General features: G+C 42.0%; 4 protein-coding genes and 1 long non-coding RNA gene across 8 annotated transcripts in view; 4 read left to right on the forward strand and 1 right to left on the reverse strand.

The window, feature by feature from the left end:
• Positions 1 to 2,779: 2,779 nt before the first annotated feature.
• On the forward strand, positions 2,780 to 134,796 carry slc1a6 (solute carrier family 1 member 6). The gene is made up of 11 exons (XM_063032558.1): positions 2,780 to 2,929; positions 3,036 to 3,148; positions 42,874 to 43,134; positions 48,299 to 48,436; positions 85,362 to 85,566; positions 88,118 to 88,160; positions 104,191 to 104,501; positions 110,946 to 111,179; positions 111,368 to 111,562; positions 122,475 to 122,609; positions 125,554 to 134,796. The coding sequence occupies exons 3-11, from the start codon at positions 42,918 to 42,920 to the stop codon at positions 125,750 to 125,752; spliced, it is 1,677 nt and encodes a 558-aa protein (XP_062888628.1). The 5' UTR covers positions 2,780 to 2,929; positions 3,036 to 3,148; positions 42,874 to 42,917; the 3' UTR covers positions 125,753 to 134,796.
• LOC134337494 (uncharacterized) lies at positions 126,765 to 142,445 on the reverse strand. Its single transcript, XR_010016010.1, has 2 exons — positions 142,199 to 142,445; positions 126,765 to 136,788 (listed from the first exon to the last, which is right to left on the reverse strand). It is a non-coding gene; the product is annotated as an uncharacterized LOC134337494 (long non-coding RNA).
• A 261-nt stretch (positions 142,446 to 142,706) lies between these two features.
• LOC134337244 (acidic leucine-rich nuclear phosphoprotein 32 family member A-like) lies at positions 142,707 to 165,210 on the forward strand. Of its 2 annotated transcripts, none has more exons than XM_063032093.1 (7): positions 142,707 to 142,879; positions 146,976 to 147,125; positions 155,491 to 155,613; positions 158,767 to 158,986; positions 160,235 to 160,350; positions 160,621 to 160,663; positions 163,661 to 165,210. In XM_063032093.1, exons 1-7 carry the CDS (start codon positions 142,826 to 142,828, stop codon positions 163,732 to 163,734), a joined length of 780 nt encoding a protein of 259 aa, XP_062888163.1. In that variant the 5' UTR covers positions 142,707 to 142,825; the 3' UTR covers positions 163,735 to 165,210. The 2 variants fall into 2 exon arrangements, with proteins under 2 accessions (XP_062888163.1, XP_062888164.1); XM_063032094.1 differs by lacking the exon at positions 142,707 to 142,879 and adding an exon at positions 143,398 to 143,537.
• Positions 165,211 to 176,151: 10,941 nt separating this feature from the next.
• On the forward strand, positions 176,152 to 207,671 carry acer1 (alkaline ceramidase 1). Its single transcript, XM_063032039.1, has 7 exons — positions 176,152 to 176,249; positions 176,378 to 176,483; positions 180,760 to 180,874; positions 183,677 to 183,812; positions 193,646 to 193,783; positions 197,404 to 197,541; positions 203,676 to 207,671. The coding sequence occupies exons 2-7, from the start codon at positions 176,391 to 176,393 to the stop codon at positions 203,851 to 203,853; spliced, it is 798 nt and encodes a 265-aa protein (XP_062888109.1). The 5' UTR covers positions 176,152 to 176,249; positions 176,378 to 176,390; the 3' UTR covers positions 203,854 to 207,671.
• An 8,907-nt stretch (positions 207,672 to 216,578) lies between these two features.
• Positions 216,579 to 288,358, forward strand: part of LOC134337179 (protein ENL-like) — a 134,999-nt gene continuing 63,219 nt past the window's right edge. For 2 of the 3 annotated variants that reach the window (XM_063032008.1, XM_063032009.1), the window contains exons 1-2: positions 216,579 to 216,702; positions 275,929 to 276,109. In XM_063032008.1, coding sequence (XP_062888078.1) covers positions 275,990 to 276,109 — 120 coding nt within the window. In that variant the 5' untranslated portion in view covers positions 216,579 to 216,702; positions 275,929 to 275,989. Of the gene's footprint in view, positions 216,703 to 243,504; positions 243,561 to 275,928; positions 276,110 to 288,358 lie in introns of those variants that run through there. The other variant, XM_063032010.1, reaches the window with a different exon arrangement.

Below are 288,358 nucleotides of genomic sequence, written 5' to 3' on the forward strand. Positions count from 1 at the left end.
GTTAGACTTTGTGGAGGAGATTGTCCATTTCAGGGAATTTGTAAGTGGCAAAGACATTTCATCTGCAACAGAGGTTTTATGCTTCCAAAATGTAAGAATTGTTTTGAGGCTTTACCTGACTCTCCCTGTTACAAATGCAAGTGGTGAGCGATCTTTCTCCAAGCCCAAGCTGGTGAAGAATAGGCTCAGATCCACAATGGGACAAGACAGGCTGGATCATCTTACTCTGATATCACTTGAATGTGATCTTGTTCGGAAACTGGATTTTCGTGATCTGATCAAGGACTTTGCTGCGAAGAAATCCAGACGCACTAGGCTTTAATTTTGAAAAACAAGCTTCTGACTTTGTAAATATCTAGGCTTGTGTGACAGTGCTGTTCCTGTTTTTGTGGCAATAGGCTAATAATTGACTGTTTACAAACCTAGTAAGTGATAAGTGGTTTTTACTCTGCAAGCCTACACAGCACAGTAATAGGTTAACATGTGCTAGATCTCATTTTTCAAAAAGATTGTTGGAGTATTGTCAGGTTTCCTAGTTTGCCATAGTGCCATCTCTCTTGGCCTTTTTGTCTCTCGTTTCCATTTTACTTTCTCAGAACACACGGTTGAGAAAAACACCGAGATGAAAATGCTTTGGCACTGTTTGAGAAATAAGGCCTATGGTATGTGCAGCAATAGCTAAATAAAGATTTAAGATTGGATACATCATACTTCGTCTCCCTCATAACTTTACTAAGCCAGCTAAGCCTAGGTCAATTTTTGAGTGCTTTAGATGCTGTCCTTCAAACTAAGAATCTGTATTACTTTCTGTCCTCCCTCTTAAGGCCTGTAAGTTTACAGCCTACGTATTATACTACACCAGTGTCTTGGTCCACAGCTTTGATAGTTAGACCAGTACGACCTTTGCTCTTGTTCTTGTCTTTTTTTGCTTGGTACAGCAGCATTTTACGGTATCGGCAGGGGCCCATCAGGGCCTCCAGCCCAGGGGCCCTGGCCCCACTAAATCCGGCCCTGTTTACCCTACATTTCCACCTTCTCTTGTTATAGAGTCGTACAGCAGAGAAAAATGCCTTTTGATCCAGGAAACACATATTCAGCATCAAGCACCCATAACATTAATCATAGAACATAGGACAGCACAGGAACAGGCCCCACAACCCACAATGTTGTGCCGAGCCAATTAAATTTGTAATCAAATGGCCATCTAAACTAATCCATATTATTCCTTTTTCCTCACATTCAAGTGCCTATCTAAACATCTCTTAAAAGTCCCTAATGTCCCTCTGCTGCCGCCCCAAGCAGCATATTTCACTCAGGCACTCACCACTCTGTGTAAAAAACCTGCCCCTTACATCTCTTATAAACTTACTCTCTCTCACCTTAAATGCATACCCTCTGGTATTAGACATTTCAACTCTGGGAATTCCCATTTCATTTGCTCATTAACTATCCCCAAGTTTATTCCCCGTTAACTAACCCCAGATTCAACAATCGCCTAAGTACCATGGGCAATCGAGAGCAGCCAGTTAACCTGCCAACCTGCATATCTCCATCGCAATCAAAGCACCCAGAGAAGACTATGTGAACTCCACACAGATGGCATTGGAAATCAGGTCTGAACTCAGGAAACACACACACACAATGCTGGAGGGACTCAGTAGGCCAGGTAGCACCCATGGAAAAGAGTAAACAGTCAACGTTTTGGGCCGAGACCCTTCATCGGCACTGGAAAGGACCCCTTCCTTTCCAGACCTGATGAAGGGTCTCTGCGTAAAACATCAACAGTTTACTCTTTTCCACAGATGTTGCCTGGCCTGCTGAGTTCCTCCAGCATTTTGTGTGTGTGTGTTGCTTTGGATTTCCAGCATCTGCAGATTTTTTTGTGGCTTCTGAACTCGGGTTGCTGGGACTGTGAGACAGCAGCTCTACTTGTGCACATTGATCATAGCTGGAGGCAGCTGAAGTTTTAGAAATCAGGACGATATGGGGTCTTGTGTGGAATAAATTAATAAACCAAAGATATCATTGGAGATGCAGGTCAACAAGTGTAAAAACTGAGATCATCGTACCTATTGAATTCATAATGACACAGTTTATAAAATCTAACAAGACTAAGAGGAGCAAGACACAAATAACTGCCACTTTTGTATCTCCTGGCCAGGATATATCCATTTCTCATTGCCACTTTTTCCTAAAACTGTCCCAAATACATCCCTGAAAGCTGAAGCCAGGTCTCTGAGCACTTGGAAGTGACCTCCTCCTGCTCAACATTTTGCCTCCTCCTAACCATGAACAAAATGCTTTTTCTTTCCATTCTATGAATCTGAATGAAATCTTGGGAATTACTAATTTCTTGTTCCTGGTGCTACTAAGGTGGAGATGATGAAATACCTGTTTTGAGCCTTTCCCAGAATAACTACAGCCTTGTTAAAATTACGGTTTTTATATCTATATATTGCTTCTAAATAGCAGTATTGTTCAAATGTCCATTTTACGTTTGAATCTTGAATGTTCCCATGTTTTTTACTTCAGTGTTAAAATTTATTTAAATAGAGATTTAGTATCAAAGCTTTGAATGGAGGGAAGTATACACTTGTTTCATAAATAGAAGCTCACAGTAACATTTTGTTTGCTTTACACTGGCATTCTGTCTTCATTATCACCAGCTCTTTGAGGTAGCTCCAGTACTGAGAGCGAGAGAGGGGAATAATGAGCACTGTAGCAGTTGTTAATTCCAGTACTTGCTGATTGGCTGTTGATAAGCATCAACTGCTAATGGCCGTCCGACTTCACAGAAAGGCTTGGCTGTTTTCTCGGAACTTATCATGCATATTGAATGTCATCAGTGGAACCATTCTGAGATAGAGAGAGTGAGAGCAAAAGAGAGACTCTGCATTCCTGTACTTTTTTCCCCTGCTGTTGCAAGACTGTAAGAGTGGTTTCCTAACGTAATTAACAGGCAGCAGATGACAGAACAGTTTGAAGCCAGTCTGAAAAGATTCCCAAACTAGCTTAATTTCTCTTTGTGTTGTTAGCACCCAAGCTGAAAACCTCAACATCAAAGATCAACCAGTGCACGCTCAGCTAATGCAACAGTTGTGTACGGTTCATTAACAGAAAAAGAGCCAATATCAAAGTGACTGCTCATGTAAGTAAGACTAAAATTCACTGAAATTTTTGCAACTTAAATTTCTCTTGTTCTGAATAGCAATAATTTAACTAATTATATGTTGGACAAGAACTTAGTGATTCCATATGATGTAATGTTCATGCAATCATAGGAATATTACACATTATGGTGTTCATTTCATGGTTCTTTAAACATTATTACCTCTGTGTTAAGTGTATGATTTTCAGTGTAGTATTGATTGTTATGTTTGGCGAAGAGGCTGATGTACAACATTATCTTGATTACGACTGTGTCTAGGAGGGATAGATAATGCATTTTGGAGAGTCCAAGATACTTTGGAACTTCAGAAACCAAATCAAAGTGTAATGTGGACATTGAAATCTAAGAGCAAATACCTACAGCTCATGAAGTTTCAGAGGCACAGAATTATACAGGTCATCAAATATAACAAAAGGCTAAGACGAGCACTTTAACAAATCAGGTACAGTCTGAGCCACTTGACCCCAAAGCCAAAGGTCATGAAATCACAGCAGTAGTCATAAAAACTCAGAGAGCTACAAAGTGTGGATCATCATATCAACCATCTGTTCCATAATTTAAACTGTAACCTGACAACTGTACACTATCGGTCAAGTTAACTGAGAAATATAATACAAGAATATGTAAGAGGACCGAGATATAACTTAATGAGTCTAACATTGATTAAAGGCACAGTTACCCAGGTCTGAGAAAGACAGAGACGTACTCTGATATCCTCTGAGGTCTAAGTCCTAGCTCAAATTTTGAGCAATGAAGCTCAGAAAATAATCTCCGAGGCTATAGGAACATTTCATGAAATCTAAGCAACTGGGTGTCATAAATGTAAGAGAAGCAAACCACGTTTCTAACATCAAATCTATGTCAAATATCACAAAACACATGTCAAATGAAAGAGACTTTTATACTGTGAAAAGAAATCTAATGTGGATTTAGCAGTATAGGTTACCAAATCAAAGAGGGACTAAGACTTGCACGTTATAAGATCTGAGGCACCGTAGGATTGAGGAACAGAAATATAAAACTTCAGAGGTAAATCTAAGATAGACAAAGTATAAAAGGTTGATCTTTTAACACAAATGAATGGCAACGGCCGCCAAGTCTCAGAAAAGGTGGAAAGCCTCAGTTAGCTAATCTAGAGGAGACAGAAAGTAACACTTGTTAAGCCTATGATACTCTGAAAGATGTAGATTTGCAGTTGTGATACAGACTGTTTATTTGGGTTGTTCCACTGAAAATTGAACAAGTCGAATAAGTTATTGATTAATGTGCAATTAGAAGACTGAACATATTTTTGGCACCCTAGTTTAGGAGAATTATCAAGGCCACGAAGTAATTTTAGTATTTTATTCATGAGAAGAGACTAACGAAAGTGGAATGTTTGACACAAAAATAGAAATCCTATGACTGAAACGATTAAATTGAGATTATACTCACAGACAGCTCATATTGCAAGTTGGAAGTTTTAAGGTAATTTAATCAAATGGTTTCAAATGGTAACAGATTCAATGGGGAAAATGCAGTAAAACTATTTCTTCCAGTAAGCAATACTGAAGAAGAAGTCAGAATATTTGTAAGAATAATCCCAGAGAAGGTTTTCATGCTAAGAATTGGGGTCATTTGTAATTTATTCAGGCAAAGTGCTTTAAATGGGTGGTCAATTGAACGATCTATTTGTACTCAAGTTGTGAGTGTGGCAGGACTATTGGGTTCTGTCGATTGATCGGACCAACTGTGTATCTCAATGAAAATAAAGGACGGAGAAAGAAATGAGGAATGATGGAGAAAGAAATAATGGTCATATTAGAGAAAGAAATATTAAAAAGTAGCAAAAAAAAACTAGATTATTCGATGGAAAAAGGAGAAAGAAGGGAAAATTAAGAAAACCAGATCAAATTTTTTACAATGTATTGATCTTTAGGAACAATTTAGGACCATCAATTGTAAGACTAGAATTATAATCTTTTACTTTCTTAACCACCCCATCCCACAAAGAGGGTGGCATTTCTTGAACATACTGTAAATCTGGTCATTGAAGGAGTTCTTACCACCATTAATCATTAGTGCTAACTTTCTGTGGAGAGTTGAGTCTACTTTAACAGTGCAAGTGCAACAACCTCTTGAAAAATATCAGGAGTTGAGAGCAAACTCTGGTTTTATAGAGCTGTTGGTGGAGTGATGCGTATTAACTCGCAAGTTGTCCAAAGTTGCAACTTGTAGTGTACCTTTTCCTTTCACATTTTGGTTTGGACAATAAAGTGCGTACTTTTAAATCACTGCTACTTCAGTAATGAATTCTGGGTCATTGTTTAGGTTTTAATTGGACAGGACAGGAAAACATACATCAGAATTTCCTTTATATGATCAGTGGAAAAAGTAACGGAGAACTAATTGATAAATTTCTAATCCATACTGGTAGAATTGTAGCATTACAGTAACAAATAAAAAATTCCATTAAATGTTTTAGACAATCCGAGACAGTTTTACTGGAAAGTAACCATAACTTAATTTAAATCATGATAGGATTCATTTACCTGTGCTCTTCACCTAATTTGATCAAATAGATAGATACAAACCAATATAAATGCCTTAGCAAAATGGAGCTGTATGTAGAGTTGCCATTTGGTTTGAGGTAAACACAGTATGATTTGTTTGGATGTGGCTAATTATAGAATCATCTTCAAAAGGCAGAAAGAGGACTTGCGGTTAATGTGAATTATGAATGTAACATACCGCGTACTTGCATACTGTAGTGAGAGCCTAGGAAATGCAAAGGGAGCATTGAAAAGTCTATGCTTTACGAAAACTAGATATGCCTATTTTTGCATAATTGTTCAAAACTAGCTTCCAAACTCTCAGCTTCATTTGCAAATAAAAGGAATCTTTTTTTTAATGGCAATCTTGCTCATGGTGAAAGTAGCTGATAGATTTGGCTTCAAGAAGTCACTTCTCTTATATTTTAATCATCGTTTTGACCTTTGTCACTTGTTCTTTGTATTAATACTACTCTATAGAATGCTTTTATATTTGTCACATTTGTGCTCATGTGAGCTTCTTTTGTGTTACCTTCTAACTGATTTATTAAGATTTTTACTGATAAGTCGGATTATTAATTTGAAAACAAGAATAGTATTATTACATTTATAATTGATAATTCAAAGGTAAAGACATCAGAATATAATGACAATTTTACCAGCATTTATTGTCTGGCCATGTACTTGGCTTTAGTAAAATTATCTAGCAAGCCCTAATCATTAAAGAAGATGATTTTAAGGGACTGCTGAATGAAGAGAGCCCTGGAAAAACTATTATTCACTATTATTAGACAGGTGACAGTTAACATTGTCCAAAGAGTTGACGCTAAATGAGAACGAAGTTGCGGAGGAAAGGTTGCCCGTTTTTCCTACAATAATTAACTTCTTCAGTCATGCATAAGCCACGTTGTTTCAATGATCCTATTAATTTTTCACCACTATTCTACCAAAACCCTCGGACAACTTTGAAACTGTTTAATACATAAAATACACACGCTTACTTTACAAGATGCAAACTTAGTCTGCTCTTTACAACTGAAACAGTTGTTACAAGAAGATATTTAAAGGAGATTTCAAAGAAAATCATCCTAATGCAACTCAGCTGCATGCTATATTTTCAAGTAGTCACACATGGAATGAGCAGTAAAATGTCACTTCTTACACTCTTTAAACTTGCAATATCCAAGGACAAAAATAATTAGCTTGGTAAATTAAAACAGAAATACTAGGACTGCTCCGAAGCCCATGCAATCTCATTGAGACAGAAAATGGATCAACGTAACACACAAAATGCTGGAGGAACTCAGCAGGTCAGGCAGCATCTATGGAAAAGAATGGAGCTGATATTTCGGGCCGTGACCCTTCATCAGGACACTAACCAGATGAAGTCCTGATGGAGGGTCTCAGTCTGAAATGTCAACTGTTCACTCTTTTCCATAGATGCTGCCAGACCTGCTGAGTACCTCCGGCATTTTGTGTTTGTTACTCTGGACTTCCAGCACCTGCAGAATCTTCTTGTGAAGATGGATCAATGCCGTTCTGTCAGGAAAGTTAGAAATAAAACAGATTTCAGTTTGCAGAGAAAGTGGGATGGATGGAGAATAGATGGGAAAGTCTGTGATTATAGCTGGGGAATGTGAGAGACTGAATGACACGGCTGGCCACGATGTCATCCGAAAGGTTGCGGCAGATGAACTTCTGCAGCTGATGAATGAAATAAGGAATAGCAGAAGAGAAGAAGGGAAGATGCTGAATGTTATGAATGTGATATACGTGACTGGGATGGCCGCTTATCGGAAACTGTACAATTCAATGTTGACTCTGAGATCCTAAATCAGATGCACATTTGGAAAACACACCAGGTTTACAATGAACTCACATCTATTTGAACTAACGCAGGTTGTACACAAAATGTATGCTTCCATCTCATTGCTGTAGTATGAACAGTGTTATTACTGCCAGGAGGGATGTCCACTGATCCACTAGCTGCTGTTAAATCTACCTGACTGATTGAAACTATGCCTAGACTATTAAAGAAAGAGGTACACTGGATCATCAAATGAGATAAGACCCCTTCCACGTGTTTCGTACATTTCATGCACAAGTAAGGTGAGCAGAGGTGAGAGCAAACACCTTGTTAGTCAGTCAAATCTCTGGACACTTTGAAATGGGGATCTGAGGAGGGAGATCCATTATTACAGAGACCCAGAAATTCTGATAGTCAAATGGTATGTCTACGGTCACTGTCAGAAGCAAGGTGCCAAAAACATACAAGCAGTGAAATGATACGTTCAATAACCTTGTGTATATGGCCCAGGTTAGTGATGATGATGTTGTTAAACTATTACTATTAAAGCTTGGTTTCTAAGAGCTGGTTAATGGGATTGGTATAGATAGATATATGGTAGTCACCATGGACAAATGGATTCAAGGGCCAGTTTCTGTTCAGTATGACTCTACGATTGTTTCTGCGTCATGGTAACGGGCAGTATCTTGAAGTGGAATTTAGTGACAGTAATTCCAATTGATGCCATAGGGAGGTGTTTGGATTCTCCTTTAGTGCTACGTAATTGCTTAGGATTATCAACACAAGGCAATCTGCAGATGCTGGAAATCCAGAGCAACACACGCAAAATGCTGGAGGAACTCAGCAGCTCAAACAGCATCTATGGAAAAGAGTAAAGAGTCAAACACGAGGAATCCTGCAGATGCTGGAAATTCAAGCAACACACATCAAAGTTGCTGGTGAACGCAGCAGGCCAGGCAGCATCTTTAGGAAGAGACACAGTCAACGTTTCGGGTGGAGACCCTTCGTCAGGACTAACTGAAGGGTCCTGACGAAGGGTCTCGGCCCGAAACATCGACTGTATCTCTTCCTAAAGATGCTGCCTGGCCTGCTGCGTTCACCAGCAACTTTGATGTGCGTTGCAAGAGTAAAGAGTCAATGTTTTGGGCTGAGACCCTTCTTCAGGGCTGAGAAGAGAGGAGATGCCTGATTAAAAAGGTGGGGGAAGGGAAGAGGCTAGCTGTAAGGTGATAGGTGAAGACAGGTGGGTGGGAAAGGTCAAGGGCTGGAGAAGAAAGGATCTGATAGGAGAGGAGAGTGGACAATAGGAGAAAGGGAAGGAGGAGGGGACACGGGACGTAATAGGCTGGTGAGAAGAAGTGAAAGGTCAGAGTGGGGAATAAATGGGATTAATGTTACTCATCACTTATCAGTTTAAACCTAAGTGTGGTTTTTAATGATACCAAAGAGGCTTGAGAAAGGAGAAGTAATAATTCTATCGTTATGGGTACCCTTCAAATCTAGCTTTCAGCAAATATAGTACAAAATAGAGGCTTAATCTACATTGCGCTGAATTAGAAATCAGATGAAAAGGCCTGTAGCTACCTACCATGAGCTGGGGGTTGACTTACCGTTCCACATGATATGCACCTCATAATGTCATGTAGTTATTAACCCACTATTCGTTCCTTCTCTTCCCAACCTTCCTCCTGAAAGATTTCAGTGGAGTCACAATAAAATACGGGGGCCCTCTGGGTGCCGACTCCTGAGAGACATCAATCCCATTCGGTATTACATGCTGATTTTCACATCCCACTTTGATTGCCCAAAAGCATTTCATTGCCAATGGAACGGACAGTAATTCGGGCTGTGTCTTTGAGAAGAAAAGCAAATACTCCTGCTCAAACATACTGTATTTACTTTGTTTCCTTTTTCACAGATGCTGCTTGACCTGCTGAGTATTCCCAGCACATTCTGTTTCGTTTCATTTTTAATATATACGTGCCTTATTTTACATTTGGACTGCCGTGCAAGTTTTGTTCCAGGTAACATGGAGTGAATCATTGCCCAAGGAAGAGTGAATTGCCTTGTCCTTCTGCTCATTAAACTTATAAAGCAATGAGCTTTTATCTGATAACATGGCTATAAAGAGCCTTCTGTCAGGCCCTCCTCTCTTACAGAGGAAATCCAGAGCTGATCTTCAGTCTTCACTGCTGATGTCGGGGTTAATGCCATTTCCCTTTTAAAGAAGGGTACTTCCTACACCTTGGCATTGGTGCAGATGGACAGAAAACAGTTCATGATGCGATTGAAGAGTAAAGTATCATAAAATATAATTAACAATTTATCTTATCACTGCTGTTCACGAGACCTTACCAGTTGCAAATTGGCTGCAGGCCTCAGACAATCAGGATGCATAACTGCTCCTCCCTCACCATCATTGTCAACACGGATGCTCTCTAGAGCTGTGTGCTGAGCCCACCGTTGTATACTCCACTCACACATGACTGCACAGCCAAACACCCGCCTAATGACATGACAGTGGTGAGGTTCATCACCAACAACAATGAGATAGCCTACAGAGAGGAGGCGGAAGAGCTCAAGGCCTGTGCCAGGCAAATAACCTCTTCCTCAAAGTCAGCCTGACAAAGGAGATAATTATCAACTTCAGGAGAACTCTCACCACTCACACCCTTCTTTACACCAGCAGCACAGTAGTAGAAACTTTGAGCCAATCAGCCCAAGGCAGTTCAACACCTCCAACCCCTCCACATTTCCAACCACCACTATTTTATCATTTCTTGTCAGTCACCTTATTTACATCCTAGCATCATTTATGGACGTACAATCAATCTAAGTACTGTTACGTACCCCGTAACTGGGTTGCCAAACCAGCAGAAATGGATCACTCAGTTGGAGTCTGGAGTACTAGGACTAAGAAAGTTTTATTAAAGAAACAAGCAACACATTAATCGAAAGGATAATAAATGCAACAGTTCAGCGATGATAAACGCACATGTGCACAGAATTAAGATAACCGCATCAATCAAGCTCTATCGTTGTCTAGGGGTAAAGGACCAATTTCAAAATGACTCAAAGTTCAGTCCAGTTTGTAGTTCAGTTCGCAGTAATCGTTGTCATGGCGATGGACAAGGTGGGGAAGAGAGACATAGAATAGGAACAACTCATCATTCAGCACAGCTTCACTCACAGACCAGCGAGATGGCTCACAGACCAGCGAGATGGCTCACAAACAGCTTTTGGGCGGGTCCTTGGTGATGTCACCTGAGGTCACCGACTGTGACCCCTCCTCCAGATGCGGTCGATCCTCTGCAGTGAACCCGGCACCCAGGCAAGGGCGGACACACACCGGGTTCCCGCTGATCGTACCTTTCCGCCCTGGTCGTTGTCTGGCACTTCTCACCCACTCGTGAGAAGCGTACCGCTTCCAGGGTCTCGTTACCTCGGGTGGCGTGTGTGTCTGTCTTAGCGAACCTGTCCCTTTTTATCCCCCTGCTGGGGTATCGCCTGTCCATCACTTCAAACAGTTCAGGGTTCAAAGGGGGGAGCCGCTCCAGACAGCTCTTCCTCCCACATCCCTTCATTACACATCTCCAGACGCTGCTCCATTGTTCCTTATCTCTCCTTCCCCTGAGGGCAGGTGGCAGACCAACTGCTGATGCCACTGATGCTAGCCCAGGCCAGCAAACATCTTAATTTTATGTGTATTCTCGTAACAGTACATAAGTCAGCTTGTGTATTTATATTTATTGTGTTTTATTGGCGCTGCATTGGATCCAGAGTAACAATTATTTCATTCTCCCTTGCCTTGTGTTCTGGAAATGACATTAAATTATCTTGAATCTTGAATTAGTGACAGCATTTAATGGCCATGAAATGCTTGGGAGATTCATGGGACATGTGAGGTACAGTGTACATTCAAGCTCTTGCTTTCAAATGGTGATTACAAAGAGCATGCACAAGGATTAGAACAGCCACGCCTGTTGTATTTGAATCAGATATGACCGTAAGAGTAAGGATTTGCGTACATCACAAGCCAGCAGAAATGTGACCATATCAGTGGGGGAGGGGGGTGGTGAGGCGGATGGGTGATGCAGTGAGCAGGGGACAGAGATCCGCAACAATGGTACAGATTGGTGTATTTTCTTATTCACTCACTATGTGTGTGCACGTATCTTTCCATAATAAGAGAATCAACATCACGGTACAGTTTACTGATGGGGAAATATTGATGCAGGTATCCCTGCGGTTAGACCTGGTTACGGAATAGTGACCAATTCATCCAAATAGAAAAGAGAAATTCTAAAGGAGAAAGGTAGATTTGGTTAATCCACACTTTTTACAGAGTTGCTATTATTTAAATGTCAATAAATGATTCCACTTTTTTAAATTGTAAAAATTTTATTTTAAGTTTAAGTAATCTATTTTGTAATAGCTTTTGTAAATTTCTACATGTCACTGAAAATCACAACCACACAAAACTTTTTTTGGCAATTCTGATGACTGGCTCAGACAGGGGTGGGTGAGTGAATGGGGCTTATTACAACCTCACCATGGGAGTTCAGAATCAGCATAGCTTCCCTAGGGAAGAACTTCTCTCTGCGGCATCCAGACAAAGTAAGTTCTAATGCAGGGTCTTGGACCTGAAGCATTAACTGTTTCTCTTTCCACAGATGCTACCTGACCTTTCCAGAATCTACATTATTTCACATTTCAGCACCTCCAGTTTTTTTCTATTTCCAAGGTAGGTTCGGGATTAGCAAGTAGGGAAGTGGCAAATTCTGGTAGCTGATTGCTTCCAGGGAATTCTGGACCATCATTTGAAATAGTTATGGAAATAAATACATTGAACCTTAATTATATCATAAAGACCTCCACGAGTTCGAGAATCAGGGAACTATATTTAAAAGGAGGAAAATGCACTGGAAGTTACTGGATACACTGAACAAATTACATGATAAATGATTGTGGAGTGTATAGTGAAAGCAGGACAAATCTAATCTACTCTCAATCATCAACAAACTGATGGAGGCTATAATTAACAGTGCCATCAAGTGACGCCTAATCACCGAAAATCTACTCGATACTCTGTTTGAGTCTCAACATGATCACTCAGACGACAGAGTGCGGTATCAAAAATTACTTCAAAAACTGAAAGCAATGGGCATTAAGAAGACACTGCAATGGCAAGAATTCTGTCACTTACTAAGGAAGATAATCGTCATTGTTGAAGGTCGATCACCCTAATCCCAAAATACCACTGCAGGAGTTCAACAGAACAGAATTCTAACACTTGCTAAGGAAGATGATCATGATTGTTGGAGGTTGATCACCCTAATCGAAGAATATCACTGCAGGAATTTAATAGAACAGTCTCCAACTTCCAACCATCATCACTGCTTCATCAATTCTTTGCACCATAAACTCAAGGCATGATTCTACAATGTTCATTTCACACGCACCTCTTCGGAAATGGATGCAGAAAGGTTTAGGCAGTACTCAGGCCTGAACTGGCAAGTAGCTTGTCCAAAAAGAAAGATGATCTCCAACCAGAAAAATAAAACACTTACAGTGGCATGCAAAGGGTTTGGGGACCCCTGGACAAAATTTCTGTTACTTTGAATAGTTAAGTGAGTAGAAGATGAACTGATCTCCAAAAGTCATGAAGTTAAGGATGAAACATTCTTTTTGACATTTCAAGCAAGATTCGTGTATTATTTTTGTTTTGTACATTTTTAGAGTGAAAAAAAGGAAAGGAGTACCATGTAAAAGTTTGGGCACCCCATGAGATTTGAGCTCTCAGATGACTTTTACCAAGGTCTCAGACCTTAATTAGCTTGTTAGGGCTATGGCTTGTTCACAATCATCATTAGGAAAGGCCAGGTCATGCAAATTTCAAAGCTTTATAAATACCCTGGCTCCTCAAACCTTGTCCCAACAATCAGCAGCCATGGACTCCTCTAAGCAGCTGCCTAGCACTCTGAATATTAAAATAACTGATGCCCACAAAGCAGGAGAAGGGTATAAGAAGATAGCGAAGCATTTTCAGGCAGCCGTTTCCTCAGTTCGTAATGTAATTAAGGAATGGCAGTTAACAGGAATGGTGGAGGTCAAGTTGAGGTCTGGAAGACTAAGAAAACTTTCCGAGAGAACTGCCTGTAGGATTGCTAGAAAGGCAAATCAAAAGCCCCGTTTGACTGTAAAAGACCTTCAGAAAAATTCAGCAGACTCTGGAGTGGTGGTGCACTGTTCTGCTGTGCAGTGACACCTGCACAAATATGACCTTCATGGAAGAATCATCAGAAGAAAACCTTTCCTGTGTCCTCACCACAAAATTCAGTGTCAGAAGTTTGCAAAGGAACATCTAAACAAGCCTGATGCATTTTGGAAACAAGTCCTGTGGACTGATGAAGTTAAAATAGAACTTTTTGGCCGCAATGAGTAAAGGTATGTTTGAAGAAAAAAGGGTGCAGAATTTCATGAAAAGAACACCTCTCCAACTGTTAAGCACAGGGATGGATCGATCATGCTTTGGGCTTGTGTTGCAGCCAGTGGCACAGGGAACATTTCACTCGTAGAGGGAAGAATGAATTCAATTAAATACCAGCAAATTCTGGAAGCAAACATCACACTATCTGTATAAAAGCTGAAGATGAAAAGAGGATGGCTTCTACAACAGGAAAATGATCCTAAACACACCTCAAAATCCACAATGGACTACCTCAAGAGGCGCAAGCTGAAGGTTTTGCCATGGCCCTCACAGTCCCCCGACCTAAACATCATCGAAAATCTGTGGATAGACCTCAAAAGAGCAGTGCATGCAAGACGGCCCAAGAATCTCACAGAACTAGAAGCCTTTTGCAAGGAAGAATGGGCGAAAATCCCCCAAACAGGAATTGAAAGACTCTTAGCTGGCTACAGAAAGTGTTTACAAGCTGTGATATTTGCCAAAGGGGGTGTTACTAAGTACTGACCATGCAGGGTATCCAAACTTTTGCTTCGGGCCCTTTTCCTTTTTCGTTATTTTGAAACTGTAAAAGATGGAAATAAAAAAGTAATCTTGCTTAAAATATTAAAGATATGTGTCATCTTTAACTTTATGCCTTTTGGAAATCAGGTCATCTTTTACTCGCTTAGCTATTCAGAGTAACAGAAATTTTGACCAGGGGTGCCCAAACTTTTGCATGCCACTGTATCCCTGACATTCACTGGCACTACTATCACTGGACAGACCACCACCATCAAGATTCTGGGAGTCTCCATGAACAGAACCTCCACTGGATCAGCCAATTAAATATCTTGCCCATAACAACAGATTAGAGGGTGGGGATTCTGCAGTAACTAATTCAGCTGCCGTCCCAAAGCCGTTGCACCATCTACAGTATGTAAGTCAGAGTTACTCCCTGATGAAATACTCTCTACATGCCTGGATGAGTACTGTTCAAGTAATTCTCAAGAAGCTAAATACTGTCCAAAGCAAAGAATCTGCTTTGTTGGCACACTATGCATCACCCTTTTCATTAATTCTCACATCACTAATGCAGAGTAGCTGTCGTGCGTAACATCTTCAAAATGCAGAACAATTATTTGCCTAGGCTATTTCAACAGAGTATCCCAAATGTGTAATCTCTCCTTCCAAAAACGACAAGGGAAGCATCACTTCTTGCTGGTTCACTTCTCTGTTGTGCAGTATCTTGACTTGGAAATATGTCACCATCACTCTATTATCACTTGGTCTAACTCTTTGAACTACATCCCCAAGAGCTCTATGGAAGCACCTTCACCACTGCGGGCTCACCACCATTTTCCCAAGGGCAACTTGGGGTGGGACAATGCCTTGCCATTAATACTCAGATCCTAATAAATAAATTAGTTAAATAATGTTCCTAAAATTAGTTAAGAGTATGTATCAGATGTGATTTTGTTGCCTCCAATCTATGCACAATTACACTGAAGTTGATTATGATCTACCTGATACACTTAAGGAAATCAAATAGAATGAGTAAGATCAAAAATATTTTCATGGTCCAGCATTTGTTGCTTCTCTCTACCACCTCCTTTTTATTTCAGAGGGATTCCTGTAACTGCTCCACTGTTGAAATACCACATAAACACACTGACAATTTCTAGAGATTTTGACACCCATGAATTGACTTTCCTTTTGAAGATAAGATGAAAGCAGATTAAAGGCATTTTCCTCGTGTTTGAGGATAATTTGTTATGATCTTCTTGCCTTCTTGGCATTCATGCAAGTTCACTGGGCAGTACAGGAGAAAGGTTTCTTAGCCAGAAGGTTAACTTTCCATTCCTGTTACATGGATGGATTTTGGTGTATGGCAAGCGGATCCTGGCATTACAAAGTACCAAGTACTATGTCCACAACACTGCAGCTTCAAATGTTTTTTCAAGTAAAGGAACTTCAAAGGTATCTGATATTTTTAATATAGTTGAGTGTATTTCTGAGCTGAACTGTTGACTGCAAACAATGAGCAAAGGGATGGAAACTTCTATGGAAGAAAGGGGCAGCAAGGTAGTGCAGTGGTTAGTGTAACACTATTACAAAGCCAGCAACCCGGATTCAATTCCGCTGCTATTTGTAAGTTCTCTCTATGACTGTGTGGTTTTCCCCTGGGGGCTCTGCTTTCCTCCCACATTCCAAAGAGGTTAATTGGTCACATGGATGTAATTGGTCCCGGCAGACTCGTTGGGCCAGAAGGGCCGGATATTGAGCTGTATTTCTAAATAAATAAAAGGTACAAGGCTTTGAAAAGTAACTTTCTCAAAAAGAGTTTGTTAGGAGTGATATCACATGCAAACATAAAAGGAGTGCATGAATTGTGCAAAATTTAGCACAATCTGCACACAACTTTAAAATGCCTATCGCCTGTCTATATCACAAATGTATATGAAAATGAAAAGACATTAATTATATATAATGACATTATGTCAATTATATGCTGTGGATAAGGTTTATTTTGCTGGTGTTATTTAAATTGTGGTGGGATAAGCCATCTATTTGCCAGTTATATGTCTTGCTAAGTTTCTCATTTTCTAATGTCATTAATATGATCCTTTTCCTGAGCTCCAAATTTTTATAAGTAAAGGGATGCAAATTGTTTTTGCATAAGGAACCCAAGCCCTACTGCAACTTTGAGTTGCTATTATATTTTCTCTGATCCTGTACCGTTAATTCACAGACAGTGAAATCACATCCATTCCATAAATTCTGGTTCTCTTTTAATAATCTTCTCAAACTTTTTCCAAGACAAAACTGTTGAATAAGTTGAAGCTCTGGAAGCCCCTATGCTGTTTAAAAAAAGATCTGGTTATCTGCTTATGCATCAACAATATGCAGATAAATACTATTGTCCTGATGCTCTTAGTGGACCTCTGGGTGTACATTAGAGCAGTTCTGGTTATGATACTATGGAGGCTTTAGAGAGGGTGCAGAAGAGGTTTTCCAGAATATTGCCTGGACTTTATTGGCTATAAGGAGAGTTCAGACAAATTTGGATTGCTTTCCCTAGAAAATCAGAGCTTCAGGGGTCAATTGACAGAAGTACTACATAAAATCACGTGAGATAGAGATAGATATTCAGATTCCACCCCCCCCCCCCCCAACCCCAGTGGAAATGTAGAATACTCAAGGTCCTAGGTTTAAGGTGGAAGATAGAAAGATTAAAGGAGAGATGCAAAGCAAGTTTTTTTTACATTGAGAGCAATAGGTGCCTGGAATGCATTAACAGAGGAGGTGGTAGAAGCAGATATAATGTCACTGTTTAAGAGACGTTTGGATAAACACATAACAGGCAGCAGACAGAGGGATAGAAACCATGTGCAGGCAACTGGGATTAGCATCGTTGCTGGCACAGTCTTTGTAGGCCAAAGGGTTTATTCCTGTGCTGTAGCATTTCATCGTGCTAATGCTGAAGTCAGTGACTTATTGGTTATAAGTATCCAAGATTATATTTTTCACAAATGTTAATAGCAATAAAAAGTTTGAATCTTTGCAATTATGGAAAAGCTAATCAATATATGATGTGGATGTTTTACTACAAAAAATGAAGAGTTGCCTCTATTATTTTCCTGCATATCAGAATAATTAACAGTGATTATGCTGCAATCGTATCTATTTCCTTAATAAAAAAACAATTAATTTCAGTGTTATGGTTGGCATTGTTCAGAAAATTTTCAACTGTATATATGTCCTGCTAGTACAGTACATGTATTATTGGCTTTCATTATCAATTTTAATAATAAAATTCCTAGCATTCTTTATTGCTCAGTTTGTGCATTTAAACTGTGTAAGATTTCACATTCATTGTGAGATGAAATAGTTATAAAAGGGATGCATTTTCATTATGTTTGTTGAAATCATGACATCACTGAATTTTCTTTCTCTATAAATAATTGCAAAGAAACCATTTCCTTTTATTTGTTTCGAGAAGGATGCAGGAGTCCACAATTTACAGGTATGAAGTATTTTTGAAGAAATATACTTGAATAATGTCAGTACTATGGTGAAATAAGTGAAATGTATGGAGTTGCATACATTTTTAAAGATTCTTTTAAAGATTAGCTTTATTTGTCATGTGTACATCAAAACATTGAAACCCACAGTGAAATGTGTCATTTGTGTCAAATCTAGTCAGCGTGGACTATGCTGGGGGCAGCCTGTAAGTGTCACCACGTTACCAGCGCCAACATAGCACGCGCCCAACTTACTCATGCTAACCCTGACCGAGCGTCTCTGGAATGTGGGAGGAAATCAGAGGAACTGCACATGATCATGGGGAGAACATACAAGCTCCTTATAGATAACCACAGGAATTGAACCCCAATTGATGATCACTGGCACTGTAATGCAGTTGCACTTCAATGGCAGGAGAAGCTGTTTGTACCATACAGAAAATGCTGGAGAAACTCAGCAAACCAAGCAGCATCTGTGGAGGGGAACAAGCAGTCAACATTTCAGGCCAAAATCCTTCATCAGAATGCAAACTATCAATGATTGGGCCTAGACCCTTCATCAAAATGTTAGCGTGCTAAACATCCCAAAACAGGCATTCTATTACAAGAAGAGATTATAAAGGACAAAGGAAAACTTCAAAAGCTTCTTGAAAAAGTGAAAAACCCTCAGCAATTCATGAGGATACCTAGCCGATGACTGTTGAAAATGGAGGTGGTACATTTGAGATGATACCAATAACCTCAGGTCTCTTCATTGGGAGGACACAGCAGTTCTGCATAAACAGTGGAACAAACTGCCCACATAGTTAAACATTTCCTGTCTCATATATGGCAGAAACTTGGTCTCATCATTCACCCCAAAACCGTCAGAACTGGAAGTCATCCTCAATCCCAAGGAAAAAGATATCCATGAGCAAGATGAATAACAAATATTCCAGAATTATCATTCAGTTATTCAGTTTACACTAGACTGATAAACTTAAGAATAACTCAATAGTCAGTAAGTTGGGTAGGCTCTAAAAATTTGGTTGGTAATCACTTTTGGTTCTGTGGATTCTGAGGTGAGTGATGAAACCAATGGAGGCCCTACAGTCTCTGACACTATAGACAATAGACGATAGACAATAGGTGCAGGAGTAGGCCATTCAGCCCTTTGAGCTAGCACCACTATTCACTGTGATCATGGCTGATCATCCACAATCAGTACCCTTTTCCTGCCTTCTCCCCATATCCCTTCACTCCACTATCTTTAAGAGCTCTAGCTAACTCTTTTTTGGAAGAATCCAGAGAACTAGGGGGACAGGGCATGATTAATGAGGGGACAGGGAGCTAATATTGAAGATGGTGTGCTCTTTCTGTAGTTTTTAATAAATTTTAAATGATCCTGAAGAAAGAAGCAACACTGGCAGTGCTTTCCCAATTATTTCTTCTCAACTTTGAGCTGTCATGGGCCAGGGATTCACAAAAGTCAGCAGAGTTCTTCTGAAGAACATCTGTAAATTGTTAACATAATTTTGTCAGTAATCCTTTGCAGTAGTAGAACTCAGAGTAGATGGCCTGTTTTGACAATTTAGTGTCAGACTGCAAGTGATATGACGTGTATGTTGGACTGAGTTGTTCAATTAAAGCCTCAGTGTTGGGGATGTTGGCATGGGAGAAGACACTACTCATTTTTAAAAGTGTTAAGTTAAATACGTGGAATTGGACTTTTAGTCCTTCATTTAACAGCTGAAAGTAGAAACATTCTCAAAGAAGTGACAGTAGAGCTCAGCTCAAACAAAACAGACAAGTGAAACAAAGAGCAGGTAAGAGCAGATTTACTGGAATGTTACCTGGGTTTCAGCACCTGAGTTACAGAGAAAGGTTGAACAAGTTAGGTCTTTATTCTTTGGCGCGTAGAAGGTTGCGGGGGGGGGGGACTTGATAGAAGTATTTAAAATTATGAGGAGGATAGATAGAGTTGACGTGGATAGGCTTTTTTCCATTGAGAATAGGAGAGATTGAAACACGAGAGGGAACTTCTGTACTAAGAGAGTGGTGGCTGTGTGGAATGAGCTTCCAGTAGAAGTGGTAGAGGCAGGTTCAATATTGTCATTTAAAGAAAAATTGGATAAGTATATGGACAGGAAGGGAATGGAGGGTTATAGACTGAGTGCAGGTCGGTAGGACTAGGTGAGAGTAAGCATTCGGCACAGACTAGAAAGGCCAAGATGGCCTGTTTCCATGCTGTAATAGTTATATGGTTATGGTTATATGGTTATACTCTTGGTTCACTCATCCTACCTTTTGATTCTGGAGGATTTTATGGACACAGCATTGACAGTACCTGTACAGTGTTTTGAGGTACCAATTATAGGTGGGTATCGATAACTGTTGGACAGTGGATCATAAACTTCATGCAGATTTGAGATATTTTCCTCAGCAGATTAAAGACTGCGTGACCTGGCACAATGGAGATAATGGTGACTTTCTCTATTCATGTCTGCATTTCCCTTTGAGTTATTTCCTGAATTATGGAAAGATGTTATGATTTTCCAGAATTTTATTGTGGATCTTTATTGTTGGGTCTGGGGAGAGCACAGTGATATACAACAGGGAGAGGTTTAAATGGACCTTTGATGTGCAGATGTTAAGTGTAAGGCCTTTTCTCTAATGCGCTGCAATGAACACAGATGATGAATTAAAGTTTAACGTCCCATGGTTCAAAGTTTAAAGTTAATTTATTATCAATGTATACTATATACAACTCAGAGATTTGTCTCCTTACAGACAGCCATGAAACAAAGAAACCTAATAGAGTCCATTAAAAAAAAGACCATCAAACACTCAATGTGTAGAGAAAAAACAAATTGTGCAAACAATAAAAGCAAGCAAATAACATTCAGAAATGAAATTCACAAAAGTGAGTCCACAGCCACGAAGCCAGTCCCAGCCAATCCAGGATCTCGTAAGTTGCAGTCTGCAGATTCAGTTCAGTGCAGAGACGAGTCAACTTAGGAAGCAACAAGCTGAACCTATCCCTTGCCTCCGGCCCCGGCACCCTGACCTTTTCAAACCGGTCCGGTGCTTAAATCGGTCAAACCTCAGGTTGTTCCCAGCTCTCGAACCCAGGCCCTACCGCTTCAATACACTTCTGGGCCTGGGCCTAGGCCTCGATGGCTTGAATCGGCCTTTACCTGACCTTTCCAATCTGGTCCGGCATTTAAATCGGCCAAACAGAGGGTCGTTCCTCGCTCTCAGGCCCTACCGCCTCAACTCTGCAAAAGGGAAGTTACAGGCTATTGATGCCAGTGATCATTTTTGGGGAAAAGTGCACGTAATAAAGTAGTTAATAGTTGTGTTTGCTGCTGACAAGTCACTGCTGTGCTTCACCAGTGCTATCTTAAACCAGTCCACACACACAGATGTTTTCTGTGCACTGCAACTTAATACAGAGGTTGAAATGATTTTAGTTTGAGAGTGAGGGTGATGTAGTTTGCACAGTTTTATATTCATCCCACAAGTTAACTTCACACCAATAGGAAACTAGTTGGAGGTGAAGAGCAATAAATCTGAGAGGAAGATTGAGGAAATTGGAGTGATGACATAGTATGCATGTGTACACACCACGTTGCAACTGTCAACCTATCTCAGCCTTCAGTTGACCTGGGCTCCCATTCCACGGGTCCAGGACTTTGATTCTTTGATTTCATGTTGTAAATGGTGTGCAATGGCCATTCATCTACTTTCCATTCCTAATGTGATATCCAACATCAAGAGTATTGTGACACTCATGGACAACCCAGACAGTGATGGACCTGAACTTTGCCGCACTGCCATATCTCAGGAAGTTAAATGCTCTGAGATTGCCTCCCTGTGGGCAACATAAGAACATAAAAAATAAGTGCAGGAGTAGCTCATTTGGTCCTTCAAGCCTGACCTGCTCTTCAGTATGATCATGGCTGATCTGCCCCAGGCCTCATCGCCTCTTCTGCCCTCAGTTCTGACTTCTCAAAACTTTCTTTACTCTTTTTAATATTTGCCTGATTTGTCTGTCCTCTTTTGTCCATTCAGTGTTTGTCAGCCCTTGTGTTTTCATGGAATCTATTGTATTTCTTTGTTTTCCTGTGAGTGCCTGCAAAAAAACATATCTCAAGGTTGTATACGGTATTTCTACTTTGATAATAAATTCACTTTGAACTTTGAGATGCATTTTCATTTTGTTATTTGAAATCATGACACCATTAATTATTTTTTTGTATCAATAACTAAAAGGAAAATATTTCTGACCCTGCTTACTTTTTTGAATCGCTGGCCCATGACTGTTCAGAGTGGAGAAGAAATATTTGGAAAAGCAGAGAAAATTGGTTATTTTCTTCAGTTTCTCCAAAAATCTTGCCAATGATCTAGAAAATTCCAGAGGTTCACCAACCTACGCGTAAAAAAATTTCTGCATACCTTATTTATAAATGACTGCCCTTTTCTTGTAAATTATTTATTTATGTATTTCGAGATACAATACGGAACAGACCCTTCCTGTCTAACGGGCTGCACTGCCCAGCAAACTGCCTATTTAATCCTAGCCAAATCACAAGGCAATTTGCAATGACTGATTAACCTACTAACCGGTCTGTCTTTGGACTGTGGGAGGAAACCGGAGTAACTGGAGGAAACCCACGCTGTCACGGGGTGAACGTACCAACTCCTTACAGACACCACCAGAATTGAACTCTGAACTCTGGTGCCTAGAGCTGTAACAGCATTGTACGATCTGTTACACCACTGCTGTCACCTCAATAGATCACCTCATTTGAGATTTTCCTACCAGTGAAAACATCTCAACTTAAATCCTGTCATGCCTCTTTAAGATATTTTACGTTTCAATAATCTCATCTCTCATTCTTCCAAATGTTGAATATTGCAACACACATAAAATGATGGAGGCCAGGCAGCATCTATGGAAATGAATAGAAAATCAACGTTTCGGGCCGGACCCTTCTTCAGGACTGAGAAGGAAGGCAGAAGATGTCAGAATAAAAAGGTGGGGGGAAGTGAAAGAGGCTGGCTGGAAGGTGATAGGTGAAACCAGGTGGGTGGGAAAGGTCAAGGGCTGGAGAAGAAGGAATCTGATAGGATAGGAGAATGGACCTTCGGGGAAGGGAAATGAGGAGGGGGGCCCAGGGGGAAGTAATAGGCAAATGAGAAGAGGTAAAAGATCAGAGTGGGGAATAGAGGAAGGGAGGGGATTTGTTTACCAGAAGGAGAAATCGATATTCATCCCATCATGCTGGAGGCTTCCCAGACTGAATACAAGGTGTTGCTTCTCCATCCTGTGGGTGGCCTCTTCGTGGTATAAGAGGTGGCTGTGGACCAACACATCGGAATGGGAATGGGATTCAGAATTAAAATGTTTTGCCACTGTTAAGTCCTGCTTATGGGCAGATGGTGTGGAAGCAGTCGTCCACTTCACAACAGGTCTCACCAATGTAGAGGAGTCTGCATTGGGAGCACCAGATACAACAGACAACACCAGCAGGTTTGCAGGTGAAGTGTTGCCTCACCTGGAAGGACTGCCTGGGGCCCTGAATAGAGGTGAGGGAGGAGGTGTAAGGGCAGGTGCGACATTTAGGCCCTTTGCAGGGATAAAGGCACGGACGGAGATTAGTGGGGAGGGATGAATGGACAAGGGAATCACAGAGGAAGCAATCTCCACGGAAAGTGGAGGGGGAAGAGGTAAAGATATCTTTTAGTGGTAAGATCTCTTTGGAGATTGTAGAAGTTGTGGAGGATATTGTGTTGACTGTGGAGGCTGATGACAAGAGGAACTTTAAAACTATTAAGGCAGTGGGAAGATGGGGTGAGCGTGGCTGTACATGAAATGGAGGAGGTGTGGGTGAGGGCAGCATCAGCGGTGGAGGGAGTGAAATCCCCTTCTTTAAAGGAAGAGGACACCTCTGATGTTCTGGAACAGATGCGGAGGAATTGAAGAATCTGAGAAAAGTGTACGTGGTTTCTTCAATCACTGGTGATAGGACAAACCTCTCAGCCCAGTAAGAAACAAAGTGCTGGAGACAGCTGATTTAAAGACAAGGCATATCTACACCTATGATCTTGCCAAGGTTCATTCCACACTGCATTCTTTGCGTACTGCTCGCAATTCAATCACGATCAACTAATAATACAAACTCATTCATCAACACAATTTGTTTCTCCTGGCAGTGCAAAGTGGCATAAAACAGTAGGCCCTAAAGCTAATCAACCAGATATAGTCACAACCACTACAACTTTACACATTAAAGAAAAATTGCTCAACACTTTTGGAGCAACTATTACATGTCTAGCTAGACTTTCTCATGTTCCATAACCTCTTCTCATACACCATTCTCAGAGGGCATCAGGATCCACCTTTTATCCCTTCTCCTTTCTACCAGTCACCACCTTCTCCTCATCAGAAAGCCAAAAGCCACAGCTTTGCCACGGGAATGATAGAAGAACAACAGATGGCTGAAGACAGAGACACTTGAGTCAATACTTGGAACCATTATCTCATATCATTTAAAAACGCAAACACCGGGAAATCTGCAGATGCTGGAAATTCAAGCAACACACACAAAAAATGCTGGTGAATGCAGCAGGCCAGGCAGCATCTATAGGAAGAGGTACAGTTGACGTTTCGGGCCAAGACCCTTCGTCAGGACTAACTGAAAGAAGAGATAGTAAGAGATTTGAAAGTGGGAGGGGGAGGGGGAGATCCAAAATGATAGGAGAAGACAGGAGGGGGAGGGATGGAGCCAAGAGCTGGAAAGTTGATTGGCAAAAGGGATACGAGGCTGGAGAAGGGAGAGGATCATAGGACGGGAGACCTAGGGAGAAAGAAAGGGGGAGGGGAGCCCAGAGGATGGGCAAGGAGTTATAGTGAGAGGGACAGAGGGAGAAAAGAGAGAGAGGGAAAAAAGGGGGGGGAGATAAATAAATAAGGGGTGGGGTACGAAGGGGAGGTGGGGCATTAGTGGAAGTTAGAGAAGTCAATGTTCATGCCATCAGGTTGGAGGCCACCCAGACAGAATATAAGGTGTTGTTCCTCCAACCTGAGTGTGGCTTCATCTTTACAGTAGAGGAGGCCGTGGATAAGCATATCAGAATGGGAATGGGATGTACAGTGGACACATATTTTAAATCCACATCCCATTCCCATTCTGATATGTCTATCCACGGCCTCCTCTACTGTCGAGATGAAGCCACACTCAGGTTGAACACCACCTTGTATTCTGTCTGGGTAGCCTCCAACCTGATGGCATGAACATTGACTTCTCAAACGTCCATTAATGCCCCACCTCCCCCTCGTACCCCATCAGTTATTTATTTATTTATCTATCTGTCTGCTTGTTTGTTTATTTATTTATTTATTATCTTCTCGCTCTCGCCCCCTTTTTTCCCTCTCTCTTTTTTCTCCCTCTGTCCCTCTCACTATAACTCCTTGCCCATCCTCTGGGCTCCCCTCCCCCTTTCTTTCTCCCTAGGCCTCCCATCCTATGATCCTCTCCCTTCTCCAGCCTCGTATCCCCTTTGCCAATCAACTTTCCAGCTCTTAGCTTCATCCCTCCCCCTCCTGTCTTCTCCTGTCATTTTGGATCTCCCCCTCCCCCTCCCACTTTCAAATCTCTTATTATCTCTTCTTTCAGTTAGTCCTGATGAAGGGTCTTGGCCCAAAACGTCAACTGTACCTCTTCCTGTAGATGCTGCCTGGCCTGCTGCGTTCACCAGCACTTTTTGTGTGTGTTGCTCTCAGATTATTTTATGTATTTCAGGGGTTAGATTGTAGGCACTGCGCTCAGCATAGTGCAAGAACCTATCGGTTCTACAAGTGATGCCTCAAATGAGCACTGGAAAGAGACTTTGCATAAAAGACTGATGCACACAGAACTAATGGCATATATATCACCTTGCAGGAAGTCTGCATACAGTGTAATGCCCTGTGAAAGGTTTCACAGCTAACATAATGGTCTTTCTGTAGAAGCAGTGTTTGGGTTCTGGCTAGAGATAATGGGTGCTTCGGAATGTGAGCTGGGTCCTTTGTTCAGCAGGAGATGAAGAGGGAAGATGCTGAAAAGAACCGGTTGTAGGATTTGACTGTGATTTGATAGAGCAAGGTGCCGCATTTGACTGAGGATCGGTGAATATGGATGACTTTTGGAAGAGTTGAGCTTCAACTTGTGCACATTGGACTGTTTAATTATAATGGGCCCTTTTTGTTTTTTTTTTCTTTCTGTTCTTTATTAATCCTTTAGTTAAGATTTATAAATATAATTCCTTTAATCATATGCAGTGTGCTGTCTGTTGTTTCTTGGCACTGATTTGTGACAGAGTAGCAAATTACACGGCACCCGCACAAACCACAGTTTGGGGTGGGAGAGCCATCTCAATCTCATGAGTTTGGCGTGACTGGAGTGTATCTTCCCTAGATTTATTCAGCCAAGGAAACCAGGCGGGGTTTCACTGTGTTAAGGAATATGTAAAAGCCCAATACCAACCCTACAGAGCTTTCCATGGACTTCGAAACTTAACTCTATTAGTAAATACATCTGTGGAACCAACTGTCAAGCGGTGACTGATACCAGATGTCTCAGCTTCCATTGTGGGTTGAGCAGAGGCATTAGCATCACAGCTGCAGGCTGCTATCAAGCAATTTCAGACTATTAGAGAGATACCAGAATTAAAAGAATTTGCAGCATGTTGCAAAGAAAGTAAATTATACCCCGCTTGGAATTTATTGAATTATTAGCAAACAACTGAATATTCAATCATAGAATGATACTATCAAACAGGTTGAGAAGCATGAATCAGAGTGACTTGTGATCAATTTTAAATGGCAGTTCATTCCTGTTTAAACTTATTTAATTAAATAAATAACACAGCAGATGAATAAAAGGAAGTATGGTTGATCTGTTTAACGTAGATTTTCAAGAAAAAATGACAAAGCAACATGTTGGGGAACAGTAGCACACGAAGCTAATGGTATCCAATTATATGTATCTTCTTCTTACACACTCCTTTGGGATCAAAACTGACTCACTTCCACTCCAGGTTTCTGATTCTGGGTTAGCGTGTGGGAACTTCCACAGATAGGACAGACATGAGGTGCTTTCCCCCCTCTGCAAGGCCTTTGCGTTCTCTTAAAGCGTAGCTTTGAGATCCTCAATGTCATTCTAAATGCTTTTTCTCCTACACCTTGAGTGGCCATGGGCCGAGGGTACACAGGTGTCAGTGGAAATACCTGTAACTTTGTGCACATGCCAGAATCCTTTTCTCTGTCTAGTTAGTAATTCCTTCCTATGACAGAGCACAAAATGGGATGTTTCTAATGTGGGCATGTCAGTGAGTTGAAGTACCCAATGTACTTTAGTGTAACTAGAGCCTCAGCACTGAGAATAATTTATAAGGGTCACTTTGCCAATTTCGGAAAATTCTGTAAATCATGACAAGAATTATTGTTTGCCTTATAATTAAATAGATTACCAGGATTGGCAAATGAAGATCTAGGTATAAAATATGATCTAATGCATTTTGAATGAAAATGGAAATCAATAACTATGGCAACAAAGAATGCCATTTAACCTTTCAAACATTTGCTAGCCCTTTGTAAATCAGTCATGTCAGTCCCGTTGTCTTGTGTAGCACTGGAAACCATTTTCCAAGTGCAAATCCGTTTCCCTTTAAAGAAAAACTAGGATCATTTCACTACCCTCAGAGACAATGAGTCCCAAGCCATAATGATGCATCTGTTGAAAAATACTTTCTTCACATTCCCTCTTGAATCTTTGCTCATTGCTTTAATTCTGTTTAGCTAATCCTTGAACCATTCACCAAAGTAAGCCACCTCCCTCTATTTTCCCTACCTAAACACTCTATGACAGTGCAGAAGTATTTTCACAAACACCAGGAACGAGGTCAGCAATACACTCAGTGGCCAGTTCATTAGGTACCTCCTAATTAGGTAACTGCCGCTCACTGGGTGTTTTTTGTTTCTCACACCTGTTATGCTTTGTAAGTCCAGAAACTAATCGAAAGAAAACCACGGGAGCCAAGAATACTTGGGTGCCTAGTTTTTCTTTAGAGAGGTGCTCACATATGATGTGCTGGCATAATGACATTTGCCATTCACATACTTCTTAGATATAGTGTAACCCATAATAAATTATACAAACAACAAAGAACACTTATTCAAACAATATATTTACAATATTACTCAAATATTACTGAAATATTAAATACACTACAGCACTATCCTCTGTAAACTCTAGAGACTGCAATGAGTGAAAATCCCAGGAGAGTAACAGTTTCTGAGATACTCAAACGATCCTGTCTTTCACCAACAATCATTCAAAGTCACTTAGATCACATTTCTTCCCCATTCTGATGTTCGGTCTGAACAATAACTGAACCTCTTGATCATGTCTGCATGCTTTTATGCATTGTGTTGCTGCCACATGATTGGCTGATTAGATATTTGTATTAACGAGCAGGTGTACGGGTGTACCTAATAAAGTGGCCACTGACTGTAGTTCAGAAGAATTGCGAACAGATTCAGTGAGTTAACATGGGATTTGAATTTAGCCTGCTATTAGAAATACTGCACGGTGTTTTGGGCACACACAAAATGCCGGAGGAACTCAGCGGGTCAGGTAGCACCTTTGGAGAGGATATTCCTCTCCGTTGACATTGCCTGATGCTGGGTTTCTCCCCCAATTTGTGCATATTACTCTGGATTTCCAGCATCAGCAGAATCTCTAGTGTTTAGAGTTTTAGGCATCTTCTTGGACAAGAATATAGCAGCATATAAATTTATCACTGATTAAAATGAGGGGCTTCAGGTACGAAGCAAGATTTGAGATACAAGGTATTTACTTATTGGGGCTGATACTGTTAAGGGCAATCTAATACAATCACCAGCCTTTGAGGGATGAGTTCCATTAAAACCAAGCACTGAAAGGCCATTCCAATCTCTGAGCAGAAAGAATTGAGGCAGCACACACTTAAGTGATCAGAGAATCGATTGAAGGAGTGATTTTTGTAAATAGCTTTTCACAAAAAGTGCTCAATATTTGTAACTCTCTAAATTCAACTATGTTGAAATGGGCACCATCAATTTGTTTAAAACAAAATTAAATGGCTGCTTGAAGAATACCGAATATTATCGGACTGCCAGGGCATAACAAAACACAAGCAGGAGCAGATCTGTCCTGCAATTTGAAGTGATTGTGGATGATCTGCTGTAGGCCACAATTCCCCTTCCGTGCCACTGTCTACAAAATCCAAATTCTTCGAGGCAACAGAGTGGGAGGACAAAAGCTGATATATACTAAACAGGAATAATCCATTCCAGACTATAAATTTCAGAAAATCACTTGGTGGGACATTAAAATGCTTAAAAGCCATGTTAAATCTAAATACGGTATCCCAGCAGAAGGCACACCACACAGTCTAGTACGTAAATCTCCCAGTTAGTTTGAATTCCCAATCCAGTGCAGTAAAATCATATTCAAGTAATTAGCCGGAATAGCAAAGGTGTCATCACAAAAACTGAAATAAATGTTACTTTACTTGTTAATTAGAGTGAAGCACTACGCAGCGTATGATAAGGAGGTGTATGTCACAGTCGCTTGTTGTTCAAGTGCCAAAAGGATAGGAAAAAAATATCCACAAGGAGCCTATAGCATCCTTACAGCAAAAACAGATTTTGTTACTTTCTGAGGCAAGTGTTGAGAAACTGAACATTTATGAACTGGAACTGTACATAGATTGCTCAATAACTTATGGAATGTAATTATTCAAGAAATTACTTTCAGCTTGAATAGTCACTGACCATTCTTTATACTTGACAATGTATTGGAACAAACGGAATTAATTTACTCAGAAAACAACTTTTTAAAGCAATGGAGAAAGTTGTAACTACATCAGCTTTAACCAAGAAAAGTAGGATTACTTCTGCACAAATTGTGAGTGGAGGCCTGTTACATATTATTTGTATAAATAAAATAGACCTCAGTCACTTATAACAGTAGTCACCAATTTTGATTGATCGGTGAATTACTAAATGCTAAAACCTGTTTGCCTCCTTTTACCATTCTCACTCAATACAAAATCATTGCCAGGAGGACTGCCAGGAGTAGAAAAGCTCAACAGGTCAGGCAAGGTCTGTGGAAGAAACGGAATTAACACTTCATGCCAATGAACTTTCATGGAAACTGGTAAAAGTCAGACATAAAATAAGTTTTAAGTTGCAACGGAACACTGGTAAGAAGTTGTAAAGATACAAAGGGGAATGTCTGTGACTGGGTGATACAACTCATACAAGTTCAATGTAACATCCCAACTCCTATACTCAGTATTTTGATTTATGAGGGCCAATGTGCCCAAAGCCCTCTTTACAACCCAATCTACCCGCAATGCCACTTTCAAGGAATTATGGATCTGTATTCCCAGATCCCTCTGTTCTACCACACTCTTCAGTGCCCTACCACTCACTGTGTAAGTCCTACCCTAGTTTGCCCTCCAAAAGAGTAACACTTCACACTTGTATGCAGTAAATTCCATCTACCATTTTTCAGTCCATTTTTCTAGCTGGTCCAGATCGCGCTCAAAGCTTTGGTACTCCTCCTTTGCTGTCCTCTACTCTGCCAATCTTGGTATCAGTCAAGATTGATCTGTCTTACTTTACTGTGCTCTCAACAGCACAAGGCAAAAGAAAGTTTTAAATTGGATGTTTTGTTGAAAAAGAATTAACAATTTCTATGAACACAGAATCGAATATAATGATTAACAATCTGAAGTAAATATTACTAGGATAAAGATCTGCATATCGGTACCAACCATAACTCATAGCCATTGTAAAACTCTTACTCATTTCCGACCTGAGATTAAATCAAGTGTCATGTTAACACCCTTAGATTGGAATGTCGTTTGTGGTGAATGAATTTCTGGAACTGTCAAAGGCATTGTTCTATTGCAGTGGAATATCCGAGAATTTCCTTGCTGAGTTGAGGTTGACAGTGTAGATCGCTAGAGATGTGTTCATCCATCAACTGGCTAGCTGCGCCTGTTTCCACAAATACACTGGTTTGCAAGTTGCAAATCTTCACTTTCATATATGGTTGGGTTTCCTGAAAGCTGTTTTGTGCAACTAATGTGTATTCAGGATCATCAGGATTGCTGTTATTTATTGATTTCAACATTCAGTGCATGGTCTGATGAATTCTGGCACATTTAGTTGTTGGATGACAAACTCTTGTGAAATAGGAGAGTTTTTATACATCTGCATTCTTTCTCCTTGCCAAGGCATACTTGTTTGAAGAGGATAGTTGCCCCCACCATAAAAGCACTATTTTGATATCAGGGGATATTGACTATGTTGGCAATTGTTTTTTTTTCTTTAACACTTCTGAGCCAAATGTTCTATTTGTTGTTTGCCTTCTTTCCTGACTGCATTCACAAAAGTGCCCCATGGGTTTTCTCTACTTTTTACTTGCTCAGAAAGTCTAACATGCTTCTCAAGGGCTTTCCTTTGAATCAGAATCAGAATCAGGTTTACTATCTCCAGCATGTGTCATGAAATTTGTTAACTTAGCAGCAGCAGTTCAATGCAATACATAATTCAGAAGAAGAAAAAAAGAAAAATAAATAAACAAACAAATCAACTACAGTATACCTATATTGAATAGATTAAAAATCGTGCAAAAACAGAAATAATATATATTATAAATGTGAGGTACTGTTCACAGGTTCAATGTCCATTCAGAAATCGGATGGCAGAGGGGAAGAAGCTGTTCCTGAATCACTGAGAGTGTGCCTTCAGGTTTCTGTACCTCCTACCTGATGGTAACAGTGAGAAAAGGGCATGTCCTGGGTGCTGAAGGTCCTTAATAATGGATGCTGTCTTTCTGAGACTCCGCTCCTTGAAACTGTCCTGGGTACCTTGTAGGCTCATACCCAAGATGGAGCCAACTAAATTCATGACCCGCTGCAGCTTCTTTCGGTCCTGTGCAGTAGCCCCCCACCCATACCAGACAGTGATGCAGCCTGTCAAAATGCTCTTCATAGTACATCTTTAGAAGTTTTTGAGTGTTTCTGTTGACATACCAAATCTCTTCAAACTAATGAAGTTTAGTCCCTGCCTTCTTTATAGCTGCATCGATATGTTGGGACCAGGTTAGGTCCTCAGAGATCCTGACACCCAAGAACTTAAAACTGCTCACTCTCTCAACTTCTGATCCCTCTGAGGATTGGTATGTGTTCCTTCGTCGTACTCTCCCTGAAGTTCATAATCAGCTCTTTGTCTTACTGACGTTGAGTGCCAGGTTGTTGCTGCGACACCACTCCACTAGTTGACATATCTCACTCCTGTACACCCTCTTGTCTCCATCTGAGATTCTACCAACAATGGTTTTGTATCATCAGCAAATTTGTAGATGGTATTTGAGCTATGCCTAGCCACATGGTCATGGGTATAAAGAGAGTAGAGCAGTGGGCTAAGCACACACCCCAGAGGTGCACCAGTGTTGATCATCAGGGAGGAGGAGATATTTTCACCAATCCGCACAGACTGTGGTCTTCCAGTTAGGAAGTCGAGGATCCAATTGCAGAGGGAGGTACAGAGTCCCCGGTTCTGTAACTTCTCAATCAGGATTGTGGGAATGATGGTGTTAAACGCTGAGCTGAACAGCATTCTGACATAAGTGTTTGTATTGTCCAGGTGGTCTAAAGCCACATGAAGAGCCATTGAGATTGTGTCTGCCATTGACCTATTGTGGCGATAGGCAAATTGCAGTGGGTCCAGATATCAAAGAAATTTGATGCTCTGTGCTTTCAGCTCTTGCTGAAGATCAGAAAATTCATATTTTGTAGAAAGTTGGCACAGACACATGCAATACTGACAATTGCTCACTTGCTTTTTGCTTGTGTGATTGAATACAGTAGTCTCATATACAATATTCGGACCCTCACACATAGTCTGTAGAGCGTAATGTTCATTGAATTATTATCTCTGAAGCTTCGGAGGCTAAGGGGGCAACCCGATAGAAGTGTATAAATTTGTGAGAGGTGTAGAAAGCATAGATAGTTTATCTTTTTCCAAGAGACGAAATCAAAGCATAATGATGACAAGAGTGAAGTAGGACCGATTAGAGATAAAGGTGGGAAGATGTGCCTGGAGGCTGTGGAAGTGAGCGAAGTCCTCAATGAATACTTCTCTTCGGTATTTACCAATGATGATGGTGAGGACAATATGAGTGAGGTTGATGTTCTGGAGCATGCTGATATTAAGGGAGAGGAGGTGTTGGAGTTGTTAAAATACATTAGGACAGATAAGTCCCCGGGGCCTGACGGAATATTCCCCAGGCTGCTCCACGAGGCAAGAGAAGAGATTGCTGAGCCTCTGGCTAGGATCTTTATGTCCTCGTTGTCCACAGGAAGGGTACCGGAGGATTGGAGGGAGGCAAATGTTGTTCCTTTGTTCAAAAAAAGGTAGTAGGGATAGTCCGGGTAATTATAGACCAGTGAGCCTTACGCCTGTGGTGGGAAAGCTGTTGGAAAAGATTCTTAGAGATAGGATCTATAGGCATTTAGAGAATCATGGTCTGATCAGGGACAGTCAGCATGGCTTTGTGAAGGGCAGATCATGTCTAACAAGCCTGATAGAGTTCTTTGAGAAGGTGACCAGGCATATAGATGAGGGTAGTGCAGTGGATGTGATCTACATGGATTTTAGTAAGGCATTTGACAAGGTTCCACATGGTAGGCTTATTCAGAAAGTTAGAAGGCATGGGATCCAGGGAAGTTTGGCCAGATGGATTCAGAATTGGCTTGCCTGCAGAGGGCAGAGGGTGGTGGTGGAGGGAGTACATTCAGATGGGAGGATTGTGACTAGTGGTGTCCCACAAGGATCTGTTCTGGGACCTCTACTTTTTGTGATTTTTATTAACGACCTGGATGTGGGGGTAGAAGGGTGGGTTGGCAAGTTTGCAGACGACACAAAGGTTGGTGGTGTTGTAGATAGTGTAGAGGATTGTCAAAGATTGCAGAGAGACATTGATAGGATGCAGAAGTGGGCTGAGAAGTGGCAGATGGAGTTCAACCCAGAGAAGTGTGAGGTGGTACACTTTGGAAGGACAAACTCCAAGGCAGAGTACAAAGTAAATGGCAGGATACTTGGCAGTGTGGAGGAGCAGAGGGATCTCGGGGTACATGTTCACAGATCCCTGAAAGTTGCCTCACAGGTGGATAGGGTAGTTAAGAAAGCTTATGGGGTGTTAGCTTTCATAAGTCGAGGGATAGAGTTTAAGAGTCGCGATGTAATGATGCAGCTCTATAAAACTCTGGTTAGGCCACACTTGGAGTACTGTGTCCAGTTCTGGTCACCTCACTATAGGAAGGATGTGGAAGCATTGGAAAGGGTACAGAGGAGATTTACCAGGATGCTGCCTGGTTTAGAAAGTATGCATTATGATCAGAGATTAAGGGAGCTAGGGCTTTACTCTTTGGAGAGAAGGAGGATGAGAGGAGACATGATAGAGGTGTACAAGATAATAAGAGGAATAGATAGAGTGGATAGCCAGCGCCTCTTCCCCAGGGCACCACTGCTCAATACAAGAGGACATGGCTTTAAGGTAAGGGGTGGGAAGTTCAAGGGGGATATTAGAGGAAGGTTTTTTACTCAGAGAGTGGATGGTGCGTGGAATGCACTGCCTGAGTCAGTGGTGGAGGCAGATACACTAGTGAAGTTTAAGAGACTACTAGACAGGTATATGGAGGAATCTAAGGTGGGGCCTTATATAGGAGGCAGGGTTTGAGGGTCGGCACAACATTGTGGGCTGAAGGGCCTGTACTGTGCTGTACTATTCTATGTTCTATGTTCTATGTTCAAATTAAATTATTATCAAAGCACATATAGGTCACCATATACATCCCTGAGATTCATTTTCTTGCAGACATTCACAGTAAATTCAAGAAACACTGCCCCCAACAGGATGGACAAACAATCAATGTGCAAAAGACAACAAACTTTGCAAATACAAAAAGAAAAAAAAGGAAATAATTGTAATTAACAATTATTAAGAAATAAATATTGAGAACATGAGATGAAGAATCCCTGAAAGTGAGACCATAGGCTGTGAGAGCAGTTCGGTGATGGGCATGTGAAGTTGAATAAAGTGACCCCCTCTGGTTGAAGAGCCTGGTGGTTGAGGGGTAACAACTGTTCCTGAACCTGGTGGTGTGGGTCCTGAGACTCTTATACCTTCTTCCTGATGGAAGCAGTGAGAAGAGAACATGAACTGAATAGTGGGGGTCCTTAATGATCAATGTTTCTTTCCTGCATCAGCGCTCCATGTAGGAGTACTCAACGGTGGGAAGGACTTTACCCATGATGGACTGCCTCCCCACCATCCACTACTTTTTGTAGGCTTTTCCATTCTAGGGCATTGGTATTTCCATACCAGGTCGTGGTGGAACCGATCAATATACTCTCCACCAAACATCTATGGAAGTTTGTCAAAGTTTGAGATAACAAGCCTAATCTTCACTAACTTCTAAGAAGGTAGAGGCACTGCTGAGCTTTTTTCATAATGACACTTACAGTGGCGTGCAAAAGTTTGGGCACCCCTGTTCAAAATTTCTTTTACTCTGAATAGCTAAGCGAGTAAAAGATGAACTGATTTCCAAAAGGCATAAAGTTAAAGGTGACACATTTCTTTAATACTTTCATCAAGAAAACTTTTTTTATTTCCATCTTTTACAGTTTCAAGATAACAAAAAAGGAAAAGAGCCCGAAGCAAAAGTTTGGGCACCCGCATGGCATTTCTTAGTAACACCCCCTTTGGCAAATATCACAGCTTGTAAACACTTTTTGTAGCCAGCTAAGAGTCTTTCAATTCTTATTTGGGGGACTTTCGCCCATTCTTCCTTGCAAAACGCTACTAGTTCTGTGAGATTCTTGGGCTGTCTTGCACGCACTGCTCTTTTGAGGTCTATCCACAGATTGTCGACGATGTTTAGGTCAGGGAACTGTGAGGGCCATGGCAAAACCTTCAGCTTGCGCCTCATGAGGTACTCCATTGAGGTATGTTTAAGGTTCATTATCCCAGACATCCCACCCTGCAAAAACTCATTTCAGGGAAGTCTCAACTGGGAGTCTCAACCTCATAGTAGTCTGTGTCAATGAATTTGTTAATTTTGCAAGACATCAGATTCACAAGTGTTTTGTGAGACAGCTGACTTCTGAGTTCTGTCTTAATGTGCCATGTTCACGATAGCTGCTGTCTCGGTTGATGAGCAGGCATAGTTTTTTACTATTTCTGAATCAGGAAACATTTTCCTGAATAGCTTGCCTGTGTGCTTACACACCTGGAATGGCAGGTTATGCTCAACGATGAAAGATGTAAAGTACACCTCAGCTCTAGTGACCTTCTCTGTCAGACTTCGGTTTTCTGCTGAAAAGAACTGTGAAATACTTGAGCAGCCTTCCCTGCGCTTAGCCTCCCTCATATGCTGTGGCCCCTAAAAGAAATAAAAGCATAAGGTGTATCTTTATTACAGGTGTGCACCGCTTAACGTCCGATCGCATATACGTCCGTAGTCTCACACACACACATTGCCTGCAATAGTCGGGATCAGAACTTACTTTTTTACATCGAAATGGGGGATTTTAAATGAGTGATTTAGAAGTTCTGTATCTTCAAGTTCAAGTTTATTGTCATCTGGCTGATTGTCCACAAACAAAACAACCTCTGTCCGGACCACAGTGTAGCCACAATACATATATCACACACACCACATAAAACAATATATTACCATATTATTTAATAAAGTGTAACTCAAAATGCATATAAAGTGCACAGCACAGGTAAACAGTTCACTGTCCTAATGACGAGACCTCGGTGGGGGCCAGGTATTATTAAGATCGTTTTTTCTTCTGAAAACGGCTGCGCTTAAACCTAGCCCATTGCGGGCTTCGATGTACCTGTAAGTGGAAGTGTTTCAGGAAAAAAAAACCCAAAGAATTTGCTTGCTGAGAGAGCGTTTTTAAAGATGTCTTAGTGGACGATTTTGGAATTTTGCTCCAATTTAAACCCCGCTCTAATCCCCTTTAAGACGCCAAGGTGCCTCGCGAAGTCAGGTTGTCACCGCCAGCCTTGGGAATTTCTTCGCCAGGCTTTTGTACTTCATCACCGACAGTCAGCGTCATTACAGACGGCAGTAACTGAACTGATGGACTATGGAAGAGAGAGAGAGGTCGACTGTAAAGTCTGCCTACAGAGTAAACTGATAGGTCTACTTAGCACAAAGAGAGATCAAGCAGGACTCATTCATTTTCTTTCTTTCTTTTTTTTCCCTCTCCCTCTCTAAAAAACCGATTTCCGGGATATTGTATATAATTTGCAGGCATCAGGGAGCCACTATCGATATGCGGGAGACTCCCAGAACTCCCGGGAGAGGTGGGATGTCTGTTATCCTGTTGTAGAAGCCATCCTCTTTTCATCTTCGGCTTTTTTACAGACGGTGTGATGTTTGCTTCCAGAATTTGCTGGTATTTAATTGAATTCATTCTTCCCTCTACCAGTGAAATGTTCCCCATGCCACTGGCTGCAACACAAGCCCAAAGCATGATCGATCCACCCCTGTGCTTAACAGTTGCAGAGGTGTTCTTTTCATGAAATTCTGCACCCTTTTTATTCCAAACATACCTTTGCTCATTGCGGCCAAAAAGTTCTATTTTAACTTCATCAGTCCACAGGACTTGTTTCCAAAATGCATCAGGCTTGTTTAGATGTTCCTTTGAACCTTTTGAATACAACTTTTTGGCCACAATGAGCAAAGGTAAGTTTGGAGAAAAAAGGGTGCAGAATTTCATGAAAAGAACCCCTCTCCAACTGTTAAGCACGGGGGTGGATCAATCATGCTTTAGGCTTGTGTTGCAGCCAGTGGCGCGGGGAACATTTACTGGTAGAGGGAAGAATGAATTCAATTAAATACCAGCAAATTCTGGAAGCAAACATCACACCGTCTGTAAAAAAGCCGAAGATGAAAAGAGGATGGCTTCTACAACAGGATAATGACACTTCAGAATCCACAATGGACTACCTCAAGAGGCGCAAGCTGAAGGTTTTGCCATGGCCCTCACAGTCCCCCGACCTAAACATCATCGAGAATCTGTGGATAGACCTCAAAAGAGCAGCGCATGCAAGACGGCCCAAGAATCTCACAGAACTAGAAGCCCTTTGCAAAGAAGAATGGGCAGAAATCCCCCAAACAAGAATTGAAAAACTCTTAGCTGGCTACAAAAAGCGTTTACAAGCTGTGATACTTGCCAAAGGGGATGTTACTAAATACTGCTATGCACGATGCCCAAACTTTTGCTTCGGGCCCTTTTCCTTTTTTGTTATTTTGTAACTGTAAAAGATGGAAATAAAAAAAGTTTTCTTTATTAAAAATCAAAGAAATGTGTCATCTTTAACTTTATGCCTTTTGGAAATCAGTTCATCTTTTACTCACTTAGCTATTCACAGTAACAGAAATTTTGACCGGGGTGCCCAAACTTTTGCATGCCACTGTACATGCTGGACTCAGGGCAGATCACACCAAGGAATTTAAAGTTGCTGACCCTCTCCACCTCTGATCCCCCAATGAGGACTTGCTCATGGACCTCTGGTTTCCTCCTCTTGAAGTCAATAATCAGCTCCTTGGTCTTGCTGACGTTGAGAGAGAGGTTCTTGTTGAGGCACCTCTCAGCCAGACTTTCAGTCTCCCTCCTATAAGCTGATTCATCACCATCTGTGATTTGGCCAATGACAGTGGCGTTGTCAGTAAATTTAAATATGGCATTAGAGATGTGCTCAGCCTCAAGTATAAAGAGTATAGTATAATGTCAAATACTAGAGAGTTGGAAAGTTTGAAACTTTTTACTTTCACAAAGAGTCATTGGTGCCTGGAAATCGCTGTCAGTGGAAATGATGGAAACATATTCATTAGCAGTGTTTAAGAGGTCCTTAGACAGATACAAAAACAGGCAGGAATGGGAAGACACAGTTCGTGTGCAGGCAAATAGGACTAGTTTACATTAGCATCACAGTCAGCATAGATACGATGGGCAGAAGGTCATGCTCCTGTTCTACCCCATTTCACGTAAACTCTGCTCTCAAACACATCTCCCCCATTTCACATACATCTGCTCTCACTCCATCCTCCCGCCACCCCACTAGGAATAGGGTTCCCCTGGTCCTCACCTATCACCCCACCAGCCTCCGGGTCCAACATATTATTCCCCGTAACTTCCACCACCCCCAACGGGATCCCACCACTAGGCACATCTTTCCCTCCCCACCTCTCTCTGCTTTCCACAGGGATCGCTCCCTATGCGACTCCCTTGTCCATTCGTCCCCCCCATCCCTCCCCACTGCTCTCCCTCCTGGCACTTATCCTTGTAAGTGGAACAAGTGCTACACATGCCCTTACACTTCCTCCCTTACCACCATTCAGGGCCCCAGACAGTCCTTCCAGGTGAGGCGACACTTCACCTGTGAGTCGGCTGGGGTGATATACTGCGTCCGGTGCTCCCGATGTGGCCTTCTATATATATTGGCGAGACCCGACGCAGACTGGGAGACCGCTTTGCTGAACACCTACGCTCTGTCTGCCAGAGAAAGCAGGATTTCCCAGTGGCCACACATTTTAATTCCACATCCCATTCCCATTCTGACATGTCTTTCCATGGCCTCCTCTACTGTAAAGATGAAGCCACACTCAGGTTGGAGGAACAACGCCTTATATTCCGTCTGGGTAGCCTCCAACCTGATGGCATGAACATCGACTTCTCTAACTTCCGCTAAGGCCCCACCTCCCCCTCGTACCCCATCCATTATTTATTTTTATACACACATTCTTTCTCTCACTCTCCTTTTTCTCCTTCTGTCCCTCTGACTATACCCCTTGTCCATCCTCTGGGTCCCCCACCCCCACTTTGTCTTTCTCCCTGGGCCTCCTGTCCCATGATCCTCTCATATCCCCTTTGCCAATCACCTGTCCAGCTCTTGGCTCCATCCCTCCCCCTCCTGTCTTCTCCTATCATTTTGGATCTCCCCCTCCCCCTCCCACTTTCAAATCTCTTACTAGCTCTTCTTTCAGTTAGTCCTGATGAAGGGTCCTGGCCTGAAACGTCGACTGTACCTCTTCCTAGAGATGCTGCCTGGCCTGCTGAGTTCACCAGCAACTTTGATGTGTGATGCTCCTGTTCTATATTATTCTGTGTTCTATGTACAGTAATATCCTATAATTCAGGGTGCATACAAATGCTTCTATTCTTACATCTTTTTTAACATCATCTGTGAGTCGTGCCAATGCCTCTTCGAATGTGCAACACCTTCACTTTCATGGGAATGGCTGGGACAGCACATCAAATGATATGACATTAGGCACCGATGTTGCTACATTAACACTAAGCAAATGTAGTGATGGTGCACTGACTATTGTAAGTAGTGTTTATTCAACACATTTTGCGTACTGGGCTTGTACAGACTCTGATTAAGTATCAGAATTTACAGTCTCTTCTGCTGCTGTAGAGTAACTGCTAGACAGACTTCATTGTAGATGCAAAGTGCAAGAAATCCCACCCAGTGGTAAAATACATTAAAGATGGTACTCAACTCTACTGAATAAATAGGCATCCGTTAGTCTCGTGAGACCATGGATTTGCATCTTGGAAGGTTTTCCAGGGCACAGGCCTGGGAAAGGTTGTAGGGAAGACTGGCAGTTGCCCATGCAGCAAGTCTCCCCTCTCCACACCACCAATGCTATCCAAGGGAAGGGCAATAGGGCCGATACAGCTTGGCACCGGTGTCATCACAGAGCAATGTGTGGTTAAGTGCCTTGCTCAAGGACACAACACACTGCCTCAGCTGAGGCGGGAACTAGCGACCTTCAGATCACTAGACCGACGCCTTAACCACTTGGCCACGCGCCAACACGTGGTGCCTGTATTCAAAAGGGTATCAACTGCACTTACTGTTTGTTCATTCTGCTTGTTATTGTAAACTTTGACCAGTGTGACTTTGATGTGTGTGATCAATTAGACAAAATTGCTGCAATATGGAAAACAATAGCTGCTTTGTTTATGATCATATTCACATACTGGGCATGTTCAGATCTGACACTATTAAAGAGGAAAAGTATTCGGAAAACGTACCAATACATCACAGCAACATAAGTGTTAAATATTCCAGTTTAGTTTCCTCTTATCTTTCCTCATCTATACCTGTAAGAATGCCCGCTGTTGCCTTCTCCCCGTGTGCTTGTCCATCCTCCTCTTAAACCTGTCTGTACTTGCACTACAACCACTCACTAATCTGCTGACTTCAACGTACTCTCCACTCTTTGGGTTAAAGAAATTTCATCTGAATTCCCTGTTGGATTTCTGGGTCACCATCTTCAACCAAATTCAATAGTGGATTTAATTTTTCCCCCACAAAATAAACCATTCCAGTTTTGCATCTGACGTCTTTAGTACTTTTCTCTCTGCTGGTAAATTCAGATTTCCTTCATCCTCTCCTGCTTACACCTCCCCCAGAGATAGTTTTGATATTGTGCAACATTCACCGCCCATTTTCAACGACATCGGGACATTCCTTATCTTCTCGTCTCTATCCTGTCGTACGTTCTCAGTCCATACACTCTGCAAAATTACACTTGTTTCATTTTTAAACTTTCCTTAGCTTTGATGGAAGGTCTTCGATCTGAAATGTTAAATTTGCTCCTCTCTCCATAGGTGCTGTCTAACCTGCAAAACAATTCCATCATTTTTGTTTTAAATTCCGAACATCCCCAGTATTTTGCTTTAGGACATGAAAACTAAGAGTATACAATTGGGGGGAGTTGAACAGGATAACGAAAGCTGCAAAAACAGTCTTGAAGTACACAACTCTGAGCTCTCATTTTGGTCCACGTATGAAAGTTTTTAATATTTCACATGGGTTTAACTCCTTTGTCAAAATGATGAGTATTAACTTGGTCAGCATTGATTCGCTGTTACAACCAACAGTAATTTGTAGTTTTATTTTATACATACACTATATATGACGAATCTGTACTAGTGACACTTATATTTAAGCGTTATGTCCAAAATTTATTTTCACAACAATAGGTTTAAAAGATTCAAACATTATTGCCAACACTGCTCTTTTAAAAAATTGACGCCTGTTCGTGTGCTGGAAGTGCGAAGTTTCACTTTCCACAATCTGCCGGATTTGGTTTAATTTGCTTGGCTCGGGTAGGACGGCGGATTTTATTCCGTGTGTTATTTTTTTAAATTATCGATGGTCACTCTTTAACAGCTTACAATAACTCCAGTGATTAGGTATGAACTATAAATAAAAACTTGCGCCCATTTTGACTCTGTCGTTTTGCGAGTACTTTAAACTCGATCCAGCCTTTGCCCCTACTCGGTGTAATTCGCGATTCATTTGACAAACTGTTGAAATCTAACCCCCCTTGATTGCACTTCTAAACTGCAATGCATTAAACGTGTTTAGCAAAGGATTGAAAGCAAATCAGTAGGTTAATTCTGGGCAATAAGAAAAACCTTGTAAAACATTAGAGATTAGTTTATTCGCGGAATGAAGGGTTTTAAGTTGTGCTAGTGCCAAGGAACTTTAATGTTTCGCTTCCTACTGTAACGCCCCACCATATGTAATTTTTACGGGGAACAGGAAGGTCAAAAATTTCATCGCAGCTGGTTACAACTTGCTCTGAAAGACCCTTCTGATCATTCTGTAATGGCGGTGTGTTGAAACCCACCTCTCCCCGTCCAGACTAAATTACACTTTTACTTTCGGCAGACTTGATTTCACCCTCGTTTCCCTCTGTTCTCTCCAAAGTTTCCCACGACTCGTACTGGTTGGACCAGGCGCGGAGTTTGAGAATGAGCGAACGGCAGACGAACGTCAACAGTCTTTTTCTGAATGAAGACTCGGCCAAGCGGAGCACCGCCGACAGCCGGGTGGTGCAGTTCCAAAAAGCGCTGCGGAAGCGAGCCGGTCGAGCTAAGAAAAGCCTAAGCAACATCAGCCGGCAAAACGTCCAGAGCTTTCTTAAGAGAAACGCATTTGTCGTTTTAACTATCTTTGCGGTCATACTGGGTAAGAAAATCAGATACACAGGAACGGGGTACGTAAATATTACGGAACAAAGGCCTTCGGATACAAGTTGCTTAAACAATAGATGAAAAAGAAGTGAGTGTCCTTGGGTGGTAAACAATTTTGACCAGTGTTTATTAAGAGCAATTTAAAATAACATTAGTATTAAATACAGCCAACAGTCCATGTGATACATAACAGCATGTTTCTACAACTTCAATGGCCAATAGATTGGTTCCATGTTTCTCAGCACCAGTTGTAATCCACTAACACACCATCCCAGCTCAAAGGAATTTTGAGCCATTGCGTGTCGATGCCCCTTTAACATTAAGTACAACTACAAAGCATGTTTGTATTACCAAGATGAAGATCCAAAGATTACAAATTGTGATTCCAAACTGAGCTTTGTAATTGAAATTTCTGATATTTGGCATGTTTTGTTCAGATCTGTGGCCTCCAAAGGCATCTAATTTTCTTGCACAAAGCTGTGCATTGTACTCCATCTTTCTGTTAATGCAAACCATTGTTTTACCACGGATAATATTCCACAGATATTTCCTTGACTTGCCCTTAAAATGGCCAAACTTACCATTAATAGACCACCTTTCCAGATTTTTTTTGTTTGATTTTCCCATATTAAATATTTTAGACTTTAAACTACAACTAATGCACGCAGTATAGATCAAGTAACCTAAAATATCTTGGAATTAGAATCATTGAATCCCAGTGTGAGCTTCCAGAATACTAGCTGCAATCCCCACCCTTCCTCCATAGGCTTTTGAATGATTTTTCCCTCATATCCATCCGTTTCCTCTTGGAGGCACTTGCTGATTATGTTTCCGCCATTCCTTCAGCGAGGAACTTCCAGAGCAAAACTACTCTCTGAGAAAGAATTCCCTGATGTCATCTTTTGTTTCTTTCACCCAGAATTTTAAACCTGTATCTCCAGCCCTTGATGATTCTCTTCATGGAAACAACTTCTCTCTGTTTAACCTATCATAATCGAACACATTTCTACAGAATATCCACTCTTCCTTTGCTCCACAAATCATAATCCCAAATTCTCCAATTAAACAATGTAGCTGAAATTCCTCATCCCTTAAAGTTCTAGTTAATCTTTCTTTTCCAAGGACCTTCACACTCTTCTTAAGGTTAAATGATCAGAGTTAAATGCAATATTTGGACTTTAGATCAGCATGACTTCCTAGTTCTTGAACAGCATACATCTACTTCTGAATGCTAAATTTACATATGATTTCCTATTGCCATATCCTGCCACTTTGATGGACTTCTGTTCATGTATATCCATTACCCTCTATGCCTACGCACCCTTTAAAACTGTAAATTGCAAGCTGCAACTATGGACTTGGAATACACAACCTTGCGTTTCATTTTGGTCCATGTATGAAGAGATTCCACGGCAATCCTCCTGCCAAAGGTTTGGTTGGAAAATTCCCAAAGAATCTGCATGACAATTGAGATTTAGCACTTTGGTCATATCTACTGATCTCCTTCTGAGTCTATAATGGGAGATTGGTATACTAATGTAGAACATTCTTTAATTCCCATTCAAAGATTGACCAGATGAGACTTTGTGAATAACCTTAATCGGTATTTGTGCCATTTGAAACCTGACACCTTGTCATTTGAGAGATGAGGGAGCAGTGCTGTTTATCTGACAGTGTATGACGTAGGATTAAAAAGGGAACTTTACATTTTATTCTCATTGAGTCTTACTTGATCTGTGAGGCATGGATTGACCAGGTTTGGCCAGATCAGAAAGTTTTCAGTGAAAAGTATAAAGGGAGGTTTATCGTGCTTTTCAATATATAAAAGCTGTCCTTGATCTAGTAAATTGGCTTTTGCCTGCATTGCCATCCTTCATGTTCATGGGTAGATGTATGTAACCATATCCAACAACATATTATTTACAAAAGATACCTTGCAAATCACTCAGTAAATAATTCCAACGGAAATTCAGGAGCTGTCATGTAACTTTGACCTATCTATATAATCTTTGCTCATTTTCAGTGTTAATCTATTCAGCATTTTATCTGATACCACCACATTAACCTTCTACCCACAAACCATCCTATATAGAAACATAGAAAATAGGTGCAGGAGTAGGCCATTCGGCCCTTCGAGCCTGCACCGCCATTTATTATGATCATGGCTGATCATTCAACTCAGAACCCCGCCCCAGCCTTCCCTCCATACCCCCTGACCCCCGTAGCCACAAGGGCCATATCTAACTCCCTCTTAAATATAGCCAATGAACTGGCCTCAACTGTTTCCTGTGGCAGAGAATTCCACAGATTCACCACTCTCTGTGTGAAGAAGTTTTTCCTAATCTTGGTCCTAAAAGGCTTCCCCTCTATCCTCAAACTGTGGCCCCTCGTGCTGGACTTCCCCAACATCGGGAACAATCTTCCTGCATCTAGCCTGTCCAATCCCTTTAGGATCTTATACGTTTCAATCAGATCCCCCCTCAATCTTCTAAATTCCAACGAGTACAAGCCCAGTTCATCCAGTCTTTCTTCATATGAAAGTCCTGCCATCCCAGGAATCAATCTGGTGAACCTTCTTTGTACTCCCTCTATGGCAAAGATGTCTTTCCTCAGATTAGGGGACCAAAACTGCACACAATACTCCAGGTGTGGTCTCACCAAGGCCTTGTACAACTGCAGTAGTACCTCCCTGCTCCTGTACTCGAATCCTCTCGCTATAAATGCCAGCATACCATTCGCCTTTTCCACCGCCTGCTGTACCTGCATGCCCACTTTCAATGACTGGTGTATAATGACACCCAGGTCTCGTTGCACCTCCCCTTTTCCTAATCGGCCACCATTCAGATAATAATCTGTTTTCCTATTTTTGCCACCAAAGTGGATAACTTCACATTTATCCACATTAAATTGCATCTGCCATGAATTTGCCCACTCACCCAACCTATCCAAGTCACCCTGCATCCTCTTAGCATCCTCCTCACTGCTAACACTGCCACCCAGCTTCGTGTCATCCGCAAACTTGGAGATGCTGCATTTAATTCCCTCATCCAAGTCATTAATATATATTGTAAACAATATGCTTCGTCACAAGAAGTTCAGCTGCTTTTCTTTTCTCAGTAACCAGGGCTGTGCACAACAGGGTGCCAGCAGGGCACGGGCTTTCCCCACCAACAGTGACTTTTTGTATCTGTGTTCTTACTTACAAAAGCCTTGCTCATTGACTGAGAGAAGTTAAAGTGTCTTCCATTTTATGGCAGCATGGTAATGCTTCTAACCTGGCAAAGTAATGAGCTGTCCATTTTCCCGAGGAAAATCAACTCCTTACTAAGCATTTTTAAGAGCCATGATATACTATTGCTTTTAAAATTCAAATGAATAAATATAACTTACCTTTCAAAAATCATTTGACATCAAGATGCTTGGGGAGAGAAACTGGTACACGCTGATTTACAAGCTTTGGATGTGGCGGAGGTTGGGACAGGTAGCACTGATTCAAGAATTGAGTCTAGGGATCTTAGTCAAAAGGATGGAGACGCCACAGAAGATCAAAGGTCAGGAGTAAAGGCAAGAGGAGAGATTAGAGGTCAGAGGGGAAACCTGGGGTTAGTAGTATGAGAGAGCATTAGGAGTGGGAGAGGATGGTGGAAGTCTAGTCAGGAGTCTAGTTGCAAGGACTGGAGATCAGGAATGAGGATCATGCAATGGTTACAGCACAGAATGAAGCTATTTAGTCCATCACATCTATTAGAGCAACTGTAGTTCCCTCTACTAGCCCTTTTTCCATAGTCTTACAAATTTTCCCCGATACATACATATCCCATTCCTTCTTGAAAGCTACAGTGGAACTTCTGCCTTCACATCAGCAGGCATTTCAGATTCCAACCGCATGCTACGTTAAAAAAAATCCTCATGTCACTTGTTTCCTTTCCCTTTAACCTCAACCTTACACCAAAAGGAAGTAACTCCATCCAATTTAGATGGCACAATAGGAGTCAGAGAAAAGGATGAAAAGCTTTCTTTGAAAATCATATTACATGAAGCTATCCCAACTTCGCAAACTAGCATGCAATGAATTAAAATGCTTGAATTAGGAGTGGATTACAGAAAATGGATCAGGGTCAAGGAAAAAGGGCTGAAGTTGGGGATGGAGATTACAGAGGATCAAAGCTCTATAGTGGAGGCAAGAGGAAGATTAGGACTGGAGGATGGCTGAGAACTAGCAATCTGCAGATGGCTGCAGTAAAAATGGAGGATAGGAGTACAATAATCAGGAGTCTTAAGAGGCAAGAGGCCAGGGAGAATATCAAGAGCCAGGAGAGGGAACTTCAAAGTAAGAAGTGGATTATGGGAAGGAAAGATCAAGAGATTAGTCATGGGAACAGATTTCAGAAGCAAATTAAAACACACAAACAATGCTTATTGTATGCTTAGCAGTATGCCTAGGGCAAGCTACCAAAGGCAGTTTCTATCCTGGTCTTTCGTTCTTCAAATACCTGTACAGCAACTTAATTTGTTTTCTAAAGTTTAAGGGATGCAGTTAAAACATTTCAGCAGATTTATTGCCAGATATATTTTGAAAATTTTTTGGCAGATTGCTTTGAATAATGTAAACTCTGCTTCATTAAAGGTTTTGAAAAATACAGTAGCATTTTTGAAAAAAAATGAAAAGCAATTATTGAGCAGAAATTACTGGAAATTAAAGAAAGTTATTCTATTAATCCAACCATTAATACCTACTGGGAAAGAGTTGGTGAAATAGGACACACTCTGACATTTCAAACCACAATCCAGATTCAGCTCATGGAGTTACAGCTCTGGACAACCACCATAATCTGTTTCGGAAACTTTTGCGGCTTTCAAGAACCACACTTACGAATGGTAACAAACGATAATCAGCTGAAGTTTCCCACAGTGATCTTTTAATTTTCTTACCCCCTAAGCTCTCTTTTCCTTTCTGTTCCTATTTATGCCTTTGGTTTTGTTCCAATACTGGAGTAAAAGGTAACTTGCAGATTGTTATGCTTCTTACCTTACCTGTATTTGTTGAAGATAAATTTTCAATCATTGGGGCAGAGAGTGACCCAGTAAAATGCATTTGAAATATTCTAATGAAGTGTTAATGTATTGGATTGAAACAGATTACCATTGCTTTTTGACAGGTATAATTCTGGGTTTTACCCTCCGCCCCTACAAGTTGTCCTATCGTGAGATTAAATATTTCTCTTTCCCTGGGGAGCTGCTGATGAGGATGCTGCAGATGCTGGTATTGCCACTCATCGTTTCCAGCCTAGTTTCAGGTAAGGGGATAAAAGTTGTCATTGGCTTCCATGATAAAGCACGTTCAGACCATTTTGTTCCTTTACAGTCCAATTTCAACTGTAAATCCAAACCAAGACTTCACTGAGATGGTGGATACAATAATGTTATGGCAGGAAAGAAGATATAAAGGGTGATGATTTATTGTTGTCAATGAAAAGGAAAAGAGAGAAGGCAGTGAGAATAATGTCAACATGAGCAGCAACACTGTAGTATGACATAGCAAGAAGTGTGCTCATGAGGAATCATCACACCTGGGAAGGAGATTTCAGAAGCAGAATGATTAAAGCACCTTTACCACAAATTGGGTCCAAAAGAGAATATTGATTTCAAGTTGCAACATAATGAACCAAGTGTATAAATTTCTGGAGAGGAATAAAGTAATTATTAAGAGAAGAATAAAGAAATCATAAAATTAAGAAAAATAAGTCTCAGTAGCAATAAAGCTACCAGATTGTCACTGAAGTTCAACTGGTTCGCTTCCATCCTTCAGAGAAAGATGTGACTCCACACCACTAGCATGTTTGACTCTAAACTACCTTCCTAGTTAAGCGACAATCAGGAATTGATCATAAATGCCAGCACTGCCAGCAGCATCCACATCTCAGAAATGAATAAAGAAAAAAAACATTAAAAATTATTCTTCAAATAGCCTGGTAATTATTTAAAAGTTCATCTTCACTGATACTAATTTCTTTGTAAAACTTTGTGTTACACAAAGTGAAAGGTGAAACAGGTAAGTTTGCTTGGAGACATTTTTGTTGTTCCCTTCTTGGGGCAGTCTGTGGATATGGGATTGATTGTAAAATGTACCATGGAACAAATAGGTATAGTACAGCTGTATTTTTATTCTCTTTGCTGAGAAGATTAGTGTATGTCAGCTCAGGTCAAATGTTTCTTCTTCTCATTATCAGTGACAATTGCATATTTACCTGAGAACTCACTGTCCACGGCCTACTGGGCTCGGGCCTGTAATTCTTGAGAACTGAGAGTTCCATCTTGTGTCTGTAGGCTGGAGAGCTGCAACTGGAATGGATTAACGGGGGTGGACAACCAAAGTGTGTAACAGGTTATGATTATTTTGGTTCATTTCCACCAATATTCATTCCTATGCATTATAGTTAGTTCACTTCTCTGCCGGTGATGGTAGTAGGGATGTGTTGTTTGTTCTTCTGGGCGACATCCCTCATTTCAAATCAGACATTCTGTATTTCTTGAACCACACACAAACATAGAGCAAATGAAAATGTGTTGAGGAGACTGTAGAGTTTGTGGTAGATGGAGTGAGGAGGTAGAAATGATGGCAGTCAGCCTGCTTATTAACTTGCAGTGTAGGGTTATGTTAAAATAGGAGAAATTTATTCTATTGGAAGTGGGGGATTCTTTTCTCATAAATTCAGCATCTTCTTGCTTAGTTCAATTGGCAGACTGCAGTGAGGTCTCTTACAATTTTCAGACGAAGACTCGTTATTTTTTTATAGGTTCCTGTGTTACAACAATCAGCACTGCGTGTAAGCATCATTATTTCAGAACTGATGTCTGATTGTGTATACTAAGTGATGATACGTGAATTCAGAGTTGGCAGACTGAGCTGAGGCTATACCACAAAGCACCAAAGTTCAGTTCTGCTCCAAAGAACTACAAGAGTCCATGGTCTGCAAATTTGCAGGGACAGATTTATCAAGCATTGTTGCAAGGAGATCTGAAGGAATTTGACACATAGACCATTTCTGTTTCTCTTCTCTACAGCAGCAATTCAATTATGGGAGTGAAAATTGTTCACGGTTTTCTTTCTTCATCTCTTGCCTGTATCAGAGTAAATGCACGGATGCCACCTGTTAGTGTAATGTGAAGGTAGAACAATGACACTGTACTCGTGTATCACCCGAACACTGTAAAACATGCACAATTGTGTTATTGATTGACTAAAACTGAATGTATATTAGAACTGATGATAAAAAGGACATGTTACAGAGTGTTTTACAGATGGAAGGAGGTGAGGAGGGGCAGTAATATTTAATAGGGAGGTAACATTTAATGGGACAAGTTTAGAACGTAAGATGTTGGCAGGTGAGTCACAGCCTTTGATGGTGGAACAACTGAAGTGGGACGTGTGCAAGTGTGCAAATGGAAATATTTCAAAGGAGTATAGGAAAGGATAAGTTTACAGAGTAAGGTAAAAGGGAGACTATGCAGAGTTTGAAACTAAGGATGAGAATTTTTAAATCCAGATGTAATTTAATGGCTTAATACACATGGCAAATTCTTTAAGCTATTAAAATGACGGTGAGGAATCTACAAGAAACATATGCAACCTAAAGTAAACAAATTAGGATAAAAGACCATATGAAAAAAAAAGCACAAGAGGACATTGATGGTAAGGCAGCTAATAGTTTTAAAACAAGAGAAGATCATCAGATACTGGAAATTGAAGCCATATGCGCAAAATGCTGGAGGAACTCAGCAGGTCAGGCAGCATCCATAGAAATGAATAAACAGTTGACGTTTCAGGACTGCAAAGGAACAAGGAAGACACCAGAATAAAAAGCTGGGGGGAGGGGAAGGAGGATAGCCCGAAGGTGGTAAGCGGAGCCAGATGGGTAAGAAAGGTAAAGGGCTCGAGAGTGGTCCTGGGGGAGGTAAGAGGCCAGAGTGGCAAAAAGGGGGAGGGGGAGGAATTTTTTTTACCGGAATGAAAGATCGATATTCATGCTGTCAGGTTGGAGGCTACCCAGATGGAATGTAAAGTGTTGCTGCTGCACCCCGAGGGTGGCCTGATCGTGGCCATGGACTGACTTGTCAGAACAGGAATGGGAATTAAAATGTTTGGCTACCAGGAAACCATTAATTTGGTTAACCATAAAGTGAAGTGAAATCTCACGAAAAAAAGGAGTTAAACTCTCTGTACAGCAAACACACACACTGTCTAAAATTAAACAGAGACCCTGAAGATAACCTAAAGCTGCAGATGGTGGACATATGAAATATAAACAGAAAATACTGGTGATACTCAGCAGGTCGGGCAGCATCAGTGGAGAAAAGAAAGGCTGAACATATCAGATCAGTCAGTTTGAATTATAATCAAATAAGATGTGAGGAAAGGAAGCATATTTTAAGTTAAGTTCAAGTGGAAAGGATGAAGAAAAGAAAGGGAGACATAAGAGACCTCATCTGCTGGAATCTAGATTGAAAACCAAACTACTGGAGGAACTCAATGATGCAATCAAGCAGCATCTGTAGGGAGAAGGAATTGTTGACGTTTTGGGTTGAGACCCTACATCAGAACTGGGAGAGGGGAGGGAAGAGAAGAAAGGTCATATAAAGGCAGGTGTAGCGGGGGCTGCTCGGTGATGGGTGGATCAAGGTAGGTTGAAGAAGCAAAGGCTAGAACCATTGGAATCTGATAAATAAGGAAGACGGAAATAGGAACCACTGAGGGAGAAGTGAAGAGCAGGGTGAAGCTGGAGGAAAAGGCAAGGGATGTAGAGGCTAGTAGGGTGAAAGGTCAGGACTAGGTGAACTCTTATCTCTGTTCTGCTTCAGGAGAGCAAAGGTAGGAGCAGAAGTCCAGATAACAGAGGAAATACAAGAGAGGGCTACGTCTCCACTGTGGAATGGAAGCCACATTTACTGAAAGAAGAGGTCATATCAAGTGTCCTGGAATGGAAAGCAGATGCTATGGTGATGGAGAAACTGGGAGAAAGAGGTAGAATTCTTACAGGGCATGAAGAGGTATAGAGTAAGCTGTGTGGATTTATACGTAGTGCATATCAATATGGATTGGTCACAAACATGAGAACGTCGGCAGATACTGGAAATCCAAAGCAACACACACAGAACACTGAGGAACTTAGCAGGTCAGGCAATGTCTATGGAAATCAATAATCAGTCAATATTTCAGGCTGAGACCCTTCTTCTGGAGTAAGAAGGAATGGGAAGATGCCAGAATAAAAAGTTTGTTTCCTGAGACTTGGATAGAGAGAACGAAAGTGGTCCAAGTAATTTTGAGAGCTGGGTGGAAGCTGGCAGCAAAGGTGACAAAATTGATGAGTTCTGCACAGGTTCAGAGAATAAGGACTGTTCCAGGAATCCAACAAAATCACTGGCATTGGTGGGGCCTATGTGAGTGCCCATGGCTACATCTTGGAGAGGAAGTGAAAGGGAAATTGTTCAGATTATGAATAACTTCTGTCATAGAATCATAGAACACTACAGCACAAAAACAGGCCTTTTGGCCCATTTAGTTTGTGCTGAACTAATCTGCCTAGTCCCATCATCTTGGACCATAGCACTCCACAACCCTCCCATCCATGTACGTATCTAAATTTCTCTTAAATGTTGAAATTGAGTTTGCACGCACCACTTACACTGGCAGCACATTCCACACTCTCACCACCTTCTGAGAGAAGAAGATTCCCCACACATTCCCCTCAAACTTTTCACTTTTCACCTTTCACCCATGACCCAACCTCAGTGGAAGAAGCCTGCCCATATTATCCTATCTATATCCCTCAGAATTTTGTATACCACTGTCAAATGGTCATAGTCATACTTTATTGATCCCGAGGAAAATTGATTTTCAATACAGTTGCCCCAACCAAGAGTAGAGTATAAATATAGCAATATAAAACCATAAATAATTAAATAGTAATATTTAAATTATGCCAGGAAATAAGTCCAGGACCAGCCTATTGGCTCGGGGTGTCTGACCCTCCAATGGAGGAGTTGTAAAGTTTGATGGCCACAGGCAGGAATGACTTCCTATGACGCTCAGTGTTGCATCTCGGTGGAATGAGTCTCTGGTTGAATATACTCCTGTGCCCACCCAGTACATTATGTAGTGGATGGCAGACATTGTCCAAGATGGCATGCAACTTGGACAGCATCCTCCCCTCATTCTCCTTTGCTCTAGGGAATAAAGTCCTAATCTATTTCAACATTTCCCTATAACTCAGGTCCTGGCAACATCTTTGTAATTCTTCTGCACTCTTTCAACCTTATTGATATCTTTCCTTTAGGTAGGTGACCAGAACTGCGTACACGACTCCAAATCAGGCCTCACCAACATCTTATATGACTTCAATATGACATTCCAACTCCTGTACTCAATACTTTGACTTATGAAGGACCAATGTGCCAAAGGTTCTCTTTACAATTCCATCTAGCCGTGAAGCCACTTTGAAGGGTTTAATCTGTATTCACAGATCCTTCTGTTCTACTGCATTCCTCAGAGCCTGAATGTTCACTATGTAAGTTCTACCCTGCTTGGTCCTCCCACAGTGCAACACTTCACATTTGTCCACAGTAAATTCTATCTGCCATTTTTCAGCCCATCTTTCCAGCTGGTCCAAACTTTGATAGTCTTCCTTGCTGTCTACTACACCCCCAATTTGTCAAGTGGACAAGAGTGCTGGTGAAGGGGTACTGGTTGGATCTTTGTGGCAGAAAGACACAGAGGGCACTAAGATCTTCCTTATGGGGGATGGAGGTGTATAAAGACGGAAGATCTATGGTGAGGAAGAGTAGGTGGGGGGCCAGGAAAATGGAAGTTGTCAAAATGGTACGGGGCATACAAGGCGGTCTTGGATATAGGTGGGAAGAAACTGGAAAATGGATAGGATAGAGTCAACATATGAGGAGGTAAGTTGGCAGTACAGCAAGAGCAGGCTAGATCAATGGACCTACCAGGACATCAGGTTTGTGGTCTTGGGTATCAGATAGAAGTAGGAAGTGAAGAGTGAAGGCACTATAAGGTTGGAGGCAAAAGGGGAGATCAACTGATCTGTGACAGTGTGGGAGACAGGTGTGCATTTGTAGGATTCTAGTCCAGGGGTAGGTACAAGCAGGTGTTCGAGAGCTGTCGACTGGTGTCTGCAAGGCAGAATTCAGACGTCCAGACTACAACAGCACCACCCTTACCTGAGGGTTTGATGACGAGGTTGGGGTTGGTGTGAGGTGAATGGAATGCTGTGTGTTCATACAGGGTGAGGGATGTGAGGACATTGAGGCAGTTGGCATTGTGTGGCAATTGGAAATGAAAAAGAGTGGGCAACAGGCCAAAAAAGGCTGTCCCAGAGCACTGTTGGAAATGTAAGAAGGGGTCTTCATGGGATGGGAGGAGGGGGAGGTTTCCTTGCCAAAGAAATAGGTGATGGAAGACAAGACATCATGTCAGAAACCATAGAAACTACAGCACAGAAACAGGCCTTTTGGCCCTTCTTGACTGTGCCAAACCATTTTCTGCCTAGTCCCACTGACCTGCACATGGACTATATCCCTCCATACACCTCCCATCCACGTATCTGTCCAATTTATTCTTAAATGTTAAAAAAGTACCCGCATTTACCACCTTGTCTGGCAGCTCATTCCATACTCCCACCACTCTCTGTGTGAAGAAGCTCCCCCTAATGTTCCCTTTAAACTTTTCCCCCCTCACCCTTAACCCATGTCCTCTGGTTTTTTTTCTCCCCTTGCCTCAGTGGAAAAAGCCTGCTTGCATTCACTCTATCTATACCCATCATAATTTTATATACCTCTATCAAATCTCCCCTCATTCTTCTACGCTCCAGGGAATAAAGTCCTAACCTATTCAACCTTTCTCTGTAACTGAGTTTCTCAAGTCCCAGCAACATCCTTGTAAACCTTCTCTGCACTCTTTCAACCTTATTTATATCCTTCCTGTAATTTGGTGACCAAAACTGAACACAATACCCCAGATTCGGCCTTACCAATGCCTTATACAACCTCATCATAATATTCCAGCTCTTATACTCAATACTTTGACTAATAAAGGCCAATGTACCAAAAGCTCTCTTTACGACCCTATCTACCTGTGACGCCACTTTTAGGGAATTTTGCATCTGTATTCCCAGATCCCTCTGTTCCACTGCACTCCTCAATGCCTTACCATTAACCCTGTATGTTCTACCTTGGTTTGTCCTTCCAATGTGCAATACCTCACACTTGTCTGTATTAAACTCCATCTGCCATTTTTCAGCCCATTTTTCCAGCTGATCCAAGTCCCTCTGCAGGCTCTGAAAACCTTCCTCACTGTCCACTACACCTCCAATCTTTGTATCATCCGCAAATTTGCTGATCCAATTGACCACATTATCATCCAGATCATTGATATAGATGACAAATAACAATGGACCCAGCACTGATCCCTGTGGCACACCACTAGTCACAGGCCTCCACTCGGAGAAGCAATTCTCTACTACCACTCTTTGGCTTCTTCCATTGAGCCAATGTCTAATCCAATTTACCACCTCTCCATGTGTACCTAGCGACTGAATTTTCCTAACTAACCTCCCATGCGGGACCTTGTCAAAGGCCTTAATGAAGTCCATGTAGACAATATCCACTGCCTTCCCTTCATCCACTTTCCTGGTAACCTCCTCGAAAAACTCCAATAGATTGGTCAAACATGACCTACCACACACAAAGCCATGTTGACTCTCCCTAATAAGTCCCTGTCTATTCAAATGCTTGTAGATTCTGTGTCTTAGTACTCCCTCCAATAACTTACCTACTACCGACGTTAAACTTACTGGCCTATAATTTCCCGGATTACTTTTCAATCCTTTTTTAAACAACAGAACAACATGAGCCACTCTCCAATCCTCCGGCACCTCACCTGTAGACAGCGACATTTTAAATATTTCTGCCAGGGCCCCCGCAATTTCAAAACTAGTCTCCTTCAAGGTCCGAGGGAACACCCTGTCAGGTCCCGGGGATTTATCCACTTTAATTTTCCTCAAGACAGCAAGGACCTCCTCCTTTTCGATCTGTACAGTTTCCATGATCTCACTACTTGATTCCCTTAATTCCATAGACTTCATGCAGTTTCCTTAGTAAATACAGACGCAAAAAACCTATTTAAGATCTCCCCCATTTCCTTTGGTTCCGCACATAGCCGACCACTCTGATCTTCAAGAGGACCAATTTTATCCCTTACAATCCTTTTGCTCTTAATATACCTGTAAAAGTTCTTTGGATTATCCTTCACTTTGACTGCCAAGGCAACCTCACGTCTTCTTTTAGCCCTCCTGATTTCTTTCTTAAGTATTTTCTTGCACTTCTTAAACTCCTCAAGCACCTTATTTACTCCCTGCTTCCTATACATGTCATACATGTATAAGCTTCATGTATACATACATGAAGATGAGCTGCTGTCCTTGACTTCACCTTAAGCCAAAGTAAGGTTTGTTGAAACAGTGTAGCAGTCCAAAGCGAGGTCAGAGTGGGAATGGGTTGGAGGATTAAAGTGGCAGGCAGCTGGAAGTTCACAGTTACACTTGCAAACTGAACAAAGGTGTTCTGCAAATCCTGAAGGTATACTTGCACTGTGAGGAGGAACTACAGAGGCATGACTGTAGAAAGAGTCTGTACTGAGAATTACACATGGCAGGGAGAAAAGAATGAGAGGGAAGAAGCAACTAATGGTACTTACATACTGTTAATATAAAAGAACAAATCTATAAAGGACACATTAAGTATAATCTACGGATAGTGATCAAAGATCAATCACTCTGATGGCCATGGTCGTATGGTTTTAGGAACCATGGCATCAAACTGCTAATGGTTGAAGAGAGGTGAAGGAAGTGAAAGAGAAGATTGGTAGGTTGGCTGCTTGTTTGCAGGGCTGTTCACCAAGCCTGGAGATTAGATCGCAGACGAGGTGACATCATCAGTGAGTAATTGAGTGTTGTTTCTGCCGAGCGCTCACACTTATATTGGTCCGACTCGTTCTGATCGGTTGGTTGTCACAGATAAATAAGGGACATTGATTTTAAAAAATAGATTGGGAAATTTCAGCTACCCTGAGACATAACAGATAAGTGAACAGAGTTTCTGTGTTAATAATGGTCTGCTTGCTAACCTAAAAAGCTCAACAAGGAAGGACTTTCTGTTAAATCTATTAATGGAGAATACACTGAAGTACATAGAGGTAAAAGTAGAGGAAGATCTAATAACGTACCGTCTGTCAACTTAAAAGTTTTTATTATATGGTTGCTATTGTAGGTAATAGCAATATGATAAAAGGCTGCAAAATGATAAAAGATGGTAGTAATATGATTAAAACCAAATTAATAAATGGGTCTTTTTGAGGGACTGAGAATATAATTTAAAATAGAATGGGCCTTTAGAGTAAACAGCATTGTAGAAACCATGTTGGGAAGCTTTTAAGATAGTGATTATTAGGCTGCAAGATAAATATCCTGGTAAAAAAGGAAGAATAAATTAAATACCCACTGGAATCCACGCATGTTTAAAGACATCAGAGGGCCAACTGAGATAAAGGATAGAGGCAAAGATAGATCACATGGTCAGAGAGAATATGAAAGGACTAAGAAATAAAAGGCACTTGCAAAGGCAAAAATGAACTAAGAAATTAGAGAATTGTTCGCACTGAATTTAATGAAAAGGACTGGTTGTGATTAGAAGGGCCGTGAAGAGCTAGAGAGGATAATACAAAGGATAACAAAGGGGCGAAGGTGCATGATAGACAACTGAATAATATCCAAGAATGCCAGTCACTGAATGTATTGCTGGTTGTCTTGATAGACACCAGAACATGGGAGAAAGGGTTAACTGCACAAAAGAGGAAAAAGATAGCTCATGACATTCAACATACTGTTCACATTTTACAATAATCGTTTAAACTCCAGAATCAAAAACAGTCTGTAAGTTTGCGTTTGGCACTAAACTGCAGGATTGTCAAGAATGAGGAAGACTGAAAAAAAATGAGAGGAAGAAATTATTAAACATGCAGAAATTGAAAATACTTTGCAAATGAAGTCAACAAAGATAATGGCAAGGTAGCAGATTTTGTCAGGAGAACCAGGAAGTTACTTATTATATAGTAAGTGGAAGTCCAGATGGGGTAGAAGACCAAATAGATCTTGGAGTACAAACAAGACCATAAGACATAGGAACAGAGTTAGGCCATTCAGCCTATTGAGTCTGCTCTGCAATTCCATCATTGCTGATCCCAGATCCCACTCAACCCCATACAACTGCCTTCTCACCATTCCCTTAGATGCTCTGACCAATCAAGAAACGATCAATTTCCATCTTAAATATACCCACGGACTTGGCCTCCACCGCAGTCTGTGGCAGAGCATTCCACCGATTCACTACTCTCTGGCTAAAAAATTCCTCCTTACCTCTGTTCTAAAAGGTCGCCCCTCAGTTTTGAGGCAGCGCCCTTTAGTTCTGGATACCCCCACCATAGGAAGCATCCTCTCCACATCCACCCTATATAATCGTTTCAACATTCAGTAGTTTTCAATGAGATCCCCATGCATTCTTCTAAATTCCAGTGAGTACAGGCCCAAAGCTGACAAACACACCTCATATGTTAACCCCTTCATTCCCGGAATCATCCAAAAAATGTAACAGCTGCAGAAAGTTACATAACAGATTAACAAGGCAGTGCAGAAGGAAATCCACAGGAGTCGGTATTGGGACCACTTCTTCTTATGGTGTATATCAATGATTTAGATGATCAAATAGATGGCTTTGTTCCCAAGTTTGCAGATGATATGAAGGTTGGTGAAGGGGCAGTAGTGTTGAAGAAACAAGTAAGCTGCAGAAGGACTTAGATTAGGAGAATGGGCAAGAAAGCGGCAAATGAAATACAATGTTGGAAAATGCATAGTGATGCACTTTGGTAGAAGAAATAACTGTGCAGACTATTTTCTAAATGGGGAGAAAATCCGAAACTCTGAGATGCAAAGGGACTTGGGAGTTCTTGTGCAGAACACCCTAAAGGTTAACTTGCAGGTAGAGACGGTGGTGAGGAAGACAAATGCAATGTTAGGATTTATTTCAAGAGGTTTAGAATACAAGAGCAGGGATATGATGCTGAGGCTTTATAGGGCACTGGTGGGGCCTCATCTTGAGTATTGTGAACAGTTCTGGACTCCTCATCTAAGAAAAGATGTGTTGACATTGGAGAGGGTTCAGAGGAGGTTCACTAGGATGATTCCAGGAATGAAAGGGTTATTATACGAGGAATGTTGGAATGTTTGATGGCTCTGGGTCTGTATTCACTGGAACTTAGAAGGATGGGTGGGGGGAGGGGAATCCCACTGAAACCTTTCGAATGTTGAAAGGCCTAGACAGAGTAGATGTGGAAAGGATGTTTCCCATGGTGGGGGAATCTAGGACAAGAAGGCACAGCCTCAGGATATAGGGGCAGTCCATTTAAAACAGAGATGCAGAGACATTTCTTTAGCCAGAGGGTGGTGAATTTATAGAATTTGTTGCCACGTGTAGCTGTGGAGGCCAGGTCGTTGGGCGTATATAAGGCAGAGTTTGATAGGTTCTTGATTGGACATGGCATCAAAGGGTACGGGAAGAGGCTGGAGAGGTGGGGCTGAGGGGGGGAAAATGGATCAGCCATGATTGAATGGCAGAGCAGACTCGATGGGCCAAATGGCCTAATTCTGCTCCTATGTCTTATGGTCTAAATAAGATACCCTGGTTTATTTCTAGGTGGAGAAAATTAAAAAATATTAAAGCTATGCTAAATCTCCATTGAAACCTAGTTAGTCCAGATTTAGAGTAACTTCAACTGCTTTGTTCACCATATTATGAATTTTTTAAAAACTGGAATGGATGCAAAAAAGATTCATAAGGATGATAGTAAAAGTGCACATCTCTACATATCTAGAAACAGTGAACAACCTGAGAAAACAAGAGGAGCAAGGACCTAATGCATGTATTTAAAATTATAAAGAATTTCAGAAAAGTGATTTTAGAGAGAATGTTTGCACGAGGACAAAAGTATAATAGGAATATAATAATGATTCGGATTGTGAGCTAGAGTTGGTATCAGGTAGATGCCAAGAAATCTGAAGTGGAGTTCAGAGGAAACTAAATATACGTAAAGATTCAAGATTGTTTCATGTCATTTCCTGTACACAAGTGTCGGGGAACAAAATAATTGTTTGGATCTGATGCAGGAGAAAAAAAACTCACAAAAGTTAACAAACACAGTAGTAGTAGTAGTAGTAATAATAATAATAATAAGAAGAAGACAAAATAAATATAAAATAGCTTGTATCCATAGACTGATGATAGGTCCATAAAGTGACACTGGGCTGTACATAAGGTGCCTGACAGGAATAATAAAGTAGTGGGTGAAGGTGATGAGTGGCCTTAATGCTTGGGGAAGAGTCTGCTGGTTCTGATGTGGATGCTACATAGCCTCTTCCTCAATGGGAGAGGGACAAAATAGTCCATGAGGAGGGTGTGTGGGATCCTTCATGGTTCCTTTCTGGTACCTTTCTGTATACGTATTTGTTCTTGATGGTGGGTAGGCTGGTGCTGGTGATGCGTTGGGCAGTTTTGACTACCTGCCGTAGAGACTTCCTGTCTGCTGCAGTGCGGTTTCCGTATCAGGCACTGATGCAGCTTGTCAAGATGCTCTCTCTTGCACATCTATAGAATGATGTGAGTACGGATGTGCAATCTCCAGCCCTCTTCAGCCTCCTCAAAAAGTAGAGGTGTTGATGAGCTTTCTTGACTGTGTAGGATGTGTTCTGGGACAATTAGAAGTTGTGTGAGATATGCACTCCCAGGAGTTTGAAACTGCTTACCGTTTCCACTGCTGTAAAGCGGGGTGTGGGTGATGCAAGCCTCCTGAAGTCGATAACCCTTTCCTTTGTCTTATTGACATTAAGAAAGAGGCTATTTGCCTGGCACTAGGCCTTGAGCTCTTCCACCTCCTCTTTGCAGGTCATCTCATTGTTGTTGGTGATGAGTCATCGGCGAACTTTACAATGTAATTGCTCGGGTGTTTGGCTCTGCAGTCATGTGTGAGCAGAGTGTAAAGTAGTGGGCTCAGCACACAGCCCGGGTGGGGGGGGGGCAGCATCCATGTTGAGAATGATGGGGAAGGAGGAGCTGTTGTGCATCCTGGCAATCTCAGGAAGTCCAGCACCCAGGTGCACAGTGGTGTCGTTAGACCAAGGAGTGGGAGTTTGTTCACCAGTGCCTGTTAGACAAGAGCATTAAATGTCAAACTGAAATCTAGAAGCAGCATACTGACGTGTCCTTGTTACCTAGAACGGGAGAATGTTGGTGATATCAGTACCACAGGGAGCGATGGAGATGAATAATACAGGGCGGGCTGGAGAAGCACGAGGAAAAATGAATTAGTGGGGTTACACATGCACTTAGATGAAGAAAGACAGGAGGAGGCTTGAGTGAAGCAAAAATGCACAATGGACTGCTCGAGTATGTGTTGAATTCCTTTACTGTATATCCTATTGGATTTGTTTGCAGATGACATTACCAAAACGTAAAGTGCAGATCAGTGAAAGAAGGGAAAACAGAATAGATTATGAAGGTATACCAGAGTCCCCATTACGGCTAGCAGCAGCTACCCAGCATTGAATTCAATAAGCTACCCAATATAGCTTTCTTTTTATTAACATTGTCTAACATGTATATTGACTCAGCAGTGGCATTCTCACATCTGAATTGATATCACTGTTGACAGATTGGTTGCAAATAGTAGCTATGCACAGAAGAGCCGATCATGACACAAGGTACTTTGCCTCCCCTATGAGATATAGAGGAATGCTCGCATTACTATATCTTTTATCTTATTTTACAGCTTATTTTACATCAAAGTAGGTCATTTACGTAGAAGATGTTTCTGGCTGTTACTCAAGAGATCTTTCTGTTTTCTGGGAAGCCCACAAATCTGTGTTGTCCAGATTTCCATCATTGTCAACACAATCTTTAAATTATTATCAGAAGAAAAGATTGTCCTTTTCCAAGCCCATTGCACCTGCCTTCCAAACAGTTCACCACAATCTACAGATTTCCTTGAGTCGCTACCATTTTTAGTGCTCCAGCCATGATATCTCATGAAGCAACTTCATTCACAGTGATTCACTCAACTTTCACACGATTCATTCCAAATTTTCAAAAATAAATGACATTCTAGGCCTATCAGGATTTGACCTGGTAACGTAGACTAATTTTGTGTTGGATTAGGACAACTAGCTGTGTGAGATTGGTCAGGTTTGTCCAAATCTACCAAGATCCATCCCAGGATAGCATTTGTCTTGGAGTCCCTTTCGGCCCCAAAATACACGATCAGTCGCAATATTTAATGTCTGCTGGTGACCACCCAGGAAAGTCTATATTTAGTTTATGCGGTTCCTCCACCTAGGATACGTATTCCAGAGCCTGCTCCATGCTCATTGGCATAACCTCTGCAAAGTGATCCCACTACCTGGCACCAGATAAAGCCAGTGCCACAAGTGCTGGAAAAAACCTGGCGAGAGGTCATTCACCTGAAATATTAACTCTGTTTCTCTTTCCACAGATGCTGTCTGGCCTGCTGTGTGTCTCCAGCATTTTCTGTTGTTGTTATTTCAGACTTTGGGCATATTATTTCAGTTGGTTTTCATTTAGCAGAAGTTTTGACCAAGTCACCTTCACGAGGCCTAGCCAGAACTTTCAAACCTGCCTATACATTCCTAAAAATTATTTTAAAATACACTTAAAATTATTTAAAAACACAGACTTTTTTTTTGAAAACACTAAATTAACCAGTCATTGCCTTAGCCCCCTTGCAGTTGCTACCAAGGTACTGGTATATATGGATTCTGCATCCTAACTGATATGGAATGACTATAGCTTCAATGACACACACAAACTGCTGGAGGAATTCAGCAAAGTCAGGCAGCATCAATGGAAATGAATAAAAAGTTGAGTCAACATTTTGGGCCAAGGCCCTTCGTCAGGACTGTGAAAAAGCTAGGATAAAAAAAGTGGGGAGGAGAAGGAGTACAAGCTAGAAGATGATAGATGAAGCCAGGTGAGGGGGAAGGTAAATGTGTACGGGAGGAGGGATGAAGTGAGAAACTGGAAGGTGATGGGTGGAAAAGGTAAAGGGCTGAAGAAGGAATCTGATGGGAGGGGGAGGTGGACCATGGGAGAAATGAAAGGGGGAGTAGTGCCAGAGGAAGGTGATAGGCAGATGAGGAGAAGAGAGGGGTAAGAGGGGATTCAGACTGAGGAATTGGAAAAGACAGAAGGGGGAAGGGGGAGAAATTACTGGAAGTTAATGAACTCAATGTTCATGTCAGGTTGGAGGCTACCCGGATGGAATATGAGGTGTTGCTCCTCCATCCTGAGACTGGCCTCATCTTGGCATCTTTAGCTTTCATAACTACGTGGAATTCAGCACTGGAAGGCCATCAGGAAAACTGTGACAACTAGCCAACAGCAACTTAAAATGCACAGAAATATAGAGTAATGTTTTAGATAGAGTAATACCAGTTAACACCAGCAGTTTTGCTCATACTTCTCCAGAAAGGAAGAGGCTTTTGTAACCACATCACAGCTTACTCAGATCCAGGTCAGTGGCTAAGGGTAGTGGACCCTTTCATCTGACATTGACTCTGTTGTGGTATCAGAGGTTTGAACCAAAATCACAGAAGTAGGAAGACAGAGGGTGAAGAAAACCCCCTGGACCCACTGATACAGCATGAGTGCCAACACCTGCCTTTCAGCGGAAAATCTTACAAAAGGTCGTAGATTCAGCCTGGTAAATCCTCCCAACCATTGAGCACGTCTACGTGAAATTCTGCCGTAGAAAAGCGGCATCCATCATCAAGTATCCTCACCACCCAGGCCATGCTCTTTTCTCACTGCTGCCATCAGGAAGAAGGTACAAGAGCCTTGGGACGTGTACCACCAGGTTCAAGAACAGTTACGACCCCTCAACCATCAGACTCTTGAACAAAAGGGAATAGCTACACTCATTCTATTTCTGATTTTCCCACAACTGACGGTCTCACTTTAAGGACTTTTTATCATGTTATTTCATGCTCTCCTTATTTATTGCTATTTAATTACATTTGCATTTGCATAGTTTGTTGTTCATTGATCCTGTTTACAGTTACTGTTCTGTAGCTTTCTGAGGAGTGGGGTACCCCACTAACTGACTGAAAGGAACCATTAGCATCCTATAGGATGGATAGCTAAAAGAAGATAGATTTGTTAAGTATGCCCACAGAAAAAGATTCTCAGGGTTGTATGTAGTGACATGTATGTACTCTGAGAATAAATTTTACTTTGAATTTTGAACATGTCACATGCAGCATTTACCTATAATCAGCACAAACCAATTAGTTGGTTATTTATTTCAGAGGCCTTGCTGTGCAGAGGTTTGCTGTTACATTTTCTTACACAACAGAAAAATAATTAATTGGCCATTCATTGCACTGGGATGCCTTGAGGACATGAAAGGGAGTTGCTAAATGCAAGTTCTTTCTTTGCTTACCAGTGCAAACCCTCAGATAAGAAAGGAGTCCTTACACCTCACCGTTTTTTCTTTTCTCTTTCTAAGTAGTCATCTTGTAGAAAAGAATGAAAAACTTTACAGCTTTTCTGTCCTTTCTACAATAGCATCATGGCATGGAGAGAGGAACTATCACCGTGGTTAGCTCAACCAATTGGAATAATTTTTGCAGGCTCACAAAAGAAAGCAAATTAAACAAAGAGCTGGCAGATCCATCTGGGCATCTTATGATAGATCAAGCACTATCCCAAGAGCTGTACAAAATCCTAGATGCATTGCATCTGATAAACTGAGCCCAAGTTTCGAAACTTTGGTAGAAAATAAGACAATTGTCGCGGTTTGCACTGAATGTGATAGATGTGTTAATTTTTCTTCCTTGTTAAGAACATTTTATCTGCATTGTATTGACAATATTTTATTCCAAAAGGTAGTGGGCAGTCAGCAATTTCAGCTGGGACAGCATCTCTTTAGGAAGTGTCGGTGTTTCAAAGCAATTTTATTATATAATTTAAGCACTCTGCTCACAATCAAATATGACACAGCAACAGTCTTAGTAGCTGTTTTGAGACAGTTTGTTACAACCAGCAGATCACAGGGCGAGTTTTATTACTAAAAGTTTCTAAATGTAGTTGATAAAATTCTGGCTTTTTCCCAACTCAAATGAAAACTATTTGCATAACCGCATCTATTTCTTCTTTAAATCAAAACTTGGCAAAGGTACTGAGATGTCACTGGATTATCAGGTAGTCTTTAACCACTATTCTTTATGTCAGGAACTACATAGGCTGTCCTGATTGCTTTCAAGCATAGTAAATTACCATATTGCTCAGACTAAAATTAATAGGCATACCTACAAATCAAATAATTGCACAGAACAAAAGGCACACAGTAAACAACTAGTTGTGAAAGGCTTTCAAAGTATCTGAACACCCCAAATTTTTATTCAAGATTCATTTGAATTTATTTTAATGACATTCCAAAGGAAAATGTCTGTAACCTCTGTAATGCTGCCAAAGGCTGCTTACACTGGAATGAGTAAAAAGAACAAGACGTTCAGCTGGAATATGTAAATTAATGTTAGGATGCACTCATAAACAACCTTGTGCACTTTGATGTGAGCTCCCTGGCTACTTTAAAAATCCAAATAACAGTTTTGTTTCTATTTTCAAAATTTACTTGAGTGTGAAAGAAACAACGTGTTTCAGTTAAACAGTGCAATGGAATCTATAAAGTGCCACAAGGTGTACCAGAATTGGCCCTTGGTTCAGGGGTGATCCAATTTTTCATCATCTTTAACTTCCCAGCTCCAATCTCTGACCCATTTCTTTCTATCATTATCTTTGATGATGATAATACAGTAACTTCGATGAGTGTGCTTCTAATATCAACTATTCCCAAGTTACCTAACGTTGATTTTAAAAAGTCTGTCCTTCATGATAACTCAGCAATGAGTTGCTCTGATTTGTAGCCTTGACTGTTGTAAGAATACCCCCACCAGTTCTCGAACAACATTGGAAAAATGTGGCCGTGTGTTCAGCATTACTGGAACTCCTTAATAACAACTCTACATCAGAAGGATTGCAGCAGTTCAAGAAAGTGGCACTCTGCCACCTCCTCAAGGGCAATTAGGAACTAATGTGAAATACTTTGTCAATAACACCAATATCCCATAAAATTAATGTAAAGAATTATTTCACCTCTAGTTTTCTGCATTTTCCTTTCATGTTTCAGTTTATAATGACTCTCCACTGATCGATTTCCCTATCCATAGGAACACTTGTACCAATTCAAGTCAACTCTCGCAGTTTAAAACACTTCCTGTTGCCCCTGGCATTTGTATTATAAGAATCCATAACATTCCCCTCTAGTAAATTGTGGATGAGATATATTCATGCAAATGAACTCTCTTTTACTCACTAGCTCACAAAGCACTTGTAGTTAGGTGGGTAGTGAGATCCTGCCACAGAATGTTTATGTTTGTAGCAGCTAATAAATGCTGCTGTATTCGGGAGTTATTTAAACTTATAACCAATGTAGTTATCATTCATTGGTCTATAATAGGTAAACTTTCAAACAATTTGGCATAGAAACAACATGGAAATTTTAATTGCTTCTCTATCTCAGCAACAAATTATCTCCACTACTCGTCAGAGATCAGCAGAGACACAAAGGATGTAGATGCTGTTAATCTGGAACTTAAAAAAATGAGATCCACAAACTACTTCTTAGGTAACTTGGTTTTTCATTTCTGAGTACAGGATTTTGAAGTTGGGATACAAATCTTGTTCTTTCACTCTTTCTACCTCTAACACACGCACACTTTCATCTCTTTCTCTGTTTCCCCCTTTTTCCTGAAGAATGCTAATAAATTACTCTGTTGTTTTTGCTTTAGCAATAGAAAGTTGTCATCGTGCCTGGGGGCGAATGCCAATTCTCTTCTTACCATCCCCTGGGAATGTTTACTGAAGAACCTAGTAGTGTGGAAATGTTTTCCTGGCAGGAACCCAGAACCTCACAAAACAATTAGACTTTTGTGGAAGAGCTTTTCGCAGCCTAAAACCTTGCCTGTCCTCAATCAGATGTACAGAATTCTTTGTTCAAAGGGATAATTAACGTTCAGAGAGTCAGCAGCAATTACACTAATCTGGGTTGGACTGATAGATATTTCATTCATAAGAATCAAGTTTAATTTGAATCATATATGGCGGTGATATGCCAAGTGCTTGTTGCTTTGGTGGCTATTCTGACTTAATGTTGTGAAGTAATCTTTTAACTCATTAACAGAAGAGAAAAACACCAATTTATTTTGCCAAATTAATCTAAATATTTATAATTATCACTTGTTACATATTGTTTATGAGAGAGACTTGTTATATCTACAGCCAGTGCTTATGAATTCTAGCTTCCATTTGTCAGCAGGTTTATCAGCAGAGGTGCAGTGCACTAACTTACGTTATGTCACCAAGCTGAACCAGCTTATTGTCATCACTGCTTAACTGGACTCTGAAAATTCACCCTCATTCCTCAATCACAATTTATTTACTTCTGTACATGGAGAACAGCATTGCCCCCAATGTTCCCTTGAATATATTTACAGCTGTGCAGACCAACCACTGCTCTAAGCCTGAAATTTTTACATGGCCTGAAAACTGTGCAGCACTTTAAATGTTTTGTTTTTGTAATATGCACATCAAACAAACCAACCATAACTCACAACACAAGTAAATGATGGCAGGAAGTAATAACATCTTACAGGCACAATGGGAAAAATAAAATGATTTGACTAGATTGTGTTGTCATTCAACAGGCCAGCAATTTATTACAAATGACTTACCAACTTCCATTCTGTGTTTACTGTTACCGTTTGTAACAGTGATGCAACTTGAAATACAATGTAAATACAGTACATTGAAGCTCCAAAATGTTTCATAGTAAAGGTATGGTATGTATATTATTTAGAAAATTTGTGGATCACATTCATTTACATATATTTAATTACAAGATATCTCACAATAGATTTCAAAATTATATTAGCATCATTTCAAAATTGTTTTAACATTATATAAAAGAAAATTCCAGCTGTGTGGCAACAAAGGCTGTGTGTTGGGGAACATTTCAGTTACTGTGCAGCTTAAGAACACTGATTGCCCCATAACCACACTGTTCTGGTTTGATCAAACAAATGTCATTTTTGTCCAGAAATTGTCTAGTTCGATAAAAACACTGACAAATTGGTAACCTTGTGTATGTTCAAATTTCTTATTTACATGATCAATCACCAGTCACACTATGGTAATACAAGTATTAATAGCCAATAGAATCTACACGTTAATAGCCAATAATACTTTAAAATCGGTAAAGTAACTGACCAAGAGTAACATCACCCTAGAATCCTTTGTTTACATCATTATCTTGTCTCTGTATGCTGATTGGCTCCAGCCCCTGCTGTGCAAAGGGAAGCTATGCTCTTCAAAGGCCTTTCTTGCCTGGACTGACTGTGCATGATTTGTAAACTGTCCTTAGCCAGACATTACCTCAACCCTTGCGTTGCTGCAACTTCCACATTACCATGAGTAGAACCATCTACGAGGCTCAGATTTTGTTGGATTGTCCGAAGACCAGGTTAACAGCAGTTTGGTTATACTAGCAGGTAATCCTTCCTTTATAAGTTAGGTGGATCTCCAGCTGCTTTCTGGTGCTGAGATGGGTAGAAATGAGATTTCAATAGATGAAGAACTGAAAAAATAAGATTTGGAGAAAACAGTAGGGAAAGAGTAAGATTTGAACATTAAATGACTTCAGTTCTAAATGGAAGTGAAGAGGTTGGGTTGGTGGGAAAGCAGCTGTTCTCAGACTTTCTAACAGATCCATTGATAATTTATTGGCAAATTTAAGAACAAGGAGGCCAGGACTTGCTTTAACCACCAAACAATATTAAGATATTTAGATCTATTAGTCAAAAATTCAGCAAAATGAGATCCCCCATCATTCTTCTGAACTCCAGCAAGTAATGGCTCTGGGTCTAACCTGCCTTGAATTTAGAAGAATGAGGGGAAATCTCATTGAAGCTGATAAAATATTGACAGGCCGAGATAGAGTGGACATGGAGAGGATGTTTTCAATGGGGGGCACAGCCTCGGAATAGAAGGATACCCCTTTAGCTCAGAGATGGGGTGGAATTTCTTTCGCCAGAAGGTGGTGAGTCTGTGGAATTCATTGCCACAGATGGCTAGAGGCCAAGTCATTGGGTGCATTTAAAGTGGAGGTCGATAGGTTCTTGATTAGTAAGGGTCTCAAAGGTTATGGGACAAAAGGCAAGAAAATGGGGTTGAGAGGGATAATAAATCAGTCATGATGTAATGGCGGAGCAGACTCGATGGGCCAAATTCTGCTCCTGCATATGTCTTGTGGTCTAAAAAGAATTTAGTGTTTCTCTCTTCTATAATTGTTCTATATACTGTCTAAATAGTTAATAGTTGATTACTTCACAACGTTAGCACAGCAGACATCCAGCCATTGGCATTTATTGAAAGCCCCATGAGTGATTTCAACAGAATACATAGGGAGGTGATGCAGTCAAAACAACAACATACCACTAGGAATGTTTCAAAATCCCCTTTTGACTGGCCAAAGTATTTGATGTTTGAATGTGTAGGCATGAACTAAAATTACACTAAATATGATACATCTCTCAGCTCCCATGGTTTCACAATCTAATAACAGATGGATGAATAATCAGAAGGTTCCTTACAACCCACACTCAATGTCCTTCCTACCACTTTCGTATGCCTTATTCTGTGACTTACGATACCAGCTAGTATTGTTAAAGAGAAAAAGTTAAAAGTTAAAGAGACTGCATTATGTTGCATACACCTGGTTGACAATAACTTGCATCAACTTTTTGAAGACATTTTGTTTGTATTTATTTTGCTGTGCATACCATTGGACATCCAAAGTAAATTTTATTATCAAAGTGCATATATAGCCCTGAGATTAATTTTCCTGTGGGCACACTCAGCAAATCTGTAAGAATAGTAACTGTAACAGGATCAGTGAAGGATTATTTATGTGCATATTAGAATGTAATGGACTTTTGGAGAAGTAGTTTTCTTCATGGGTGGGTGGTTTCACTGGCAATCCCACTCTGGCAAGAAGAGGATAGACACAGCTGCAGGAGGAAGGAACAAACAAAATTGTTGCAGACTAAAACCTTGTTGCTGCCAACTACTTTGGCCTTTCTGACCACAGCAGGGGATACCAATAACCTCAGGCAGTCTGTAGTTCTTGTTTACATTAAACAAGTGACAAATACTGCCAAATGGATAAAATATTTTATATACTACATATTTTTCCAATATCCTTTTGACCTGCAAGAAATCTATTTTACTTAGTATATCTATGACAGCTCTCAGTGGAATCCTTTTGATCTCATTCCCTCCCACATAATTCTCTGGAACTACCCTGATTTTTTGCTCCTGACCCACATGTCATTGTGATGCAGAAAGAATGCAGAGCATCTTATAGAAAGCCATGCAGTCACAAGGAAAGGATCCAAACTGCATACAGATAGCTCCAGAGGTCAGGATCAAACCTGGGTCTCTGGAAGCTGTGAAGCAGAAGTTCTAATTGGTGCTCTACAGTGTCTCACTTAAAAATATTGCAGTCATGTGCTACCAAGAGGGTGTGCGTTCCGTGGAGCGTAGAAGAAAGAGGGGCGACTTATTCAAACACTTAAGATTGTAAGGGTGCTTGGCAGGGTAGATATTTACCAATGGAAGAGTCACTAATAAGGGACATAGTGACACAATAGGGGTCTGATCATTTAAAACTGGGGTGTGCAGTAATTTCTGCTCTCAGAGGGCAATGCATCTCTGAAACTCTCTGCCTCTGAGGGCAATGGAGGCCAGATTGCTAGAAGTATTTAGTGTGGAGAAAGATAAATATTTGAATGACTGGGGAATTGAAGGCAATTGGCAAACTGACACAGAAGAGGAATTGAGACCAGCATATTGAATGGTGGGGCAGGCATGAGGGATCTGGTGGTCTTTGCTTGCATCAATATTTTTTGAGTTCTTGTGAGAAAGGGGAAGAAGGATGAGGGGTGTGGTGCCTATAGACAAAGTATTTTGGCAGAAGATGATGAATGAAAAATCAATGCATTGAGGAACAATTCTGCCTTGCTCTGGTACTCCCTTCTGTTCTATGCCAATAGAAAGGATGGATTGACTGGAATGTGCCATGCTGAAGGCTTTTAAAGATACCTGAGTTTATTTTATTGAGCTGCCCAGGATAAACGAGGAAGAATCCCGAGGACAGTAGTAGATGTTCTAAATGCAAATGGAAAGACATCATGAAACTCTGTCAGTGTGATTGGAAGAGAAGCATGGGTAAATCAGAGAAGGAATTGACTGACTGATTCTGGAAGGCAAGTGTCGGAGAGAGTAATAGTGTGTAGAAATTCCCAAGATTTGACTGCGTGGCTGCAGCACTGGAATTCAAACTTCTGTGGTCTGGATTAATTGGCCTCTGGATCTGGTAGCTAAACCACAGTACTACTGTACTAATAAATAATGCCACCAACTATACCAAGGCTAACAGCTCATATTTTGGTAATATAATTTTATAATAACTTGAATCTACAAATTTTCGGGTCATCAGGTGTTATAGGTGTCTGATGTTGAAAGACCTGAAACACCTGATGACCCTAGGTTACATCACTGATGATGTGTCCTTGCACATCCTAGGGTGCACCTACAAATTTTCCTCCTCATTGACAAATCTGACTCCTTGATTTGTTGAAAAACTTTGTGAGTTGCATTGGTCTAAACTTTAGAGATGATTTTTAGCACATTACAGGCTAGCTGTGGGATTGTTTTGCTTTGTCAACTGGATGTTGTTTCTTGAAGTTTACTCTGTATTTAAACCTGCAGTGTAACTTTACAAGACTGATATTTCATTCAGTAGGTACTCTGGGCTCCTCAGTGAATTAGAGTTGAACCTCTGACCTGGCTGTAATGGTAGGGAGGGAGGGAACGTCGACACAGACCATGAGAGGCCTGCGTCGTGCATTTTTATGCCTTACAAGGCACAGATTGGAAGTCTGTGTGGGGCGCCACGCCTCGCACAGACTAGAGAAATGTGTGATTAAGTGCCTTGCTCAAGGGCACAAACACGCTGCCACAGCTGAGGCTCGAACTAACGACCTTGAGGTAACTAGACAAACGCCTTAACCACTTGGCCATGTAATGGTAGAGTGAGGGATATATCAGAGTATGAGATTACAACCTGGTATAGACAACAACTTGGCTGCTGCTGAGGCCCAATAGTACCTCATGAAATATTGCATGGAATGTATAAAATTACATTGCTTACCTTTATTGAGGAAGTTCATTGTGAGTGCTTTCTAGATATCTAGGGTACATTGGTTACACAGTGAGGACAAAGTAGATGGGAATGGAAAATGTTTTTTAGACAGCTTTGAATCTCCTAAAAGAAAAGTAGAAAATACTGGAGATACTCAGCAGTTCAGGCAGCATCTATCGAAAGAGAAACAGAGTTAATGATGATGAGCCTTCATTAAAACTGTTTTAAATTCAGATTTCCAACATCTGCAATTTTTAAATTTTCATTAACATAAGATGTAGTTACTGCCTTGTACCTTTCCTGCATTGGTGAGGTCATTACAATGTTAGGAATGGAATTGCCATGGGATGGCCCTCATTCTATTTCATTCTTCCTGATTACCACTCCCTCAGACAAAATAATCCACTCCCTCAGACAAAATAATTCCCCGCCCCTTTTCTTTATTTGGTAATTGATCCATAGAATTTGGAGCTTTGTGTTCTGCTCCAGGGTATGGTGTTCTTTGCCTTGCTGTTCACAGTCTACACTTCTGATGTTAAATAAACTATTTGCCCATGTAAGTACTTCAAAGCACCAGATATTCTATGTCTCCTTTCAGTTAGTAGTGCTTAAAAAAGTTGGTGTTTTGTGCTTATTAGTATAATGACTCTGTCCCCCAAAGGTTTAGCAGAATCAGAATGGAATCTCTTGAGCCCTGCTGGAGCACAGCATCCAGACCCTAAAGTTTGGCCTTATTATAATTGTAAATGTGAGCTTGACTCTCCAGAAAGCTTTCACTATTACAGATTATTGTAGAACTTCAAGTTCACAAAATGTTCATGTTCCAAAACAAAAGATAGGAGAAATAAAATATGAGTTAGTGATTTGCCAGCATAGATAGAGTGGGAGGGATTGGAATTGCTGGCAGCATTGTGGTTAAATTACTGGACTAATAATCCAAGCCTGCACGAACTATCTGGCAAAAAATTCAAATCCCGTTCTGGTTTCTGGGAAATTTTAATATAATAAATAGATCTGGAGTAGGTAATCGGTACTAGTAACAATAATAATCATATATGAATTGTTTCAAAAATAATTCTAAACCAAAAATACTGCAGATGTTGGAAATCTAACAATAAAACAGGGAATTCTGGAAATATTCAGCGTCTATAGAGAGGAAAACAGAGTTAATGTTTCAGATGGATCTCCAAGGCTCCATATCTCACAGGAGGCATGCGAAGGCTTATCATCCGACTTCAGAAGGAGTCTCACTTTTATCTTAATCTTAGATGAACAACAGCCAAGCAGGTCAAACTTCGCCAGGTTAGCTTTCACATGCATACATGATGTTAGAAAGCCTCGATTACTAGTTGACACACATGCCTGGACTACTCTCATAATGTGAGTCTTGGTCCCTTCACTCACTTGTTCCTAGTCTCTCAGAACAATTCCCAGCCTGCTATATGCTGCACTCACAATTTCTCTCTCTCTCTCCGTCTTGTTTTACGGCAGTTGGCACCCAGCTTAGTGGTGCATTACTGCCACCTTCTGGTCTGGAGTGTGTAATAGACACATTCTAAATCCCTTCACCCAATCACACACCCAAACATACCCAAACCTACACTTTATCCTCCCATCTTTGGCCATCCTAGTACCCTATTCCTGTTTATCCATCATATCCTATTAAAAAAAAAACCCTGTACCCCTTAAGAAAGCTAAAAATACCCTAACCTGTGCTCTCTCACCCATGCCCAGCAATGCTTTTAATGTGAATTCCTGCACCCCCAATTCCCTTAGATTAATTCTCATCATCTCTCTCTGTATCCCATACTTCCTGCAACTCAGAACTACATGTTCTACTGACTCCTCTTCCTGACATTCCTCACACAATCCTGTCTGGTGTTTCCCTATCATTTTCAATGTTTTGTTTAATGCACAGTGCCCCAGCCTTAACCTCGTCCACACAGTTTCCTCTCTTCTGTATCCACTACCTACCCTAGTACCTGCAACACTCTTCTGTATTTGATATAAATGCCTCCCTTTCCCCTCCCTGTCCCATCTTTCTTGCTACCTTTGGTTGATTTTTTTCCCAGATTACACACTTAACCTCTGCTTTACTGATACTAATGTGCATTTCTATATTTTCTTTCTTTAACACCCTCTTTGTCAACTCATTCCCCTTCACCCCTACATGTGCTGGAACCCATAGAAATTTTTCCTGACCTCCCTGATTTGCAATTCTTGTGACTAACTGAAGAACTTCATAAAGTACATCTTGCCGCCTGTTTGAGTGAAAAGACCTTAAGCTTGCTAGAACTGAGGATGAATCTGAGCATATCAACGCTTTGACTTGCCTAGCTTTCTCCACCCATTGCAACACAACCAACATTGCCAGCATCTCCACTGTATACACCCCTAACTTATTAGATGTTCTTCTGCTGATTCCAATTTCTTTTGCTGGTATAGCCACCCCAAACCCTGTCACTCCTGTTTCAGGTTCCTTAGCACCATCCGTATAAATCTGAGTATAATCACTATACCTTTCCATCACATGACAGTTAAATGCATTTACCAAATCAGTTTTATATTTTCCAATCTATGTCAGGCCATACAAGCTTCCATGGAGCTACAACCAGATAAACTACTGAAGGACTTATCCTTAGATCAAACACTCCACGTTCTTCAGCAATATCATTCCCTACCTGACTAAAGTTATCCCTCTGAAACCTCCCATTTTCCCAGCACTCCTGCAACACTCCTTTAGCAGGGTGAGAATCATTGTGCCCTGAAAATTAGCCCAGTAGTTTGCCATCAGTTGCATCCTTCTTAGTTCCAAAGGCATTACTCCCATTTCTACCTGTAGGGCTGACACTGGTGATGTTTTAAAAGCCCCACTGCACATTCTCAAAGCCTGAGCCTGAATCACATCCAGTTTCCTTATAAGAGACCTAGCTGCTGATCCATATTGTATATTTCCATAGTCCAACACAGATCTTACTAAGCCACATACATTCTCTTCAAAGCTGAACAACTTGCTCCCCATTCCCTACCAGTCAAACATCTCATCACATTTATTACTTTTTTACATTTCTGCTCAACTTTCCTGATATGGTCTGCCCATGTTAATCATGAATCAAATATAACTCCCAGAAATTTAAATGATCCAACCCTTTCTAATTCAATCCCATACATCCTTAACTTCTTCCCTACCTCAATTCTTTTCCTGGTGAAAAATACAGTTTGAGTTTTTTCTACTGAAAATCTACATCCCCAATCATAACCCCACTCCACCACTTCATCAATTGCTCCTTGTAGTTTCCTGATTATAGAAACATAGAAACATAGAAAATTATATGCTCCATGTTCTTGCCTCTTTTCCACAAGGCCCCATCATCCACAAACAGTGACCTACCCGTATCCACTGGTACCTTTGTGAAGATATCATTGATCATAATGTTGAAAAGTAATGGGCTAATCACACTACCTTGAGGAGTGCCATTTCCCACTATGTACTGTTTTGATCATTCTGATCCAATCCGAACTTGAATTTTTCTACCAAACAAAAAATCTTTAATCCAATTCAAAACTCTCCCACCAACTCCCATCTTGTGCAGTTTAATTAATAATCCTTCCTTCCACATCATATCATAGGCTTTTTCTATGTCAAAAAGCACTGCAACTACTGATTCTTTATTTGCCTGGGCCTTCCCTATTTCAGTCTCTAACCTTATCACTGAGTCCATGGAATTCCTTCCCTTCCTAAAACCACTCTGAAAACTTGCCAGTGTTCCCCTCTTCTCAAGCTCATACGATAACCTTTCTGTTATCATTCTTTTCATTATCTTACATATATATGATGTTAATTCAATTGCTCTGTAGCTAGTGGGTTTTGACGGATCCTTGCTAGGTTTATTTATTGGAATTACTACTGCTTCTTTCCATGCACTTGGTAATCTTCCCTCCTCCCACACTCTGTTATAAAAATGTAGCAACTTCGAGAGCGCTCCTTCTCCTAGATTTTTTAGCATCACAGAGCATATCAGATCTTTCCCTGGGGAGGTTGGTCTCGATCTCTTTATTGCTCTCACCATTTCTGCCAACGTAAATGGATCATCAATTATATCATCTGTTTCTCCCCTCCCGTTTAACACACCTGGGTGTTGACTCATTGTTCTTTCCCTTCTCCTTCTCCAGGCAAATTTTCTGAACCGTGTATCTGTACAAACGACTTGGTCATGATCTCAGCCTTATCCCTACTGGAGACTGCAGTTTCCTCCTCAGATATCATTACTGGATATTTCCATTCCCTTCTATCTCCCCCCATCCTCTTAATCATTCCCCATATCTCTCCCACAGGTGTTTTTCTTCCTATTTTGTTGCAAAAACTCCTCCAACTTGCCCTTTTAGCTTGACATATAGTTCGTCTCACCACTGCCTGTGCCTTCTTATATTGAATCAAATGCTGCATATTATGGGTTCTTTTAACGAGCCTGAATGCTCTGTTTGTTTTTTTACAGCCTGACAACATTCCTCTGTCCACCATGGTACCAGTTTTCTATTCATCCTAGTTTTACTCCTGCGTATAGATCCTTCTGCTGCCATAATAATTGCTGACGTCACCTGACTGTTTAATTCATCTATATTTCCAGAAATATCAATCTTTGTCAATACTTCTTCACTCAACTTCTGGAACTTACCCCAGTCTGCTTTTCCAAACACCCACTTTGGGATTCCACCACCTGGTCTTACTTCAACTCTTTCACCCACTGAAAATAAAACTGGGTAGTGATCACTGCCTACTGTTGAAGCAGTCCAGTCTCCCCAGTTATTAACGCCAGCCAAGGTATTAGACACTAAAGTAATATCTAACACTAACTCAGTTCCTGTTGTTATGTCTGTCCTTGTTCCTCGACCATCATTCATACACACCAAATCCCTTTCTTCCATCAAATCTTCAATTACCTTTCCATTTGAATCTGTAATTGGATCCCTCATATTGTGCCGTGAGCATTGAAATCTGCACACCACACTACTTTATGTCTGTTTTGTCCTTGTATCCTTAATAGGCTGTCCAAATCCAACCTTTTACATGGATTGTAGTAGTTAATTATAACCACTCCCTCCCCTCTCTCCCACACTTCCACCACGATGTATTCCTGATCATCTCCTTTTTCCAGTACCCTATATGGTATACCCTGCTTGATTAACATAGCACAACCCCCTCCTCCCACTAGATTTCTATCTTTCCTTATCATTGTATACCCATGTACCATGTACCACAAAGTCTAAAGTTGGTTTCAACCAATTTTCCTGAATACACGTTACATCCGGTTTTACAACCATTTCTTTAATAAAATGCTTGAATTCCTGGCTATCGGCCAGTAAGCTCCTTGCATTCCATTGCAAAAGAATTACCATAATTAGTATTAACCAACCCATGACACTTCCTGGCTTGACTGATTAGTGAGGTTCTCCCTCACTTCTTCCCATGTCAGTCCTACTAACCCTAAATGGTTTACTGCTGCTTTGACCGCCAGCTGAATTTTGTCCCTTTTTGACTTTACCTCAGCAGTACTATTAATCACTCCTGCAATGAATGTTACGAGAGCCTTTTTGTCTACATAAATCCTGTCATTTGTTCTTTGTTGCATCTCTCGTATCCCTATTGCTCCCTGTTCATTAGGAGCATTATTCTGTTCTCTTGACATTCTTACAGCTTCTGCATAAGTGATCTTTCTTTTCACTCTTATTTCTTGAATTTTATTCTCCCGTCTCATAACCTCACACCCACTATATGCAACATTATGAGCTCCTCCACAATTGCAGCATTTTGGTTGAATTCTTGTTCCGCACTTTCCATATTCATGATCACCCCCACATCTAGCACATCTCCTCTGCCTTTTACAGTTTTTAGCTATGTGCCCAAACCTTTGACAATTATAGCACCTCAGTGGCTTTGGCACATACACCCTTACTGGGTAACTCATGATACCCAGGAACACCTTCCCTGGCACTCTTCCTTCTTCAAATTCAGTCAATACAGATTCACTTTCCTTTTTCACTCCCTCCTTTGTTGTTTTCAGTCTTTGAGTTCATTACTTTTCCTCCTTTGATATTCCTCTTTAGCTCCTCCATATTTATACTCATTGGTATCCCCGTGATCACTCCTTTACAACCACCATTTCGTGCTCCCACCCTCCCAGTGTATTCCACCTTGCATTTTCCTATCTCTTTTAGCTCGAGTGCTTTCTCAAGTTGTTCCTCATTCGCACATCTTACCAATAGGTTGCCATCATTAAGGACTTTTGCAAATACTATTTCCCCTATCTTATTTGCCAGAGTTGTTGTTAGCACAAACGGGTTAATTTTCTTCATGTGTCCCTGAGCCTTCTCATTAAATCTAATTATGACAACACCTTCTCTCTGAACTTGTTCATCTTCTTCACTTTCAGAGCTCTCTCCACTGTCATTTCTTATTCTTTTATTCCCTTTGTCTCAGTTTTCATTCAACCATCCCCTTACTACCTCCTCATTCCCTTTATTTCTCCCTTCACAATAATCCGTTTCTCCCCAGCTGCCTACCTCTGATCCCAAATCCCTATCCCGCTCCTTCTCCACTCTCTTTCCCTTAACCACCCCCCTCACCTTGTCCACCATTACCGGACCCACACAACCCCCTCCTAGCAATTCCGGCTCCTTCCCCACTTTCTTTCCCTCAACATGTTCCAAACCACATTCACGCATGCGCCCCCTCGTCAGCAGTTCAGCCAGCAACCGAAGCTCGCTGGCTCACTCTCTGCTAGCAACTCCCAGCCCATCTCACCGTTTATTGATCACGACTGTATTTAAGTCATTGACTGTCAGGCCTACACAGGCTGGCATCTCCTAATATCTACCCAGCTAACAGGAATCACCTGCCACTTGTTTCCGATTCATCACCTGCAGCCTATTTAAACCCAGTTCTTAGCAACAGTCCCTGTTCACTCATTGAACCAGCCAACCTCAACCAATTGCTCCGAGCCTTCAGTTATCTTGTTGCCTTGTCGTGTTAAGAATCTGTTCACTTTTGTTTTGTGGCCCTCCATTGCTTATTATTTTGCAATTTATTATTAAAGTTATCGCTCACTGCTAAATTGTTTCTACTGCTGTGCATTTGGGTTAGGCCTCTTCTACATTTTCTGACACTGACAGTCTCTGCTTTACAAACCAGACCATTTATTTCTACAGGAGCAGACAGAATGGGCACGGTCATCTGCATTACCACAGGCCTCTCTAAAGTGAAGGCATTCAGTGAGAGTACTTGTGTCCTCACAGGGAGAACTTCGGTAACATCCTGACAGATGCTGTAGCATTCGAGAGTTTTGTCATGTAACCAGCAATTCCATATTAGAAAGATATCCTCTTTCATTAGGAAATATCCAGGGTCTCTATAGTATTTGGTGCCTTATTTTGAAAATATGAATTTGGCCTCCATAGATTCAATTCCTCCCTTACAAAGAGAGCTTCCTTTCTGTTGGTGATGTTTAGGGTCAATAAATCTGGAAAAACACCCCCTTAACCCAGGAGTCATTAGGACTGTCATGATGAAGTAAACAGCACTCTCTAGAGCGCTGTGTTGCTGTGTGTTTTGTCAGATGTATAACTAACAATGCAACAACACTTGTTCCTGAACCAACGTCGCATAGGGCAAGGAATCTCAATGAGTTTTGCAATATCCTTTGATTTTCTTAGGCAGAATTTTATAGAATAAAACATGTTAGGAAACTATCTAAATAGTACTTAAACAGCCAAAAAAAAATGCATGTGAAATTTTAGGCCAATAAGTATAAAACTACACTGTTCAGTCACTATCCAAATATTCCAGACTAGCTAGTTGAACTTGGCAATAAGTGCTGGGCCTACCAGTAGCAGTGATATTCCAAGAAGAAAATATTAAAATGTACCAATGTTATCCAACTGGCTATCATTGTAGAGGGGAACAGTATTTTGTTGATAATAATTAGTAGCTTGGCTTATGGATAAAATAAGATTGCTGGGGCCTTGACCAATATCTTCACAGGCAAGGTCCTGGAGAACTGGTGAGTAGCTAATGTTCCATTACTCAAGAAGGGAATCAGGGATAATTCTGGAAACTATTGACTGGTGAGTCTCATGTCAGTGGTAGGGAAGATACTGGAGAGATTTCTTAGGGATAGGGTTCATGAGCATTTGGAAAATCATGGCCTACTTAGGGAGAGTCAGCATGGCTTTCTCTGGGGCAAGTCGTGCCTAACTAACTTGATGGAGTTTGTGAGGAGGTGATGAGGGTGATTGATGAAGGTAGAGCTATGGATGTTGTCTACATGGATTTTAGTGACGCATTTGAGAAGGTCCCTCATGGGAGGCTCATCCAGACGATTAAGATGCATGGGATCTATGGTGAATTGGCCACTTGGATTCAAAATTGAGTTGCCCATAGAAGACAGAGGGTAGTAATTGAAAGAACTTATTCTAACAGGAGGTCTGCGATTAGTGGTGTTCAGCTGTGGGACCTCAGCTGTCCGTGATATACAGTATATAAATAACCTGGATGAAAATGAAAGATGAGTGGGTTGGTCAGTTTGCAGATGATACAAAGATCGGTGGTGTTGTAGGTAACGTAGAAGACTTGCAAAGAGTACAGTTGCAGATATGGGTGGAATTAAATTGACTTTATTATGTACATCGTTCATATACATGAGTAAAAATCTTTATGTTATGTCTCTGTCTAAATGTGCAATGTGCAATTTATAGTAACTTATAATAAACAGTATGTACAAAAAAAACAGTACAGTCAATATAACACAGAAATACAATTGGGTCAGCGTGAATTAATCGGTCTGATGGCCTGATGGAAGAAGCTATCCCAGAGCTCGTTGGTCCTGGCTTTTATGCTGCGGTACCGTTTCCCAGATGGCAGCGGCGGGAACAGTTTGTGTCCTTCAGGCCCTTTTTACACACCTGTCATTGTAAATGTCCTGAATAGTGGGAAGTTCACATCTACAGGTGTGCTGGGCTGCCCGCACCACTCTCTGCAGAGTCCTGCGATTGACAGAAGTTGAATTCCCATACCAGGCAGTGGTGCAGCCAGTCAGAACGCTCTCAATTGTGCCCCTGTAGGAAGTTCTTATGAAGTTGCCTTTTTCACCACACAGCTGGTGTGTACAGACCACATGTGATCCTCGATGATGTGTATGCCAAGGAACTTAAAGTAGTTCACCCTCTCAACCCCAGATCCATTCCTTCTGTAGTCCACAAACAACTCCTTTGTTTTTTGCGACATTGAGGGAGAGGTTGTTTTCTTGACACCACTGTGTCAGATTGATGACTTCTTCTCTGTAGGCTGCTTCATTTTTATTTGAGATTAGGCCAATCAGTATAGTATTGTCAGCAAATTTAATTAGCAGATTGGAGCTGTGGGTGGTGACACAATCACAGATATACAGAGAGTAGAGGAGGGGGCTTAGGACACAGCTTTGAGGGGCACCTTTGTTGAGGGGCAGAGGTGAGTGAGCCCACTCTTAGGACACAGCTCTGAGGGGCACCTGTGTTGAGGGGCAGAGGGGCAGAGGTGAGGGAGCCCACTCTTACCACCTGCCGGCGATCTGACAGGAGGTCCAGGATCCAGCTACACGAGGCAGGGTGAAGGCCGAGGTCTCTGAGCTTCTTGTCGAGCCTGGAGGGAATTACAGTGTTGAATGCTGAACTGTAGTCCAAGAACAGCATTCTCACATAAGCATCCTTCTTCTCCAGATGGAGAAATGGCAGATGGAGTTTAAATATGAAGTGTTGCATCTTGGCAGTTCAAATGTAAAGAGACAGTACTCTGTTAAGGACAAAACCCTTGACAAGCAGAGGGATATTTGGGTCCAAGTTCATAGCTTGCTGAAAGTGGCTACACAGGTTGATAAGGTGGTTAATAAAGCATAGCATGTGTGCCTTTAATAGTCAGCAGTTCAAAGGTCAGGAAGTTATGTTGCAGCTTTATAAAGCTCTAGTTAGACCACATGTGAAGTATTGCATACAGTTCTGGTCACCCCATTGTAGGAAGAATGTTGAGGCGTTGGCGAGGGTGCAGTAGAGGCTGCCTGGATTAGAGGGCATGTGCTATAATGAGAGATTGGACAAACCTGGGTTGTTTTCTCAGGAGCAGGAGTGACTGAGGAAAGATCTGATAGAGGGATATAAGATTATGAGAGGCATTCATAGAAGACAGACAGTATCTTTTCCCCAGGGTTGAAATGTCTAATACTAGAGGGCATACATTTAAGGTGAAGAGGTAACTTCAAAGGAGATGTAAGGGGCAAGTTTTTTACACAAAGAGTAGTGGGTGCCTGGAATGTCCTGCCTGGGGTGGTGATAGAGGCAGATACGTTAGGGACTTTCAAAAGACATTTGTATCGGCACATGAATGTGAGGAAAGTAGAAGGATATGGACATGCTGTAGAAGGAAGAGATTAGTTAACTTGGCCATTTGATTATTGATTTAATTGGTTTGGCAAACATTGTGGTCCAAAGGGCCTGTTCCTGTGCTGTGCTATGCTCTTCTCTGCTCACTGTAAGTGTAATATCAAGGTGAAGACGTATACAGTGGATACCTCGAGCTCATTGACGAGTGTACCCACTTCCACTGTACCATACATCACGTTCATTCAGAAACTCAAGACAACTTAACCACATTTTTGGATGACACCTAACTGAGAGAGTCAATGGAATTAGAAGAAATTCAGAAATTATATAATGTGTGGGACAGAATATCTACACTGCAGAATAATGACAGATTAAAATATTTATGAATAATGATCAGTAATTATATAAACGGTTATATAATATATAAAATAAGTGGCAGATATACTGCATGATTGTTGTTAGAATTGCTAAGAAGAAAGCTGAAAGATATCTTGGTGGATAATTTTCACCTTTTAAAGTGAACAGAGTTTAAAATTACGCCATAAATAGTTCACCGCTCCTATTCCTCTCCATAGATGCTGCCTGACCTGCTGAGTTCCTCCAGCATTTCGTGTTTGCTGCTACTGCTTGTTTTTCATGTGGCAGTAAAAGTGAAAGTTCACCCTTGGGCATTTTTGTGACTTCAGTGTTCAACAGAGCAGAGATTCAAGAAACCACTTTCTATTGTTGCAATGCTGAAAACCATAACTTCAATTTCACGATTTATCTTTCCTTGATTCCATTCTAATCCTATGGTTGGTGATTTAATTACCTGGGGCAGATATCCTGGCATGTCTAGAATTTCAGCAGGCAGCTTATGAATCCTTCTGCTGAAAGGAGGCTTTTCCAGCTTAAATGTTTCAACTCAAAAATACCGACCAGTTTTGATATAGCACTGTCTTTCTGCTCTTCGACAATTAATCAGGTCCAAAAATGAGGACGACTGAAATATACTTTCAAGGCTTTCCCAATTCCATTACTAACTTTCGAAAACAATAGGTACAATGACACTATTTAAAATTAGACAACTCACATTCTTTGTTTTGTAGATTTCATGAACTGTGACAACTGTATGTATAGTTGTCCATACTTAGGGACTCCAGCTCTGGATTTTTCCCTCGGGGTTTACTCCCAAAGCCTTCCCCATGAGTGTGAAGCTCAGAGTTTTCCTTCTCCTAGGTGAGCTGATGAGCCCCATCGGCCCAAAACGAATGGTTTCAAAGCGCTAGTAACCCGCCTTTGCCCCTTCAGTAGAACTGGTTTGGTTAGGCTTAGTAGCTAAGTCATATGCAAAGGCCAAGAGCCAGACTTGGTTGTCAGATACTACTTGAGATGCACACCATTGGGAGCATTTAATAAGCAGAGGGAGCTTATCCCCACTATCTCCCCTGCCTATGGCAACTTTACGGAGCCAACTTTAGAGCTGTGTCAAGCACTACCAATAATCTCTGAGTGGTGGTGCTGAGGGAGAAAGCTGACTTTGGAGATATTGAAAAGCAGAAAAAAATCTAAATAAAGCCCTTGAAACTTACTGTGTCCACATTATATGCCATGATTTTGACCTTGACTTTGATATTGTCTGCTACACTTCTCCCACCTATCCGTCCTTTCCATTAAACAGGAGGTGGGTGTTGTCTGTTTGAAAATCATTTGACAATATGAAATATAATAAGCTATATGAGACAATTAAATAAAAACTATTATGTTTCATAAAACTTCAGAGATAGAAGCTACATAAAAGGCTTTAATGGAAAAACTCGGGAAAATTACAAATTTCCATCCCTTAGGCTACAGCATTAACCTTTGGAAGTGCAGGACGATTAAAATATACCTATAGTTTGCAGGTTTGTGCCATTCCTCAAATCAGTTTATGTTAGTACACATTAAACAGTGATTAGTGAGAACCAAATCACATTAAAGGGGGTGTTATTGTAAACAGGGAAATATGATTCTAATCCATATTTATTGGAATGTTACAGATAGAATGTATGAGAGCAGTATGACAGTATTCAAAATATGTTACAATACAGCTTTAATTCTAAAGGGCCACATTACAAAATAATTCAGATGTTAAGCAGGGTGTTTTGGCTGTAAGAGATTTGTTAAATATTACATCTTCGTTGACGAGCAAGATGTAAAATATTGCGGTGGAAGTAATGATGTAGTGTCATTATTGATGTACTGCACTTGCTCTGTAACATGTTCTGTCACATTCCTTGGCAGAACAGTCTGCAAATGATTATTCTTTACTTTTTCTTGGTTAGGAATGGCAGCTCTGGACAGCAAGGCATCTGGCAAAATGGGAGTTCGGGCTGTGGTTTTCTACATGACCACTACTATCATAGCTGTGTTCATTGGAATTGTCATGGTAATGATCATCCACCCTGGGAAAGGATCAAAAGTTGACCTACATCGGGAGGGAAAGATCGAACAGGTGCAGGCAGCTGACGCTTTCATGGATCTAATCAGGTCAGTGAAGCTCAAATTAAAAAGTGAATTGTTGTGCAATAATCACATTAACTATCAAAGTAGTGGATTAGGTGACCTTTTGTCACAAGGAGGTGGCTTTGAATTACTGAGTGTTTGAATGACTTACTCCTGTTTCTAGGGTTCTGTGAAAGGACTCGGAGATGGTATCTGTTCTGTCCTGTGGGTGCCAATTTGAGAAATTCAGCAGTAGAGGAGCCAAGTATTTGAAGTAGTAAACTCCTTTCCATTGTCATGTCTTAGGAGTCTAGAACAGCAGAATTTTGAATTCCTGGAAATCCCACTGCTTTATATATCTATATATATATTTTTTCTTAATAGTCTTTTTTCTACTTCTGCATAAAACAGGTTTAAATGCACCTTAGCAGTGTTTTCATCACAAGGACTGCAGCAGTTGTTCAAGAAGGCCATCATCATCTTCTGAAGAGTAATTCAGGCAAAAAAAAATTATGGCCTTACCAGTGTTGTCCACTTTGTTCACATTGCCACAATACACATAAATTCAACAAAGAATAGCTGTTCAGTGTAACAAAAATACAAAGCACTTGATCCAACAGGACCAATTTGCTGTTGGAAATTAATACTGTAAAAGAACATAGCATGTTAACTTTGTCTCATGAGAAACTTTGGCTGGATAAATCCATGCTCAACCTGCAAGAACAAGGATGTAGTGTTGCAAGAAGCTTAATGTCAAGTTTAATATCAAATTCAGTGAATGCATCATTAAATCTCAAATCCCACCTATCCCCAAATCCAATCTTTGCCACTGACTCATCAGCAATCTCCACAAAATAGGGCTGAGACCCAACGTTCATGTGCCCCATCACTTCCTCACACTCTTTCTAGTTGACCATCCCACATCCTCACCACACAGCCAATTATTAACTTGTGACACACACACTGCCCAGAATTCTCCAATATACTTTCTCTTATGAATAGATGCAGTAGCATTAAGGAGGAAGTATGATCATGACTCCTTTCAGTAAGAGATAGTTGTTGTGTGCTGGCAACCACATGCTCCTTAACAAAAGACAAATCTGAATCCGGTGGCAGGGGTACTACATGGCAATCAGAAATATGTTTTCTGTTGCAGCCTTAATCAGCCATAAGATCCATAGAGAGGTAAGCTCGCTTCATCTGCCTCCTAATTGTTGAGGCTTTAGAGTCAGTTGACTATTTATCTGGTACCTCCCTTTTGACCTTACCTCTGTGGTGACCCTACCAGGAATGCTGGACTTCAGATTGCATTGGTTAGGACTACTCATTGCTACAATGCAAATCTTTCTACTGTGGTGAGGTTGTGGACCTACTGGATGATATCTTGCTGGCCATCATTGTTGGGACAATTGAAGTCTATGGATGATTGAAGATTACCAGGTCTTCAAATCTAACCCAATTCTAATATTCCACTTCATTCTCATCGCATGCTTTCTCCTGATTTAACAGATGAAGATGAGGTTAGCTTGTACCTTTTAATTTTTCTCTGCTCCTTTCGCCATTACCCAACATTTAAGCATTAATCCTTTCACATAGTTAAGAACTGCTATCTGGTTAGGCAATAAAAAAAGGGGAAGCATTCCAGAGAGAAGTCAGGATACATGCATTGCGAAGATAGCCTTTCACCCCATTAGCCACCATTTAATCTGGTGTTGTGGCTCGAAGGCAGAAAGCAGAATGGACTGCTGCAAAGCAACAGAGTTGTGATTCATCCCTCAATACATGGTGCTGATCTTCATGACCCTCTGTTCCTGGCAGCAAATCAGTTGGACATTCTGGATGTGCAATCCCTTATGGTTGCAGATATTCTGGGAATTGTTTTGTACTGATGTGAGTGTCTTCAATGTCTCCCTGTACTACATTCCTGCACAACCATGTATTACCAATGTCTGTTACTCTCAAGTGAAAGGCAGATAGATTTGGTTTTCATGTAGTACGGAACTTCCTGGCCAATAATGTAGTTTGCTATAAGTAGTGAGTTATTACGAATATATTTTGCATCAGTCGGCAAAATTCCGGACTGTAGACAATAAAGGCTACCAGCTATGTGACTCAGTTGTGTAGCTGCAAAGCTCCATCATTACTTCTTCCCTCACCTTAGACTCTTCTCCAGTGTTACTTCTCATGGATGCACGAGAGGTAGTTGATGGAAAGTACTGCCCACTGAGGGCCTATCTCTTTTTTCTCCTTCCAGGAGGTAGCTCTGTTCCACAGGTCCTGTTCTCTTTTCTTGCTCAAGACCAAGAGGAATAGGTAGAAGAAAGTTTCAGGACATTTTCTGTACTCATTATGAATAATTTATCAGCACTTATTTTGTTGTTTTCCAAGTGCTGAGAATAATATTCAAATGATAATTATGTGCCTATAACCTTCTCAGTGATATCTCTGAAGTATTTTGATATAACTGTCCAAATCAGCAGCACCTTGCTTGTTCTGTTCTATTTTTGGAGTATCAGTACACGTAGCACAGTTTAGATCCAAATATAGTTGCCGAACTATTGTCACAGTATTAATTCTCTCTCTTTATTTTCTGCAGGAATATGTTCCCACCGAATCTAGTAGAGGCTTGTTTCAAGCAGGTGAGTAGTTACTCAACAAAAGTTTGAATTTTAAGCATTGTTTGTAAATGACTGACAATATAATAGGAGAAGCATTAGATGAGGTTCCAACTTGATGAGGCCACAACACAAACAGACTTTGGAACCAGCATGCCATCAACGGATGCTATCTTGGAATAAATGGATCAAATCAAAATGCTGCAGTCATGCCACATTCAGTTGTATAGAATAGTGAGCAGGTAAAGAACTAATACGAAGATGGAGCTGTCTGAACATCCCCCAGACTCAATGATGTTGGATCTACTGTGAGAGCAGCCAACACTGAAGTGTTTGCTGTTGTCGTGTGAATGAAGTCACCAGAGAGAAGTACTGTTAGATATGAAAGTCTCTTTATTTGACAGAATGAGACACAGCAGGCATCATATTGAGATGCCTTTCAGAGGAAAAGGCCTGCTTGATCCAACACTACACGCATTTTACATGCTAAAGATCAAAGGGCAATTCAGGTCAATTCCATATTTACAATGCATCCACAATGCTTCCTTTGAACTACACACAACCTTCACACCTCCCTCTTCACACCCACACTACAGACATACAAATAATTAATTTAAATCAGCATTGTCTGGTGGCTGAAGTCAGTTGCTATAGTTATCTGCTACATGTGCTAGCCCCAAAAAAGCCCTTGCGTTTACACCCATCTTCAACCAAAAAGTAAACAATCCATTTCATTCTTCTAATTTCTCCACCAGTAGGTCAAAATTTCACTAATTAAACTCACTGCACATAGTCCTAACGTTGTACAGCACAGAAATGGACCCTCCGTCCCACCACACATGTCAAATATTTGCCTATCTACTGTATATTAACCCTTTTTAGCTGCATTAGGTCTGACTCCCCTTATGCTTTGCCTGTTCAAGTGTCTGTCTAAATGTCTCTTGAACATAGTGTTTGTATCTAATTCCACCTAATCTTCTGGCAGTGAGTTCCAGATCTAAATCATTCTCTGTGTATAAAAAAACTTAGCCTTCAAATCTAAAACTCCTTAAACCCTTTTGTTTTAGACACCGCTGCCATGGGAAAAACATTCATACATTAATCAGCCTAGCTGCAAGACAGCTACAGGAATTCCTCAGAGCAGTGTCCTTACCCCAACTATTTACAATTGTTTCGTCCTTGACTCTTCCTTCTATTATAAAGTCAAGTTAGGCAGTTTGCTTACAATTGTGCATTATTCATATAAACAGTAATTCTTCAGATAACAAACCATACCATGGCCATATGCAGCAAGACCTGAAGAACTTATCAGCTTGTGTCAAGTAATATTTATGCTAAGCAAGTTCCAAGGAATGACCATCTCCAACAAGACTGACTTTGACCTTCGTTCTTTGATGATCAATTGCATTGTTGAATTCCGTGGCAACCACATTAGTTTCATGGGGATCACCATTAATCAGAATTATCTGGTCCAGCCACTTAAAGTATCAGCTCTTGGCCCAAAATGTTGACTCTTGATTCCTTTCCATAGATGCTGCCCCAACTGCTGAGTTCCTCCGGCATTTTGTGTGTGCTACTCTGGATTTCCAGCTGCATAATTTCTTGTGTTTATGATTCACAGTAGCCAACCCACAAATCTGTAATTTCCACAACTTAAACAGACACAAGCAGTAAGCAATAACCAGTGTCCACGTTCCCTTCCAAGTCACTCACCCCCATAATTTGGGAATATACTGTCGATTTTTCTACACTGATGGGTTAAAATTCTGGATCTCATTACCAAACAGAACTTTTCCTTTCAGGAATGGTGCAGCTTCCAATCCAAGGACATCTTGCATTTTCAATCCAATCAATCCTAGCTTTTTCTTCAGCACACCTGCAGATTCATGAAGTTGACTCACCATTCCCTTCTCAAGTGCAATTAAGTATTATAAATAAATGCTGACAGTGCCCACAGCCCATGAATGAACGACTGGTAGGCCACAGCCGAATCAATGTTAGACACTGAGTATTGCCCCAACTGAAATGTATGAAAGAGCACAAAAATCTTCCAACTAAATGTATATGATCTTGTGAGGATATCAATTGCATTTAGGAAAGTTCTTTGCTAGCTGAACTTTTAAAAATATATATTTTTGTTCAACTGTCCTAGGATTCTGTGAAGCAGCACAGATTTACTGCTGTATTGATGTTGATAGATGTAATAAAGAGCAAATTAGTTAATTCCCGTAATATACAGGACACCTTCTGTATACTGAATCAAGTAAACTTACAGCTGTTCTGCTGGTAATTGGAATTTGGGCCATAGATAGTCATGGCAGCACTAAAGCTTCAGCAGCTACTCTAGTTATCAGGGACTTGATGCACTCTTCCCAATCGCCATCTGTTCTGTAAGTCTTAGGTTTACTGTCGGACCTCAGCTTTCAGGTGCTTGCAGAGCTGATTCTTTTACCTTGAAGAGTAGTGGAGCTTCCAATCCAAAGACACTTTGCATTTTCAGTCAAATCTATCCTAGCATTTTCTTGCAGGGGAGCTGAGTCTCTTCACACTCCATAACCTTTGATGGACTGTAGGGCAGTCAAGAATTAGTGGCACCTGGTTTTTGAGAGTGGCTAGACTGTCTGTGAGGTACTGTCTGAGAAGAACTATTTATGCAAATTCCTTGTGACCTCCAACAGGAACTTAATCTGTTTCTGTTACTGTTGTTGTTTTGTGGCCAGTTTGATGGGAGAAAATGGAATGGATTTAATAATAGTCAGTCCAACGCTGCTGATACCTGTGCTGGCACAGGTAAGGTAGGTAGACTTCCTGTTGCTCAGTTGGGCAATGTCATAATCTGTCAGATGCCAGTGTTTGGACTGGGGGGTGTTGCCATAAAGTCTCAGTTAAGGCAAGATTGTGCATTTGTGGCGTTAGCTTTCCCAACTTCCTTCCTGTAAATTGCACCACTCAAGAGGAGTGAGCATTTTTTAACCCTTGCATTGAAGTCAAACAGGAGGACCAGCTTGTTTCCCTCTGGGATGAGGCTGCAGTTTTTTTTTTAAATATCAGTGTATTATCACTATAGCTTCCAATGTTGGGGCAGATGGGCTGGTGACACTAGTATGTTGGCACCTTATAGAATAAGTCCTTCCCATGCATTTGAAAGTGATACATCACCTTGTTCTGAGAACTGGTCAGTGTTGTGTTTGTTATTAGAACATAGAAGAGTACAGCTCAGGAACAGGCCATTCAGCCCACAGTGTTGTGCAAACCAGCTAAAAAGCACATCAGAAACACCCAAGCACTAATCCCTCCAACCCTCACAATGTACATTTACCTCCATCTTCCTTACATCATGTGCCTATCCAAATGTCTCTTAAAAGCCTCCAATGTATTTGCCTTTACCACCATACCAGGCAGTGCATTCTAGGCAATCACAACTGAGTAAAAAGCTTACCCCTCACCTCTCCCTTAAACTTCTCACCTTCAATGCCTGAAAGGTATTAGATATTTCAACTTTGGGGAAACAGATATTCCCTGTATACTCTATCTGTGCCTCTCATAATCTTATAAACCTCTAGCCTCTGCCATTTCAGAAAAAACAATCCAACTTTATCCAGCCTTTCATGATAGCACATGCCCTCTAAGCCAGGCAGCATCCTGGTAAACCTCTTCTGCACCATCTCCAAAGCCTCAGCATTCTTCCTATAGTGGGTGACCACAACTGTATGCAGTACTCCAGATGTGGGCTAACCAGCGTTTTATAAAGTTGCAACATAAACTCTTGACTTTTGAACTCAATTCCTCTATTAATAAAAGCAAGCCTTCTTAACCACCTTATCAACCTGTGTAGCCTCTTTCAAAGGACAATGAACTTGGAACCCAAAATCTCTCTCTGCTGAGCAACAATATTAAGGATTTTGCCTTTAATAGTGTAGTACCACCTTGCATTTGCTCTGCTGAGGTGCAACACCTCACATTTATCTGGGATAAACTCCATCTGCCATTTCTCTGCTCACATCTGTATCTGATCTACATTGCCCTGTATTCTTTGCCAGTCTTCTACATCATCCACAACTCCACCAATATTGGTATCATCCATAAACTTACCCACCCATCTACGATTTTCATCTGGGTCAATTACATACATCGCAAATAGACAAATAGCAAAGGCTCCTGGAACAGATCCCTGTAGAACACCACTAATTACAGGCCTCCTGCTTGAATAAGCCCTTTCAACCATTACCCTCTGCCTTCTAGAAGATTAGACTCCCATGAGGGACTTTGACAACTGCCTTAGAAAATCCATGTAGACAATATCTACTGCACTACTCTCATCAGTCTCTCTCGACACCTTGTCAATAAACTCAATCAAGTTGGTAGGACACGATCTGCTCTTCACAAAGCCATGCTGCCTCTCATTAATTTGGCCAACAGCTTCCAAATGCTCATAAATACTAAACCTAAGAATTTTTTTCATCAATTTCCCTACAACTCACGTGAGACTGACCTGTCTGTTGTTCCCAGGATGTTCCCTTGTTCCCTTCTTAGAGATACAACATTAGCCACTCGCCAGTCCTCCAGGCTAGAGAGGATACAAAGATACTGATCAAGGTCCCAACAACCTTGTCTCCTGCCTCCTTCAATAACCTGGGGACAATTCCATCAGGCCTTGGGGACTTATCCGCCATTATACTCATCAGGAGGACACTTCCTCCTCCTTAACTTCTAAATGCCCTCATGTATTTATACCCTCAGCACTGATCTCCTGGTCTTCCTATCCTTTTCCCTGGTAAATACTGAAGCAAGATGCTCATTAAGTGCCTCACTCACATTCTCCACATTCAAGCAAATATTTCTGCACTTTATCGTTAAGTGGCCCCACTCTCTGCCCTTGCTCTTGATGTACGTACAGAATGTCTTGGGATTCACCTTCATCCTACTTGCCAAGGACTTTTCTTGGCCCCTCCCAGCTTTCCTAATTCCCTTCTTTAGTTCTTTTCTGGCTTCTTCATACTCCTCGTGTGCTCCATTTGATCCTAACTTCTGAAGCTTTATATATTTTCCCCTTTTATACTTTATAATCTTTTCCTTTTTCTTCTTGATTAAATTCATCACCTCTCTGGACATCCAAGGTTCTCTTACCTTTCTATCCCCGCCCTTCCTTCTACCTATCCTTATATAGATCGCTATTCTGAAAGTTCAGGAGTTGTGGTCCCTGTTCCCTAACAGCTCACCCACTGAAAGGTCAGTCCCTGACCAGGCTCATTACCCAACACCGGGTAAAATGTTGCCCCTCCTTTCATTGGACCATCCACTTATTGATTCAAGAAACCTTCCTGGATACACTTAACAAATCCTGCCCCATCTAAACCCTTTGCACTAAGAAGGTTCCAGTTTATATGAGGGAAGTTGAAATCCCCCATGACAACAACTGAATTATTTTTACATATTTCCTAAATCTGATTACATATCTGTTCCTCCATGTCCTGCTGGCTAATTGCAGGGGGGGGGGGAGGAGTCTGTAGTACAGTCCTGTCAGTGTGATTGCATCCTTCCTATTCCTGAGTTCTACCCAAATGGACTCAGTGATTGACCTCTCAATTTTGTCTCCAATGAATGCAGCTGTGATACTGTCCCTGATTAGCAGTGTAACTCCCCCAACCCCCCTTAACTCCTTGTCTATTTTTTCTAAAACTTCGACAACCTGGTACATTAATCACCCATTCCTTTCCATCTCGCAACCACGTTTCAGTAATGGCTACAACATCGTAGTTCCATGTACTGAACCATGCTTCCATGCTCTAAGTTCATCACCCTTACCCATAATACTCCTAGCATTAAAATATACACACTTCAAACTACGCAACCCATCATACCTGTTATTTCAATTTTGACTTTCAGTACTTCCCCTGACATCTACCTTCTGATCAGGTCCTTCCCTTAATGACTCGTGGTGCACACTGCCGGACTACTGTTCCTTTGGTGAACTGGTCTAAAACCCAACCGCTTCACTGCTTCTGAGTGGTGACAAGTTTACTGTGTCTGAGATCATGCATGCTCTTCATTTTCTCATGCTGTGTTGTCTGAAAATTTCTCACTAAGTCCAGGAAGTGAGATTGGAGAAGGGAAGGAAGAACGGGCAGGCTTGTTCCAGTCTCCGGCCCATTGACAGCTCAGATGGACTGTAGCCATTCGCGAGAGGTGTAGAGTAACAAGCTAACAGGGTTCTGTAGGGTCTTTTGCCTTCAGTAGGAGACTCTTAACAGGCTGCAATGCCCTTTCCATTTCTCCATTTGCTTGTGGTTACTGTGGACTGCTTGCCTGGTGTTTGAACTCATGGGCCCTAGCAAAGGCTTTGAATTCTGAGCAGCTGAATTGTGGACCATTGTCTGACACGTGTCTTTGGTATTCCAGGATGAGCAAATACAGCTTTCAGGTGTTGTATGACTGCTGCTGAGGATGTGGAGGACTGCTTGGACACCTCAACATTCCATGATAGTAATCCACAATGAAAAGATAGTTGTCTCTTTTCAGCTTGAAAATGGCTGTGCCTGCAATTTGCCATGGAACGTCTGGGAATTCTGTGGGACAGGGAGCTTCAACATGATTTTTGTGCAGTTTTCTGCATGCTTCATGTTGCTTTACATAATCTCCCAGCTGTGTGCTCAGACCAGGCCACCACACAGATTGCCTTACTTTTAGGCAACATCTTTTGATGCCTTGATGTCCTTGGTGCATTTGACTGATGATTTTGGCATGCATAGAAGCAGGAATGACAAGTCTGGAGAACTTTAGCAGCAAGCCATCAAGAATGGTGAGCATGTCTCTCTCAAGCCAGTAAGGTCTGAGTTTGTAAGCTCCTTTTGGAACAGCTGCCACCCATGCTCACAGTATTGTATGACCTTGCTGCAAATTTGGTCCTTTTACAACTCGGTGCAAATTTTGTCTAGTTTGTGCAGAGGAGATTTACAAGGATGTTGCCTGGATTGGGGAGTATGCCTCATGAGAATAGTTTGAGTGAACTCGGACTTTTCTCCTTGAAGCGACGGAGGATGAGAGGTGACCTGATGGAGGTGTACAAGATAATGAGAGGCATTGATCGTGTGGATAGTCAGAGGCTTTTCCCCAGGGCTGAAATGGCTAGCAGAAGAGGACGTAGTTTTAAGGTGCTTGGAAGCAGGTACAGAGGAGACATCAGGAGTAAGTTTTTTACACAGAGAGTGGTGAGTGCGTGGAATGGGCTGCTGGCAGCAGCGGTGGAGGCGGAAACACTAGGGTCTTTTAAGAGACTCCTGGATGGCTACATGGAGCTTAGAAAAATAGAGGGCTATGGGTTAGCCTAGGTAGTTCTAAGGTAGGGATATGTTCAGCACAGCTTTGTGGGCCGTAGGGCCTGTATTGTGTTGTGGGTTTTCTATGTTTCTATGTTACTCTGTGATGCAGGAAAGCTTTCACACATCTGAGCTTAGCAGATGTTGGTATCTTCCATGAGGATGGAGTCAGCTTCCGTCCACTCGCTTTTGCATGGCATCCTCGACAGAATATCTGGTGTTACGAAAGATTTGCTGGGGCATGTTCAAAGTCATAACAGTATCACATGAGCCTCATTCTGAATCTTTGCAGATGTGGACATCTAAGTGTTTCAAGCTGAGGAGGCTGACAAGAGTCTTGTGGTCCCTTTCAAGTAGAATGTAGTGCCTAACAAGTAGCAGCTGAAGCCTTTACAAGCCCACATGAGAGCTACTGTCTCCATTTCAATTTGGGCGTAATGTTGTTCAGTAGGAGTCAGTGCTCTTGATGCATACGCACTGGTTTCCACACACCACGGCAGTATTGCATGAGCACTCTCCCTAGGCCAAAGGAGAAGCATCTGCTGAGACCATGGTTGCTTTGTTGAATCAAAGAATGCCAGTGTTGGCAGAGAGATAAGCTCTGCTTTAAGTGATGAGAATGACTTCTCCTGTAGTACGTCCCAGATCCAAACATTTCTCTAAGAGAGGAGGTCACATAGTGGCAGTGTTTTCTCTGCCAAATCTGGAATGAACTTTTGCGGCTGGTTTACCATGCCAAAGAAACTGCTGATCTCTGATACATTCGTAAGTTGTTCCACGTTCTGAATTCCTGCCAGTTTATCTGAATCTGGTTTCATTCCCTCTGAGAACAGTCGATGGCCTCAGAACTTCACCTCTAACTTTGCAAATGTATGTTTCTTTTTGTTCAGGGTGATTCTAGCCTGTTTCAGTTTCTCCAAGGCAACTTCTACTCTTATGTCATGTTCCTCACTTGAGCCTCCAAAGATGAGTATATTGTCCATGTGGCAGGCTACTCCTTCCAGCTCCTCCAAAATTTGGTTCATCCTCATCTGAAAGAGTTCAGGGGCTGCTTGAAGTCATAACATCCATTTGGTGTGATAAAGGTTCTGAGCTTCTGTAACTCAGGAGCTAAATGTATCTGCCAGAACTTTGCTCCACCCAGCATACCCAATGTGTACTCAACAGAGGGCAGAATAAACTTCTCCCACGTCACTGCATTATTTAATTTTGTTAGATCAACACAGATCCTTAGTAGTTTGGGAACAGGGACAATGCTCACACACCAGTCTGTAAGTCCATTCACTTTTGTTGTGATGTCAAGTGTCTCCATTCTCTCAAGTTCAGCTTTGACTTTGTTCATCAATGTGACTGGTTATGCCTCGCTGTGGTCAGAGAGTAGAGTATCACTCCTGACCTCAGTTGGATAAGATACTCTTCTTTCAGTACCCCCAGGCCTGTGAACAATTCTGGGTACTTTTCCTACCACTGAACACTGTTTAGTGAATCCAGCCTTGCAATGAGATTCAGCTTCTCAATGACATGTCATCCCAATAGCGGTGAGAAAGATTCTGAACAACATGGGCATCTTCTTTTAACTGTTTCTCATTTTTAAGAAGGGAAGTAGTCAACATTCCTTTCACACTGAGCTCATGTTTCCTAGGTCCTTTTGAGTACTTTCTTTATTGTGTTTAGCATAATGCCTGTTTTCTTCACCGGTTTTGTGAACAGATATTTGGGATGGCTGTGACATCTGCTGCAGTGTCCATTTTGAACGTTACTGCCTCATTTTGCAATTAAACTGCAGTACACCAACCTTGTCTATCTGAATCTAGAGCCCCAAGGAAAGCTCTCTCGTCAACTGAATCATGGTCTCCTTTGACCTCCTGAAGAACTGCTTTTGAGTGACACTGGCTTTTAAAATGGCCAACTCTATTGCATTGGTGGTATTTCACTCCTTTTGCTGGCCAGGCTCTTTGACGCGGAATGGAGACTTGCTGCATCTCCTGCAGTTGGACATCTTACCTGGTCTTGGTTTCACTTGTCTGTTTTGTTTGAGCTGAGCTCTCCTGTCACTTCTTTCTGTAGGGTTTCTGACCACCTTGTTTGTACCCTTCCTTTTCTACAGCTTTTAGCTTGACCTCAGCATCATTTTCGCGCCTGAGTTCTGCCTGTTGCTGATAAACATTCTCTTTCTTTATTAATCATTTTATTGATTTTTTAAAAAGGCAAAGATACAGTCAAGAGGTGAATTAGTTCAAATACATATATCAGTTACATTATAAACCAAGATTAAGATAAATATCAAAATCATAGATAATGTTAAACTAGTGTAAAATATATAATAATTAAAAAATTCTTCTCTTACCAGTTTATGAAAAGAAAGGCAAAAACATTGGATTTTAAATGAAAAGAAAAACAAACCCACTACACTATAATAAAACAAAAAAAAAGGGGGACTGGGCAGCCCATTTTGAGGATATGACAAAAAAAAACAAAGAAAGAAATACTTTCTGATCAAATCTAAGACTTCAAAAAAAGAGATCGAAAGCGTAATAAATGAAAATATTGGATAAAAGGTCGCCATATTTGCTCAGATTTAAAGGATGTATTAAATGTCTGACTTCTTATTTTCTCTAAACTTAAACTGGACATAATGGAGGAGAACCAGTAAAAGACCGTAGGCGGATTAGAATCCTTCCACTTCAATAAAATAGCTTTCCTAGCCAGTAGTGTCGAAAAGGCTATCATACGTTGAGCGGAAACAGGAATATTTCCTGCTTCCGATGGGATAATCCTAGAAATTGCCATAAGCACGTAAGGTTGTATATCCAGATCCAAAACCCTTGATAGTGCTTTAAAAACGTCTCTCCAAAAGTTATTTAGCTTTATAAAAGACCAATTAAAAGACGAGTTAAATTGGCCAACTCAGTATTACATCTGTCACAAATCGGATTAATATTAGGGAAGATATGCGCTAATTTATCCTTTGACATATGGGCCCGGTGTACTACCTTGAACTGTATCAAGGAATGATGGGCACAGATAGATGAGTTGTTAACCAAATGAAACATTCTACTCCATTGATTATCTGTAAATGACTCTTGAAGTTCCAATTCCCAAGCGCGTGTAATTTTATCATTGGATATCATTCGTAAACTCAGTAACCGCTTATAGATTATAGCTATCAACCCTTTTTGAAATGGTTTAAACTGAAAGAGAACATCTATCATATTAGGTGGATAAACAGAAGGGTAATTTGGTAACAAACCACGTAAAAGAAATCCTAATTTGTAAATACCTAAGAAAGTGTACATTAGATGAATCATATTTGTCCGCTAACTGAGAAAAAGACATTAAACAGTCCCCTAAAAATAAATCTGAAAAAGTTATTATTCCCTTGGTTTTCCAAATTAAAAAGGCCTTATCCAAAGTTGACGGTTTAAAAAAAATTGAGATAAATATTATTAGAAAGAATAAAATTATTAACCTCAAAACATCTATGAAACTGGAACCAAATCCTTAATGTATGTTTAATAACAGGATTAAGTTCTTGTCTGCTAATCTTAGAAAGCAAGAGAGGAAGAGGAACTCCCAGTAAAGAGGCCAAAGAGAAACCTTTCACCGAGTTTGCCTCTAGACCCAACCATGAAGGACATACATGTATATCTAAACAGTGAAACCAAAAAGTAACATCGACTATTGATTGCCCAATAGTACATTCTAAAATTAGGCAAAGCCATACCACCATCCTTTTTTAATTTCTGCAATAAGAGTTTACTCAATCTAGGAATGTTATTGTTCCAGATGTAAAATGAAATTATAGAATCTATTCTATCAAAGAACTTTTTAGGAACAAAAGAGGGAACTGCCTGAAATATATTTAAAAATTTTGCTAAAACTATCATTTTAATAGCATTAATTCGACCTATTAATGATAATGTCATAGGAGACCATTTAGAAGTCATTTGTTTGGTGTAGTCAATTAATGGAAAAAAATTATATGTATATAGATCCTTAAAATTTTTAGTAATTTTAATACCAAGGTAGGTAAGGTAAACTGATGAACATTCTCACCCTGCCTGACCAGAGTAATAGCTTTCTCCAGTGTGAGATTTGCCTGCAACTAAACGTCTCAGTGAAAACTTGGTGTCTAGTAGCCCGACAACAATCTTACCCCTAATGAGCTCATCTCTCAGATTTCCATATGCACAGTTGTCTGACAGTGATGAAGTCATTTACACTTTCATCCGGCTCGTTTTCTGGAGTTGAACTTTGCCCTCTCATATATCAATCACATTTCACTTTCCTATGAAATATTCTTTGAATTTGTCCTGCACTGTTTTTGTACTCCTTTTTCTGAGCTTCCGTCAGTCCTAATCCACCCATGATGTCATCTGCTTTGTCACCCATGCAATATATCAGTCTGCTTACTTGGTGCTCTTCTAAAGCTTGATTGAGATTGTTTGCAACCCTAAATCTCTCAAAGTTTATGAGCCATCTCTTGAAGTCCACTGGTTTAGAGAAATCAAATGACTCGGGGTGGGGGGGGGCGCTTTATTAGGTAAATACTTGTAGGTACTTGCAGGTATTTGCTCTATTTTCCTGTTTGTTTATTTAATGTTTTATTTATTTGGACTATAAAAGTCTTCTTTTCTCTGGCTGAGATTTTAACTGACTTCCCTTCTGTGCCTGTGCCTCTGTGCACTTCTCCAGGCTAGGGATTACTACAATGTATTCACTTTTGGCTGCAGCTCAAAGGCGCTGCCTAGCAACCCTGGCCCTTACTCAGCTTCTGCCTCATGGTGCATACAATTAGCAACTAGCACGGGCAGTTTAGGTTGATAGGTCACTGGATATTTTTCATAGATATATGCGAACAAGAACAGTCTTACTGTAAATTCTTTCTTGTTGGGGATCTCACTTGGTCTGTAGCACCAAGTCATGAACGATCAACTGCTTCTGACACCATGTTGTGATGGTTATTGAGGAATAATGCAGAGCACAGCAGGACACCAGCATACAGGATACTCAACTGAACTTTATTGATAACCCTGCTTGTACAGTATGTGAACTCCTCCCATGTTGAAGTGGCTAACTCAGTGGCATGTGATTAACTACCACTGCAGTCACCTCCTGCCCATCATGCCTCATTCAGCCCGGGGGCATAATACCAAAACATCGGAGTTCCCATTATTTGATAGTAAGTGATGTTCACCTCTGTTGTTGAGTCTGGCCATGATGGCCATGATTAAATCTTTCAGGTCTCAGATTTCACATTGAGGCATGGAGGTTTCTTGTGAATGACTTGTTCTAAGGTTGGATGGCCATTGCACATCAGCTGGTGGTCATGTTTTAATGCATCATAATCAATGATAACTAAGTAGAATGATGCAATAGAATCCACAGCTTGTTTACATGCAGTTTTGAATTTTCACCAGTTGAAAATATAGAAAAATATGTGTCCATAGGAAGGGGTTTGCACCAGATTTTGGTGCAGTGATTCACAGTTGTATCAAATTAAGATTAACCAAAGAAAAAAAAGCAGAATTAGGACCTGACTTGATATATTCTCTTTAGAAGACATTAAACCTGACTCACACGGCCGCTGTGAGAAGACCAAAAGATAGGGTGGAGGGGAGGGCCGAAATTGGAGCGGGAAGAAGAAAGATGTGCCAGTAGAGGAGTTTAGGAGTCCAATAGCAAGGTTCTTCATGCTTTGAAGTAGCTCAGTTGTGTACCAGGGCCTATCATGCTGCTCCATAGCAATCATCTGGGCCTTGGTGCTGCCTATCAGTAGGTAAAGGAGAACCAGAGGCGTGGGCTAATGGTACGAGTTCCCCTCAAGATATGGAGCAGGCTGTTTATGGATTTCAGTTCGGTATTCAATACTATTGTCTCACAGACTTTGCTGAACAAACTTTTTGGTCTAAATGCGCCACTATGCAACTGAGTGATGGACTTCCTAATCATCAGACCTCAGATAGTTAGGATGCAAAACTGCTCCTCCCTCCCCATCATCCTCAGCGTGGGTGCCCCCCAGGTCTGTGCACTGAGCCCACTGCTGTACACTCTGTTCATACATGACTGCATGACCAAACACGCAAGTAATCACCTTGTCAAGTTCACTGGTGATACAACAGTAGTGGGGCTCATCACCAACAACGATGAGCCAGCCTACAGAGAGGAGATGGAAGAGCTTGAGGCCTAGTACCAGGCAAATAGCATCTTTCTCAATGTCGTCAAGACAAATTAAATGGTTACTAACTTCAGGAGAACCTGCATCACTCACACCCCTCTTTACATCGGCAGTACAGCAGTGGGAACTATGAACAGTTTGAAACTCCTGGGAGTGCACATCTCAAGCAACTTCTCTTGATCCCAGGACACATTATACACAATCAGGGAAGCTCACCAACACCTCTACTTCCAGAGGAGGAGAGCTGAAGAGAGCAGGACTTTGCACATCTATACTCACATCACTCTACAGAATGTGTTCTTATTGTGCGTATGTGCTTATTGTGCTTTTTTTGCGCTGCATCAGATCTCCCAACTGAGCAGTTCTGTCAGTTCCATTCCCCCCTCATTTACCTGTGGCGCTGAAACATATTCTCCCAAACATCCCCATCAACTCCTCTCTTGATTCTAGTTTTTCAGGAGTACACCATGCTACGTCTTTTGGGTTTTGACAAGAGCTCACAGCAGATGGTGAATAGGCAACTGGTAACTATGTCAATGAATAATCCAATTTAAGCTCAGCATACCTTGGAGTTATTACCTTTAAACCGTTAACATCTTGTCTTCTGTATTACCTGCAGTGAGTGGGAAGATATTGTATAGTGTCAAAGTTCAAGATTTATTTACTATCCAATATGCATGCAGTATACAATCCTAAAATCCATTTTCCTGCAGACAGACACAAAACAAAGAAACACAATGGAGCCCATTCAAAGAAAATGTCAAATACCTAATGTGCAAAAAAAAGAACAAATCATGGAAACAGCAAAAACCAAGTAAAAAACGCTTGCATTCAACACACCATCAAAATGTAAATTACAGGTTCCAAAAGTAGCAGAATCATATTTGAAAGGTGGTGTAGAAGAAGAAAAGGGTGTCATCTTTGTTCATGTTGTTCGCTGGTGCCATCTTCCACCATGGTGGGGATATGGTGAATGGTTTTGGAGGACATAAGCAATCCAGAACAATGCTTGACAATATGCTTAGCAAATGTAACATTAGCATTAATTTCCAGAAGACTAGGATATAAAAGCAAGGATGTAATGCTGAGGCTTTAAAAGGCATTGGTCAGATCATATTTGGAGTATTGTGAGCAGTTTTGGGCCCATATTTAAGAAAGGATGTGCTGGCATTGTAGAGGGTCCAACAGAGGTTTATGAGAATGATCCCAGGAATTACTGTATAATGCCTCTGGGCCTGTATTTGTCAGAGTTTCAAAAGATGAAGGAGGGATCTCATTGAAACCTCCTAAATATTGAAAGGCCTAGAAAGAGTGGAGGTGAATAAGAAGTTTCCAATAGTGGGAGAGTCTAGGACCAGACAACAGAGTCAGAATCGAAGAAAGTCCCTTTAGAACAGAGTTGAGGATGAATTTCTTTAGCTAGAGGGTGGTGAGCCTGTAGAATTCATTGCCACAGATGACTGTGGAGGCCAAGATATTGGGTATACGTAAAGCAAAGGTTTGTAGGTTCTTGATTACTAAGTACGTCAAATGTTATGGGGAGAAGGCAGAGAATGGAGTTGGCAGGGAAAATAAATCAGCCATGATCAAATAGTGGGGCAGACCTGATGGAAAGTGAACGCTACTATGGATCATTCTCTTCAACAAGTCAAAGGCCTCAATATTTGCACAGAAGAAACAAACTATAACACCGGACAAATTGTTAACAAGGAATCAGGAATAGTGTGAAAGCTGGAAATAATGTGGGCAGTACAATAGCGTAGCAATTGGTATTATACTATTACAGTGCCAGCAATCAGAGCTCAATTCCCACTGCTGTCTGTAAGGAGTTTGTATATTCTCCCCTTGACCTAATGGGTTTCTACCAGGTGCTCTGGCTTCATGCCACGTTCCAAAGATCTGCAGGTTGCAGTTAGAGTATGTTGGTGACTGAAGAATGGTGACACTTCGGGCTGCACCCAGCACATATTAGGACTGTGTTGGTCATTGATGCAAATGATGCACTTCACTGTATGTTTCAATGTTTTGATGTACGTGTGACAAACAAACCTTTTCAAACATAAAAATTCATGGTGTGGCTTCGTTCAGAGGACTAAACAGGAATGACAACAAGATTTTTATGTAATAGAAGGTCTAGCATTCAACTTTGGAAACATCCTTAAAAAATTAAGGGTCTTTCATGTACCCAGCCAAACAAGACAGTGAAATATGAACTAAAGTTGTGTTCTAGTCAACTTAATCAACAATTTTTGATGATGCAGCTGCTTTGTTTATTGATTCATACTCCAGCCATATTGGAAACAAGTCCTGGAAGAACTAATATCAAGTCTGGTCTAATACTATAAAAAATAGATTAGGTAGGAATATTAAACGTTAAGTAACTAGGCAACAACCAAAATATGGATGGATCTTATTTTGAATGATTGATGAACAGCTGCCAGGAGTTTCATGATAAACCACTCTTTCTGTGTTCCAGCATAAAAATAAGGTATACGTGGAAAAAGTTGGTGAATATAACTCTGAGAATGATAACAATCAAATCTTTGTTTTCATTTTGCAGTACAAAACAAATTATAACACACGACAAATCCTGAAATCAACATCACCATCCATCAACCTTTCAACCATCACTGAACCATCCATTATTGACAATGTAACTGATGCTGTCAAAAAGCTGCAAGAAATGATGGTTTCTGAAGAGGTTATTCCTGTTGCTGGTTCGTCCAATGCAGTGAACGCACTGGGACTTGTTGTCTTTGCTATTGGTTTTGGTCTTGTCATCGGCAACATGAAACAACAAGGCCGGGCACTGAAGGAATTTTTTGACAGCCTTAATGAAGCCATCATGAGACTGGTCGCAATTATAATCTGGTATGTTTAAGGAAGTCGTCTTTATGTATCGTACTGCCTTTCAAACCTCAGGACATCTCAAACCAGTTAACAGCCAAAGAACCAGTTTATATTGGTTATAATAGTTTTTACCAGTTAATCACTGTTGTAATATTAGAAAACACAGTGACCAATTTACACACAAGAAGCTCCCACAAGTAAGAACATCAGGATGAAATACCATTTCATCATGGTTGATCAATTTCCGTTTCACTGCATTCTCCTGCTTTTTTCCTGTAACCTTTCATGCCCTACTAATCGAGAACCTCCACCTTAAATGCACCTAATGACCCAACCTCCACAGCCACAGATTCACCACCCTCTGTCTTCCTCCTCATCTCCATTCTAAATGGACATTCCACTACTCTGAGTCTGACTCTCCTACCATAGGAAGTATCCTCTCCAAATCTGTTCTTTTGAGGCCTTTCAATATCCGATAGGTTTCAATACCCCCCCCCCGACATCCTTCTAAATTCCAGTGAGTTAAGGCCTAGGGCCGTTAATTGCTTCATATACAATGAGCCTCTTATTCCCAGAATCATTCTCATGAACTTCTTCTGAACCCTCTGCAATGTGAGCATATCTTTTCTTAAATAGGGGGCTCAAAACTGCTCACAATTCTCCAAGTGAGATTTCACCAGTGCCTTATAAAGCCTCAGCATTACATCCTTGCTGTCATATTCTAGTCTGCCCGAAATGAATGCTAACATTGCAGTTGCCTTCCGCACTACCGACGCAACTTGCAGTTTAGAAAATGGTCTGTGCTTTTATTCCTTCTACCAAAGTGCAAGACCATACACTTCCTGACACTGTATTCCATCCTGCTCCTTCTTTGCCCATTCTCCTAATCTGTCTATGTCCTTCTGTAACCTCCCTGCTTCCTCAACACTATCTGCCCCTCAAAGCCATCAATCTTATCATCCAAATCATTGACGTACAACATAAAAAGAAGCGGTCCTAAAATCGACCCTGCTGACCACCACAAGTATCCAGCAGCCAATCAGTCAATGCTCTATCCATGCTAGTATCTTTCCTGTGATACCATATGGCACCTATGTCAAAGGCTCTCTGAAAATCCAAATACACAACATCCACTGATTCTCCCTTCTTTATCGTGCTTGTTATTTCCTCAATGAACTCCAGAAGATTTACCAGGCAAGATTTTCCCTTAAGGACATCGTGCTGACTTTTGCCCATTTTATCATGTGGCTCCAAGTACCCTGAAACCTCATCTTAACAATCGACTCCAACATCTTCCCAACCATTGAGGTGAGGATAACTGGCCTATAATTTCCTTCCTTCTGTCTTCCTCCCTTCTTGAAGAGTGGAGTGACATTTGTAATTCTTCAGTCCTCTAACCATTCCAGAATCTAGTGATTCTTGAAAGATCATTACTAATGCCTCCACAATCTTTCAGCTACCTCTTTCAGAGTCATGAGGTGTAGTCCTTCTGGTCCAGCTAATTTACGTACCTTCAGACCTTTCGGTTTCCCAAACACCACCTCCTTAGTAGTAGCAACTGTATTCACTTTCTTCCCTGACACTCCTGGAACTTCTTCCAGCATACTGCTAGTGTCTTCCACAGTGAAGATTGATGCAAGGTACTTATTCAGTTCATTCCCCATTACTACCTCTCCAGCATCATTTTCCAGCAATCTAATATCTACTCTTGCCTCTCTTTCACTCTTTATATATCTGAAAAATACTTTTACTATCCTCTTACATATTGCTGGCTAGCTTACTGTCATATTTCAACTCCCCCTCCCCCCTTATGGATTTTTAGTTGCCTTCTGGTGTTTTTTAAAAGTTTCCTCTGACTTCCAACTAATTTTTGCTCTGTTATCTGCCCTCTCTTTTGCTTTCATGTTGGCTTTGTTAGCCACAGTTGCATCATCCTGCCTTCTTCTTTGTGATATATCTATCCTGTGCCTTCCAAATTGCTGCCAGAAACTCCAGTCACTGGTGCTCTGCTGTCATTCCTGCTCGTGTCTCCTTCCAATCAACTTTTGCCAGCTCCTCTCTTTTGCCTCTGTAATTCCCTCTACTCCGCTGTAATTCTGATGCATCTGACTTTAGCTTCTCCCTCTCAATGGGGAGGGGATCTCGTCGTTTGGAATGGAGAAGTTAAGGTTTTTTCAGATTTATTTTACTTTAATGTTTTTAATTAATTCTATGTGTTTGAATGACTTGTTTAAACTCATGAATCATTTACATCATTCACAATCATTACTAAATATCTCCACATGGTGAAAACACGCCAGAAACCAAAGTTAAGCTCCCAGCTTTATTCAGTGATTCCAAGTTTTGTTCTTGCTGTCCAAATTGACTAGGTTTACTTAAGGCTTTTCTATCCCCCTTTTGTTGTTACTAAATAGCTACATTGTATATTCCTTCAATCTATGATTCACCAAGAATTACAATGCCGTCATTAGAACCATTCCTTAAGGACTCTGAAAGTCCTTTCCATGGTTACATTTTGTGGAATTGGGTGAGCTAGTTACTGTTTATTGAGCAAAAATAAAACGGAATATTTCAGATGAGAAAATAAGGCTTCTAAAAACAAAAATAAATTTGGAAAAAAGTATTTATTTTGAAAACATCTAAGTATGAAGAAAAGGATCAAGAGAAGAATGATGTAATGACACCACCCAAATATTTATGTACTTCTGTATGTTCAATAGCAGTTGCAAAGATCCAGCAAGCATATCCTGTTTCTGTTTGCCAAGTCCTCTTGGAATTTAGTCTGAAGAACATTCTTTCAATTTTGAAGATATGAGAAACATTCCCGCTCAGAACTGCAATCAGGTTTATTGTCACTGAATTACATGAATTGAAATGTGTTGCTTTGCAGCAGCAGTACCGTCCAAAGACATAAAATTACTATAAATTACAACTTAACTGATAGGGCAAAAGGAGGAATAATGAGGTAGTGTTCATGGACTGTTAAGAAATCTGATGGCAGAGGGGAAGAAGCTGTTTCTGAATTGTTAAAAGTGGGTCTTCAGGCTGAATTTGATCAAACAAAGCAGAGTGGAAATAGCAGGATAAACCTTTAAAATATTTTGTACATATAAAAATTCCAGAGAGCTTTGGAACTCGTACATTAGTTACTCTGTTTACTTGAGATCATTTCTGTAGTTGGAGCACCCTGTGTCCCTCAAGTTCAATTGGGAAAGGCCAATTTTACTAAACAGAGAGATAATTTAGAATGACTAGAAACAGTGAGAAGTTAAGACAGTGTCAGAACTGTTATGGGAATTCAAGAGGTCAGAATGAATAGGTTCCAAAGAAAAAGGATGAAGGATACAACTACCAAACCTCGAAGTGTCAGTATTCTAGGAACAAAAAGACAGCTTTCTGGCCGTGAGGAAACAGGAATTTTAGGGAGTGGCAAGTCCACTAGAATTGATGCCAGGTTCGTTCAGCTGTACAGAATGAGGAACCAGCCTGGAGGAAAAATATAGCCCAGTCTTGGTCCTATTTCTTACTTTTTAAAGGCTCATGCCAATCTGAAAACACTGCAGAAAGCCCCAAAAAACATAGAAAGTACAAGAGTGTAGCAAAAAAAAATAGGATGGTCGAGAAAGGAAATGAAAACAAAAATAAAGGCAAGTAAAATCAAGGAAAACTGAAGAAGTTTTATAACTACATTACAAGCATGGGGATAACCAATGCAAAATTAGGACTCAAAAAAGGACCCAAAAAAAGGCAACTGTACATAAAAGCAGAAGACAAACAGTGCATCTTTATAAAAGATAGGCACAATGCAGGCATTGTAGTTAGAAGGAAGAAGAAATATTGGATAAGAATAACAGAACAGGAGAGAAATAATATAAAAGTTGATGGTTTCATATAGATCTCCATCAAGTAAAGATAAAACATAAAGAAATACAGTAGTTGAGGTTTAAGCCATCATTCTTACATCTACGGTGATGAAATGCTTTAAGAGTTTGGTTATGGCCAGAATCAACTCCTGCCTCAGCAAGGTCCTGGACCCACTGCAATTTGCCTATGGCTCCAATAAATCTATGGCAGATGCAATCTCAATGGCTCTTTCACATGGCCTTAGACCACCTGGACTATAAACGCCTATGTCAGTATAATATTTGTTGACTATAGCTCAGCATTTAGCACCATCATTCCCACAGTCCTGATCGATAAGCTTAAGAACCTGGGCCTCTGTACCTCCCTCCACAATTGGATCCTTGACTCCCTCACTGGAAAACTACAATCTGTGCAGATTGGTCATAATATCTCCTCCCCGATGACAATCAACACTGGCGCACCTCAGGGACGTGTGCTTAGCCCTTTGCTCTACTCTCTCAGTACCCATGAATCTGTGGCTAGACATAGCTCAAATGCCATCTATAAATTTGCTAATGATACAACCATTGTTGGCAGAATCTCAAATGGGGACGAGAGGGTGTACAGGAGCAAGATATACCAGCTAGTTGAGTGGTGTCGCAGCAACAAACTTGCACTCAACATCAGTAAAACCAAAGAGCTGATTGTGAACTTCAGGAAGGGTAAGACAAGAGAACACGAACCAATCCTCACAGAGGGATCAGAAGTGGAGAGTGTGAGCAAATTCAAGTTTCTGGGTGTCAAGATCTCAAAGGATCTAACCTGGTCCCAACGTATAAATGCAGCTATAATGAAGGCAAGGGAGTGGCTATATTTCATTAGAAGTTTGAAGAGATTTTGTTTGTCATCTAAAACACTTGAAAACTTCTACAAATGTACAGTAGAGAGCATTCTGACAGGCTGTATCACTATCTGGTATTGGGGTGGGGGGAGCTACTGCATAGGATTGAAAGAAGCTACAGAAAGTTGTGAAATTAGTCAGCTCCATCTTCGGTACTAGCCTCCATAGTACCCAAGACATCCTTGTGGAGTGGTGCCTCAGAAGGTAGTGTCCATTCTTCAGGATCCCCATCACCCAGGGCATGCCCTTTTCCCATTGTTGCTGTCAGGAAGGAGGTACAGAAGCCTGAAGGCACACACTCAGCAATCCAGGAACAGATTCTTCCCCTCTGCTATCCAATTCCTAAATGGACAGTGAACCCATGAACACCACCTCACTTTTTAAAATATTATTTTTGCACTATTTTTAATTTAACTACTTAATATACATGTAATTGATTTAATTACAGTAATGTAATACTGTAATTGATTTACTTATTTATGTTTTTTTCTATATTATCATGTATTGTATTGTGCTGCTGCTGCTAAGTTAACAAATTTCACAACATATGCCGGTGATATTAAATTCGATTCTGAATCTGATCATTCCCAATCCTCTCTTGCTACAGGCGTGGTCTATTACTAACACAGAATCACTATTTTATAAGAGAAAATGGGATTAACCAGTAACTAAAACATATTCAGTCTAACCTCAGCAGTGGGTAGATAATTGGGTAATTTTCTGAGGGAGAGAATTAATCTAAGGGAAAGTGCCAAATTAGTTCAGAAATTGGCTTGGTGACAGACAAAATAACCCTGTAAAACACAGGGATTTAGATTTGTGGCTTATACTCTTTTTCTTAATGAGAACCTGCTTGTTCTTATCCCTTGAATGCCTTTCTGACAATTCTGACACTGATTTATCTTCACGTTTACAGCTTTTCAAAATCACTTTTCTGTTTAGTAAATAGTTACTAGATATTTTGCTGACCACATGGTGATTGACATGGAGTTTCTTAAGACCATAAGGCATAGGAGCAGAATTAGGCCATTCAGCTAATCAAGTCTTCTCCACCATTCCATCATGGCTGATTTATTATCCCTCTCAACCCCTTTCTCCTACCTTAACCCCATAACCTTTGATGCCCTTACTAATGAAAAACTTACAAACCTCTGCTATAAATATACCCAATAATTTGGCCTCCACAGCTATCTGTAGCAATTAACCACCCACTGGCTAAAGAAATTCCTCCTCATCTCTGTACAGGGCTCAAAGTGATTTTTGTATCATGTATTAGTGAACCAAGTTCAAAAGTGAGCAGTATGAAGTCTACTAATAACACAATAATTGATCATAAGGTTGACAACAGAGAAGAAAACTGTAGAATGCTGAAGTTATTGAAAGACTAATCATATATATAGGAATATTGCAAATAGAATTTCCTTTGTGCTGCTTTTTGCTTTGCATTGGCATCTTTTACACAATGAGGCATACGTAGAGCATGCTGTGCCCAGTCTCCATTATATCCTGATTTGCATAATATTGTTTAACTCAAATGGATTTTCATGTGATTCAGTTGGGGTCCCTTCCTAATGTTCTGTTTGCCAAAGCAGGAACAGTAATGGGGTTGAAAACATCCTCTTATTATTTGGGAAATACACATGAAAATTATGTCTATTTTACATGATAAACTATTAAAAATTTGTATTAGAAAACTGAAGCAAGTGTGTTTTCTATTTCAGGTATGCACCTATAGGCATCCTCTTCTTGATAGCAGGCAAAATCATTGAGATGAAAGATCTAAGTGTGATGGGCGGACAACTGGGAATGTACACTGTGACGGTGATAATCGGACTGCTAATCCATGCACTTGTTGTCCTGCCACTTCTTTATTTTATAATCACACGCAAGAACCCCTGGATTTTTATTGGTGGAATATTGCAGGCATTGATAACTGCCCTTGGTACTTCATCCAGGTAAGGCAGGCTATCCTGTTGCCATGATGTCACTATTATCTTTGCCAGTTGATATTGTATCAGCAGGACAACCATTGCTTCCTACTCATTTTCTCTATTCCATCTCTCTATCCTCTTACCATAATTTCTCTTTTCCTCCATATCTCTTGCTAGTGCATGAAATAACTTTAGTCTATTTATTGTTGCAGCTCAGCAACTCTCCCAATCACCTTCAAATGTCTAGAAGAAAATAATGGTGTGGACAAACGTGTCACTCGCTTCGTCCTACCTGTTGGAGCCACTATTAACATGGATGGCACAGCACTCTATGAGGCCTTGGCCGCAATCTTCATTGCACAGGTCAACAACTATGATCTAAACTTTGGACAAATCATCACCATCAGGTAGAGTATGAGAAAAGAATTTGATTTGCTAATCTTTACATTGAACGTTTCATTCATTCTTCTATAATACTCCTTGTAATTAAGAAAAATTAAACTTGCCACATTGTTCAGCACCAACAGAGAGGAAATTTCTTCTTATCTAATGTATCATTTGATGAAGAATGAAGACAAGTGGAAAAGAACTGACAAGGAAATTCAGTGATGTTTGAACCACATAGATGAAATAAGGATGTTTGTGTGAAGTTAACATACGTGGACATGTTTTATCAAGCACATCTCAAGAGATTCTAGGCTTTGTGTAGAAACCAAATCATTCTAAATAGTGTAGATTACTGAGAGTGCTGCATATATCTTAGGTCTCCGGGTTATTCTGCTTTATCTTCACCAGTTCTGTTGTACCTTCTCCACCTCTTAGCTCTTTCCTTGACCAGTGAACCAGTTCTTATCTGCCATTGGGTCTTTCTTGGATGACCTTTCTTATCTGAGGCAACATTCCTCAACTTTACTCTGTCTGCATAAAGTACTTTGCCATGGAAAATTGCATGGACTCAGCTATGTTGGCAGCTTGTGGGCTGTCTGCTCCAGACTGACTCAGGCCCACTCCCCTACTACCTCCACTGTTGTATTGATAACTGTTCTTGCTCCAGTCTGGAGGATTTACTCAGTATTGTTTTTATTTCTATATATTATTCATTTTTGTATTATCCAATGTTGACTTTCTGTGTCACTTTCAGTGACCCTTACCCTGACGATCAGGTTTTCACTGCTGTTTATTAGAAGTTCACAGTTATGCCAACATCTTATTCATTTTTAGGAATGTGGGTGTCACGGGCAAGGCTGGCATTTATTGCCCATTTCTAAATACTGTTGCAAAGTCTATTAAACCCCACTATAATCCTTCTGTTGAAAATATTCTCAGAATGCTGTTTGGTAGGGAATTTGAGGACTTAGACAAAGCAACAATGAAAGTACACCAATATTTACTTCTAAATCAGGATAGCGTGTGATCTCAGGGGAACCTGTAAACAACCCCTGTTAGGCTGGTCCAGTGGATTCAGTCACACTGGATCCTTAGTGAGTTGGTAAATTGGATATAAAATTGTCTTGGTCATGGAACTAGGTAGTAGTGGCAGAGGGGTGCTTTTTCTGACTAGAGGTTTGTGATCAGTGGTGTTCAGCAAGGATCAATGCTGAGACCCATGTTATTTGTAAATAACTTGGATGAAAATTGAGTGGTCAGATTGGTAACAGACCACATGGAAATTGTGGATTGGGAAGAATGTTGTCAAAGGATACAGCAGGATATAGTCAGTTGGGCAGGGAATTGGCAGATGGAGTTTAATCTGGACAAGTGTGACATGATGCATTTTGGGAGTTCAATTCAATATGGTTTGTATTCTGCATGGAGGTTGGTGACCAGTGGTGTTCCACAGGGATCTTCTTCTGGGACCCCTCCTCTTTGTGATTTTTATAAATGACCTGGATGAAGAATTAGTTCAGTTCAGTTCAGTTTCCGTTTATTGTCATTTAGAAATGCATGCATTAAAAAAATGATACAATGTTCCTCCAGAATGATATCACAAGAAAAACACAGGACAAACCAAGACTAAAACTGACAAAACCACATAATTATAACATATAGTTACAACAGTGCAAAGCAATACCATAATTTGATAAAGAGCAGACTATGGGCACGGTAAAAAAAAGTCTCAAAGTCAGGACCGGATGGTGTCAGTACCATGGTGCTCAGAGCCTGTGCCCCTCAGCTATGTGGAGTACTTCGCCATGTATTCAACCTGAGCCTGAGGCTCCGGAGAGTTCCTGTGCTGTGGAAGACGTCCTGCCTCGTCCCTGTGCCGAAGACGCCGCGCCCCAGTGGCCTCAATGACTACAGACTGGTGGCATTGAATGAAGACGCTGGAGAGACTTGTTCTGGAACTGCTCTGGCCTATGGTCAGGCCACACTTAGATCCCCTCCAGTTCGCCTACCAGCCCCGGCTAGGAGTTGAGGATGCCATCGTGTGCCTGCTGAACCGTGTCTACGCCCACCTGAACAAGCCAGCGAGCACTGTGAGGGTCATGTTTTTTGACTTCTCCAGTGTGTTCAACACCATCCGCCCTGCTCTGCTGGGGGAGAAGCTGACAGCGGTGCAGGTGGATGCTTCCCTGGTATCATGGATTCTTGATTATCTGACTGGCAGACCACAGTACGTGTGCTTGCAACACTGTGTGTCCGACAGAGTGATCAGCAGCACTGGGGCTCCACAGGGGACTGTCTTGTCTCCCTTTCTCTTCACCATTTACACCTCGGACTTCAATTACTGCACAGAGTCTTGTCATCTTCAGAAGTTTTCTGATGACTCTGCCATAGTTGGATGCATCAGCAAGGGAAATGAAGCTGAGTACAGGGCTACAGTAGAAAACTTTGTCACATGGTGTGAGCAGAATTATCTACAGCTTAATGTGAAAAAGACTAAGGAGCTGGTGGTCGACCTGAGGAGACCTAAGGTACCGGTGACCCCTGTTTCCATCCAGGGGGTCAGTGTGGACATGGTGGAGGATTACAAATACCTGGGGATACGAATTGACAATAAACTGGACTGGTCAAAGAACACTGAGGCTGTCTACAAGAAGGGTCAAAGCCGTCTCTATTTCCTGAGGAGACTGAGGTCCTTTAACATCTGCCGGACGATGCTGAGGATGTTCTACGAGTCTGTTGTGGCCAGTGCTATCATGTTTGCTGTTGTGTGCTGGGGCAGCAGGCTGAAGGCAGCAGACACCAACAGAATCAACAAACTCATTCGTAAGGCCAGTGATGTTGTGGGGATGGAACTGGACTCTCTGACGGTGGTGTCTGAAAAGGGGATGCTGTCCAAGTTGCATGTCATCTGGGACAATGTCTCCCATCCACTACATAATGTACTGGGTGGGCACGGGAGTACGTTCAGCCAGAGACTCATTCCACTGAGATGCAACACAGAGCATCATAGGAAGTCATTCCTGCCTGTGGCCATCAAACTTTACAACTCCTCCCTTGGAGGGTCAGACACCCTGAGGCAATAGGCTGGTCCTGGACTTATTTCCTGGCATAATTTACATATTACTATTTAACTATTTATGGTTTTATTACTGTTTATTATTTATGGTGCAACTGTAATGAAAACCAATTTCCCCTGGGATCAATAAAGAATGACTATGACTATAGACTCATCATCCCACACACAGGCGGCAGAAGGGAGGGACTCTCCCCGCCATGAACCTCCAAGCGCCACCAACTCGCTGATACAGCACCATTGGAAGCACCCGACCGCAGCATATTCTGAGTCCATCCGAAAACTTCGAGCCATCGACCAGCCCCTCTGACACAGCCTCTCCGAGCATCATCCTCTGCCGAGCGCTTCGACCCTACCCTGGCCGCCGAGCAACAAGCAAAGCCGAGGACTCGGGGCCTCCTCCGGAGATTCTGGACCACACAGTAGCAGCAGCAGTGAAGCAGCATTTCAAAAGTTTCACCAGACGTTCTTCCGTGCTCTCACTTCCGTCTCCATCAAATCAGGATTGTGCACAGCACCCTACTTGACAAATAACAGATATCACCATTGGAGTGGCCACTGCGAGCTGCATCACGCCACCAGGAGGGTGGGTTAATAAGTTTGCTGATGACACAAAGGTTGGGGTGTTGTGGATAGTTTGGAGGGTTATCAGAGGTTACAGCGGGACATCGATAGGATGCAGAACTGGGCTGAGAAGTGGCAGATGGACTTCAACCCAGATAAGTATGAAGTGGTTCATTTAGACAAGTCAAATTTGAAGACGGAACATAATATTAATGGTAAGACTCTTGGCAGTGTGGAGGATCTGAGCGATCTTGGGATGCAAGTCCATAGGACACTCAAAGCTGCTACACAGGTTGACAGTGTTGGTAAGAAGGCATATGGTGTGTTGACATTCATCAACCGTGGGATTGAGTTCAAGAGCCGTGAGGTAATGTTACAGCTATATAAGACCTTGGTCAGACCCCACTTGGAGTACTGTGTTCAGTTCTGGTCACCTCGCTATAGGAAGGATGTGGATACTATAGAAAGAGTGCTGAGGATATTTACAAGGATATTGCCTGGATTGGAGGGCGTACCTTATGAGAATAGGTTGAGTGAACTTGGCCTTTTCTCCTTGAAACAAAGGAGGATGAGAGGTGACCTGATAGAGGTGCATAAGATGATGAGGGGCATTGATCGTGTGGATAGCCAGAGGCTTTTTCCCAGGGCTGAAATGACTAACACGAGGGTGCATAGTTTTAAGGTGCTTGGAAATAGATACTAAGGGGATGTCAGGGGTAAGTTTTTCACACAGAATGGTGTGTGCATGGTATGCACTGCTGGCAGCGGTGGTGGATGTGGATATAATATAATATTATAATATAATTTAAAATCTCCCCCATCTCTTTTGGCTCCGCACATAGCCATCCACTCTGATTCTCCAGGGGACCAATTTTATCCTTCAGTATCCTTTTGCCACCAACATAACTGTAGAAACCCTTTGGATTTGTTTTCACCTTACTTGCCAAAGCAGCCTTGTATCTTCTTTTAGCTTTTCTAATTCCTTTCTTAAGATTCCTTTTACATTCTTTATATTCCTCAAGTACCTCATTACAGTAACTCCAAGCTGCCTATATTTATTGAAGATCTCTCTTTTTTTCTGAACCAAGTTTCTAATATCTCTTGAAAACCATGGCTCTCTCAAACTTTTAACCTTTCCTTTCAACCTAACAGGAACATAAAGATTCTGAATCCTCAAAATTTCACCTTTAAATGACCTTCATTTCTCTGTTACATCCTTCCCATAAAACAAATTTTTCCCAATCCACTCCTTCTAAATCCTTTCGCATCTCCTCAAAGTTAGCCTTTCTCCAGTCAAAAATCTCAACCCTGGGCCCAGTCCTATCCTTCTCCATAATTACACTGAAACTGATTGTATTGTGATCACTGGACCCGAAGTGCTCCGCAACAAATACCTCCGTCACCTGCCCTGTCTCATTCCCTAGCAGGAGATCCAACACTGCCCCTTCTCTAGTTGGTACCTCTATGTATTGCTGCAAAAAACTATCCTGCACACATTTTACGAACTTCAAACCATTCATGAAACATGAACTGAGCATTGTCTCTTGGCTAATTATTAAGAGAACATACTGTAGTAGCAATTAGTCCGATTAGATTTGTCACTGTTTATGGTCACAACATATCTGGGCGATTGTCCAATTTGTCGGGTTAGTGCCTTCATCTTAGCTGTACTGGAACAGTTTGGCTAGAGGTATGACGAGTTCAGGAGCACTAGTCTTCAGGACCAGAGCCAAGGTCTTCTCAATTCCAATAACCTTTGCTATATCCAATGCTGTTGGCCAATTTCTTAATTTGAGAAAGTGAATCAAATTACCTGAAGACTTGCTTCTGTTTTCTTGCACATGGATGAGAGAAAAGTAGAAGGCTATGTGGGAGAAAATGGTTAGATCGATCTTGCAGTAGGTTAGAGGACACCACAACATCATGGGCTGAAGGGCCTGTACTTTGCTGTACTGTTTTATCTTCTATGTTGGTAGGAATCTTAGAAGGAAATTGACATGGGCCATTCATTCAGCATTTCTCACTGAATATGCCAATTCTTCAGCCTCATTGTTAGCATCCATGTTAGGCTCTGATCTTACTGAGGATGGAGATGATCTTGGAGCTTCCACCTCTAATTAATTGTGAACAACTATTCACAACCAAATGTGGCAGGACTGCAAAGGTGTGATCTAATGCAGAATGTTGGTCATGTATCATGAAATAGCATTGTCTATTGCATGCAACATTTATAATTTAACGTGCATGAGGTCTACTATTGCAACTTTACCACATTGGTACCTCATTTTTAAATAACTCTGGTTCTGCTCCCAGTATACGTATCCTCATTGGTTAAATTTAAGGTTAAAATTATGAGAAAACAGTGGGAGTCTGGTGGTCAATGCCAGGAATCAAGTTGCAACAATCTGGATGCAGTGATGCAACAACATGCATTCAAGGTCAGTGAATGTATCTTCAAATTCTACGTCTGAGGAAATTTACCACAAGGCTCAGATATAGCTCAATGCTTCTTATCACCTTGAGTCACCTCCCACTAATCTAAGTCATTTAGGACTCATGCCTAACAAATGAATGATTCACCTGACCCTCACACACTTAGTACAGCTGCAAGCCTTGTACTCATGGCTCACAACCTGCACACACACACCAACAGCTGTTCATAAATGACACTATTTATCAATCAAACAAGTTATACTCAGTGTCCACTTTATTAAGTACACCTGTACACCTGTTTGTTAATGCAAATATCTAATCATGTGGCAGAACTCAATGCATAAAAGTATGCGAACATGATCAAAAGATTCAGTTGTTGTTCTGACTAAACATCAGGATGGGAAAGAAATGTGGTCTAATGTGGTGCCAGATGGGGTGGTTTGAGTATTTCAGAAACTGCTGATGTCCTGGGATTTTCAGACACAACAGTCTCTAGAGCTTACAGAGAATATGGCAAAAAACAAAACCATCCAGTGAGTGGCAATTCTACAGGGAAAATGCCTTGTTAATGAGAGAGGTCAGAGCAGAACGGCCGGGCTCGTTCAAGCTGACAGGAAGGTGATAGTATCTCGAATAATCAAATGTTACAACAGTGGCGCACAGAAGAGCATCTCTGAACGCATAATACGTCAAACCTTGAAGTGGATGGGGTACAGCAGCAGAAGACCATGAATATATACTCAGTAGCCACTTTATTAGGTACAGGAACATTAAGTGGCCACAGAGTGTGTATGACAATTGTTAAGACACTTCCTTCTTCCTTCTGAGTTAAAGTGCTCTACAACTAAAGGTAGCAAGGGATATCTATGTGCCACATCATCTATACCTTATCCCCAATAAGGAGATAACATAAGTCATTACAGAAGTATTTTATTGAATACATTGTTATTGAAATATTGAAGGCCCTGATGAAAGGTCTCAGCCCGAAATGCCAACTCCTTATTTCCCTCCATAGAAGCTACCTGACTTACTGAGTTCCTTCAGCATTTTGCATGTTTTGCTCAAGATTACCAGTATCTGCAGAATCTTTTGTATTTATTATTGAAATTTCAGTTCCTGTGGCCAAAACAAGATTGCACAGGCAGTGGTTAACCCAGTCTCTGAATGATTCAAAGGAAGTTCAGATTGCTGTCATGCAATTTCATACGACTGCCAAGCAGTACACCAAAAAATCCTCCCATGAGGAACTGCCTTAGGAGAATGGATATGGCTGTATACCATTGACTCTCAGATGGTCGGCAGTCAAACTCCTATTCTCACCACTTCCCACTGGCTTTGCTGGTGTCTCTCTGCCCTCCAGCCCAGATGACCATTACCTGTGCTGAGGTGATGTGGGGCATAAAGTGGACTCCAAGCCGAGAGCCATTGGGGTTTATTCTATTATCTCCATTCTCCAGCCACTGTGTTCTTGCATAGGAACATTAGGATAGGCAAAATGACATGCAATATATGCACAAGGCTAGCTTGTTTACTTCTATACACAGCGTCGCAGGATTTCTTTTGTAAGCTTGTTTTCAGCCTGTTGGTTTGTATTTTTGGTGCTGATGTCATGCAGATACTCTTGAGGGTTAGTTAGAGAGAAGGTCAGTCATGCAATTTCATACAACTGTGGAGCAGTACAGCATTAAATCCTCTCATAGATTAGTGAAAGGTATTGCAGTCAGGTTAATATTTCACAACCCAGGCAGTTAACAGTTGTTTACACTGACTCCTTTCTTCCTCTTCCTCTTCTTCATACTTTTTCTCTTCATTTGGTCAGCAAATAGCTGCTAACAAGAGTTGTGCTCTCATAATGACACATGTTCAGGTATGTTCTCGAGAGTTTCACAAACAGCGGAAGTGTTGATCCAACACACCCATGTCCTGTTCCATCACATTTTGTGGAGTAGCATAGCCAATATATAGTTCGTATGAAGGCACATGTAGCCATTATCAGTTACCACCAGCAATAACAACCATTACCCTACAACAACCCTTTAGTCTGTGTGGCTCAGTGCACCATCACAGAATGAAGGCCAAGACACTGCACATTAACCTATATTATTCACTGCCTTTAGTGGCATAGCAACTGGACATTCTGATTGTGAGAAAGTGCAGAGATGATATGAGGCAGCAACAGAAGTTGCGCGTGTAGTTGAAATGCCTTATACTATGTGAAGCCTGCAATCCTAGCAAAGTCACATGTCTTCTTTGCCTGCTGTTCTCTGGCAACGAGAGCATGAAAAGCTAATCTCTCTGTTTTAATAAAAAGCCTCATCAAATATTTCTGGCTGAAGAATGAAAACATACTAGTGGTCACTGTTACAGGCACTGGCAATATGGCACTTAACCTCTGAGGTTGAAAGTATGGTTGCCGCTGTTGTTGTATCCCAGAGACAGTGTCCTTATTAAAGTACAGAAGTATCACATGTTGGTGCTTGCAGAGGTTCAGAGTAAGGTTATTTCTTGAAGAATCTAGGCAAATAAGACCTCCAGCCGGGTGTTCCTCTCCTCCACCCACTCCTCATCATTTTTACTGCTGTGTTCTTGTTCCCAAATATGCTGCATTACAAGAGGAAAAGTCTACCATTACTCCTTGTCTGACAGCATGTCAGAGCCCCAGAAAGCTTCACAAATCTTTCAGAAGCCCCACTCCCTGTAGTCTTCTGCCATATACACCAGTGGATAGCACCAAGAGTTCTTAGATTCAAACCTTTAGGTAGTTGACGGTCACCATCTCTGCTAGGCTGGTCTGCACACCTCGTGCATACACTGTGTGTTCTCTGACACGTTCACCAAAATAACAACTTACTCCAACCAACCCCAATTTTATACTTTTCTGTTACTTTACTTGTAATGTCTTTATTTGACATGGACCTTATGGATTTTTCAACATCCACTGTACCAATCTCACTCAGCATTAGTACGTTTCAATAAAATTACCTCTCATTCTTTCAAACTTAAATGAACATAGACCAAACTTGCTCTTACCTTCTTCCATCAACTCCTTCAGCCACGGAAGGGGAGTGTTTTATCTGCACTGCTTCCAATGGAGGTGTGTATTTCCTTTCACATTGAGGCCAAAACTGTGCACCCTGTAACTTCACTTGCACCCCGTAACATTGCATTAAACGTTTCCACCTTTATATTCCATATATTTGCAATAAAGGCCAGCATTCTATCAGCATTGCTATACTTGCTAGTTCATGTGTTTCATGCACTAGAACACCAGTGAACAATATATTCCTTTCCTTGTAAAGCTAGTGCCAACACAAGCTGTGTCTCAACACAGCAGTGAGAGCTAAGGATTTGTGGGTTCTTTTAAGGGTGATGGTGCTGCCTCGGTGTACAGGTAATTCCCCTTTACTGCTTAACTCCTTTCCGATTATTATCTGGGGTTTCAAAACAGGTAATGCATAGACAACAGTCTAAAGAAAGGAGTAAATGATATGAGAGTTCCACACTCAATCACTAGTATCCCATCTACGGAATAAGGCTAATATACACAATATACATTTTACTGTGCAAGACATGACATATGGAAAGTTTCTAACTTCACCGTTATCCTTCACCCTTCTGTTTTCAGCGCTGATTTCTAAGATGAGCTTATTGAAGGATTTGAAGAATTTGTACAGCAGTCCTGTTATAGCTGAGGGAATATTCACACAACTTACCTTCCAATAGACCATGTCATTTTTCTTATTTCTGTGATCCTCTAATAAGCCCAACTTTCATCTTGGTTCTTCAGCAATGAAGATAGAAGTTCTAGGGTAATATAATTTTGTAAAAGTTGCTTAATTGTCTCTCTCTTTATTATTAAGTATACAAAGTGAGTAAATCTGCTAAAAACCAATAAGCGTTTCCAAAGTCATGAGAATGTATACTTTAATGATCTGCTTCAGTAATCATTATTTCTGTTGTTGATTTTAGTTAGAGTTGTCATTGGGTGAGATTTCATCAACAATCATATCTGTTAAAGGCCTTCATTGGAATGAACAGTAATCAAGCTAAACCATTAAGCTCTGTTTCTCCTTCTGTAGATGCTGTCGGACTTCTGCTGAGTATTTTCATTCTATTATGATTTTACTTCGGTTTTATATGTCTGTTTTTATATGATACTGTACTTCTGTTTCAACTAAGTCTTTCAGTCTTTAAGAACAGCACCTCTATGATTTTCCAGTGTGGTTACCTCTTTTGAACCTATAAATACACAAGCCATTTCATTTACCTAATTCTCAGGACACAGTAACCACAAGTAGTGAAGTACATTGTGCTGTTGTTCTGGCCCCAAACTAGGAACCCTGCAATAATGGATCTCAGACACAGGAGTTACAACCATCTATAATACTCAAACACGAAAAAATTTGCAGATGCTGGAAACCCAAGCAGCACACACAAAGTGCTAGAGGAACTCAGCAGGCCAAGCAGCGTCAATGGAAAAGAGTACAGTCGACGTTTTGGGCCGAGACCCTCCATTAGTACTACTTTAATACTCCCTGGGTTCTTTTACTCTCATGGGTGGTGGAAAATTGATCTGACTCTCTCAGAAGATTGAAGATGGAGGACTGCTTGAAATTTTCAGTACTGGGGGGCAGGGGGATACATATCAACATTTGTCAGATGGGGGTACCAAATGAAATAGAACAACAACAGATAAAAGGAATTGAGGTACAGAGTATCCAAGACCTAGCTGATTAACAAAATCTGTTGAAGGCACAGAATGATTTGCTATACTTCTTCTGGTAAAAGTTGTAATTTTAATTGCGTGATGTTTGTTTTAATTGAGTGAGTTGACGGCTGCTGCTTTCTTTTTAACAATACAGCATCACTGCAACAGCAGCCAGCATTGGAGCAGCAGGAATACCTCAGGCTGGTCTTGTCACTATGGTGATAGTTTTGACATCAGTTGGACTTCCCACAGAGGACATCACCCTGATTATCGCAGTGGACTGGTTCCTGTACGCAGGCTCAGTATTGTTCTTACCTTTTAACATTAAAGTATTTGATCCAATGTGTTGTAAACTACTAAACAATTAGTGAAGGGCTAAATAAACAACTCAAGAATTTTCTAATACTGCTGAAAGTTCTGTTAAATTAACTGAAGATTTCTATATGGGTCAGATGGAACAACAAATATAGTGTATAATATTTTTGGTGGACAGCTGAATTCTCGGTACCTCATTAAAGAAAGATAATATTTCAATGATGCCCACATGGTACTTGCTTTGATTTTGCTCAGAAAATAGTCTCATAGCACTTCCATATTTTGGAATCAAAGTCTAGTCACTAACAGATTATAGAACAAATTTTCTGGCACTAGAGTTTGAATATCAGAACAATGCTCTGTAAATTTATTGTTCATTTATAAGTATAAATGAACTACAGCAGTGTTACAGCATTATGTTACCAACAATTGCAGAGACTCTTAGAGACTATGGCAGAAGAGGGTTTTGCTTCCTGGTGAAGGAAATTTCCCTGCAGGAAAGCCATTACGTCTGCACTGGAGATGGTGATGGAAAAGTTCACAGCAATCAAAAGATGTTTGACAATCTTCCCTAGTAAAGATACTTCCCCTCCTCTGCCCCCAAAGTTTCCCAAGAAAATACACTCCACTGAGTTTCTGTTTCACAATATTATATTTTCATTAACATCCCATTCAAAGCTAGAACATCTATGTTTTTAGTGATAAATATCTTTTTTCTGCTAACTGTGACATATGGAGTTACTAATGTAGCACAAACGAGGGTTGCATGAAGGGACTGCCACCTGGTGCAGGTTCTCATTAAGTCATGCATTGTACTGAGTCAGAAATAGATCACCATTCACTTCCTGTCATTGACTCTAAATCTTGGAATTCCTTACTCAGTTATGGTTGGGAATACCTTCAGCAGGATGAACTACAGTAGTTCAAAAAGGAAACTCATAACCACTTCCTCAAGTTAGGGATGAGAAATAAATGGTGGCTTTGCCAGTGATGTTCTCATTCTGTACATAACCTTGTAAAATTTCTCAGCTCATCATATTACATGCTAAGACCACCTTCGTTCGCTTCACCAACGACCTTCCCTCTTGAGTCAGAAGTAGAAATGTTTCCTGATAATTGCATTATGTTTAGGTCTGTTTCAACCCTTCAGCATCACCTAGATTTTATTTAGGCATTGTACAAAAAGAGACAAGAAACATTCATGCCCACAAATGCTTACAATGATAAGCTCCAACAGAAGTGAGTTTAACTCTCTGCGTAAAAAACTTACCCCTGACATCTCCTCTGTACCTACATCCAAGCACCTTAAAACTATGCCCTCTCGTGCTAGCCATTTCAGCCCTGAGTGTGTGGAATAGGCTGCCGGCGGCGGTGGTGGAGGCGGAAACGAGAGGATTTTTTAAGAGACTTCTGAATGGATACATGGAGCTTAGAAAAACTAGAGGGCTATGGGTAACCCTAGGTAATTTCTAAGGTAAGGACATCCTTGGCACAGCTTTGTGGGCCGAAGGGCCTGTATTGTGCTGTAGGTTTCTATGTTTCCATGTTAACCATATCCCCTTCACATGCAACGGTTTTACAGTCACTAAGCCTCAACATTTTGGTGCTCACCATTTACCTGGAAAAAAACTAACTGAACTAGCAAATAAATAGAATGACTACAATGGCAAGTCAGAGACTGAATATTTCACAGAAAATGAATAACCTTGTTGTTGTTGAGTGGCTTGCCGAGCTGGCTTGTTATCTTGCAGACGTTTCGTTACCCAGCTAGGCAACATCGTCAGTGCAACTTCGAATGAAATGTTGGTGATCTACATTGTTTGTCTTTTATGTGCTCTGTGATTAGTTTCTGTGTGTGTGTGCCATTTCTATTGGGTACCGATTATGTAATCCGCTATTGGTTTGTTAAAATATGATTAGGTGATAATTGTTGTCTAGGCTGTGTTAGTCGACCGTTAGTCAAAGCAATTTTAACGAACTAATAGCAGATTACATAATCGGTAACCAACAGAAATGTCATATATACCCACACACACAAACGGACTAATCACTAGACACATAAAAGACAAACAATGTAGATCACCAACATGTCATTCGAAGTTGCATTGACGATGTTGCCTAGCTGGGTAACGAAATGTCTGCAAGCTAACAAGCCAGCTTGGCAAGCCACTCAACAACAGCATCCTCAACCCGAGCTACAAATCTTTCCCAACGTCTTATAGTGAATAACCTTCTTACACCACAAAACTTTTCAGTAATCTACAAGGCACAGTTCAGGAATACCATTCAATAAGATGCTTTACCATAGATGAATCCAAATACAGCAGCAAAAAAGCTCAACCCCATTCAGGCCAAAACAGTTATCCATGCTCACCGCCCTAAATATTTACTCCTTCCAAGACCACTGCACTGTTCCTGTTAAAGCCCCTGCAGCAACCTCCTAAAGGTTATTTATTAGCACATCCCAAACCCACAAGTTCTACTGCTTAGAGAGACAAGTGCAGAGGCACACGGGACGCTGCAAAGTCCCCATCAAGTCATTCTGACTTGGAATCCTTCATCATCAGTGGGTAAAACACCCTGGACTCTTTACCTAAAAGCATCTTGAACACAAGGACAGGAGCAGATCAAGTCTCACCACCATCTTCCTGAGGCAAAATTGTGATGAATAGTAAATTCTGGCCTTGATACTGATATCATAGCTTATGAATTTATTTTAATGCCCTCAGTAACAAGTCTTTTGAATGTTAACTGTATGAGGTTACTAGGCTTAGTAGTGTATTCTCATGTGAATATTATCCTTTCTCTCTGCTCAGGCACAAAAAGTCAAAAGATGCAATCAGTGTTGCTATCCACCAGAGATACTTGGGTTTTCCCCAGAAATTAATGGAATTCATATTATTTTCATTTTTTTTAAGGGATCGCCTTCGAACTACTACCAATGTGCTAGGTGACTCATTGGGAGCAGGCATTGTGGAGCACCTGTCGAGGCATGAACTGCACACAGAGGATACAGAAGTTGGAAACTCAGTCATTGAGGAGAATGAGAAACCTTATCAGCTCATCTGCCAGGAGCATGAAAACCAGAAGCACGTGGATAGTGAGACAATGATGTGACCAAGACCAAGCGAGATCCAATGTTGAAGAGATAAACACATACACAACTATGTAAATTGTGTGTCTGTGCATTTCTAATCAAACTAGCCAGCAAAGGAACATCTAAAACAATCTAATTACTTAAGCAAGAATCCTGCAAAAATAGGGCAGACCTGTATGCATGTGTATTTTCCAGTGCATACCATCTATATTTGTGCATATGTGAGTGCATTCATGTCCACACAATGCCCACGTTTGTGTGTACACATGTGCGAATGTTTCTCAATGGCTGTGATCATGTGTGTTTGTATACATTGCTGTGCAGGCGCACATTAATGACAAAATTGTGGTTTGTGGATATTCATCAGTTTATATGTGCATATCTGTATGCATTATCCACATAAGTGACAAGTATTTATGCATGTGTACAGGTCTTTACACGTGTGTGTCTTTGTACATGCATGCGCATGGTGTTTTTAACTGGAAAGGGTAACTTTTCTTTAAACAGGTAGTTCCCTCAGTAGCACTTTCATAATTGGGAGAGGATTTCTCTTACGTGCTCTGCGAGAAATCATAAAAATGTTTCTGATTTTGCAGCACCCAGCATCTCATAGAAAACTTGGTCCATTGTCAGAACAGAATCAATTTTCTTTAGAAATACTTGAAGAAGAAAAATATTAAAGGGACAGAGAAAGGGCAGGGAAATGGGGTGAAAATAGATTAGCCTTCAGGAAGCATGATCTGAATAGACTCCATCTATACTGAAAATATTGTGATATTTTCTTGTGTTAAACCGGTTAATTTTTTCAAAACCTTGCTGTTTTGACAGATGTCCAACAAGGACCGATTTTCTCCATCCTTTGCAAGTCGTGCCTATCCATTTACAAAGTGGTGCTAAATCCATTTGAGTGTTAGGAGTGGAATTTGACTTTATATGGGAATATGATGCATGTGATGGTGGATTGGAAATCCGTCTCACAGCTTCACCTATTTTAGTATCCTTTGGAACCCAGAGGGATTGCTGAATATCAGGCTCCACGGTGCAACAGGAGGAAAGGGACATACAAGGCCTCAGATCCTATTTCCCTGTATTGATATGAAATACCTAACTTTTGAATGTGGAGTCTCCAGATTACCAATGTCAAAACTATGGCAAGTGAGAGAAAGGCCAAGCAAATACCCACCACAAATCCAGATTTCAATATCCTCTTCATAATCCTTTCACATTTCCAAAACATTTTAACCTCCTACAAGGAATTCACAGTATGCCCTCCCCCCTTTCACTACATTGTTCTGTCCCATTTATCATGCTTTGTGATCATCAGGCCAGAAATAAAACTAAGCAAAATATAATTAATTAGTTCTTGTAACAGATAAACCCTGATTCAATAATCTGGCAGGGTTACATAGACACACGTTCGATGGCAGGTCGAATAACCTTAAGTCAGCCCTGACAATAATGTTGAAGTAGATCCTTTGAGTAGCTCCAGGGACAGCATCAGCTAAGCACAATGACTTCTACACAGTTTCGTGGAGTCAGTATGCAGAAGAGACATAAAATATTTAGATATTATGAAAATAACATTACCTAATCTTAAAATGATCTCATTGTCAGACGATGTAAAATGTATGATATCTGTGATGTATTCCTAATCTCTAAATGATATGTGGCATATGATCAGAAACTTGTACTCAAATCCAATCAAAACATTGTACTTCCATAACACTAATTCACTCCTGAGTAAAGTCTCCTCTTTTATTCCATTACAATGATTTTGGGTGTGCACCTTGCTGCAATTAAATATGTACTTAGTGACTTTTCAGTCATTCAGCACTCCCATCTTTGTCCTCTCTTCCAAAAGACTCAATAGCTCTTAGTTGATTTCAAATGATATTCAGATTAATATCAATTTCCAAACACTGAGACAAATGTTTGTTATTCAATTTATTTATAAATGTTGTTAGTGTTAAATGCTGAGATATACTGTGAACTTTCAGAGTAAGTTCCCTGTGTCTTCTGGAAGAATGCAAGTAAGTTTTCTGATTATTAGATGTGGTCATGTAATACCAATATGAGACTTGTCCAGGGTAAGACTTTAGTGCAAAAGTTCTGAGTATGAGGACAGCAGGACAGTCATAAAGACAGAAAGCACACAGAAGGTCAGGCGGCATCTATGGAAAGTGAAAAAGTGTCAATGTTTCTTGTTGAAGAACCTTCATCAAAGTGAAAGCCTTTGACCTGAAATGTTAACTCATTTTCTGTCTGTAGATACTGCCAGACTTGTGGGGTTCTTCCAGATTTTTTGATCTGTATTTCATATTTCCAGATGCCGCAGATTTTTTGTTTGATTTTCATTTATTGGCTACGGAAAGTCTACCAGTACTAGGACAAGACCAGAGTTTACTTTGATTTCTCATCAAAGATTGAGTAGGACACAGCCAGGAACCTCAGAAAAACAGCAATCTTCTATTTTTTTGGGTTTCCTCAAAATGTCTACTTGTTCCTTAAATGACTAATGGTGGACCAGAGTAGGGATTCTGTAAAGCAGGAGTTCCCTCTCCTGGTCAACAGACAGGCCTAATATTTAAGTCTTGATCATAAAGGGAGTGAGAAGTGTGCTGCTTGCTATAAAAATGCATTTTTATCCTGTAGTAAGTACCCTTGGGCTCCAAAAAGAAACAAATGTTAATTTAGAATGTGACCAGAAGCCATTCTGGTCAGACATTCCTGTCTACCCATACCCAGTAGATATCCTTAATTCATAAATATTGGCTCAGTGTGGTCTTGTTCTTATTATTGGCCGTGGTTTCATCATATGCAATTCAGTGAAATATACAAACCCATGGGATTACATGTTTCACCAGGTTACAAATCTTTACTAATTTCTTGGATGTTTTTAGATCATAAACGTCGAAGATCCAGCAGGTTTAAAAATGATCATAATGGACCAAACGGAGTGGTTTGAGTGAGGTGGATTTCTTGCAGAGGTTCACAAATGACACCCAGACAAGCAGAAATTCACTAAAATGTCATTGTTGTCTACTGTTGTTTTTCCTTTTTCTTCCCCTATATATCTTCTCTGGGTCAAAGAGTGATTTAAAAGATATATTTCATGATTAAGTAAAGCTAATAGTCACAGATTGACATGACAAGCACTGCAACTGACTGGCAGATACAAACCAAGCAATCTACACATTTTCATGACATCATTGTAGTCTTCATGTTTTAGTGCTTTTTTTTATGATGTATCAGCACCTGATCAACCCTAATTGGTAGTAGGAGAAAAGCCATGGTTACTATAACCTTAATGTTTCCTTTCATGAATAATTTGGATGAAGCAGGCATAGGCTGGTTTGTGTGCAGTGGAAGTCAGATGGACAGAAGGTTGAAGGAAATGCCATCTCTGAGTACATCTGAAGCCCAAAATATGAAAGGAAACTTACAGAACCAGGTGCAGTAGAAACCCCATAAAATAACCCTTGATTGTTGAGCGGTTCTGAACACAAATTAATTGAACTGCAAACTATAATCGGATGATAATTTGAGACGGAGAAACTAAAGTCACATATGTCGGTATGTATTACAGTGGTGTAAAGGGAATTACAGAGGCATGAGAGAGGAGCTGGCTGAAATTGATTGGAAAAGAACACTGGCAAGGATGATGGCAGAGCAGCAATGGCTGAAATTTCTGGGAGCAATTCAGAATGTGCAGGATATATACTTCCCAAAGAAGAAGAAGTATTCTAACGGCAGGATGACAAGAGTAAGTCAAACATAAAGGTCAAAGAGAAGATATATAATAGAACAAAAATTAGTCGGAAGTTAGAGGATTGAGAAGCTTTTAAAAAAACAACAGAAGGCAACTAAAAAGTCATAAAGAAGGAAAAGATGGAATACAAAGGTAAGCTAGCCAATAATATTATAGAGGATACCAAGAGTTTCTTCAGATATATAAAGTATAAAAGAGGCAAGAGTGGATATCGGACTGCTGGAAGATGATGCTGGAGACATAGTAATGGGAGAACAAGGAAATGTGGATGAACTGAATAAAGTATTTTGCATCAGTCTTCACTGTGGAAGGCACAAGCAGTATGCTGGAAGTCCGAGGGTGTCGGGGCAGAAGTGAGTGAAGTTGCCATTACTAGGGAGAAGGTTCTTGGGAAACTGAAAGGTTTGAAGGTAGATAAGTCATCTGGACCAGGTGATGTACATCCCAGGGTACTGAAAGAAGTGGCTGAAGAGATTGTGGAGGCATTAGTAATAATCTTTCTAGAATCAATTCAATCTGGCATGGTTCTGGAAGAATGGAAAATTGCAAATGTCACTCCACTCTTCAAGAAGGGAGAGAGGCAGAAGAAAGGAAATGATAGGCCAGTTAGCCTGACCTCAGTGGTTGGGAAGATGTTGGAATTGATTGTTAAGTATGTGGTTTCAGGGTACTTGGAGGACATGATAAAGGCGGCTGTAATCCGGCAAACATGAGGAAATCTGCAGATGCTGGAATTTCAAGCAACACACATAAAAAATGCTGGTGAACGCAACAGGCCAGGCAGCATCTATAGGAAGAGGTACAGTCGACGTTTCAGGCCGAGACCCTTCCACAGTAGGCTGTAATCAGCCTGGTTTCTTCACAGGAAAATTCTGCTGGAATTCTTTGAAGAAATAACAAGCAGGATAGATAAAAGGAAATCAGTTGATGTCGTGTACTTGGATTTTCAGAACGCCTTTGACAAGTTGCCACACATGAAGCTGCTTCACAAGTTAAGAGCCCATGGTATTACAGGAAAGATACTAGCATGGATAAGGTATTGGCTGATTGGCAGAAGGCAAAGAATGGGAATAAAGGGAGCCTTTTCTGGTTGGCCACCGGTGACCCACAGAGGTCTGTGTTGGGACCGCTTCTTTTTACGTCATATGTTAATGACTTGGATGGCTTTGTGGCCAAGTCTGCGGATGATATGGAGGTAGGTAGAGGGGCAGGTAGCTTTGAGGAAGTAATGAAGCTACAGAAGGACTTAGACAGGTTACAAGAATGGACAAAGAAGTGGCAGATGGAATACGGTATCGGAATGTGTATGGTCATGCACTTCAGTAAAAGAAATAAAAGGGTTGACTATTTCCTAAATGGTGAGAAAATTCAAAAATCAAAGGTGCAAAGGGACTTGGGAGTCCTTGTGCAGAATTCCCTGAAGGTTCATTTGCAGGTTGAGGCAGTGGAGAGGAAAGCAAATACAATGTTAGCATTTATTTCAAGAGGACGAGAATATAAAAGCAAGGATGTAATGTTGAGGCTTCATAAAGCACTGGTGAGGCCTCTCTTGGAGTATCGTGAACAGTTTTTTGCCGTTTATCTAAGAAAGGATGTGCTGACATTGGAGAGGGTTCCAAAGAGGTTCATGATTAAAAGGTTTGTCATATAAGGTACATTCAATAGTTCTGGGCCTCTATTCACTGGAATTGAGAAGAATGAGGGGTGACCTCATTGAAACCTATCGAATGTTGAAAGGCCTCGATAGAGTGGATGTGGAGAGGATATTTCCCATGGTGGGGGAGTCCAAGACCAGAGGATACAGCCTCAGATAAAGGGGCATCCTTTAAGAATGGAAATGAGGAGGAATTTCTTTAGCCAAAGAGTGGTGAATCTGTGGAATTTGTTGCCACAGGTGGCTGTGGAGGCCAAGTCATTGGATGTACTGTATTTAAAGGAGACGTTAATACATTCTTGATTAGTCAGGGCATGGCAGAATACGGGGAGAAGGCAGGAGATTGAGGTGGAGAGGGAAAATGGATCAGCCATGATGAAATAGTGGAGCAGACTTGATGGGCCAAATGGCCTAATTCTGCTCCTATATCTTATGGTCTTATGGATAAGAGTTTTAAATCTAATGAGCCAGAAGTTGTAATTTGCATCTTTTTTATCTTCCAATGTAGGATGCCATCATCTCCAAACTTTTGCATACTATGAATGTGATTGCAGCAACACTCCATAAAAGGGTTTGACAGTCCCTGCAATTTGCTTGGAATACATTTATAAAACATCTTTTCTGACTTCAGGACATGACAAAGTGACTTGCAATGAGTAAAATACTCTGAGGTATAGTCATTCTCATAATGCAGATATTATATCAGCCAGAATGCTGACAGCGATATGATAATAGCAATTTGTTTTAGCAATGTTAATTAAGGTAAATATGTGTGCATATTTCTGTGAATGAAGAACAACATAGCTGCTTCTGTAATGGAACAGAAAGTGCACTTCACACGTCTGACAGCTGACTCCTCATTCTGCTTGTAGGACCAAAGAGTTAATGCAATTAAGGAGCATATGATGTCACAAAATTAAAATGACTTACTTTGAAATTACAGACGACAAGTTAATTTTGATGACACAATAGATATACATCTAAGGGTATTACTTCTTTGCCTGATATTTTAAATAAGGTACTGGCCCATTGCAAATAAATAGGTGAGTACTTATGTTAAAATAGCAAAGGAATATCACTTTAGAACATCGGACATAGAATGGTACTGGTCTTTGGCCCATAACGTTGTGCCAATCTTTTAATCTTCCTTCCTTCCTTCCCACACAGACCTCCATTTTTCTATTATCTGTGGGCTTACAGATCAAATGGTGAATGGCCTTGATAGAGTGGATGTGGAGAGAATGTGGGGGTGTCAAGGACCAGAGGACACAGCCTCAGAACAGAGGGACGTCCTTTTAGAATGGAGATGGGGAACTTCTTTAACCAAAGAGCGGTGAATCTCTGGAATTCTTTGCACAGGCGGTTGTGGGGGTCAAGTCTTTATGTATAGTCAAGGCAGAGGTTGATAGATTCTTGATTGGTCAGGGCATGAAGGGATACGTGGGGAAAGCAGGAGAGGAAAAATGGATCAGCCAGGATGAAATGGCAGAGCAGATTCAATGGGCCAACTGGTCTAATTCTACTCCTGTATCTTAAGGTCTTATCTAAGAGTCTCTTAAATGAGCCTAATGTATCCGCTTCACTACCACATCTGGCTGCACATTCCACACACTCAACACTGTATAAAAACTTACCTCTGACGTCCCCCTATACCTTCCTCCAATCACCTTAAAATGATGCCCCCTGGTACAAGCCTTTTCTGCCCTGGGAATAAGTCTCTGGCTGTACATGCAATCCATGCCTCATATCATCTTGTACACCCTATCAAGTCACTTCTCAATCTGCTTTGCTGCAAAGTAAAAAAAAGCCCCAGCTTGCTCAACCCAACCTCATAAGCCATGCTGTCCAATCCAGGCAGTATCCTAGTAAATCTCCTCTGCACTCTCTCTAAAGCTTACACATTCGTCCTGTATGTGGTGACCAGAACCAAACTCGGTATTCCAAGTGTGGTCTAACCAGTGTTACAGAGCTGCAACTTCACCTCACAGCTCTTGAACTTAATCCCCCAACAAACAAAGACCAACACAATACACCTTCTTAAGCACCCTATCAACTTTTGTTGCAATTTTGAGGGATCTATGGACATGGACCCCAAGACCCCTCTGTTCCACCACACGGCTAAGAATCCTGCAAATAAGAATCCTGTATTCTGCCTTCACGTTTGACCTTCACACTTTTCCAGATTGAAGTCCATCTGCCTCTTATCAGCCTAGCTCTGCATCATATTAATGTCCCGTTGTAACTTACGACAACCTTCTAAGCTATCCAGAAAACTTCTGTGCCATCTGCAAACTAACTAACCCACCCTTCCACTTCCACATCCAATTCATTTATAAAATTCACAAACAGCAGGGGTGCCAGAACAGATCCTTGTGGCACACCACTGGTCACCAAACCTCAGGAAGAATTCACTCCATCTGCTACCACCCTCTGCCTTCTGTGGGCAAGCCAATTCTGTATCCACATAGCTAAATTTCCCTGGATCCCATGTCTCCTGACTTTCTGAATGGACTACCATGGGGAACCTTGTCAAACTCCTTACTAAAATCCATATAAACCACATCCATCAATTTGTTTTATCACTTCCTCGAAGAATTTTAATTACTACCTGCAATTCCTCGGTTTAAGGAAGAGTTAGATTGAACTTAGAGGAGGTTAAAAGATCAGCATAACATGTATGTGCTATTCCATGTTCTGTGTAACAATATGTCTCTTCAAGTGTTTCGTGTTCAAGTCAACTTGCCTGCACCAGCACAGAAAGAGAATAGACTACTTGAGGTGACTGAGTGTTGGCCTGCTGAATGACACAAACATCATTTACAACAAAACCCTGCCAAACTACATATTGAATCTGTGTAGATAAAGCTAGGTTGATAAAAGGAATAATATAAAGAACATTGCACTACTGCAGTCAAAAATTTAGCTTGCTGAGAGAAAGGAATTGTAAACCCCATCCTAATCAGAAAATATAACTAAAAAAATTGAACCATAGGAATGAACTGTAATCGACAGTGTACCTAAGAGTCTCGCATGAATTATCTGTAATAGCTGTCTAATAGGTACTTAATCAGTAAGGGCATTAAAGGTTATGGGGAGAAGGCAGAATAGAGTTTAGAGGGAAAATAAAAGAACCACGATTGAATGGTGGTACATAGTCAATGGGCTGAATGGCCTAATTCTGTTCATATGTCTATGGTCTTAAAAATGTTATATTTCTTTTTCCAATAGATTATCACACTGCACATGATCACACATTTTAGTTTTTACTGATTACACTGGACAACAAATATTTTGCTTCCTGAATACTTTTGGGTGTATCTTGTGGATTTTGGACTGTTGATTATGAAAATCACCATGAAATTTCCCTATCATTCACCATTTTTCAAACATCGCCTATATATGTTATTTCAACTCAGAATTCAAGTCAATTAAAATGTTGCCCAAAATGCAAACTGAAAAGTTTTCTACCTTGTTCAGGCATGACTGAGCAGGACAGGTTTTAGAAAGGCTCTAAAAGCATCACGCACACACCGTTCTATGCATTGCCTTTACATGTATATCAGTTTACAATCACATTGATGCGCTTGCTCTACACACATAGTATATTCTGTGTACTCATTATAATAAAGTATTTGTATTTACAGGAGTATTTGTGATAGCAAAATGTCTCACCAATGTTGTAACAACTGCGACACTTTCTGTTATATTTGTGGCTAGTATATGCTTGAATCTCAAAGGTGGAGCATGACTCCTCTTACTAAGAAAGCTCTACTTTGGGTGTAAACTTGGTGACCAAGACAAAGCCTGGGCTCCTCACACTGGTTGTACAGCATGCGCTGTCGACCTTAGAACTCGGCTCCAGGGTACTCGGTAGTCAATGCTGTTTGCTGTCGATAATGTGGCCAGAGCAGAAGGATCTTGTGACAGACTGCTACTTCTCTCTGACCAGTGTGTCTGGTCTTTCAGCTAAGAACAGCAAGTCCATTGAATACCCCAGTCTTCCTTCAGCCATGAGACATGTGCCGCATGACAATAGTCTTCCAGTACTGAAGCCACCAGAGACATGGAGTTTAGAGGAGGCAGGTGTAGATATCATGATGCACAAGTCAGGAATGGAAAACAACACTGATACTGATACATATTTTGAACTCTTTATGTTAAGTGAGCCTCATCTGATAACTCAATCTGAATTAAATGACTTGGTTTGTCAAAGGTAAAAGCAGAATTACTAGGTTCAAGACTGCAAGAATAGAATTTGTTGTTACCAAGTACAAAAATTTCTGTGAAGGATTTTGATTTTGAGACAGATGTTTCCCTGAATAACTGATGCCAAGATTAAGGAAGGCATTTTTTGATAGTCCACAAATCAAACAGGCCATCAATGACAAGGCAACTCTAAGAACTTCTAGTGGGACCAGAGAAAATCGCATCGAAGGCATTCAAGGATGTTGTTGAAAATTTTCTTGGCAACTACAGAGCATCAAACTACATGCAACTGGTTGACAACTACATACAACTGGTTGACAACATGCTTCAAGCATACAAAACCGTGGAGTGCAACATGAAACTAAAGATTTGTTTTCTGCGTTCCCATTTAGACTTCTTCCCCTCAAACCTTGGTGCTGTCAGTGATGAGCATGAGGAAAGGTTTCACCAAGACATCACGGTCATAGAGAAACAGTATCAGGGCAACTGGAATCCATCAACGCTGGCTGATTATTGTTGGACATTTAAGCAAGAAGCCTCAGACACTGAGTACAAACAAAATTTATTAACAAAATATTTTTAGCTTAATTGAACTATTGTAAAACATCAGCATTGTTATGCAATTATATGAATTATATTCAATAAAAGTTAATTTCTTGTTTTTCCAAATTCCTACATGACACAGGTAGTCTGAAATTATATTTTTGTTTTGCTTCCGGTGATCTATCATAACCAAAAATAATTCTGAGGAAGCAACACTTTCAAAAAATATATAACATTTTGAAATATAACCAACCTGCAAGTAAATATATCCCTTATGCTCCTAATTAGAACAAGTTCCTATCTGACAACAATCATTTCTAGCAGAATACAGGAGCTTCAAGAAGAAGGCATGACCTGGAGGGGAGATGCCGCATTCTCGAGTCAGCACCTCCTGAAGCTGCTTTCAATGCTGTGGAGGGCTGTGCCCTTGATGGACCATAATGTGTCCACTTACCAGCCATGAGTCGCTTCAGGAGCACAAAAGTTAACTAAGCCAATTGATATGATCAGATTCTAGGATTTACATTAAGACTCCTTTACTATTGAGACATCCTATCTCTAAAACACACTTGGGGAGCGTTTTCCATCAAGAAGTCACAGGTATCAATCATTTTAGCAGTACCAGCTCCACCGCCAGATGAGGTTTCAGCAATTCCCAACAAGTTAACCTTAAAAAATCACATAGCTCCAGGCACCGTGTCAGAATGAGAGTTAGGTTATTATCACCAACACACACGGTGAAATTCGTTGTTTTCTGGCAGCAGTATTGTGTAAGACATAAATAATTACTCTAAGTTACAACACTCGCCGCTTTTCATTTGCTGTCTTCAGTAATCCATTATCATGTTCAGTTTGACTAATCCATCTGCTGTGGTTTTACCCACCTGAAATCAAAACAAAGATTCCCTGACTTTCCATTAATGTTGAAACAGCAACTAGGATCTGCCTTCCATATGAAATTCCAGTCTACAGATGCTCTGTTCATCATTGACAGAATGTGTCAGTGACAAAGTCAGCATATATTAGCCACATAGAAGCAAAAGAGAGGGCAAAAATTATAATATAATATACAAAAATATAATACAGCAAAAATTAGTGGGAGGCTAGGGAATTGGGAAGCTTTTAAAAACAAACAGAAGGCAATGAAAAAGCAATAAAGAGAAAATAGATGAAATGTGAAGATAACCAGTAATATAAAAGAGGATACCAACAGTTTTTTCAGAGTAAATGGTAAAAGAGAGAGTAAAGGTAAAGAGTATAGAGTAAAAGAGAAGTGAGAGTGGATATTGGCTGCTAGAAAATGACGCTGGAGAAGTAGTAATAGGGGACAAAAAAATGACAGACGAGCTAAATAAGTATTTTGCATCAGTATTCACTGCGGAGGACACTGCCAGAAGTTCAAGAGTGTTAGGGGACAGAAGTAAGTGTAGCTGCTGTTACTAAGGAGAAGGCACTTGGGAAACTGAAAGGTCTGAAGGTAGATAAATCACCTGGACCAGGTAGATTACACCCCACAGTTCTGAAAGATGTAGTTGAAGAGATTGTGGGCGCATTAGAATTGATCTTTCAGAAATCACTAGATTCTGGAATGGTTCAAGAGGACTGGGAAACTCCAGAGGTCACTCCACTCTTTAAGAAGGAAGGAAAGCAAAAGCCAGTAAATTATAGGCTGGTTAGCCTGACTTCAGTAGTTGGGAAGATTTTGGAGTCCATGATTAAAGATGAGGTTTCGAGGTACTTGGAGGCACATGACAAAAAAGGTCAAAGTCAGCATGGTTCCCTTAAGAGGAAATCTAGCTTGAGAAGTCTTTTGGAATTCTTTGAGGAAATTCTTTGATTGAAACATATAAGATTATTAAGGGATTGGACATGCGAGAGGCAGGAAGCATATTCCCGATGTTGGGGGAGTCCAGAACCAGAGGCCACAGTTGAAGAATAAGGGGAAGACAATTTAGAACGGAGTTGAGGAAAAACTTTTTCACACAGAGGGTTGTGGTTCTGTGGAATGCTCTGCCTCAGAAGGTAGTGGAGGCCAATTCTCTGGATTCTTTCAAAAGAAGAGTTAGATAGAGCTCTTAAAGATAGCGGAGTGAAGGGATATGGGGAGAAAACAGGAAAAGGGTACTGATTGTGGATGATCAGCCATGATCACAGTGAATGGTGGTGCTGGGTCGAAGGGCTGAATGGCCTACTCCTGCACCTATTGTCTATTGTCTAAATAACAGGCAGGATAGTCAAAGGAGAATCAGTGAATGCCGTTTACTTGGATTTTCAGAAGGCCTTTGACAAAGTGCCACTCAGGAGGCTACAGCACAAGATAAGAGCCCAAGGTATTACAGGAAAGATACTAATACGGATGGAAGACTGGCTGACTGACAAGTGGCAAAGTATGGGAATAAAGGGGGCCTTTTCTGGTTGGCTGCTGGTGACAACTGGTATTGGCACCGCTTCTTTTCACAGTGATTTGGAAAACAGAATTGGTGGCTTTGTGGCCGTTTGTGGACAAAATGAAGATAGGAGAGGGACAGGTATTATTGAGGAAGCAGGGTGTCTGCAGAAGCACTTAGAGAGATTAGGAGAATGAGCAAAGAAGTGCCAGGTGGAATACAGTGTAGGGAAGTGAATGGTCGTGCATTTTAGTAGAAGGAATAAAGGCATGGCCTATTTTCTAAATAGGGAGAAAATTCAGAAATCAGATTTGCAAAGAGACTTGGATGTCCTTGTGCAGGCACTCTAAAGGATAACTCACAGGCTGAGTTGGTGGTAAGAAATGCAGTGTTAGTATTCAAGAGGACTAGTATATAAAGCAAGGATGCAATGCCGAGTTTTTTAAAGGCATTGGTCAGACCACACTTGGAGCACCGCGTGCAGTTTTGGCCCAATTTTCTAAGAAAGGATGTTGTGGCATTGGAGAGGCTCAAGAGAAGGTTCATGAGAATTATCCTGGGAATGAAAGGGTTAATGTATGAGGACCACTTGATAGTTCTGCAACCATACTCGCTGGAGTTTAGAAGAATGAAGGGGGAGGGAGATCTCACTGGAACCTAATGAATATCGAAATGCCTGTATACTGTGGATGTGGAGGGCATGCTTCCTATATACTGGATGAGTTTAGGACCAGAAGGCATCGCCTCAGAATACAAGGACGACCCTCTAGAATAGAGATGAGGAAGAATTTCTTTAGCCAGAAGGTGGTGAATCTGTGGAACCCATGGCTACAGATGGCTGTGGAGGCCAAGTCATTGGGTATATTTGAAGTGAGGGTTTATACATTCTTGATTAGTAAGGACATCAAAAGTTATAGGGAAAAGGCAGGAGATGGGGTTAAGAGGGATAATAAATCAGACATGATGGAATGCGCAGCAAACTCAGTGGGCAAAATGGCCTGATTCTGCTCCTATGTCTTATGGTCTACTTGGCACTGAGGTAGTCAGCCATCTTCTTGAACTGGTGCAGTTATTCCGACGAAGGTGTTCCTGTGGTTGTGCTGGATGGGCTAGTCCACGATTTGGATCCTCTTTCCAAAATGATGGTTATGTCACTCCACACCAACGTGGTGTGTCAAAGGAAAGGGAACTTGCAGCTGCAGCCCCTGTCTACTTGGTGGTAGAAGTTGTGTTTTTTTGTAAAATCTGTGGGTTCTTCAATAAACAGGGTGAAATTAATTTACTTTTCTCACCAGTGAAGTTATTTTACATACTATCAGCCTCCTCTTACCAATACAGATTTCAGTTCTTCAGTTATCAAGAAGAGACCAAATATTCTCTGTTGGTGGTAAACAATACTCAGCTCACAGTACCGGTTGATACAACAAATCATTAGAAATTATACCACACACACACACACAAACTTCCCAGGTTACAACAGGGTTCCATGTCTGTGAACTGCTTATACCCCGAACGGCTGAATTGAGAATAGCTGACAAATTCATCCCACTGATCCCCCAATCACTCGTTCATATTATAAATGCACCAATATCCTACACAAAAAGAGTTTTTTAAAACCTATGAACACAATAGTTATCATGGATCAGGTCTCTACAAGCTCCAAGTACAGCAGAAGCTTCATAGGCAATGTGGTCTTTTCCAACAGCCGCACAGTCTCTTCTACCAAATCTACACTGTCTAAAGAGGCCTCATTACCGCATCCTGGTTCAAGCATCTTCCCTCCCACCTTCCCACTGGGTACATCTATGGTACAAACGTTAACCTAGCTTCCCAGAGAAGCGATTAAACAAACCCTAGGGTCCAGGGTCCACTCCCTATAGGACAGTGATTACTCTCTCTCCTCGGTGATGGCAAGGACACGGTCTCAATCATACCCCAGACCAAGCTGCCCCTCAGCAACGGTCTGTCATCCCCAGACACCCCAACCCGATCTATATCTTTGGCCCTCTAGATTAATACATCACAGACACTGTCTCCCCCCAGGTATTACCCTACAACTCATCACAATACTGTGTCATTGGTCTGCAAGGGGACAGAGCTTGTGGCAATCGCTAACAAAATGTTGGGCTTGTTATCCCCTATATAATAAAGTCAACTGAAAGCAAATTAAGAAAGATACTAGATGATGCCACAACTGTCACAATGCTGTACAACGTGAATCGTTGTCCAACGGAGGACAAGCAGATGTTGGTGTCAACCTCTGTGTCTCTGGTTGGAAAGCATATTGGACCAAGGAAGGACCCTGTTGCTCAGAGGAAGCGTGAAAGTGACAAAAGCAGTGGTCCAACTACAACAGATTTTGTAGGCAACCCGTCTGTAAAAGCTTCTGGGTGATACTCAGGTAGTTACTTGCAAAATGTAGCTTGGTTTTAAGCTGGAAGAGAGTTCAAGGAACTTCCTTAAAGTTGCAAGCAGTTGGCTTTTGTGAGTGTAAAGAACTAGTATCTACTCTCTATTAAGGTTATTGCATGAATTTCAAGTGGAAGACAAAAATCTGCTTGTAAAAGTGGATGCAAAGACTGGATGAATGACAGGCCAAAAAGAAAGGAGTCAATGGAGATATGAAAACAGAGGATGCTGTAGATGAGGAAACCAAGAAGAGAAATCAGATCATAAAGACAGCAATAGAAGGAGAACTAAATGCACCTTCCCAAGATCAAGATGCACATGCTAGTAAAAGTTGATGCCTTAATGGTTAATTAAAATATAGCTGATCATAAGAAGAAAAACTCAGAGGTAATGGAGCGAGTCAAGAACGCGACTTCACTCCATGGGCACTACCGGAAGTCCACAAGACGCACATGCTAGAAAGAAGAAAAAAGAAGAGAGGACGATGGCATAAGTGCTGTGAAATGTTAGAGTATATATGAAACCTAATGCCTTGAAAAATTAACAAATACCGAGATACAAGAAACTAGAAAAAGTAAAAGATGAGAAAAAGGACAAGAAGTTGAAAAGGAGAGAAGATATATAAAGAACATGAGTGAGAAACAGAAAGGTATGAAAGAGAGAGGGAACATGAGAAAGAAAGAGAGAGGGAACAAGAGCATGAGCAGGATCAGGACCAGGACCATGAGCAAGGCCACGATAGTGATCATCAGAGAACCAAGGAAAAGGAGAGGAAGTATGGTCAAAAGTAGAATAAAGAGAGACGTGTATAAAGTTGAGATGCATTTTATATTGAGTTAGAGTTTATAGCTAAGCAGGGAGGAATGTAGTGTATTTAATATTCCAGTTATATTTGAGTAAGATTGTAAATATATTGTTTGATTATAAGCATTCTTGTTCATTTAAATAATTCATTGCAGGTCATATAGAAAAGAATGTAAATTGCATGCATCATTATGCCACCACATCATACATATTCACTTTGTTTAAAGTAAAAACAGTTAGACCATGATTCCCGGCTAGATGTTTTTGCTTTAAATAATTTTATGTCTTGAAGTTACATAACGGTACTGATCAAAGTCGGGAAGCTAGATGGACGCCAAGGATGAAGGTGTAAGGCCATTCGAGGGGTTGAGGTTGTCAAGGCAAGATACTTTTCTAGGAAGAACCCTGAACAGGGCCAGTTTAGTGCTGGGGTTAGGTCAGGAAAATGTGAGTTCCCTGGAAGGGATAACTCACAGAAGACAAGAAGGAAAAGAGAGAGGGAGAGTGGGAAAAGAAGGCGTGGATGTTAATAGTATTTTTCTCACTCTAAGATGACAAAGGCCTTGTTCACAATGAAACAGTTAACTCAAAAAAGGTCGCTGGGACAGTCTCTGGGGTCTGGAAGTCAATCATTTCTCTGTCCTAGAACATAGTTTCACAACTTGCACAGTTATCTTAAAATACTAATTCCAACCTTCCAGGTAACTCTGAAAAATATCGCAAGGCTGAGAAGGAAGATAGAAGACAAACGAGAGGTGGCGTTGTTTCCTTGGGGCAGCATTTTTCGCATTGTGCCTAGGGGCGGCGATGGGTCGGTGCTGGTATTGAAACTCAATTAGCTCGTTCTTCATCGGAACTGGATTGACGCTCGGCGTCTCCCGCAGCGCCGCATGGTGCCCGGAAAGAGGCGTTGATAATGGGGGTCTCGGGTGAAGGCCGTCCGCCACTTGAGCTGTTGTGCGTTCGGCGCCCAGAGACGGCGCTAGGGTTTGTAGTGAGGGCTTGGCGCCCGTAGGCGGCGCTGCTTGTGGCGGCTCACGCTGGGACTCGCAGGGCCGGTCGGCGCCCGGAGACGGCGCTGCTTGTGGCGGCTCACGCTGGGACTTGCAGGGCCGCTCGGCGCCCGGAGAGGGCGCTGGTTGTGGCAGCTCCCGCTCGGGCTTGCAGTGCCGCTCGGCGCCCGGAGGCGGTGCTGGCGGTGCGTGGTCGCCTGGTACAGCCAGAGGCAGCTGCATTTGGCGCGGTTTAGGCTGGTGTGCGAGGCCGGGCTTCCCGTTCCTTCTTTGACTGCAAGCGGTTGCGGCGGCTATACCCAACAGCCATGGACATGAAGAAGAGGATTAACCTAGAGCTGAGGAACAGGACTCCGGCAGACGTGAGGCTAGGGCCGGGGTGGGGGGCCGCGCTGTGAGCGGCCGAACCGCGTGGCCGGGCGGGCCCCTTTGGAGACACAAAACCCTCCGGGCTGCGATTTAAATTTCCCGCCGGCTGGAAGTCGGGGCCTCGGCTCTCGGAATCGGCCCGAGGCCCTGGGCAGTTGAAACGTCGCTGGGCCTGCGCCTTATCCCCCCTTTCGCCTTCGCCTGGCGGCCCGCGAGAGGGGGAGGGGAGGCGGCGGCGGCGGTAAATCCAAGCCCAGGACTTTTCTCCCGAGGCCCGGCGATAAGTTGGCGCATGTTGCGCCATTTTGCCGCCGCGTGGAGCTTCTTCCCGCCGGAGATCGCCCCCCTCCTCCCCCGTCTGTGGCCGCCGCTCGTCCCCTTCCCATCCCCGGCGCCGGCCGCCCCTCAGCTCCCCCTCCCTCGCGGCTGTGGCCGCCGCTCGGCCCTTCCCGGCTGTCTGTCACACGTGCTTCCCAGCGGGCTGGCTGCAGTCCAACAGGCCCAGTCTCCGACATCGTGCCTCTCGCCGCCAACCGGGGCTTCCTTCTGGGCGGGGGCAGAGCAGATCCCAATCTCTTTGTTGTGATCCCGAGTATTTGGGAAGCCCGGACAGGATGAGTAAACGTCAGGGGCGATGCGCACTACCAAATGGCACGGATATAATTTGTCTCTCTCTAGCTTTTAGAGAAACTAAGGGTCATCTGCTTTTGAATTTAATATTCGTGTGTTAAGTCGCAACAAATCATAATTTTAATGACGAATGAAAATTCTTTTTATTTTCACAAATATCCAATTAGCATTCTATTTCATCGATAGAGTTTTAAAGTATCCCTGAGTCACTTGGGGTGATGGAAAGTAGCAATGTACGTTTAAAGTGGCATTCGCAATTTTCCAAAATAGGTTCAAAATAGATGTTTGCAATTGCCGTTGCACGGGTAATATACAGAAATGTACTATTGTTCCATAGATTCATTGTGAAAGTTCCTCCCTGCTGAAATCCACAGGGAACGCTTCTATTTTGCGACAATTTTAATGCACGATGGAGCAGGCTTAAGGGACAAGCGTGTGTTACGGTCCCATAGAGATTCATCGAGCAGGATATAAACATGTAGGAATATGGGACCACTTGGCTCCTTACACTTACTGTGCCATTTGACCAAGGCTTTACATTAGCCCTCAATTCCCTGATCTTCCAAAATTTTATCTGCACCCTTTTTAAATAATGCAATGACTTCACTCCACAGCCTTTTTTTTGAGGGGGCAGGAGAGAATTCCTACACACTTTATTTTAAATAACAACTTTATAATTCTCTAATTGTATCTTGTTCAAAATTCTCCCATGAGTGAAAATGCCTCTTTAGGATTTTATTTCAATAGCATCTTCCTTTGGTTTTCTGAATTCCAGAGCATATGAAATTAATTTAGCTGCACAAAATAGACCATTCTTTTGTCCCACCTCTCAGATTTCTTCCAACGGAAGCATATCCCTTCTTAGAAAAGGAGGCCAAAACTGCATCTTCCTCTAATTTCGGCCTTGTCGGTATCCCACACAGGTGTAGTAGCATTTCCCTATATCTAAACTCCAAGCCACTTAAAATAAAGGCCACTATGCTATCTTAAACATTTGATACACCTGTCTGCTGTCACCTGCAAACGTGGAAACCTTGCACTCTGGCCTATCATAAATTGTAAATAATTGAACCTTTAAACAATCCGTTAGGCACTTGCAGTCTGGGGTAACCAATCTTCTGCCCGTACTCAACATCTCTCCTAATACCACGTGTCTGCCTGTGGACAGGATTGGCCAGAATTAAAGGTTGGGGATCTTTTCGTGTGCATGGGGGGTTAGTGCAGAACCTTTAAGAATATTTTTATTTACTTGCCTATCCAGATTGTCATTTACTTTGAGGTTTTAAACGCAGGAACTTTGGATTTATTCAGCGCTTCTCAAACTGCATGTGCATCAGGGCACATTAAATTTACTAAAGTACTTTTAATAACACAAAGATGCCAGTTTGCAAACATGGATCTTCTAGAAATGCTAAAGTGAAAATGACGAGTAATTGGTTTTAATTATGTTGATTAAGGATTAAACATTGTTCAGGATATTGAGGATTACTTGAAAAACTGTCTGATCTTTTGCCTGCGAGATTGGGTAGAATCTTCATTTAATATCCCATCTGAAATACACCACCTTCAGTAGTGCATTGCTGCCTGATATTGGAATAGCAGTCTGGATTTTGGAAACTAAAACCCCTTTAGCTTGAGTTTGTTATCCACATCCTTTAGGCTTGACAAAGTAGTGCTGATGATGATGATGCCTGGAGCAATGGGAAACACTTCAGTGACTAGTTTTGGTTTTCGTGACCAAAATCCTGGATGAGTAAGAGCCTTGGGTCCTCTTAGTGAACCAATCCAGGGGTTTGTTATACATTGAATGGCCACTCAGACCCTTTGAAAATCAATTGATCTCTACATGGAAAGTTAATGCAAGAGTCGGTCACTGAGTCTCTCAGTGGTAAAGTCATTGAGCTAATGCTGGCTCAAATTTGGTCGTCTCTGTGCATAGTAATCTTTCCATCTTCTATCTTCCACTGCAGTTTGAAAGGGTGCTTCATTATTAGGGAGGCCATATTGAAAAAAGCGTTAAGCTCATCCCATCTTCTCACTCAGATAGATGTGAAAAATCTTGTACAAAGGACACACCAGTTCTATCCCTTGACCAATCCCAACAATCTACATTGTAAAGCATCCATTGGGTCTTTGGTGGCTGTGAAATAATTCAAATCACTCTGACCAAAGTCTGAGGCTCCATTACCCCACATCCTACCACAGTACAGATGGGTGCCATGGTTACACCAGTGGAGCTTTAGATGCAGTCGTTACAACACAGTGCAGGTAAATTAAGTATTTCTGCAGTCACTGTGCTAGGTGTGGTGCACATGAAAGTGAAGGAATTCTGCGGGATAGCTTGCAACATTCTGTATTTTGATACTGTAATTGTGCCAAGTTCAATAGCTTCATGAAAATTTTCTTTATACTACTTAAATGTCACACTGTGACTCATTTAACACATATCTAAGAAATCAAATGAATTGTGTCTTTTTCCAACACTTGAGCACTTAATTAAGAGTGACTCTTTTGTTCTGTTTTCAGTTGTACATTTACCCCAGTTTCCAATTTATAACTAAAACCACTTCCTTACATTGCTGAAAAATTGCTTAATTGTTAGTGGTCACCACAAACCATGGTGTATCTGTGGCCTTATAAAAAGTTCTGCTTGGATTCATTGCTGTCTAATGGTGGATTTTCTGACCCCAATATTAATTCTCTTTTACAAAGTGCACAGCCATTTCCCAACTGCTTGGTGGCACATACTTCTGATTCTCCAAAATTAGACAATTGTTGTTCCATCTGCAGCAATTCTAATCACTAAAGTTTAGTGAGGTAGAAGTGCAAGTAACTGTTCATAACTGTAAATGCTCGTAGTTCAAAAAATTTGTTTTCGGATCATAGAAAATCAGCATATGCATATTGAATTTGAATGCTACAAGTCTTTGCAACTTTGAGGCCACATTTAGCCAAGAACATCTAAAACAGGCAGAGATAATTTTTAATAGAAAATATTAAAATAAACCTAAGGTGTTTTTCCTTACTGTTGTTTATGTTTTCCTTTACTCCCTAATCTTTAGATGCCACTTTCTTGATGTGTTTGGCTTCTTCTGTAAATGCAGTAGCTTGTCTAAAATCATACTTTTGACTTGCAAGCTGTGGCAGTAAGTTCATTTTATTTCCATAAAATATCCACAGGCTTCCAGCAGAAGCCAGGAATATCTTGAGGATAACTTTCCTTGGCAGGAATGAGATATGTGGTCGACAGCAGAATGAGTAGTCAATGTACAAATTCCAAAGTGATCATTTTCAATTAAGCCAGCCAAGCTTGTTGTATCCAAAAGACCTGATTTAAGATTGTGATTTGATTGTTCTTTTGTGTGTCCCACAATAACCTAATGCACTATACATACAAGGCTAATTTGGGAATCCTGATTCTCTGCAACATTTATAGACAAATGCATTGCTGTTTTGCAGGTTAAAGAACTGGTTCTTGACAATTGCAGATCAAACGATGGCAAAATTGAAGGACTGTCGGCATCTTTTGAGAGCTTAGAATTTCTCAGTATGATCAATGTAATGCTGACATCGGTATCAAATCTTCCAAAGTTAAATAAACTAAGAAAGGTAAGAATTTTAACTCTTAGAGTGAAAGTGATTATTCCAAAAAATTTAAAGGTGCTAACAGAGTATAGCTACTCTAGATATGGTTTGTGTCCATGCATACAAAGAACTTCGAATCATTTATCCTTTAGAAGCTGTACCAGTGACGATGAATTCATGTGGTTAAGCTCGATACTGAGCATTTGTTTTAATTATAATGCATCTCAATTGATCTGTTTGGTAGAATTGTTAAAATATAACAAATTAAACTTGTAATTGATGTCAGCTATCGATCATTCGCATCCTAAGCTGTTTTGGAAGCAGAGGGTCATTGATGTCAATATATTGAAATGATGTTGATATTTCCCCTTTCATTGAAGCACCAACCATTGAAGTTTATGCTAGCACTCAGAACAAATCCATCACCCCAAAATTATTTGCTATAGACTCTCTCCTAAACATCCATTAGCTCATCCCTTACTCTCTTCTAATAATAGTAGAGAACAAATGGGGGAAATGCACGCGGTCACAAGGAATACACTTCCCAGACAACACAAGAGGTCAAGATCAAACCTGAGTTACTGGAGCTCTGTGGTAGTAGCTCTGCCTGCTGGGCAGTGTTATCTAACAGACTGACTTCATCTTTGACGTGGGCAGTAATTTATGGATTCAAATATTATCATTTTAATTGCATATTTGGAAAAGCATTAAAATGAAACTGAATTTAAGCACCAGTGTTTACAGTCATATTCTGTAATCTTTGTGAATGGTAAATTTCCTTTTCTGGGGCAGAATTTGTGAAATGTTAAATAATCCATATGCTGTTTGGAGATATCATTAGTTACACTATTTTCACTTTCTGGGATCTGGGCATTAATGGTAAGGTCTGTAGTTATTGTCCGGTCTATAATAATCCTTAATAAGGCAGTGATGTACTCTCTCAATCCTGTTGGACAGAGAGTTCCATGATTAAGAACAAACCATGAAGATGGTTTGCAAATTCAGTGAGAAAGGGAATCTGAAATGTAGGTGGTGTTATTTCCATGTGCCTGGAGCACTTGTCTGGTTTAAAGGTTGTGGACTTGGGAGATGCTGCCAAGTGCAAGACCATGTTGGTCTTAAGCAAATGGATTGGCAAATGGTTTTCAATCCAGATCAGGGGTTCCCAATCTGGGGTCCTCAGACCCTTCAGTTAATAGTAGGGGTCCATGGCATAAAAAAGGTTGGAAACCTTTGATCTAGATAAATGTGGGGTATTACATTTTGGAAGATCAAACTGGGATAGGACTTATACAGTGAATGGTAGGAGCCTGGTGTATATTTGGGTGCAGAGGGCAGATATATATAAGACATTAGTGAAGCTGTATTTGGAATATTATGTACACCTTTGGTCATCCTGTTATAGGAAAAATGTCTTTAAACTAGAAAGAATGCAGAGAAGATTTATCAAGATGTTACTTCGACTTGGTGGCCTGAGTTACAAGGAGAGGTTGCATAGACTGGGACTTTGTTCTCTGGAACATAGGAGATTGAGTTTGGCATGACAGATCTTGAGGGGCATAGACATGGCACATGGTGCTATTTTTCCCTAGGGAAGGGATTGCTAATAATAAAGCACAGAGCATGGGTTTAAGATCAAAGATAAGGGATTTAAAAAGAATATTGAGAGCAGCAGCTTCACACAAATGGTGGTTTTTTTTTGAATGTGTTAGCAAAGATAAGGTTAAGGTGGGCACATTAACACTTAGAAGTTGGGTGGATAACCTGGTTTTTGAAGATTTGATAGAGGTATATAAAATTATGAAGTGTATAGACAGGATAAATGTACCCAGGCTTTTTCCACTGACAGGTGGGACAACAGCTAGAGGTCATGCATTATAGGTGAAAGGTTCAACATTTAAGGGGTACATGAGGGGAAACTTATTCACTCAGAGGGTTGTGAGAGTGTGGAACGAGCTGTCAGCGCAAGTGGTGCATGCAAGCTGGATTTCAATGTCTAAGAGAAGTTTGATTAGGTACATGGATGGTAGGGGTATGGAGGACTGTGGTCCAGGTGCAGGTCGATGGGAGTAGGCAGTTTCAATGGTTTAACATGGACTGAAAGATCTGTTTCTGTGCTGTACTTCTCTGACTCTATAATGAGTTTGAAGTTAGCAATTATAACAACCCTCAACCCACAAAACCATCAGTAACATAATAAAGTGAAAAGTAGTAGGTCCAACACAGACCCCTGTGGAACACCACTAGATACCGACAACCAACAAGAAAAGGCCTCTTTATTACCACTCTTTGCCTTTTGTCAGTCAGGCAATCTTCTGTCCATGTCAGTATTTTTCTTATACCACGGGCTCTTATTTAGCAGTCTCATGTGCGACTTCTGCTATCACTACAACCTGTAGAGTGACCCTCACCTTTTGTCATGAGGTTTATTTTTCTAATCCACGTACCTTGTGCTTCTTCCTTTTACTATTCTGGTAGTAACACCAAGCTCCTGTGAACCCATTTTACAATTCTCAACCCAGTCGAATTTGTGTTTTCATTCACTGATAGCCTAACTGTAACAGCCAGAAAACAAAAGATTGAGAAAATATTTGAATATTCATAAGACAATCACTCAAGAATGAAGTTTGGTTTTCTAGATTGCTTAAAACCCACTGCACCCAATTTTATTCTGTACATTTTGGGATCTTACAAATGACTGAAATTCGTAATCTGGGCAGTTTACTAATTTATAAGCTATCATTATCACTGGTATACAGAATAATATGCAATTCAAATTATTAACTAAGGTCATCATAAGCACAAACAAAATCTGCAGATGCTGAAAATCCAAGCAACAGGCACAAAATGCTGGAGGAACTCAGCAGGCCAGGCAGCATTGATAGAGAAGAGTAAATAATCACGTTTTGGGCTGAGTCCACCTTGCCCACCCTTTTTACCTTGTGTTTCCAATTTGAATTTTAGACCAAGATCTTTATGCTCATCAAATGGTCCTCCCAAAGTGTAACACCTCACACTTGCCTGGATTAAATTCCATTTGGCATTTTGCTGTCTGAATTTCCATCTTGTCTATATCCTGCTGAATTCTTTGACAACCTTCCTCAATATCAAATCTCTGCCAATTTTTGTGTTTCTGCAGATTTACTATTCACCCCATTTACATTTTGATTAGCACTCCTTTAATGACTCCCACTTGTTAAATGAGGGCATACCTGCCAATAGCTGCTTCCAGTCTATTCTCCCTGACTCCTGCCTGATACTGTTGCGTTTAGCCTTGCCCAAATTGAGCATTTTCCCCCAGGAACCAATGTTAACATTATCCATTACTACCCTAAGACATGCAGAGTTATTACTTCTGAAAATTATCGCTGAAATTCCATTCACTGGGTCATGCTGGTTTCTCAATACAAGGTCTAGTATGACTCTTGCCTATTTTCTACATACTCTGTTAGGAAACCCTCCCTGATTCTACCAGTCATTTGATGGACCCTGTTGTTGAGCATGGAAATGTTCTGTGAACTTTGCATTAACTGCTTAATTTTCCACTGTCATTCACCACTGGATGCGACAAATCTACAGTGCTTTCGTCTGATCCATTTCTGGTGGCATAGCTCTGTTGTACACTGTCGTTGCAGTGTGTTCTGCTATGCTGTGTTTCAGCTTCACCAGGCTGACACTTCATATTTATGTTTGATGCTGCTCCTGGCATTTTGCCCAAATCTCATTGAACCAAGGTTAATCCCCGGATTAACAGTAATAATAGAACAAGGGGTTTGCTGATCCATGAGTTTACATTTATAGGGATGGACACCTGCCTTTGTCATGGTATCTCATGGATGTTCAGATTTGTTCTGCATCTATTGCATTTGGTGCTATTAGTACTGGCACTATACATAATGGATGTTGTCCTCACTATTAAAAAGATGGTCTCAACAACAGCTGCTATTGTCACTTCTGCCACTTCATTATGGGCATGTACATAACTGATGAGGACAAGAGCAGTGATTTTTCTGTGTCAATTTCCTTAATGTGGCAGCTATGTTCTTTGTCATTGTTTGTGCCTCTAACCCTTTCTTGGTGATGGACATTGTGATCCTGGCCCAGAGAACATTCTGTGGCACTTGCACTTATTCTGAAATTTGTTCAACAGGGAAGAACACTAATTCATTAGTTTGACTGGGGAGAGCAAGTTGAATTTCCTTGCTTATGTTCGACATTCCATGACAGACATTCTTATAGGGCTTTGAGTCAATATTGAGAACTCCCTTTGCTATTCCCTCTTGGCTTGGTACAGCTATATTGTCCCTTCTGAATTTGTCCAGCCAGTGGGAATGAGGATTGTGAGGGAGAAGTGTGGCATGTTACCTGTAAGATTACCTGTTAACTGTGATCCTTTGTGAATGATTGTCTTGGGTTTCAGTTTAAAACGCTTCCTTAATGTTTCTGATGAGCACTTTGCATGATCAGCGAGGCTGGGAGCAACATCTCACCGCATTAAATCCTTCTGATCCATTGGGTTTTATTCATTATTTCAGAGGGCTTTTATCAGTTAACTGGATTGATAGCTCTGGAGTCCGATATAGTCCAGATATCCTCCCCTGTTGGTTATGAGCAAGCTGAGAATGTTTAATTCCACAGTTGCCGTGGGATTTGCACTGTGATCATTGGATTGTTACTGCAGGCTGGTGCTTTAGGAACTGCACTACTTTTTATTTCAATTGGTCGTCCACATAACATAGAAACATAGAAAACCTACAGCATAATACAGGCCCTTTGGCCCACAAAGCTATGCCGAACATGTCCTTACCTTAGAAATTACGTAGGGTTACCCATTGCCCTCTATTTTCCTAAGCTCCATGTATCTATCCAGGAGTTTCTTAAAAGACCCTATTGTATCCGCCTCCTCCACCATCGCCGGCAGCCCATTCCACACACTCACCACTCTGCATTAAAAAAAAATTACCCCTGACATCTCGTGTACCTACTTCCAAGCACATTAAAACTGCCCTCTCATGCTGGCCATCTCAGCCCTGGGGAAAAGCCTCTGACTATCCACACGATCTATGCCTCTCATCTTGTACGCTTCTATCAGGTCACCTCTTATCCTCCGTCGCTCCAAGGAGAAAAAGGGCGAGTTCACTCAACCTATTCTCATAAGGCATGCTCCCAAATCCAGGCAACATCCTTGTAAATCTCCTCTGCACCCTTCCTGTAGTGAGGCGACCAGAACTCAGCACAGTACTCCAAGTGAGGTCTGACCAGGGTCCTATATACCTGCAACATTACCTCTCAGCTCTTAAACTCAATCCCACGATTGATGAAGGCCAATGCACTGTATGCCTTCTTAACCACAGAGTCAACCTGCATAGCAGCTTTGAGTGTCCTATCGACTCGGACCCCAAGACCCCTCTGATCCTCCACACTGCCAAGAGTCTTACTATTAATACTATATTCTGCCATCATATTTGACCTACCAAAATGAACCACCTTACACTTATCTGGGTTGAACTCCATCTGCCACTTCTTAGCCCAGTTTTGCATCCTATCAATGTCCCGCTGTAACCTCTGACAGCCCTCCACACTATCCACAATACCCCCAAACTTTGTCATCAGCAAATTTACTAACCCATCCCTCCACTTCCTCATCCAGGTCATTTATAAAAATCACAAAGAGTAGGGATCCCAGAACAGATCCCTGAGGCACACCACTGATCACCTACCTCCATGCAGAATATGACCCGTCTACAACCACTCTTTGCCTTCTCTGGGCAATTCAGTTCTGGATCCACAAAGCAAAGTCCCCTTGGATCCCATACCTCCTTACTTTCTCAATAAGCATTGCATGGGGTACCTTATCAAATGCCTTGCTGAAATCCATATACACTACATCTACTGCTCTACTTTTATCAATGTGTTTAGTCACATTCCCAAAAAATTCAACCAGGCTCGTAGGCATGATCTGCCTTTCACAAAGCCATGCTGACTATTCTTAATCATATTATGCCTCTCCAAATGTTCATAAATCCTGCCTCTCAGGGTCTTCTCCATCAGCTTAACCACTGAAGTGAGACTAACTAGTCTGTAATTTCCTGGGCTATCTTTACTCCCTTTCTTGAATAAGGGAACAACATACACAACCCTCCAATCCTCCGGAACCTCTCCCATCTCCATTGATGATGCCAAGATTATCACCAGAGGCTCAGCCATCTCCTCCCTTGCCTCACACAGGAGTCTGGGGTACATCTCATCTGGTCCCGGTGACTTATCCAACTTGATGCTTTCCAAAAGCTCCAGCACATCCTCTTCCTTAATATCTTCATGCTCAAGCTTTTCAGTCCGCTGTAAGTCATCCCTACATTTGCCAAGATCCTTTTTCATAGTGAATACTGAAGCAAAGTACTGATTAAGTACCTTTGCTATCTCCTCCGGTTCCATACACACTTTTCTACTTTCACACTTGATTGGTCTTATCCTCTTGCTCTTCACATACTTGTAGGATGTTTTGGGGTTTTCCTTAATCCTGTCCGCCAAGGCCTTCCCATGGACCCATCTGGCTCTCCTAATTTCATTCTTAAGCTCCTTCCTGCTAGCCTTATAATCTTCTAGATCTCTATCATTACCTGGTTTTTTGAACCTTTCGTTAGCTCTTTTCTTCTTGACTAGATTTACAACAGCCTTTGTACACCACGGTTACTGTCCTTTGCCATCCTTTTCCTGTCTCATTGGAATGTACCTATGCAGAAATCCACACAAGTATCCTCTGAACATTTACCACATTTCTTCTGTACATTTTCCTGAGAACGTCTGTTCCTAATTTATGCTTCCAAGTTCCTGCCTGATAGCCTCATATTTCCCCTTACCCCAATTAAGTGTTTTCCTAACTTGTCTGTTCCTATCCCTCTCCAATGGTAAAGGAGACAGAATTGTGATCACTATCTCCAAAATGCTCTCCCACTGAGAGATCTGACACCTGACCAGATTCATTTCCCAATACCAAATCAAGTACAATCTCTCCTCTTGTATGCTTATCTACTTACTGTGTCAGGAAACCTTCCTGAACACACCTAACAAACAACACCCCATCTAAACCCCTTGCTCTAAGGAGATGCCAATCGATATTTGGGAAATTAAAATCTCCCACCATGACAATCCATTTATTATTACACCTTTCCAGATTCTGTCTCCCTATCTGCTCCTCAATGTCCCCGTTACTGTTGGGTGGTCTATATAAAAAAAAACACCCAGTAGAGTTATTGACCCCTTTCTGTTCCTAACTTCCACCCACAAAGACTCCGTAGACTGTGGCTATTTTATTAGGCGCACCTGTACACCTCAATCATGCAAATGTCTAATCGGCCAATTATGTGGTAGCAAATCAATGCATAAAACATACAGACATGGTCAATAGGTTCACTTGTCATTCAGACCAAACGTCAGAATAGGGAAGAAATGTGACCATGGAATGATAATTGGTACCAGAAACTGGTGATCTAGGATTTTCACGCACAGAGCTTACAGAGAATGGTGTGCAAAACAAAGCATTCAGTGAGTGACAGTTATATGAGCAAAAACACCTTGTTAACGAGAGAGCTCAGAGGGGTATGGACAGACTAGTTCCAGCTTACAGGAACGCGACAATATGTGGCAACAGTGGCATACGCTGATTTTATTCGTTTACAGTCAATCTAAAGAGCACAGTAGCGTACAAGTACACGCGATAAATTCCTCAATTAATAACAGGTGGGAACTAATACAAATTTATAGTATGTAGTAGTAATAGTGTCCTAATTTGTTCTAATAGCATAATCATTCAATCTGGTATCTGTTCTAGCTTTGCTTTCTCTACCATTAATTTGAGACTCCAGCTCCACCTAACCATTCCTTATTTTTTTTTAATTTTGAACTGTAATTGTCACATGATTGTTTTTTTTTCCTGATATTACTTTATCTTTGTGACAGAAGTTTTGCCATAAGATAGTCTTTGTGTAAAATGAATTGCTTCTCAGACAAATGTCTTCAGATTAACTTGTTTCTACATTGATTTCTAGTCTCCAAGCATATGGAAGTTTATACCAAATTAACTTAACCAAGTATGTCTATGGAATTAAGCTGGTTTCCAAATGGAATTGGCTATGGCCTTTAGTTCTCCCTTTTCCAGTTGATAGTTTTGTATTTGTGATTTTATATATCATAATTATTTTGAGCTGCAAAGGCCATATTTATGTAAATTTAATTTCCTGTGGTACATAAAACATCTTTTTACCAAGGAGGGCTGTAGGCAACATTGGACTAATGGTGTTGGTTTATTAAATTTAAATTTGTAACAAAATAGTTTGACGTCATACAATCACATTTATGATTTGTAAAAGGTGCCATCTTGATTTTTCAGCTTGAGCTCAGTGATAACAGAATATCTGGAGGTCTTGAAGTTTTGGCAGAAAGAACCCCGAGCCTTACACATTTAAACCTAAGTGGAAATAAAATCAAAGACATCAACACTCTGGAGCCCTTGGTAAGAAATTAATAACTGTTGAAGATTGTTGTTAAGAAACCTGGAGCAGTATGTTATTTGGATGGAACTATACCTCATACAATATACTATACCTTGCACATTTTCTGTAAATGCCTAGTAATGCAACAAATTGCCATATTGGAAGGTAAAATTAAGTTGCTTGATTTAGAAATTTCTCAGTAATGATCTTATTGAACTCTTGAATTGGTTACATGAATGTGTAATCTGATTAATTAGCTACTATTTGAAGATTTTACATATGTTTTCTTTATAAATCTTTATTTGTAAGTTATGACTGGCCACTGCCTACAAATGAAAGTGATCACATTTCAAATTTGCTAATTGCCTGCTTTCTCTGTTATAATGTGCTTAATTTTGGGAACCTACTTGTGGCCTGGTTATAGGAGGAATTGTGATATTAATTGGATTTAAACTAAATGCAAACGTAGTTCTACAGATTAAATTTCCAAATTCATTTGGTTTCCAAGGCAAAGAAAAGTGTGATTTGTTTAGGTAAAAGCTATGGTGGTTTTGGTTAATGAGGTTGTCTAATCCTGACACAGGATTGGGAACGGAGTGGTGGCAGGTAGGAAACAAAACGATCAGTATGTTCAACAAAAGGTTAGCTTTAAGAGTTATTCAAATGAGAACACATGACAAAAATACATGGTCTAGGGTAACCATAAATAGTAGTCCTTGTACTATGGATTGCAATTACTTTCTTGTGGTGGGATGGGGGAATGGTGGGTCGCTGGTTTGTTGGAAAATGTGGATGTACAACAAAGGTAATGAATGAATTGGATAGAAAGTTGACGGAAGGAAATGCAGAACTGGTTTGGGTGTAAGAAAAGCTTATGTGCAGTGAGAGTGTGCTGACCTTTTGCATCACAACCTGGTACTCCAGCTGCTGTGTTGTCGACAAAAAAGCCTTGCAGAGGGTGGTTAGGGGAGCAGAGAAGGTTATTGGGGTCTCCCCACCTTCTGTCCAAGACCTCTTTCAGAGTGGATGCCTCCAGAAGACACGGTACATCATTAAAGACCCCTCACACCCTCTCCATGAACTGTCTGTTCTTCTGCCATCAGGCAAACATTACAGGAGCATCAGAACTAAAACCACAAGGCCACTAAACAGCTTCCTCCCACAGGCAGTCAGAGTGCTAAATAACTGCTCCACCTGACTCTGCTTTGGACATTTTTAACTTGCACTGGACACTATAACTGATTTTAACTGACATGTGGCTGTTGTGTTTTACTATTTATTGTTATGTTTATTATTTAGTGTTGCGTTTGTTATGTTATGATTGCACTGCCCCTGAGAAACGCGGTCTCATTCTGCCCTGCAGAGCTAATGTATGGTTAGAATGACAATAAAGTTTTTTGAATCTTTTGAAAACCTTGAATCTAAAATGCTAGAACTGGTGAAGAATAACTGGAAAATTAATTGTCGTTCTTTGAAAATATAATTTGAACATAAATTTTGAATATGATGGTGATACTGGAGCAAAGGTTGTTAGCTTAATGTCAATTCTGAATATGTAATGGTATAGCTTTTAATGCCATAGAGATGTACATCAAAAATGTAGCAGGGTGATGGAGACCAATACTTATGCTTGTGAGCAGTGATCATTTCCATTAAAGCAATGAATGCAAAAGATTAAATTCGCCAGAATTATTTAAGATTCATGAATTACTAACTATTTTGTCAGTGTTTGTTGCTGTAATCCTGAAACTTGGGTGCAAAACAGTTAGCAGACCAATAGCAACACACACAAAATGCTGGAGGAACTCAGCAGACCAGGAAAAGAGTAAACAGGTGACGTTTTGAGCCAAGGCCCTACGTCGAATCTCCAGCATCTGCAGATTTTCTGGTGTTTGGCCTGCTGCACAATAGGACTAGTAATTGTCCTGTCAAATTGTGTTGCACCATGCACCATCTTATTAGTGTCCTGTGGTTTTTCTATTCTGTAGTGCCATTCATGTAGGAATTTCCCAAGATGGTCAGAATAAAGTCATCCTCAAGATCGCATACTGTCTCGTATTAAAGGCTTTTCTTTTGAAATGAGGTGTCAAGTTCAAGTTTATTGTCACCTGACTATATATTACACAAACAAAACAACATTCCTTCAGACCATGTGCACCCACACAACATGTATCACACAGCACATAAACTAAACTATAATATACTTAATTTAATAAACTACGATTCAAAATGCATGTAGTAACACCCAACACAGGTAAACTATAAACAGCACACTGTCTTAGTGACAAGACCTCAGTGGTGGCAGAGTATTCATTAGACTTGCAGCCTGAGGGATGAAGCCGTTACCCAGTCTGGCAGTCCTGATGCGTCTGTATCGCTTTCCTCATAGTCAAAGAGATTGTGGGATGGGAGGTAGGGATCCTCAATCTGAGTATTGAAGTGTACTGTTTTGTTTTGGTGTATTCATGTATGATTGAATGATAACAAAACTTAAACTTGAAAGTTGGGTCCTTCATCTGCAATGCTCCCAGTAAGCGTCACAAATCTGGGAAGCGAGACCCAAATGATCCTCTTGGCAGCTTTCACTATCCTCTGTAGGGTCTTGTAGTCCGAGGCCTTACAGCTTCCATACCACATGATGATGCAACCAGACAGAGCACTCAATGGTGCTCCTGTAGAAAGTTATTAGAATAGGGGCAGAGAGCCTTACAAATGGGGATGGGGGTGTCGTTACAACTGGCAAAATCACTGCCAGTGCAATACCTCAAGAAGGTGAGAAAGATACCTGAATATAAAATGTTTTTGTTGCTTTTGGATGAATAGCAGGAGAAAATCTGATTGAACTGTTAATTAAGTTTGTCAGAGCTGAAATTTTTAAACTTAGGATTTGGACCTTTTTAATTTTAATTGTATTGGTTTTTTAAGACGATATTATGGGTGTGTAAAAGAAATTCAATTGGATTTTCTACCTGCATGTTTTAAGATGTCAAATATATTCATTGCAGAAATCATTTGTTCAAGTAGTTTTGAGGTATATAATGAATCTAAAAAGATGCAGCATTTATGTGTAATCAATTATCCCTCACACATGCATCAGAACAACCTGGGGGAATATGTGGCATGAATATGAAAAAGGCATGACGCATTTTCTGGAATTTATTTTCTTTTGACAGAAAAAACTTCTGAATTTGAGGAGTCTTGACTTATTTAATTGTGAAGTGACCAATTTAAATGATTATCGAGACAGTATGTTCAAGCTGCTCCCCCAGCTCACATACTTAGATGGATATGACCAGGATGATCAGGAGGCACCAGATTCTGATGTAGAGGGTGATGGTGATGGTCTCGATGATGATGAGGAGGAGGAAGATGATGAAGAGGAAAATGAAGATGGTAAGTATTTTCACAAGATCATATATGGTAATGAGTAAAACTTGAGAATCCTGTTTTCTAAATATAGCATAGAGTGTGGAAGCAAATGAGCCTTTGTAAAATAGTGGTAGGACCAGATAATGAATGTCTTATCCACGGGTCACCATGCAGGAGGAAATCTGTTGGGGAGGGGAGGGGAAGATTAGATTAGATCTACAAGAATAACTCCAGGAATAAGAGATTTTAGTTATGTGGATAGACTGCAGAAGCTGCAGTTATTCTGATTTCTGATGCATGCATTCTGAAAATTCTAAAGGTACGGGGCAAAGTAGGTAGATGCTATAGCCATTGGTTGAGTGGTGAAGCACTAGAGGACATAGAATCAATGTTGTCTTGACAAAGAATCAATGATGTAACTGAGAGCTATTTTTAATATAGCAAGTGGTTAGGGTCTGGAATGCAAGCCCAGGGAGGTAGGTTCAATTAAGACATTCAAAATGGAAATGAATGGTTGCTAGTTTAGGGAAAATGTTGCTATACTCCAAGGTAAAACAATACAAGGGCTTTGAGCCAGTGAATGTGCTTGAGCTGGAGTTTTATGCAATCATCACACCTTTCTGTGAGGAAGCATTGGCATGTAAAATTTCTACAGAGCCTTATTGTTTGAGTCAAGCAGAGCCCAAGCCTGCAGATTTCAGACTCTACATTTTTGTTTTTGTCTGTATCATTAACTTTACAAACATGCTAACCTACTGTTTGTCAATAAAATATACCTTGTTTAGTTTACTTTTTTCAGATTGCACATTGATGCTTGATAGTTTGAAAACTACTTGCTGGTAGAGGTGGCATTATCTCATTATAGTCTAAAATCTTTTAGTGAAGTGTGAATACTCGTGCTTTTGATTTTTGTTTATTCTCTCTATTTCCTCTTGGACCTGTAACTATCTGCTTCCACTTCCATGATAATTTGGCAAAAAATATAAAAGTTGAATTGGTTAAAATATGTCAAAGGTTCCTCCTTCCATTCAGACAAGTATTCAAAATATTCATTTGAACAGCATTTCCATTAGCCTTTTTCTTTAAGCTCTATGGGCTAAACTATTGTTAAAGTTGCAGTCTGGATTAAATGTACAACTATTTGGTTATCCTCATCTTTCTGGGAAACCTTTAGGATTTATAGATGGGTTATTTTCTTCACAATGTCTTTAAAGGTGTTGTCAGTAGTGGATAATTATTTGCTCTAAATTCATATACATTTAAAACTTACAGTAGAAGAGGAGGATGAAGATGATGATGAAGAGGGTGAATTTGATGCCTTGGATGAGGAGGATGAAGATGAACTTGATGGTGAAGATGATGACGAGGATGAAGAAGACAGTGAGGATGTAAGCAAAAATGCCATGCTATTTTCTCAATGGAGGATTTGGCTGATCTCTTTATTTCCCTGTGATTACCTTTTTACTTGTGGAGTCCAATTACAATGGAAATTGTCTTGACTTTTTTGTGGGGGGAATATCCAATGATAACCAGGCAAAGTTGTCACCCCATTTTGGGTAACTTAAGCAGAGTACATCTTCACTGGTTTCATATTTGTAAGGAAACACATGCTTTTGTTATAATTGACACTCAAGTATAAACCTTTTTTTAAAATCTAGGATGATGAGGATGAAGAAGTTGAAGATGAAGAAGAATGCAAAGGTAAATTTCAAACAACATTCAGCAGGTTTAGTTTAACTTAATAATTGAGCTTCTGCTTGCAGCTTAATATTTTTATCCTAAACTTGGTGGTTATTTAACTTAGCTGGTCTTCAAGGTGCCAGCAGTGTATTTTTGTCTAGGGCAGGAGTTCCCAACCTGGGGTTCACAGACTCCAGACTCCTTGCTTAATGGTATTGAAGAAAGGTTGGGAACCCTGGTCTCTGGTCTAGTTAACATTCTACTTCTTATGTCCTGCCTCCAAGTTCTACCACCATCTTTTAAAACAGACATTAGTTTCCAGCGCTTACTCATTTTTCTTTAATATTTTCATGTAAAGTAGAAGGGGACTTTTAACATATTGGGTCTATGCTAAATCTTAATCCATTCCCATCAGTTCCATTCTTGAACTTGTTGCCCTGAAACCTATTCTCACTTGCATGCCCATCACCACCTTAATCTTCCACTAACACAATTGAGATCTTAAGTCTCAATTCTGCTACCAAGGGCAATTTTCAGTGATCAATTAACTTTAAAAAAACATGCATGTCTTTGAGATGTGGGCGAAAACTGGTTCCTCCAGGGAAATCTACACAATCACAGAGTATAAACTTAGCATACAGGTCGCACTCTAGATCAGGATTGAAGCTAAGCTGATGGAGCTGTCTGGTGGTACTAACTAAGCTTCTCTGCTCACCAAACAACATACATCAAAGTTGCTGGTGAACGCAGCAGGCCAAGCAGCATCTATAGGAAGAGGCGCAGTCGACGTTTCAGGCCGAGACCCTTCGTCTGTCCTGACGAAGGGTCTCGGCCTGAAACGTCGACTGCGCCTCTTCCTATAGATGCTGCTTGGCCTGCTGCGTTCACCAGCAACTTTGATGTATGTTGCTTGAATTTCCAGCATCTGCAGAATTCCTGTTGTTTGCATTTAAATTCTCTGCTCACCTCCCTGTTTATCCCATCTGTTCCAACTTCACCTGCACTTCTCCCACAACAATATGTGCCATACCTTCATTCAGGGCTCCAAACAGTCCTTCCACATAGGCAATACTTCACCTGCAAATCTGTTGTGTCCTGTGCTCCTGATGTGGCCCCCTCTACATTGGTGAGACTCATTGTAAATTCAGGGTCCACTTCATCCACCACCTCTGCTCCATCTACCAAAAATGGAACTTCCCAGTGACCAAGTATTTTAATTCCAATTCCAATTCCCATTCCTGACCTACATGTCTGCCCATGGCCTCTTGTTCCTTATTGAGACCATCCTCAGGGTGGAGGGGCAACGCCTTATATTCTGACTGGGTAGCCTCCAACCTGATGGCATGAATCAATATTGATTTCTCCTTCTGTTTTATATTTTAAAACTTCCTTCCCCCTCCCTTCAGCTATTGTCCACTCTGGCCTTGTACCGCTTCTTGCCTGTCTATCACTACACCCTGGGTCCCCTCCTCACTTTCTTTCTCTTATGGTCCATTCTCCTCTCCTATCAGATTTCCAGCTCGTTATCGTTCCTACCCATCTAGTTGCACGTGTCACCTAACTATCAGGAGAATTGGTTTGAGAGGGAAAATAAAACAACTGTGTTCTCAAGCAGACTCGGCCAAATGTTTGAATCTGCTCCTGTGTTATGGTGATTTGGTCTAAAATCAAAAGTATGCTGGTTACATTATATTTCCTTTCTTTACTTCAAAATCTATTATTAAGGAAATTAGGAATCCTGTGCATGACTTTCTGCTTATTTAATTAGGAAAGAATTATATTAACTGATCAAGGTAAAGGAGTTTACTAATGTAAAGGAGGGTTGGATAGGTTTAGCGATGCACTGTATAGTTCAGGCTCAGAGGGAGACAAGTCCCTCAGAAGCCCCTAGACTAGATTAATTCCAAAATGTTTCATTACTCTAAATAGAAATTGAGGTGCTATGTTGCCATTGCACAGATGTTGGTGAGGCTGCATTTGGAATATTATGTTCCGTTTCAGACACCCTGCTTTTAAAGTTGTCAGGGTGCAGAGGAGATTCGCGTGGATGTTGCCAGGACATGGTGGACTAGGTTAGGAAGAAGGTTGGGATTTTATTTGTTGGAGCATAGAATGAGGAGTGATCTTTTAAAGATGTGGTAAGTCATGAGAGTCATAGATCACATGAATTCATACAGGATTTCCCCCAGGAATTAGGGTATCAAGAACGAGGACCTTGATTTACGGTGAGGAGAGAGAGAGAGATTTAATAGTAACCTGAGGGTACCAGATGAAATTATTGAGGCAGGTACATTAACACTAAAAGGGCACTTGGACAATTATATAGGAAAGAAGCAGAGGGATATGGAACTATCTTAGATGGAAATCTTGATTGTCATGGTTTTCTGTGCTATGTGACTTTTAAGTCCAGTTTTTAGTTTACCTTTCTATTCGTGACAAGTAAATGGTGACTATTTGTAGTTTTGTTCTACACTTGTATAAAAACACCCAAAGTTTTAAATTTCATAATTTAATAAAGAGTGGTTAATCTTTTATCTGCAATGTAAGCTACCCATATCATTTCCAATTTTCCCAATATTAAATGAATTTTTCCTCTTGTACAATTCTATTCTTATCTCTCTGAGGCTAACATTGTTGTCTTGTCTTGTGCTTTTCAAGATTGTAATTGGTGGCATGTAGTGTTGCAGTTAGCATAACAGTTTATAATACCAGTGACCAGATTCAATTCCACTGCTGAATATCGTGAGCTTGTACCTTCTCTCTTAGTGCTCCAGTTTCCTCCATATTCCAAAGATGTACAGGTTAGGGTTTTTAAGTCGTGGGTTAGTATGTTGGCGCCAGAAGCATGATGATGCTTGAGGGCTGTTCCTAGTATGTCCTTTGACTGTGTTGGTCCTTGACACAAACAGTACATTTCAATGTAATTTCTGATGTACATGTGACAGAAAAAAAGCTCATCTTTAATTGTTTAACCAAAGCTAATATCATCATATGTTTGAATAAATGTCGCCCTCACAGAAACAGTCCAGGGCCAGAAACGGAAGAGGACCCAAGAGGATGATGGAGAAGAGGATACTGAGGATGATGAATGAACTCAGTAAATGTAAAGACTGTGACTGTGGTTGATATTCGCATCAAGTGACATTCCTCTGAGGCAGTATCTGTAGCTATGGTGATGTGCATTATGAAATATATATTTCATAAGTTATTCTGTTTAAAAGTGCATTTACGTCTAATTATCACATTTCTGACATGTTGGATACACTAGCTGGACTGCTGGAAGTCTGGAATGTTGCCTTAGATTGGTCAGGGTTGCCACTGTTAAACCAAAGTTGTATAACAAAAACTTGGGTAGTGGTGAATTTTGTTTACCCTCTAGTAAGGATCACTTATCGCTCCTAAGTGGTATGTCACTTTTTAAGGGGGGAAGTTTTTCTCTTCCCCCTCCCCCCACCCATACCAGTGTTTTCATTTTTCTTTTCACTCCCTATGGATTGATATTCCAAAGAGTGACAGTTGTGATTGAGTTGCTGACATTGCTGAAATGTTAAGTTGTTATTAAGTGCTTCCATTCCTTCACCATAGTAGAATGCTGTGACGTCATATTAATAAGCTGGCTGACTAACCCAAATGATTCTTGTGACTAATCTTATAACAACCTGTCTTTAGTCCATTGCATTCAAATTAGAATTTGCCTTTACTGTGCCTTATAGAGTTGTTGGTCCAGTGGACAATTTTTGTTAAGTGTGGTTAGGAATATCAAGTTGTTGCTGTACTGAAGTGTTAGGGTGTACAATAGGACAGCCTGTGCAATCTGTCAGAAATGTTTTTCAAATGCCAGTGTCCATTATTGACTACTTATTGTTTTGGCATTTCCATAGCAACAGAACTGATGCAAGAGCAGAGAGCAGAACTGTCTTTTTCAGAAATCTGAGTATAAGAAACAAAATTCTTAATCAAGAGAAATTTTATAGTTGCAGCTACTGGAAACTTAATAGTGTCCTAATTTTGATGCAGGGTTCCAAACTGTGTTGACTTTCTACTGTTTGAATTAAACACAGATCTGTTAGAAACTTCACCACAGTTGTCGAGAATCAAAAATGCTCAGAGCCTTGCTGTAGTTTGCCAGTTTTTCTGAAAAATGTTCAGTTTTTAATTACAAGTACAAAAGAACTTATAAAGAGGAAAGTAAATGGCTTTCAAATATTTGTATAAACTCGGTCAACAGTCTCTTTGTATTATAACAGTATATTATGGAATTAGTTCTAGATACCCATTGAAAAATGGATATTTATAAACTCTGGGACTTTTTTAAAGAAAACTAAATGTTGAGATTAGAAACTAGGTAATTTGTTACTTTTTATTTTTAGTGTGGTGTGAATTTTTTAGAGCAAAAATGAATTTGAATATAAATTTTCAGTGTAGTATCTACAAATGTATTAAACTTTGAAATGTTGCTGTTCAGGTTATTTCTGTACAGAAAATAAGTTCAGAAAACCTATTTCATGTTAATGTATCTAGTTTTGTTAAAAATTTTCAAAATAAATGCGTTTTTAATAAAAATAAATGCTTTTAGTTGTGGATGTCTACTGTTTAACATAGTGTGACTCCTGAACTGTTTCAGAAATGAGAGACACTTCCATTTTCTACTTGTTAACAGGTCCAATCGTGCTTATGATGACCCTAGTTAAGAATTGGAATTGCATCATATTATTCTGTATACCAGTGGTAATGACAGTTTATAAACTAAAGTGCCCAGATTTTGAATTTCAAATACCAAAATGTACAGAATAAAATTGGGTGCAGTGGGCTTTAAGCAATCTGGAAAACCGGGCTTCATTTTTGAGTGATTGTCTTAAGCATATTCAAATATTTCCTCAATCTTTGTTTTCTGGCTGTTACAGTTAGTCTATTAGTGAATGAATACACAAATTTGACTGGGTTGAGAATTGTGAAATGGGTTCTGAGGAGCTTAGTGTTACTACCAGAATAGTAAAAGGAGGAAGCACAAGGTATGCAGGTTAAGAAAATAAACCTTATGACAAAAGGTGAGGGTCCCTCTACAGGTTGTAGTGATAGCAGAGGTCACACCTGAGGCTGCTGAATAAGATCCTGTGGTATTACAAGAAAAATACTGGCATGGACGAAAGTTTGGTTGACTTGACACAAGGCAAAGAGCAGGAATAAAGGGGCCTTTTCTTGTTGGCTGCTAGTACCTAATAGTGTCCCACAAGGGTCTGTGTTGGCTCTACTACTTTTCACTTTATATGTTATTGATGGCTTTGTGGGTGAGTCAGATAGGTGGAGGAGCAGGGAGTCTGTAGAAGGACTTGACACAGATTGGGAGAATGGGCAAAGAAGTGTTAGAAAGAACACAGTGTAGGGAAGTGTCTGATCATGCCATTTGGTAGAAGGAATAAAGGCAAAAGGGATCTTCTAAAGGGGAAGTGATAAATATCCAAGACAATCACTTGATGCTAGACTGTACACTGACTTCAATGCCTTTCTGTAGCAGGCAGCAACAGTCCGCACCAAGTCTAGCTCCTGCCAACGAGCAACTCACTGATGCGGTAGACCTGCAGTACTTGAAGTTCCTAATGTCCAGCGTTGTCTTGCAATGGACTGTTTTTTTAAAAAAAGACAAAACCACTTTTGGTTGACCCTGGAGAGGCGGCTGCGTTTGAACGCAGTGCCATCTTACCGGAAGGTGGTGTAGGGGTGATCTGTAGAATATATTACTTTACTCCTTCATATTATTCGCTGTACCAGTCCTCCCAAGGTTACGAACACCTGATTTATGGATACCTTCTGCATATAAACGAGCATTTGAATCACCAGAGAGACGACTGGGGATGCCTTTGCCAGTTGCTGCTGGCATCTTCTACCAGACGGGAGCAGGGCGTTTCTGTGTGCCTTGTTTCCCCCACCACCACATTCGAGGTTTGTATAGAAAAGACCAGAGGTGGGATGGTGTTCAGAATCACTGGTCAGAGAGGCCAGCTGACAGGCACTTCTTCTGCATCATCCTACTTTCCTGTCAATGCTCTTTCTCTGATCCTCTCACACGTACTGTTTCTGTTTTTTTCTGACTTGAGTACAGCTCTGAGTATCAGAATCCTGCCATAACCTGGAGACCGCTTGTAGTCTGATCAGTAAAGTGGGCCATTCTGTACCATTTTATTTCATGCATATGCATTCCTTTATTCATGGTATTACAAATCACAAGCCTGCAATGCTTCTTATAGTGTTAACATTGTTGCTGTTCTCACTGATTTTTATTAAATACTCTCAAGTTATGGCCTTGGCTCCTTTTGAAATATTTAAGATGTAGTGTAGTGGTTAGCACAACACGTTACAGTACCAGCAACCCGGGTTCTATTCCCACCGATGTCTGCAAAGAGCTTGTACGTTCTCTGTGACCGCATGGGTTTCCTCCAGGTGCTCCAATTTCCTCCCACAGCCAAAAGATGTATTGGTAGGTTAATTTGTCATTGTAAATCATCCTGTTATTAGGGTTAAATTGGGGATTGCTGGGGCGGTGCGGCTCAAAGGGGCTATTCGGCATTGTATGACAATATGTAATGGCTGGCAGCATATCCCATTTATCCACACTATTCCAGAGTGTTTTGATATGAGAAGAGATGTGAAAAGAAGTTGCACCATTTTCTGTCTCATCTGTGCATGATGTAGATTTCTGATCTAAAGGGCATGAATTATATTATTTTTCTGTCAGCGTGCAAGGATGTGATGATCTTTTTCCTCCGAATAACTCTCACAAGTTCACTTACACTGTACCAAGATACAGTTCATAACTGAAACCTTTCATAGCAGTTCTAATTGAAAAATATCACTTGTACCTTTCGACATTTGGACAAGATGAATTCGAGGGTTGGCTTCAGATTAAGTTAATAATTTAAGCTGTAGGTTTTGTTTACTGGATCCTACTATACTGGAACACTGTTGAATGCTTTGAAAATGAAACAATATGAAAGAGGCATTATCTTATTCAGCCAGCAACAGGGAGGCGACTAGGGAACAATACCTCTGGATAATTATTTATCAGCCATGCTGACGAAGACTTACTCAGCATGCTGGAGCTGCACCTCCAGAGCAGATACTTTACTGCAGCTAGAAGTGTGTGTGTTAACCATGCCAATGTCTGTCTATACAATCTACAGCTCCAAAAAAAACTTGTTGTCTTCTACATTTATGCTCCACAATCTCTATTTCAACGATCCCTGTTAGAATACTACAAAACACCAGGATACCATACAGCCCACTGAGTCACTGCTTCTACATGTTGTTTTTCCTGAAATGTGTTTATAGAATTCAATTTGACCAAGGGTAGGAAATACTTAGTTTAAAAAGTTTCCATTGAATTTCCTTTTTGGATTTATTTGTGCCCGTTTGTTTCTATGATTCTAGTTTTGGGCTTCTCCAGAAGTGGGGGGGAAAAACTCCATCTGTTGTAAAAAGACTTTTTACAGTAAAAGACAAGAGTTAAGTGCTTAAAAGAACAAAGAGCAGAGAAATAGTCTTTAGTCACACTAATAATACGAAATTTTTACCACCTGACCTCTTCCCTGAGTGGATGCAGTAGGAGATCAAAATTGAACGGATATAGTGTCCAATTCCTCTTTCCATTTGGAGGCATTTTCTCCTTGGAGCGACAAAGGATGAGAGGTGACCTGATAGAGGTGCATAAGATGATGAGAGACATTGATCATGTGAACAGTCAGAGGCTCTTTCCCAGGACTGAAATGGCTGGCACGGGAGGGCACAGTTTTAAGATGCTTGGAAGTAGGTACAGAGGAGATGTCAGGGGTAAGTTTTTTACGCAAGAGAGTGGTGAATGCATGGAATGGGCTGCCGGTGATGATGGTGGAGGAAGATACGATAGGATCTTATAAGAGACTCCTGGGTGGATACATGCTGCTTAGAAAAATAGAGGGCTATGGGTAAGCCTAGGTAGTTCTAAGGTAAGAACATGTTCGACACAGCTTTGTGGGTGAAAGGGCCTGTATTGTGCTGTAGGTTTTCTATGTTTCTATGTAAATGAATTACTTATAAGCATTTGATCCTCAGTGCCTCACACACAAAATCACTCAAGTATTACTGAAATATCAAATACTGTACACAACACTCTTCCCTGCTTAAGTGTAAATTCCAACTCAATACAGAATGCATCTCATCTATATACACACAATACAACTACTGTATACAGACATCCACAGCATTTGTCACATTCAGGCTTAAAGATATAATCACTGTGGACAATTTCTTACTTTTGTGGGATAACATCTTTCCTGACAGGGGGGACTTTTGTCTGGCAGGTGAGACTTGTGGCTGTGAAGACAGTTTCAGGTTCTGGGGCCTCCTGTGTGGTGGTATAGGAGTTGATTCTGAGACTGCAGGAAGTGGTTCTGATAGTGGGAGCCACCTACCTTTGCAACACACACAAAATGCTGGAGGAAATCAGCAGCCCAGGCAGCATCTATAGAAAAAAAGTCAATTGACCCTTCAGCAGGACTGGAGAAAAAAAGCTGAGGAGTACATTTTAAAGGGGGGGGGGGAGGGAGGGAGAAACACAAGTTGATAGGTGAAATGGGGGGGTGGGGTGAAGTGGTGAAGTAAAGAGCTGGAAAGTTGATAGGTGAAAGATACAGGGCTGGAGAAGGGGGAATCTGATAGGAGAGGACTGAAGGCCATGGAAGAAAGAAAAGGGGGAGGAGAACCAGAGGGAGGCGATGTCAAGCAAGGAGGTAAGGTGGGAGAGGGAAAAGGGAATGGGGACTGATGAAGGAGAGGCAGGTGGGGGCATTACCGGAAATTTGAGAAATTGATCAGGTTGGAGGCTACCCAGACGGAATATAAGATGTTGCTCCTCCAACCTTAGTGCAGCCTCATTGTGACAGTAGAGGAGGCCGTGGATAGTCATGTCAGAATGGGAAGTGGAATTAAAATGGGTGGCCACTGGGAGATCCCACCTGTTCTGGCAGACGGAGCGTAGGCGCTCAGCGAAGCGGACTCCCAATCTAGGTCTCACCGATATACAACAGACTGCATCGGAAGCACCGGACAGAGTATATGACCCCAACAGACCCACAGGTGAAGTGTTGCCTCACTTGGAAGGACTGTTTGAGGCTCTGGATGGTAGTGAGGGAGGAGGTGTAGGGCAGATGATGTCAGAAGAAGCAGGATCTCCCAGTGGCCACCCATTTTAATTCCACTTCCCATTCCCATTCCCATTCTGATACGTCTACCCATGGTCTCCTCTACTGTTGCGATGAGGTCACACTCAGGTCAGAGGAGTAGTCTCCAACCTGATGGCATGAACATCGATTTCTCAAATTTCTGATAGTGGCCCCCACTCCCCTCTCCTTCAACATTCCTCATCCCCTTTTCCCTCTTTCGCCTCATCTCCTTGCCTGCCCACCACCTCCCTCTGGTGCTCCTTCCCCCTTTTCTATCTTCCATGGCCATCTGTCCTCTCGTATTAGATTCCCCCTTCTCCAGCTCTGTATCTCTTTTACCAATCGACTTCCCAGCCCTTTTCTTCACCACTCCCCACCCCCCCAGTTTCACCTATCACATTGTGTTTCTTCCTCCCCACCTCTTAGCTCTAACTTCATCTTTTTTTCTCCAGTACTCTTCCATAGATACTGCCTGGCCTGCTGAGTTCCTCCAGCACTTTGTGTGTGTACTCGGATTTCCAGCATCTGCAGATTTTCTCACCTGTCTTCTTTTTTCCCTTCTAGTTTGTGCGCCTTGAAGTTGTAGTATTCTCTTATTAATCCTTCTATTGCTCCCTTTCTGATCTGACCTCTCTTCTTGGTTTACTCATCCACAACATTATCTGACAAATGTTCTGTTTTAGTATCTCCATTAACTCTTTTCCCTTTTGTCCTTCCTTTCATTCAGCTGGGCTTTGGTTTTTGCATCTATTTTTACAAGAAGTTCATGCAATAACCTTAATGCACACAGAGTAGGTCCTGCTCCTTTGTACTCTCAAAAGCTGAATGCTTTCAACTTTCCTGAAGCTCCAAGAACTCTCTTCCAGCTAAAACCCAAGCCACATTTTGCAAGTAACTGCCTGATTAACATACCAGAAGCTTTCTCAGATACGTTGCCCACAAAAACTGTTGTGGTCAGACCATTCCTTCCGTCACTTTTACACTTTGGTCCCTTGTTGATCCAATATGCTTTCCAAACAGAGGCAACACTCACAACGCGCTGGAGGAACTCAGCAGGTCGGGCAACATCCGTGGAAATGAACAGTCAACGTTTCGGGTCGGAAACCTTTGTCAGGACTGAAGAGGGAAGGGGCAGACACCCTATAAAGAAGGTGGGGGGAGGATGGGAAGGAGAAGGCTGGAAGGTTCCAGGTGAAAAACCAGTAAGGGGAAAGATCAAGGGGTGGGGGAGGGGAAGCAGGAAGGGGATAGGCAGGAAAGGTGAAGAAGGATTAGGAGAAAGCACAATAAGTAGTAGAAGGAGACGGAACCATGAGGGAGGTGGTAGGCAGCTGGGGGAGGGGACAGAGTGAAACTGGGATAGGGGAAGGGAGGGGGAGGGAATTACCAGAAGTTGGAGAATTCGATGTTCATAGCAAGGGGCTGGAGACTACCCAGATGGTATATGAGGTGTTGCTCCTCCAAATAGAGGCACAAAGGTTGGCACCAACACCTGTTTGTCCTCTGTTGTGCAGTGGTTCATGGTGTTTGTCATGAAGTCAACTGTGGCATCAAGTGCATTTCTTAAATCGCTTTCAGTTGGCTTCATTGCAGAGCATGTGGCATGCAAATGGTGGATGGATCTCCCATCAAGCTGTAGTTTTCTCAGCCAATCACACCCCCATAATGCTGATCCTTCTGTTTTTACAGCAAATAAGCTCAAGTTGGTTTGTTGGTTGCTGTATTTCACAGTTACGGATGTCATTCCCACAGGAGTTATCTTTTATCCAGTATAAGTTCTGTAGGATATCTGCAGGCTTCAGTTTGGTTTCTTTAAAATACCATTGAAACTCATTTTGTGGAATGACTGAAACAGCCGAACCAATATCCAATTGCATTTTAATTAATTTGCTGATCACTTCAGATGTAAACCATAGCGCTTGTCTATTGTTAATTTTCACACTATAAATCTCAAGGTTACACAATTCTGTGTTACTCTCATCATTATCAGAGCTTTCATCAACAGCGTGCAGATTAGTGCTCTTTTTGAAACTGCAACTTGACTTTGAAGCTTTTTCTCTTCCCTGTGCAGTCCATATATTTTTGTCTGCAACTCAATTATATCTCTGTCTGCGGTTTCCACTAAAACAGCAATTTCCACTGCTCTTTTGAATGTAAGTTGTGTTTCTGTATGAGCTATTTTTGAATGCTTTCTTTGAAGATTCCTTAAACTAAGCAATCTTTCAGTGCATCATTAAGCCCATTACTGAACTGACAATGCTCAGACCATCTCTTCAATTCAGCCACAAATGCTGAAATGGACTCCTCTTCCTTTTGATTCCACTTATGAAACCTAAAGCATTCTGCAATCAACAATGGCTTTGGTTCTAAGTGTTCCTATATTACTTTGACAATATCACCAAAACACATTTCTGATGGATTGGATGGGGCAATCAAAACTTTGAATCCAACTGTATGCCTTTAAACCTAATACACTTATCAAAATTGCCACTCTCTTCTCACCGACTATTTTGTTTGCTTCAAAATACTGTTCCAATAGTTCAGTATTCATGAACCAATTACCTGTCAAATAATCAAACTCGTCTACCTTTCCAATGTAGCCAGCCATCTCTATTTTTGATGATTCATCCAGTAATGAATCGCCACCCAGTACTCACTTTTTATCAACCCTGAATTCTTCTGTTCATGCCTTTTTTTTTAAACCTGGATGCCTCTGCATGTGCTGGGCTGTTTCTTTTGAATTTGACCGTTCCTCACAGATTTTATTTCAGTTCGAACGTCTCGCTCCACTTTGACAGGTCACTAGCTGTCTCGGGCTCGTTATAAAAATACCTTGTTGCCATTGCTGTGTCCTGTAACTTCCAAAACATTAAATCAATTCAAAGAAAAACATGGGAGTCCGAAAATATGGATGTAACTTTGTCGTTGAACAATGCACACACGTGTCACATGGTAGCGGGATGATGTATGCAATTCACATATTTGTACGTATAATCTGTATAAATATATTACAATTATTTAAAGAACAAGAATGCTTAATCAACCAATATATATACAAGATTCCTCAAATTCCTCAAATATTACTGGAATAGTAAATACATAACAACTGGAGTCAATGTTGAGTAATGCGAGGGTTGCTCCCTTTTGCCTGTACAACACCGCACTGCCTGTGTCCAAGTGGTTGGGCTAGGTGCACCCACGGACTGAAATGGAATTGTCTGATACATTGTTGATACAGTTTGGTTCTGTGAGTCTGATTACATCCTTCTGGTGTATCAGTCTTATGAGGACAACTTTGCTAGGTTATCTGAGCTGGGAATAGCTTCACTATATCAGAGTTCAGTGCCTTGGTCAATGCTGATTGACTTGTCTGAGTTTATCCCTTCCACTGAAAAATTATTTAAATGTGGTGGAATTTAAATATTATCCACAATCCACCAACAGTCAAAGGCACCAAGAGGAGAGGCAAAAGTAATCAGACTGAAAAAGATGGACGGGCCTGTGTCATGGTTCATCTCAAGCAGCTGCATGATAAAAGGCTCTCTGATCTCCAGGCTGTTCCCAGGCATGCATGCGTGAACACACATACACACGCACACACACACTCTCGCATGCACACACGCGCACACGTGCATGCACACATATACACATGCGCGCGCACACACACTCACACACGCACGCACGCACACACGCGCGCACACTCGCACACACAGGCACACACACACGCACGCTCACACACACACACGCATACTCGCACACGTGTGTGTGCACACTCTCGCACACGCGCACGCACACACATACACACGTGCACACGCGTGCGCGCGCACACACTCACACTCGCACACTCACACATGCACACATACACACACACTCGCACACACACATCAAATGCAGCTGGCAGACCATCAGCTCAGTGAAAGACGCCCTTTGCTCTGCCTGAAACTTGTTGGACCGCCGGCACCTGGGAATGCCCATGAGGGAATGCTGCTGACTGGCATGTTCCACGCTGCGGGAGTACGTGCAGAGGGATGCACTGGGGCTTGGTGCAGCCACTGCAAGGGCTCCATGAGGGAAAACCACAGGATAGGGCTTCTCTGCTGGTGGACAGGGACGGGCCAGGGTTGGGTGAAGAAGCCCTCTCAATTACTTTAGCAGGGTTCCACCCCGGGGCACCGACCACACTAGTAGCAGCTTTGCATTTGGGTTTTAAAAAATGAAATCTAACACTAGTTAACAGGTTGTTTATGAATGTAAGAATGAAAAGGCATTTCACAATGTATTCTTTATATGTTTATATTATGAATAAAGGTTATTTTGATATATAAATTGCACCGTATTTTAAACTTGTTTGGCGAGCTGCTTTCATGTTAACAGGGTGAACAGGGATGCTAACACCCAACTTTTCATTGCCACCGTCTCTTCACTCTCTAAATTGCCACATTCCAAGTTTGTAACCCAATCTAAAATTGCAAACACTGAAATTAGTACAAATGTCCCTTCCTGCCAATGTGCAAAGCCAGAGCACAAGATTTAACAACTTGACGCATTTCATTCCAAGGGCTTCTGATTACACAACTGCAGAGTACCCAGTTCACCCTCCACCCCAGAAGTCCCATCAATTTCTGATATCTCCAGTGTGATGCTATCAGATGCATCCTCCCCTTTCAGCCCATTAAAGGAAGAGTCCTTCATTGAAATACTTTCCATCTCCACCAATATCCCTTTCCCTTCCCAAGTCACTTTACAATGCAATCTCAAGAGATCCAGTACTACTTCTTTTAACTTTTCCTTCTCCAAGCTCTTCTTTCATTAGAAGCAGTTCCTAATGCTTATTTGTTGATTAGGTACCCAATTTCTAGAGCACTTATCAGACGTACAGGTTTGAGATTGAGACTCTTATCACTTTAACCTCTCTCATTCCTACTTTGGCCTCCAATTTTAACTGTTGACTATACTGTCAATTCCCAATGCCTTACACTCAAATTCCTTTCTTACGAGGGGTGATTGATAAGTTCATGGCCTAAGGTAGAAGGAGTCAATTTTAGAAAACCTAGCACATTTAATTTCCTACCCTTACGCACTTAGTCCAGCGGTCATGGAGCATATGGATCTCTTCTTTGTAGAAGTCGGTGTCTTGGACTTCCAGAAAGTGGTCCACAGCAGGAGTGACTGATAAGTTCGTGGCCTAAAGTAGAAGAAGATGAGGAGAAATTTCAAACTTTCTGCATTTTCACTCAAAGAGTTGAACTGCACATGCATGTAACGAGAGCTGTATAACTCATCTCCTTCTACCTCAGGCCACAAACTTATCAATCACCCCTGCTGTGGACCACCTGGAGGTCCAAGACGCTCTCGTTACATGCATGTGCAGTTCAACTCTCTGAGTGATTATGCAGAAAGTTTGAAGTTAATAAATCATCTCCTTCTACCTTAGGCCACAAACTTATCATTCACCCCTGCTGTGGACCACTTCTACAAAGAAGGGTCCACGACCGCTGGACTAAGTGTGTAAATGTAGGAGGGGATTATGTTGAAAAATAAATGTGCTAGGTTTTCTAAAATTGACGCCTTCTACCTTAGGCCACAAACTTATCAATCACCCCTCGTAAAACTCCCCACCTTTCTTTCCTCCTTCAATACTGTTCACCTCTAAACATCACCCTAATCTCTTTACATACACAGTATTAATTTTTTTGTTAATGCTTCTGTGAACCCCCAAAGGGCATTCTGCTGCATTAAAGGCACTTTATAAATGCACACCTTTGCCACTATACAGCAGTGACTGAGGATTTGGTTACCGAGATCTAAATTCTTCAGCAAATATCAAATCTCAAAGAAGCACCTTTTTGTCTTTGTGAATATATAGTTAATGGAATAATTTTATACACAAAATTACTTTAGGCAGATTTATCCCTCATCTTTATTTTTTTGTGAATAGTTTCTTCAAGCAACCATCAATAAAACAAAATGCAAGAGAAAAAACAGGTTTGACCAGACCAAAATTCCAATGGTGGCCTTTTCATACCAACAAGGTATGGGAAAATTCTTTCCCTTTAAATCCAAGTCATATCATGCTGCAAAGCATGACTATTGAATTTTACAGAATACTGGTGGCCTGGAGTCTGACAGATGAACCTTGTACACTTCAAAGAAAGTGAAATGTTCACTTGTTCAATGAATATCCATTAATTAACTCAGAATGATAAGAACAAAGAGGTGGGTTAGTGAATCAGAGCTGCTATTTTGCAATGTAGTAACATACCTTCCTGTTCAAGTCCAACCTGCTCCTTGTTTCACTCATCTGCACCTGTTTACGCACAATCTTCTGTTCATGAGCACGAGCTGAAACTCCCAGGACAGGCTGAGGCTGACATCAGCTGACAATAGTTCTAATAACTCAGGATACCTGCCAGGTTAGGTTTAAATCATTCATACCTTTTGCTTCTCTCGCTCCTTGCTTCAGATACAAAAGCTTTTAATTGCTTGTAGATTACTTTAATAATTTATTGATGACCACTGTTTCTCATTTAAATCTTTTCAGCTAAGAACTCAGGATGACCAGTGTGTTTGCATATCAGAGTTCACAGGTTGACTGGTGTGAAGATAATTTTCAGTTTTCAGAGAAAGTTGCTGAGTTTTATAATACGGTGAGTACTGCCAACTATGTAATTTCATAATAGTACCAAACAATCTGAAGTACAAAACAAGCTGTGACACCTTAAACTATTCAACAGCATTTTAAACTACTATAGAGCAGAATGAGAGGTAGGACAATTTAAACCGAATGGCAGACTAAAACTTGAACAAAACAGCATTATCTTAAACAGTATCTTAGACTCAAATTAGAGTGGGCACCCACATTTATCTTTCATGGTCTAGCATTGCTCCAGCTGCAGCATTTTAAAATTACACCATAGATAGGAGTTAAAACAATCTGTCTAAGGTAGACTTCAAACTAAATTATGAACACAAAATGCAGGGTATGCTCAGCAGGTCAGGCAGGTGCAGGGAGAAAGGGAGAGAGAGAAAAACAGAGCTAATGTCTCAAGGGATGACCTTTCAGTAGAAAATTTCATCTATTTTGACTATGTGTAGATATAAAAGTTTAAGCTCATAATATACAAATTACAATTTTATCCAAATATGAATTTCCAAATCTTAAGCTGATGACTAAACTAACTATCAAAGATGAATTTTAACTCCCCATAACAAGTTCAAGACTTACATTGGCTTGGATGCCTTCATTTGGCTCCTTTGCTAATGATCTGCCACTATTGTAGCTGGTGAAAGCTATAGCGGTAATGTGTATCTGGGGATTTTGTACCCATGTCTTAGTCTTCAGATAATGATGACATGGCTTTATGTTTAAGATATATGGATGTAAACAAAATGTCTTTGCTCTGTCTGTGTAGGTGATAAAGGTTGTCCGCAGACACTGAAGAAGTCATTGGAGCAAAAAGAAACAAGACTTAAAGCATTTTGAGTATTAAAATAGATGGAGAAATTGCCAGTTTAGACACACACAGCGCAGAATGAAGCCATTAAGCATATGTTATACGTGCAAGTTCTTTAAATGAGATATCCGCTCTATAAATTAACTTCCTAATGTTCTTTCATTACTTTCTAAAACTGCCCCATTGGTGAGTAGCTGAGGAACCAGTTCTCTACTTGTCTAAGGGAGAAATTTCAGTGCACATGGGGTGGGGCAGTGGCATTTTCATCCGTAGGCAGAGATCCATTGAATTAATCAATTGTTCCTATCATGTAAAGTGAGAATCCGAATTTGCGAACCACAGACACGTAAAAAAAAATCCAACTGCAGAACATTTGTCATTTAAGTATCACACTGCCATTTAAGGCCAAAAAATGTCACCCAGTCCATTTGCTTGTGTTCACTGGGTGTCACTGGAAATATTTACAACACTCTAGAACCTTCCATTTCGATACCATCTTTAGGGTGTTACTGCATGTGGAACAATGCTGTGTGGACAGACTCTGATATCAATCAGCAAAAAAAAATGCCATAACTAATATTTCAGTGTTCCAGTCAGCACTCCGAAGCAGGTTAGGAGAATGATGTGTTCATCAGCAGGATAAATACCTGATCCACCCAGCCCATTTCTTTCGTGCGTCCTCCTCTCCAGGGAACTGGCACCTGTGCTTTGTTTCACTTCTATTTCCCTGCAAGCTCACAGCTCAGGGATTCCACTGGGAAGGTAAAGCACGAGAGTAAATCATTCCTGAGCCAGTGCCCATGAGGTTCAGACCTGTTGGCAATGCTAACGTTGCCGACTTTACCCACTCGTACCCATTGTCACTCTGGGGAATGACATTATGTCCTCCCCTTCGCCGTCTTCCTGTGTCCCTCCACTCCCCAACCAAGCTGGACCTTGGCTATCTGAAAGGAGAAAAGAAAGGCTGAGGTTTGGTTTGGGGCAGGGCAGGGGTATGAGAGGTGCAAGTTTATAAGCCACAGCTTAGTAGGGGATGAGGTGAAAATGTGCTGTAGCAATATGCATTGGGTGTGGAGATGTTTGCTGTTGCTGCAGTTTCAATTCCAGTGCCGTCTATAGCAGCTCCTTGCAAAACCCTTCCTCCTATATGTAGAAATGCCTTCCACAGTAGAGAAAGAAATTCATCTACATCTGTTCTCCTGTTACATTCCAGTGCCACACTATCCTTCAGGAGACAGATCTGTGCAGTTGAGGGTCCTGAAATTAAATCGGGTGATGTGACCGGGGATGAAAGAAGTTTAAATTTCTCACCTGCGTGGTAGTTTGCCAGTTCTGCATGGATATGTTTTTATGGGTCCCATGTACTGGTGTACTTTTATCCCCGCATCACAGTACGATTTGTGAGTGCCCGTGAAAGATGTGGTGTGAGGATTGTGGAAGTGGGAAGGGTGCGGGTGCGGGGAGTATTGCACGGTGTTCCTGAGTGATGAAGCAGAGGGCAAATGTGGGAGTAGGACAAAAGCACTGGAGGAATTCAGTGGAGTCGGGCAACATCTGTGGAAGGAAATGGATGGATGATGCTTCAGGTCGAGACTCTTTGTCTGGGTTGGATAGAGGCCATTTAACCCTCATTATTGGCCAAATATCCACTGAGATAGTGGCTAACCAGTGACTCAACTCCATGCATCTGCTTTTTCCCATATTCCTTACTAACTTTCATTATTAAAAAGCAAACAATCGTAAAAGTGAAACTAATGATTGACTCAGCATTAACATCTACTTAGAGATACAGCACGGTTACAGGCCCTTCCGACTTACAGACCCCGCGTTGCCCAATTACACCCATGTGACTAATTAAGCTACTAACCCGTAAGTCTTTGCAATGTGGGACGAATTCGGAGCACCCGAAGGAAACCCATTGGGTCACGGGAAGAACATACGAACTCCTTACAGAATTGAACCCAGGTCACTGACGTTGTAAAATGTAACACGAACTACGATGCTACTGTGCTGCCTCTAACTGCCACATGGGAAAGAATGTCCCTTTGTTTCTCCCACCCTTCACCTGTGGAAGTGTTTCCCAATTTCACTCCTGGAGAGGTCTGGCTTTGATTTTCAGACAGCCTACCCTTAAGCTCAAACTTCCCTACCTAGAAGGGTGGCACTGCAGTGTAGTGGTTAACACAATGCTTAACAGTACAGAGGACCTGGGTTCAATTCCTCACCGCTGTCTGTGACCGCATGAGTTTCCTCCAGGTGCTCCAGTTTCCTCCCACAGTCCAAAGACCTCCAGTTGGTAGACTAATTGGTCATTGTAGATTGTCCTGTGATTAGGCTTGGATTAAACTGGGCAGTACAGCTCAAAGGGCCGAAGGGTCTATTCTACGCTGTATCTCAATCAATAATAAATAAATTCCCTCGCACCATTCTCCATAAACTCTAGAGGCTGTTGTGCATGAAGAATCCCAGGAGATCAGTTACTCAGATACTCTAGCCACCCTGTCTGGCACCAATAATCATTTCATAGTCAAAGTCACTTTGATCACATTTCTTCAGCATTCTGATGTTTGGTCTAAATTACAACGGAACCTCTTGACCACATCTGGTTTTATGGTTTTATGCAAAGAGTTGCTGCCACATGATTGCCTGATTAGATATCTGCAATATTGACCAGGTATACAGGCGTACCTAATAAAGTGGCCACTAAGTATAAAAGGAGTGGTTTTATTGCAGAGGAAGGTCTGTCAAAGTTCACTGGGATTTATTTGCACAAAACAATTGATCTCAGTCAAATCATTGGGAAAGTGATTCAAGTAAGCTTGAAAGAGGAGAAGACCAGAAAAGTGTGTTATGTTCACACAGAAGTCTTTCCCCTGAATACAAGTTTACATTTCTCTCTTTTCAAAAACTACAATTGAGTATGGCTCTCTAAAGGCTTGCCAGTGTTTTATATCAATATGAATTAATATGTTAATTGAATAAAAGTGATGACTTCCAGGAATTTGATGACCCTGCTCATACGGGAGAAAGTTGCACTTATCGACATTTCTGGCTGCCCTGTTGCTGAATGGATTTGGTCCCAGTTGCTGCTGAGACCATTTTGTCAGGAGTTCCACAGCAGGACACTTGAGCTTTCTGAAAGTTATGGATTTAAGCTAGTTTAACAAATCTCACAGAAGAATGCCTAGATTATCACTGATGGCCATTGTGATTTTGTTTTTCAAAGGAAAGTTAATCCTAACAGATATCCAGCAGATTTGTGGAGGTGGTTTAACACAAGCACGGTCAAGCCAAACGTTTGTAATTTTTGGTGGATGAATTTCGAGAAAATGGCAATCATATTCAAAGTAATTAAATCTGCACTAGAGGCATTGAAGGGATCTGGTCCAATGTAATTTTAGCAATCCTTAAAAACATCCCAAAGTTGGATACACCCATTGTTATTAGTTACTGTTGCTTTCATTTACAGGTCAGCAATGTGAGTTTCTTTATATCTGCCCCTATAATGATGTACCTATTACACCCCTATGCTCAAAAGAGGAACAGAGCTGTGTATCTCATCTGGGTCATGGTGATGCTAGTAGGTAAGTGCACAAAGTCTATCGCTGAATGACCTGCAAAGTTTTATTGGCTCTACTAATCAACAAAATGCCTGATTCACCCACACCTTATCTCACTCATATTACTGCCAGATCATCGGCACCTGGACAAAATGTGGTACAAGTGATTTTGTGATTCGGGTAGATGCTAACTTTTCTCAGCAAAATGCTGAATGCTTTAGAAATTCCAGCTGCTTATATATCTTGCATTAACAAATATTGGAAGAGTCATGTGGATGTAAAGTTGAAACTGTATAACGCACTGGTGAGGCCCCTCTTGGAGTATTGTGAGCTGGTTTGGGCCCCTTATCTCAGAAAGGATGTGCTGACACTGGAGAGGGTACAAAGGAAGTTCACAAAAATGATTCCAGGATTGAATGGCTTGTCATATGAAGAGCATCTGATGGCTCTGGGCCTGGAGAATTCAGAAGAATGAGGGGTGACCTCATTGAGACCTATCAAATAGTGAAAGGCCTTGATAGAGTGGATGTGGAGAGGATGTTTCCTTGGTGGGTGTGGTAAACCATATATATGTGTTGTAACTGGGTTACCTGTCTGGACACGCCCCTCTGCTGACTGCCCCTGTGGCTCCTCCCACAGACCCCTGAATAAAGGTGATTTCGCCTTGCCCCTCCCCCTCAGTCCAGGGGCAGACACGCAGCATATTTTACTGCGATTAAAATTGAAGCAGCTTCAATTATTCCAAAAGACTGAAGTAGGGTAAATACTGAAAGGCTTTTATTCGCAGTAAAATGTGACTTCCAGCATGCTGCGTGTCTGCCCCTGGACTGAGAGGAGGAGCAGGGCGAAATCACCTTTATTCACGGGTCTGTGGGAGGAGCCACAGGGGCAGTCAGCAGAGGGGTGTGTCCAGACAGGTAACCCAGTCACAACATATATATATGGTTTACCACAGTGGGAGAGTCTAAGACCAGAGGAGACAGCCTCAGAATCGAGGGGCATCCTAGAATGTAGATGAGGAGGAATTTCTTTAGCCAGAGAGTGGCGAATGTGGAACTCTTTGTCACAGGCAGCTGTGAAAGCGTAGTCTTTATATATATTTAAAAGAGAGGTTGATAGATTCTTGATTCGTCAGGGCATGAAGGGATATGGGAAGAAGGCAGGAGACTGGGTTTGAGAAGAAAATTGGATCAGGCACGATGAAATGGCAGAGCAAACTAGATGGGCCAAATGGCCCAATTCTGCTCCTATATCTTCTCATCTTACGGTCTTACGTTTTGAAAATTTATCCACAGTAAATCTCTTGAATAGTGCATTGCAGTTCATTTCACACAGCTTGTTTGGAGACCCACTCCTTTACTTACACTTGCCACGCCCGCAACCAACTTAAAAGTTCGAAGTAAATTTATTATCACAGAACATACATGTCACCATACACAACCCCGAGATTCATTTCATCGCAGGCATTCACACTCGAACAAATAAATGCAATAGAATCAATGAAAAACTACACACAATGACTGGTAACAGCCAATGTGCGAAAGAGGAGAATCTGTACAAATACAAAATAGTAATAATAATGATGATGAAGATAAAATAAATAGATAGATATATAGATAGATAAATAATACTGAACATGAGTTAGAAGTCTTGAAAGTGAATCCACTAGTCATGAAAACAGTTCAGTTTTGAGGTGACACCAGTTGTCCACACTTGTTAGGAGCCTGACGGTTGAATGGTAATAACTGGTTTTTAACCTGGTCATGTGGACCCTAAGGGTCCTGTAACTCCTGTAACTCCTTCGCGATGGTAGAAGTAAAGAAGAAAGCAGAGACTGGATGGATGCTGCTTTCTTGTGGCAGTGCTCAAGTGTGGGGAGGGATTTTCCTGCGATGGACTGGGCTGCATCCATCACTTTGTTTTAGGCTTTTTCCGTTCTTGTGCATTGTTGTTTCCATACCAGGCCATTATACGAGCAGTCTGGATACTTCCTCCTGCAGTCGTTAATCAGCTCTTTGGCTTTGCTGACATGGAGTCAGATGTTGTTGTCATGGCACCGTTCAACCAGATTTTCAATCTCCCTTCTACATGCCAATTCATACTCTACTGCCAAGTGGCAGCTAAGTCAATGTTCCCTTCACTAAACAAACACATTAAAATGCTCAAATATCTGATTTAATGTTATTACAGAACTACCACCTCATAATAAACACAACAAGCTCTGTAACACTAATCCTGAGGGGTGGGGAAAGTTCCCACTCATTGTGACTCACCGCTCCCTTATAATTGATAATGTTCAATTACTTCAGTCAATCAGTACTGATAAGAGAAGCATTGCCCCAAAGCATTACTCCGCTTTCAAACTGGAAAGGCATTCTAGTCTGTTGCTGTTTTCTAGATGTCATGTGCTTTTCCAAGATTTAGGGTTATATTGTCATTCACACGATCTCTGGCATCCAAAGTGAAATTACCTCAGGCAGCCCAGAGTAAAGACCCTGTGTCAGGTCACTTTTTATTTGCATCACTTCAAGATATGATTTTACATGGACCAATAGAGCACTACAGCACAGAAAAAAGGCCCTTCAGCCCATTTAGTCCATGCTGAACTGTTACCATTCCTAGTCCCATAGATCTGCAACTGGGCCTTAGCTCTCCATTCCCCTCCCATCCATGTATTTATCCAAACTTCTCTTAAATGTTGCAATTGTTATCACATGAGTTTTAAATACCTAAAATCTTGTTTTTTTGAAACCCAGAGTTAGGAAAATAAGACAATTGCCAGCTGCATTCAATTTGAACCTTTTAATCTTTTTTCAATAATAACAGGTTGCTTCTCTGCATACTACCACATGACCCTGAGCTTCTTTGGTCAACTGCTGGATGAATTATCAATCCTGTGGGTGTTGGCTATCGCTTACATGCTGTGGTTTCCTAAGAGACACTTAAAGCTCATCAAAAGCAGGTAATTTAAAAAAAAATTAGGTAATAGTTGGGGCAGAAAGAGCAAATTAGAAGTTCAGGTGCACACAACTTAGGGTGTTTAAATTGTCGTGTATTGTGCGTGATTGTATTTAGGGTAGTGGTTAGATCACTGATCTAGTATCCAGGTGCTTGAGCTATTGAACTGAGATACGAGTTCAATACCATCATAAAAATGATGAATTTAACCTTTTGACGTCAAACTCTAGTATGAGTAATGGTGGCCACAAAGCTATTTGCTATCAACTTTATTGCAGGAGTGACTGTTTTAAATATCTCCGTGCTTATTTTTGTACAGTCTGCTGGATTATAATTTTCAATAATATTTTTGCCTTCACTCTTACCAGAAATTGTCCATCTAACCACTTATAATGGCATTTTTCTGATATAACCATTTACCTGCCATCTTACTCAGACATGAGAGGGTTTGCAGATGCTGGAAATCTAGACCATGTTGTTGATCTTCATGTGTATCTTCAGCCACTGGTGACAATCTACAGCTTCCCCTCCCTGTCACTGAACAGTTCTGCCTTTTGCATCTGCCTGTCTAGACACTACACTACACATTTTCTTCCTGTATTGAGACTCTATACCTTCCTTCCCTTCTGGATCTAAATCTTAGAAACATAGAAACATAGAAAATCTACAGCACAATACAGGCCCTTTGGCCCACAAAGCTGTGCTGAAAAGTCCTTACCTTAGAAATTACCTAGGGTTACACATAGCCCTCTATTTTTCTAAGCTCCATGTACCTATCCAGGAGTCTCTCAAAAGAGCCTATCATTTCCGCCTCTACCACCATAGCCGGCAGCCCATTCCACGCTCTCACCACTCTCTGTGTAAAAAAACGTACCCCTGACATCTCCTCTCTACCCACTTCTAAGCACCTTAAAACTGTTACCTCTCGTGCTAGCCATCTCAGCCCCGGGAAAAAGCCTCAGACTCTCCACACAATCTATGCCTCTCATCACCTTGTACACCTCTGTCAGGTCACCTCTCATCCTCCGTCGCTCCAAGGAGAAAAGGCTGAGTTCACTCAACCTGTTTTCATAAGGCATGCTCCCCAAACCAGGCAACATCCTTGTAAACCTCCTCTGCACCCTTTCTATGGTTTCCACATCCTTCCTGTAGTGAGGCGACCAGAACTGAGCACAGTACTCCAAGTGGGGTCTGACCAAGGTCCTATATAGCTGCAACATTACCTCTTGGCTCTTAAACTCAATCCCACGGTTGATAAAGGCCAATGCTCCATATGCCTTCTTAACCACAGGGTCAACCTGGCAGTAGCTTTGAGTGTCCTATGGACTTGGAGCCCAAGATCCCTCTGATCCACCACACTGCCGAGAGTCTTACCATTAATACTATATTTTGCCATCATATTTGACCTACCAAAATGAACCACTTCACACTTATCTGGGTTGAACTCTATCTGCCACTTCTCAGCCCAGTTTTGCTTTCCTATCAATGTCCCACTGTAACCTCTGACAGCACTCCACAATATCCACAACACCCCCAACCTTTGTGTCATCAGCAAATTTACTAACCCATAGCTCCACTTCCTCATCCAGGTCATTTATAAAAATCACGAAGAGTAGGGGTCCCAGAACAGATCCCTGAGGCACACCACTGGTCTCCAACCTCCATGCAGAATATGACCTGTCTACAGCCACTCTTTAGCCGGCTGGTGGCATAGTGGCATCAGCGCCGGACTTCGGAGCAAAGACTCCTGAGTTCGAATCCAGCCGGCTCCCTTGCACGCTTTCCATCTGTGCTGGGTTGAGTGTTGAGCTAGCATCTCGGCCTCATAAAAATAAGAAAGCATGCTAAAAAAACACCGTCATGACCGCGTTCCAATGACTCCACTCAGAGTTAAGGGCTTTCTTCTTCTTCTTATATCCACTCTTTGCCTGGTGTGGGCAAGCCAGTTCTGGATCCACAAAGCAATGTCCCCTTGGATCCCATGCCTCCTTACTTTCTCAATAAGCTTTGCATTGGGTATCTTATCAAATGCCTTGCTGAAATCCATATACACTACATCTATGGCTCTACCTTCATCAATGTATTGAGTCACATCCTCAAAAAAAAACAATCAGACTTGTAAGGCATGACCTGCCTTTCACAAAGCCATGCTGACTATTTCTAATCATATTATGTCTCTCCAAATGTTCATAAATCTTGCCTCTCAGGATCTTCTCCATCAACTTAACAACCACTGAAGTAAGACACACTGGCCTATAATTTCCTGCGCTATTTCTACACCCTTTCTTGAATAAGAGAGCAACATCCACAACCCTCCAATCCTCCGGAACCTATCCTGTCCCCATTGATGATGCAAAGATCATTGCCAGAGGCTCAGCAATCTCCTCCCTCGCCTCCCACAGAAGCCTGGGGTAGATCTCGTCCCATCCCGGTGACTTAGCCAACTTGATCAGATTCCAAAAGCTCCAGCACATCCTCTTCCTTAATATCTACATGCTCAAGCTTTTCAGTCCGCTGTAAGTCATCCCTACAATCGCCAAGATCCTTTTCCGTAGTGAATACTGAGGCAAAGTATTCATTAAGTACCTCTGCTATCTCCTCCAGTTCCATACACATTTTTCCACTGTCACACTTGATTGGTCCTATTGTCTCACGTCTTATCCTCTTGCTCTTCACATATTGTAGAATGTCTTGGGGTTTTCCTTAATCCTGTCCACCAAGGCATTCCCATGGACCCATGTGGCTCTCCTAATTTCATCCTTAAGCTCCTTCCTACTAGCCTTATAATCTTCTAGATCTCTATGATTACCTAGTTTTTTGAACCTTTTGTAAGCTCTTCTTTTCTTTTTGACTAGATTTACAACAGCCTTTGTCCACCACGGTTCCTATACCCTAACATCCTTTCCCTGTCTTATTGGAACATACCTATGCAGAACCCCACACAAATGTGGAGATTTGCCACATCTCTGCCATACATTTTCCTGAGAACATCTGTTCCTAATTTATGCTTCCAAGTTCCGGCCTGATAGCCTCATATTTTCCCTTACTCCAATTAAATGCTTTCCTAACTTGTCTGATCCTATCCCTCTCCAATGCTATGGTAAAGGAGATAAGAATTGTGATCACTTATCTCCAAAATGCTGTCCCACTGAGAGATCAGACACCAGACCAGGTTCATTTCCCAATACCAGATCAAGTACAGCCTCTCCTCTTGTAGGCTTATCTACATGTTGTGTCAAGAAACCTCCCTGAACACACCTAACAAACTCCACCCCATCTAAACCCCTCACTCTAGGGAGATGCCAATCAATATTTGGGAAATTAAAATCTCCCACTACGACAACCCTGTTATTATTACACCTTTCCAGAATCTGTCTCCCTATCTGCTCTTTGATGTCCCTGTTACTATTGGGTGGTCTATAAAAAACACCCAGTAGAGCTATTGACCCCTTCCTGTTCCTAACTTGCACCCACAGAGACTCAGTAGACAATCCCTCCATGACTTCCTCCTTTTCTGCAGCCGTGACATTATCTGAACAACCCTGCCATTTTGATATTCTCATCTTGCTCTGTCAGAATTTTTGGCCTTTCCTCATGCAGATACATGAGCTCTGACCTGGGCAAGCTTAGTTCTAATGAATTTTACTTCTCACTACCTCACTACCCCGCAGGTGTGTCTTTGACCCAGAATTTTTACAAACCTTTGGCTTCTTTTCTCTTGGCCATACCTAGCTTCTACTTCTATTTTTCAATTTTGCAGTTATCTGCTCCAATCCCCTTGCAATTTCCAAACTTTTAACCTCTTCTCAGTCCTCTGTGCATGTTCCGAATCAAACCTGGCCTGACTTGTCCACACTTGCAGCCCAGGCAGTTATAGCTGTGGAGTAGTGCTCAGATCAGACAACACTGTGGGACAGCTAGTAGAGCTCATAGGTCTCATAGCACTGGAGACCCGGGTTCAACTCTGACCCTGGCTGCTGTTGTGGAGTTTACATGTCCTTCCTGTACCCACATGGGTTTCCTTTAGGCGCTCTGGTTTCCTCCCCCATCCAAAGAGTTGTAGGGGTTAGGTTAATTGGCCATTATAAATTGCCCCTGGTAGGTTAGTGGTAGAATCTGGATAGAGACGATATTAGTTTGGGAAGAACAAACACAGGATCAGCATAAATGAATATTAATAGTCAGTGCAGACTTTATGGGCTGAAGGGACTGTTTCTCTGCTGTAACTCTGTATGAAATGAAACAGTTTGGGTGTATTGTAATTGGTCTCTTACACTGGTGTTTAAAGTTCTGTGACCTCTAAAACCATGTGATTTGTTTATATCTAGACTATAGATGATTTTATTCCATCTTATCTTCTTCTAAGATCTATGCTCTTACAGAAGCAGAAGGAAACTTATTCAAAGGTTTCAAAGGTACATTTAATGTCAGAGAAATATATACAATATACATCCTGAAATTCTTTTTCTTCGCAACCATCCACAAAAACAGAGGAGTGCCCCAAAGAATGAACGACTGTTAAATGTTAGAACCCCAAAGCCCCCCCTCCAACTCCCCTCTCCCATGCGTAAGCAGCAGCAAAGCAACAACATCCCCCACCAACAAAAAAAAAATTGGCACACCCCACCAAGTGCTCAAGTGTGCAATAAAGCATCAATAAAGACACAGACTTGCGGCACCCCAAAGACTACCTGTTCACCCGGTAATTCGACATACCACAGGCTCTCTCTCTCTCCCCCTAATAAAGGAAAAAGAGGTGTCCCCGTTTCAAAGAGCTTATAATGTCATTAAACCAAAAGGCAATATTTTATTTATTTTATTTTATTGAGATACTGTGTGGAATAGGCCCTCTGGTCCTTTGAACCACGTTGCCCCTGAATTAACCCTAGCCTAATCATGGGACAATTTCCAATAACCAATTAACCTACCAATTCGTACGTCCTTGGGATGTAGGAGGAAACTGGAGCACCCGGAGGAAACCCACATGGTCACAGGGAGACATAAAAAGTCCTTACAGACGGTGGCAGGAACTGAACCTGGGTTGCTGGTGCTGTGGAGCGTTGTGTCAACCACCATGCTACCGGCTTTTATCAAGAACAATACTGTGTATGATACAAGTTCACCATAAAATAAAGTTATGCCAATACTTCTACCAGTTTGTAACAGTTTAGTGAAATGAAAATTAGGCCTGCACCATTGGTGACCTCCCTATCTCTCATCTACATGCAGACCCTCAGCAACACCTTTTAAAAGCATGGTATCAGTTTCTTCCGCTGCATTGCCCTGTTTGTTGAAGAAAACCAACACACTGCAGATGCTGGAAGTCTGACATAAAAACAAAATGCCTGAAATACACAGCAGGTCAGGGAGCATCCGTGCAAAGAGAAACAGACTTAACATTTTGGGTCAAAGATGCTGCCTGATGGACTGAGGGTATTTTTCTTTATACATATTGTTCCTTTTTTTTTATTTGGTCACAGTGGTCGTGCCGTAGTAGATGAACATTAAATTCCTCCAGCTAAAATCATGGAAAAAGAGAATCCATAGCCTTCAGCTCCATGACCAATGATGTTCTCTAAGTATCTAATCCACCCCCCTTCTGACATGAATTTGCAATGAAGCAATTTGATTGCAGCTTGATGTCATACCTAATCCTGAAACAAAATCTCGGGCCCTTCTATATCCGTGTTTGTAACAAAATCTATCTTCACTACTTTTCTTTGCACCTCTGTGGTTGAAACCGTTTCATATCTTTGTTATTCTATCGTTGACTACTAAAATACACTTAGACCATAACACCATAAAATATAGGAGCAGAATTAGGCCATTTGCCCCATCGAGTCTGCTTTGCCATTGCATTATGGCTGATCCAAATTTCCTCTCAACCCTATCTCCTGTTTTTCCCCATATCTCTTCATGCTCTGATTAATCAAGGATCTATCAACCTCTGCCTTAAATAAACATAAAGACTTGACCTCCACAGCTGCCAATGGCAAAGAATTCTACAGATTCAACTCCTCTGGCTAAAGAAATTCCTCCACATTTCCATTCTAAAAGGATGGCTCTCTATTCTGAGGCTGTGCCCTCTGGTCTTAGACTCTCCCACCATAGGAAACATCCTCCATATCCACCCTATTAAGGCCTTTCACCATTTGATAGGTTTCATTGAGGTCAGCCCTCATTTTTCTGAATTCCAATGAATATAGGCCTAGAGCACTCTTCATATGACAAACCATTCAGTTCCGGAATCATTTTTGTGACCCTCCTTTGAACCCTGTCCAGTTTCAGCACATCCTTTCTAAGATAAGGGGCCTAAAACTGCTACCACACTCCAAGTGAGGTGTCACCAGTGCTTTATAAAGTCTCAACATTATATCCTTGCTTTTATATTCTAGTCTTCTTAAAATGAATGCTAACATTGCATTTATCTTCCTCACAACAGACTCAAAGTGCAAATTAATCTTTAGGGAATCCTGCACAAGGACTCCCAAGTCCCTTTGCACCTTAGTTTTTTCATATTTTCTCTCTATTTATAAAACTGTCAACCCTTTCATTTCTTCTACCAAAGTGCATGACCATACACTTCCCAACATTGTATTTCAGCTGCCACTCATTTGCCCATTCTCCTAATTTGTCTTGCCTCACTACTTCCTTAAAATTACCTGCCCCTCCACCTATCTTCATATCGTCTACAAACTTTGCAACAAAGTCATCAATTCTATCCTCCAAATCATTGACGTATAATGGAAAAAGAATCAGTCCCAACACAGACCAGTCACCCACAGCCAGTCAGAAAAGGCACCCTTTATTACTGGGTAGCTTACTTTCATATTCCATCTTTACCTTCTTAATAACTTTTTTAGTTGCTTTCTGTTGGCTTTTAAAAGCTTTCCAATCCTCTAACCTCCCACTAACTTTTGCACTATTATATGCCCTCTCTTTGGCTTTTATGTTGGCTTTGACTTCTCTTGTTAGTCACAGTTGAGCCACCTTGCTTTTAGAATACCTCTTCCTCTTTGGAATGTATCTGTCCTGTGCCTTCCAAATTGCTTCTAGAAATTCCAGCCATTGCTGCTCTGCCGCCTTCCCTGCCAGTGTTCCTTTCCAATCAATTCTGGCCAACTCCTCTCTCACTGCTCTGTAATTCCCTTTACTCCATTGTAATACTGATAGTCTGATTTTACCTTCTCCTTCTCAAATTTCAGGTGAATTAGATCATATTATGATCACTTTCCGCCAAGGGTTCTTTCACCTTAAGCTCTCTAGTCAATTCTGATTCATTGCACAACACCCAATCCAGAATAGCCGATCCTCTGGTAGGCTCATCTATGAGCTGCTCTAAAAATCCATATCGTAGGCACCCTAGAAATTCCCCTTCCTGTAATCCAGCACCAACCTGATCTTCCCAATCTACCTGCATATTGAATTCCCCCAAGACTATTGTAACGTTGTTCTTTTAGCATGCATTTTCTATCTCCCATTGTAATTTGTAGACCACATTTTTACTACTGTTTGGGAGTTATGCCCTTGCAGTTCCTTAGCTCTATCCACAATGATTCAATACCTTCTAACCCTATGTCACCTCTTTATAATGATTTTATTTCATTTTTTACCAACAGAGCAACACCACCCCCTTTGCTTTCCTGCTTATCCTTTCGATACAATGTGTACCCTTGGACAGTAAGCTCACAGCTATAATCTTTTGGCCATCATTCAGTGATGCCTAACAATATCATACCTGCCATCTGCAACTGTGCTGAAAACTCATCTACGCACATTCAGATACAACACCTTCAATCCTGTATTTACCCTTTTTGGTTTTGATCACCTTTGATGTTGCAACTCATCCCATTGACTGCAATTTTGCCCCATCAACAGCCTCTCCTCACTACACATTGCCTCTGTTTGTAAACCAGCTGCCTCATCTTCAGCACTATCATCAGTCTTTCCTACGATAGTTCTTGCATTGAAATACATGCATCTCAGGTCACTAGTCGCACCATGCTCAACCTTCCAAAACCTAACCTTGGCTGAAGTCTCTCCAACATCTGCCTCCACAACCTCTCCACTAACTATTCTGGCACTCTGGTTCCCATCCCCCTGCAACTCTAGTTTAAACCCCACTGTGCAGCATTAACAAACCTTCCAACTAGGATATTAATCCCTCTGCAATTCAGGTGCAATGGTCCCTTCTGTACAGGTCCCATCTTCCCTGAAAGAGAGCCCAATGATCCAAAAATCTTATGCCTGCCCTCCTACACCAACTCCTTAGCCACGTGTTAAACTGTATAATCTTCCTAGTTCTAGCTTCACTAGCACGTGGCATGGGTAACAATCCTGAGATCACAGCCCTGGAGGTCTGGCCCTTTAACTTGGCACTTAACTCCATGAAGTTCCTATGCAGAACTTCATCACTGGTCCTACACATGTCATTGGTACCTATATGGACCCTGACTTCTGGCTGTTCTCCTTCCCACTTAAGAATGCTGAGGACTCGATCTGAGATATTCCGGATCCCCCTGGGAGGCAACATACCATCCGGGAATCTCGTTCTCACCCACAGAATCTCCTGCCCATTCCCCTAACTAACGAACCCCCTTCTTCCCCCTTCCCTTCTGAGCAGACTTGGTGCCAGAGACCCGACCGCTGTGACTTTCCTCCGTTAGGTCACCCCTGCCCCCCAACAGTATCCAAAGTGATAAACCTGTTGTTGAGAGGGAAGGCTACAGGGGTTCTCGGCACTAGCTCCTTAACCCCTTCCCCTTCCTGACTGTCACCCAGTTTCCTGTGCTGTGCACCTTGGGTGTAACTATCCCTCTATATGTCCTGTCTGTCACCCCTTCAGCCCATTGGATGATCCAGAGTTCATCCACTTCCAGATCCAACTTCTTAACGTGGTTTGTTAGAAGCTTCTACTGGATGCACTTCTGGCAGCTGGAGTCATCAGGAACACTGGAGGTCTCTCTGCCTTTCCACATCCCTCAAGAGGAGCATTTCGCTATCTTGCCTGACATCTCTACTGTCCTAGCTGAGCAGATGTAAAGAACAGAAGGAAAAGAAAACTTGAGCTTTCCTTTCCTTTCTCTGCGTGAAGCCTTGAAGAGCTAAAGCCTCAAGATCACCACTCTGATTATGTCTACTCAGACAATGGCCACTGCACTTTCCCCGGCCTTCCTTCCTTTAATTTGCTCTTACTAATCGGTCCCAGACACCGAGTGGTTGCTGATCAAAGCTCTATTACACTGATGCTCCCCTTTATCCTTGGGCAGTGGACCTGATTGAAGACCCCTCCTCTCCAAACTTCCAATGACTGGATTGGCCGCTAGTCAAAACTCCCAAATCTACTGGTTATCTTCCCTCATTCTACACTCTGCAAACTCGAAGTCATTGAAAACTGCATCCCCTTCATTCATTACCACTGTACTTGCCAACCCCCAGTCAAACAATACTGAAATGTTAAAACTCTTTCCAAATCTTTAGCTTTGTAATCTCCCACAACCTTCTAAGATTTCTGATTTGTAATTCTGGACACTTGTTATTCCTCTCCATGTCTTGTGGTGCATCAGGCAGCAATCTTGCCATTTCTAGCTCAACACTCAACCCAGCAAGGATGGAAAACGTGCAAGGGGCTGTCTGGGTTCGAACCCAGGACCACTTGCCTCGAAGTCCTGTACTGATGCCACTACACCACCAGCTGGCTAATTCTGGCCACTTGATAGTTCCTAATTCTAATAGTTTGCTGCGTTATCCTATGTCTGAATGAGCTTTTCAACTCATTATTGCTGAGAAATAATCCCTCAGTCCAAAGTTTACTGAAACTTGTTTTCCTTTCTCTAGGAAATCTTTTTCATTGATTGTCTTTCTCATCGCACTGCTGAGCACAGTCCTGTCATTTTATAGACCAACAGTGAATGCTTATGCACTGAACACTGTTGCCTTGCATGTCATTTATGTGATTACGCTTGAACTGAAAAGGTAAGAGCTTTACATAAATACTGTATTAAACAATGAGACATCCACGTTATGAAGTACAGGAGTAGAGCCTGGTGCGGATGTTTGACATGTGCTGCGTTCAGAGATGCTCTTCCACACACCGCCATTGTGACGTGTGGTTATTTGAGTTATTGTTGCCTTCCAGATATTCTGAAGTCTGCCCCAAATTTAAGCACTTTTAAATTGAGGCTTAAAACTTTTCTTTTTGCTGTAACTTTTAATTAGAATCTACTGCACTGTAATTTTATTCCTTTAGTTTTGCTTGATTTTATTCTCTTTACATCGCCTGAAATTTGATGTTTGATTTTTTGTATCTTGTTTTATGTAAAGCACTTCGACCTGCCTCGTGTTTGGAAAGTGCTACACAAATAAACTTGCCTTGCCTTGCCGTGTTTTCCTGTCAGCTTGAACCAGTCTGGCCATTCTCCTCTGACCTCTCTCATTAACAAAGTGTTTTCACCCCCCAAAACTGCCGCTTACTGGATTTTTTTGTTGTTGTTTGTTTTCACACCATTCTCTGCAAACTCTCGACACTGTTGTGCATGAAAATGCAAGGAGGTCAGCAGTTTTTGAGATACTCAAAACTAACCTCGTCTGGCACCAACAATCATTTCAAGGTCAAAGTCACTTAGATCACATTTCTTCTCCATTCTGATTTTTGGTTTGAATAACAACCAAACTTCTTGACTGTGTCTGTATATTTTTATGCATTGAGTTGCTGCCACATCATTGGCTGATTAGATACTTGCATTAACCAGCAGGTGTACAGCTGGACCTAATAACGTGGCCACTGAGTGTAATTAACATTGAAACAACTAAAGATATTCATTCTAATGGTACTACATGGTAATTGATGATGATGAGGCCTCTGTCAGTCAGGGTTAATCATGGATGTTGTGTCCTAGCTGTCTAGACACACAGGCCTATGCTGCACAATAGGAAGAGCAAGCTGTTACCCAGGTAACAAGCTCTCCACTCTCCAACCATGGCTGACGAGTCCCATCTGCCTGAAGCGACTTTTCTTAAGGCACCAATAACCCGCCTTTGCCCCTTCTCCTGTGAGTAGAAAGGGTTCCGCTGGGCTTAGTACCTAAGTCACGTGTGAAAGCCAGGAGCTGGACATGGTTGTCAGAGGCTATTTGAGACACACACCATTGGGAGCATTTAGTAGGTACTGGGAGCTTGTCTCCACAACCACTCCTGCCTGTAACAACCTTAAGGAACCTGGTTATTAAAGTATGGTATTTTATTGGCGCCTGGGACATGGTCCGTTGTTTGTTAATTACATGTGAATATCATGTACCATAAACAATGATTTTGACTGTGATAGTTTTGTTTATAATTAATTCATTTTTCAGGATAGTGGTACCATGGGCAAGCTTGGCAAGGTCCATCTCTAAGTGCCCTGGAGAAACTGATACTGGGCTGCTTTCTTGAACCATCAGACTACTCTGGTGAAGGTGGACCTACGTTGCTTTTGGCTAGGGTGTTCCAGGATTTAAGCTCAGTATTAAAACATAGAACAGTACAGCACAGTACACAGGTCCTTCACCCTACGATGTTGTACCGACCTTCTGACCTACACCAAGATCATCCTAATGCTTCCACCCCACATTGGCCTCAACTTTTAATTTCACCCATCCAAGAGTTTCATAGAGCTGCCACATTACCTCAGTCCTTTAATTAAGGAAGGCCATCGCACACTGTGAAACCACTCTATCAACATGCATGGCAATTTTGTGGGATCTATGGACGTGAACCCCAAGATCCACACTGCTAACGAGCTTGCCCACCACTGATGTAAGACCAGCTTGTCGACAATTCACACGTTACCTTTCCTGAGCAAAGGAATGACACTTGCTATCCTCCAGCGTTCTGATGCTACTCCAGTGGCCAGTGACAATGTAATCATCCTCTCTCTTAGCCTCAGCATGTTTCGGCACACTAGACTGCTCTAAGCTGACCTCACTTTCGTCAAGGTCCCTCTCATTGGTGAGAACTGAAGCCAAGTATTCGTTAAGGACCTCTCCCACCTCCTCCGACTCCAGGCACTGGTTTTCTATTTTATTCCCGATTGGTCCTACCCTATCTGTTAGAAATGTAGAAGCATAGAAATCTACAGTACATTACTGGCCCTTCAGCCCACAATGTTGTGCTGACCATGTAACCTACTCTAGCAGCTGCCTAGAATTTCCCTACCACATAGCCCTCTATTTTTCTAAGCTCCACGTACCTATCTAAGAGGCTCTTAAAAGACCCCATTATATCCGCCTCCACCACCGTCTCTGGCAGCGCATTCCACATACCCACTACTCTCTGTGTGAAAAACTTACTCCTGATATCCCCCTTGTACCTAATTCCAAGCACTTTAAAACTGTATCACCTCATGTAGGCCATTTCAGCCCTGGGAAAAAGCCTCTGACTATCCACACAATCAATTTCTCTCATCATCTTATACATCTCTATCAGGTCACCTCTCATCCTCCGTCGCTCCAAGGAGAAAAGGCCAAGTTCAGTCAACCTATTCTCATAAGGCATGCTCCCCAATCCAGGCAACATCCTTGTAAATCTCCTCTCCACCCTTTCTATGAATTCCACATCCTTCCTGTAGTGAGGTGACTAGAACTGAGCACAGTACTCCAAGGTGGGGTTGAACTAAGGTCTGTCATCTCCTGTTGTCATTTTCCTGTTCTTCAAGTACATCTAGAACACCTTTTCCTTAATCTTATTCACCAAGGTCTTCTCATGTGCCCTTCTAGCTCTCCTGTGCCCCTTCTTAAGCTCTTTCCTGGTTATCTTAGAACTCTCAAGAGCCCTGTCTAATCTTTGTTTCCTAAGCCTTAAATAAGCTTCTTTCTTCCTCTTGACTAAATGTTCCACCTCTCTTGTCAACTATAATTCCTTCACTCTACCACCCTTTCCATGCCTCAATGGGATAAACCTATCCAGAACCCCATGCAAGTTCTCTCCAAAACAATTGAATTATTTCAGTTGTATATTTCCCTGTTCCCAATTTACACTCCCAAGTTCCTGCCCAACACCACCATAATTAGCCCTCCGCAAATTGAATACTTTCCCATACCGTCCTCTCCTATTTTACGTAAGGCTATGCTAAGCTCAGGGAGTTGTGGTTGCTCCCTGATGGAGGAAAGGCATTGTCATATCTAAAGTTATTTCACTTACTTTAACACTGGCCTAGTGATATCTTTTCCAGTTTGTGGGTGTTAAGCAGATTCCAAAGAAAGGCACATTGACTCATACAGAGGCAGTAGAGCAAGTTGGAGATGACATCTTCTGGACTGATCTTGCCGAGGTGCTGTCTACTGCTAATCCCGTAGTAATGTGCAAGGAAGGGTAAACTGGCCAGCAATTCTTCGATGGGAGAAGATCAGAGTGGGTTAGGGTTTGGAGTGTTCACTGGTTCCTGCTGAGAGATATGGATGTTGCAAAGAGAAAAGGCAAAGTGTATTAGAGTAGAAGATAAGGAAGTAGCTGAGAACTCTAATAAAAGTGATATAGATATATGTATGGGAATAGTGATTAAAGGGAATGGGGTCAATCATAACATGGATGAATCACAAAGATTTGTGTTTATTTTTCAGCTGTACGGACCAAAGAATAATTCATCTTGCCTTTGCCACCGTGGCTTGGTGGCTGGTAGCAATTTCTTGCTGGCTAAGTGATCGCTTACTCTGTGCTTTCTGGAGACAGATTAACTTTTACTACCTCCATAGCTTCTGGTAAAAAAAAGTTTCAAAATATTTTAGCACATTTTTTATTGTTTGTGATTTCAGATTTTTCTCATATCAATGATTTTCATGGGTGATATCGATCCTATTTCTTAAGGTGCACTAGTTTAATCTCCTATATGATTCTGAAGCTTCTAGACACAAGCAAGAGAAAATCTGCAGTTGTTGGAAATCTGAGCAATGCACACAAAATGCTGGAGGAACTCAGCAAGCCAGGCAGCATCTATGGAAAAAAAGTACAGTTGATGTTTCGGACTGAAACCCTCCGCTAGTCCTGCCAAGGGTTTCGGCCCGAAATGTCGACTTTTCTCATGTCCTAGATGCTGCCTGGCCTGCTGAGTTCCTCCAGCATTTTGTATGTGTGGCCCTAAACCTTCTGGACTCAAGTGATCATCTTCAATACCATCATTGTCTAGGTCAGCTGTTGTCATGTTCTTACAATAACAAACTGGAAAATCTTTCTACTAATCTACTTTGAAATTAGTGGATGTCTGACTGATTCAGTAGGATATCATGACATCAAACTTGGCTTTATACTTCGATGATTGTACTGAGGGGTTCAAAGTGAAGCCGCTGATGGTATATTAGTACTAATATGATTGTTAAGCACCATTACATGAGTGAGAGGCCTTAGTGGGACATATTTGACAAATGTACTGGAATTCTTGGATGATGTGACATTATGTAGGTGAGGAGAAAAGCAAGTGGATGTGTCTGACTTGGATTTTCAGAATATTTTCAATAAGTCTCGTATGGAAAGTTGGCCAACAAAGTCAGCACACATGGAATTGGAGGTAATGTACTGACATGGATGGAGAATTGCTTTTGGGATAGATTAAAAGCAAGCATAAACAATCTTTCTCAGATTGGCAGTCTGTTTACATCCCCAATTATTCAGCAAATTTCCTGAGGGGACCAAATGTCACATTTCTAGGTGTGCTAATGTAACAAAACTAGATGAGTTTGTGAGTGAGGAGGAGGAGGGTGCTAAGGCCTCAAGGGGAATTGGGCAAGCTGAGTGAACAGGCAGTTACCATAAATTGTGCGTCAATGTAAAAGTTATGTACAGTGATACACAGAACAGAAAAAGAGATTGTTTTTGTGTCAAAGCCAGGTTCTCCTGGTGCCCACCCTTTTCAATTCCACTTTCCATTCCCACACTGGCATGTCTGGACTTAATTAACTGAAAATGCAATTTATTACCATATTGGCAAAGTGGAATGGAATATCATCCTGAGTATCTGTACAGCTGTAGCTCATGGCTGGGGAGTTAAAAACCTGTACCTTGCAGATTTAAGCCCAGTAACTACAAGCTTGTGAGCGTAACATACCAAAGCTATTGCAGAGAGATGAGCTGGATTGCTCTTGGATAGATCAGGCATGGGCACGATGAGCCTGATAGCCCCTTTTCTGCTGTAAGTTTTCTGTGAATTGTTTTATTCATTTTCACTTTCAGAACTTTAATTTTTCAGACAGATCAACCATTTGTTCCGGTACTATCAACAATTTAGCTTGAGAATAACAAACCTACCTGCAGACGACCTTTGACTTTGTGAATTGAATTAGGCTTTCACACAGAGGAGCTAGGCCTTGAATTGTCGTAGTTTATTAATCTGATTTATTTATTGCGATACAGACTTCCGGCCCTTCAAGCAATGCCATCCAGCAATCACAGATTTAATCCTAGCCTAATCACAGGACAATTTACAGTGCTGAATTAACCTACCAACATATATGTTTTAGGACTGTGGGAGCAACCAGAGCACCTGGAGGAAACCCACACGGTCACAGAGAGAACGTACAAACTCCTTATAGGCAACAGCAGGATTCCTGACTATGAATCTCACTCATAGTCAGGAATTACTGGGAGACCCTTTTAAATTTAACAACCAAGCCTTCCTCATGGTATTGGTGTTATCAAAAGTACGATACACAGAGATTCAGTGAGAGCAAATAGAATTTAAAAATAACTTACCATGTTTCAAGGGTTGAATTTGTGACGATAGTTAGTGCAGGAACACTATGTCTGACGTTTCAAATTCTGGAAACAAATCCGATGGCACAGAAGAACTATTCTAATGGCAAGATGACACAACCGTGGCTGACAAGAAGTCAAAGCCAACATAAAAGCTAAAGAGAGGGCATATAATAGAGCAAAAATTAGTGGGAAGTTAGAGGATTGGGAAGATTTAAAAACCAACAGAAGGCAACTACAAAAGTCACTAAGAAGGAAATGATGGAATACGAAAGTAATCTCGACGATAATATTAAAGAGGATACCAAAAGTTTCTTCAGATACATAAAGTATAAAAGAGAGGGGAGGAGGACAAGGAAATTGTGGACAAATTGAATAAGTATTTTGCATCAGTCTTTACTGTGGAAGACACTAGCAGTATGGTGGAAGTTCGAGAGTGTAAGGGGTCAGAAGTGTGTGAAGTTGCCATGACTAGAGAGAAGGTCTTGGGAACTTGAAAGATCTGAAGGTAGATAAGTCACCTGGACCAGATGGTGTACACCCCAGGGTTCTGAAAGAGGTGGCTGAAGAGATTGTGGAGGCATTAGTAATGATCTTTCAAGAATCACTAGATTCTGGAATGGTTCAGGGAGACAGGAAAATTACAAATGTTACTCTTCAAGAAGGAAGAGAGATAGAAGAAAGGAAATTATAGGCTATTTAGTTTGACCTCATTGGTTGGTAAGATGTTGGAGTTGATTATTAATGATGTGGTTTTGGGGTACTTAGAGGCACATGATAAAATAGGCCATAGTCAGCGTGGTTTCCTCAAGGGAAATTCTTGCCTGACAAATCTGTAGGAATTATTTGAAGAAATAACATGCAGGGGAGACAAAGGAGAATTGGTGGATATTGTGTACTTGGATTTTCTGAAGGCCTTTAACAAGGTGCCACACATGAGGCTATTTAACAAGTTAAGAGAACATGATATGACAGGAAAGATACTAGCACGAATAAGGCATTGGCTGATTGGCAGGAGGCAAAGCGTGGGAATAAAGCAAGCCTTTTCTGGTTGGCTGTTGGTGACTAGTGGTGTTACACAGGGGTCTGTGTTGAGACCAATCCTTTTTACGTTATATTTCAATGATTTGGATGATGGAATTGAAGGCTTTGTTGCAAAGTTTGCGGATGATACGACAATAGGTGGAGGGGCAGGTAGTTTTGAGGAAGTAGAGAGGCTACAGAAGGACTTAGCCAGATTAGGAGAATGGGTAAATGCGTGGCAGATGGAATATGGTGTAGGGAAGTGTATGGTCATGCACTTTGGTGTTGCTTGTAAGGTGGGTGGTGGGAATGCTGATGCTTTATGCTAGAATAAGAAAGGGGAGGGGGGAGGGTTGATGCTATTTTCTGCTGCTTGTGCATGGGAGGGGCAGGGGGCTTTGGGGTTCATACATTTTTTCCTGTCATTCATTCTTTGGGGGTTTTTCCTCTGTTTCGAGGATGTCTGTGAAGAGTAAGAATTTCGGATTGTATACTGTATACATTCTCTGATATTAAATGGAACCACTTAACCATTGAATGAAATAAAAAAGGTACTCTATGTTCTATATGGAGAGGCGGAAAGGGACTTGGGAGTCCTTGTGCAGGATTCCCTAAAGGTTAAGTTGCAGGTTGAGTCAGTGGTGAGGTAGGCAAATGCAATGTTAGCATTCATTTTGAGAGGACTAGAATACAAAAGCAAGGATGTAATATTGAGACTTTATAAGGCACTGGTGAGGCCTCTCGGAGTATTGTGAGCAGTTTTGGGCCCCTTATCTTACAAAGGATGTGTTGACACTGGACAGCATTCCAAGGAGGTTCACAAAAATAATTTCAGGATTGAACAACTTGTCATATGAAGAGTGTTTGATGGCTCTGTGCCTGTATTCATTATAATTCAGAAGAATGAGGGGTGACCTCATTGAAACCTATTGAATGTTGAAAGGCCTTAATAGAGTGAATGTGGAGAGGATGTTTCCTATGTTGAGAGAGTCTAAGACCAGAGGACTCAGTCTCAGAACAGAGGGGTATCCTTTGAATGGGGATGAGGAGGAAACTCTTTGGCCAGAGAATAGTGTATCTGTGGAATTCAGCTGTGGAAGCCAAGTCTTTATGTATATTTAAGGCAGAGTTTGGTAGATTCATGGTTGGTCAGGGCATTGACTGATACGGAGAGAAGGCAGGAGATTGGGGCTGAAAGGGAAAATATATCAGCCATGATGAAAGGGCGGAAAAGACTTGATGGGCCAAATGGCCTCATTCTACTCCTATATTTCATGGTCTCATGGTCTTACTTCAAGGGGAAGAGCTAACCTTCTTAATAATTTACTTTTTTCATTGTTATTTTACTTGTTTGACATTTGATAAATACTGTATGCCACATAATTCTAGTCTAAGTCACAGTATAATAGAGTTAACATATGAAGAGTGTTTGATGGCTTTGAGCCTGTACTCTCTGGATTTTAATGGAATGAAGGGAGATCTCATTGAAACCTATCAAATATTGAAAGGCCTTTATAGAGTGGATGTGGAGAGGATGTTTCCTGTAGTGAAGGCGTCTACAAGCAGAGGGCACATCCTCAGAATAGAAGAGTGTCCCTTTAGAACAGCGATGAAGAGGATCAAAGTACATATATGTCACCACATACAACCCTGAGATTCATTTTCCTGCGGGCATGCTCAGCAAATCTATAGAATAGTGACTATAACAGGATCAACGAAAGATCAACTAGAGTGCCAGTCTTCAGCCAGAGACTGATGAATCTGTGAAATTCATTGCCACAGATGACTGTGAAGGCAAAGGACATTGGGTATATTTAAAGCAGAGGATGATAGGTTCTTGATTAATAAAGATGTCAGAGGCTACAGGGAGAAGGCAGGAGAATGGGGCAGAGAGGGAAAATAAATCAGCCAAGATCGGATGGCAGAGCAGGGCTGAATTTCTAATTCTGCTCCTATGTCCTATGGCCTAATGGGGTGTCGATGGTTATTTGTCTAAGGTCTACTAGAAAATTCTGAGACAAACTGAGGTAAGAAGAATGTGATTTCCATCGGCCTTTGAGGCCTTACATTTACGAGCTTTAGACACAAAGTTCTTACACTGCTTCATGCAGGAGGTAGGCAATGGACGAAAATGAAAAGACCACAACAAGTGAAAAACCCAGCTCTTTTGAGTGAAAACATGATCAATTATTAATTTTCAATTCTTATAGGGACAGTCAGTTGCTCTAAATTTAAGTAAAAGTTTCAGCATAAACTTACTCTTTCCTAGGTCATAATAATTTTCCATTTTATTAATCTTTGTTAAAACTTATGACACTGAATTATTGTTCCAACCCAAGTATGACATTAAAATGTTAGTCGCCGGACCAGGTACTAAACAATACTAGTATACTGCTGCCCTCTGCAGGGATATTGTGCTTTGGCCACTGAGTGTGCGTTCGAGCTTTCTACAGCTTCGAGTTTCAGCTGTGCATTCAGAGATGCTGTCTGCATACTACTGCTGTAGCGCGTGGTTATTTGAGTTACTGTCGCCTTCCTGTCAGCTTGAACTAGTCTGGCCATTCTCCGCTGACCTCTCACATCAAAAAGGTGTTCTCATCCACAGAACTGCCGCTCTCTACATCACACTACTCTCTGTAAAACTCTAGAGACTGTTGTGCGTGAAAATCCCAGGAGATCAGCAGTTTCTGAGATACTCAAATTAACCCCGTCTGGCACCAACAATCGTTCCACTGTGAAAGCCTCTTAGATCGTATTTCTTCCCCATTCTGATACTTGGTCTGAACAACATCTCAGTGAGTCCTGACCATGTCTGCATGCATTTATGCATTGAGTTGCTGCCATATAACTGGCTGATTAGATATTTTCATTAGCAAGCAAGTGTACAGGTGTACCTAATGGAGTGGCCACTTGACCAAGTTAGCTTTATTAACCTATCTATGTGTCTTTAAGACAAATTACAAACTCTCTAGTTTATTGGTCTGCTTACATGGCTATGAAATGTTTGCACTGAATTTGCTCTTTGGTTTTAAGTGTGAAAGAAACCAAACTACTGTACATCAAAAAACCAAAGTGCTCCCAAAATTGCTACAAAGTTTATTTTATTCTTCTGTGCTTTCTTTTACAGGCACGTGCTGATTAATATGGCAGTTATCCATGGTGCAACGCTGTTTGCATATTTTGATGCATTTTATGAAATTCCAGAGACCAAACCAGAAGTGAAGTATTGGCCCGAAAACTGGCGATTCCTTGGTCTGCCATATCTTGCTATAACAACCAAGCATCCTTTCCAAAAAATCTTTTGACGGGGTTGTGCAAGGTTAAATCATGTTACACACATTATTATTCAATGCCTACATATATTAGCTATGAGGTTCTCATGTGGGAATGTTAATTATGGTCAAAGGAATGAGTCTAATGTGAAATGATTTATTTGTCACACTGTTAGTTATTACTATTAAGTGGGTAGAAATGTTGTCAAACTTTCATGTTTGAAGTACTTACTTCTGTTTCAATCATATCCAATTGATTATGATTTTATGAATTCTGGCTTCATAGGTGAAGTCGAGAAGCAATTCTAGCTTCATAGTTGAAGCCTAGAAGTTATTAAAATACCTTCTAACCCAATGTCAGTATAAAAGAAGATACAGGAAACACTCAGGAGATCAGGCAACACCTGTGGAAAAATAAATGGTTAATGTTTCAGACTGGGGACTTTTTCTCAGAATTGGGAAAAGTTAAGAGTGGTCCCAGGCAGAGAAGCTGATAAGGGAAGGGAAGAATTTAAAGGTGACGCCTGTGATTGGGTGCAAGGCCAGAGAGTTGAAGAGGCAAAAGGGATGATGTTGTGAGGGGACTTTGGATAAACTGTGATTGGTTCGCCACCCTCTGTGCTGTAAATAGAATACGCTGTGACTGACAACAGAAATGTCCTAGTATTAATTTTTGTCCTGCATCACTCTTCTTCTTAATATTTAATCTCTCCTGCCTTCCCTCCATCACTTTTCAGTACCCCCCGCCTTCCCCATTTCTGTGGACCTTTTTCCAGTTACGGAGTAAATTAGTGGCCCAAAATATCACTTCTGCTTCCCTCTCCATGAATGGTATCTACTGAGTGCTTCCAGCATCCACAGTATTTTTCTTTCCAGGTTAACTCTAGTCAATGTATAGCAAGGTTTATAAAAGAGAAAAGCTACTTCTGACAGAGTATTCCAGTTCGTAGGCAGCCATCCTTTGTGAGACTGCAGGAGGAATGAACTCCAAAAAATGTACTGTGAATTTCCACCCATGCTGAACCGAGAGAACCAAGCAAACTGAGGACAAAATCCAATAGAACTATTAATGAACACCTCCTCTAGAAATGATAAGAATGGTCATCTTTTTAAGTGTATCCACTTTAAAAAAAAGTTTGCTGTTACCAATGCTTATCACTCAATACAATGTAGAACTAATAAGTCAATTAGCAAGTCTAAATATTGAAATTCCACATTCAGTTGTGCAGCTCAGTTTATAATACAGAAAGTGGCAGATTTTAACGTTAAGTCTTAATGTTTCCCTTTTATTCTTTTATATTATTCTTCAAATTCTTATTCAATTACATTTTAAGTAATGTTGTCAATACCCACTCAGTTATTCAAACAATTTGCAAACTTTTAATTTTATAATAATTGTCATTGTGAAAAACCTTCATTTTATCTAATGATATACCAGAAAGAAACTTGATGAACTGGTATTGTTGCACAACTCTATGGTTGCTTGTTAAATTTGACTCCACACCCTATTACTCAGAATTCACTAGAGTAGAAAAACCTTCCATGATATACGCAAAAGTTGTCAAAACTCAATCCTGCTTTAATTGATCTCCAAGCCAGTTGATGACTTTTGTGTTTTTTTTACCAAACTGTATCCTTAAGACAAACAGAGAGGTGAATCTTGCTTTGAAACTGAAACTGGAGCATTGCAACAAGAATGTAATGTAGGATATGTAGAATTCCTTGGCCACTCGCAGAATACCAGTCAAAAACAATTCAGAAGATCAGAAATAATTGACTAACAGTTTGAATATGCAGTATTATATATTAACATTCATACACAGGCCAAGCTTACAACCAGAGTCATTATTTTTGACAATTAAATATATTAAATTCAAGAATTTGGTAGAGACCAAGGTAGAGTTTAATGAGACCAAGAGTACAGCAGAGTAATGCTTACGTTATTGAGTGAGCACCTAGACACATAAGTTCAAATTCCACAATGACAGCCGATGAATTTAAATTCAAGCAACTAAATAGATCTGGAATAAGCAGCTATGGTAAACATTAATCTTTCAGGCTGGTGTGAAACCCTTTCTTACTTACTAATATCCTTCAAAGAAAGAAATCCACTGCCCTTTTCAGTCTGGTAGGCTTTGCTCCTCCAGGCCCACAATAATATATTTAACTCCTAACTGCCCAGCTAACATTCAGTCAATATATCCAGGCCTTGCTGGTGAGGTCCATATTCTGTGAATGAGTACCTGTCAATATGAATGCAGAGGAAGGTTCTGAGCTCTATCCAATATCCTATCACTTCCAATGTAGGAAAGAAAAACACAACTGCTTCCTTCATTTGCAGCAAGAACCTTTCTGAAGAGTCTGCAGTTACAGATTCTAGGAGATTGTTTTCTGTGTAACACTGGGAATATGATCTTGCAGAAAGTGCTGCTCTTCATCACTACTGTTTAGGGACTGTAAAATTCTCAAGGATCAACTTTATTAACATTTACATGAATTAAGATTTGCTGTGGAGTGTTGGTCAGAGTGTGAAATGCAATAAAAAAACAACATTCCACAATTACGAAGAATTATATAAAAATAAGTTAGAAGTTAAAAGATAGATATAAAATAAAAAGTGCCAAAGTGCATAAATACCAGGATGTATTTACAATGTAAATAGCATTGTACAATTATTTTAAATTTCAAACCAGAACATTGAAATTCAAAAGCTATATGTTTTATCTAAACCAAGTGTGCAGCCTTCTGTCAGTATGAGAAGGTACATCATCTAGTGTTGGGAATTTAGTCTACACATACCAGTTTTGTTCAGGACTAATACTAATGCATGTTTTGGCTTTGCATCTTTTTCATTTCCTTTTGGAAGCTACTGGTGACTGGCCATCTGTGTTCATGTTGCTTCTTAATTGCTTTACAACTTTTAAGAGCCTTCTATAGGGACTACAAAAGCTTCTGATTCCAGTCTGTCTATTCCCTTTCTTCCTGGATCTCTTCCTTCTGTTTTCTTGCCTTTTAAATTCCCCATTCCAATTGACTTACGCAGATCTGCCTTCCTGGAGAGAATGAAAAGATGCTCTTTCCTCTGTCATAAAATCCATGAAAGAAAATCACTTTCTGGAAAGAACTGCCCTTTAAAAAGTTGTAGTCTCAAGCATACATGAAATATTTTGATGAAAGCCATACTAGCCTGGCTAGTTCATGTCTCCCAGTGTCTCTGATCAATCAGCTACAGAGGGCCATAAACCAACTCTATTGTTTATCTCATGGCTAACTTCACAAACAATTGGGCCCCATCAATCTGTCTCTTGGCCTGCTGTCAGTTTTATGACACATACAGTTCCTGTGTTGGCCACTTGTTGGTTCTCTCAAGTGTGATTTCCTGTACCTCACATTCTTTAGATCTCAGCTTCCTCAGACTATGCTATTAACTTTTTAGGGTTTCCTGGAATTCATTGCTAGGAGTTCCACAATTACGATATGTATCCCTCTGCAGAAGCTGTGACATTTTGGTATCTTAGCCATTCTCTCAGCCCCTATCACATTTAGTGCCTAATCTCTCAAGCCTTCCCTGACTGATTTTATTCTTCCTATTAATTTGCCTGGAAAACATAGTAGAGTTTTCTTTAGCATTATCTAAGCAGAATTTTTCCAATCTATAGTATTTCTTGTGCACCAAATGTTGGATTTCAGCTCAACATTAAACACCATGGTGTGGGATTGGATTGAACGGCGACGGTCAGAACAAAGGTGCAGGATTCTCACTGGAAACTCAGAAAGACCCAATATGAAGAGTGAACTTTGATCAATGGTGACACAATTGCATCATTATGTTTATAGTGCGAATAGTAAGAATTGACGGCTTTATAAATAAAAGTTTTATTTAAGGTCATACTTCATCTGGCTCGAGAGTTTTTCATTCTGCTTTTTGTAAAGACAGGGAGGTGATATGAAAGATTATGGCAGTGTGCATGTGAAGGGGTTACTCATATTATGTTATAGTTTAACTTGATACTGGGGGGAGTAAAAGTGCGCTTCCAGTTGAGGAAGATGTGCTGTTCAATGCGTTACCTCTTCACGTTGCATTTGCCCTCTTCACACCGTTACCGTTGGGTAGGAGGTACAGAAGCCTGAAGGCACACGCTCAGTGATTCAGGAACAGCTTCTTCCCCTCTGCCATCTGATTGCTAAACGAAAATTGAACCCGTGAACACTGCATGAAGGGTCTCGGTCCGAAAAGTCGACTGTTTACTCTTTTCCATAGTTGCTGCCTGTCCTGCTGAGTTCCTCCAGTGTTTTGTGTGTGTTGTTCGGATTTCCAGCATCTGCAGATTTTCTCTTGTTTGTGGTTGGACTGGACTACCTCACTACATTTTAATTCTGTTTTGCTTTGCTTTACTTACTTTAACATAACTATTTAATCGACTCTCTATACTGTATATATGTAATGTAGCTCAGCTTTTTTCTCTATATTTCATGACATATGCCAGTGATATTAAATCTGATGCTGATTCAATGATATTCAGTAAGGGCTGAACCTGTAACTTCTCCATATTTAAACATTTCCCATTGATGATGTTCAACAGTTCCTGTTATTTATTTACTGAGATACAGCACAGAATAGGTTCTTCCGGCCCTTCGAGCCACACTGCCCAGCAATCCCTCGATTTAACCCTAGCCTAATCATGGGACAATTTACAACGACCAATTAACCTACCGGCCGGTAGGTCTTTGGACTGTGGGAGGAAACCAGAGCACCCGGAGGAAACTCACATGGTCACGGGTAGAACATACAAACTCCTTACAGGCAGTGGCGGGAATTGAACCCAGATCTCCTGTACTGCAAAGCACCGTGTTAACCTCTGTGCTACCGTGCTGCCCCCTATATTTCTATCCTTCATATAATCTGAACATTTGTAACATTATAATTTGTCTGTTTACATTTAGAAAACCAGCATCGACATTTTTTTCTCCTCTAACAATGCAATTACCAATTACACAGGTCAATTGTCAAAAGCTCTATTACTTTTCAGTCACCTGCTTTCTCCATTAATTATCTCAAATAGTCTTCTGCCTTTAAGAACATACTTGAACTATTGTGTTCAGTTCTGGTTGCTTCATTGTAGGCAGGATGTGGAAGCTTTTGAGATGGTGCAAGGGAGAGTTATCAGGATACTGCCTGAACTAAAAGATAGGTCTTATGAAGATAGGTTGAGCGAGCTAGGGTTTTTATCTTTGGAATGAAGGAGGATGAGAGGTGACAATGATAAGAGGCATACATAGACTGGATGGTCAGGGCGGAAATGCCTCATGCAAAGGGACAGGGGTCAAAGTTTTAAGATGATCGGGAAAAAGTATAAAGGGAATGTCAGAGATGAGTTTTTTTTTACACAGAGAGTGATGTGGGTGCCAGGGGTGGTGGTAGAGGCAGATACATTAGGGACACATGCCAATGTGAGAAAGGCACATGGATGATAGAAAAATGGAGAGTTATATAGGACAGAAGGATTAGATTAATCTTAGAGTAGGTTCAAAGTTCAAAGTAAATTTATTATCAAAGTAATACATATATATCACCATATACAACCCTGAGATCCATTGAAGGTCGGCACAATATTGTGGGCTGAAGGGCCTGTACTGTGCTGTAATGTTCTATATGTGATATGTTCTTTATTGGTGTAGAAAACAGGTTGACTGAAAAACAATGATTCTATTTTGAAAATAAATATTTTTTAAAACAGTATTTTCTATTTTGTCTATAAATAAATTCCTACATTTGAGGCTCACAGATATAATCCTGTTTATATCCTCACAATTCTCCCTCCATAGATGTTAGTTGTTGTGTGGAACTCTATATTCCAAAACCTCCAGTCAATGTTTATCCCAATATTTAGGGTGTGGTCTCTTATCAAAGACTGACTCCAATCCTTGCAGTTCTCTGAAGTCAAACTAGATCTTTTCTCATGCTTTATATTAGCTCCCAGAAACTACCAGCTTCTACTTCTGTGACATTGTCCAGCCCTGTCCAATGAGCTGAACCTAAGCCCTCCACAAACTAGTGTAAGTACCATGGTCTTGTATTCCATGTCATTGTCAATAAAGGTAAGTATCCCATGTGCCATATTTGAGCCAGTATAGATCTTATGGCTGAATGGCCTCTTATATTGTAAGGAAATGTGGAAATGTCTTCCTTACTACCTTATCTACCTTCCGCGCCACGATCAGGGTCCTTGAAGTGGACATGCCCTTCAAAATCTCTCTGTTCTACACTTCTAACTTTTTGTTGCCGTACGATTTCCTGTACATTGCTTGTCCTTTCCAAATGCATTAATTTTACAGTTCCTCACATTGGATTTAATTTACCACTTTTAAGCACGTAATATTGGATGTCTTACTCCAACATTGATCTCTTTCTTATCTCTGTTAACCATATTGCCAAAAACTTTGGATTCATGGGCTCCGACACATAAGTTATGAAAACCAAACAGTCACTGACAGCTCTGCAGAAACCCACGGCTCCCAGTCTTCCTGGCCCCAAAATTCATGCTGATCATTATCATTTATCTTCACCTACTGAGACAATTGTTAATCTAATTTGTCTCTTCCTCCTTTACCTTCCTGATCAATGTTCCGTCTGGACTTTGTCAAACACTTTGCTAAAATTTATTTGAACTACTTCATTGTTGACCCTCCTTGTAAATTCCTCAGGCAATCCAATCAAGTTAGTTAGATATGAATATCACTCAACAAACCCATGCAGTCTTCCTTTGATTAACCTCAATCTTCTATTGATTTGTTTTCCTCAGAATTTTGTCAATAAGTTGCCCAGAACTAATGACTGACTGAGTAGCCAAAGTTCTCATCCATCTTCCTTTTTAAACAAGCCTTCTCTCCTCATTATTGTTCTAGTAAATCTATGATACACCCATTCCAAAACTCATTGATTCATCCTGAGACACAGTTCCCTGAATTCAATTATACTACCAATAGAGTTCTGATGGTTCTATGGGTTGTGTATCTGAGCAAAACCTTGCCCTATATGGGTAAATGTGAAATTGTGGGTTTGCTGAGAATCAACACGGTTGCATCCCAAGGATGCATGCTTAGCCCATTTGCTCTACTCTTTCTATGCTCATGACAGTGTGACTAAGTACAGCTCAATCAGCATCTATGAATTTGCAGATGATACCACTGTTGCTGGTAAATTCTCAGATGGCGTGCTGAGGGGTACAGGAACGAATGGTGTCACAACAATGACCTCGCAATCAACTTCAGCAAGAATGTGGAACTGATTGTGGACTTTGGGAAGGGAAGTTATGAGAACGGGCACCAGTCCTCACTGAGCGGTCTGCGAGGAAAGGGTGTCAACACCTCGGAAAATCTGACCTGCCCCCAACACATTGACGCAATCTTGAAGAGGCCATGCTAGCAGCTCTACTTTCTTAGGAGTTTAAGGAGATTTGGTATGTCGTCAAGATAAAGGATTTGTTGCATCACAGCCTGGTATGGAGCTTCTGATGAACAGGATTGAAAGAGGCTGCAGTGAGTTGTAAACTCAGTCATCTCCATCATGGTCACAACCCTACCTACTTACCATCAAGGACAGAGTCAAGAGGTAGTTTCTCAAGAAGCTGAAATCCATTGTTAAGAACCCTAACATGCCGTCTTATTGCTACTAACACCAGGAAGGAATTACAGGAACCTGAAGACCCACACTCAATGATTCAGAAACATTCTTTCCCCAATGCAATCAGATTTCAAAACTGTCCATGAACATGTCATATTATTCCTTTCTTTTGCAATTTATAGTAATTTTTTGTTTTTGCTGGAAAACAACACGTTTCATGTCATATAAGACAGTGATAGTAAATCTGATTCTTATTTGGCAAGAAGGAAGATGCAGGAAAGTAGCACTGAAAAGTGAGGAAAAAGCAAAATGGATTAGGAGGAACAAACCACTGGAGCAAGTAGTAGAATGTCTTTGGACAGAACTGGACTAAGAGTGAACAAGTAATGGTCCAGGTTGCACTTCCAAAGCATACACTCAGTGGCCACTTTTTTTAGATACCCCTGTGCACCTGCAACTATCTAGTCAGCCAATCATGTGGAAGGAACTCAATGCATAAAAGCATGTAGACATGGTCAAGAGGTTCAGTTGTCATTCAGACCAAACATCACAATGAGAAAGAAATGTGATCTATGTGAGTTTGACCGCGGAATGATTGTTGATGCCAGACAGCTGGTCTGAAGATCTCAGAAACTGCTGATCTCCTGGGATTTTCACACACAACAGGTTACAGAGAATGGTGCAAAAAACCCCACACAACATTCAGTGAGCTGCAGTTCTGTGGGCGACAGTGGCGTGCTAATGAGAGAGGTCAGAAGAGAAGGGGCAGAGTGGTTTGCTGATAGGAACACGACGGTAACTGAAGTGGCCACGTGTTGCAACAGCAGTGAGCGTCAGAGGATCTATGAACACACAGCATTGTCAAGCCATGAAGTGGATGGCCACAGCAGCAGAGGACCATGAACATACTCCCACTGGCCACACTGTTAGGTATCTAATGTGGCCACCGAGTGTATATATAGACACATGAAAATAAACAATGCTGGGGAATTGCAGGTTCAGTTAACCACAAGGGATAACAATGTTGTGGTAATTACAGAGACCCAGCCAAGAAAAAGGGCAAGCAGCCTGCTGAGTTCCTCCAGCATTTTATGTGTGTTGTTGTAAAAATTCAGGAAAGTTAGGTTGGGAAGAAAGCAGTATTGATTAAGGAGGATTGTGCAGGGCTGGAGAAGGGACGTCCATAAATGACTGAGGACAAAATATATTTTAGGATTATAGAAACAAAAGAGATGTGATTATGCTATGGAGACTGTTCTATAGGCTGCTTACCTATGGGATGAATATTGATCCCCATGGAAAGTGCAGAGATGTACAAAGGCCGCAGGGTAAGGACAATGGAAGATTTCAGCTATTCATATGTAGACTTAGATAGTAATAATATAAGGGACAATCTAGAGAAGGAGTTTCCAAAGTGTGTTTGGGAGCAGGTTCTTGATCAGCATGGTTCTGTCTTAACGTAGAAGGTGATATTGCTGTATTTGGGTCCGAGATCAGGCCAAGTAGAGCAACTATCAGTTGGGGAACATCTCTTAAGTGGTGTCATGGGCAATGTAAGAATACTGATTGAAGAAGGACCAGTTTCAATGGAGTGAGAGCAGACCTGGTCTGGGTAAATGGAATCAAAGCTTGGCGGGCAAAACTGAAAGGATCAACTTAAGAGGCTTTTCAATGCAGATGTTTCTGTTAAACGTGTAGGTATATACCCATGAGGAAAAAAGGAGTGGAAGTTAATGCCAGATCTCTGCAGGTGACCAAAACAGGAATAGCAAACTTTAAGCTGCTTAAAAAAATGACACTAAGATAAACCGAGTAACTACAATTAATGAGTTTAATCTTGGTGATGAGAGGATTTGGACACAAATAACAGGGGCTGAATTAGTCCCTTGCACAAGTGTGAGTTGATTATCAAATGCCAGTATGGATTAAAAGGCATATGTTGTCTAACTAGAATGTTTCTTTTTAATAAGAGTGCAGTGAGAGAGCTTGTTTATTTTGAACGCAAATCATATCGAAATAACTTGAATAATATTTTGATGAAATAAAGAGCATGATGAGAGAAATTTGGTTTATATAGCATATCTGTAATTACAAGATACATTCAATGAAAAGTCACGTAATAGGCTTGTCATAAAGATTGAAAGCTATTGATAAAATTAACTGCAGTGGCATAGGTAGGCATTGTAATTGGCTAAGCAGAGAGTAGCAATTGGACGGAAGGGAAGTGTACAGTGGGTTTTCCAGGGGTGGTTACTAGGACAACTGTGTTTCTTAATACATACTTATCGCAAATGAGAGGGATCAAACAATTAACACGTGTGCACCTCAAGGATGCGTGCTTGGCCCATCGCTCTGCTCTCTCCACACTCATGACCGTGTCTGGGCCCAGCAGAAACACCACCTATAAGTTCACTGTTATGTTGGTGCGTGGCCAAGTGGTTAAGGTGTTTGTCTATTGATCTGAAGGTCGCTAGTTTGAGCCTCAACTGAGGCAGTGTGTTGTGTCCTTGAGCAAGGCACTTAACCACACATTGCTCTGCCACGACACCAGTGCCAAGCTGTATGGGTCCTAATGCCCTTCCCTCGGACAACATCGGTGGTGTGGAGAGGGGAGACTTGCAGCATGGACAACTGCCAGTCTTCCACACAACGTTGCCCAGGCCTGCACCCTGGAAACCTTCCAAGGCGCAAATCCATGGTCTTACGAGACTAACGGATGCCTAGAGAAAGTTCACTGTTGATGGCCGAGTCTCAGACGGTGACGATGAGGTGTGCAGTAGTGAAACGGACGGGCTGGTGGAGTGGCGTCACGACCACAACCTTGCTCTCAATGACAATAAGACCAAGGAACTGATCGTGGACTTCAGGAAGGAGAAGTCGAGGGAACAACAGCGGTCCTCATTGAGGGACCAGCAGTGGAAAGAGTGAACAGTTTCACGTTCCCGGGTGTCAACATCTCAGAAGATCTATCCTGGGCCCAACATATCGATGCAATGATGAAGAAGGTACACCGGCAGCTAGATTTCATTCGGGGTTTTTAGGAGATGTGGCGTATCACTAAAGACTCCAGCAGATTTCTGCAGAGAGCATTCTAACTGCATCACTGTCCGCTATGCACAGGATCAATAAATGCTGCAGGTGGAGAAACAGGACAATGGTGCTGGGATGGGATGAGTTGGACAGCTTCCCAACTCATCCCATCCCAGCACAGTGTCCTGTTTCTCCACAGCAGCTAGAGCCACCTATATTTGTACCCATGTACACTCCCTCAATTTTTTTCCTTTTTGTCCTGTTTAATTTTTATATTTCTTGTAATTTATGTATTATTATGTATTGCATTGTACTGCTGCTGCAAAATAACAAATTCCATGGCATATGCCAGTAATATTAAACCTGATTCTGATTTCATTCAATGATCCTTCCCTGCTTGCCATCTTCACCCTTTCCACCATTAAACCCCATTTGCTGCTTCCCCTCATCATACTCGTCCCCATTTCTCAGCACATCTGTCCTTTCCCTACACTGTCCCAATCCCAGCTTGCATCCCCCTCTCCTTCACCCCACTCTCCCCTTCTCGCTGCCACCCCACATCGTCCTCCTCCCCTCCCTCATCCTCAGTTGTTATATCCTTCCCCTCCCTTTTTCTTGCCCACCCTTTTCTCTACCCCACCTCTCTCTCTCCCTGCCCCTCACCACAGTTCCCTCTAAGCTGTGTGGGTGAGCGGCCGCACAGTAACTGAAATGCTCGCGTGTACATAGCCTTTGTAGCCAGGCAGCTAGAGAAAGTCTATGAAACATGGAAGATCTTCTTTGTTGTTTTGTATTTCATTATACCCTTCAATTAATAAATAAAATCAAAATTATGTGATTTTTCAATTATTTTAGTGGTATGTATAATACAAACATTTAAAATGCCGCGCAGTTTTCAGGCCCTGTAAAAATTTCCTGTTCAGAGCAATGACTGGTCTTAGAAGTTGTAAAAAAATAAGGGGAACATTGTTACCCTTCTTAGTCCCGTTTCTGCACCCCATCCTTCTCCCCCAGGGAAGGAGTAGATGTTTCTTTGGCCAAGGAATCTAAAACCAGAGCACACAATTTCAAAATAGGGAGGTTGTTTAAAAGCATGACAAGGAGGCATTTCTTCACTTTGATGATCCTGAACCTTTGAAATTCTCTGTCCAGGAGTGCTGTGGCTGGCCAGACGCTATTTTCATTCAAAACACAGATTTCTTGTTATTAAGGGAAACGAGGATAGTACTGAAAAGTACCGCTGGACTATAAATTCAGCCGGATTTCAGTGATTGAAGACCAAGTTTCAATGCCAGATGGCCTATACCTACTCCTGTTCCACATGTTGTTTCATCTTGCCCACATTTTCCTCCTTCCTCGCCTGTATCTCCTCCACCTCTCTCCAGTCTCTGCCCTCGTAGCCCCCTTTATCCTACAGCACGCTGCCGCATAGCTCCAGCGACCCACGATTTGATCCTGACCTTGGGTGCTGTCTGTCCGAAATTTACATATTCTCCCCTCCAGCCACATGGTTTCCCTCCGGATACTCCGTTTCTTCGTCTACCTTAGGCTGCCGGCTACTGTAAATCTCTCTGGCAGTCGGCTGGTAGTTACAAATAAGAATGAAAGGGGAGCTGAGCGGAGTGCGCTGGGGAGAGGAGGTTACCTGGTTTAGGAGTAGGCTAATGGGGGTGGTAGCAGAGCTCTGATGGCTGGCATAGACTCAAAAGGGCGAATAACCTCCTTTTACGGCATTAGAACACACGAAATAAAATAATCCCTACGGTAGACGAAGGGAGGGGCGAACGCTGCCTCTTCCCAATTCTTCCACCATTCTATTCCGCACTTCCGTATAAAGGAAGCGCTCAATGCCGGGCGGTAGCACAGCAGGAGAATAAGGTCCGCCCCCCTGTCTGCCCCTGATTGGACGGATGACCCAGACGCTCAGGATCGCCTCCTTTCCTGTGGTCCTTCGAGCCATCAATCAGCATCCCCGCAGCCAGCGGGCTCGGCGACGGGAAATCCCGCCTCCCCGCGGCGGTGATTGGCGCGGCCCCGGAGGCTGGCCCCGCCCCGCCCGTCCCGGATTGGCCGCCGCGACGTTCTGTTTTGGAACGTTGCCGAGTGTCAGTGTAACAAATCGGCGGTGTTTCCGCTGTGGGAGAAGTCGACTCGATACAATGCGAGCGTGAATTAGGAGGAGGTTGAGGGAGAGGCAGCGGTGCACAAGCAACGCCATGGACAATCAGGTAGAGGCGCCGCAGGCCGGGCTGCAGCCCCGCTGGAAGCAGCACCCCCTCCCTACCCCTTTCCCCTGCCCTGTTGTCTCGCATGCATTTCGAGTCCCGATCCCTCGGGCCTCCTGCACAACCTCAGCGACGCGTACAGCACAGCGTGAAAGTGCACCGTGCTCACTGGTGGAATTTTGAAAAATCACCACCGGTTTCGTTTGGAAAGTTTTGTTTTATTTAAATCATAGACCAATGCAGCGAATCAAATGTTGTCGTCTTCTCAGCTAAACTACAAAGAGCTCTGCGATATGAATATAATCTATTTAGGTTTAGTTGACAGGTACATGGTTTGAAAATGCACTGTACTGTACATCTTTAAGGAAGGCCATTTACAGTCTCTGGAGCCAGGCTGAGAGATCCTGAATTTAATTATGTGTTTGAGGGTTGTAGGTTGAACATTTAAGAAAGGAAGCATTAAGCTTTTAAGATATCTGTTTCAATATTAAACTTTAAGGTTTGGAGATGGAGGAGTTGGGAATAATACAAAATTGAGGCAAGGATTTTTTCCTTCAGGAGGATCGCGACAAAAAAAATTAAAATAGCAATTACGTTTATATATATCAAAATCATATTGGAAAGCTATCAGCATACTGTCTTGTGCCCTTTAGGATATTAAAATTATTAATAGTAATCACTTTAAGCTATTTCATGAAGCCTTTTCAGGGGAATCTTGACGTACATATTGGGTGTTGAAGCATTGTCCATACAGGATTGCAAGATTGCTTTATGTCTTCTACATTAAAAAATGTTTTTTTGCTCAAAGCATTTTCAGCATCCTCATCTATTGGTATTCAACAAGTTGACACTCTTGCAATCCATTGAAATTTCCAAAACAATAAAAAAAAATCTGAGTTGTTTTACAAAGCAAACTTTGGTAGATGTGTAAATAGGCAGCTAATGTTTGGGTTTGGTACCTTTATGATTTTGAATTCTTAGCCATCATTTAACATTTCTAAGATAGTGTGTATGCTTGTGTAGGTTAGGACAATCATTAAACAGCACTGGCCGCTGGGAAGTTGATTGCTGTGACATTTTAAATTCTTTCCAGTACTGCGCAAACACATCTCCAGTTGGCGGTACTAATTTTACAAGGCGAAGCAGATTTGAATTTGGATCAAAGGGTTATATTTTCCTGCTTCTTTTGTAATATTGTCTGTGAAGATACTAATAACAGAAAACCAAGCAGCTTCATCATTTCTCTTGCATTTATTAAACATACATCCTTTTTTTTAAGAGCTCAAAATCAATGCCAGCTATGATAAGTAGAATATTTTCTGGGCAGTCATTTGATTTGAAGGATTTCTTCCTAGGTGAAATTGACTGTAATCAACTTGTGTGTTGTTAGCCTTGTGCTGTCTCACAGGGACCTACTAATGGTGCTGTAGTCTTTGCGTGAGATAACTGCTTCGATGTTTTTGATAATAGACTTGAAATAAAACCAATTTTCTTGTTTTCAAACAAAATTCTATTCTAAATTATAATGGCAGTTTTAGTTGCCTCTTCAAGTGGACAATCATTATTTTTGGACAAGGATAATGTCCATTAACAGTTTGGGGATTCTTCAGCCTGAATGTGTGGACACTCCATGGCTGCTTCTAGCTGATGTGTCCAGTAGAGATTGCTTAACTGAATTTTAAGCCAACCTGTTTTTTTAAAATGCCCCCTTTTATCAAATGGCAGTAAGGATTTAAGGATAGAATATTGAGTCTTGCTTAATGAAGTTTTAATTCAAGCCTTTCTGACAGTGCCTGAGCATATTTACTAAGCTGACAGTCCAGAGACTGTGGAGTGCTATACTAGAGATACCTTATTTTAGATGAGGTGTTAAACTAAGGCTCCATCTGCATTCGGCTCGCTCAACCGCTGACACGGTGTAAAGGTCCCATCATGTTATTTAAGATACTTGAAAGAATTTGAAGAGGTCCAATAATTATTCTTCAGCTAGCAGTTTGAAATAAATGAATTTGTTGTTTATTCCACTCCAGCCAGCAGGATCTTGCTATGTCTTTCTGTTATTTCTCTATATTACAATAAATATACTTTAAAAACATGTCATGAACCTCTTAGATGTACTGAAGTTCTGAATAGCACTGCAAGTCTGCCATCTTACAGTGCAAGTATTTTTTTTGATTTAGGTTCTGAAAATTTACATGGAGCCCAAGAAAATATGTCCAAAATTTCCATATATATGATACATATTAGTTAGAAGTGAGTGTTTATAGCTTCTAAAGATAATAGATTTAGTATTGGATTTTCAAATTGGATTACAGCTGGGTACAGATTTTAGATTTGATTTATGGAACAATATACAGTTTTAATAAACTATTCTGGAAAAATTAGATTATTTGCTAAAGAGATGGTGGTTTTGTGGGCATTTTTATTTACAAATGTAACCTTGCTGCAATACTAAATTGTAGAATCCTTTAGAATCTTTGTGTTATTAAGCATGTGTAATTTAGTGCTGTATGTTTGATTATATTCAGTTAGGTCTTCCAAAAGTCATGCCTGGGAGCAATTAGTTTCTGCAGACTTGTATGGGACCAGGAAATCTATAATAACCTGTAAAAGAATGTTTAAGATTCACTTCTCCCTCCCCCCCCCTTTTGTTTCAGTTTTCTTTCTTCAAATGAAGGCGTGCACCTAGAGTAAGATTTTAATTAAAAGTGAGATGTGTCATCACGCATGAATTTGCAACAGGATGTTTTTAGTGTTGCCAACATTTTGATGTAACGAACGTTAAACCAGGTTTGGGATTTTCGCCCATGGAGGATCCGGGTGACTGTTTATGTTGAAGCATTGTGTTTAATGTGAAGTGAGAGCTCTGGATTAAGCATGGGGGATTATTGGGAGGAAGAAGAAACAATTGTGTGGTTAAGGCGAATGTTATTAATGATCTCTGACAGCGTGGTAAAAGGACTGAAGAAATGGATTTGTGGACCTGTTCCAGGGAGTTTCAATCGGCTTTACACAAGGCATGTTGAGAGGTACCAGGTCTGTGTGTATGTAGTGTAGTTAGTCTGGATAAAGGAACCCCAATGGACCAGTCCTTGTGATTGAAAACTTTGACAAACTTTCATAGCTACACAGTGGAGAGTATCCCAACTTGTTGCGTCACAGCCTGGTATGGAAACAGCAATGCCCTGGAATGGAAAAGACTACAGGAAGTGGTGGACATGGCCCAGTCCAGGTGAAACCCTCCCTATTGAATACATTTACATGGAATGTTGCCACCAGAAGGCAGCATTCATTATCCAAGACATCCTCTCTCCAGGCCGTGTCCTCTTCTCTACCATTGGGCATGAGGCATAGAAATCTTTTATCACACAAACATGGCTAGGCAGCCTGGTGTTGTAGGATAATGATCGTTCAGGAACAGTTATTGCCTTATAACTGTCAGGCTCCTGATCTGGCATGTGCATCGTTTGATAATGAATTTACTTTGAGGAGTGAAGCAGCTGGTGCTGAATATATGCTTCACTCTCTTTAACTTCGGAGGACTCACAAACGAGAAACTTTCCAATTCTTGGTTTCAGAGGGATGAGGCAATATTGAAGAACAGTGGCCAAGTTTACTAAGGAGGCAGTGAGGCTGGGGTAGTTTGCTTCAAGGCTCAGTTTTGAGCCTTGGTTGAATTCCATGATCTTGGAAGATTTGTGTATGTATACCTCTTGGTCTACCTGTTCATGAACTTATTTGCTTGTATTTTGCTCCTTTACACAGTTCGTTTGTTTCCTCCTCAGCCTGTTTCTGTCCTGTTTGCTACAAATGAATCTTGTGTCATCTGCTTGCTTTACAGTTGTATCCTGTAGGAGCAGATGCTGCCATTTAACGTGCATCAAAAGGAGGAGTGGCTGCAATGGTCACTGGGGGGGGGGGGGAACAGCCTCTACGCTGCAAAGGAGTAACACCTCAGCGATGTCCTGGGTACTTTGTAGGGCACCTTCCATCTGGGTAGCCTCCAACCTGATGACATTCACATCAATTTCTCGAACTTCCGCTAATGCCCCCCTTCCCCCCCCCACCATTTCCCATTCCTGTTTCCTCCTGTCACCTTATCTCATTACCTGCCCATCACCTCCCTCTGGTGCTCCTCCCCCACCTTTCTTCCACGGTCTTGTGTCCTCTCCCATCAGATTCCCCCTTCTCCAGCCCTTTATCAGAAACAGAATCAGGTTTATTATCACCATCATGTTGTGAAATTTGTTAACTTAGCAGCAGCAGTTCAATGCAATATATAATATAGAAGAAGAAGAAAAAAAAATAAGTAAATCAACTACAGTATACGTGTATTGAATAGATTAAAAATCATGCAAAAACAGAAATAATCTATATTTAAAAAAAAGTAAGGCAATGTCCAAGGGTTCAATGTCCATTTAGGAATCGGATGGCAGAGGGGAAGAAGCTGTTCCTGAATCGCTGAGTGTGTGCCTGTGTGCCTTCAGGCTTCTGTATCTCCTACCTGATGGTAACAGTGAGAAAAGGGCATGCCCTGGGTGCTGGAGGTCCTTAATAATGGACACTGCCTTTCTGAGACACCGCTTCCTGAAGATGTCCTGGGTACCTTGTAGGCTAGTACCCAAGATGGGGCGGACTAAATTTACAACCCTCTGCAGCTTCTTTCGGTCCTGTGCAGTAGGCCCTCCATACCAGACAGTGATACAGCCTGTCAGAATGCTCTCCACGGTACATCTATAGAAGTTTTTGAGTGTTTTTGTTGACGTACCAAGGAAGTATAGTCGCTGTCTTGCCTTCTTTATAACTACATTGATGTGACCAGGTTAGGTCCTCAGAGATGTCTTTATCTCTTCACCGATCAACTTCCCAGCTCTTTACTTCGCCCCTTTCCTCTCTCCCAGTTTCACCTATCACCTGCTACCTTGTACTTCTTCCTCCCCTCCTTCCCCCCCCCCACCTTACTCTGACTTCTTTCTTTCCGGTCCGGATAAGGGTCTCGGCCTGAATCATCATTCCTGAATCACCATAGATGCTGCCTGGCCTGCTGAGTTCCTCCAGCATCTTGTGTGTGTCTGCGAAGGCATTGTTCACCACTTGTTCTCTGCAATCTTCCTACAAATAGAGGAGCTGAGAACTTTACTGAGAAGGTTTTGGGGATTGGGATTAGGAGGGATAAGACCTCAGTGGCATTTGAATGAGAAGATGGGCATTTTTCAAGTAAGGCTTTGACAGTAATGGGGTCAGCAAGACATGAGGACACAGGTGAATTAATATATTTAAACAAAAAATGCCGCAGATGCTGGAAATCTGAAATAAAGAGAAAACTGCTGGAAAACTCAGCAGATCGGGCAATAACTGTGTAAAACAAACAGTAAATGTTTCCATTCTGGAATCCTTTGACGGAACCGAGGACGAGAGAGAGAAACCAGTTGGGTAGCAGAACAGATGGTAGCAGTACACTACACAAGGAAACTTAAGTGCCACATTATTTCACCCAGTCAGAGAAGTTCCCCATGGAGATAGGAGTCTGCAGATATTGAATTCTGGAATGAAGTAAGATCAAACTCCTGGAGGTTAACAGGGCAGGCAGTATCTGCAGAGAGAAATGGACAGTGGACATTTTGGGCTGAGACCCCTCATCTGAAATTCCTTGCGCCTCATCCATTGCCCTCCCTCACCTTCTCTGCTACCTGGACTGGTTTGTTACTCTTTGTTAGTTCTCAAGTGGCGTCCCAGTCCCAAAATGTTACCTTTTCTTTTCTTCTCACGGTTGCTGACCGACCTGCTGGGGTTTTTCCAGCCTTTTTTCTGCTTTATTGTAGTGTCGATACAAGTGTCAGTCAGAGCTCCAGTAGTCTGCTTCCGTACTCCTGGGTCTTTAAGAAACAATCGCTGCATGTTTTGCGTGTTCCAAATTAAGGGATTTTCCACGTTTTCGTTATTTTGTGGGAAACTGCTGCTTTACTGCTTGATGCCAACAAAAAAATGTTGTTCCTGTCAGCTGTACTGTGGTTAGATCAGTGTGCAAATCCACTAATCAGATGGGACCTCAGTTTCTGCTGATTTTAGTGACAATGAAACCAGAGACTCTGGACCAATAAACAAGCGGTTGTGAACTTTGTGGTTTTGCTCTGAGTTGAGCTTGTTTACAGCATGGCAGCTCAAGCCCTTCGACTGAGACAAGTTGCCAGGTTGCTCAGTTGGTCTCTGCGATTGTTTGGTGCCCTCTGCAAATCTGGGCATTCGGAAAAGCACACAAAATGCCCGAGGAACTCAGCAGGCCAGGCAGCGTCTGTGGAGAAGAACCAAGATCTTATCAGGGTCTCGGCCCAATACGTCAGCTCTTTATTCTCAAACAAGAAAAGATCTGCAGATGCTGGAAATCCAAGCAACACACGCAAAATGCCTGAGGAACTCAGCAGACCAGGCAGTGTCTATGGAGAAGAACCAAGATCTTATCAGGGTCTCGGCCCAATATGTCAGCTCTTTATTCTTCTCTGAGCTGCTGAGTTCCTCCAGAATTTTGTGTGTGTTGGTCTGGATTTCCAGCACCTGCAGAATCTCTTGTGTTTGTTCACAGAAATGTTTGCTCTTAATATTTTAATAGCACGTGTTGTTTAATAGCAGGAGAGGTCTGGGGAAAATCTCAGTGAACGTAGGACTGATTTTAGCTGTCTTTTGATCAAAAGCCCACCAGCACTTGCTTCCCAAACCTCTCGATCAAGAATGGATATTTGTGCCAGAGTTCATTTGTGGGGTGTGGGTATGATGGAGGAGGGGAGGGTGAGTAAGTGAGTGGAGAAGAACAGGAAAATGGGAGGGGATAAAGATGAACAACTGACAGTGCCTCTACAGCAAGGTGGGATTACATGGCACTAGTTAACAATAAATTATCATCAGTTAGGGTTATTGGTGAAATCCAAAATTGGCACATGTGGTGATTGAACCCAGGCCTGCTACTGGTTTCCAGAGCACACGTCCACTGAACTACCAGGCAAAATAGCATGATGTCACTTAAATACTATCAGTGGGTCAGGCTGCGAGTCAACACTGCTCCTTATTTTGCTTTGGCTTTACATTCAAGCCCCTCGCAATCAGAGCCTGGAACAGGAATCCACTGTGATTGGATGGTAGCTGCCTTGGAAATGAAGCCAAATCAGTAACAGTTGTCTGGACTTTCTCAGAAAGCTCACGGAGAAGGTGGCTAACAGTGTGTGCAGGGAGTGGGGTGGCACAGGACGAAATAAAACTATAGTTGGTTGTGCTTTATATGGGGATGGGGGCAAGGCAGGTAATGTTTAAAGTAAATTTATTATCGTAGTACATATGTCACCATACACTACCCTCAGATTCCTTTTCTTGCCGGCATTCACAGAACAAGGGGCAATAAAATCAATGAAAAACTATGACCATGAATAATGAAAGCTAATGAAGAGCATTACTGAAAATATTTTTTAATGTATCAATCTGGCAGTTTTCATGACCATTTCCCTCCCCTTGTTAACCCCCAAATTACTGGATTTATTGAATTTGTTTTTCTCATTTGCTATGCTGTGATTTGAACCTCTAACCTTTGACTAAGATCCATTGTATCCCTTTATTGTTTTCACATCCAATCCAATTCTGGCATGTTTGCTACTCCCAATTTTTGGATTATATTGCCTGGGAAAATCTAAACTATGTTATCAAGTCCTGGCATTGTCACTAATTTCAGATTCTTTGTGCTTGCTGACCGATAAAGGCTGGGTTGAGCAAGAAGCTATTATTGGAAGAGTGTGCGGTCAGACATTGAAGTACCCTTTTAATCATGTTAACTTGGATACAGTGTGAAGTGTATTTTCCAACATCTGCTTTGGGGGAGATGTTGACCTTGGATATCATTGGTTACTGTATCTTTCTGGATCTGTCATTTGACTTTTGCCAGTTGACGATTTTCAGAGCTTTTTATAATAGAAGAGTTTTATAAAAGCTCTGAGACGCTGGTCCTGTTTAATATTAGTATACAACATGAAATTCTTACTCTTCTCAGACATCTACAGAAGAAAATCCTGAAGAACGAGTGACAGAAAAAACGTTAGAGACCCCAATGCTCCCCTCTCATACACAAACAGCATCAAAGCATCACCCCTCCCCTTTCCCCCACTTGTTCTAGTCCAGCTGTCCCCAACCACTGGGCCTTGGACCGGTACCGGGCCGCAAAGCGTGTGCTACCGGGCCGTGAGGAAACGATATGTGTCAGCTGCATCTTTCCTCATTCCCTGTCATGCACCGTTGAACTTGAACATGGGGTTGCCAACTGTCCCATATTTGCCGGGACATCCCGTATATTGGGCTAAATTGGTTTGTCCCATATGGGACCGCCCTTGTCCCGTATTTCCCCCGCTAAGGTAGAGTGTTCCTATGAAACACTCAGCTATGTGCGGAACCAAAGGAAATGGGGGAGATCTTAAATAGGTTTTTTGCGTCTGTATTTACTAAGGAAACTGGCATGAAGTCTGTGGAATTAAGGGAATCAAGTAGTGAGATCATGGAAACTGTACAGATTGAAAAGGAGGAGGTGCTTGCTGTCTTGAGGAAAATTAAAGTGGATAAATCCCCGGGACCTGACAGGGTGTTCCCTTGGACCTTGAAGGAGACTAGTGTTGAAATTGCGGGGGCCCTGGCAGAAATATTTAAAATGTCGCTGTCTACGGGTGAGGTGCCGGAGGATTGGAGAGTGGCTCATGTTGTTCCGTTGTTTAAAAAAGGATCGAAAAGTAATCCGGGAAATTATAGGCCGGTAAGTTTAACATCGGTAGTAGGTAAGTTATTGGAGGGAGTACTAAGAGACAGAATCTACAAGCATTTGGATAGACAGGGACTTATTAGGGAGAGTCAACATGGCTTTGTGCGTGGTAGGTCATGTTTGACCAATCTGTTGGAGTTTTTCGAGGAGGTTACCAGGAAAGTGGATGAAGGGAAGGCAGTGGATATTGTCTACATGGATTTCAGTAAGGCCTTTGACAAGTTCCCGCATGGGAGGTTAGTTAGGAAAATTCAGTCGCTAGGTATACATGGAGAGGTGGTAAATTGGATTAGACATTGGCTCAATGGAAGAAGCCAAAGAGTGGTAGTAGAGAATTGCTTCTCTGAGTGGAGGCCTGTGACTGCTGGTGTGCCACAGGGATTAGTGCTGGGTCCATTGTTATTTGTCATCTATATCAATGATCTGGATGATAATGTGGTAAATTGGATCAGCAAGTTTGCTGATGATACGAAGATTGGAGGTGTAGTAGACAGTAAGGAAGGTTTTCAGAGTCTGCAGAGGGACTTGGACCAGCTGGAAAAATGGGCTGAAAAATGGCAGATGAAGTTTAATACAGACAAGTGTGAGGTATTGCACGTTGGAAGGACAAACCAAGGTAGAACATACAGGGTTAATGGTAAGGCACTGAGGAGTGCAGTGGAACGGAGGGATCTGGGAATACAGATACAAAATTCCCTAAAAGTGGCGTCACAGGTAGATAGGGTCGTAAAGAGAGCTTTTGGTACATTGGCCTTTATTAATCAAAGTATTGAGTATAAGAGCTGGAATGTTATGATGAGGTTGTATAAGGCATTGGTGAGGCCAGATCTGGAGTATTGTGTTCAGTTTTGGTCACCAAATTACAGGAAGGATATAAATAAGGTTGAAAGAGTGCAGAGAAGGTTTACAAGGATGTTGCCGGGACTTGAGAAACTCAGTTACAGAGAAAGGTTGAATAGGTTAGGACTTTATTCCCTGGAGCGTAGAAGAATGAGGGGAGATTTGATAGAGGTATATAAAATTATGATGGGTATAGATAGAGAGAATGCAAGCAGGCTTTTTCCACTGAGGCAAGGGGAGAAAAAAAACAGAGGACATGGGTTAAGGGTGAGGGGGGAAATGTTTAAAGGGAACATTAGGGGGGACTTCTTCACACAGAGAGTGGTGGGAGTATGGAATGAGCTGCCAGATGAGGTGGTAAATACGGGTTCTTTTTTAACATTTAAGAATAAATTGGACAGATACATGGATGGGAGGTGTATGGAGGGATATGGTCCGTGTGCAGGCCAGTGGGACTAGGCAGAAAATGGTTTGGCACAGCCAAGAAGGGCCAAAAGGCCTTTTTTTGTGCTGTAGTTTCTATGGTTTGTATGGAAACCTCTCGTGCCAAAATGGCGTGACGTGAAGAAGCAATTACCATTAATTTATGTGGAAAAATTTTTTGAGCATTCCCAGACCCAAAATGACCTAACAAATCATACCAAATATAACATAAAACCAAAAATAACACTAACATATAGTAAAAGCAGGAATGATATGATAAATACACAGCCTATATAAAGTAGAAATAATGTATGTACGGTGTTGTCGGGAAGATGAAGGTAAAACCGATCTGTGGGGGGAAAATTCGGCACGTTAGCACATGCGCACATCACATGCGCACACAGGTGCCTGCGCAAGGCTTCATGGTCATGGTAGTCTTTCTGCGGTAAAGTGTCCCGTATTTGACTGCTATTTTTGTCCCTTATTTGGGAGTGAGAAAGTTGGCAACCCTAACTGGAAAGGTGTTGAGGTGAGTTTAACCCTACTTGAACACCCCCCCCCACCCCTGGGTCGGCCGGTCCGCAAGAATATTGTCAATATTAAACAGGTCTGTGGTGCAAAGCAGGTTAGGGACCCCTGTTCTAGTGGGAAGTATCAGCACCCACCACCAAGCAACCAGCAGCAAGCCCCCAAAGAGAGACCACGATCTTCAGTCCAACAAAAACCTTTGTTCCCCTAACAATCTGACATGCCACAGGCGCTCTCTCTCACCAACAAGGGACAGAGAGGTGTCGCCCCTTCCACAGCAAGACCAAGAAACAGCTTGCTGTTATGATGCGGCAGTCCATAGTGTTGCTTCTTCACTGAATTTTACTGGGCCGTTCAGTGATGATCTGATCCAGACTCTTGTCCATTTTCAGATACAAATCCAGACAGGACATTCATCTACTATTTAAGAATGATGAAATTAAACAGCACGTTCTTTGACACAGATGTCTGAGTTCCAGAAACTTTGAATTTTGTAGCTCCCAGGGATGAATTTTTTTCTCCCTTCTCACTTTCCCCCATTCTTGCAGAAAAGAGTTGCCTAAGAAAGCCACTAATTTAATACCCGGGGAATTGCATCACCTTTAGATAAATTTTCAGCTTTCTTTTAACACGCAAAACCTTACTTGCAAGCCGTCTAAAAGTCTCTAGAAGTTGCTTCTATTTTCAAAGTTCAAAGTAAGTTTATTTTAAAGTGCGTCTATGTCACCATATATTACCTTGAGATTAATTTTCTTGAAGGCGCTCTCAGTAGAAGAAAGAAATACAATAGAATCAGTGGGAATAAAAATACACATAAAGACTGGCAATCAACCAATGTGCAAAAGCAGACAAATTGCAAGTACAAAGTAGGCATAATAAACAGATAATACCAAGAACATGACTCCGTGAAAGTGCGGCCATGGGTTTGAGTGTGTGCATGAGAGGTAACTGGTTGAATGTTAATTTTGGCTTGTTTACAAGAGTTTGGTTTGAATAGTGGACCAGAAGCATGCACGCATAGAAAGCACGCTGGCTGTCTGCGAGGTCGTTGGATAGTCTGGTCTTTCTCCTCGGCAATGTTCTCTGAGTAATCGGGGAAACGGCTGGCAGGCTGACCGTGGTGGAGGCGTTGGGGTGCTGCAGTGCAAGGAGCGGTAGCAGTCTAATTTGATAGTTGCTTTCATCCTTTTGTTAGTAGAAGAGTACCGCACAGGAGGAGGCCATTCAGCCCTCTGCATTTTCCTGAACCAGCTAAAAAGCAAATGAAACACACCCAAACGCTCGTCCGTCCTACCTACCCAGTGTCCATACCCCTTCATCTTCCTTACATCCGTGTGCCTATCCAAACGCCTCTTAACGTATTTGCCTCTACTACCATACCAGGTTGTGCTTTTCAGGCCCCCTCCACTCTCACCCCCTTCTTGAACCTACCCTCTCTCACCTTCAATGCATGGCCTCTGGTATTAGACATCTCAACCTTAGGAGACAGATACTCCCTGTCTGCTCCATCTGTGCCTCTCATAATCTTATAAATCTCTGTCAGATCTCCCGTCAACCTCGGGTGCTCCAGAGAAAACAACCTGAGTTTATCCAGCCTCTCATGCTAGCAAGTGCCCTCTAAACCAGGCAGCATCCTGGTAAACCTCTTCTGCACCCTCTCCAAAGACTCAACATCCTTCTTATAGTGGGGCGACCACAACTGTATGCAGTACTCCAGATTTTTAGTGTACTTTACCATTACCTGCTTAAGTTTTCAGCTTTTTTAAATCTCATGCAATCCTCCTGTGACTCTTGCAATTGTTCTGTCTGACTTTTGATACTAGCAGTAGTATGTGATACGGACCAGAAGGTTAATTCAGATACTCCCTAAACTAGGAGCTTTTGGAGAGTGGTTTAATTTTAAGCTTTACCTTACTGAAATTCCTCCTGTGAGGAGACCATAAGACGTAGGAGCAGAATTACACCATTTGGCCCATCAAGTTTGCTCCACCATTCTACCATAGCTGATTTATCCCTTCCAATCCCATACTCCTGCTTTGATGCCCTGGCTAATCAAAATCCTATCAACCTCCACTTTAAATATACTCACTGACTTGTCCCACACAGCCATCTGTGGCAATGAATTCCAGATTTACATTCTGTAGTGTATTTGAGTTAAAGAAATTGCTCCTCAGCTCTGTTCTAATGGACGTCCCTCTATTTTGAAACTGTACCCTCTGGATCTAGATTTCCCCATGATAGGGAACTTCATGCCCACATCCACTCTATCTAGGCGTTTCAATATTCGACAGTATTTAATGAGATATCCCTCTTAATCTTCTAAACTCCAGTAAGCACAAGCCCAGAGCCATCAAACACTCCCCGACATTAACCCTTTCATTGCCAGGATCATTCTTGTGCACCTCCCCTGAACCCTCTCCAATGTCAGCACATTCTTTCCTAGACAATTGGCCCAAAGCTGCTCACAGTCCTTGCCTTGTAAGCCCTCAGCTTTACATCCTTGCTTTAATTTTCTGGGTCCTCTTAAACAGGAATGGTAACATTGCATTTGCCTTCAAGTGCCAGCTCAACTTGCAAGTTCACCTATGGGGAATCCTGCAAGAGGACTCCGAAGTCCCTGTGAATCTCTGATTTTTGAATTTTGAAAATAGTCCACACCTTTATTCCTTCTACCAAAGTGCATGCCTTTTTTGGATGCCTTTTCTATCTCGCGTTGTAATTTGTAGCCCTCATCCTGCTTACTGTTTGGAGGTCTGTAAATAACTCCCGTCAGGGTCTTGCCCACAAGGACACTACACCTTCTGATCCTATGTTACGTCTTTCTAAGCATTCGATTTCATTGTTTACCAACAGAGTCACCCCAGCCCTCTGCCTGCCTGCCTGTTCTTTGATAAAATGTGCATCCTTGGATGTGAAACTCCCAGCTATGATCTTCTCTCAGCCACGATAGTGACGCACTGAGAATCACTGAGTCGGAACACAGAATACTGGGGATGCACGGTCTCAGATATGAAATCCAATCATTCCCTTGTTTTATACTAAACATTGTCAGTGTACAGGACTCACTGAGTGTGTAATTTGTGAGGGTTTCTCAACCTTCCAAATGAGACAATTCCTTTAGTCAAGTTTCTACATTAATTTCCTGGTGGACGTTCTAGAATATTCTGAAAAGATTTGGTACCTGATTTGAACCTTGCTTCTTGGCAGTCTAGATGCTAGAAGTTCTGCTGTTACATTAGCAACTAGTATTACCGTATAAATTCAGTCCCTACAATGAGGATTATAGGGTGATTTCAGTCCCTCGCTGCTTGCTGCTTTTTAGGAGCTTTTGCAGGGCCTCTAATCTGTTTCTTCAGGAGTGACAACCATTGCACACTTAAGACAACCCAGGAAATGAGATGTTCTGAACATAACGCTTGATAGGGCAGCGCGCACAAATTGCTGGAGGAACTCAGCAGGACAGGCAGCATCTGTGGAAGTGAATAAACGGTTGACGTTTCAGACCGAGAACCTTCATCAGGACTGGAAACGGAGGGAGAAGGAGCCAGAATAAGAAGGTGGTGGTGGGGGTGGGTGGTGTGTTGGAGGGAAAGGGTAAAAGCTGGCAGGTGATAGGTGAAGCCACGTGAGGGGGGAAGGTGGGTGGGTTGGGGAAGGGGAATGAGTGAGAAGCTGGGAGGTGATGAGTGGAAGAAGTCAAGGGCTGAAGAAGGAATCTGATAGGAGAGGATAATGGACTAGGGGAGAAAGGGAATGAGGGATAGGGGCCTTTTATTAGGCAAATCCCTTGTTTAACTCTTTCATCTTCATTATCCCAGCTGTCCCGCCAACCCCTCAGATTTCCATCCAGTTCAAAACTGCACCCCACCTGCCACTTGCCTTCCCTCTTGGTTTTGATCCTGAACCCAGTGAATCTTTGGCTATCCAAACCCGCGATCCTGGCCTCTGCCTGGCAGTACTCCCCTCAGTGGAAAATGTACAATACCTGTTCAGGGGGAGAGCTTGTGACCACAGTAGTCACTGGTACACTCGAATCTTTGGTGCAGAAATGTGTCCTTTTTAGCCAAGGTTGTGAAAGACTGATTAGCCAGCCATGACCTCATTGTTTATGAGGCAATTGGTTACTGCAGTTGCCAGGATGTTAATTGACCATACCTCGTAGCTGGCTATAAAGCATCTTCCTGAGGAAATGAAAGGGCAGCGATGGACTGGTAATTACTTTTCTCTGATTTGCATTCCCTGCCTTGCCGTCATTCATTTGTTTGTGTATTATTTAGAAGGTTTTCTAATAAAAGGCATGGTTATTTTGTTCAAAGCAATCAGAGAACACCATGTTCTTGTTTTCTTCAATGTGATACACAGCACTTATCTGTTGTAGTTGTCTCTGGTGGATGAGTTTAAGCAGTGTGCGATTGCAAGGTATTTGACTGCATGGGCTGGGGAGGGAAGGGACAGTGAGGTGCCATATCTGGTGTTTCTTCTCTTGCATGTTGTACAGGGGATTCTGGTTAATTGGGGCAGCCGCTTATTTGGTATAACATTTTTTTAAAAAACAAAAACTAATCGAGGAAGTGCCTGGGATTCCCTTCAAGAGCAGGACACAAAAAATTGCTGGAGGAACTCAGCAGGTCACACAGCATCTATGGAAATGAATAAGCAGTCGATTTTTCAGACTGGCACCCTCCATCAGGACTAGAAAGGAAGGGGGGAAGAAGCAAGAAAAAGAAGCTGGAGTTGTTTATTTGGAACACTTTGCTGCTTAATTGGGACAGGAGGGGGTGGCACAGTGGTTTCTAACTAGCCTCAGTCATGTGCACTTGCATGTCTGTTAGATACTACACTGTGTAACACAGAAAATGCTGGAGGAACTCAGCAGGCCAGGCAGCATCTGTGAAAAGAGTACAGTCAATGTTTCAGCCTGAAACAGGGTTTCAGTCCAAAATGTCGACTGTACTCTTCCTAGACGCTGCCTGGCCTGCTGAGTTCCTCCAGTATTTTGTGTATGTTGCTCAGATTTCCAGCATCTACAGATTTTCTCTTGTTCGTGATGAGGTACTACACCGTGTGTAGGCACGTGGCCAAGTGGTTAAGGCATTGGACTAGCTACCTGAAGGTCGTGAGTTCGAGCCCCAGCCGAGGGAACGTGTTTGTGTCCTTGAGCAAGGCACTTAATCACACCTTGCTGTGTGACGACACTGGTGCCAAGCTGTATGGGTCCTAATGCCCTTCCCTTGGACACCATCGGTGTCGTGGAGAGGGGAGACTTGCAGCATGGGCAACTGCCGGTCTTCCATACAACCTTGCCCTGGAGAGTGAAGACTTTCCAGGCGCAGATCCATGGTCTCGCAAGACTACGCCGTGTTTAGAGTAAACAGTTTTTAAGTAGCACCAATTGTGAGTGTTTGTATTTTTTTTTAAAAAGGAGTGATTTTTTTTTGCCACTGAAGTTGGTGAGAAGTAAGCAGGAAGGCAATTCAGAATGGTTTTGCTCATTGTGGTTTGAAGTGTTCTGGCTCGGTGATGCCAGAAACGGCCAGGAGTGAAAATGGAACGATTTCACTACTTCAACAAGTTTGGACCTATGAAGAATTTAAAGGTACCGACAATCATCTTGAATGTTACAATGAAAGTGAAGATTTGGAGGATGTGGTCGTGAGAAGTATCGGATGAAGACAGTCCATTATCTGCACTAGGTGTCTGTGCTGCTTCTGTTCCATTACAGTCAATCAGAAGAACACTGAATATACATTTTTGTATTTTAGTAGCAATGGTAGTGTTCTAATTTGTTCTGTATTTCATTTAAATACATAATTTGTATCTCAGTTAAATAGTTTGACTTTTTAACTATTTTCATGAAACTTTGTCTGATTAGGGCAGCTGCTTAATTGAGTGAACATGTACTGGTCCTGATGTGCCCCAACTAACCTGAATCCAATGTATATAATCCATTACCTTTAACTGGCAGCAGAGTGGCTTTCTTGTTCCAGGTTTAAAAAATTCCTGTTATTCCATCTGGCTGAGAATTGGTGAGGCTTGACTTGGAAAATTCAGGCCACACCATATCTGCATAGCTCATCAAGCTCTAGAAGTCATGTTGTTGTTTCAGTCTGCACCTCGTCGTGCAACCTTGTCGTTTCTTTAGCATTTGTTTTTTTTTACGAGGCCGAGTTGCTAGCTCGACGCTTAACCCAGCACTGATGGAATGCGTGCAAGGAGCCGGCCGGATTCAATCCCGGGACTGCTCATCTCGAAGTCCGCTACACCATTGGCTGGCTGTCTTGAAGTACAACACACACAAAAAGCAGTCAGGCGGCATCTGTGGAGAGGAATAAACAGCTGAAGTTTCAGGCAGAGACCCTTCAGGACTGGAAAGGAAGGGGGAACGAGGCCACAATAAGATGGTGTGGGGGGTGGGGGGAAGGAGTGCAGGCTGAAGAATGATAGGTAAAGCCAGATGAGAGAGAAGAGGGGAGAATAAAGTGGTAGTGAGGGAAAAAAATTGTTCCATCTGTGAAGAAAGGATTGCATAAATATTTCAAGCGGAGGAAATGACAGAAGGGGGCAGTAGGTTTAGGATTGGTTGCTTTGAACCGGAATAGCAATAAGCTAAAAGACACCAGCCAGTGTTATAATCCTTCATAGTGCCATCTTAAGCAAAAGTGGCGTCATGTTTGCTGAGCCAAGTTTCCACGAATATAAAAATATCTGTGACCTTCTGTGTCCCTGAAATTTGTAAAATATTAATTGTTCTTCCCAGTAACACCAATCTGAACCATTGCCTGTTTTACCACATCTTCTGGCTCAAGTCGGTACTGGTATATTTATCAATCAGCCCACTGGATTAACATGGTGGCCCCTATTCTTCAATTTTATTCATTAAAAGAATTTTTCGGACAGGTTTGTTGCTGGGAAGTGTCAATTTACTGTTGTACTCATCTTAACTTTGTACTATTTCAGTAATGTCCCACTAAGGCAACCACTTGCCCTGTTTTAACTGCTCATAATTGTGAAAAATCATACAATATATCCCTTCGGTTTTTGAAATACTAATTGAGACTTTTATCACTTAAAATCTCTTTATACAACTGAAACCACCTACTACTTCCCCCCACCCAATTCCTATGCCACAGATATCCGATGAGTAGCTTCAATTTATGAAGTTATTTTTTCCACTGCTTTTGTATCTTTATAATGGGGTGCCCAACAGAATACTGCAATATGCTTAAAGTAACGTCTTGCGTAAAATTAAGGTTACATTTTTATTTTTGTGCTCAAGGCTCTTTAAGTCCAGTTAAATTCTGTGTTGCCGTAGGCACCAGTGCCGCCAAATTTAATCTATATATCCGCATGCCACAACCAATCCATTTTGACGTGAGTTTCCTCCGCCTGCTTGAGAACACCTGGCACTTCAACATGGTAGTGCAGCAGTTAGCGTGCATTTTACAGTACCAGCTACCTGGGTTCATTTCTGGCCACTGTGAGGAATTTGTACGTAGAGCCCGTGACTGCATGGGTTTTGTCCAGCTGTTCGGGTTTCCTCTCGCAGTCCGGGTTGGTAGGTTGTTTGGTCATTGTAAATTGTCCCGTGATTACGCTGGCGTTAAATCGGCGGGATTGCTGGGCGGTGCAGCTCGAAGAGCCTGTTCCATGTTGTATCTCAAAACCTTTTGCTCAATAGGTGCCTATTGGTCTCCGATTTAAAAACCAATTGACTAAGCTTCAGTACCTGACAGCAGGGGAGAGTCTGAAGGTCTCCCATCTTAGCTGGTCGTCTTAGTTCTTAATATAGTTGACAAGTGCAATTGCTCGTCGCACATGATATTCTCCTAAAGAAGGGGTTTCCAACCTTTTTTATGCCATGGACCAATACCATTAAGCAAGGGGTCCGTGAACCGCAGGGTGGGAACCCCTGTCCTAAAGAATTATTTTCTTAATGGAGAACGCCTGTGCGTGACTGTATCTAATGCGGGGAAGCTGATGCATTGGCGGCCACCACACAGTCCTTGACACATCGAGGTCATGGTCCAGTGGCGTGGAATGCAGGTTGACTGGGCCTTCCTCCGCCTTTACTGCCATTCAGATGTGTCGTCGTCTTCTGCCAGCTCCACCGTTGAGGTCTAGTTTGGATCGCTGTTTGTCCGCAACCTGCCCCATGGGCGCCCCTCCTAGGAGGCTAAGCTCCAGACAGCATCGCGCTTGGGATCTCAGGATCTCTCAAACCTCTCCAGCACAACAAGGTGGGAATCCTCGGAGAAGGATATTGTTGACTGAAGACCTGACGGACCCCTCTCTCCTTTATCAGTACCCTCTTTTCAGTTAATATTTGATATTTGTTTCTTTAATTTTCTGAATTCCAGGGACTGCAAGGTTACTTTTGTGTAATTACTTCTTGCAATCAGGAAGCATTAATTTATGGAATAACATAGTACAGACCACATGAATCTATGAAACAAGATTCCTGAAATAGAACCTGAAAGTGTAGGATAGGTGATCAATAGCTTGGAAAAACAGGTGATATTTTAGAGTGTTTAAAGAGAAAAGGAGCATCACAAAAAGTGCTGGATGAACTCGGTCAGGCAGCATGTGTGGAGGAAAATGGACAGTTAGTGTTTTGGGTTGAGTTCCTCCTTTGGGATTGGAAAGGGGGGAGTTATAAAGGTGGAGGAAGGTGTGGGCCAAGGGCTGGCAGGTGGTTGGTGAATCCAGGTGATGGGATTCATAGAATCTCAACCACCCTTCTCGCCACCTGTTTCTCCTCTTTCTTTCCAGTCCCAATGAACGATTTCAACCCAAAACCTTAGCTGTCCATTTCTTTCACTGATGACTCGCTGAGTTCCTCTTGTGCTTTCCTTTTGTTGCTCCAGATTCCACACTCTCTCGTGCCCCTCTAAAAAGAAAAGGGAAGTGCTTAAGGAGCAAAGTTTAGACCTTGTGGTCCAGATGACTGATGACCTTGCCACCAGCGGTGAGGCAATGACAGATCAACCATCCACAGAAGGCCAGAGATGGGAGAGTGTACCTAGAACAGGATTCTGATACTGGAGGTAGCTTCGGGATACTGAGAGCATGGCTGAGCAAAAGTACCTGGCACTCATAATCAGGAGTCAATCTAGGTCTGTGAATGAGATGAGACTTCCTTCCTAGCATGTTGTACCAGATGGTCAGCCATTCTTATCTGGCGCGTAGTGGCGGGATTGGTCTCCTTTCAGATTAACCGGGTCACGATATGAACGTTCCTGACTCGACCCTTGTTTTTCATGAGGCCGAGTGGCTAGCTCGACGCTCAACCTGGCACGGATGGAAAGCGTGCTCGGGGGTTGACCTAACTTGGATTCGAACTCGGGAACCTTCGCTCCGAAGTCCGGCGCTGATGCCACTGCGCCTCCAGCCGGCGACATGAGACTGTAGATGCTTATGCAGGGGTTCCCAACCTCCTTTATGCCTAGGACCAAAACCATTAAGCAAGACGTCCATGGACCCCGGGTTGGGAATCCTTTTGCTCTAGAGCAGGGGTCAGCAACCTTTTTGCCTCTGTGGGCTGGATCATGTATTAATAAGCGGACGGTGGGCCAGATAAATGCCATAAAAAAACTTGAAATATCTGAATTATTCATTTAAATACATCTAGTTATGTTTTGCCTCAAATTAATAAATAACACTCATGCTAGAAAATCATTTGTGCTTAACCAAGGATGCCAATTAGTAATCAAAGAACTCAGTTTAGTTTTTCTGTCCCACCATTGCTGGTGCCCCATCAGTTGTGATGCCAATTAGCTTCGACACATTAAGTTTCATTTCTGACATCATTTTCAACAAAGCTTCAAAAATGTCTGCTCCAGTAACTGTGTCCTTCATAGGAATTAATTGAATAAACTCTGCAAAAATTTGAAAAGTTGAGGTCACTCCTCGCACAAACACTGCAAGTTGAGCAGTGTCTCTCAAGTCTGTACTCTCATCAAGCACAATTGAAAAAAAATGCAGTTCGTTGCAGGCATCCCTTAAACAACATCTGCTGACATTTCTTCAACTTGCCCTGTGATCGTTCTTGCTGACAGGCTGATAGATGCAAATTAAGATTTCTTTTCAGGACAAACAATATCCACCACTGCCAGTAAACATTCTTTGACAAACTCTCTATTTGTAAAAGGCTTCATCTTTTCTGCAATAAGTTTTGAGACTTCGTAGCTGACGGGTATTTCCTTAATTTTCGCTGCTTTCTCGGCGCTCAGTGTCTACCTTCCTGCGTTTTGCATTCATTGCCATTGGAATTTTTTTCTTTGATTTTATTTCGAAACGAGTTATTCAACAAGTATCGTAGCACATGGAAATATCTGGATATTTAACGTGGATTTCTTGTTAAAACACAATGACGCTGTTTCTGTTTACAAATTTGAGTGATCCCATCTGAAAACCTGCGTGTGCACAGAGAGTATCTCATACATATTAATAAGGTAGTCTGCCTTCCCGTTGTTCGTATATACCAGTGTTTGGTTAAGAACAAAACGGAACCTGGAGCCAGTATAACAAGACGCCATGCATGTCCATCAGTGTGGTCGCATGAAACACTCAGAATAAGGAAAAATCGCTCACGGGCCGGATAAGCATAGTATCCCATTTGCTTGCGGATCGGTCAAATACCATTGGCCCGCGGGCCGTAGGTTGCCTACCTTTGCTCTAGAGCAAAAACAAACTGCTGGATGAACTTGGTGGGTCAGTCAACATCTGTGGAGACAGAGGTGTGATCACTGCCCTCAGCCTGAAGCATCTCTCCATAGATGCTGCCTGACCTGCTGAGTTTCTCCAGCATTGTGTGTGTGTGTGTGTTGCTGCGGGGTGGTTTGTTTGAATTCTGATAAAGCAGGAATGTCGGGAAGGATGGCCTGGATAGGCAAGTCCAGAGATGGAGTGGCACGGATGAGGACTGCAGTAGTAGATAGGAGTGTTGACACCCGTTGCTGGGGCAGTAGACTGGGGTGGGGGTGCTTTATTTGTAATGCTCAGGGTCACATGGTGATAAGATTGCACCCCAGGCTGTGGCTGGCAGGGTGAAAGAGTCGTAACAATACATTTGGCCTTCCTAATATTTAACTGGCAGTTTTCCTGTCTCCCAGTCAAAGATTACTTTCTATTTCTAAGATTGTTTTACTTCCTGGGAGAGGTCTTGCTTGAAGCTTGCAAATTTTTATTTGTAAGCATCAGGCATTCTCTGCTTATTCCTGTCGGGTATGATTTTTACCTCCATTTTACTTGAATCGCCGTTGACCTTGAACCCTCCAGCTTCGTACCATCTCTTGAGAAGTTTGGTTTGCACGAGCTCGGATGAAAGCCAGAGGTGTGTGGGTGGTCCCTTGGACTGGTCAAGGAAACAGTGTCATTGTAGGAGACAGTTGTTTGTAAGTGCAAGCCCTTTCAAGGATTCTGTGCTTGTTAACTTGGTGTTCCTTCTTCGATAGGCCCACAGGCGGCTACTGCTTGCTTTGGAGGACAGATACCTCAGATTGATTTAGTGTGTGAGGTCTGTGACTGTAATTGTTGTATTAGACAGGTGTTCAGCCAGAAGATTAATTTAATTATTAGAAAATTATAAGGCTGTTTACATTAGAGATTGAATTCACAGCTGAAGTTATGTGAGCAAACATCTTTGGAATGCTGGAAAAAGCTATCCATGTGGATTAGATATCTTATTTACTCTTTGTTTTGGCATCTTTTCAAAGAAGAAAAAAACGAGGGTCATTTCAGGGACCTTGTAGAAACATGCATTAGTGGAAGAACCTTATTTCAGGGACCACTTTTTTTTCCATAAGATAAGAGATTGCTAATAAATTAGTTGAAAACTTCAATCTTTCTTGAACTTTGATAATGAATGACCCTGTTCGCTGTTCTGTGACGTTCGCTGGTCCTGGTTCACCTACTGAAGCCAGGAGGCGGTCTAGGAGTCATCTGCGTTCAAGATTTCCCCAGGGGTTCAACCTGCATTCATTCAGCTATTGGGTGGCTGAAGGCTACAGCTGCTGCTTGTAGGGGTGGGGGTTGCTTCTCAGAGATGGTGAATCAAAGTATCAGAGTTAATTTATTATCACAGTGCATATCCGTCACGATATACTACCCTGAGATTCATTTTCTTGCAAGCATTCACAGTAGAACAAAGAATTACAAGAGTCGATGGAAAAACTTCACACAAAGACTGTGCAAATATATATTTTAAAAAATAAGTAAATAAATAGTACTGAGAGCGTGTAGAATCCTTGAAAGTGAGTCCTTAGTTTGTGGACTCAGTTTAGAGTTGAGGTTATTCAGGGGTCTGGTGGTTGAGGGGTAATAACTGTTTTTGAACCTGGTGGTGTGGCACCTGAGGCTCCTGTACCTCCTTCCAGATGGCAGCAGCGAGAGGAGAGCATGGCCTGGACGGTGAATGCTGCTTTCTTGTGCCAGCGCTCCTTGTAGATGTGCTCATTGCTCGGGAAGGATTTTCCTGTGCTGGGCTGGGCTGTCTCCACCCCTTTTTGTAGGCTTTACGCATAAGGTCCCAGAAATGTGAGTGCAATAAGCTAACACGTCAGAGCGCTAGGGCTCAGGATTGAACCCAGGTCACGGGAACCGTGAGGCAACAGCCCTCTAATCTGCACCACTGCGTCAGGAAGAGACAGTGGCATTCCCGAGCTTCGTGCTGCAGTACCGTCTGAACTTTAATTTTCAAGTCAAGTCACCTTTTATTGTCACTTCGACCAAAGCTGCTGGTACAGTACAGAGTAAAAATGAGACGATGTTTTTCAGGACCATGGAGCTACATGAAACAATACAAAAACTACACTGAACTACATAAAACAACACAAAAACCACACTAGACTACAGGCCTACCCAGGACTGCACATTTTCAAAGAACAATAGAAAATGGCAATGCGGGTCGACAGTTCAGTTTGTTATGCCTAGCAGCAGAAAGAAAGGATCAGTCCATCCTTCATGTGCCTTGTCAGTAATCTTGCAGCTCATGGTGTTTTTTTCAAATACTTTTTAAATGTGATGAGGTTTTCTGTCTCCGGCTCCCTTTTAGGCAAAGAGCTCCTAGGTTTCTTCAGTATCAATAAGTATCATAACTGGGTCAATCTTGCCCCACTAACTTAGATCTAGCCTGGTGCATTCTGTGTCTGTCTTGCACGTAGTTATTATGCACATAGGAAGTAGGCAGCCATCGGTCCCAGGAGATCATGGGTTTGTGCCTCCGGTGGACTGTGTCCTCTCCAGGGCGCAAGCCTGGGTGGGAAGATTTGAAGAACCGGTTGTTGCCCATACCACGGGTCCCCCTCTCCACGTCACTGATATAGTCCAAGGGAAGGAGAAGTGCCAGTACAGCTTGGCACCAGTGTCATCACAGAGGTTGCCAGAGTGAAGTTGTAAACAACATCAAACTGCCCTAGGGTCCCCGGCTCCAGATTTCTTCCTCAGGGTTTACTCCTGAAGCCTTTCCCATGGGTGTGTATGGCCACAAGGCAGTGGAGGTTTAAAATCAGAGTTTTCCTTCTCCGAGACGGGCTGCTGTCCAAGGCTGACGAACCTCACCTGCCCGAAGCAACTGGTTTTGAGGTGCCACTGGTCTGCCTTTGCCCCTTCTCTTGTCAGTAGAGACAGTTCCACCGGGCCTGGTAGCTAAGCCACACATGAAGGCCAAGAGATGGACTTGGTTGTCAGAGGCTGTGAGAGAGGCACGCCATTTGGAGCACTTTATAGGTAGTGGGAGCTTATCCCCACTACCACCCCCCCCCCAGCTATGACAACCTTAGGAACCTATGCATGTAATTACCCCGAATAATTTTCTGGTTCAAGGCAAGAAGCACTAAAAAATACCTCAAAATTAATATAGTCAAGGCAGTGAATTCTGTCTGTTTCTAACCACAAGAGGCTTCCTCACAGTTAATAGAATTTATTTAAAGGACTATCCTTTTAGTCCCCTAGGCTTAGCACTTTACAACAGAGACTGCTTTTCCATCCGCTATCAGAAAATGTTGGAAACACTTAACAGGTCAGGCAGCATTGGTGGAAGAAAGAAATCAAGTTGGCATTTTGTGTACAAAATGCTTGATCAGAACTGGTAAAGAAAGGAAATGGTTAGTTTTAATTTGCAGAGAAGATGAGGGGGAGATGGACTAGGGTTCTAAATCTGCCTGACCTGTTTGCAATTCCTTGTGTGTTGCTCTGGATTTCCAGCTCCTGCAGAACCTCTTGTGGTTTAGTGTGGAGATCACTTCCCCTCCACTATTTTGCCCCTGTAACAGAGCAGATTTCATCTGACGACAACAGTATTGTACAGTCCAGTCCATCCCATCGGCCAGTTTGGCTCTGAAATAATAGACCTGGGTTTTTTTTTATTAAACAGTTGGTTAATTAAATTTGTAAATAATAAAAGCACTGATTCTGTTTGTGTTCTGAAAATTGGGACGGTCTTGGAGAGCTGTATAAAAATACACACAGTGCTTTTCCCAGATATCAAAGAACTAGAGGGTATAGGTTTCAGTTGAGAGGGGAGAGATTTAATAGGAACCAGCTTTTTAAACTATAGACACAAGGAAATCTGCAGATGCTGGAAATTCAAGCAACACACACAAAATGCTGGTGGAATGCAGCAGGCCAGACAGCATCCATAGGAAGAAGCACCGTTGACATTTCGGGCCGAGACCCTTCGTCAGGACTAACAGAAAAAAGTGATAGTAAGAGACTTGAAAGTGGGAGGGGGAGGGGGAGATCCAAAATGTCAGGGGAAGACAGGAGGGGGAGGGATGGAGCTAAGAGCTGGAAAGTTGATTGGCAAAAGGGATACAAGGCTGGAGAAGGGAGAGGATCATGGGACGGGAGACCTAGAGAGAAAGAAAGGGGGAGGGGAGCACCAGAGGATGGGCAAGGAGTAATTGTGAGAGGGACAGAGGGAGAGAAAAGAGAGAGGAAAAATAATAAATAAATAAGGGATGGGGTAAGAATGGGAGGAGGAGCATTAATGGAAGTTAGAGAAGTCAATGTTCATGCCATCAGGTTGGAGGCTACCCAGACAGAATATAAGGTGTTGTTTCTCCAACCTGAGTGTGGCTTCATCTTGACAGTAGAGGAGGCCGTGGATAGACATGTCAGAATGGAAATGGGACGTGGAATGAAAATGTGTGGCCACTGGGAGATCCTGTTTTCTCTGGCGGACAGAGCGTAGGTGTTCAGCGAAACGATCTCCCAGTCTGTGTCGGGTCTTGCCAATATATAGAAGGCCACATCGGGAGCACCGGACACAGTATATCACCTCAGCCGACTCACAGGTGAAGTGTCACCTCACCTGGAAGGACTGTCTGGGCCCCTGAATGGCTGAATGGTGGTGAGGGAGGAAGTGTAAGGGCATGTGTAGCACTTGTTCCGCTTACAAGAATAAGTGCCGGGAGGGAGACTGGTGGGAAGGGATTGAGGGACGAATGGACAAGGGAGTTGTGTAGGGAGTGATCCCCGTGGAAAGCAGAAAGGGGGGGAGGGAAAGATGTGCTTGGTGGTAGGATCCCTTTGGAGGTGGCGGAAGTTACGGAGAATTATATGTTGGACCCGGAGACTGGTGAGGTGGTAGGTGAGGACAAGGGGAACCCTATCTCTAGTGGGGTGGCGGGAGGATGGGATGAGAGCAGATGTGTGTGAAATTGGAGAGATGCGTTTGAGAGCAGAGTTGATGGTGGAGGAAGGAAAGCCCCTTTCTTTGAAAAAGGAAGACCTCTCCTTCGTCCTGGAATGAAAGGCCTCATCCTGAGAGCAGATGCGGCAGAGACGGAGGAGTTGCGAGAAGGGGATGGCATTTTTGCAAGAGACAGGGTGGGAAGAGGAATAGTCTGGTAAAAGTGAGTCAAGTTTTTAATGACTGCAGAAGCAAAAAACTTGCCCACCTGTGAGTGGTGCATCACCATCCACTGTGAGCACCACCACAGATAGCTAACTGGAATGTATTCAACTCTAAAAACACTGTGTCCTTTGAATTTCCTGTTGATGTTTCTTCATTTTAGTAGTTAAATTGGAATCTTGTTTTCCATTGACGGTTTGAATCAATGTTTAACTTCCAAGTAAATATGTAGCTTCAGTAATGATTTATAGTTGGTGGGGACCTGTGGAGGGAGGAGTTATGGGCTGACTAGGAAAACTTTATTAAGCCAGTCCTGCTGTTTTTTTTCAGTAAGGCAGCCGGTCCGAAAGGCATTGCTGAAGTGACAACCTCTAAGTTGGGCTGGTGAGCAAGCTTGGACAGGAATGAGTTGCGAATCAAAGTTGCCTGCAGGTGTGTGCTTTCCTGCAGGGTTGAACAGTGCCATCTTTTCCAGTGACAGAAACAGGTGCTAGTTCTGGGCGTTACTGATATTATAAAAGAGGAAGAAGTCTTCAGGGAATGCTGAGTATACAGTTGTTGTATTTTGGCAATAGGTTACTGACTTTATAAGTGAGTTTAGTAACTTTTTGTTTCTTTACTGGTATGCTTTGTCTATTTAAAATGCCAGACTGAAGGTAAAATGATCTTTTAAAAAAGTGGAATAGCAGGATTTGCCTTTAGTGTCACACTGCACAGAAAGAGGCTCTTTACCCAACCAAGTCTGTGCTGACATCTATCAAAATCAGAATCGGATTCAAGTTTAATCTCGCCGCCGTATGTCGTGACACTTTGCAGCAACTGTACAAGCAATACATGGTACAATATGTATGAAAAATTAAATTACAGTAAGTATATCTACGTATTAAGTAAATTAAATAAGTGCAAAAATAGAAGTAAGAAGTATTCATGGGTTCAATGTCCATTCAGAAATTCCATTATCCTAATCTCACTGTATTCTCTTTAATTCTCTCTCCTCCCACCCCTTCTTCCTTTAACCTGTGTATCTTCAGTCAGTGGGGCTATGGGAGGAAATCAGAGCACTTGGAGGAAACCCAGGGAGTACAATCAACATTTACATAGACAGTACCCAAAGCCAAGATTGAACCTGGGTCTTTAGTTCTGTGGACAGGAGATCTACTAACTGTACCACCAACACTTTTTCCCTAACAAGATGCTGTAATGGGCTCGGTTGATCAGACCGAAAGGACCCAAACCAATTCAAGTATCCAGGAGATGTGGTAATAAGCGTAACCAAGTAGTTTTAAGCCTAATTTATTATCATAAACCACACTAAATATGTACAGGTTTCCCCTGCCATCCAAAGGTAGAGTGTTCCTATGAAACAGTTCGTAAGCCGGAAGGTCATAAAGCGAAGAAGCAATTACCATTTATTTATATGGGAAAATTTTGTGAGCGTTCGCAGACCCAAAAATAACCTACCAAATCATGCCAAATAACACATCAAACCTAAAATAACAGTAACATATAGTAAAAGCAGGAATGACATGATAAATACACAGCCTATATAAAGTAGAACTACTTCTCTACAATCATTGCCGCACTGTTCTCTGTAGTGAAAATCTCACGCAAGCGCTGTCGGCAAAAATACGGCGCAAGTGCTCTCCAGTGACCTTTAAGCTATGAAAAGCTGCCAAATCACACCAAATAACACATAAAAATACACAGCCTATATAAAGCAGAAATAATGTATGTACAGTGTAAGTATCACTTACGAGAATCGGGAAGACATCGAGCACACGGATGGTGTGTTAGGCTGAGTCGGAGGTTGGGGTGGTGCAGTGGCCCCCACCCTCCGGGCAGTGAACCGATACTGATCCGCGAAGCATGCAGGGGCGCAGTGGTGGCCGGGACGCATCCAGCACATCTTTAAGAAAAAAGCCGAAGTAAACAAGCTAATTGATTAGGTGCCGGGTGGCACCTAATTAATTAGCTTGTTTATTTTGGCTTTTTTCTTAAAGATGTCTTGGGTGCCTCCTGGCCACCGCTGAATTCTCCGTGACCCGGCTACCGCTGCATTCTCCGCGAATCGGTATCTGTCCGCGGCCCGGGTGTTGGGGTAGTGGGACACTGGGGTGTCATCTCGTCGTCTGTTTCCATGAGGGCAGGCAGGTCATCTTCTATGTCTGCCTGCCTCGATGTCAAGGTTCGTCGTCTGCTGTGGCTGATGCGGAAGGCTTGCTTGACTGCTTAGCCTCGCGCATTTTTCTAACATACAGTTCTTTGTAAGGACTCAAACCATTTTGCAAATATGCCCAAAATTAAAGTCGTACTTATCATTGCAGTGAAAATCTCACGCAGTTGCTTCACGTTCAGTTCCTGGATGATTTCACTTCCCGTCTGTTCGCCGCTGTATTTGGTTTCGATTGTTATCCTTTCCTCTTCCAATTTCATCAGGTCTTCATCTATCAGTTCTTGGTCATGGGATGCCATAACCTCTTCAACATCATCTTCGTCGACTTCCACAAGCCAAATTCACTTTGTCCTTACTTCGTTCACCACGATCGAAACACTTAATTATGGTCTAGTTTTACGCTAAGTGTAACACCCTTACGAGCTCTTTTAGGCTTTTCCGATACCTTAGAACTCATCTTGCAAACAGTTGCTCACAGGCACGTGTTTAATCAATGCCGGCGAGAATGCTGTTCTGAATCCGGAGGAGGAGCGGCTGCTTTTTGTCGCGTGCTGCTTTTTCCGCACGCTGCCTTTTTTCGTAACAGTGAAAACGCCTTCTGTTAATGAAAACAGGGTACTAATGTCGGTCTTTCGTAACAGTGAGGTTTCGTAATGCGAACGTTCGAAAAGTGGCGGACACCTGTAGTTACAAAGATTTCAGGACTGGCGTTTCTTGGCTTCCACCTGATTTGCTGCTGTTATTGGGGGGCTTGATTGTTGCCGTTGTTGGGGGAACTCAGAATTCCGACTCCTGAAATCACCATGGGTCCGTCCTTGGCTCTAATCGATAGTGATTCCTGGGTCTAGGTGAATTCCCAGGAACGGAGAGAAAAGTGCTTCAATAAATAGGAGTTCAATCCACAAGCACTGACAGAGACACAGAAACAGACAAATTCTTTGGTCTCTGGGTTCTTGTGACACTAGTGCCTGAGGCCAAAGAGGATCCGGCCGCTATTAGCAAACGTTTAGCAAACCTACAGTGTAAGAACAAGAAAAAATTCTGCAGGTGCTGGAAATCCAGAGCAACACACACAAAATGCTGGAGGAACTCAGCAGGCCAGGCAGCATCTACGGAAAAGAGTAAACAGTCGGTGTTTCGGGCGGAGACCCTTCAGGGTCGCTGGGGTAAGAATTCAGCTGCTGTTAGTAAACATTTATCAAACCTGCGGTGTTTAACTTGTACAGAGATCTTGCATGCTGTGCGCTCATTAAGAGTTAAAATGTCACTTGGAATCATTCAGACTTTCATCTAGTATTTTTACAAAATTTAATACAACACATTTCACCCCTTTGAATGTTTGAATAAGCCACCTGCTTGAAATGAATATATTATTAATATCCTTTGGATGATTGAAAACTAATTTTATGAGGGGGGGAAAAATGGAAATTTATACAGATTCAATGATTAACCTCAATATTCACATTAAATTATATGCTGTCATTGTTAAGGTGTGTTAACATCTGTTGACAATTAAAACAGAATGGGTAAGATTTAAAAACACACGTCGTGATCAGGGATGCAAGAGTCAAATTACAACTAATTTGGCACTGTACTTATTTCACAGGAAAAAGTCATAGTAGGCCAGTCACTCTAGGTTTACAACGTTCTTTCACACCTATAGGTCCCTAATTAGCGCATGTCACATAATGTGCATTTTTCTCAAAACAATAATATCATTTTCACAAATCACAAGGTTATCAGTGGCATGTCGGGTCTCAGCAGAAATCTGACATCCAATAAAACACAAGACAAGCATTAAAACAGAACAAAGCAACATTCCAGCAGGAACCTCTGAAAACAAAAGCAGGGAGATGGTTAGAAATGTTTACATTCTCTCTTAGTCAGTTTACCCCTATCCATACATGCAGGATGGGTCTGTCATCGCACCATCACCCGGTGTGTATTTCCTTGCCTGTCAGCAATAATCTCACCCTCTGGAGGGGATGTCACAGACATTTACCGCCCCTTGCAGAACTGAATCAGCATCTTCAGTTGTGCCATCAGGAACAAAAGGAATAGGTTGTACTGTCATTAACAAAAACAGGTGGTTGTTCAAATTATCCAAAGCACGGGGAAGGACAGGTAACTGTCCGGGTAAGGTCTGGGCATGAGTAAGTAAACAAATTTGTTGTTTTAATAGGCTATTCATTCGTTCAATCAGACCACTGGCCTGAGGACAATAGGAGACGTAAAAGCCCCACTGTACGCCATTAGAGACAGCCCGCTTTTGTACCCTGGAACCCGTAAAAGTGTGAACCATTATCGGATTGGATTTCGAGGGGATCGCCGTAAGCAGAAACAAGATTTCCTAATCCCCAAAGCTACCATCCTGATTACCTTTAACAGTCAGGATTGCCATCAAAAGATACCTGCCATGGTGAGGGAGAACTGGAATCGCTTCTGTAAAGGAAGAGGAGGACAACATAATCTAATTGTCAAATCTGAGCAGGGGCACGCCCACGGCAAATGGCAGCCAAGGGTCGTTTTGAAAGCTATTGATCCTTAATTTCTGAACATAGCACACAATTCCCCACTGCTGTATGAACTAAGTCAGTGGGAGGGAATAATCCTCAAGGCCTGGACCACTCCACGGTACCCTGTACCCCCAAATGACCAGAAGACTTGGGGACATTCTGAGCAAGTGGCAATAGCAGTATTTGAGGCTGGGGGCTAGGTGTCACCCTGTCAATGCAGGCGAGTGTCAGCAAAGTTGTTAACTCTTGTCACCAGCGAATCAACTTTCAAATGGATGTCGACATGGTAAACTGTAATGGTAACATGTGGCGATTGGCTCCAAATGTCCCTCTATAACTCCGCTCCCCATAAGGGATGCCCCCTAACAGTCTCGGGCTGCCGGTTCTACGGGGGCGACCAGACAGCAACAGGAATCCGTACAAGGGGCTTCGGTTTCATGCATATTCAGTGTGCACTGCTACAAGCTCTGCATATTGACCCAGCCCTTCACAGCTTTCCTTCTTTAGAACTTGCTGGGAGAGAGGGTTAAAGGCAGCAGCCTTCCAGCAGCGAGAACCATTCTTCCATATTGCGGAGCCGTCGGTGAACCGGGTGTGCTGCTGCTGAGTTCAAAGGGAACTCCCCACACGGCACGCGAGACTTTGACCGGAGGCATGGGTGACATGGCCTGAGAGGGACTCGGTTCATGTATTTTACTAACTCTGTCCTGTCCCTTTGGTCGTTCAGAAATGTACCCCTTCCACCTGAGAACTGAACTCTGTGTCACATGCCCTACCTGATGGGTGAGTGTGTCAGGGAGTACCCATCGCATAGTGGAAAGGTCAGGGTGGGGGGGGGATGAGAGAATCCCCCATCTGTGTTTCAGTCTCTGTCAAAGCCCAGCAGCAGGCAAGAAGCTGCAGTTGGGTTGAGGTTTTGGTGTTGGTGTGCAGTGCCCTTTTTCCTCCAAACATAGCAAGGTGCATTTCTGCTGAAAAGTTCAACTTTTGTCTCCTCTGTCCACAGGACACCGTCCCAGAGCATTGTGGAACATCTAGGTGGTCTTTTGCAATCTTGGGACTTGCAGCAATGTTTGCCAAATGCAGTGTATCTGGTGGCAGCATCAGGAAACTTTTAGGACCTAAAACCCAGAGGCAGATTCCTTCTTCCATGCTTCTGCCACAGGCTCCAGATAGCCATATCATCTGTAGCAGGAACTTGCTGTTCAAGGGGGAGGCCTTCTCAATGAGGAGAGGAGTAAGGCTGCAGCAGTGGCCTCCTTTGCAGCATCAAAAGCCGGTAGTTGCCCGGAGCTGTAAACAAAACTAAATTTCTTTCTGGTCACGGTGCACAAGAGTCAAAGGAGGATAATCATATGGGGTGTGTGGCACCACCGGTATCCCAAAAGGGATTCCAAACCGCTGGGCTTCTTGTTTTGTTGTAGGGGGTGCAATGTCTAGGATCATATTTCTGACCTTATCCAAAATTATCCTATCGCCCTTGGTCCATTGTATTCCCAGAAAATGAACAGTGGTAGCTAGTCCCTGTATTTTATCGGGGTTAATTTCCTATCCCCTCGATCGCATGTGATCAATCAAGGAATTAAGGGCTTTGGAAACTTTCTCTTCAGAGAACCCCCACAATAGTACATTGTCTATGTAGTGAGTCACTGGGAGATAGATCACATTCACACAGATCCTGTGCCACCACACTAGGGACTATGTATGTATCCCTGTGGAAGCCAAGTAAAGGTGCACTGAAGGCTGTTCCATGTACAGAGGTGCTAGGAAGTTTGTGAACCCTGTAAAAATTTCTCTGTTTCTGCATAAATATGACCTAAAATGTGATCAGATCTTCACCTAAGTCCTAAAGCTAGAAAAAGAGAACCTAATTAAATAAATAAGTAACGCAAATACTTGTTCTTTTACTTATTGAGAAAAATGATCCAATATTACATGTATTTGTTGGGGAAAAGTATGTGAACCTCTGCTTTCAGTAACTGGTGTGACCCCATTGTACAGCAATAACTTCAACCAAATGTCTTCGGTAAACCCCCCCCCCCCGCCGTACCCATTCCGTTATTTATTTATTTATATACACACATTCTTTCTCTCTCTCTTCTTTTTCTCCCTCCGTCCCTCTCACTATACCCCTTGCCCATCCTCTGGGAATCCCCCCTCCCCCTTTTCTTTCTCTCGAGGCCTCCTGTCCCATGATCCTCTCATATCCCTTTTGCCAATCCACTGTCCAGCTCTTGGCTCCATCCCTCCCCCTCCTGTCTTCGCTTATCATATCGGATCTCCCCCGCCCCCTCCCCCTCCCACTTTCAAATCTCTTACTAGCTCTTCCTTCAGTTAGTCCTGACAAAGAGTCTCGGCCCGAAACGTCGACTGCACCTCTTCCTATAGATGCTGCCTGGCCTGCTGCGTTCACCAGCAACTTTGACGTGTGTTGCTTGAATTTCCAGCAGCTGCAGAATTCCTCGTGTTTGCGTTTTTAAATTCACTACTGCGCAGCCTGTTCCGGTGATGCCTACACCGAAGAAAAAGTTTAAATCTTCTCTTTGGGAGTTCAGTGAAACCATCTCTCACTGCTCCCCATCTGTAATTTCTTCGGCTCTTCAACTTTTCGATCACATTTTGACTCAGACTCGCTATCACAGCCATATATCCTTGTTTGTTTTTGAGAGCAGTGGTTTCTTTTATAGCATCCTTCCTTGAAAACCATGTTTGTTCAGTGTTTTTCTTATAGTGGACACATGAACAGAGACTTTAGCAAGTTCTAGAGATTTCTGCAGGTCTTTTGCTGTTACCCTTGGATTCTTTTTCACCTCCTTCCGCATAGCACATTGTGCTCTTGCTGTGATCTTCGCAGGATGCCCACTCTTGGGGAGAGTAGCTATAGTACTGAATTTCCTCCATTTGTAGACAATTTCTCTTTCTGTGGACTGATGAACACTCTGGTCTTTAGAAATGCTTTTGTAGCCTTTTCCAGCCTTGTGCATCTCTACAATTCTTCTTCCTATGTCCTCTGAAAGTTGTTTTGATCGAGGCATGATGCCTTAAGCAGATCTTTCTTAAGAGCAGACTCTGTCAGTAACCTGACTGTGTGTGTATTTTTTTATATATAGAGTAGGGCACCTCTACAACCCACATCTCCAATCTCATCTCATTGATTGGAACACGTGACTCCAAATACTTTTGTAGAAGGCATTACCCCAGAGGTTTTCATGTACTTTTCCAACAAATACACGTAATATCGGATCACTTTTCTTAATAAATGAATGAACAAGTCTAATGTTTTTTGTGTTATTTATTTAATTGGGTTTCTTTATCTAGTTTTAGGACTTGCGTGAAGATCTGATCACATTTTAGGTCATATTTATGCAGAAATAGAGAAAATTCTGCAGGGCACACAAACTTTCTAGCACCACTGTTAAAGCAAACTGATCCTGGGACTGCGCAGTATTAGGAATACAGAATAAAGCATTAGCCAGATCAATAACAGCATAATAACTGTCAGTCTCAATGGAACAGTCCCCAATCAGGGTCACAATGTCTGGAACAATTGTGGCCAGCGGAGGGGCAAACCGATTTAACTGGCGATAATCAACGCGCCACGAACCATCAGGTTTCCAAACTGACCAGACGGGATGAGGCAGGACGAAGGGCGCCCAGGTTAGAAAGGGACTCGACTCTCACCAATTTCCTTGCCCTCCTGGGATGCAATATTGCTTGGCAATTACTATTTGTGATGGCAAGAATATAAAGACAGGTTCCCACTCTGCCCTTCTAGCTCGAATAGATGCGTTCCTAATACCAAAAGCAAATTTGCCAAAGGGTGTTGTGATAGAAGTTCCCCTTAACAAATCAATTCCCAGAATGTTTTCAGGTACCTGGGAGATGGGCAAGGGGACAGACCGAGGAGGTCCCTTGCTAGTAGCACTGCGGACCTTTGTTCGTACAGCATCTATAACCAATTTCCCTCCTATCCCTAAATACACACTCACTTCGGGTCTGTATATAGATCTGGATTCCCAGGCAATGAGGTACCCTCAGCCCCAGTGTCCACCAGGGCGATTTGTCGCTGTTTATAGCCATGTGACCACCAAAGGGTAGGCCTCAGGTCTCCCTCTGGGACACCAGAAATGTGTGTTGCCATAGTAACAGCAGTGGTCCCGGAGCCCTGGCCACACCCCTAGGCCATGGGCTGGGTAACCCGCCAGCTGGGATCTAATTCATTCAAGTTTAGATATAACCGAGGAACATCCTGCTCTTTGGGGTTAACATCATAGTCCTCTGTGGAAGGGCAACTGGTTCCTTTGGGCTATCGAATGCAACACACCTGTGTTGCAGTGCTCACTGTATGACACGTAGAACACCAGCAGGTGCACTCTGTCGATTCTTTCCTTATCCAGCCCTGCCCTTGGCAGGGATAGAAACATTTCCTTCCTGCTAAGCTAGAAGAGGAGCTTTTCGATACTGACTGCTGTCGGCCGCTTTGCAGCATGCCGGGATTTAAAAATGGCCTTAACCTGCACGAGCCTGATCTACACCTGACCCTTCAAGTTGGGCCGATAGACGGCTAGTCTCAGCAACAGTCTGGCCCTAACAGACACCTTACCACCGAGAGGGTTGTCATTCCATCAGTTGGGTGCATGTACCAAGAGAAAAGGGGACTTCTTTGACCGTTAAAGGCATTATAATTAATAAATATAAATGGCAGATTGTGTTGCCATATCACAGAGGCATGAAATAGCTCCAGGGGCGAGGAAACTCCTCCCAATCCAAAGGGGCAGGACAGCGAGCACAAACAGCTGTATAGCCCCTGCCCACAGCCCCGTCAGCTTGACCAGCCTGCAATTCAGACAATGGATCTGCCGTAAGTGAACCAGACGGACTTCATTCATTAACACTTTTAAAGAACACGGTTGGGAGGCTTCTAACTCCCATAGGCAGGTGAGCTAGTTGTGCAAGGATTTTTTTCCTGTCTTAACTGTAACGCTTCATATTTCTCAGTATTAAGTTCCATCTTCCACTTGTTTATTCCACCATGTTATGTTTATGTAACTTCAAAACATTAAGCTAATTCAAACTAAGACACAGGAGTCCGAAATGTGAGTCTAACTTTGAGGCGTGTACATATCACTTGGTAGTGTGATGATGTATGCAGTTAACATATTTTTATGAATAACCTGTTGTGAATTATTTAAATGATTGAATACACTACACTCCTCCCTGCTTAGCTATAAACTCCAACTCAAGGAGAGAATGCATCTGAACTAAATACTCAGCATATTATATCATCCAACCACTATATACAGACATTGACAGCATACCAAATTTAAAATTGTCCCACTCAGGCTTAAAGATTTAATTGCTGAGGAGGGTTTCTTACTCCTGTGGGATAATGTTTTTCCTGACAAGGGCGATCTCTCTGCTCGGCAGGTGAGACTTCAGACTGTGAAACAGTCTCGGGTTCTGGGGCCTCCTCCGTGCTGGTTGTAGGAATTGACTCTGAGACTGCAGGAAGTGGTCTGACAGCTCTGGGCTCCTTTCCTCTTTTTTTCTTTCTGGATCTACTTCGATCCCTTTTTTATTTTTCACGTTCTTTCTCTTTTTCATACTTCTTGTTCACATTATTTCTCTCCATCTCTTCCTCCTTTTTCTTCCAGCTTGTGTGTCTTGATCTTGGGTAGGTGCATTACATTCACTGGAGTATTCTCTTATTAGTCCTTCTATTGCTGCCATTACGACCTGATCTCTCCTCTTGGTTTCCTCATCCAGAACATCGTCTGATGTTCATATCTCTGTGGACTACTTTTTTTTGCATCTTCCGTTCAGCCAGCTGGTCTTTGCAACTGCTTTTACAAGCAGATTTTTGTCTTCCATTTGAAGTTCATGCAATAACCTTAATGCACCCAGAGTAGATTCTGGGTTTTATACTCACAAAAGCTGATTGCTTGCAACTTTCCTGAAGCTTGCTCAACTCTCTTCCAGCTTAAAACCAAGCCACATTTCCCAAGTAACTGCCTGATTAACATATCAGAAGCTTTCTCAGATATGTTGCCTACAAAAACTGTTGTAGTCGGACCACTGCTTTCAACACTTTCACACTTCCTCTGAGTAGTGTGGTCCTTCCTTGGTCCAGTATGCTTTCCAACCAGAGACTGGCACCAACACCTGTTTGTCCTCTGTGGGGCAATGGTTCATGGTGTTTGGCATGGAGACAGTTGTGGCATCATCCTGTATCTTTCTTAATTAACTTTCAGTTGGCTTCATTGCAGGCAATGTAGCTTGCAAATGGTGGATGGCTCTCCAATCAAGTTGTAGTTGTCTCTGCCAATCATGACCCCACAATGCTGGTTCTTCTGCTTTTACCACATACACGCTCAATGTGGCTTGTTGGTTGTTGTATTTCACTGTTACAAATATCATTCCCACAAGAGTTATCTTTTCTCCTGTATAAGTTCTTAGATGGCTGTCTGCAGGCCTCAATTTAGCATCTTTGAAATGCCATTTAGTATCTTTGTGGAATAATGGAAACTGCTGAACCAGTGTCCAATTCCATTTTAATAAATTTGCCATTTACTTCTGGCGTAAACCATGTTGCTTGTTTATTGTTAAATTTCACACTATAAATCTCAAGGCTACGCAAATCTGTGTTACTCTCGTCAGATTTTCCGTTAACAGTGTGCAGATTAGTGCTCTTGACTTTTTATCTTTATCTCTTCCCTGTTCAGTCTATTTATTCTTGTCTGTCTGACATGCTGCTTGTATGTGCTCTTTGTTGCATTTTTTGCAAGTTTCACCCTTAAATTTACATTTATTTGGTATGTGAGTTCCTGCCACATAGTTACGCAGTTTGTTCGGCTGGGCAGGGTTCTGTTTGTTGTGGTCCGTTGTGGCACATCGGGTACTATCGGGTGCCTTTTCCTTACCTCAACCCAGCACGGATGGAAAACGTGCAAGGATTTGAACCCAGGGCCATTGGCCTTGAGGTCTGGTGCTGATGCCATCACACCTCCAGCCAGCGGCTCTTGCTTAGATGTTGCAATTTTGTTCAAGTTCACTTTCATACCTGACTGCAACTCAATTGTGTCTCTGTCTGTGGTTTCCATTGAAACAGCAATTTTCACTGGTCATTTGAATGTAACCTGAGCTTCAGTTGGGAGCCATTTTTGAATGCTTCCTTGTAAGATTCCGCAAAGTAAATGATCTCTTAGTGCATCATTAAGACCATTACCAAACTGACATTGCTCAGACAATCTCTTCAAATCAGCCACAGACACTAAAATGAACTCCCCTTCCTTTTGAATCCACTTATGAAACCTAAAGCATTCGGCAATCAACAGTGGCCTGTGTTCTCAATGTTCCTGCATCTCTGTGACAATAGCAGCAAAGTTCATTTCTGATGGTTTAGATGGAGCCGTCAAACTTAAAAGCAAACTGTACGCCTTTAAACCCAAAATTGCACTCAGCAAAATTGGCACTCACTTCTCACTGGTTATTTCATTTGCTTGAAAATAGTGTTTCAGTAGTTCAGTAGTCATGAGCCAGTTACTTGTTGTGTAATAAACTTATCTGTTTTTCCGATGTTGCCAGCCATTTCTGATTTTTTTTTAAAAAAGTGATTGTTATCACCCAGTACTCACTCGATGAGCCTGTGAATTCTTCCATTTACGGAATTTTTTTTTTTACTTCATCGCGTCTTCCCTTCCGAAGAACACGGGCATTTTGTAACTCGATTGTTTCTCGCTGAGTTTTATTTTATTTCGAATGTCTCGCTCCACTTTAACAGGTTGGTAGCTGTGTTGGGCTCATTTTAAAATACCTCGTCGCCAATGTTATGGTTTGTAGTTTCAAAGTATTAAAAGAATTAAATAAACTAAGACACTGGGAGTCTGAAATGCGATTTGAACTTCGTCTTTACTTTCAGAGAGGTGCGCACGTATCACGAAGTAGGGTGATGTATGCTGTTAACATTTTTACATAATAATCTGTAATTATTTAAATGACCAAGAATAAATAAATATATATAATGGCCACTGAGTATAGACTGGCTGGTGTGTTGTGTATTTAATATTTGAATAATTATATATTCAAAGATTATTGAAATACTAAATACACAACAAACCAGCCAATCTATACTCAGTAGCCATTTTACTAGGTGTACTTGTACGCCTGCTCATTAATACAAATATCTAATCAACCAATCGTGTGGCAGCAATTTGATGCTTAAAAGCACACAGACGTGGTCAAGAAATTCAGTTGTTGTTCAGACCAAACATCAGAGTGGGGAAGAAATGTGATGGTGGAATGATTGTTGGTGCCAGACAGGTTGGTTTGCGCATTTCAAACTGCTGATTTCCTTTTCACACAGAACAGTCTCTAGAGTTTACAGAGAATGGTGCGAGAAACAAAAAAAAATAGTGAGTGGCGGTTCTGTGGGTGAAAATGCCTTGTTAATGAGAGAGGTCAGAGGAGAATGGCCAAACTGGTTCAAGCTGACAGGAAGACGACAGTAACTCATATAACCAAGTATTACAATAGTGGTGTGCAGAAGAGCACCTCTGAATGCACAACTTGTTGAAGCTTGAAGTGGATGTGCTACAACAGCAGAACATGTAATCTGGCCGCTTTATCAGGCACTGAGTGACCATCCCCTTGGAGGACATTACTACCTTCCTAATAATGAGTTACCATGGGTTTGATTTTTACCTGCAGTTCCCTGTGCACCCAAATGAATGTATAACAATAAAGGACAAGTTGCCCTGGTACTGACCTCACAGTACATTTGCTTCAAGTCCAAAATAACTTTCTACTGCTGCTGCTTGTTCCTGATTAGCAATTTTCTTTACTTGCGGTGACAGCCCCTTTTTCCATGGCCTTTAGTCTTGCTGATAATTATAATGTACCATCTACCGTATGTCCTTCATCTCCTTCCTGTTATTTCAACAAACTCTATCAAGTTGGATTAGATTTTAACAAGTCCATGCTGGGCTCTCTCTCTAATCAATGCACTTATTTAAACTCATCCTTGATTGTGGTTTCCAGAACTTGCCCACTTGCAGTCAGTAGGTGCTGGGGTTATCCTCGCACCCTTAAAGCTTCTTCATGCCTCTCTGTCAGTGCATTGCTTTTAGTCACTTCTTGCCAAGAGCAGACTGGATGGGCCGAATGGCATGCTTCTGCTCCTGTGTATTATGAGTCTGTTCCAGCACGACTCAGCACCTCACACACTATCCAGAACAAAGCAGACTGCTTGATTGACACCTCATCCAGCGGCCTAAACCTATTTGGATGGCACAGTGGCACAGCTAATGCAGCTGCAGTCTCAGGCTCCAGTGACTGGGTTCAACTTCCAGTGCTCCCTGTGTGGAGTTGCCCCGTTCTTCCTGTGGCAAAGTGTGTTGGCTTCACGTGTCCCACTTCCATGTATCAAAAATGTGTGGATAGGTAGCTTAGTAGATGGAGTGGCCAGATCTAGCAGGGAGATGATGGGACTGTGAAGAGAACAATGATAAACTGGGTAAGATTATTGTTTTAAAAAAAACAGGTGCTGAATGGCTAGTATGCTCTTTGTGGGCCAAAGGGCCTATATCTGTGCTTAGTTCTCACTCTGACTACTCCCTGCATCTTTTGACACTCTGTGGGTGTAATATGCTTCTGCCAAGGCTTCTTTGGCAGAACCTTCCGGATGCTTGACTCTTGACCTCAGTCACCATAAGGACAGAGGCTAATGCTGCAGCTCACACAAAAAATGCTGGTGAACGCAGAAGGCCAGGCAGCATCTATAGGAAGAGGTACAGTCGATGTTTCGGGCCGAGACCCTTCGTCAGGACTAACTGAAAGAAGAGATAGTAAGAGATTTGAAAGTGGGAGGGGGAGGGGGAGATCGGAAATGATAGGAGAAGACAGGAGGGGAGGGATGGAGCTAAGAGCTGGAAAGTTGATTGGCAAAAGGGATACGAGGCTGTAGAAGGGAGAGGATCATGGGACGGGAGGTCTAGGGAGAAAGAAGGGAGGTGGGAAACCCAGAGGATGGGCAAGCAGTTATAGTGAGAGGGACAGAGTGAGGAAAAAAGAGGGGAAAAAAGGGGGAAAGAAAGATAAATAAATAAGGGATGGGGTACGAAGGGGAGGTGGGGCCTTAGCGGAAGTTAGAGAAGTCAATGTTCATGCCATCAGGTTGGAGGCTACCCAGACAGAATATAAGGTCCTCCAACCTGAGTGTGGCTTCATCTTGACAGTAGAGGAGGCCGTGGATAGACATTATCAGAATGGGAATGGGATGTGGAATTAAAATGTGTGGCCACTGGGAGATCCTGCTTTCTCTGGTGGACAGAGCGTAGGTGTTCAGCAAAGCGATCTCCCAATCTGCGTCAGGTCTGGCCAATATATAGAAGGCCACATCGGGAGCACCGGACACAGTACATCGCCCCAGCCGACTCACAGGTGAAGTGTCGCCTCACCTGTAAGGACTGTCTGGGGCACTGAATGGTGGTAAGGGAGGAAGTGTAAGGGCATGTGTAGCACTTGTTCCGCTTACAAGGATAAGTGCCGAGAGGGAGATCAGTGGGAAGGGATGGGGGGACGAATGGACAAGGGAGTCGTGTAGGGAGCGATCCCTGCGGAATGCAGGGGGGGGGAGGGAAAGATGTGCTTAGTGGTGGGATCCCGTTGGAGGTGGCGGAAGTTACGGAGAATTATATGTTGGACCCGGAGGCTGGTGGGGTGGTAGGTGAGGACAAGGGAACCCTATTCCTACTGGGGTGGCAGGAGGATGGGGTGAGAACAGATGTGCGTGAAATGGGAGAGATGCGTTTGAGAGCAGAGTTGATGGTGGAGGAAGGGAAGCCCCTTTCTTTAAAATAGGAAGACATCTCCTTTGTCCTGGAAAGAAAAGCCTCATCCCGAGAGCAGATGCAGCGGAGATGGAGGAATTGTGAGAAGGGGCTGGCATTTTGGCAAGAGACCGGTTGGGAAGAGGAATAGTCCAGATAGCTGTGAGAGTCCTGCAATGCTGCAGCTGTCAGGTACACTGCAATTCACGATCTCCTTCCAGTCCCGTACACTGTTAAGTATTTTGCTCTTCCGGTGACGGTTCTTGATCAGAATTTAGCACACCCTACCACAACGGCAGCTTTGTTGCGTGGGGAGGAGCAGCTCAGCGTGGCGGCTCGCCATTGCCTTTTCCGGGGACAGGGGCGAACAGTGCTTGAACCTTGTGTTATGTCGAACTTTCTCCTTGTTTTGCTGAAGGGCCAGCAACCTGAAACAGTGACTCGGTACCTGTGGAGAGAGAAGCAAGCCCTGCCCTTCCGTTTGGGGCATTTTCTGTTTCTATTTACAGAATGGCAGTTCAAGAATCTGGTTTATTGTCACTGATGCAAGTCACGAAACTTTCTGATTTGTGGAGGCATAACAAATTACTATAAGTTGTAATAAATAAATAGTGCAAAAGAGGTACAGGTTTCCCCCGCCATCCGAAGGTAGAGCGTTCCTATGAAATGGTTCGTAAGCCGGAATGTCGTAAAGTGAAGAAGCAATTACCATTTATTTATATGGGAAAAATTTGTGAGCGTTCGCAGACCTAAAAAGTAACCTACCAAATCATGTCAAATAACACATAAAACCTAAAATAATAGTAACAGCAGGAATGATATGATAAATACACAGCCTATATAAAATAGAAATACTTCTCTACAATCATTGCACACTGTTCTCCGCAGCGAAAATCTCACGCAAGTGCTCTCGGCAGAAAATCTTACGCAAGCGCTCTCGGCAAAAACACTCTCCGGTAACTTTTAAACTATGAAGCTGCCAAATCATGCCAAATAACGCATAAAAATACACAGCCTATATAAAGTAGAAATAATGTATGTACAGTGTAGTATCACTTGCGAGAATCAGGAAGACAGTGCAGAGCACACTGATGATGGTGTGTTAGGCTGAGTTGTCGGAGGTTGGGGTGGTGCAGTGGCCCCCACCCTCGGGGCAGCGAACCAATACCGATCCGCGAAGAACGCAGCGGTAGCTGGGATGCACCCAGCACATCTTTAAGAAAAAAGCCGAAATAAACAAGCTAATTAATTAGGTGCCGCCTGGCACGTAAATGTCGGCCCAAATCAGAGGGGACAATCGGCTCTGATTTGGGCCGACATTTACGTGCCGGGTGGCACCTGATTAATTAGCTTGTTTATTTCGGCTTTTTTCTTAAAGATGTGCTGGGTGCGTCCCGGCTACTGCTGCATTCTCTGCGACCCGGCTACTGCTGCATTCTCTGCGGCAATGTATCGGTCTGCGGCCCGGGGGTCGGGGTGGTGGGACACTGGGGTGTCGGCTGTTTCCATGAGGGTAGGCAGGTCATCTTCTTCTATGTCTGCCTGCCTCGATGTCGAAGGTCGAGGTTCGTCGTCTGCTGTGACTGATTGGAAGGCTTGCTTGACTGCTTAGCCTCACGCATTTTTCTATCATACAGTTCTTTATAAGGACTCAAACCATCTTGCAAATGTGCCCTAAACCGACGTACCTTTTCAAAATTAAAGTCGTACTTTATCATTGTAGCGAAAATCTCATGCAGTTGCTTCACGTTCAGTTCCTGGACGACTTCACTTTCGGTCCATTCGCTACTGCATTCAGTTTCGATTGTTATCCCTTCCTTTTCCAATTGCATCAGCTCTTCATCTCTCAGTTCTTGGTCGTGGGATGCCAAAACCTCTTCACATCATCTTCGTCAACTTCCACAAGCCAAACTCACTTTGTCCTTACTTCGTTCACCACGATCGAAATGCTTAATTATGTCTAGTTTTACGCTAAGTGTAACACCCTTACGAGCTCTTTCAGGCTTTTCCGATACCTTAGAACTCATCTTGCAAAGGGCTGCTCACAGACGTGTTTAAGCAATGCTGGCGAGAATGCCGTTCCGAATCCGGGGGAGGACCGGCTGCTCGGGGCGTGTGCTGCCTTTTATTGCGCGCTGCTTTTTTCGTAACAGTGAGGTTTCGTAAAGTGAATGTTCGAAAAGCGGGGGACACCTGTGGGAGGTTGTGTTCATGACTCATTCGGAAATCTGATGGCAGAGGGGAACAAGCTGTTCCTAAAACAAAATGCTGAGTGGAGGTTTTCAGGCTCCCTTATCCCCTCCGTGATGGTGGCTGTGAGACGAGGGTATGACTCATTTGGTGAGGGTTCTTAACGATGGATGCCACCTTCTTGAGGCACCACCTGTGGGGAAAATGTCTTGGATGGTAGGGAGATCTGTGCCCGTGATGGTGCTGGCTGAGTGTGCAGCTCTCTGCAGCCTCTTGTGACCCTGTGCATTGGTGCCTCCATACCAGGTTCTGATGCAACCAGTCAGAATGCTCTCCAACCTACATCTGCAGGGACTTGCTGGAGACTGTGGTGACGTGTCGATTACCAAGGAGCGACAGATCGTACAGGCTCTGCTGCTAATGAGCACATTTTATTTCTGAGCAAAGTGCCCTCCAACAGGAAGCCCTGTCCAGGTAATTCCAACACCATTCAGGACAAAGTGGTCAAGTTGACCACTGTCCTTCTCAGCACCTTAATATTGTCTTCCTCCAGGACAGGTACTCTGTACCCTCCACAGAATTCAATGCCGTGACCTTGAGCACACCCAAGCGATCTATTCGTCTCTTCTGCTGGAACCAGGGCAACTCTATCGGCATCTCCTGTAGCTACAGCTTCAAGCAGCACCCAAGAAGAGCAAGGGCAGTAAGTGCTTATGGGTCACTCACCTTTCTGATCACCGATACCAGATCGTCATTGACACCCGCTTGCAATCCTGGGGCTCGCTGCCCTGACAGAAAGTACCTCCACCAAAACGTGGTGACGTTGCAGTAGTTGGCGTGACACTATCACAGTGCTGGCGGCCTGGGTCCAATTCCGCCGCCATCTGAAAGGAGTTCGTACGTTCTCCCCATGACCATGTGGGTTTCCTCCAGGTGCTCTAGTTTCCTCCCACAGTCCAAAGACGTATGAGTTGGTAGGTTAACTGGTCAGACGGGGTGTAATTAGGTGGCGCAGGCTCACTGGGCTGGTAGGGTCCGTTACCATGCTGTATCTCTAAATAAAACATCCCTAGCGGTTCAGGGGGTTGGCATCACCCTTTTCTGGAGGGTAAATGCTGCCCTTGCTAATGATATCCACAACATTAACAACGAGTGACAAGTAGACCTTAAGATGTAGGCGCCATTTGGCCCATCAAGCCTGTTCCGCCATTCAATCTTGGCGATCCCTTCTGTACTTTTATTTACTCCTCTCTGCTCTGGTCCCGCTACTGATTGGGCCGCCAGAATGACACGGAACGCCTGTGAAGCTCTCCTTTTAAACGAGCGCCGCTGACCTATGCGAATCCCTCCTCGCTGTGCGCTGCTCCCGCCGCTGACTAGGCCTGCGATGCTTACTTTTAAACAAGCACTGCCAACCTACACGAATCCCTCCTTGCTGTGCGCTGCTCCCGCCGCTGACTTGGCCTGTGATGCTCTTCTTTTAAACGAGTGCTGCCAACCTACACGAATCCCTCCTCACTGTGCGCTGCTCCCGCCGCTAACTAGGCCTGTGATGCTCTTCTTTTAAACGAGTGCTGCCAACCTACACGAATCCCTCCTCGCTGTGCGCTGCTCCCGCCGCTGACTAGGCCTGCGATGCTTACTTTTAAACAAGCACTGCCAACCTGCGAGAATCGTCCTCTCTTGTGTGCTGCTCCTGTCACTGACTAGGCCGCTGGAATGACCAAGTCATTTAACTAGTAGAATGTGAGGAGAAAGGGAAATGAATGAGGGTGGAGAACAGTTGGGAATGATTATTAGCATTTGCCGTCATGTGTGCTTTATGTTCCAGTGGGCAGACTACTAAACACATAATGAAGTGAGGTATGATGCAAATCCTCTGGTTTCCGTAGATAGAAATATCCTCCTCGCACTGAATATCACCTCTTCCTGAAGAATGAGAGATCTTGCTCCTTTACATACCAATCTTTACATCAATGTTCGCTGTAGACTTCTGCTGACTTCCTGTGAGTCACAGGCCTGGACCTGCTGTCTGCACTTTCTTGTTTTTACATCCAAGCTGGCAGCATCTTCCGTGGAACACTGGTGCCTGTACTTCCCTCGTCGGGATTTCACCAAAGGCCTGTTGACCAAACACGACGACAGCTTCTTTGGGAGTGTAATCTTGGCAGACACTTCATGTTGGACCAGGATGAAAAGAGTCAACACTTCCATAATGGGAGTCTGTGTTGTTTTTGTTTTTCTGAGATGAAATAACGAAATGCTTCATGCCCTCAGTCATTGTTGGAAATTTCTACAATTAACACTGAAAATATACACTCTGTGGCCACTTTAGTAAGTACCTCCTAAACCTAATAAAGTGGCCACTGAATATATTTCAGTACGTTCGTGGTCTCTTCTGCACACCACTGTTGTAACATCTGGTTACTTGAGTTACAGTCACCTTCAGCTTGAACCAGTCTGGCCGTTCTCCTCTGACCTCTCTCATTAACAAGGTGTTTTCACCCACAGAACAGGATTTTATTTTTTTGTTTATCGCCCTATTCTTTGTAAACTCTGGAGACCGTTGTGCATGAAAATCCTGGAAATCAGCAATTCCTGAGATACTGAAACCACCCCATCTGGCACCAACAGTCACTCCATAGTCACAGTCACTTAGGTCACATTTCTTCCCCATTCTGATGTTCAGACTGAGCAACAACTGAACCTCTTGACCATGTCTGCATGCTTTTATGCACTGTTGCTGCCACATGATTGGCTGATCAGATATTTGTATTAACAAGCTGGTGTACCTACTAAATAGCCACCGAGTTTATTTCACACGGATGACTTTTAGCTTGTTTTAAAGTATCAACGAGCTGAACTCATTACCAATTCCCTACCACTTCCTTCTGTGTGTTTTCCTGCAATTGTAACTCAAGATAGTGTAACACCCTGATTACGATTTTTACCGCTGTGCTGTAGGCATTTCATTTTAGCAGTTCTGTAAGAGCAGTCTGTTCTGCTTTCAGCTTGTTTGGGTTTGAGCCAAGCTGAATGGTTTTGTTGTTCCACTTAGGAATGTGATGTCAGCCAGTCAGGGTGGTGGAATTGGGAGAAAGTTCTAGAGAATGCTGGGTGGAGAGGTTTTGTGAGGGCCACAGGTGTGGGTTGAGGTCTTTTTTGGCGGGAGTTGGTAGAAGACAGGAGGGAAGATGGCGGAGGATGCTGTTCCTGTTGCACGAGGTGCTTTGTGCAGATGAATGGCTTCAGGGAGGAAGGACCAATACTCCTGTGGGGGAGCCCGTTTGTTCGAGATGGATTTCGAGCCACATTGGGAAGGTGGTGTGTGCTTTCACGCAGACTGATGGTTAGAGTGTGAGTTACAGGCAAGTTCAAGATGAGCTCCAACTTGTGTGCACATTTGACTGTTTAATTATAATAGGCTCTTTTTGCTTTTTTTCCTCCTTTTTTTTCTTTGACAACTATTTGGTTAAGTTAAAGTTCATAAATATACTTTCTTTATAATTGTATGCAGTGTGCAATCTTATTTCTTGCTGACGGGCAATTGCAAGGAGGTAGTGAATCACATAGCAGTCACTCAAACTGGGGTTTGGGTGGGTGAGATGTCCCAACCTTAAGGGTTTGGCGGGACTAAAGTCACATGCACCCTGGACATGTGGAGTCTGAGAAAGGTGGGTTTCTTGCTGTGGAGTCCAGTGGCCGTTAGCGAGGGGCTAACGAGCCACATTTCCAGAGACACCCAGTAAAAAGGGGTTTCATTGTGGGGGCTTGTCTGGGATTGATTTTGTTAACTGCTCTGTGGTTGCCCTAAGAATTGATTAAGTGGGTTTTATGTTTAAGCCTGTGTTGAACTATTGGCTGGGAAAGTGATTACGATATGTGGTTATGCATGCCGCAGGGATTAAGTGTCAGTGCGATTCAGAGATTACCTGTAAATCATGCTTGTGTTCAGAGTAGGGTGGATACCCGTAGTCCCGATGAATTGTTGATTAGGGTTTTAAGTGCTGTTGGAGTATTAGGGAAAGTTATGGTCATGGAATGGCAATTTGTCTGTGCGGTGGGGAAAAATGAGTTAGTTCAGCTAGCGCTGACGTAATGGGAGTGGATCTGCCTGTTACCCTTGCAATACCCACAGAGGAGGGGTCATGGGCCATCCGAACTTTCAGAGAAGAGGGGAGATGGGTGAGGGTGCCAAGTTGAAAGTAGAGTTTCCCATAGCTGAGGACGGAGACTTTAAAGGAAAGTTGCTCTTGTTTCTGCAGAGTCAGGGGAAGGAGTTGTGAAAGGTCTACTGAGTCCTTCAGCTGCTGGTTTAAATCCTGAACTCATGTTGGCTATTACATCGCTGGTTGATAAATGCAGAAGTATACCTGTGGAGAGCCAAAGTTATTGTAAGCTGGGAGTATTCTCTGGAGTCAAACCCACACCCAATGGGGAAAGAGAAGATGAGGTTTGGGCTGAGCGGACATCTCAGTCACTGGGAGAATGGCAGTACTCTGATAATATGAAAAGATTGAGACTGGTAGAGAGCTTAACGGGGCCGGCACCTGATATACTGAGGTTCCTCAAGGCGGAAAATCTACTAGCCACATCAGCTAGTTACCTGCAAGCTCTGGAAGGTGCTTTTGGCACTACTGGAAGTGTAGCTGACCTTTGGGTGAAGTTTAGGCACAGATTTCAGGGGGAAGGAGAGAAGTTGTCTGCCTGTACTTGCAGGTTGAAGCTGCTGCACTGCTTGAGCCAGAGGGGGCATTCAACTGCCTGAGAGAAATTGCTTGAGGGTGGAGCAAGTGGTGAAGGGCAGGCTGTCATGTGATGTGATTGCTCTACTTATTCGAACGACCCACAAGATGTGCCCTCCTCCATTTTTTACCGAGTTACTCGGAGAGGTTAGAGAGGAGGAAAACGCGTTGGAGAAGTGGGAGGCTTCCGTCGGCAGGGCACTGTCCTCGGTAGTAGCCTCTGTTGCTACAGCGACCCCTGATTCTACACAAGCGGGGGTTTTGCAGGATGTTGAGAAAGATCTGGGAGCCAAGGTATTCCGGATGATGTTGGTTGGTGCTGCCACCAAGCCTGACAAGGCCAGTACGAAGCCAGACCCGCTGGTGGGGCCTACCAAGGCGAGGGCTGCTGCTGACCAGAGAAGTGACTGGTATTTTCTGTTACAACTGTGGAGAAGATAGACATTTCCAGCGGGAGTGTGAAAGACAGCAAAAATCTTCACAAGGTAAATCAGCGGTTAATCAAACAGCGAAGGAAAGAGGTAAAACTACAGGGGGACCCAGTAAAGGAAGGGGCTGACTTTTCAGAGAGGATACATTCCCATCAGTGTATCAGGGAAAATACTAAAGTACCAAACACAATTCCTGAAGGTTTCATGGGACCAAGCTATGATGTATCCATACAGATTGAAGGCAATTATGCTAGAGCTATACTGGACACAGGTTCTCAAGTTACTTGTCCCGCTTGGTGGCGCAATAACATCAGCGCCGGACTCCGGAGCGAAGGTTCCCGAGTTTGAATCCAAGTCAGGTTGAGTGTCGAGCTAGCAACTCGGCCTGGTAAAAATAAGAATAGCTTGCTGTGGAAACACCGATAAAAGACGGTGCCCCGATAACTCCACTGCTGTGTTAAGGGCTATTCTTCTTCTCAAGTCACTTGGCTTTATAGATCCTTTTACAACCAGTATTTGACGCATTTACCATTGATGCCACTCAGTGTCCCTGAGACTCGAGGGCTTAGTACTGATGAGTACCTGTACGATGGTTACTTGTCGTTGAAGCTGAACTTTTCGGAAGTAGATGTTGGAGGAACTAAGACTATTGACACACCCATGTTGGTCTGCCGGGATCCGATTGAAAAGGGTGGGGTTTCCATTCTTGTGGGGACAAACACTGCCGTTGTGAGAAGGCTCCTGGGAGCATGCAAGGAGAGAAATGGAGAGAACTGTTTGAAAACTTTGTCCATCCACCCCGTGTTCAGAGCTGCTTTTGAGAAGGTGCAAGTTCCTCCTAAGTGGGATGGTAAGCAGAAACCAAAAACTGTGTGGTACACCCAGTCTAAACCTGTCATGTTACATCCTGGAGGAGTAGCTGGAGTGACAGGAACCCTGAATTTGCTGGAATCTCCGAGAAATGGAGAAGAAGCTTAACTGAGAAGATGTTGGGACACGAAGATACGTTTTCTACTGACGAGTCTGATGTTGGTTATGCCAGGAGTACTTGCCACACCGTTGGAGTGACCGAGGACACCCCTTTCCGAGAGAGGTCTCGCCGGTTAGCACCAACGGAGGGTGAGGATGTTTGGCTGCATCAGCTTAAACGGGCGGAAGTTAAATTCAGTCATGGAGCGGGAGGACATGAGTCGCCGGAAGACATCAATGATAGACAGGGAGGTGCACTCTCTAGTAGACAGGGTCACAAGGGGTGGTTGAAGCTGGAGGAGCTGAAGGTGGGATAAAGAGGTCTCAAACCCCCAGAGAGGCTGGCCTGTGACGCACGGGGGGAACATCATCCATGTAGTGAGAAATGTCACTACCATTCATAAATAGATTGGAGCTCCTGACATCAGGAAATTCCTTTGAAAACCCTTGATGAGTTTCAAAGTCATGAGGACATGACTGTTTTAGCTGGGGGAGAGAGTGTAATGCCCTGGTTACGATTATTACTGCTATGCTGTAGGTATTTGATTTTAGCAGCTCTGTAAGAGCAGTCTGTTCTGCTTTCAGCCTGTTAGGGTTTGAACTGAGATAAAAGGCTTTGTTGTTCAACTTAGGAATGTGGTGTCAGCCAATCAGGATGGTGGAATTGGGAGAAGTTCTAGAGAACGCTGGGCTGAGAGGTTTTGTGAGGAACACTGGTGTGGGTTGAGGTCTTTTTTGGTGGGAACTGGGAGAAGACGAAGGGAAGGTGGCTGCGGATGCTGCCCCTGTTGCACAAGGTGCTTTGTGCAGATGAATGGCTTCAAGGAAGAAGGACCAATACTCCCTCGGGAGACCCATTTGTTTGAGATGGATTTCGAGCGACATTTGGGAAGATGGTGTGTGCTTTCACGCAAACTGAGGGTCCAGCACGCGAGTTACAGACAACTTCAAGATGAGCTCCAACTTGCATGCATATTTGACTGTTCAATTATAAAGGAGCCTTTTTGTTTTTTTTTTGCTTTCTTTTCTTTAATAACTCTGGTTAAACTGACGTTCATAAATATACTCTCTTTATAATTGTATGCAGTGTATGATCTGTTATTTCTTGCCGACGGCGATTGCCAGGGGGGCAGTAAATCACACAGCATTCACAGAAACCGGGGTAACTCGTGCATCGCAGTGACACAGACTACAGCAACTGTGATTGGTCCGCTTGGTAGCGTCGCATTTCCTCCTACGCATTTCCAGTTGCTCTTCTCCGCCATGTCTGTACACTGATGCGAAATAAATGGTTGGAAACGATGAACCAAATCGTCAAATCTACCTGCCGACATCTGAAAGTATTTGAAATACATTTCTTCGTCCTTGTCTCTCACGAAGAAACTCAACACAGTGGCATAGAAACCCCACCGCCAACTAGCGTTTTGGCGGTGAATTGCAGAGCGACGCAGACACAACTACGCATGCTCGCTACAGCATAGGGCTATGCAAAAGTATAAATCAGGCCAACGGTGTAGCCCGTATGCATAAGTATAAATCAGCCTTTACTCTGCTAGTGGTCTGTGTTGGTGATCTCTCCCCTGAGCCTGCTACATAGGTCAAAACTGCCAAGTGTACAGGAGGGCAGGGGTCACTTCTGCTCAGTGGACCATGGATCTTGTACGGGTTCAAGATCATTATCTTCAGACATTCAGACCTCCAACGGCAGTAACGGGTGCGGCACGCAGTTGGAGCATGTATTGTTTCAGTATGGTGGGATCTCTCTGTGTCTGTTGTGGGCAGAGTGTATGTGGAAGAGTGGTGGTGACAATCTTTGCTGTGGTCAGATCGCTAGAAGTTTGAGTGTTACAGAAGGGCTGTACGAGTGTTTCAAAATGCGCGAATATCAGAATCACCGTCATATGTTGTGAAATTTAATAGCTTTATGGCAGCAGTACAATGAAGTACATGATAAATATAGAGGGGGGAAAAAACTGAATTACAGTAAGTATATTTTTACTCCTTTGCAGTTTTGGTTCTCAGCTGCAGCAGGCTAAAACGAGAATATTTGATGATTTCCATCGTTTTTTGATGATTTCCATTGTTTAGCGCCCCGGAAGTTATTGGGGCTGGAGTGCTCTTTACCTGAGGTGATTGTTGGGTGGGTGATGGAGCAGTTGGACATTTGTTGATGTATTCACTACCCACACCTAAGAGACGAATACATCTCTTCTGCTGGAGCCATGTCCTGGGAGCATCAGCTCTGGCCACCATCTCTCAAGGGCAGCATTTGATGTTGGGGCTTCTTTTGACTCTTGAGCCTGCAGGGCGGCCTGACCTCTGCTGTGCCTGCTTTGCAGTTGCCGGAGTTTGTGCAGGATAGTTTTGTTGGTATAGGTTTATTATCGGTACGTGTACCAAGGTACAGTGAAAAGCTTGCCCTGCATGCTATTCGTACAGCTCAGTTCATTACATGGTGTACTGAGGTAGAACATGTAAAGTCAAGTGAAGTTTATTGTCACTTAACTACATACCTGTATATAGCATATATGGTGTATATAGAAACGAGACATTTCTTTAAACCAAGGTGTAAAGCACCGGAAGAAGCTGCAGAAGATCGTGAACACGGCGCAGCACATCACACAAACCAATCTTCCATCCTTGGACTCACTTTACACCGCACGCTGTCGGAGCAGTGCTGCCAGGATAATCAAGGACACGACCCACCCAGCCAACACACTTTTCGTCCCTCTTCCCTCCAGGAGAAGGCTCAGGAGCTTGAAGACTCGTACGGCCAGATTTGGGAACAGCTTCTTTCCAACTGTGATAAGACTGCTGAACGGATCCTGACCCGGATCTGGGCCGTACCCTCCAAATATCCGGACCTGCCTCTTGGTTTTTTTGCACTACCTTACTTTCCATTTTCTATTTTCTATTTATGATTTATAATTTAAATTTTTAAAATTTACTAATTTTTACTATTTTTATTATTTAATATTTGTAATCCAGGGAGAGGGAAGCGCAGAATCAAATATCGCTGTGATGATTGTACATTCTAGTATCAATTGTTTGGCGACAATAAAGTATAAAGTATAACACACATTAATTTATGAAGGTAAGGATAAAATCTACAGATGAATCACACATAAATAACAAACTAAAGTGCATTAATATTAAATAGAACAGAGTAACCAGTGACACTTCGAATAAGATGCGGCAGAGATTTCAGAAGCCTAATGGCCTGTGGGGGACTGTTCTCATCCTGACCATTCTTGTCTTTATGCATCCGAGTCTCCTGCCTACTGGTAGAAAGTCAAAGAGGATGTTGGATGGATGGGTGGGATCCTTAATAATACTAAGATAGTCCTGATGAACGTCCCCAGTGGAGGAAGAGAGACCCCTATGATGCTCTCAGCTGTTCTCACAGTCCTTTGTTGGGTCTTCCAGTCCGATGCTCGGCTGCTCCCATACCAGATGGAGATGCAACTTGTCAGGGCGCTCAGAGTGGTGTTCCTGTAAAGGGTCTCAGCCCGAAACGTCGACTATACCTCTTCCTAGAGATGCTGCCTGGCCTGCTGCGTTCACCAGCAACTTTGATGTGTGTTGCTTAGGGTCAGAGGGGGTGGTGAGAGCTGTGCTCGCCTCCATCTTCTTAGGAGGTGGAAGCACTGCTGTGCCTTCTTGTTCAGGGAGGTGTTATTAAGGGACCAGGTGAGGTAATCCGTGATGTGAACTCTCAGGAACTTGGTGCACTTAACTCTCTCTATGGAGGAGCCATGCATTTGCAGAGGGGAATGGTTCGTCTGCACCTTCCTGAAGTCCACAATGATTTCCTTTGTCTTCTCCACTTTCAGGCTTAAGTTGCTCTTCTCACACCAATCCACCAGCCGCTTCACTTCCTCTCTACTCCGTCTCATCATTATTCTTGATGAGGTCAACCACTCTTGTGTCATCAGTAACTTGATGACACGGTTTGAGCTGGATCCTTCGGTACAGTCATACATCAGCGACGGGCTGAATACAGCGCCTTGGGAGTGCCAGTGCTCAGTGTAATGGGACTAGAGATGTTGCTGCACACACAGACTGACTGTGGCCTTACTGTTAAGAAGTCCAGTATCCAGCTGCAGAGGGAGGTGTTGAGACCCTGCGAGGACAGTTTCCCCACCAGTTTAAAATAATAACAAAGCAGAATGAAGTATAAAAGCTGCCAAGCTCCACTGCAGGTAAACCAAGTGCAAGATCGCAACAAGTTAGATTGAGGCCCAGAGTCTGTCTTGTCGTACAATAGGTCTGTTCGAGGATAACAGTGGGCTAGAAGCTGTCCTTGAGCATGTGAAATGTGCTGTTAGGCTTTTGCATCTTCTGTGTGATGGGAGGAGGGAGAATGTCCCTAAGACATGAGGGCAGAATTAGGCCATTCGACCCATTGAGTGGGCTCCACCATTCCATCATGGCTGATCCATTTTTCCTCCTGGCCTCCGTCTCCTGCCTTCTCCTTGTGCCCAGGTTGGGTGGGGTCTTTGATTATTTGGCTGCTTTACTGAGGCGTTGAGAAGTATAGATGCAGTCCATAGAGAGTAGCCGGTCCCTGAAGTTGCTCATGGTTTGAATGTACATTGTGGACAAGACCTTGTTTGCAGTTGGTGGTTGGCCCAGACCCAGTGGGCCGAAGGGCCTGTTTCCATTGACTCTGTGAAATTGCAGTTGTGTGCATTAAAATCCTGCCCCTCAGACAGAGTCATTTTAGTATTAACCTTGCTGAGTTGTACTAGTAATGAAAAGCGATATTTGCCTTATGGAAGATGTTTGAAAATGATTCCTTAACACTGGTGTATAACTGGGATCACGGCTGGGTAGCTTTCCTTGTCCAAATGCTAAGCTGAGAGCATTCCAGCATTCCTCCTTGTGACGTGGCAGGGAAATGCTTTTCGCAGTTACCCTAGGCTTTTAAAAAAAGAAACAAATACGAGCATCAGCAGGAAGTCTGCAGTTCAAAACACCATGCCTGTGTATTAAAGTATGAAAACCATTAACTTTTTGGGCTTGACTGCTTCAAAGCAAATGGCCAGACATGAAAGAAATTCTCCAGGAGAAATAGAGCCATTTGATGAATGATGTTAATATCATGATTAATTTGATAGCCAGGTCAATTAGAACCACAGTTGCTATTTTCTATTTTTGGTTCTTAATCAAAGGGAAAGACAGTTATTCACATTTTTAGCATTTGCAGTTAAATTCCCTTATTTTTCTTCTTATTAGCCAATGAAGTGACATGCATCATGAAGCCCATTTGGTTTAAATTCAGCTCTGTTTTCCTGGTTTGTGTAATGCTTGTTTGACCAACACCAGTGCTGTTCATGGTCTTGTGATCCTATTGCTTAAAATTTAAATTCCGCGTCATCATCTTCAGATCACTTCTAACCTCACTGAATTCTTCTCCAGTCTTTCATGTTTCTGGCTCTCTGACCTTTGGCCTTTGACTTATTCCACTCCCTTGTGCTCTATTGGCTGCAGAGCCCTTGGCCAACAAGGCCTTTTCCTCCCCACCCCAAACTTCTAAGCTTATCCCTTCAAGGAACCTTTTTGGTCCTTGTGTCATAGCTTTAGACTCCTGTATCCTGCCTTAAACATTTTCCTTTTTTTGACTCTTTTTCACTCCTCCCCCCCCCCGCTGTATCACCGCTAGCCCTCCCTATCACTGATGCAGTGATGATGGTATGTTTTTACTTCTAAAATCTCTCACTATGTGCAGTGTTTGTCATGAGGGTGGGGTTTGGATGTTCTTGGGATTTTTACTTGTGCTTGCTGTGCAGATCTAGAACATAGATTGGTACAGCACAGTATGGGCCTTTTGGCCTACGATGTTGTACTGACCTATATAAATCTACCCAAATCTAACCTTCCCTCCTTCACAGCCCATAACGCTCTTTTTTTTTGGCATCCATTTGCCTGTCTAAGAGTTCCTTAAATGTTTCTCACGTTTCAGCCTCAACACCATGCTTAACAGTGCTAATTTAAAGATTAAAGAAAGATTAACTTTTTGTTTGTCACACGTACAGTGAAGTGCATCGTTTGTGTCAAATCAGGACTGTGGTGGGCAGCCTGAAGTGTCACCACCGATTCACTAACCTTGACTGTGCGTCTTAGGAACGTGGGAGGAAACCAGAGCACCCGGAGGAAACCCACGAGGTCTCGGGGAGAGTGTGTGTACAAACTGCTTGCAGACTGTAATGAGAATGGAGTCCCGACTTGCCGCAGGCGCTGCAACCGCGTTATGCTGACCGCTACGCTACTGTACCGCCCTGAACCACTAATGAATAGCCCATGACGCCAAAGATCGGTCTTTATTGTGTGAGGAGAGGTTTGGGATTCCTGTGTGGTGACTGGAATCTCTGACTGGGGGAGCCCGGGGATTCCTGTGGGGAGTACAGCGAGGGCTGGAAAACGCCCGTAAAGCTTGCCTGAGTAACTACAGCAAAAGTGGCTCCTCTTCCCACTTCTGATACTGCAGGCAGGATCCATCCCCCAGCCCCCCCCCAAACATTGAGATAAGTGACCTCCTTACTGCTTTCATCCTTGTTGGGTACAGTTCGTTGGAGACTTTTGCCCAGATTTCTAACGTTGCACCAGATTTTGCTAAACATTGCAAGCTGATGGAGGTTGGCATTTCAAATATAGTCAGTGCTTTTAAGCAGCCCATTGGCATGGGTTAGGTTCTGATTTTACCTTTCCTATGTCTGAATTTACCAATGAAACTGCGAGTGTGGGGAGGGAGGGGAAATTTTAACTGTCACTTTGTTCTCAAATTCAGTAATGTTCTTCAACCTTTGCACGTGTCAACTAATGATTAAGACATAGTTAAGCATTTTTGGTCTGTGTTTGTGTTGGGAATACAGAGGCAAGTGTTGGGATTGTTTTATGGAAACTGGGCACTATCTAAGCATTACCTCTGTTTAGTAATTCACTACTAAGGCTATGTCCACACTACGCCGGATAATTTTGAAAACGCCGGTTTCGAGTAAAAACGATAGGCGTCCACACTAAACGTTTTTCAAAATATCTCTGTCCACATTAGACGGATATTTGGGCGAATTTCCTCCTACTGGGCATGCGCAGGACACACAGAAAACAAGCGAAGAGGAAACGATATGCTTGGTGCGCGTTTGTCCAGTTACAGAGTAGAAAAACTTAAAAGGAACTGCTCTTGGCTCTCGCGCAGGAGGACTTAAAACTGAAAAAAAACAAATACTGGAGCGTATGGAGGCAACCGACAGGGAGCTCACAGACAGTATGACCCGGCTGATGACGAACATTGAAAAACTGACTAGCTCTATTGCATTAATAAAGCACCTTGTTAAATATATAAAACATGTCTGCATCAGTGTTATCTTGTATATCCATACAATGTTACATTAGGTTGTTACACATATATTGTCAGAGAAGTACTTGCATAAATAGGTAAACCATCTTCATACAAGCAAGGACAGAAAACAGGGCAAAGTGAGTATACTTATTTATTCAGTAAGCTATGGGTCAAAGTATTTGGTGAGTACATTTCTAACTCTTCTGGCTTCAGTCTCGTTGCCGTCTGTTCTGAAATTGTTAGGTTCTGCGAAGTGCAGAATCAATTATCTATGTGATGATTGTACACTCTAGTATCAATTCTTTGGCGACAATAAAGAAGTAATAATAATAAGAAGAAAACAATGAAATGCCGGGCTGTCGCCATCTGTTCCGGCACGTCATGACAGCGGTTTTAAAAAGCTCTGGTTACCCCGTACACACTGCAACGGATATTAGGCGTTTTCAGATTTATTCACTCTGGAGACCGTTTCTGAAAATCTCTGTTTTCGGGGGCTGAAAACGCCGTTTCAGTGTGGACAGAGGATCAAAACGAAGAGAAAAGGCTTCGTTTTCAAAATTATCCGGCATAGTGTAGACGTAGCCTAAATTATCTTGGCGAGACTTGTACAAGCCTTCCCATTTGCAAAGCCTCATTTGGTAGTTTTGACACTGTTCTGTCAGGGCATTGTCTTAGACCCAATCCCATAATCACTTGGTTGGTTAATGTACCATGAGATTAAAAGTAAAGACTGTGTGGGCATTGGTGGACTCTGTTTAAATTAATCTGCAACAACTCCACAAGTGAAGCAGTCCTTGTCTGTGCAAGGCCTGGACAACGTTTGGGGCTGGACTAATAGGTGACAAATAACATTTGACCCACTGAAGTGTTTTTCAGTAACAATCTGTAATTGGCAGTTAGCGTAATGCTGTTACAGTGCCTGCAACCCGGGTTCAGTTCTGCTGCCTGCGAGGAGTTTGTACGTTCTCCCAAACATCACACGTTTCCTCAGGTGATCTGCTTTCCTATCACATTCCAAAGATGTATGGGTTGGTAGGCCAATCACATGGGTGCAATTGGGTGGCATGGGCTTGTTGGGCCACAAGGCCTTGTTGCTGTTCTTCGCTCAAAGGTTTGTCTGTCATTTGTTTTTTTTTAAAATCTATCTTTTCTAATAACCAGTTTTAGAATTGACGTCCCAATAAACATGACACAGTAAACCCTTACTGCAGGAGGTGCATTTAAGCAGCAGATAATTCGCATTTGCTGCAAGCAACCAGGTGGTATAACGCACTCCACCGGGAACTACAACAGCAGTAAGTCAGATATTGAATTGGCCATCAGCTGACAGTCGTCTAGGATAAGTGTGGGGAGTTGGTCTCTGAAGTCTAAAGGCAAAAGCCAAGCAGATCTTCCGATCCAAACTGCAGTAGCTGAAGGGGGAGTTGCCTCAGACAGGTGGTGAATAGTATTCAGACTAATTTTGGAAGCAGTTTTACATAACCCTAAAGGAAAAAGTACAGCTCCTTGGCAGGAGAAAGAGTAAGCACGGATGCCACTGATGGTTGTAATGGAATGCGTCACACCGGTCTGCATCTTTATTGTTTTTCTTTCTGTGGTTGTTTACAGTGCACCGTGCAGGTAAAACTGGAACTAGGCCATCGAGCCCAGCTTCGGAAAAAGCCGACTAATGAAGGATTCACCCATGACTGGATGGTGTTTGTTAGAGGACCAGAGCAGAGCGATATTCAGCACTTTGTGGAAAAGGTGGTTTTCCGGTTGCACGAGAGTTTTCCGAAACCTAAACGGGGTGAGTGGAGCTTTTTAATAAGTGTTTACAACATCTGCCTTGTGTCTAAAATCGCTTTGCTGATTTCCCCCCACCCCAGTGATTCTTGTTTCTAGGATTAAGATAACTGGCACTGAAGAGAGGTTTAAGGAAGCACCTGTAGCATTCAGTCAAAATTGTTGGGGTTGGTTACGTGGGACAAAACTATAAGCTAATTTCCAGTGTTTCTTTGGTTCCTCAAATAATTGTGACTGTCAGCCTCGGTGGTGCTGACAGGAATTGCTGGTGCTCATGTATGCACCCTCCTTAGGACAGGCTTTTTATTCCACAATTCTTGTGATCGCAGTCAGTAGATCGTGAAAGATGTGGTCTTTTGTTTAATGATCAATTTATCCAAAATAAATCTGCTTTCAAGTGTTTGCCTTGCTGCCTGGATCTCTTCTCAAGTCCTATTCACTCATCACCCTTGTGCTCTGTGTCCTAGACCCCTCTACAGTCCACCTAAGGCCTTGAAAATAATGTATGAAATCTTAGTGCTTGCACCTCTCCGTGGCCATTACAACCTCTCTCTGCAACCACCTTCTGTAGGACTGTAACCCTCCTGTCTCCCCCAATTATTTCTCCTCTTCCCCCACCTGCACATTACAATATGCCTTGAGTAATGAATGTAACCAATGCCTTAACCCTGTGCTAACCCCTTCCAGCCTCCACTCCTTCAAGATGTTCTTCAAGGTCTGCTTCTTTGCCCAAGATTTTGATTAAAAGTCATGTCTCTAATATCTTGATGCCAGTTTTGTGTCTGGCTTGACTCCTATGAGGTCCCTTTTGGATATTTTAATAAATTTGTCATCTCATACAATATTTGTTTCCTTCTGTTGTGTGGTTCTCTGTATTTCCCTTTTTGTTTCTTGTCCCCATTTCATGAGGCCATTTATTTTCTCTTCCGTTGTACATCTCCCTCAGGTTTTCACCCTTTTATTTCTGTGCCTGCGCCTAATTTGTCTTTTCTCGCTGTCCCGTTGTTTATCATTTTGTTCCGTAATGTCTTGCTCTTCCTCCACAAACTGCTGAGAGTGCATTTATTATCAAAGTACATGCGCTGTGTTCAAGCTTGAGATTCGTCTTGCAGGCAGTCACGAAACTAACGCAAGAGAAGCAACACACACAGAATGCTGGAGGAACTCAGCAGGCCAGGCAGCATCAGTGGGAAAGAGTACAGTCGACGTTTCGGGCTGAGACCCGTCATCGGCACTCAATCCCTTTTTAAAAAGAAAACCCACACAACAAAAGCTGTCAACGTGGAACCTGTCCAGGAGTCCATTGGCCACAGGGCAACGACTGGCTGCGTGGGACCCCAGACTCCTGCACCTCCCGCCCAATGGTAGTAGCGGGAAGAGAAAGGAGACTAGTCAAATGCAGGCAGACAGTACTGAGCACCTGTTCATTTTCTGTGCTTATCCTCGACGATTTTAATCTTGCTCAACGCTTTAATCAGCACAGAGTAATGGAGCCAACCACGGGTTCACCTTTCTCCCTCGGGCCTCGGTGAAGTGTCCATCCCCAGAGATGGCCGCCCCGGGTGTACTGGCGCTCTGGAGAGTCTAGTTCGCAGAATGCCTCAGGAGATTGCAAAAGCACCAGATCGTTTAGCTGACATCCTTAAAAGGGAATGTACAGACTGCAGCGAGCGCAGTTCAGAAGAAATACATTTAGAAGATGAAAAATAACTAGTAGTTTTGTGAGCTGCCTGCAACACGTTGCTGTTGGTCACTGGCACCATCTTGTTACCCCCCTTGCACCCCAAGCCGCATCTGATGTTTTGCCATCAGCAGTTCATCATCTGGCTCTCATGATCACCTACTCTACCCTTTTTTATGCTTCCACCCACTCCTCTGCCTCCTCTTGACTATATGACGAAACTCTAGTGTTACCCGTGACTAAGTTGGCAACAGTGTCATTGCCAGGTACTCATCTCACTCAGAAACGTAAGGACAAACTTCAGCTGATATTCCAGTGGATTACTGGGGGAGCACTACATTTTTCAGGGAATTATCTTTTGGAAATGTTAAGCGGACGCTCTGATTGTTTTCTTAGTCAGATATAATAGGTCCTAAACCTGGTGAGATCTCCTGATGTCCTGAGTATTGTTTATCTTCTGCTCAACATGTCAAGGATCAAGATGATTCAATTATTGTTTTTCTCTTTGGGAGCTTGTTGTGTTCTCTTCATTGGTTCTGTGTTGGTACTTCAAAGGTACTGCAAAGCATTTTGGGATATCTAAAAGGCACTATAAGAATATAACATTTTCTTTAGATCGTGTTGGTTTCCACCTACTTTTCCATGCTACTCCTTATCCGAGTCTGTCAAAAAAAAATCACCGCTGGGCTTGATCGTGCCACTGTCTGTGAAGATTTTGTCCGTTCTTCCCGTGACCGCGTGGGTTTCCTCCGGGTGCTCCGGTTTCCTCCCACAGCCCAAGACATACCAGTTGGTAGGTTAATTGTTCATTGTAAATTGTCCTGTGGTTAGGCTAGGGTTAAATTGGGGTTTGCCGGGCAGCGCAGCTTGAAGGGCTGACTCCATGCTGGATCTCAATAAATAAATACATTTCAGAGTGACTTAAATATCAAACATTCTTATTAAAAGCCTTGCGTAACTTGATGTTCTCCCCTCCCACACCCCCCAATCACCTGATGGCCCCTTTATTTTGTAAACTTCCTTTGGGCGCATTCAAAGCTTTTGCTTTTTCAAAGTCTTGAGTTGAAGTTCACAGCAGGTCTTGATCCAGCTCTTTTAAAAATACCTGTTGGGTCTGAACCAACTCTTTTACTGAGGAAGACCAAAGGGGTTTGCACCTCAGTATGAGGCCATTCATCCCTCCGTAATAATGTCAAACCAAAATTGCTGTTCCTGTTCTGTAGTGTCGGATCTTCAGTGATTTATCCAGATAGTCTTTAAAAGTGATGAGGGTTTCTGTCTTCACCGTCAGTAAGTTCCAGATCTCTACTCTTTCATCTTCTATCAAATCCATCCCCTCTACTTACTGTTCTCTTGCTTCAAGTGACCACTATTTGTGGAGAAGCAAGTTCATTTTTCAACTTCTGACCCAGATCAAGGATTGTGAACATACTGACCATGCCCTTAGGTCCTAGATCCATTCACCTTACTTTAAGAAACACAAACAAAATACTTGAGGAACTCAGCAGACCAGGCAGCATCCGTGGAAAAGAGTATAGTCGATGTTTTGGGCCGAAACACTTCGACAGGACTGGTACAGACAACGTTTTGGGCTGAAACCCTTTGACAGTTACAAACACCTGAAGCATCACACGCAAAATGCTGGAGGAGCTCAGTAGGCCAGGCACCACGTCTAGAATACCTGAAGTTGTGTACTCAACTAGGCTTCTTGGATAGCTGAGTACAAAAATCTTTCAAATCTGTCATCACACCTTCTGAGGAGGATCATCACCATCATTACATGCCATGTCATGTGACATGGGCGATCGTGGTCTTATTACCGTGATTGTACTGTGCAGATTTTTTCTATTGCAGTGGTTTGCCATTGCCACCTTCTGGGCAGTATCTTTACAAAATGGGTGACCCCAGCCATTATCAATACACTTCAGAGACTGGTGTCAGTGGTCGCATGACCAAGGCTTGTGATGCGTACCAGTTTCTCATATGACCATCTACCACCTGATCCGGTGGCTTCACGTGACTCTGATCGGGGGAGGGGTGAAGCGGGCGCTACATTTTGCCCTACAGGTGACCTGCAGGCTACCAGAGGAAAGGAGCACCTTAGGCCTCCTGTGGCAGAGACGTATCTCCACCTACGGAGGATAAGGGCAGAGAATGAGTGGGATGCCGCTACCTGCAACTTGAACACCATCTTAACTTGGAAATCCCAGATCTCACTAGCCAACATCCCAACGATGGTTCAGGAAGGTAACCCCCCCTTCACCCCAATGCAATAAATACTGGCTTACTATAGATGTCCAGCACCTTGAAAAATGAGAAAATAATGAATATTTACACCTCTTTCCTGCACCAATGTTTTCTGTTCTCTATCCTTCAGCCTTAGTTTACCTTGTCTCAGATTATTATCTAAATGGAGTCAAGTTAGGAAAAGGGGAAGAACAACGAGATCTAGGTGTTCTTGTACATCAGTCACTGAAAACAAGCATGCAAATACAGCAGGCAGTGAAGAAAGTTAATTGCATGCTGTCCTTCACAACAAGGGGAATTGAGTATAAGAGCAAAGAGGTCCTTCTGCAGCTGTACAGGGCCCTGGTGAGACCACACCTGGAATACAGAGTGCAGTTTTGGTCTCCAAATTTGAGGAAGGACATTCTTGCTATTGAGGGAGTGCAGCGTAGGTTCACAAGGTTAATTCCCGGGATGGCGGGACTGTCATATGTCGAAAGATTGGAGCGACTGGGCTTGTATACTCTGGACTTTAGAAGGCTGAGAGGGGACCTTATTGAAACGTATAAGATTATTAAGGGATTGGACACGCTGCAGGCAGGAAGCATGTTCCCGCTGATGGGTGAGTCCAGAACCAGAGGCCACAGTTTAAGAATAAGGGGTAGGCCATTTAGAACGGAGTTGAGGAAAAACTTTTTCATCCAGAGAGTGGTGGATATATGGAATACTCTGCCTCAGAAGGCTGTGGAGGTCAAGTCTCTGGATGTTTTCAAGAAAGAGATGGATTGAGCTCTTAAAGATAGTGGAATCAAAGGTTATGGGGATAAGGCAGGAACTGGATACTGATTGTGGATGATCAGCCATGATCACAGTGAATGGCGGTGCTGGCTCGAAGGGCCGAATGGCCTACTCCTGTACCTATTGTCTGTTGTCTTGTATTTGATTATGGCTCAATTACATCTGCATACCAAGGCACCAGATGGCAGAAGCTATCATAGCATTGAAGAAATGTGCAAGTAAGCAATGGAAGTTCTAAATGCTGAGATTTGGGAATGGCGGGGGGGTTGTGGTGGTAGGAGTTAGCGTACGTGACTCTCTTTCACTGATTGTAGAACAGCCCCCTTCTGAACTTTTACTTTTTACGACTAATCACTGTTTGTACTTCAAAAGGATAGCAAGGATGGACAGAGTGGAATTTAATGATTAGATAACATCGGAACAAGTGCCAGAAAGGAATGTTTAATTGTCACGCAAGCAAGTGTAAAGGACATGAGCATGGGAATTCAATTGTATAAAACACTTTTTTCCCACTAATATGCAGCTCAAAATTGATATTCTATTTTCCTTCAAATTTCCAGGTCATTGAAATGTTTTACCAACTATCTTTTGTTGTGAGCCACTTTTATTATTTCAAAAACATTTTTGTAAATGTACAGTACTCTGCAAAAGTGCTAGGCTCGTATAATCAAGACTTTTGCACAGTACTGTAGGAACTTTATGTATTGTACTGCACCGCTGCAAAAAAAAAGCAGATTTTATGACATCTGTGAGTGATGATAAACCTGATTCTGATATGGGTCTCTATTGTGGACTGAGAGTGGGAAGGAGACAGGGAGAAGCCAGTCATGGTTGGGAAAAGGGGAAGGGAGCTGGAAGCACCAGAGAGATTCTGTAATGACCAATAAACCAGTTGTTCAGAATCAAATGACCTTGCCTGGTGTCTCAGGGCTGGGTGTGTCTGCACCCATACCAACCCCTGCCTTGTGTCCCATACCACCAGGTTCAGGAACAGTTATTACCCTTCAACCATCAGGCTCTTGAACCCGTGTGGATAACTTCACTCACCTCAACTTTGAACTGATTCTACAACCAATGGACTGGCATTTAAAGATTCTACAGCACATGCTTTACTTATTTCCTTTATTCTTTTTATTTGTACAATTTGTCGTCTTCTGCTCATTAGTTGTTTGTCCAACTTTGTGTTGGTTTTTCATTCATTCTTCTGTATTTCTTTGTTCTACTGTTAAAGCTTGTTAATTTCAGGGTAGAATGTGGTGATGTATATGTACTTTACTAATTCATTTACTTTGAGCTTTGATCTTCTCGTTCTGCATTGTAAGAGGGAATGGATATGAAGGAGAAGCTTGGAGGTAAAGAGCCCACAGGCCTCGCTCTTCAACTCAGAATCCTCCAATATTATCTGATCGAGAGCCTGCTCCTTGGAGCAGGATGAGATGTGATTTATGCTTCTCCTTCTAAAAGAACATAAGAAATAGGAGCAGGAGTAGGCCAGCTGGCCCGTTGAGCCTGCTCCACCATTCAATAAGATCATGGCTAATCTGACCATGGACTCATCTCCACCTGCCTACTGTGCAAAAATCTGTCCACCCTTGTCTTAAATGTATTTACTGAGGTAGCCTCCACTGCTTCATTGGGCGGAGAATTCCACAGATGGAGCACATAATTCCATGGCCATGAGAAAGTGGGTGATACTGTAATGTCCTCACAGATGGATGTATTAAGGATCTGTGAAACCACCTGTGGCAGTGTGTATGACAGCATAACCCACTGGACCATTCCACAGCATTGGATAACAGGGTGCAGAAGAGTTTGGACCAGCCCAGGTTCTCTGTCCTGTTCCCCAATGTATCTGACTGTGAGGTATTGGCAATCTGGTTCAGAGGCACCAAGATGTGCAACTAGAATTCCCAGGAGCAGACAGGCAAGGTTAAAAGAAAATTGGAACTGAGGTAACAGCACTCCCTCTTGACGAATGGCAAGAATGTGGTCGTCACGTGTGAAGCGTTCTTGGTATTGCTGTACTTGGTGCCCATACCTTGCTCCTCCACCGCAGCAGTCGCCTGAGCCATTTTCAGTTTCATCTGTGGATCCAAGATGATCCAAGGTCACAAAACACAAGTCCCCAGGCAACAGGACTGGGTGAACGATGTGCCTCGTGTACATGCTGGGGTCCTACCTGTCTCTGGTGTTGTGAAAGATGGGGCCGGCCACGTTGCCTCTCTATACTGCCTTCAGTGAGGACAGATGCACGTTTGACCTCCCTTCAACAAGTCTACAGTCAGTTCTTTGGCCTTTTATGACGTCGAGCACAAGGTTATTCTGACACCAGGCCAGCATTTGACCTATCCACCGCCTGGTCACCCTTGTAACCGGAGAGATTTTCAATACCAGTGCAGTTGCCTGTGCACTGCGTACTTCGGAGTACGACAGAGGAACCTGTCCTGGACCATATAAGAGCAATGGTATCTGTGGTTGAACATCCCTAAGGCATTTGGGAGGCCTAGCTGTCGTTAAGAACCACCCCAACTCCCACTCAATGCTTTCTGACTCTGGCTTCTAATCACTCTTATACATTCATATAAATATGAGGGGCAAACCTTGGCCCACGTGCCTAGGTGCAAAGAATTTTGGCGTGCACTGCTGCTCTTAATCCCCACCCATAATAAGAAAAATACATAATGATTATCTTTACTGTCAAATGAAGCAAGGAATGAGTTTTTTTTACAACCCAAGAACAGTGAAATATTTTCACAGGAAACATTTCATACTGGCTTGGCATCAGCTAGAAGGTTATGGAGAGCACATTGACATTTGGATGGTATGTTTTGAAATCCTCGCAGATCTGGTGTACTCATCAGTATTTGGATAGTAAACGGTTGGGCCAGTTGGCAATGGCTTTGCTTTGCTTATATTTTTCTGTTGTTTGTGAGCGAACACTGGGTATTCAGTGATTAAAAACAGTAAATATTGCAATTCATTGCTTTACAAAGCTGCTCTATTTGGAGGCAAAAATGTGTTGACTTAAGAAAATGTTGAAAGAGATTTGTTAGTGACTGGGCCGAAACATAAAAATCCAGACAATGAGGTTCTGAAATTCCATTCCCGAGACTTTCAACTGTCTGAAAAATCTTGCAAAGGCAATGTTAGCACTGTTTTTATCCATATATTTATGTGAGTCATTAGTTTCAGTGATGAACTTGGTCAGGTCTAATTATAGGAGACTTGCTGATAAAACTAGTTCTATGTGCATAGCTCTCTAAAGAACCAAATACAAACCGGATATAAAATATTTATTATCGTTAGGGCAGTACAAAAGTCTCACTGAGAGTAAAGTGTATTTCTTTTCCTTTTACTAGATTTTTTTTAATGATTGTGCATTAAAGCTTATAATTTCACATTCACATTTATTATGTGAGGTACAATAATATTTAAAAATAAAGTTATTTAGATTGAGGACACTCAGTCCTCGTTTATTGTCATTTAGAAATGCATGCATTAAAAAATGATACAATGCTCCTCCAGAATAATATCCCAAGAAACACAGGACAAACCAAGACTAAAACTGACAAAACCACATAATTATAACATATAGTTACAACAGTGCAAAGCAATATCATAATTTGATAAAGAGCAGACCATGGGCACGGTAAAAAAGTCTCAAAGTCCCGATAGCCTCCTCATCTCACACAGACGGTAGAAGGGAGAAACTCTCCCTGCCATGAACCTCCAAGCGCTGCAAACTTGCCGATGCAGCACCATTGGAAGCACCCGACCGCAGCGGACTCTAGTCCTTCCGAAAACTTTGAGCCTCCGACCAGCCCTTCGACACCGAGCATTATCTCTGCTGAGCGCTTTGACACCGCCCTGGCCGCCGAGCAACAAGCAAAGCCGAGGACTCGGGGCCTTCCCCTCCGGAGATTTCGGACCACACAGTAGCGGCAGCGAAGCGGGCATTTCAGAAGTTTCACCAGATGTTGCTCCGAGCTCTCACCTCTGTCTCCATCAAATCAGGATTGTGCACGGCACCCTACTTGACAAATAACAGACATCACCACCGGAGTTGCCGCTGCGAGCTGCGTTGCGCTGCCATCTTCTCCTCTCCTCCTTGTTCACCTCCTTGATTGTCTTTTAAAATTAATTTTTGAACAGGTTTTCTAAAATGCGTGATTTATTTCAATCTGTCTCTGAGCGTCAAATCAAAATATTTGATGTATTTCAATGAATCCATGTAATAAGCTACAGCACTTGTCCTTTTTCCTCAAATGTCCACAATTATTCCGGGAGAAGAAGATAGCAGCACGCTGTGCGCGCGCAGCTCTCCGGTGAAATGATATCGTAGCTGTTAAATAGGGGCCGTGGACAATTCTGATTTGATGGAGACAGACGTGAAAGCACAGAGGAACATCTGGAGAAATTTCTGAAATGCCGGTTCGCTGCCGCTGTTACTGCGCGATCGAGAATCTTCCGGAGGGAAGGCCCCAAAATCCCCGGCTTTGCCTGCTGCTGGCGACCGAGATTGAGGTTGAATCGTTCGGATAGAGACTGTGCTCGGTACTCGGTGTCGGAGGGCTGATCGAAGGCTCGAAGTTTTCGGACGACTCAGAGTCGGACTGTGGTCGGGCATGGCAGGGGGAGTTTTCTTCCTTCTCCCTTCTGCGTGAGATGTGGGACATTCAAGAGACCTTGAACTTTTTTACCTTGCCATGGCCTGTTCTTCATCAAGTTATGGTATTGTTGCACTGTCGTAATTATATGTTATAATTATGTGGTTTTTTTTAGTTTCTTTCAGTCTTGGTCTGTCCTGTGTTTTGTGATATCACACCGGAGGAATATTGTATCATTTCTTAATGCATGCATTACTAAATGACAATAAAAGAGGACTGCGTGTCCTCATAATCTAATCTAATCTAAATTACTGTTCCAATTTATTGAACAGTGATGACCCCTGCTCAAAATTAGCGTGGCATGCAAGAGAAATTTGTAAATGATTCTCACCAATTTAGTCATGAACTCTTTCAAAACGGCTTGTCACTGCTCCTCTATACAATCATCTATGCATTCTCATCTCAGAGCAATAAGCGCAACACATAACCCATGCGTAATTCTGATTTTTAAGATTGCACAAAGCATAAAAATTTAGAGAAATACTTAGTTACTGCAGGAAAAAGCAGAGGATACCTGATGTTCACAACACTTAGCATGATAACTTGAATTTGGTGCCTGAGGCATCGCATGAAACTAACATGAGTTCAATACGTAGCAGTTTTTATGTTTGGTTTCGATGCATGTGACTGTTTAATAGCATGTTGGCTTGCTCATCACTGAGATTCTTCTGGCTGACAAATGCAAAAACCTCTTGCAGAACATCTTGCAACAATTCGCACACCACAACAGTTCTCACTGTGTTTGACATTAATCATATCTGTTCCAAATGGGTGTTTTGCTCAGTTGCATGCACCAGATTTTTTTTAAGTAGGCATAGTAGGTAAAAGCCACCCAGACAACCACTCTTAGCACATCATTTTATCTGTTTCTGCATCTTTAGCTCTAACCCCTGACCTGGAGTTAACTGTACTGTCTTTTCTTGAAGGCCACAAAAAAAGCATCAGCTGTTTTACTGCTTCATTACCACTTCTAACACAAACTACTGCAATTTCTCCTGCTCATTTATCACCATCAACCAACGAAAGCTCCTGGAGATACCACTGGTACCAACCTATCCCTTTCTCCAGTTTGAATCTTAATCCAAAAGACAGATCTCCTGTGTCTTGGATATTCTGCTCTTTGTAATATCTCTCCTGTTGAATGGACTTGTGTTATCTGGTTCTTCATTCTGAATCTTATTCCTCATCCATCACCTGCTCTTTGGAAAGTTATTTAACAAATGAGCCATCAAACACCAAGATTAAAGATCTTCCAAATGTAGGAAGAATTTAAAGAATTTGCCTGGTTCCAAGTTTTGCTTTAGTCTTGCATGTGAAACAAGTCTCGGGGAATTTGATCATTACTTGGGATCACATAGGGAACCTAAAATGGAGTTTCCAGTCCCTTGCAGTCTTGCATCACTGAGTAATTTTGACTAGGTTCTGTTATCCGTACTGGGGTAGGCTTGAGTAATTGGCCCTCCTTGTTCTAGTGTACCACTTCTGCATTGGGCTAATGCTCCTCATTCTCACGTCATCCTTGAAAACTGAGTTGTTGGTATGAGCCAATGCCTCCCTCATAATGAATGTGAACAGCCAATGATATCTTCCTTTATGCATACACAGAGCCTGACTGCATTTGCCTATTTTACAGGGTCTATGCATAATAGTCCTCAGTTAAAATTAGTAATGTCCCCAGGTACCTATTTCAAAGGGAATAGTAAGGAATGTTCCATGCATACCCCACTGTGTATATTTAAAAAATAATGACCTCTGATGTTTTCCCTATACATTTCTCAAACCACTTTAAAATTATACCCATTTTCCATATTTTATATTTTCCATTTGCACCATGGGGAAAATGTGCTCACTGTGCACTCTGTCTATGCCTCTTTTCACCTTCTACACTTTCAAGTCTCCTCCCCAAAGAGAAAAGCCTGTGCTCACTCAGTCTGTTGTCTTAACACATGCTATCTAATCCAGGCAGCATCCTGGTAATTCTCCACTGCAGCCATACTTTTCCAGATTGAACTCCATCTGCCACTTCTCAGCCCAGGTCTGTATCCTATCAATGTCCTGTTGTAATGTACGACAACCTTCTACGCTATCCACCACACCTCCGGTCTTTGCAGATGACACAAACTTCCACTTCCTAATCCAAGTCAATTACAAAAAATCACAAGGAGCAGGGATCCCAGAACTGATCCCTGTGAAACACCGACCAACCTTCAGGTAGAATTATGCTCCCTTCACAACCATCCTCTGCCTTCTGTGGACAAGCCAATTCTGAATCCAGGCAGCCAGGTTCCCCTGGATCCCATGCCTCCTAACTTTCTGTAGGAGCCTACTATGGGGAACCTTGTCAAGTGCCTTACAAAATTCTTATAGACCACATCCATCGCTCTTGCCTTCATCAATTTGTTTTGTCATTTCCTCACGGAGTTCACTGGTTTGTGAGACATGACCTACTCCTCACAAGCCATGCTGACTTCTCAAAGCCATGCTGATGCTTCTCTAAATGTTGTAATACCTGTCTCTAAGAATATTCAAAAAAAGTTTGCCCACTCTTAAGACTCACTGGAAAACTCACTGGTTTTCGAGGGGTTGTTGATAAGTTTGTGGCCCAAGGTAGAAGGGGTCAATTTTTGAAAACCTAGCACATTTATTTTTCAACATTTCGGGCCGAGACCCTTCGTCAGGACTGAAGAGGGACTCTGCCCCCTCCCTCTTCAGTCCTGACGAAGGGTCTCGGCCCGAAATGTTGACTGTTCGTTTCCATGGATGCTGCCTGACCTGCTGAGTTCCTCCAGCGTGTTGTGCATGTTGCCATGACCCCAGCATCTGCAGAGTATTTTGTGTATATTTTTCAATATAGTCCCTCCTACATTTACAAACTTAGTCC

Source organism: Mobula hypostoma, chromosome 24 (genome assembly GCF_963921235.1).
Source record: "Mobula hypostoma chromosome 24, sMobHyp1.1, whole genome shotgun sequence".
Classification (NCBI taxonomy): domain Eukaryota; kingdom Metazoa; phylum Chordata; class Chondrichthyes; order Myliobatiformes; family Myliobatidae; genus Mobula; species Mobula hypostoma.

What these genes read in the sequence shown, in the direction of transcription:
- slc1a6 (XM_063032558.1), top strand. Translation starts at nt 42,918, where the DNA reads ATGAGCGAACGGCAGACGAACGTCAACAGTCTTTTTCTGAATGAAGAC. An exon ending in CGTTTCCAGCCTAGTTTCAG is followed by an intron (nt 48,437 to 85,361) that starts GTAAGGGGATAA and finishes TTTCTTGGTTAG; the next exon opens with GAATGGCAGCTCTGGACAGC. An exon ending in GGACAAATCATCACCATCAG is followed by an intron (nt 111,563 to 122,474) that starts GTAGAGTATGAG and finishes TTAACAATACAG; the next exon opens with CATCACTGCAACAGCAGCCA.
- LOC134337244 (XM_063032093.1), top strand. Translation starts at nt 142,826, where the DNA reads ATGGACATGAAGAAGAGGATTAACCTAGAGCTGAGGAACAGGACTCCG. An exon ending in AGTTAAATAAACTAAGAAAG is followed by an intron (nt 147,126 to 155,490) that starts GTAAGAATTTTA and finishes TTGATTTTTCAG; the next exon opens with CTTGAGCTCAGTGATAACAG. An exon ending in TCAACACTCTGGAGCCCTTG is followed by an intron (nt 155,614 to 158,766) that starts GTAAGAAATTAA and finishes TTCTTTTGACAG; the next exon opens with AAAAAACTTCTGAATTTGAG.
- acer1 (XM_063032039.1), top strand. Translation starts at nt 176,391, where the DNA reads ATGACCAGTGTGTTTGCATATCAGAGTTCACAGGTTGACTGGTGTGAA. An exon ending in TTGCTGAGTTTTATAATACG is followed by an intron (nt 176,484 to 180,759) that starts GTGAGTACTGCC and finishes TTTCATTTACAG; the next exon opens with GTCAGCAATGTGAGTTTCTT. An exon ending in TACTACCTCCATAGCTTCTG is followed by an intron (nt 197,542 to 203,675) that starts GTAAAAAAAAGT and finishes TTTCTTTTACAG; the next exon opens with GCACGTGCTGATTAATATGG.